At 45.3% G+C, this 206,520-nt stretch overlaps 7 protein-coding genes and 1 long non-coding RNA gene across 26 annotated transcripts; 5 read left to right on the top strand and 3 right to left on the bottom strand.

Moving 5' to 3' along the window:
* Positions 1-29: 29 nt before the first annotated feature.
* On the bottom strand, positions 30-2,433 carry LOC129845638 (angio-associated migratory cell protein-like). The gene is made up of 7 exons (XM_055913478.1): positions 2,076-2,433; positions 1,678-1,821; positions 1,287-1,406; positions 984-1,123; positions 692-836; positions 500-583; positions 30-204 (listed from the first exon to the last, which is right to left on the bottom strand). Exons 1-7 carry the CDS (start codon positions 2,164-2,166, stop codon positions 50-52), a joined length of 879 nt encoding a protein of 292 aa, XP_055769453.1. The 5' UTR covers positions 2,167-2,433; the 3' UTR covers positions 30-49.
* Positions 2,434-2,909: 476 nt separating this feature from the next.
* LOC129845640 (late histone H2A.2.2-like) lies at positions 2,910-3,796 on the top strand. The gene is made up of 2 exons (XM_055913481.1): positions 2,910-3,008; positions 3,297-3,796. The coding sequence occupies exon 2, from the start codon at positions 3,307-3,309 to the stop codon at positions 3,724-3,726; it is 420 nt and encodes a 139-aa protein (XP_055769456.1). The 5' UTR covers positions 2,910-3,008; positions 3,297-3,306; the 3' UTR covers positions 3,727-3,796.
* Positions 3,797-26,935: 23,139 nt separating this feature from the next.
* Positions 26,936-78,525, top strand: LOC129845635 (histone deacetylase 4-like). The gene is made up of 22 exons (XM_055913475.1): positions 26,936-27,456; positions 43,977-44,272; positions 47,878-48,028; positions 49,108-49,231; positions 51,780-51,898; positions 60,498-60,626; positions 60,820-61,046; positions 64,736-64,916; positions 65,395-65,588; positions 69,843-70,043; positions 71,362-71,557; positions 71,848-71,981; positions 72,337-72,486; positions 73,296-73,403; positions 73,561-73,704; positions 73,841-73,960; positions 74,046-74,143; positions 74,606-74,724; positions 76,412-76,545; positions 76,728-76,812; positions 77,951-78,083; positions 78,170-78,525. The coding sequence occupies exons 1-22, from the start codon at positions 27,342-27,344 to the stop codon at positions 78,210-78,212; spliced, it is 3,201 nt and encodes a 1,066-aa protein (XP_055769450.1). The 5' UTR covers positions 26,936-27,341; the 3' UTR covers positions 78,213-78,525.
* A 17,958-nt stretch (positions 78,526-96,483) lies between these two features.
* LOC129845637 (uncharacterized) lies at positions 96,484-109,532 on the top strand. The gene is made up of 3 exons (XR_008758060.1): positions 96,484-96,618; positions 106,568-106,696; positions 109,249-109,532. It is a non-coding gene; the product is annotated as an uncharacterized LOC129845637 (long non-coding RNA).
* A 2,093-nt stretch (positions 109,533-111,625) lies between these two features.
* LOC129845636 (lysine-specific demethylase 6A-like) lies at positions 111,626-155,476 on the bottom strand. The gene is made up of 29 exons (XM_055913476.1): positions 154,946-155,476; positions 154,744-154,807; positions 141,233-141,341; positions 140,085-140,134; positions 138,882-138,940; positions 137,781-137,901; positions 137,069-137,123; positions 130,948-130,982; positions 130,264-130,357; positions 129,911-130,136; positions 129,351-129,570; positions 128,361-128,495; positions 126,526-126,657; positions 126,262-126,339; positions 126,059-126,166; positions 125,507-125,872; positions 124,518-125,302; positions 124,179-124,308; positions 123,857-123,962; positions 122,928-123,133; positions 120,033-120,094; positions 119,867-119,941; positions 119,615-119,763; positions 118,972-119,086; positions 118,233-118,420; positions 117,896-118,037; positions 116,302-116,428; positions 112,225-112,401; positions 111,626-112,011 (listed from the first exon to the last, which is right to left on the bottom strand). The coding sequence occupies exons 1-29, from the start codon at positions 155,119-155,121 to the stop codon at positions 111,985-111,987; spliced, it is 4,317 nt and encodes a 1,438-aa protein (XP_055769451.1). The 5' UTR covers positions 155,122-155,476; the 3' UTR covers positions 111,626-111,984.
* A 1,029-nt stretch (positions 155,477-156,505) lies between these two features.
* Positions 156,506-162,403, top strand: LOC129845639 (FUN14 domain-containing protein 1-like). 2 transcript variants are annotated; one of them, XM_055913480.1, is made up of 5 exons: positions 156,506-156,573; positions 157,157-157,337; positions 159,581-159,656; positions 160,059-160,187; positions 160,716-162,403. In XM_055913480.1, the coding sequence occupies exons 1-5, from the start codon at positions 156,555-156,557 to the stop codon at positions 160,791-160,793; spliced, it is 483 nt and encodes a 160-aa protein (XP_055769455.1). In that variant the 5' UTR covers positions 156,506-156,554; the 3' UTR covers positions 160,794-162,403. The 2 variants fall into 2 exon arrangements, with proteins under 2 accessions (XP_055769455.1, XP_055769454.1); XM_055913479.1 differs by having other exon boundaries at positions 160,059-160,193.
* A 4,113-nt stretch (positions 162,404-166,516) lies between these two features.
* On the top strand, positions 166,517-204,260 carry LOC129845641 (peripheral plasma membrane protein CASK-like). Of its 18 annotated transcripts, none has more exons than XM_055913498.1 (28): positions 166,517-167,006; positions 179,512-179,624; positions 182,199-182,304; positions 182,510-182,587; positions 183,309-183,381; positions 187,767-187,869; positions 187,962-188,140; positions 188,347-188,469; positions 189,772-189,855; positions 189,950-190,049; positions 191,049-191,066; positions 193,794-193,915; positions 194,139-194,216; positions 194,346-194,426; positions 196,205-196,393; positions 196,472-196,550; positions 196,625-196,710; positions 196,853-196,921; positions 197,050-197,118; positions 197,240-197,275; positions 198,268-198,306; positions 198,739-198,935; positions 199,206-199,321; positions 200,475-200,555; positions 200,663-200,743; positions 201,233-201,435; positions 201,968-202,051; positions 202,455-204,260. In XM_055913498.1, exons 1-28 carry the CDS (start codon positions 166,948-166,950, stop codon positions 202,629-202,631), a joined length of 2,823 nt encoding a protein of 940 aa, XP_055769473.1. In that variant the 5' UTR covers positions 166,517-166,947; the 3' UTR covers positions 202,632-204,260. The 18 variants fall into 18 exon arrangements, with proteins under 18 accessions (XP_055769473.1, XP_055769466.1, XP_055769458.1 ...); XM_055913491.1 differs by having other exon boundaries at positions 201,947-202,051; XM_055913483.1 differs by having other exon boundaries at positions 196,853-196,957; positions 201,947-202,051.
* LOC129845643 (probable G-protein coupled receptor 34) lies at positions 185,056-187,384 on the bottom strand. The gene is made up of 2 exons (XM_055913502.1): positions 186,913-187,384; positions 185,056-186,513 (listed from the first exon to the last, which is right to left on the bottom strand). Exon 2 carries the CDS (start codon positions 186,467-186,469, stop codon positions 185,240-185,242), a length of 1,230 nt encoding a protein of 409 aa, XP_055769477.1. The 5' UTR covers positions 186,470-186,513; positions 186,913-187,384; the 3' UTR covers positions 185,056-185,239.
* Positions 204,261-206,520: the final 2,260 nt, after the last annotated feature.

Here is a 206,520-nt window from a genome sequence, read left to right as displayed (position 1 = left end):
GATGTGTTCTCTATAATACGGTAGTGATGTGTTCTCTATAATACAGTAGTTATGTGTTCTCCATCATGCAGTAGTGCCCGCTGCCCACCTTGCCAGTGGCAGTGTTGATGAGCTTGGCACGGCCGTCCACGGAGCCCGTCAGCACCAGAGAGCCGTCCTTGTTACAGGCCAGGCACGTCAGCGCCCCCTGGTGTCCATCATGACCTGAAGTGGCCAGAGAAGCGAGGAGACAGTTGAGTGGGGATAGAAGTTGTCCCTTACCGCTGGTCCAGTGGCAGTTATTCTTTTATCCTCAGAAAAGTCAAGATTAGGATTTGGGGTTTGGTCATCTGCTCTAGATATAAAGTAAGCTATGCACACTAATAAACACATTCCACACCGATTTTCATGAGGTATTCCACACTTAATCCCAGTGACTATGACACATATCTTGCCGCCTGGCAGTAGTGGGGATTGTCACATACTCTGTTCAGGCGTGCGACAACTTGGCCAAACTCACCTTTAATCACATGGGTGGCGTTTCCCTGCTTGAGGTCCCAAAGTCGTACGTTCCCATCTTCATAGCCCACCACAGCTCTCTTCCCTGTGGAGAAAAGACAAAGTTGTTACATGTTCAACCTGGCAGCACAGATCATGGTAGAGTGTTCTGTGCTGAATTGTCCTTTATTTTTGGCTGGGGAGACAGTCTCACCGTCTGGCAGGACCTTTCCACTGGTCGACTGGCAGCCGGGGCCCTGCAGGGTCTTACAGTCACCCCCTGGGATCTTCCACATCCAAACGTTACCGTCCGCCATGCCCGCCAGCAGCACCGGGGCGCAGGGGTGCCACTCCATCCACTAACACACATACACAGCAACTTCAGATGCCAAAACTTGATTTAACTACCTAGCTTAATCAGACTGAATCAGGTGTGGCAGTGTGTTCCTGCTGGTCTACAACAAATATGCGCACCCTGTTTTGGGCCGGGCTGCGTTCTTCCTCACCTCCAGGTCTCCCACCTCGAAGGACCACACCTCCTGCTTGGTCTCCACCTTCCAGACCTTGATCAGCCCGCTCATGTCCCCCGTGGCCACCAGGGAAGAATCATGGCTGAATAAAACACTCGTCACGGAGTCCTTATGGCCTACGGTTGTGGAAAAAGAAGGACTGGGGTTTAATATTGGGAGCAACACAAATATTTGTTTATTCTGAGCTCAACTATCCTGTAGCATAAAGAAATGTTCTATTGGGATGTCAAAGCTAAATTAAAACCACAACAACTAATTGATGACAGCTTGGAGACTCACCTGTACATTCAAACAGCACTTCCCCGTCACTCACTCTCCAGACATAGGCCTTGTCGTCCTCTCCTCCGGTCACAGCCAAGCTGTTTGTGGCTGGGTCCAGACTCACACAGAACACGGAGCCTGGAAAACATAAGTCAATGTGACAACAGAAAAAGAGACCCATACATGTCCCTGGCCTATCCAGTAGCTTCCACCCTGTCTCCTTCCCTTCAATACCTGGAATACATGAAATGGCTTAAAGTCATCCACCCTTTACTGTCAAATCCTATCAACATAGTGGTGGTGGTGATGGACAAGATAATGAGATGGACCTACTACTGCCAACTGCCACTGAGTTGTGAAGAGACTGAAGAAAAGCACTAGTCAGTTGATATAGTTAGCTAGCTAGTACCCGTGTGTTTGGAAAAGGTGAGTTCGCTGTCATCTTGTTCCTTTTCCTGCTCCATCTCGTCGTCGGTATCCCAGTCTTCCTGTTTATCGTCTCCGTCCTCAGTCTCTCCGACGTCCACGTCCTCGAACTCATCCGCCAAATCATCTGTCCGTCAGAGTGAGGTATTACTGTACTTGACACATGTACCTCTCTTAGTTTTATACCACGACATTAACTCATATAAGGTCTAACCAAGGCAATGCCACCAGCGTCCAAGAGACAACTTATTTTGCTCAATCAATGACAGTCCATGTGGCAAGTCCTCATACAGTTATAAGGACATTAACTAAACTACACCCCTTGAAGCACCTGATTCTGACCAACTAACTTTATCTAGCTAAGCATGCAACCATCATTACCTGGGTTTTGCTCTGTTTCGTTAAGGTCGATGACTTCTATAATCTCTTCATCCCCGTGGAATTGTACCGAATTTTCGTCCGAGTTATCCATGATAGATAGCTAACTTACCTAGCTAGCTAGATGTTACCAAGGTGGCTAATTTAAATTAGCTGCCTAACTTGAGAGCTGAAAAGTTTGCTAGCGCGACAAATGTTGAATTCAGGTTAAGATAATATGTTAAGTCATTCGCAGAAAACGCTAAAGATTGTTATTTCTTGGTGCTGACCGAAGAACAAATACTAGCTAGATAAAAAACATCTAAATAGTGTCCCCATGTTTTTTTCACATGTGGAAAGTCTCCGGAATTCTCTGGCACTCCGTGATGACGTCAATTAAACATTTGATACGATTGGTGTTTCGCCCTGAAGCTTGACGCGCCCCCTTCATAGTAACAACCAATCCATACCAAAGTGGGCAGGACTTCTTCAACATGACTACTTCATCGGAGTGTAATATCCTACCTTGTTCACTAGATGGCAAAATAACACCATTATCATCATGCTGACTTTTTTTATGTACTGTTGTGGTACTCAGGACCGGAGTTGAGAAACACTGTTCTAATATAATATTTTCTGTTAGACTAATGTGAATTATCTGAACACAGAATAGGTGAAAGATGGCACAACCTCCACCTACCCTATCGGATCTGCTAACGTACTGTATATATCCAGAGTAGTAAGGAGTAGGGCCTAGGGCTCGATTTGGAATTGGGCCCCATGTTCATTTCCTCTAATCTAATTGGCTATCCAATCAGACATAAGTATTTACGACATGTGACTTTAGGAAAACGGGTCCCCTCAATGCAACTTGTTATTCCCTTCATAAAAAAGGCTCTATGGCTGCTGTGATTTCCAGTTTAGGCTTCTTCTAGTTCTTGCAAACAGCCTGCCGCCGTGAGTTTAGACATGTTTCGTTTTTTCCTAATTTCTTTGTGTGTAATGTCTTGTCCTCTGAACTTTCTATATTTTGATTTAAAGTGCAAGTGTTCTGGTAGTTCTGTTAATTGTGTAAGTAGTGTGCCTGTGGAATTGAAGTGATTGAGTGGACACCAACTGAAGGGCAGGTGCATTAGCTTCTTAGCATCCACAACTCTTCCCAGGAGGGCTTGCATATTGGCGATGCACTTGAGTCAATGTTTGAATAATTTCAACAACCACTAAAACATGTCATTTGTATCTCAGAAACTGCAAGATGTCTGGTCGTGGGAAGAAAGCTGTCTCCAAATCGAAGACTCACACAAGTCGCTCAGTTAGGGCAGGTCTCCAGTTTCCTGTAGGCCGAATTCACCGTCTGCTGAAGAAGGGCCATTACGCTAACCGCATTGGTACAGGAGCTGCAGTCTACCTCGCTGCCATACTGGAGTATCTCTGCGCTGAAGTCCTGGAGCTGTCGGGCAACGCGGCCCGTGACAATAAGAAGTCGCGCATTGCTCCACGGCACATCCAACTAGCTGTGCGGAACGACGAGGAGCTGAACACGCTGCTGGGTGCGGTCACCATATCGGAGGGTGGTGTTCTTCCAAACATCCAAGCCATGTTACTCCCCAAGAAGACCAAGCTACCTAAAGACGACGGCAGCAATGCCAAAGACGTCCAGTCTCAAGAGTTTTAAAATGTACCTTACAAGCTTTTACCGCAAATTTTCACCGTTTTCCTTAATAAAATAACACATTTAAAGAATGTATTTATTGTTGGCCAGCTGATGCACTGCAATGTCCAGACATGGCCTATGTTAAGCTTTATTTAAATATTTCATTAATTGAAATTCAAACCTCATTGGTCAAGGCCGGGGGCCAATTCAGGAAGTGCTTTCAATTCAATCATTGACACTTTTGCAAAAAAATGCTTCTCAGTTTTAGAAGTTGTTACAGAAATAATGCCAGTTCACTGGAATAGGAATTTCAATTTACTTCCTGAATTGACTGACTGCAATTTGAATTGACCCCAACCCTCCAAGGAATGAGGTAGGCCTACTGGTTTCATGAGCTAAAACCAATACCCTGGGATTGTGTGGGTGTCTGACTGCTCCAACACATGTGCAGAACTGGGTTCTAGTGACTGAGTTTAAAAACTAGGGCATTGCAGAACTGAATCTTAATGGTTTATTTTCCATCCAAAAGCCAGTGTGACAGCTTTTTTTGAGCGCACCCCTCAGCTAGCTTGAAATGTGACTGGAGCCATCCAATTTAGTATCCTTTGTGTGGCTCAACCTATTTGGACTGTTAGAGGGGTTGTGATGCAGAGGACCACTGGTTTGAGCCCAGTATGGGCCAGTCAGACAATGGAGAAACCTCAGCAGCACACTGACCCCTGTTACACCAGGATGGGGGGGAAACAGAATTTAGAATTACCTGGGAGAAATTTGCATCAATATTGAGTAACTGGCCCTGGCTTGATTCTCTCCCTGTGCATGCTAGCCAGACCTTTTAAACTTTATATTGAACTCCTTTTCATATCTAAGAGTGGCTGCCATTGACTATTATAAATTAAAGCATTGTTCACTGTTCAGGGCTGTGTCAGGGTACTTTGTCTGGGCTTACTTCTCTGTGCTCATGAGTCTTTGATCCTAGGGGGCAGGCCTGGCATGGGGCTGCCTGCGGGCATTGTGCCCGGGACGGTTTCACTGATGGGCAGACCCTCAGCGTGGACAAACACAACAGTACTGCACCATGATAAGGTAACCTGGGTAGAATGGTTATCGGTACATAAGGTAAATGCTATACCAAGTGATGAAGCACCTGTGAGGAGGCATATTTTGTATTTTCTTATGGCTTGATGTTACTTGAAATCAGGGGCACAACTTTGGTTTAAGAAGTGGGTGGGACATATTTTTCACTCCAACAGCCTACCCGACCGCTCGGAGGCAACCGAATGGTCCTAAAGCACACCATTTCCTTGTTTTGCATCATATTCCAATAAAACTGAGGGGGACAAAAATGCACTTTCAGAATGTGGTGGGGGGACGAACATGTCCCCCCGTCCCCAGTGAAAGTTGCGCCCGTGCTTGAATTGTACTATAAGTGCAAAATGTTTATCAATAATTATATGTCAGATGCGATATGTTTGTGTATGATAATGAAAGGATTTCCTATAGCAAAAGAAATATAGTCAACATGACATGTATTGTTTCCATGGTTTCTCCTTCCTCTTTCTCAATCCATCTAAATTCCCAATTTGTCTAGAAGTCACATGAAACAATGTTTTTCAGGTCTCTACTTTTGTCCTACTTGCTCAGACATATGAGATAACTGAACTGTGGGTGGGCTTCTTTAAACTGTCATAGGGATGACATAACAGTCAGACACCAGAATCAGTCATAATTGACGTCAGTTTATCACAAAAATGAGCCTGTTTAATATTGACACTGGGATGCTGTCCAACACACACACACACACACATACTGTACATGCACATAAGAAAGTGTGCACACATACACTACCGGTAAAAAGTTTTAGAACAACTACTCATTTAAGGGTTTTTCTTTATTTTTGCTGATTTCTACATTGTAGAATAATAGTGAAGACATCAAAACTATGAAATAACACATGGCATCATGTAGTAACCAAAAAGGTGTTAAATAAATCAAAATATATTTGAGATTTGAGATTCTTCAACTGGCCATCCTTTGCCTTGATGACAGCTTGGCACACTCTTTGCATTCTCTCAACCTGCTTCACCTGGAATGCTTTTCCAACAGTCTTGAAGGAGTTCCCACATATGCTGAGCACTTGTTGCCTGCTTTTCCTTTACTCTGCGGTCCGACTCATCCCAAACCATCTCAATTTGGTTGAGGTCGGGGAATTGTGGAGGCCAGGTCATCTGATGTAGCACTCCATCACTCTCTTTCTTGGGAAAATAGCTCTTACACAGCCTGGAGGTGTGTTGGGTCATTGTCCTGTTGAAAAACAGATGATAGTCACACTAAGCCCAAACCAGATGGGATGGCGTATCGCTGCAGAATGCTGTGGTAGCCATGCTGGTTAAGTTTGTCTTGAATTCTAAATAAATCACAAACAGTGTCACCAGCAAAGTATCCCCACACCATCACACCTCCTCCATGCTTTACGGTGGGAAATACACATGCGGAGATCATCCGTTCACCCACACCGCGTCTCACAAAGACACGGCGGTTGGAACCAAAAATCGCCAATTTGGACTCCAGACCAAAGGACAAATTTCCACCAGTCTAATGTCCATTGCTCATGTTTCTTGGCCCAAGCAAGTCTCTTCCTCTTATTGGGGTCCTTTAGTAGTGGTTTCTTTGCAGCAATTCGACCATGAAGGCCTGATTCACACAGTCTCCTCTGAACAGTTGATGTTGAGATGTGTCTGTTTCTTGAACTCTGTGAAGCATTTATTTAGGCTGGAATTTCTGAGGCTGGTAACTCTAATGAACTTATCCTCTGCAGCAGAGGTAACTCTTAGCCTTCCATTCCTGTGGCGGTCCTCATGAGAGCCAGTTTCATCATAGCGCTTGATGGTTTTTGCGACTGCACTTGAAGAAACTTTCAAAGTTCTTGAAACTTTCCGTATTGACTGACCTTCATGTCTTATCTAATGTATACCCCCCTACCTTGTCACAACTCAACTGATTTGTTAAAACGCATTAAGAAGGTAAGAAATTCCACAAATGAACTTTTAACAAGGCACACCTGTTAATTGAAATGCATTCCAGGTGACTACCTCATGAAGCTGGTTGAGAAAATGCCAAGAGTGTGCAAAGCTGTCATCAAGGCAAAGGGTGGCTATTTGAAGAATTTCAAATATAAAATATATTTGGATTTGTTTAACACTTTTATGGTTACTACATGATTCCACATGTGTTATTTCATAGTGTTGATGTCTTCACTATTCTACAATGTAGAAAATAGTAAAAATAAAGAAAAACCCTTGAATGAGTAGGTGTTCTAAAACTTTTGACCAGTAGTGTACTTACACACTGACACAAATGCACATAAGCTAGCGCGCGCACACACACTGAAATTCCAGGCTCATTTTCTAGGGCCTGGAAGCTGTTAGAGAGGGAGGGAAACATAATGAGTATGCAGGTCTGAGACACTTTGGTGGAAACTTGTGGACTAGTTGGCTCTACTGTAAAAGCCTTGCTCTGCTTTCGTTTAACGAGAACACTTTATGGCCGTTTCAACACATTACAGCCCCCCATTTCCCTTTCATTCTCCCTAAACCTAGTTTCCATTTGCAAACATATAGGTGATTTCTTTCATTTTCTCTTGTTATGTAGGGCAGTGGTTCTCAACCCTCTCCTTGGGGACCAACAGACGTATTTGGTTTTAGCCCCGTATTAGCTCACCTGATTCATCTAATGAAGGATTTGATGATTAGTTGACAAGTTGAATCAGGTGTGCTAGCTCTGGAATAGATCAAATACATGGAACGGCTGGGGGTCCCTGAGGAGAGGTTTGACAACCATTGATGTAGGGCACCTTTTTTCACTCACATGATGTTCTGTATGACACATGCTACAAATAATGAGCATGGCCTAGTTCACAAACTGGCTTCTTTGCTTCACTGCTGTCATAGCCAAGTTGATGTCTGGACAGAATACATTTTTCCAGTAACGTGTGAACAAGCCAGAAGCTGGTGTTGAGAATTGTTGGTGGAATTTAGAACCCTTGTCTTAGTTGGTGTGAAACATATTCACACCAGTCTTACATAGTGTATATGGGTCTATATGACGCTGACCGGCTCATCAATGCTAAACATAGGTATTTTGGAGATCCACTATACTCATTCAATATTCATTTCCTGGGCCAAACATACTCTGTAAAACAAGACAAGTTGACATATTAACAGGGTATGTAAACAGGTATTTTTTCAGCTGTTAACTCCTTTGTAGTGTCAGTGAGGTCTGTGTGCTGTGGGACAGTGATTTGTGGCTGATGTTGGGTGAGGAACAGACTTCCCTTTGCAACCACTTATAGCCAGTTAGACTAAAACGGGGCCTTGTGTTCTCCATACACTCTGCTCTCAGTGCTGCGGTTAACTGCTAAAGCCATAACCACAGGTCCAGGAACACTGTGGGTCTATTCACTCAGTGTGGTTTGGCCGCAGCTGTGGTGGGAAGAACTGATCCCTAGTCAGTTGTTATATTTAATAAGAGCTGAGAGTTTCTAATGCATTTAGAACGCGTTTTCTTCCAAATACAAAGGTCTCCACAACTTTTCAAAGCGCCTACGGTCGTGTCTGTAAAATCAACATTTAACTGAATAGAAGTATGGCCTCACCCCCCATGACAGAAACAGACAAGTTGAAATGTATCTACCACTGTACCAGCGCTGGTCGTTCTTAACTTTGATAACTAATTCTATAGCTCCCACCAAGGTTATTATAGTTTTGTGTTTTTATATTAGTTAGAATTTTTCTAGTTGTTTTTAAATTATTTTAAATTCTGTTTAATTTCAGTTCGTTTTCAGACTTGATTTCCTTGTTTTTTTCTAGTTTAAGTTGTATAAAAATATTTTATTTCGTTTTAATATTATTTAGTTTCAGTTTCAGTTTTAGTGTCATGGGCAGAAAACAAGTGTGGGAGAGGCTAGGAGCCATTTGTGTTGTACAGTTGTTTTGTGACTTGGAATTAAAAGGAATAGTGCAGAGACTGATGCAATAAATATGATGGGAGGAAACTCTCTCGCCCATGTTTACACATTTTAGTCATTTGGCAGACGCTGTTATCCAGAGCTACTTAGAGGACCAAATAGGGTTAAGTGCCTTGCTCAAGGGAACATCGGCAGATTTTTCACCTAGTCGCTCTGGCCCAACACTCTTAACCGCTAGGCTACCTGCCACCAGTCCAATGCTTTTAACTTAAGTAGTACATGTACAGTATGTAAGAAGAATCAAGTTAGCTACTGAGCCGTGTTTTTCACAGGTTAGCGTTTTTCGTCATGAATCTTGTTCTGGATGCAGCTCTGTAGTGGTCACTAGCTAGCAAAGCCACCCAGTTAAAACACCTGATTTTAAACCTAACCTTAACCACACTACTAACCCGAATGCCTAAACCTAACCTTAAATGAAGACCAAAAAACGAATTTCTGTTTTTATAAATGTTTTACAATATAGACAATTTTTACTTAGCAGCTGGCCTAAGGGGAAATCGCTCAGTTCTGTCTCTAGAACAAATCTCATTACAATAAAAAGCACAGAGTCTCTCTAAGCCCAGAGGCGCAACATCCTGATACTTCCGGGAATGATTGTGAAACAGACCAAACAGAATAGGCATGGGTTTGTGGTTTCAGAAGTCAATGAGGAAAGTGAAAAAAAATCTTCCTTAGTTGTTGATTATATCAAAATCTAAAGGCACAGCCTAGATTCGAGCCAATGTCATAAGTAGTTAAACATGTTGTGACTCAGACCTGATGAAAGTGATAAACTGAAACGTTTTCATTTTCGTCAAAAAACGACTTTATATTGAAGGAGTGCCTTTGATTTGACGGCCTGCAAATGCACAGTTCGGCGCGAGATGACCGTTAGACCGTGTGGTTCTGCGCATGATCATAGCTAGCATGACATCGCCTACAAGTGTGACCTGGGATTTTTATTGGAGAAGCAGTTTCTGCCTATCGTCATACTGTACTGTCTTTGGTGATAGCTAGTGATGCACAAGCTAAGCCTATTTGAAACATCGCCATCTCCTTGCTGGCTCTACCCGACAGATTCAGTAGCTTGAAAACACACAAAAAGCGGGAAAACCCCCTTCAATTGTTGCCCAAAGTTGAGAAAAAAACAACTAAAACTGAACATAATTCATGATGATTTTTATTTTATTTCTGTTCGTTTTGAAGTCAAAGATAATAGATTCAGTGTAGTTTTATTTTTTCGAATGGGTTTGTTAATTATTGTTTTTTCATGGTTAGTTTTAGTTTCAGTTTACTATTATAACCTCGGCTCCCACACATGTGTAAACATTAAAGCTTTCCTGAGTGCCTAGTTTCCAGGGCCAGAGAACATGTTGGGGAGTGTCTCTGTCTGTTTTTTGTGTGTCATGCAGTAATTTAGCTGTCAGAAGAAATGGCAGATTCTTTTACACTGTTGTCTAAATGGAGGTTATTTACAGATGTAGTATCTTCATTTGATCACTCTTTTGTTGCTGCACAGCAGGGAATGCAATCTTGTAGTCTATTCGAGGCTAGAAAAAGGTTTCTAAAGTTAGCAATTTCCACTTTATAATGTCGGACTTGATTTGCCTAACGAAAAATTGATCAACCCCCTACAAAATGTTTTAATTAATTATAATCCGCATAATAATTCCCATGTCCTGTTGCTGCAGGACTATTTTCCTGTTGTAGCAAACTGGCTCAAATTAAGATCCTTCAAATGTATGTGTGTGTCAGTGTAAAGAGAGATGTCAAAGTTGACGTTGGATAAAACAATGGAAAGCTTGTTATAAAAAGATTCGTATTAACAAATATTCTCATATTGACAGACTTTGTGTAAGAATATGTTATAATAATTCTAGCATGTCACTGAACTTGCAAATGAGTCCACGCATCTTCCTCCAAGGCATTTACACAATCTATATGAATAACGTGCACAGCTGATCTCTTTTTATTAAGGGACCACTGAACAAGAAGATTGTAGACAATCAACTCCCAGGTGAGAGCTGGAGACGTCCATGCAGTCCCAGTTACAGCAGCTAATGCGCTAATGCGCTAATAACCAAAATGCTAATCAGATGTTCATTGAGTTTAGGGAGCCCCAGATAGTATACACCAATCTTGATGCTCCTTTGACGTCATTGCTCTCAATCTGTACGTCTCCAACACACCTGGGAGTCATTACCCCAGACACACACACACACACGTGCACACACATACTTACACGCGCATGCATGCACTCACTCACTTACACACCAGCACACATGTATAGGTAGTTCCACAGGCAGTTCCACAGGCACACACACATATATACACAAACACACTTAATTCCACACACTTCATTCTTCTTGAGGAAACAGGGGAGACTGAACAGGGCTACTACTGCAAGTCATGTTAATGCCAGTGCTCTGAAAGGATAAGATTGAGCTCAGATAGGGATCAGATAGGGAAAACACTGTCACATGGGTTGGATACAGTACAGCTAGCCTCCATACATCTCAAAGAGATAGCATTATCTTTCAGCATTATCGTAAATGTTCTCACAGGTAGGTCTTGATTTGCTTGAAATACCTGATTTACCATGTAGAGAATGCATAGCATAGATATGTGAACGATGTTGAGGTAAGCCTAACTGTAGTTCAGTAGCAGGACAATGATGAACCTTACCCAGTGCAGCCATCGATGACCGATAAACAATTATAGGTGCATGAAGAATCTATTTTTATTAGGCCTGCTAATAGTACTCAAGCCTTGCAAATTGTGAGTAAAATGCCACCAGATGGCTAGTATTGGCTAGCATACACTCTTAGAAAAGAGGATTCAAAAAGGATTCATAAACTGTCCCCATAGAAGAACCCTTGTTGGTTCCAAGGAGAACCCTTTCGGTATATCTACTTTCTCAGGCTGGGGAAAATATCCCTGTGGCTTTCCCCTAAAGAGCTTATCTTTCTCAGGCTGGCCAACATGAGACATGTCTCCAAGACCGCTCAGTTACATAACTGATGCACTGTAGCTCATCCAGAGAAATTATAATCCTCCGTTACTATGGATACAGCAGTCCCAACAGGCCTTCATTTGTGCTGGGCGGGAGAAATTACTTGAACTAAAGGGGTCCTATTCTATTCAGTCACTGGTGTTCGGAAATGTGGGGTTAAAGATGGAATAACACAATGGGTCTTCATGAAAGAATGAATATGGTTCGGATAATTTTTTTAAAGGTACAATCTGTTCGATTTCCTTCTGCTGATTGTTGATAGTGTATTGTAATTAGTTTTAATATGCCCAACCTTTGATTATTTTGAAGAATATGATATAATCATGTTAGTGAGCCCAACAACTGTAACTATTTCGTAGACACGGGTTATTTAAATGTGAACATTTTATGGACTGCACCTAAATGGTTACACAAAATAAACTAATCTGGAAAATAAGGATTTTAGGATGTTATTCCCTATCTCAGAAAAACTGACCTGGAAACAGATACGGATTGAGCAGTCCTATATCTCAATTTTCTGATGATGGGTAATAGACCGATTCCAGTTGGCAGTTTCAGTTGCAGCGGCCTTAACAGTCAAACAGCAATGTGGTTAACTCTGCTGACCGCTCCTTGTGTTTTGTCTGTGGGTGGATGAGACGCAAAATAGAATTAAGTAATGGAAATAAACACTATTAGATTACACGGCTGCAGAGAGAAAGAGGTTTCATCTGGCAATGAGCCAGAATTGGATAAATCATCCAACTCATATTGCTCATGCTGTCAAATGCGGCACAATGTTGTTGTACACCATATCCCAGAGGTAGACGGAGAGATGTGTTAGCGTCAAGAGTAAGGTTCCATGTAGGTTATGGAACCTTTATTGCGATAAAAAAAAATCCCGTATTATATATAATATCATTAGAACAGTTCTAAATATTAGAGGAAGGGGGGATGTACTAGACTTTCTCGTTAGCCAGCTGTTATAGCCTAATATTGTTAAACAATGCTGTCATACAAACGTCGTTATGCTACTGGTTTAGTCAGCATATTGAATATATATCGATTATGTGAATCTAGTGACAAAGTATGAATAAACGTAATTGTAGAGAAAGGCTACAATTCCATAGATCAATAGATGATATGTAGGGGCCTAGCTATTTTGGCACCATTACAATACGTAGTCAATGGCACACGACACGCCCTTTCTCGTATCAACCCATAACACAAGTAGGCTATTATGGTAAGTAGACTGACTAAGTAGTGAATCCATAACATTAAAGATATAAACAAATTAAATATAATATCATTATAACAGTTCTAAATGCTCACTATTGCTTTCACAGTTGCAACGTTGTAACAACTTGATATTGATAGCAAACCACGCCTCTCAATACTTGGATAAATGCAGGGACGCGACACGTGACTCTGTAACCAAAATCAAGTATGGCGGAATCTGTCAGAAAATTATTATTTCGCCAGTAGACTTCCCTAGTGATAAAGTCAATATATTTATTCTGCATCTTTCTCGGGACAGGGCCACCTCTTGGAGCTTCTAGGTGAGCATATCGTTTATCTTTTCGACGAATTTAGCTTGTTGAAGTACGAAAATATTCAGGATGTTTCTTAGGCAATGATGCATCGATTACGGGCGCGGGGACAATCCTATCAAAACAATGTCTGCTGCCTGAAGTTTCCAGTTGAGCTGCTCGCGCTAATAATACACTTATTCTTACAAAAATAAATTGAATTAGCACAATATGTTGGATATAGAAAGAGTGTTTATTATTATTGTCCGACGTGCTGCATGCGGGAAGAATATGTATGTTAGATCGCTAAATGCCTATCTGGCGCGCGACATATTTAGCTACGCACGGTCTCTGACGTGCCTTGATTTGTTCCTGTGTTCTATTTTTAGAACATGGCGGTGGATAGTGCTATAGACATAAATGTTGATAGGGATAGTGTATCAGCATTTTTTTTTGCCGTTCTAGATCGTAATGTTACGCAATGTTAAATGAGAAATGACTGGGAAAGTCAGCTGTGTCTGTCAATGGGCGGTGGTGAAGTAGCTGTATGCGTCAACCTTTTTTTTGTGAATGGGGGACGTGCTGGTGAAATTGTGGTCAGAGAGAGCGAAAGACGGACTGCATTTTAGCTATTGTGTTTCAGTACAATATCCTACTGAATATTTTAGTATGCCTGCGTTTTATTTATTCATCAGAAAGCAGTTTTTTTTTACATTCATGACAAATGTATACATAATTAAAGAATGTAGATGTGTATGTAGCGTGTTAAAAATCTACCAGGTACTGAAGATAAGTAACAAAATGATATTGTAGATTGGTCATAGAGCTATACGCCCTGGGTCTCTTTCTCTGAGCTAGAGGGACTGTCTCTCCAAATCTGTCACCATGTATCACACAACCAGTTTGGGGACAATGGGGCCAGACAAGCGTGGACACACACACACCAAGCAAAGCCCATAGACAGAGGGTGCAGGGGCATAGCGCCCCAGGGGCTTACCCCCTCCTCTACACTGACACACACGCACACAAACCCCTTTCCATCACAAAGCGTGAATGTGTGCCAGCCGTGACCGACTTTTGGAGGTTTGTCCCGCAGCTCCACTCTCTGCCCCTCTGTCTTGAGAAGCCCTCACCACAACCCCCCACCCCACCTCTCTCAACACACGTCCTCCCTCCCTCCAGGCCATTAGCTTAGCCCTACACATGATGAGTGGTCTAGTAGTCTGTGTTTGTTGTGGGTATTCATTCCATCTGTACACTTAATGATGTGTTAGTGTAGGGGGATTCAGAATGAATAATGATTGTTTCTGAATCCAGCTCAGATTTATGTTGCTGATGCATCATCCTGACTTACTGCCCCTCTCTATCTCTCTCTATCTCTCTCTCTATCTCTCTTTGAAAGGCTGGTACAAGTGAGTGTCTCTGATTGGATTACCTGAACAGTAGGTTGTCTGGTGGAGGACTGTTTCCTGTTGCTGACCAGTGAAGACACTTGCGGGTGATTGTGTTTCCTGTTGCTGACCAGTGAAGACACTTGCGGGTGATTGTGTTTCCTGTTGCTGACCAGTGAAGACGCTTGCGGGTGATTGTGTTTCCTGTTGCTGACCAGTGAAGAGACCTGTGGGTGATTGTGTTTCCTGCTGAGGAGTACTGTGGCCCTGATCTTGGTACACATCAGACCAGCCCCCTTCCCTACACACACATACCCACTAACCCCCCAGACCCACACACACACTAACCCCCCCGACCTACATACACACTAACCCCCCCGACCCACACACACACTAACCCCCCAGACCCACACACACACTAACCCCCCCGACCTACACACACACTAACCCCCCCGACCCACACACACTAACCCCCCCGACCCACACACACACTAACCCCCCCGACCCACACACACACTAACCCCCCCGACCCACACACACACTAACCCCCCCGACCCACACACACACTAACCCCCCCGACCCACATACACACTAACCCCCCCGACCCCCACACACACTCCACCTGTCCCGTCCTCCTCCTCTCCAGGCCGTATATTTTAAACTTCACTGTGGATTCTCCAAGGACCATCCTGTCAACAATGACATCACACAGTCACCAAGGTAAGCCATTTACCATGCTCACTGGATCCATCTCACGTAGGCCTAATGTTGTGCTTTGTGTAGCTGTACCATCTCAGAATACCTCCCTGTCAAATCTTATTCAGGTCAATAAGAAACGATGACGTGGACTCACTCAAAATAATATTTAGGGTATTTTCTGTTTCTTTGGCTTGTTCTGTAGAAAATGTCATTTGTGCACATGATTGAATATACAGTATGATGATGTGTAGTGTCCTACTGTTCCGCCGGTGTTCGTCAAATTGCGTCCACGTTAAAGAGTTAGGCTAACTAAAGGTCTCTACTGTTGTGGATTGTGCGATTGGCCGTGTTTACCTAACACACTGGGGGATGTGTGCACTATAAATATCATCGCCCAGGTAACAACTGGAGTGCCCCTGAAAAGGCTCAGGGGTAACCCCTCCAGCCATAAAGTATATATTATGAATGATTCCTGACGATACCAGGACAAGAAAATATCATGATTTTCTCAAAATTGTATTCATAGGATGGTCCTTTGGAGGAAGGATGGCTGACATATATTTGACATTTGTATATAAAAGCATAATTGTGAAATAATTTATAAAAGTTGGCATATTTATGACATTTTTGCCTTACCCAGGCTTCCTTTTAAGACTCCATAATGTTTTATACAGGAATCACACCTCTACCACATCTGCTAGGAGCCCAAGGCAGGCTTACAGTACCTGGAGTACTTCAAATATTATGATATCGGCCATTTTATTTCAAGAGTCTTGATAGTTGGACTTAATTCATGTGGCGGCCATGATGTTTAAATTTGACTTGAATAAATACTGCTCTGCGTACTAAGTGGCACCCAATTGCCTAGTGTACTAGCTTTTGACAGTCACTATATAGGGAATAGGGTGCCATATAGGATTGTCCTAAGTTGTGAGAAACCTTAGGGGTAGGTCTAGACCATACTAGGTAGTCCTCACTCCCCAGCCGAGCTGAGGCCAAGCCAAAGTAAGCACATTACATCGTTAGTTGATGCCTGGATTAGTTAGCTTCAACACTTAGAGTTTTAAATCCAGTCTAATGCTTGTTGGAGATTCTCCATCCTTTTCTCTGTGAGTATAGTGTGATACCAACCCTTTCTTTTTCTCTCTCCATTCTTCTTTCACTTTAAACTGAGCTACTGTAGATGTTAGCGCGCCTGTGTGTGATTGTTCCCATGTCTATGATCTTCATGGGCATTATGAGTCCGTTATGAGCTTACTTCCAGCTGCTTTTTTTTAACTTTAGTTTATTTTAGTAAATACTTTCTTAACACTTTTTTTTCTTAACTGCATTGTTGGTTAAAGGGCTTGTAAGTAAGCATTTCACCTGTTGTGTTCGGCTCTTGTGACAAATAACATTTTGATTTGATTTGCTCCTTTTTGTCGATCATTTGTGGAATTGCAGGCTCTTCAGTTTAAATATTATACTTCATCTAAATCTTTTCTAAGAAACTCCCCCCCCATCTCTCTCTACAAGTTGGGCTATAGGCTAGTTCTCAGGAATAGGATCAGCAGGTTCACTGTGCAGTCTGTATGAGCGTATATCTGAGAACAAATATGACTGTTTGCATAGAAGTGATTGTCTGCTCGGAGAGCTTAGCATATTAGCCGTTGACATCTGCTCAACATTGCGCTTGCGCTAACACACACAGGCTACAGTAGCCTAGTTTCATTGAAAGATGCTTAGTGCTACATTCGGAAAAAAACATTGTTAACAATATCCACAGCTACTTAGCCAAGCCTGGTGACCATCAGCTGATGCAGACGGTGACCAGTGACACAGAGATCCATTTGTGTGTCCTCACACATTAAAAGTCAGTCCATACCCATTCAACAACGTGATTTGTAGATCCTCACTAGACTAGAGCTACTAATACACATGGTGAGCACACCTTCTTCACACAGCTGAATATGACATGTAGGCCTCTGAAATGGATCTGTAGGCCTCTGAAATGGATCTGTAGGCCTCTGAAATGGATCTGTAGGCCTCTGAAATGGATCTGCAGGCCTCTGAAATGGATCTGCAGGCCTCTGAAATGGATCTGCAGGCCTCTGAAATGGATCTGCAGGCCTCTGAAATGGATCTGTAGGCCTCTGAAATTGATCTGTAGGCCTCTGAAATTGATCTGTAGGCCTCTGAAATGGATCTGCAGGCCTCTGAAATGGATCTGCAGGCCTAGTGTAAACAGTGGGGTTACCAGGTATTTCAGACTGTTGCTGCAGTTTTCCCCACACAAAAAAACAGCCCAGTGGTTCTCTGCCAGGACCTGTCAGTCTTCTCCGTCACGCCCCTGTGATTTTCCCATGATCCTCCGCGGCGGCCCCTCTGTGGTTGTGGTCACTGGTCAGACAGGCACGCTTATCATCAGTTCCCATGGCGATGCAGTGACTGCCCGGGCTGCCCTGTGCAGTGCCTGTCAGTTTAGCTGCGGTAGATAAGAGACCTGCCTGCCCACAATCACAGCACTGTGTGGGTGTGTCACTCCCTTAGCTCTGTAGCTGTCCCATTAGTTTTCTCTTCCTCCATTCTTCCATTTGTTAGGAAAAACATATCAGAGATTTTTGTCTTCTAATGATTTACTTTGACAAAAGTCTGAATGCTCGTCATACACAAAGCAAGCATGCACGCGCATTCGGAAAACATAGGCCCAAAGCCTTTCAAACTCAACTCTGGACCTCGAAGCTAGTTCCACTGCATATTGTCATTGTTTCCCTCTAATCTGGTACCGATTTATACCCCTGCCCTAGCCCTTACATCCTGTGTTGTTGCTAGGTTTTAGAGCTTCCTCGTGGAACAGTTGGATGCCTGCAGTGCAGAGGTTGCTTAACCATCTACTGAACGTAATGTCGAAGCACACAGACTAACGTTGTTTTTGCGGTCGTGAAGAGATATTGAACGAGTATCCCACCGGGCCTCATAAATAGGTTTAATATTTCAGCAGAGTAGGAAGCAGCACATTGATAGTGTTGGGAAATGATAGCAGTGGGCTCTAGCCGGCAAGGTTTTACGTTGTCCCACTCAGTGATTCTAAGGGTTTCCTGGAACCACCGCAAACATGTTTACCATAGCTAGAGCTGGCCCGGCACTGAGTCATGACACACACACTGTTCCATTCAGAGCAGAGGCACGCTCGGTAAGTGATTGGGCGGTGGCTTTTTTTGAGCTTGATCTTTTCCTGGGAAAGATGTCGTTTTTTGAGCCAACACATCTTTGGCCCAGCAGATGACAAGTGAAGCTGGTCCAGTCTATTCACATTGACAAAGGACTTTAACCTACTGTAATTCAATCCTCTCCTATCTCTGTTACTATGGGGGTTTTATGTGGTTGAACCAGTGAACTCAACATGCTACTCCTTGTCCTCCAATACAAGGCTCCTGTTGATGTGGGTTGGAAGAGGAAATGGTTTGTAGTATTATACAACTTTAAGGTGCTGATTGGCTCTCTGATATAAGGCATATGGTGAACAGCAGCACACCTGGTTGTGGTTTATTGCTTCAGATCAGAGTAGACTGATCTTGGCTACAGAGGGTTTGATCTTCATGTTATCTTCTTCCTCAGAGAATAAGTGGTGAAACTAGTAGACTGACCGTGTGTGTCTAAAGGTACGCATGTGTGTGTGTGTCAATTTGTGTTTGTGTGTGTGTGTGTGCACGTGAATGTGTGTGTGTTCACGAGAGCGAGTGTGCATGTGTGACGGCGGAACACTGTTTTTGTCTCCTTACCCTCCTGTCATCCCCTCCATTATGAAGATCTCTCTCCTCCCACCACACACTATCCCATCCTACTAGAGGTGAAGGGGTTAAACCACACACTATCCAATCCAACTAGAGGTGAAGGGGTTAAACCACACACTATCCAATCCAACTAGAGGTGAAGGGGTTAAACCACACACTATCTAATCCTACTAGAGGTGAAGGGGTTAAACCACACACTAGCCAATCCAACTAGAGGTGAAGGGGTTAAACCCCACACTATCCAATCCAACTAGAGGTGAAGGGGTTAAACCACACACTATCCAATCCAACTAGAGGTGAAGGGGTTAAACCACACACTATCTAATCCTACTAGAGGTGAAGGGGTTAAACCACACACTATCTAATCCTACTAGAGGTGAAGGGGTTAAACCACACACTATCCAATCCAACTAGAGGTGAAGGGGTTAAACCACACACTATCTAATCCTACTAGAGGTGAAGGGGTTAAACCACACACTATCCAATCCAACTAGAGGTGAAGGGGTTAAACCACACACTATCTAATCCTACTAGAGGTGAAGGGGTTAAACCACACACTATCCAATCCAACTAGAGGTGAAGGGGTTAAACCACACATTATCCAATCCAACTAGAGGTGGAGTTAAACCACACACTATCCAATCCAACTAGAGGTGAAGGGGTTAAACCACACACTATCCAATCCAACTAGAGATGGAGTTAAACCACACACTATCCAACTAGAGGTGAGGGGGTTAAAATCACTCCCACTGCACATGAGCGAGCCGTTCACTTATCCATGGGCTATTTATAGCAACACAAGTGAGTGAATGCATGGTGAACAAACAACCATTGTTGCTGGTTTCTTTGTGTGTGTGTGTATGTATATTTTCTGCATGATGGAGCAGTTGTCAGTGGCTGCTGTCATGTGCTGCAGAGCAGACCTATAAATAGAACAACAAGAACACAAGGCTTCATGGCAAAAACACTCCTCTTCTGTTAGCAACTGTTGTCAATGCAACTCAACAGCTTTCAAAAGCATGTACCGTAGAGGAGGGATGGTTGTCTCTCTGTCAAACACCTGTAGACACACATCTCTTTATCAGTGTGAGCCCAGGTGTGTTGATGGATGTCTAGTGCTGATGGCACCTTGAGACAGGTGGAGACAGAGAATATGTACACGTAGAATAACATAAACATGTTACACTGTTGACAGGGTGTCTGCTAAATGACTTAAATGTAAATGTAAATGTGATGTGGTTGGGTGAGGTCATTGAGTCCCGGGAGAGGGGTGTGGGTTGGGACAGACAGAGGGCCCTGCTGTACTCGGACCGGTGGTATAGTCTGGGATGTAGCTGAGGAATGGCCAGGCCATTGTTACATTGTGTGCGTGCGTGTGCATTTTGTACGTACTGGTAAGTGTCCAACCAGATTTCTTTCTGTCAAAATGCGCATCTTCAGCTTCTCTTGACAAATGTCCTCATTGCACCCAATGACCATTGACCTTAACTTCTGACAGACCTTCCAGCCTGACAGTTTGTACTCTCCCTCACCAAGAATTGGCTTAGGCCTGCTTTGGCCTGGTCCACTCTAGCCTCCACCAGCCCAACACATCCAGGACCAGGGGTTATGTCCTGCCTGGGTGAAACCGCCCTGGACCCTACCATCCAACCTGAATGTCCAGAGTAAGGCTCCACTGAGCGTCCCGTCCCCCTTAAACAAACACCCCATTATGGGCTCCATACTGGGGCCTTGTCCCTCTGCCTGTTCCTCAGCTCTGTTTTTAATTGGCATTAGGCTAGAGACAGCGGCGGGGTAAAGGAGATAATGAGAGGAAAGAGTCTCTTTGTGTGCCCGAGCCGCCCGAGGCCTTTATGTCCCTAACTCCACACAGAGAGAAACTGGATACAGGGTGTACTGCCAGCCGCAATTACAGTTTACACAGACGAAAGCAAACCTATTCTGGCTTTTGACACGGCCTGTCATTGTTTGTCTCCGAGGGACAGGCAAGGGGAGGAGGACAACGATATCAAGTTAAAGTCTGGTATGTGAGTGGAATAGATGGATGGATGGATGGATGGATGGATGGCTGGATGGCTGGATGGATGGATGGATGGATGGCTGGGTGGATGGATGGATGGATGGATGGATGGATGGCTGGATGGATGGATGGATGCGGGATTGGTTGAAGTGCTAACTTTTTTATTGATGTTTTCTTTGTTCATTGTCGGGTATCTCTTATAAGCCAGGCTGACATGAAGCTAGGAGGTTCTTAGTGGCATTGCAACGCTCGTGCCTCTTGAGTTCTGGTGGTTCTGAAAGTGTGAGGTTAATGATGGGCTTATTTACTAGGCAACTTCCCTTTTCTGATCGTCAAACCAAAGTTGGTCTTTTCAAACCAACCCCAGCGTGTAGAGTTAGAGCCAATCTTCCAAGGCCACACTTCAATGACATTTGTTCACTTTTCTCCTCAATTAATATTGCCCATTTTCCTTAAATCATTCATATGCATTGCATATAGGTCACATGTTATCTAACCATGCTATGCCATGTCAAATGGCGTCTGTGATGCTGGGAAACAGAGATACATGCCTACTCCTCCACTCATTACCCTCCCAATGTTTCTCTGCTCTTCTTCCCAGTGTGAACGGGAACCTAAAGGTCGCCTCTGTTCACAGAACGGGTCTCTTTATGACAGGACGTCAGAGCCTGCCCCAGAAGTCAGGGGTCGCTGATTGTGGGCATGTTGCTATGACGTCAGATTGTGACCCCAGGAATTGAATGGGGTGGCCCTAGAGGAAGTGTCTCCTAAGGAGAGGCCTGTCTGGTTGATGGTATTGTTCCTCTGTGTGTGATCTCTCCATGGTACACACAGTGGGGAGGGGAAGTGCAACCAGTGTAATGAGACAGGAGCATCCTTCCTGACTCTGTGTGTGTGTGTGTGTGTGTGTGTGTGTGTGTGTGTGTGTGTGTGTGTGTGTGTGTGTGTGTGTGTGTGTGTGTGTGTGTGTGTGTGTGTGTGTGTGTGTGTGTGTGTGTGAGAGAGTGATTTACTAATGAGCGGGGAGTGCATGAACGTGGACTGAAAATGGGTACATGAGGACTAGGGCTGTGATGATACCAGTATTGTGAACAGATCAAACTCTTTGGTCTTTTAATAACTGCTGTATGTAAAACGTGTGCTATCGCTAGGAAAATAAATAGGACTTTTGATGACAACATAATGATGTTTGTTTCCAACATTAGGGCTGTTTTTCTAAAGAAGTTAAATCCACTTTGTGTTTTGTTTCATTCCCACGATACTACAGAGTATCGCGATACTGGTACCGTCCTGGCCCTAATGAGTACCAATTTATTGTAAAACACACATCCCATAGCAGTCTATTTTCCCATGGGAAGAAACACAACAGTGGACAGTGTGGCTGTGGCCTCCTTCCATGTGTGAGCTCTTTGGTCTAGTTAGAGACTACAGTACTAACAGTTTGGTGTAGTTAGAGACTACAGTATTAACAGTTTGGTCTAGTTAGAGACTACAGTACTAATAGTTTGGTGTAGTTAGAGACTACAGTACTAATAGTTTGGTGTAGTTAGAGACTACAGTATTAACAGTTTGGTCTAGTTAGAGACTACAGTACTAATAGTTTGGTGTAGTTAGAGACTACAGTACTAATAGTTTGGTGTAGTTAGAGACTACAGTATTAACAGTTTGGTCTAGTTAGAGACTACAGTACTAACAGTTTGGTCTAGTTAGAGACTACAGTACTAACAGTTTGGTCTAGTTAGAGACTACAGTACTAACAGTTTGGTCTAGTTAGAGACTACAGTACTAATAGTTTGGTGTAGTTAGAGACTACAGTACTAACAGTTTGGTCTAGTTAGAGACTACAGTACTAACAGTTTGGTCTAGTTAGAGACTACAGTATTAACAGTTTGGTCTAGTTAGAGACTACAGTACTAACAGTTTGGTCTAGTTAGAGACTACAGTACTAATAGTTTGGTGTAGTTAGAGACTACAGTATTAACAGTTTGGTCTAGTTAGAGACTACAGTACTAACAGTTTGGTCTAGTTAGAGACTACAGTACTAATAGTTTGGTCTAGTTAGAGACTACAGTACTAACAGTTTGGTCTAGTTAGAGACTACAGTACTAACAGTTTGGTCTAGTTAGAGACTACAGTACTAACAGTTTGGTCTAGTTAGAGACTACAGTACTAACAGTTTGGTCTAGTTAGAGACTACAGTACTAACAGTTTGGTCTAGTTAGAGACTACAGTACTAACAGTTTGGTCTAGTTAGAGACTACAGTACTAATAGTTTGGTCTAGTTAGAGACTACAGTACTAACAGTTTGGTCTAGTTAGAGACTACAGTACTAACAGTTTGGTCTAGTTAGAGACTACAGTACTAACAGTTTGGTCTAGTTAGAGACTACAGTACTAACAGTTTGGTCTAGTTAGAGACTACAGTACTAACAGTTTGGTCTAGTTAGAGACTACAGTACTAACAGTTTGGTCTAGTTAGAGACTACAGTACTAACAGTTTGGTCTAGTTAGAGACTACAGTACTAACAGTTTGGTCTAGTTAGAGACTACAGTACTAACAGTTTGGTCTAGTTAGAGACTACAGTACTAATAGTTTGGTCTAGTTAGAGACTACAGTACTAACAGTTTGGTCTAGTTAGAGACTACAGTACTAACAGTTTGGTCTAGTTAGAGACTACAGTACTAATAGTTTGGTGTAGTTAGAGACTACAGTACTAACAGTTTGGTCTAGTTAGAGACTACAGTACTAACAGTTTGGTCTAGTTAGAGACTACAGTACTAACAGTTTGGTCTAGTTAGAGACTACAGTACTAATAGTTTGGTCTAGTTAGAGACTACAGTACTAACAGTTTGGTCTAGTTAGAGACTACAGTACTAACAGTTTGGTCTAGTTAGAGACTACAGTATTAACAGTTTGGTCTAGTTAGAGACTACAGTACTAACAGTTTGGTCTAGTTAGAGACTACAGTACTAACAGTTTGGTCTAGTTAGAGACTACAGTACTAACAGTTTGGTCTAGTTAGAGACTACAGTACTAATAGTTTGGTCTAGTTAGAGACTACAGTACTAACAGTTTGGTCTAGTTAGAGACTACAGTACTAACAGTTTGGTCTAGTTAGAGACTACAGTACTAATAGTTTGGTGTAGTTAGAGACTACAGTACTAACAGTTTGGTCTAGTTAGAGACTACAGTACTAACAGTTTGGTCTAGTTAGAGACTACAGTACTAACAGTTTGGTCTAGTTAGAGACTACAGTACTAATAGTTTGGTCTAGTTAGAGACTACAGTACTAACAGTTTGGTCTAGTTAGAGACTACAGTACTAACAGTTTGGTCTAGTTAGAGACTACAGTATTAACAGTTTGGTCTAGTTAGAGACTACAGTACTAACAGTTTGGTCTAGTTAGAGACTACAGTACTAACAGTTTGGTCTAGTTAGAGACTACAGTACTAACAGTTTGGTCTAGTTAGAGACTACAGTACTAACAGTTTGATCTAGTTAGAGACTACAGTACTACCAGTTTGGTCTAGTTAGAGACTACAGTACTAACAGTTTGGTGTAGTTAGAGACTACAGTACTAACAGTTTGGTGTAGTTAGAGACTACAGTACTAACAGTTTGGACACTCTAGTAGTGATGCTAACAATTCTACATGGTCGACCTGTAACATAGACACACACACACACACACACACACACACACACACACACACAACACACAACACACACACACACACCTAATTTCCATAGTAAAGTCCGGCTGCAGGGAGCTGGATCATTTGGGTGTGATTTGCGGAGATATCATCTGACATTGGTTTGCATGTGTCTGTGTATTAGCTGTGTGTATTAGTGTTTGTCTGTATTAGTAGTGTGTATTAAGTGTGTCTGTCTGTGTATATTAACAGCGTGTCTGTGTATATTAACAGCGTGTCTGTGTAATAGTAGTGTGTCTATGTGTATTACGGTGTGTGTCTGTGAATATTAACAGTGTGTGTCTGTGTGTATTAGCAGTGTGTGTCTGTGTATGTTAGCAGTGTGTCTGTGTGTGTTAGCAGTGTGTCTGTGTATGTTAACAGTGTGTGTCTGTGTGTATTCACAGTGTGTGTCTGTGTGTATTCACAGTGTGTGTCTGTGTATTCACAGTGTGTGTCTGTGTGTATTCACAGTGTGTGTCTGTGTGTATTCACAGTGTGTGTCTGTGTATTCACAGTGTGTGTCTGTGTGTTAGCAGTGTGTGTCTGTGTGTTAGCAGTGTGTGTCTGTGTGTGTTAGCAGTGTGTGTCTGTGTGTGTTAGCAGTGTGTCTGTGTGTGTTAGCAGTGTGTCTGTGTGTGTTAGCAGTGTGTCTGTGTGTATTCACAGTGTGTGTCTGTGTATTAACAGTGTGTCTGTGTATTAACAGTGTGTGTCTGTGTATTCACAGTGTGTGTCTGTGTGTTAACAGTGTGTGTCTGTGTGTTAACAGTGTGTGTCTGTGTGTGTTAGCAGTGTGTGTCTGTGTGTGTTAGCAGTGTGTCTGTGTGTGTTAGCAGTGTGTCTGTGTGTGTTAGCAGTGTGTCTGTGTGTGTTAGCAGTGTGTGTCTGTGTGTGTTAGCAGTGTGTGTCTGTGTGTTAGCAGTGTGTTAACAGTGTGTGTTAGCAGTGTGTCTGTGTGTATTAACGGTGAGTGTGTGTGTGTAGTCCTATAAACAGTGGACGTCAATCTGGGTCATCTGAGAGGTAACGTGTGGGTCTGCCATCTGTCCTCACTCTCTCACACTCACTCTCTCACTCTCTTTCTCTCACTCTCATTCTCACTGGCCACACCTGGACTGCTCACTGTAACTCTGAAGATAAAATACTCAACAAGGCTTTGATCACACATTGCTATTTGTCATAAATGGCCTCTTTTGCACCATGTTTTGCCTCATCCTCCCTGATCTGCAAGGTGAAGCAGACATACAGACGGCTTCTAAAGCTAGAACTGAGAATATACCCCCCCACACACACACACACACACAGCCGATTGAGTTAGTAGTGCATGGTATAGCCCAAGGCCCGTAGCTAATTAAACCTCTGTGTGTGTCTGGTCCAGGGAGAGCTCCAGAAATAGACCAAACACAGCAAGACGCTAGCCTGTTTTCCTGTTTCTTTCCCCCGAAGGGACCCCACATTTTGTTTTCCACGCCTATCTGTTTTTAAAGAAGTTAAAGAAAGCAAAGCATCTTCATGGCTTGATGCAACATTATGTACGCCACTGCCAAGTGTGCTTATCTGGACAGCAAACCTGTGTGTGTGTGTGAGAGAGGGGAGATTTGTTTTTAGTTTTTGCATCTGTAGGCCATGCCCTTTTCTGAGGTGTTTTGTTGCTCCTGGCCATGTCATTATGCTCTCTGATCTCTCTAATATCGTAGCCTCTCGTTTCCCTGATTCTTTCCTTTCCCTCCTTTTTTCTTGTTGATCATTTTCTCTATAGCCCCTGTTCCCTCCCCCTCCTTTTCTCTTCATCTCAGCCCCTACCCAGTTTCCCCTCCGTCTCCCCCCTCCTCTTTCCCCCCTCCTCTCCTCTGTGGTTGGTCTATTTATAGCCCTGTCTTCCCAGGGCTCGGCTGGTACAAAAGCCTTTTCATGTTGCCACTATAATTTCAGCCTCGGTGCCTACGTACACAGACGGGAGAGAGGCATGGGCAGACAGCTAGGTGTGTGTGTGTGTGTGTGTGTGTGTGTGTGTGTGTGTGTGTGTGTGTGTGTGTGTGTGTGTGTGTGTGTGTGTGTGTGTGTGTGTGTGTGTGCGCGCGCTGTACCCAAAGGGAGTGTTATTTTTACCTTTCCCCTCCTCCTTTTCTCTCCCACCCTCTCCCCTTCTCTCTCCATCCCTTTCTCCCACACTTGCTATGCTGAGCACAGCCAGTTTCAGCCGAGCCCAACAACCAGCCTACACACACACACACACACACACACACACACACACACACACACACACACACACACACACACACACACACACACACACACACACACACTGTCTGATGAATGAACGGTGCCATTCCACTAAGCTTCCTTCAGGGCAGAGAACCCCTGGCATCTCAGCATGAGTTCCCAGCGTAGATTCTCTGCTGTTTCCAGGCGATTCAGGCTCTCTGGGTCCATAGCGAAGCGACGGTAGCTCCGTTAGGCTGATGCCGCGGTGGCTCCCTCTCAGAGAGGTGTAGTTCGGTCGGTTGTCGGTTGATTGCGGGAGGGTTGTCTCGATGTTGCGGACCATATTTGAAGCGGAGTTCTCTCCCTCTCCCACAGAGGGACTCCTGGGCAAGGAGCAGCAGCTGGATGTCCTGAAGACATCTGCCCTCAACCACATCCCCACAGGTAGGAGACCAACACATTACCTGTCTGTCTTTCTTTCTGTGACTGAATGTCGATCGTTGTCTTTAGAATGTGTGTTTTTTAAGGTCTGTCTGTCACCCAAAGCTAAGATGAAAGCAATCCGGCTTTCTTGGAGGAGAAACGTTATGTGTACTAAAACTGATAAGAATGCTGAAGTCATTTCACAAAAGAACATTTGCGGGGTGTGACGTATAACTTCAAATTAAACCAAATCGTTTACAGTCATGACTACTGGTTTCAATTTAATTTGCAGCAAATACTTTATGAATTTATTGTAACAAATCAGCTTGCAAGGTTGCTAGCCAACTAGCCTGCTAACGTTAGCCCTACTAGCTTGCTAATGTTACATTAGTACTGGGTAAGTCAGACAGTTGCTATAATCACCTAGCTTACAACTACATTAAAGTACCGGTATATGCAGTTATCTAAGCCAGCCAACTAAAGTTAATTATTTTAGCCTACTAGCCTAGCTAGCCAACCACCACGGTTGACATAGCTAAGGAGGAAGCCAGAGAACAACTAGTCACAGGCAGGAACCCACAGAACACAACAGCGGAGACATACCAATTGACGGCTGAGTTAGCTACAATAGTCAAAGAAGAACCAAGGAGATGCCTTCAGAGGGATAGTCAGATACACTATATATATATATATATATATATATATATATATAAAAATAGTCCAAATAAAATAAAACACTTGAATGATAGGTGTGTCCAAACTTTTGACTGGTACTGTATATATATATATATCATCTGATGCAATATATATATATATATATATATACAGTACCAGTCAAAAGTTTAGACACACCTATCATTCAAGTGTGTTATTTTTATTTTATTTTATTTTTTATATATATAGTGTATCTATTACCAAAAAGAATCTAAAATATATTTTGATTTAACACTTTTTTGGTTACTACATGATTCCATATGTGTTATTTCATAGTTTTGATATCTTCACTATTATTCTACAATGTAGAAAAATAGTCAAAATAAAATAAAACACTTGAATGATAGGTGTGTCCAAACTTTTGACTGGTACTGTATATATATAGTAGCCACCCTTTGCCTTGATAGTAGCCACCCTTTGCCTTGATGACAGCTTTACACGCTCTTGGCGTTCTCTCAACCAGCTTCACCTGGAATGCTTTTCCAACAGTCTTGAAGGAGTTCCCACATATGCTGAGCACTTGTTGGCTGTTTTTTCTTCACTCTGCGGTCCAACTCATCTCAATTGGGTTGATGTCAGGTGATTATGGAGGCCAGGTCATCTGATGCAGTACTTCTTCACTCTCCATTTTGGTCAAATAGCCCTTACACAGCCTGGAGGTGTGTTGGGTAATTGTCCTGTTGAAAAACAAATGATAGTCCCATTAAGCCCAAACCAGGTGGGATGGCGTATCGCTGCAGAATGCTGTGGTAGACATGCTGGTTAAGTGTGCCTTGAATTATAATAAAATCAGTGTCACCAGCAAAGCACCCCCACACTATCACACCTCCTCCTCCATGCTTCACGGTGGGAACCACACATGCGGAGATCCTCCGTTCACCTACTCAGCGTCTCACAAAGACACGGCTGTTGGAACCAAAAATCTCACATTTGGACTCATCAGACCAAAGGACAGATTTCCACCGGTCTAATGTCCATTGCTCATGTTTCTTGGCCCAGGCAAGTCTCTTCTTATTGGTTTCCTTTAGTAGTGGTTTCTTTGCAGCAATTTGAGCATGAATGCCTGATTCACACAGTCTCCTCTGAACAGTTGATGTTGATGTGTCTGTTACATGAACTCTGAAGAATTTATTTGGGCTGCAATTTCTGAGGCTGGTAACCAGTTTCATCATAGTGCTTGATGGTTTTTACAACTGCACTTGAAGAAACGTTCATGGTTCTTGAAATGTTCTGTATTGACTGACCTTCATGTTTTAAAGTAATGATGAACTATCTTTTCTCTTTGCTTATTTGAGCTGTTCTTGCCATAATATGGGCTTGGTCTTTTACCAAATAGGGCTATCTTCTGTATTCCAATGCTACCTTGTCGCAACACAACTGATTGGCACAAATGCATTAAGAAGGAAAGAAATTCCACAAATGAACTTTTAACAAGGCACACCTGTTAATTGAAATGCATTCCAGGTGCATGAAGCTGGTTGAGAGAATGCCAAGAGTGTGCAAAGCTGTCATCAAGGCAAAGGGTGGCTACTTTGAAGAATCTGAAATATAAAGTATATACGTTTATGGTTACTACATGATTCCATATGTGTTATTTCATCGTTTTGATGTCTTCACTATTATTCTACAATATAGAAAATAGTAGAAATTAAGAAAAACTTTTGAATGATTAGGTGTGTCCAAACTTTTGACGGGTACTGTACAAACGTATGTGGACACTAGAGGTCGACCGATTATGATTTTTCAACGCCAATACCGATACCGATTATTGGAGGACAAAAAAAAGCCGATATCGATTAATCGGCCGATTTTAAAATATTGTTTTTATTTGTAATAATGACAATTACAACAATACTGAATGAACACTTATTTCAACTTAATATAATACGTCAATAAAATCAATTTAGCCTCAAATAAATAATGAAATGTGTTCAATTTGGTTTAAATAATGCAAAAACAAAGTGTTGGAGAAGAAAGCAAAAGTGCAATATATGCCATGTAAAAAAGCTAACATTTAAGTTCCTTGCTCAGAACATGAGAACATATGAAAGCTGGTGGTTCCTTTTAACATGAGTCTTCAATATTCCCAGGTAAGAAGTTTTAGGTTGTAGTTATTATAGGAATTATAGGACTATTTCTCTCTACGATTTGTATTTCATATACCTTTGACTATTGGATGTTCTTATAGGCACTTTAGTATTGCCAGTGTAACAGTATAGCTTCCGTCCCTCTCCTTGCCCCTACCTGGGCTCGAACCAGGAACACATCGACAACAGCCACCCTCGAAGCATCGTTACCCATGCAGAGCAAGGGGAACAACTACTCCAAGTCTCAGAGCGAGTAACGTTTGAAACGCTATTAGCGCGCACCCCGCTAACGAGTTAGCCATTTCACATCGGTTACACCAGCCTAATCTCGGGAGTTGATAGGCTTGAAGTCATAAACAGCGCAATAGCTGCTGGCAAACGCACGAAAGTGCTGTCTGAATGAATGCTTACGAGCCTGCTGGTGCCTACCATCGCTCAATCAGACTGCTCTATCAAATCATACACTTAATTATAACATAATAACACACAGAAATACGAGCCTTAGGTCATTAAAATGGTTGAATCTGGAAACTATAATTTCGAAAACAAAACGCTTATTGTTTCAGTGAAATACGGAACCGTTACGTATTTTATCTAACGGATCGCATCCCTAAGTCTAAATATTGCTGTTACATTGTACAACCTTCAATGTTATGTCATAATTATGTACAATTCTAGCAGGCAATATTAACTAAATATGCAGGTTTAGAAATATATACTTGTGTATTGATTTTAAAGAAAGGCATTGATGTTTATGGTTAGGTACATTGGTGCAACGACAGTGCTTTTTTCACAAATGCGCTTGTTAAATCATCACCGTTTGTCGAAGTAGGCGCATCGATTATATGCAACGCAGGACACGCTAGATAAACTAGCAATATTATCACCCATGTGTAGTTAACTAGTGATTATGTTAAGATTGATTGTTTTTTATAAGATAAGTTTAATGCTAGATAGCAACTTAGCTTGGCTTCTTGCTGCCCTCGCATAACAGGTAGTCAGCCTGCGACGTAGGCTCCTCGTGGAGTGCAATGTAAGGCAGGTGGTTAGAGCGTTGGACTAGTAACCGGAAGATTGCAAAAACGAATCCCCGAGCTGACAAGGTAAAAGTCTGTCGTTCTGCCTCTGAACAAGGCAGTTAACCCACCGTTCCTAGGCCGTCATTAACTTGCCTAGTTAAATAAAGGTGTAAAAAAAAAGAAAGGCAAATCGGTGTCAAAATACCGATTACCGATTGTTAGGAAAAATTGAAATCGGACCGAATTAATCGGCCATTCCGATTAATCGGTCGACCCCTTCAAATTAGTGAATTCGGCTATTTTAGCCACACCCATTGCTGACAGGTGTAGAAATAGTCTGTCTTCAGTTGCAACACTCACTACCGAGTTCCAAATTGCCTCTGGAAGCAACATCAGCACAGGAACTGTTTGTCGGAAGTTTCAGGAAATGGGTTTCCATGGCCGAGCAGCCGCACACAAGCCAAAGATCACCATGCACAATGCCAAGCTTCAGCTGGAGTAGTGTAAAGCTCGCTGCCATTGGATTCTGGAGCAATGGAAACGTGTTCTCTGGAGAGATGAATCACGCTTCACCATCTGGCAGTCCGACGGAGAAATCTGGGTTTGGGGGACACCGGGACAACGCTACCTGCCCGACTGCATAGTGTCTACTGTAAAGTTTGGTGGAGGAGGAATAATGACCTGGGGCTGTTTTTCATTGTTCGGCTAGGCCCCTTAGTTCCAGTAAAGGGAAATCTTAACACTACAGCATACAATGACGTTCTAGACGTTTCTGTGCTTCCAACTTTATGGCAACATTTTGTGGAAGGCCCTTTCCTGTTTCAGTATGACAATTCCCCCGTGCACAAAGCGAGGTCCGTACGGAAATGGTTTGTTGATCGGTGTGGAAGAACTTGACTGGCCTGCACAGAGCCCCGACCTCAACCCCATCGAAAACCTTTGGGATGAATTGGAACGCAGACTGTGAGCCAGGCCTAATCGCCCAACATCAGTGCCCGACTTCACTAATGCTCTTGTGTCTGAATGGAAACAAGTCCCTGCAGCAATGTTCCAGCATCTAGTGGAAAGCCTTCCTAGAAGAGTGGAGGCTGTTATAGCAGGGGGGACAAACTCCATATTAATGCCAATGATTTTGGAATGAGATGTTCGACAAGCAGGTGTCCATATACTTTTAGTCATGTAGTGTAGCTAATCCAATAGTGATATAGTGAGGTAAATCCATATAGAATTTACCCGGTTTATCTCCAGCACTGCTGACACTCGCAATGTACCAGAAGGTCGGTAGGAAATAGATGTTGCAGGCTTCACGCTCGGCACAGCCCCTGGTTTCAGTCAGTCTCAAATCGAATCCTGCCATCGAAGTCCTCCGGGGAGAAATGAGCACTGGATACAGTAGAGGTGCCCACAGTTCCCATACTCCAATCCGTTCACGTCAACCACACACACAGTTCCCATACTCCAATCCGTTCACGTCAACCACACACACAGTTCCCATACTCCAATCCGTTCACGTCAACCACACACACAGTTCCCATACTCCAATCCGTTCACGTCAACCACACACACAGTTCCCATACTCCAATCCGTTCACGTCAACCACACACACAGTTCCCATACTCCAATCCGTTCACGTCAACCACACACACAGTTCCCATACTCCAATCCGTTCACGTCAACCACACACACAGTTCCCATACTCCAATCCGTTCACGTCAACCACACACACAGTTCCCATACTCCAATCCGTTCACGTCAACCACACACACAGTTCCCATACTCCAATCCGTTCACGTCAACCACACACACAGTTCCCATACTCCAATCCGTTCACGTCAACCACACACACAGTTCCCATACTCCAATCCGTTCACGTCAACCACACACACAGTTCCCATACTCCAATCCGTTCACGTCAACCACACACACAGTTCCCATACTCCAATCCGTTCACGTCAACCACACACACAGTTCCCATACTCCAATCCGTTCACGTCAACCACACACACAGTTCCCATACTCCAATCCGTTCACGTCAACCACACACACAGTTCCCATACTCCAATCCGTTCACGTCAACCACACACACAGTTCCCATACTCCAATCCGTTCACGTCAACCACACTCACAGTTCCCATACTCCAATCCGTTCACGTCAACCACACACACAGTTCCCATACTCCAATCCGTTCACGTCAACCACACACACAGTTCCCATACTCCAATCCGTTCACGTCAACCACACACACAGTTCCCATACTCCAATCCGTTCACGTCAACCACACACACAGTTCCCATACTCCAATCCGTTCACGTCAACCACACACACAGTTCCCATACTCCAATCCGTTCACGTCAACCACACACACTGTTCCCATACTCCAATCCGTTCACGTCAACCACACACACAGTTCCCATACTCCAATCCGTTCACGTCAACCTCACACACAGTTCCCATACTCCAATCCGTTCACGTCAACCTCACACACAGTTCCCATACTCCAATCCGTTCACGTCAACCACACACACAGTTCCCATACTCCAATCCGTTCACGTCAACCACACACACAGTTCCCATACTCCAATCCGTTCACGTCAACCACACACACAGTTCCCATACTCCAATCCGTTCACGTCAACCACACACACAGTTCCCATACTCCAATCCGTTCACGTCAACCACACACACAGTTTCCATACTCCAATCCGTTCACGTCAACCACACACACAGTTCCCATACTCCAATCCGTTCACGTCAACCACACACACAGTTCCCATACTCCAATCCGTTCACGTCAACCACACACACAGTTCCCATACTCCAATCCGTTCACGTCAACCACACACACAGTTCCCATACTCCAATCCGTTCACGTCAACCACACACACAGTTCCCATACTCCAATCCGTTCACGTCAACCACACACACAGTTCCCATACTCCAATCCGTTCACGTCAACCACACACACAGTTCCCATACTCCAATCCGTTCACGTCAACCACACACACAGTTCCCATACTCCAATCCGTTCACGTCAACCACACACACAGTTCCCATACTCCAATCCGTTCACGTCAACCACACACACAGTTCCCATACTCCAATCCGTTCACGTCAACCACACACACAGTTCCCATACTCCAATCCGTTCACGTCAACCACACACACAGTTCCCATACTCCAATCCGTTCACGTCAACCACACACACAGTTCCCATACTCCAATCCGTTCACGTCAACCACACACACAGTTCCCATACTCCAATCCGTTCACGTCAACCACACACACAGTTCCCATACTCCAATCCGTTCACGTCAACCACACACACTGTTCCCATACTCCAATCCGTTCACGTCAACCACACACACTGTTCCCATACTCCAATCCGTTCACGTCAACCACACACACTGTTCCCATACTCCAATCCGTTCACGTCAACCACACACACAGTTCCCATACTCCAATCCGTTCACGTCAACCACACACACTGTTCCCATACTCCAATCCGTTCACGTCAACCACACACACTGTTCCCATACTCCAATCCGTTCACGTCAACCACACACACTGTTCCCATACTCCAATCCGTTCACGTCAACCACACACACAGTTCCCATACTCCAATCCGTTCACGTCAACCACACACACAGTTCCCATACTCCAATCCGTTCACGTCAACCACACACACAGTTCCCATACTCCAATCCGTTCACGTCAACCACACACACAGTTCCCATACTCCAATCCGTTCACGTCAACCACACACACAGTTCCCATACTCCAATCCGTTCACGTCAACCACACACACAGTTCCCATACTCCAATCCGTTCACGTCAACCACACTCACAGTTCCCATACTCCAATCCGTTCACGTCAACCACACACACAGTTCCCATACTCCAATCCGTTCACGTCAACCACACACACAGTTCCCATACTCCAATCCGTTCACGTCAACCACACACACAGTTCCCATACTCCAATCCGTTCACGTCAACCACACACACAGTTCCCATACTCCAATCCGTTCACGTCAACCACACACACAGTTCCCATACTCCAATCCGTTCACGTCAACCACACACACAGTTCCCATACTCCAATCCGTTCACGTCAACCACACACACAGTTCCCATACTCCAATCCGTTCACGTCAACCTCACACACAGTTCCCATACTCCAATCCGTTCACGTCAACCTCACACACAGTTCCCATACTCCAATCCGTTCACGTCAACCACACACACAGTTCCCATACTCCAATCCGTTCACGTCAACCACACACACAGTTCCCATACTCCAATCCGTTCACGTCAACCACACACACAGTTCCCATACTCCAATCCGTTCACGTCAACCACACACACTGTTCCCATACTCCAATCCGTTCACGTCAACCACACACACAGTTCCCATACTCCAATCCGTTCACGTCAACCACACACACAGTTCCCATACTCCAATCCGTTCACGTCAACCACACACACAGTTCCCATACTCCAATCCGTTCACGTCAACCACACACACAGTTCCCATACTCCAATCCGTTCACGTCAACCACACACACAGTTCCCATACTCCAATCCGTTCACGTCAACCACACACACAGTTCCCATACTCCAATCCGTTCACGTCAACCACACACACAGTTCCCATACTCCAATCCGTTCACGTCAACCACACACACAGTTCCCATACTCCAATCCGTTCACGTCAACCACACACACAGTTCCCATACTCCAATCCGTTCACGTCAACCACACACACAGTTCCCATACTCCAATCCGTTCACGTCAACCACACACACAGTTCCCATACTCCAATCCGTTCACGTCAACCACACACACAGTTCCCATACTCCAATCCGTTCACGTCAACCACACACACAGTTCCCATACTCCAATCCGTTCACGTCAACCACACACACAGTTCCCATACTCCAATCCGTTCACGTCAACCACACACACAGTTCCCATACTCCAATCCGTTCACGTCAACCACACACACAGTTCCCATACTCCAATCCGTTCACGTCAACCACACACACTGTTCCCATACTCCAATCCGTTCACGTCAACCACACACACTGTTCCCATACTCCAATCCGTTCACGTCAACCACACACACTGTTCCCATACTCCAATCCGTTCACGTCAACCACACACACTGTTCCCATACTCCAATCCGTTCACGTCAACCACACACACTGTTCCCATACTCCAATCCGTTCACGTCAACCACACACACTGTTCCCATACTCCAATCCGTTCACGTCAACCACACACACTGTTCCCATACTCCAATCCGTTCACGTCAACCACACACACAGTTCCCATACTCCAATCCGTTCACGTCAACCACACACACTGTTCCAACTTAAAAGGTTGCTTCTCATTTTTGGGCCACAAATGAGTCGTAAACCCGTCCTTGTGGGTATTACTGCACTACGCGTGTATTACTGCACTACGCGTGTATTATTGCACTACGTGTGTATTACTGCACTACGCGGGTATTACTGCACTACGCGGGTATTACTGCACTACGCGGGTATTACTGCACTACGCGGGTATTACTGCACTACGCGGGTATTACTGCACTACGCGGGTATTACTGCACTAGCTACAAATGACGGAAAATTCACTCGACAAATGACGAAACACTCGCTCGATTACCAAACGCACAGGAGACGAGGATTTCTATAGTTTCTTCTTCATGGATGTACATAGTAGCTTGCCAACACTTGGTTTGGAATGTAATACCATGTTAGCATGGCTAGTAGCTAACGTTAGCCAGCTGGAACTAGATAGGTAGTACCGGTTCTCCATATCACGGTGAGAAATAGTGCTTTGTGGGTAGTTCTGAAGATATTCGGAAATGAATATGTAAAAACGCTAAAACATAACTATGTTTGTAGTTATAGGTAACCAGATCGTGACTACAACTAAGTTACTAAGTCTTTGACCACACTGTTGTTGCTTCCTACCTTGTAATAGGGCGTTGGGCTAGAACAGCTTCAGTGCACCTTGACATAGATTCTACAAGTGGCTGGAAATCTGAGGGATGCAACACCGTTCTTCCACAAGAAATTCCATAATTTGTTGTTTTGTTGATGTTGGTGGAAAACACTGTCACGTCCCTCTCCAGAATCTCCCATAAGTCTTAACTTCCAAGTCACTGAGATCTCTTCTTCTATCCATGGTAGCCAAAATAATGGGCAACTGGGCCTTTTTATACATGACCCTACGTATGATGGCATGTTAATTGCTTAATTAACTCAGGAATATTCAATATACTTTATATAATTTACTCAAGTGTTTCCTTTATTTTGGCACTCTTGGTATTTAACACATAAATAAGCCATCTACCACTTCTTCACCCTGTTGCCGGGCAAAAAAACATTTCTCTCCTTTCCTCCCGTACGGAACCATCTCTTTCTCCCTGTCTCTCTCTCTCTCTCTCTCTCTCTCTCTCTCTCTCTCTCTCTCTCTCTCTCTTTCTCTTTCTCTTTCTCTCTTCTCTCTCTCTGTGTGTCAGTCTCTCTCTGTGTGTCAGTCTCTCTCTGTGTGTCAGTCTCTCTCTGTGTGTCAGTCTCTCTCTGTGTGTCAGTCTCTCTCTGTGTGTCAGTCTCTCTCTGTGTGTCAGTCTCTCTCTGTCTCTCTTTACACCATGTGTTGTTCTTTATTCAGCTGCAGTGACACCATTAAATATTGAAATATCCCTTACTGACATCATAGATTTCTGGGGCTGGTTGTCATGGAAACCGTGTACGTCTTGTACTGCCGCCCACAGACCGATACGGAGAACCCCATTCAATAGTCTGACTCAATGGACCTCCTCTCATATGCTCTATGGGCACTTTTCTACATGCATTTCTTTGCGTTCCAGAATAACAAGGCAGTAAGAGTATACACCCGGCGTTGTGACTAGCCTGAACGGTGCAGCTGCCTCATTTTAACCACAGTCATGTCCCTGGTTAGCATTGTTTAGCCCACTCATTGAAGCACGGTATATGTGGATGATGTCAGTCTCTCCAAGGCTGTTGATACAGCTTCTAGAATAGGATGCATTAGATCTAGGGTAGGAGTGGTAATCTTGGCTCAGATCCCTCCCATCTGTACATTCATTATTATCTAAAAGGCTAAACTGATCCTAGATCAGTTCCTACTGTGAGACGCTTGACACATCCAGCCGCTGGTGTCCAGTTCCAGACCTTTGTCTGTGTGTAATACCCAGTGTGACCCAGCCGTCATCTGATGCCATGACCCCAGGATAATGCTTTGGCGTGTGGAAAGCGTCTCCCATAACACACGACAGGCCGCCCCCGTCCTCCCCTCGCTCAGATGTAAATCCATGTGGTTGATACACATCGAGCTCTCGAGTCGTGATGCATGGCAAAGAAAACACCTCTCGCTTAAACGGCTTATTTGTAATCTGAGAAAGGAAATTAGATTTGACCACAGTGGTGGAGCTGTTTTGCCTGTCTAGTGTTGGTTTTCATCTCTGTTGAGTTTGATACTGAACCATGTTAATACCTGATGACCCAACTCAGAACTGGTCTCCCAACTTCCCCTGATACAGGGTCTCCGTTACCGTTGCTTTAGCCTGAATAGAGCTAGGGGAAACACTGCTCCCCCAGCCTTGACACAGATTTCTGTTATATGGGTGAGAATGAGCTCTTCTGGAGATCCACCTCTGCTTGAACCTGTCTTCTCCCACAGACATGGAGGACAGAGCGCCCTCTCTCCTGTATGACCGTGACGTGCGCCCTCGTCCATAGATTAGTCTGGGTTAAGTAGCAAGAGATGTACTTGTGCACGTATGTATGGGCACCCTCATATCCTCACGTCTCATCCTTCTGTTCCTCACGTCCCCCTTTCTCTCCCCCGTCCCTCCCCCGGCTGCCGCGCTGCAGACTGGAACGCTGACGTCAGCCGGAGGCCCGGGACAGGCCGGAGCATGTTGGGATGAGTCGGGCTCGCTGCACACAGACACCCCACCTCTCTCCTTGTCTCTCTGTCGCTAGAGGAACACAGACGTGTGGAGGAACTCCACTGTCTCTGTCTGTAAGATGAGCTGCCAGAGGGCGGCGGCAAGACACTGACTGACAGACAGACCGGCCATTTGAGTGGCTGATCTCTGATAGAGTTCCTCGTGGTTTCCTGTGGGGTGTTGGCTTGGACGAGTTGGCGCTCGTCCTCTGTCCCTCTAGGTATTAATATGAAAGCCTGGTGTACATGAACCTGCACTTATTGTCACTGTTTTGCAAAATCTCTGGTTTCCTTCATAATCATTGATCTTGAACCACCTGAAAGGTGAAAGCAGACCCTTCCAACCTTTGACCTTCCAGTCCCCATACAGACCACTCAGTTTCCCATCGCAGCAAGCTGCGTCCTCATAAAATACACAACCTGTTTCTGTCATGCCGTCTCTCCCTCTCCCTGTTTCGCCACCCGCCAGGCCCTGTGACAAACTTCTCACCATTCACATCTCTAAAAGTGGTAAATAATATCTCCCCAGCCCATTCTGACCGGCGATAGGCAGGGCTCGGCCTGGGTTGAGCTCGACATCTATTAGACCTAATGAGCGGAGTGTAGAGCCTTTGCAATCAGACCGAGGGACATCCTCAGACAACAGGCTTTAAATCAGAGCTGCGCTGCAGAGCGAGCGGCTGTACTGTCTGGTAGATCTATTTCTATCTGTATTCTGTAATGGGAGCCGGCAGAGGGAGGGAGCAGGGAGGCCCCCCAGGGGTGGTAAACACATTGTTTATCTGAGGAGAGAAGAGAAGGGTGAGGAAGAGGGAAAGAAACGGGAGAGATATAAATAGATGGATAGAAAAGCGTGATAGAGATGTGTGTGGAAAGAGAGACGGAGAGAGTGGGCGAAAGAGGCTGAAAGAGAGGGGGACGGAGCGAGAAAGAAGAAGAGACAGAAGAGAGAGTGGGCGAAAGAGGCTGAAAGAGAGGGGGACGGAGCGAGAAAGAAGAAGAGACAGAAGAGAGAGAGAGAAAGCAGAGTAGTGGTTGTTTATATGGAGTGTTGGAGGGAGTCTGTTTGGTGTAATGAATAAGCCAAGTCACTACTGAATAATCTATGACTCACATGGTGGGGAGCTTCCCCCCGTGGAAGCTGAAGAGAGAAAGAGAGGACAGGGGGAAACAGTGAAAGGTCTCAGCCATCTCTCTCTACATCTCCATCTATTTGTCAGGGTTTTCTCTCTTCATTTGAGGTACTGTTGCACGTGCTGTATTACACAAGGAGCCGTGAGCTGTTATCAATGTTTATTACAGGTTATATAATGCATTGATAGAATGAACTATAAATGATTTAATATCATCCATTATAAACAGGTAGCTGATAAAGGGTGTTAACTAAATGTATTTGCGTCAGAAATAATTCCTCTTATAAAAAAAAACTGAGTGGAATTCCTGTGTAAGACGGTAGGATTTTACACAAGACACAGTTGAGAGGCTTTCAAAGCCGTTTAGATGGAGGGAAAAAGTCTGTTTTCCTGCCAGCCGTCTTCTGATGCAGGTAGGGTGTTGTGTAAGCGCTACTTTTGGAGGGCTTTACTGCAAGCCAAGTGTGTCTGCGCCAGAGTGCACGTTGGCCCTTGTTTTGGTGAGAGGAAAGTGGGATACAGTCGTGGTTATCTCCGTAAACTTGATGCAAGCGTTGACGTCACCGCGTGCCGGGGGAGATGGGCAGATATCAACGTTTATCTTGCCAAAATAAGTGGCTCCCGTGAGAGACGTCACATAGTCAGGTCGTTGCTGAAATGGAATCCGAGCTTGTGCAGAGCTTGTGCACCGTGGTTTAAAACAACTGGAGAGTGGTGCCTATAGCAGCTGGCATGCTTACAGTTGTGTGCGGCCTACCTGTTTCCCGGCTAGACTGAACCCTTCTACTGTAGGCCTTCCCCCATGTCCTTCCACTGTCCCATAAATTAATGCTCTGTAATGTAGAACACAACTGTGAAGTTTCTCTTACGCTCTTACGTCAGAGCATATAACACAAGGGGGGGGGGGGGGGGGGGGGTGTTGACGGGGAGTCTCCTAGCAACCATAAAGAGCCCTTATAGCCTTAATTAGTTCACTTGAGGCTATAGACATATATTTCACAGAACCGTGATCTGAAGAATAGAGAGTAGTGTGTGTGTGTGTGACGCCAGAGCAATGTCCAACACTGTGGGTCTATTTCTAGAGGGAACTAGTTTTCTGTACTCAGAGGGACGAGGGGGGATGCAGTGTCAACAGAGGAAGACACAGAGAATAGTTTTTTTCCCTCCGTCCACGCTGCTATCTATCTCCTGTGTATCTGCCGTCAGTTCCAGGAAATGGAGGAGCAGCAGAATAAACAGACAGGAGGCCTACGACTGCCCTGTGATGTCACCAGCACAGAGAGAGGGAGGAGGGCACAGAGACTGGTAAAAAGAGGGGAGGGACACAGAGACTGGTAAAAAGAGGGAGAGGGGAGGGACACAGAGACTGGTAAAAAGAGGGGAGGGACACAGAGACTGGTAGTTAGCGAGGGAGCAGGAGTGTTGAGAAAGCAGAACAGAAATCTGAGGAAAGGAGAGGAGGACAGAGACTGACAGAAATATAAAGAGTAGCACCACTACAGCTAAATAGATCCTTACGCACGGCAGAGACGAGCTGAAGAGGAGGAAACGATAGGAGGAGGGAAAGAGAGGAGAGTGTTTATCGCCATGATCACTACAGCACTGATGGGTATGTCAATTATATATGTTCTATTACACATTGCTTCTCTGAAAGTAGTTTCTGTCTCTCTCTCTCTCCCTGTTTCTCTCTCTCTCTCTGTCTCTCTGTTTCTCTCTCTCTGTCTCTCTGTTTCTCTCTCTGTGTCTGTCTCTCTCTCCTTCTCTCTTCCTCCTCTTTCTCCTCTCTCCTTCTCTCTTTCTTTCTTTCTTTCTTTCTCTTTCTCTCCTCTCTCTCGCTCTCTCTCTCTCTTCTTCCTCTCTCCTTCTCTCTTTCTTTCTCTTTCTCTCCTTCTCTCCTCTCTCTCTCTTTTAAACTATTCCTCTCTGTTACGTTCTCTTTCTCTCTGCTGGTTGGTTAGTGTTGTGTACACGGCGTGGTATAGTCAATGAGATGATCACAGACAGCCAGTACCAGTCAGTGGCTGTAGCATGTGTTTTAGAGCTAGGACATTATGGTTGTGTGTTTGTATCGAGTGAGTGTGTTTGTGTGTGTCTGTGCACTGGACAGAAGCGCGGGTCGTTGGTCTTGGAATGCTGTGCTTGACTGTGTGTGGGAGGGGCAGGCTCCTTAGGGAGGGGGGCCAAGAATCAGGGGAGAGAGAGAAAATATACATATTGGTTTGTGCAGCATCACTAAGTACGTTTACATGAACACTTATAATTCAATATTAAACTGATTAGAAGGCTGAGTATGGGATTAGTCATGTAAACCCCTTATTCTGCTTATCTTAATGGGCGTCAGGTCAAAATGGAAGTAAGCATACGGCGATTAAAACATCTGGATTTTCTGAGCCATCTTTCAAATAGCGAGGACATGTTAACACCCTGATTGGAGTTTCCGCGGTGTATTTGATATGCGTGTGTCCCACCTAGCACCAGCAGCACAAAGGGAAGTGAGTTAGGGAAAGACTGACAGTATGCATCTTCAAAATAGTTTTCACATACGAACTGTATATGTCCCAACTCAAATGCTTCCCAAGAAGAACATGATCGCTGTGGTAAAACGTTTGTTTTGATTGGTGGTTGTTCTGCATATAGCCAAGTCCCATCAGGCAGCCTGATTTCAGATGTGTCCATGTCAACAGGGTTGTTCTGCGTATAGCCAAGTCCCATCAGGTAGCCTGATTTCAGATGTGTCCATGTCAACAGGGTTGTTCTGCGTATAGCCAAGTCCCATCAGGTAGCCTGATTTCAGATGTGTCCATGTCAACAGGATTTTTCTGCGTATAGCCAAGTCCCATCAGGCAGCCTGATTTCAGATGTGTCCATGTCAACAGGATTGTTATGGAAATTGTTCTTCTTGCAAAGCATGTCAACGTGATCTGACTATTCACTATTATTGTGTGCATGTAACCGTACTCATTCATCTGATAAACCCAGTGACTGTGTCTGCCTTTAGTGTGTGTTGTGTGTATGAGTCTTTAGGACTGTGTGTGTGATTGTGTTTGTGTGTGACTGTGTGTGCTGCACCCAGTGTGGGTGTTAGCCTAACACGATTTAGACAAAGTTTCAAGCAAACATATCTGGCTGTCTGGCACGCTGTTGGGAAAACTTGTAGATAAATAATCGTCCAATCGCGACTATTTATTCAGATTTAATGGGGAGGAAGCCGTGCGATTGGAGGCCTTCCTGTAGCAGTGCGTTCTGGGGGTGGTTGGCCAGGGCCGAGGTCTCCACCACCACGCCACAGTTCAATGCAGTCTTTGTGAGAGAAGTGCTAGACTTCATGTTGGACTTATCAGGGCCAGATGGACAGTACTGTGAAGGGGCTCTCTGTGCTGATAAGGATGCTGTGTGTGTGTGTGTGTGTGTGTGTGTGTGTGTGTGTGTGTGTGTGTGTGTGTGTGTGTGTGTGTGTGTGTGCGCGCGCACCGAATGTGATGACTGTTTTATGTTATTATCTACCTGGGTAGATATTTAGTCTTTTTTCTTTTATTATTTTCTTTATTTTATTTAGTCTTTTTTCATTATTCATTCATTCTCTCTCTGTTCCTCTCTCTAGTGGACATTAACTCTGCCCTGCCCCTGCGTCTGCCCCCGGCTGCCATCCCCATGGACCTACGCATTGACCAGCACCATCAGCAGCAGCAGCAGCAGCTGTCCATGTCTCCTTCTGCAGCCCAGGTGTCTGCAGCCCAGGCGTCTGCAGCCCAGGCCAGAGAGCAGCAGCTTCAGCAGGAGCTCCTGTCCCTGAAACAGAAACAACAGATTCAGAGACAGCATCTCATCGCTGAGTTCCAGAGGCAACATGAGCAGCTCAACCGCCAGCATGAAGCCCAGCTACAGGAACATGTTAAGGTGGGGAGGGAGAGAGAGGGGGGGGGAGAGAGGGGGAGAGGGAGGGAGGGAGGTGGGGAGGGAGGGAGGGGGGAGAGGTGGGGAGGGGGGGAGAGGTGGGGAGAGGTGGGGAGGGGGGGAGAGGTGGGGAGAGGTAGGGAGAGGGGAGAGGGGGGAGGGGGGGAGAGGTGGGGAGAGGTAGGGAGGCGGGAGGGTGTAAGGCTCCGCTCCAGAAGCATGTCAAGAAAGATGGTCATTTCCCTCTCATACATGTCTAAACTAGATCTCTCTCAGTGCAGCAGAAGCCTTTCAGCCCTATGATATTAGCCCTGCTCTTGGGTCAGTGTTTGGGCCTGTAAGTGACCTAGATTCTGCAGATTGAAGGGCTGAGGGCTGATCCCAGTACAGTGCTAACAGCACAAGGGCTCCTTTGGCCTGTGGTGGGGCTGGAAGACCACTCAGGTAGCAGAGAGTGACGCAAAGCCAAGGCAGGGAGGCCCAGGCTCAATCAGCTCCATTCAGAGCCTCTACACACACACACACACACACACCGAGAGCTGCAGCACACACACCTCTGCCTATCACCAATTACCAAGACAGGTCAAGGAGTGGAAAAGAAAGTAGGAGACAGACACTGGTGGATTGGAAAGAGAAAGACATGGAATCGTCTTGTTTTCCTGTATACCTCTATGGAACTCTTTAGGTTAAGGTGTCTCCCCTTAAATGCACCAAAGACTGGATTCCAAACTTAAAGCACTCCCTTCCATTTGCCCTTGAATATTGAAAGGAGGAAAGTTTGGGACCTATCCAAAACCATACCGTGCCTGCCTGCTGCCCTTCTGTCACGCACCTCCTCACCTCCCATATGAATGTATCCATCCGCAGGACTCTTATTCCAGTCACTTTCCCTTGACGGTAAACACGGCTGCATGTCCTCGCTAGCAGGCGCTTATTTAAAACAAACTAAACCATCCAAGGCAATAACAAACATCCCCGCCAAATTACGTCCAATCAAATTAATCAAATATTGGAGTTGGGCACTCTACTAAGGAGAGAGCATGGGGTCGTGTGTGTGTGTGTGTGTGTGTGTCTAATAGTTGAGTTTGGTCGTGATGTAGAGGGTCCATGGTGCGTACAGAGAGGAAAGGTTATTCACGTATTGACTGGAGTGGTCTGGTTCCTGTAAACATGCCGGGAACATTTGCATGGACAGTGATTGGGCTGAGGCTGAATAGATGTGTTGTGATAGCGTGAGGTGACCAGGCTAGCATGTTCACTTGGGTCTTGGGTGAACGTGTCAGGAATGGGGGATAGCTGCGAGAGACAAGACCTGCAGGGCAAGGAGAGAGAAGGGAGGGAGCGAGGGAGAAATCAGCATTGGCTCCTGGCCCCAGAACCAGTATCAACATTGTATTAACATTATAGTACTGTTACTGTAACATTGTAGTAACATAACGTTGTTATCGCAGGAGCTCCTGGCCCAGGATGTTATATTAACGTTGTAGTAACGTTGTGTTCCCCTCCATGCAGCAGGAGCTCCTGGCCCAGGATGTTATATTAACGTTGCAGTAACGTTGTGTTCCCCTCCATGCAGCAGGAGCTCCTGGCCCAGGATGTTGTGTTAACGTTGTGTTCCCCTCCATGCAGCACCAGCAGGAGCTCCTGGCCCAAGATGTTATATTAACGTTGTAGTAACGTTGTGTTCCCCTCCATGCAGCAGGAGCTCCTGGCCCAGGATGTTATATTAACGTTGCAGTAAAGTTGTGTTCCCCTCCATGCAGCAGGAGCTCCTGGCCCAGGATGTTATATTAACGTTGCAGTAAAGTTGTGTTCCCCTCCATGCAGCAGGAGCTCCTGGCCCAGGATGTTATATTCCTCTCTAGGTTTCTTCCTAGGTTTTGGCCTTTCTAGGGAGTTTTTCCTAGCCACCGTGCTTCTACACCTGCATTGCTTGCTGTTTGGGGTTTTAGGCTGGGTTTCTGTACAGCACTTCAAGATATTAGCTGATGTACGAAGGGCTATATAAAATAAAACTTGATTGATTGATTGATATATTAACGTTGCAGTAAAGTTGTGTTCCCCTCCATGCAGCAGGAGCTCCTGGCCCAGGATGTTATATTAACGTTGCAGTAACGTTGTGTTCCCCTCCATGCAGCACCAGCAGGAGCTCCTGGCCCAGGATGTTATATTAACGTTGCAGTAACGTTGTGTTCCCCTCCATGCAGCACCAGCAGGAGCTCCTGGCCCAGGATGTTATATTAACGTTGTGTTCCCCTCCATGCAGCACCAGCAGGAGCTCCTGGCCCAAGATGTTATATTAACGTTGTAGTAACGTTGTGTTCCCCTCCATGCAGCAGGAGCTCCTGGCCCAGGATGTTATATTAACGTTGCAGTAACGTTGTGTTCCCCTCCATGCAGCACCAGCAGGAGCTCCTGGCCCAGGATGTTATATTAACGTTGTGTTCCCCTCCATGCAGCACCAGCAGGAGCTCCTGGCCCAGGATGTTATATTAACGTTGCAGTAACGTTGTGTTCCCCTCCATGCAGCACCAGCAGGAGCTCCTGGCCCAGGATGTTGTATTAATGTTGTAGTAACGTTGTGTTCCCCTCCATGCAGCACCAGCAGGAGCTCCTTGCCCAGGATGTTATATTAACGTTGCAGTAACGTTGTGTTCCCCTCATGCAGCACCAGCAGGAGCTCCTGGCCCAGGATGTTATATTAACGTTGTAGTAACGTTGTGTTCCCCTCCATGCAGCACCAGCAGGAGCTCCTTGCCCAGGATGTTATATTAACGTTGCAGTAACGTTGTGTTCCCCTCATGCAGCACCAGCAGGAGCTCCTGGCCCAGGATGTTATATTAACGTTGTAGTAACGTTGTGTTCCCCTCCATGCAGCAGGAGCTCCTGGCCCAGGATGTTATATTAACGTTGCAGTAACGTTGTGTTCCCCTCCATGCAGCACCAGCAGGAGCTCCTGGCCCAGGATGTTATATTAACGTTGCAGTAACGTTGTGTTCCCCTCCATGCAGCACCAGCAGGAGCTCCTGGCCCAGGATGTTATATTAACGTTGTGTTCCCCTCCATGCAGCACCAGCAGGAGCTCCTGGCCCAGGATGTTATATTAACGTTGCAGTAACGTTGTGTTCCCCTCCATGCAGCACCAGCAGGAGCTCCTGGCCCAGGATGTTGTATTAATGTTGTAGTAACGTTGTGTTCCCCTCCATGCAGCACCAGCAGGAGCTCCTGGCCCAGGATGTTATATTAACGTTGCAGTAACGTTGTGTTCCCCTCCATGCAGCACCAGCAGGAGCTCCTGGCCCAGGATGTTATATTAACGTTGTGTTCCCCTCCATGCAGCACCAGCAGGAGCTCCTGGCCCAGGATGTTATATTAACGTTGCAGTAACGTTGTGTTCCCCTCCATGCAGCACCAGCAGGAGCTCCTGGCCCAGGATGTTGTATTAATGTTGTAGTAACGTTGTGTTCCCCTCCATGCAGCACCAGCAGGAGCTCCTTGCCCAGGATGTTATATTAACGTTGTAGTAACGTTGTGTTCCCCTCCATGCAGCACCAGCAGGAGCTCCTGGCCCAGGATGTTATATTAACGTTGTGTTCCCCTCCATGCAGCACCAGCAGGAGCTCCTGGCCCTGAAACATCAGCAGGAGCTGTTGGAGCACCAGAGGAAGATGGAGAAGCACCGTCTGGAGCAGGAACTGGACAAACACCAGAGAGAACAGAAACTACTGCTGCTCAAGAACAAGGAGAGAGGACAGGAGAGTAAGCAGCTGGAACAATACATTATAATATTACTAGTAGAACTAAAATGGGGCGACTATGTACAAAAAGTGCTGTAATTTCTAAACGGTTCACCTGATGTGGACGAAAATACCCTCAAATTAAAGCTGACTGGCTGCACTTTAAGCTCTATTGTCATTGGCTGATTTCAAATCCAAACTTTTGAAGTATAGAGCCAAAAGAAGAAACAGTAATTACGGAGGGCAGTGTATATCTCTCTCACACCCAACCATCCTCCATTCCGGTCATCCCTCTATTCTAGAGTGGATGTGCTTGTCTGGTGTTGCCCTGCTGCCTGCTCTGTCAGTGGAGAGGTGTTGAGAGACAGGCAGCAGGCTACAGGTAGAGGGCTGGCCTCGCCACCACAAGGCCACCGGCTCATTAATCATCTAGTGGTATGGATGGGCTAAACACACACACACACAGGGTCACCAGACAGGATGGAATGAAACGGCAGCTGACCTGGAGGAGTTTGGTCTGATACAACCCTCATTAGTCTAGAGCTGAGGGTTCTCTCTGTGTCTCTGTCTTTCTGTCTCTCTGATTCTGTTTGTCTAGATCCTCATCTTCTCTCTCTGCACAATCACCAATTATAATGACAACGGTTCACGCGATATGGATGAAAATACCCTCAAATTAAAGTTGACAGTCTGCACTTTAACCTCGTAGTCATTGTTTGATTTCAAATCCAAACTTTTGGAGTATAGAGACAAAATAAGAGAAAATGCTTCACTGCCTCAATAATTACAGAGGGCAGTGTTTTGCACAGCTTTGGGAATTGGAAATGTGACCGTTTGAATAGCCCATCATATCAATGGGAGTCTGTGATAGATATAACTCCTAGTAAACTCTGCCTGAAATGGCGTCAGAGCTCACACCTCCCTTCAGCGACGCCCTTTAACCTCTCCCTCACTCTGCTAGCATATTGCTCAAGTCTATCCTTTCCTTCTTGATCTATGTGAAGGGCCTTAAGGCTAGGAATTGGGTGTGAGTGATCTGTTCCATCTGCAGTGCCGGAGGCTGGAGTGTCTTCTTACCCTGGTACCATGTACCCCTCTCAGGTGCAGTGGCCAGTACGGAGGTGAAGATGCGACTGCAGGAGTTTGTGCTGAACAAGAAGAAGGCTCTGGCCCAGAGGAGTCTCAACCACGGGGGGTTGCCCAACGACCCCCGCTACTGGTACGGGTGAGTACTGTCACACACACACACACACACACACACACGGAGGACACAGCAGACTATTTGGTCCTGTTGAGAGGACCTCTCCCTCCTCAGCCTTGAGTGTTTATTATCGAGCCGTGGAACCCATGTCCAGCTGGGGTCTGTGTGTTCAGTATTAGGAGCTGTGTGAACCCACGTCCAGCTGTGGCCTGTGTGTTCAGTGTTAGGTGCTGTGTGAACCCACGTCCAGCTGGGGTCTGTGTGTTCAGTGTTAGGAGCTGTGTGAACCCACGTCCAGCTGTGGCCTGTGTGTTCAGTGTTAGGTGCTGTGTGAACCCACGTCCAGCTGTGGCCTGTGTGTTCAGTGTTAGGAGCTGTGTGAACCCACGTCCAGCTGTGGCCTGTGTGTTCAGTGTTAGGTGCTGTGTGAACCCACGTCCAGCTGTGGCCTGTGTGTTCAGTGTTAGGTGCTGTGTGAACCCACGTCCAGCTGTGGCCTGTGTGTTCAGTATTAGGTGCTGTGTGAACCCACGTCCAGCTGTGGCCTGTGTGTTCAGTATTAGGTGCTGTGTGAACCCACGTCCAGCTGTGGTCTGTGTGCTCAGTGTTAGGTGCTGTGTGAACCCACGTCCAGCTGTGGTCTGTGTGCTCAGTGTTAGGTGCTGTGTGAACCCACGTCCAGCTGTGGTCTGTGTGCTCAGTATTAGGTGCTGTGTGAACCCACGTCCAGCTGTGGCCTGTGTGCTCAGTGTTAGGTGCTGTGTGAACCCATGTCCAGCTGTGGTCTGTGTGTTCAGTATTAGGTGCTGTGTGAACCCACGTCCAGCTGTGGTCTGTGTGCTCAGTGTTAGGTGCTGTGTGAACCCACGTCCAGCTGTGGTCTGTGTGCTCAGTATTAGGTGCTGTGTGAACCCACGTCCAGCTGTGGCCTGTGTGCTCAGTGTTAGGTGCTGTGTGAACCCATGTCCAGCTGTGGCCTGTGTGTTCAGTATTAGGTGCTGTGTGAACCCACGTCCAGCTGTGGTCTGTGTGCTCAGTGTTAGGTGCTGTGTGAACCCATGTCCAGCTGTGGTCTGTGTGTTCAGTATTAGGTGCTGTGTGAACCCATGTCCAGCTGTGGTCTGTGTGTTCAGTATTAGGTGCTGTGTGAACCCACGTCCAGCTGTGGTCTGTGTGCTCAGTGTTAGGTGCTGTGTGAACCCACGTCCAGCTGTGGTCTGTGTGCTCAGTATTAGGTGCTGTGTGAACCCACGTCCAGCTGTGGCCTGTGTGCTCAGTGTTAGGTGCTGTGTGAACCCATGTCCAGCTGTGGCCTGTGTGTTCAGTATTAGGTGCTGTGTGAACCCACGTCCAGCTGGGGTCTGTGTGCTCAGTGTTAGGTGCTGTGTGAACCCACGTCCAGCTGGGGTCTGTGTGTTCAGTATTAGGTGCTGTGTGAACCCACGTCCAGCTGTGGCCTGTGTGTTCAGTATTAGGTGCTGTGTGAACCCACGTCCCGCTGTGGCCTGTGTGTTCAGTATTAGGTGCTGTGTGAACCCACGTCCAGCTGTGGCCTGTGTGTTCAGTATTAGGTGCTGTGTGAACCCACGTCCCGCTGTGGCCTGTGTGTTCAGTATTAGGTGCTGTGTGAACCCACGTCCAGCTGTGGCCTGTGTGTTCAGTATTAGGTGCTGCGTTCCTGTTTTATAACGCGTTTATAGAAGTCGTTAGTAGGAACTGTGTGATCACTGTTTTGCAATTGTCTTAGTAAAATCATTCGGCACTCACCACACACAGTAAACCACTTCTCCACTACTACCATACTGACCCAGTGGAGTATAGAGTCAGTATTATCAGGACTGTCTCTCCCTTCCCTCCCTCCCTCCCTCTCTCTCAATGTAAAGAGTCTCTCAGCACTTTAAAGCTGCCAGTCGTTCAGACCTGAAGAGAGGTAGAGGGGAGGTATATGCACCACAGAGTGTGTTCACTAGACCAGAACATGGGTTTGGGCCTGGTCCAGCACAGCTTACCTTACTGCCTGAGATCAGTCTTGCTCTGTAGCAGTAGCTAACCTCACAAGACAGACATCAGCTCTGCTCTGCCCATCTTCCAGCCCAGCCCAGGCCCATCTCCTCAGCCTGTACCTCAGCCTGTACCTCAGCCTATACCTCAGGCTGTACCTCAGGCTGTACCTCAGCCTGTACCTCAGCCTGTACCTCAGCCTGTACCTCAGGCTGCCCTACCCACTACTGAGGCACAGTTTTAGACTATTGAGACACACCCTATCCTGTATCCTGAGTGAGGTCGTGGCTTTAGACTATTGAGACACCCCCCACCGCAGTGTTGTGTGATGAGGTAGCTTAGTGGTTAGGGTGTTGGACTAGTAACCGAAAGGTTGCAAGATCAAATCCCAGAGCTGCCGAGGTAAAAATCTGTTGTTCTACCCCTGAGCAAGGCAGTTTAACCCACTGTTCCCCGGTAGGCCGTCATTGTAAATAAGAATTTGTTTATAACTGACTTGCCTAGTTAAATAAAGGTTGTTTAAAAAAAAAAGAAGGATCTGATGGTTTCTCTGTGTGTGTGTGTGTTGCAGTAAAACTCAGCACACTTCCCTGGACCAGAGCTCTCCTCCTCAGACTGGTATGGGTACCTACAACCACCCTGTCCTGGGCATCTACAACGCTAGAGACGACTTCCCACTCCGCAAGACAGGTACTAAACACAAACACACCTTGCTCTGCTAGAGGACTGTCCAGTAGGCTCTCTGCAGGCTCACACCTTGCTCTGCTAGAGGACTGTCCAGTAGGCTCTCTGTGGGCTCACACCTTGCTCTGCTAGAGGACTGTCCAGTAGGCTCTCTGCAGGCTCACACCTTGCTCTGCTAGAGGACTGTCCAGTAGGCTCTCTGTGGGCTCACACCTTGCTCTGCTAGAGGACTGTCCAGTAGGCTCTCTGTGGGCTCACACCTTGCTCTGCTAGAGGACTGTCCAGTAGGCTCTCTGTGGGCTCACACCTTGCTCTGCTAGAGGACTGTCCAGTAGGCTCTCTGTGGGCTCACACCTTGCTCTGCTAGAGGACTGTCCAGTAGGCTCTCTGCGGGCTCACACCTTGCCCTGCTAGAGGACTGTCCAGTAGGCTCTCTGTGGGCTCACACCTTGCCCTGCTAGAGGACTGTCCAGTAGGCTCTCTGCAGGCTCACACCTTGCTCTGCTAGAGGACTGTCCAGTAGGCTCTCTGCAGGCTCACACCTTGCTCTGCTAGAGGACTGTCCAGTAGGCTCTCTGTGGGCTCACACCTTGCTCTGCTAGAGGACTGTCCAGTAGGCTCTCTGTGGGCTCACACCTTGCTCTGCTAGAGGACTGTCCAGTAGGCTCTCTGTGGGCTCACACCTTGCTCTGCTAGAGGACTGTCCAGTAGGCTCTCTGTGGGCTCACACCTTGCTCTGCTAGAGGACTGTCCAGTAGGCTCTCTGCGGGCTCACACCTTGCCCTGCTAGAGGACTGTCCAGTAGGCTCTCTGTGGGCTCACACCTTGCCCTGCTAGAGGACTGTCCAGTAGGCTCTCTGCAGGCTCACACCTTGCTCTGCTAGAGGACTGTCCAGTAGGCTCTCTGCAGGCTCACACCTTGCTCTGCTAGAGGACTGTCCAGTAGGCTCTCTGCGGGCTCACACCTTGCTCTGCTAGAGGACTGTCCAGTAGGCTCTCTGTGGGCTCACACCTTGCTCTGCTAGAGGACTGTCCAGTAGGCTCTCTGCAGGCTCACACCTTGCTCTGCTAGAGGACTGTCCAGTAGGCTCTCTGCAGGCTCACACCTTGCTCTGCTAGAGGACTGTCCAGTAGGCTCTCTGTGGGCTCACACCTTGCTCTGCTAGAGGACTGTCCAGTAGGCTCTCTGTGGGCTCACACCTTGCTCTGCTAGAGGACTGTCCAGTAGGCTCTCTGCGGGCTCACACCTTGCTCTGCTAGAGGACTGTCCAGTAGGCTCTCTGCAGGCTCACACCTTGCTCTGCTAGAGGACTGTCCAGTAAGCTATCTGCAGGCTCACACCTTGCTCTGCTAGAGGACTGTCCAGTAGGCTCTCTGTGGGCTCACACCTTGCTCTGCTAGAGGACTGTCCAGTAGGCTCTCGGTGGGCTCACACCTTGCTCTGCTAGAGGACTGTCCAGTAGGCTCTCTGCAGGCTCACACCTCCCCTCATTTAGATAGTATTAGAGCCTCCCACCATTAATCAAACCCAAATTAGGCTGTCAGGGGTTCTGCTGCCCCCTCAATGGAATCCCCAGGGCTCTGAGAGGTACTGTAAAGATGTGAGGGGGGGTTATGAGGTCCACTTCAGCAAAGCAGCACTGAGAAGCTATACGTTTTTTGAGTTCTAGATGAACTGCTGATATTAATATTGATTATCTTTACCACCTAAAACGTTCCAAACATCCATTGCTGTTCTGGCATGTCCTACTGTACCGACAGGGGGGATTGAAAGGTACTGTAATATGTGATGGACCTTTTATCACCCTTCCAAGTTTTCATCATTTCTAAATCATACATCATGAAAAGTCCCAGAGTGAACAAAAAAACACCTTTCTATAGTTTAGAGAGGTGTACTCTACTGACAGTAGACGAAGTGGAAACTAACATGGTGCGGCCGTGCCGGGCTGTGAAGCGGTGGTCTTCCAGTATAATTATTCACTTAGCGGGCTGGGCCTGTATGAACAGAGCACAGCCATGTTGACTCTAGCCCCAAGGCTGACTCAAGCTGCAGATACACCGCAGTTGACACTGGCCACTGAGACCACATTCCACCCAGACTGAGAGAGACGAGACGGGAGGAGAGAGTGCGAGGGGAGTAGAACAGGGGGAGTGTGGGGGAAGGTGGAAGAGGAGAAAAGCCTCAAGGCTGCACATAGACCACAGTTGACACTGGCCACATTCCACAGGAGGAGAGAGATTTTAGAAAAGAGAAGGTTGGAGAATAGGACAGATGAGGGAGGGAGGAGGAGAGCTTAGGGAATTACTTTTACCTTTACCTGCAGTTCTTTAACAGTGGTGGGCATTAAGGAAAATTAGACAAGGAGCAGAAGCCTCTGAACCTCTCTTGGGTACGTGAGACGTTAGCGTCGCACCTCTTCAACAGCCAGTGAAACTGCTGGGCGCCAAATTCAAATACAGAAATACTCATTATAAAAATTCAGAAAACAAAACATATTTTACATAGGTTTAAAGAGTAACTTCTTGTGAATCCAACCACGGTGTCAGATTTAAAAAATGCTTTACGGCGAAAGCATACCTTACGATTATTTGAGAACATAGCCCACTAGACAAATCATTACAAACAGTAACCAGCCTAGTAGAACAGTTACACAAGTCAGAAATAGAGATAAAATTAATCCCTTACCTTTGATGAGCAGACATTCATTTACTCAATAAATGTTCCTTTTGTTCGATAAAGTCTCTTTATATCCAAAAACCTCCGTTTTGTTTGCGCGTTTTCTTTAGTAATCCACAGGCTCAAACGCAGTCAAAACTACAATTTGAGTCTTAAGTCAATGGATACTGTAATGGCATGGATAGAAAACTACAAAACCAACAAAAAAAACTACTTCCTGAATGTATTTTTCTCAGGTTTTCGCCTGCCAAATCAGTTCTGTTATACTCACAGACACAATTTTAACAGTTTTGGAAACTTTAGAGTGTTTTCTATCCAAATCTACCAGTTATATGCATATCATATCTTCTGGGCCCGAGAAGCAGGCGGTTTAATTTGGGTATGCATTTCATCCAAAATTCCGAATGCTGCCCCCTACCCTAGAGAAGTTAAAAACATTGAGGCCTACATGCTGTGTTAGCTACATACATGCTGTGTTAGCTACACACATGCTGTGTTAGCTACATACATGCTGTGTTAGCTACATACATGCTGTGTTAGCTACATACATGCTGTGTTAGCTACATACATGCTGTGTTAGCTACATACATGCTGTGTTAGCTACATACATGCTGTGTTAGCTACATACATGCTGTGTTAGCTACATACATGCTGTGCTAGCTACATGCATGCTGTGTTAGCTACATGCATGCTGTGTTAGCTACATGCATGCTGTGTTAGCTACATACATGCTGTGTTAGCTACATACATGCTGTGTTAGCTACATACATGCTGTGCTAGCTACATGCATGCTGTGTTAGCTACATGCATGCTGTGTTAGCTACATACATGCTGTGTTAGCTACATACATGCTGTGTTAGCTACATACATGCTGTGTTAGCTACATACATGCTGTGCTAGCTACATGCATGCTGTGTTAGCTACATGCATGCTGTGTTAGCTACATACATGCTGTGTTAGCTACATACATGCTGTGTTAGCTACATACATGCTGTGTTAGCTACATACATGCTGTGCTAGCTACATGCATGCTGTGTTAGCTACATGCATGCTGTGTTAGCTACATACATGCTGTGTTAGCTACATACATGCTGTGCTAGCTACATGCATGCTGTGTTAGCTACATACATGCTGTGCTAGCTACATGCATGCTGTGTTAGCTACATGCATGCTGTGTTAGCTACATACATGCTGTGTTAGCTACATACATGCTGTGTTAGCTACATACATGCTGTGCTAGCTACATGCATGCTGTGTTAGCTACATACATGCTGTGTTAGCTACATACATGCTGTGTTAGCTACATACATGCTGTGTTAGCTACATGCATGCTGTGCTAGCTATGTAGCTAGCAATTTCGCCATTAGAGACTTTGGATTAAAAAAACATTTACTCTAGCTAGTGTACCTCAAACTGAACCAACTCTCCACAGACCATGCCTTTCTTAATAACATGGAGGTTGGTGAAGCGATGCAGGGAGTTATTGTCCGTTTTGTGGGGTTTACATATGTTAATTCTAGGTTGGGCACCGTTAGAAGAGCTGCTTATTTCATTGCTTCTACATAAATGTGGGGGCTGATAATGAGCTTTTGAATCAGTGTTTGCTTTTCTTTTTTCTTTTTCATTGTAAATATTGTTTGGTTGAGTTCATCTAAGTGTCCATTCTAGCTACGCAATTTTTGTGTGTGTGATTTAGACGCCGGTAAACGGCGAATTGCAGATTCTACATCTCCGCACACCCCTCCCCCCAAAGATTTGACATGCATAACACTTAGTCTCCCGCTGTCTGGCATTTATAGGGGTTTGTAGACAGGCTTTATATCACAATGTGATTCCATCAATGGGACACTCACTGTTAACAAGTACATTAACCCCTGTCCATTCAGCCAACATGGTGTTTAAAACCATCTCTAGCAAGGCTGTAAGTTCATCCGGTTATCTAGGTCAGCCTTTACATGGAAGCATACAGAGGCTAGTTGATAGGCGGGCCGGGACCCCACATGATGACCCCAACATGGTAGCTAGGTAACCCTTCACACTGTATGGTAGCTAGGTAACCCTTCACACTGTGTGGTTTGCTAGGTAACCCTTCACACTGTGTGGTTTGCTAGGTAACCCTTCACACTGTGTGGTTTGCTAGGTAACCCTTCACACTGTGTGGTTTGCTAGGTAACCCTTCACACTGTGTGGTTTGCTAGGTAACCCTTCACACTGTGTGGTTTGCTAGGTAACCCTTCACACTGTGTGGTTTGCTAGGTAACCCTTCACACTGTGTGGTTTGCTAGTTAACCCTTCACACTGTGTGGTTTGCTAGGTAACCCTTCACACTGTGTGGTTTGCTAGGTAACCCTTCACACTGTGTGGTTTGCTAGGTAACCCTTCACACTGTGTGGTTTGCTAGGTAACCCTTCACACTGTGTGGTTTGCTAGGTAACCCTTCACACTGTGTGGTTTGCTAGGTAACCCTTCACACTGTGTGGTTTGCTAGGTAACCCTTCACACTGTGGTTTGCTAGGTAACCCTTCACACTGTGTGGTTTGCTAGGTAACCCTTCACACTGTGTGGTTTGCTAGGTAACCCTTCACACTGTGTGGTTTGCTAGGTAACCCTTCACACTGTGTGGTTTGCTAGGTAACCCTTCACACTGTGTGGTTTGCTAGGTAACCCTTCAAACTCAACTCTGGACCTCGAAGCCTGTTCCACTGCGTTTTTTAAATGATCAGGTTGAACAGAAAACCAGCAGGTTCCGGACCTCGCAGGTTAAGAGTTGAATACCCCTGCCCTATACGGTATGAAAATAGCAGATTTGGTCACTGCGGCTGTACAGTAAACTGCTATAGATGACATCAGAGCGCAGGGTCTCTGCTTTCTAGCGCTGTATGGGATTCAGCTGACGTGCCTTCTAAACGGGAGTACCAGGGGCGACAAGAAGATGCCCCCATCCCCCAACTTCTTTCACTAATGTTTTGTTGTCTGAGTGAGGGGAATGTTGTAAATGAAGAGAGGGACTCTGTTCTGAAAGATGGGACATGGAAGATTATAATAAATACCGCTTTGATGTCATACAAGCAAACCACATGCTAATGTGCACTTCACATGTCCATATTATAGAAGTTCTGTCATTTACAGTATCAACGTTTCTGATCACATGTTTTGATGTGCTGTTCCAACAATGACATGGCATCATACCCTGGGTTGTTTTCAACAGATGCTGGTCGTATTGTGAAGGAAGTTAGCTGTGGAACACGCTCGTGACTCCATTCTATGCTCACCACATTTACTATCTGTGTCTCTAAGATTTGTATTTTACAACTTAGCTAGTCATTTTGACAATAGAAAGAGCTTTCAAATGATGCCCATCTGGTCCAGATTGCAACTTATAATGGGCCATTTTTTTGATTGCTTAAATAACTAATGGTGGAGATGCAGGACTGTGTTTCAAACGAAGTACTTTATTATTTAAAAAAAGCTTGTCGACACAAATGTCCGGGTACTGGTTAAAGTTCATGATGCCGTTGACCTTAACAAGCGCCAACAGGACCAGTGGAAAGCAAAATAGCCCCACAACATCCACCACCATACTTTACATTAGTGATGAGCTATTTTCTGCATAAGCACTGTTCTTTCGAATCCAAACTCACGGCTGGTGTGCGTGGCCAAAGACCTCTCTCTTCGTGTCATGTGACCATAGCACCGCCTTGGGTTTGCTAAACGGGATTGAAACCAGTAATAATTCTGACCCCTATCTTTTAGAGATTTGTTGTTATTACTTGTTAAACACAATTGCTCAGAGAAAGGGATTTTATTAGTACAAAATAATATAATTGTTGAATTTTTTTGGAGCATACAATATCGCTCTGTATTTCTGTTATTTTATAAAGTCTTTTTTGCTAATCTTTATCAAGGAGCCAATAATTCCGCACCACCACTGTATATTGTGCTGTGACCTGGCCTGAAGCCAGATTGATGAACATTTATGAGATCAATGGGACACAGACCTCACTGTTAACAAGTACATGAACCACTGTCCCCATCCCTGTCTATGTCCATTCAGCCAACATGGGGGTTTAATCATCTCTAGCAATGAGAAAGGCTGCAAGTTCCCCCACAGTTCCTTCTGTTGTCTGAGTGGGGCCAATGTTGTAAATGAAAAGGGACTTGATGTGTTCTGAAAGATGTGAGATAATTACCGCTTTAATGTCATACAAGCAAACCACACACCCGCTTCACATTTCCATATCATAAAACGTATGTCATTTCCTGTGTCAACGTTTATGATCACTGTCTGATGTGCAGTTCCAACGATGACATCTGAAAAGAATGAGCTAGTCGTATTGTTTCCGCTGCTCGTTGTCTTCACACGCTCATAACTCTGTTCTCTGCGCACCAAAATGACTATCTGTTTCTCTGACGTGCCTTGTGAAAGCCTAACACTGTAAGATGGTATTTTATAACTTAGCTAGTCATGTTGGCAATGGGAAAAGCTTTCAAATGATGCTCATCTGATCCTGATTGCGATTTATAATGTAGCATTTTTGGATTGCGTCAACAACAGTAATAATTGTGTGATGGTGAAGAACCGCAGATGCAGGGCTGTGTTTCAAACAGTTAGGAGAGCTCAGAAATGTAGCTAATAGCTGAAGGCTTTTTCCTTGACTCATAATAGTACATTGAAATGACTGCACATTTTAGAGAGCTGTGTGGACACTTGGAGACACCGGTTAGTCCTCACTTCAACCCTTGTCATTTGTTGGTTTTATCCACCTACCCCACATTTTCCAGCAGTATTCCTATGTTACTGAATGTATCCAGATTTTTAGGTTTTCTTTCCCGAAAAATGCTGCGAAAAGTATTCCCTTTCAATCGCTGCCATGGTTATGCACATGCAATGCTTCTTCTGTTAGAAACATTTCAATTTGCCCCTATTCATAAAGGCCAATTCCCACCTGTGTAAAGGCTTAATAGGTTTAAAAGGGGGGTTCTGTATGAATCAATCCATGTTCCTCTTTTGTCTGTTCTCAGATGGGAGACCATTACATTTGACCAAACGTGTGTCATGCCATCCATTCAGTAGTGCCTTACATGATTGTTTGACCCCCCCAGACTTTCTCCCGTAGTGGCGCAGTCCGCGGCCACCTTTGAATTATGAAACTAGCGCCTGCATCATTAGTCTGTCACTTGTTAAACGGAGAGAAACAAACGTGTGAATAAAAACAAGGATGGAGGGAGCAGTGGAGAGAGAGAAGGCTCTTGTTGTTCCACTCCTGCTTTGTGCCCTTTGTTTTTCCATAAGGCCTGAAATAGCGCCCTGGCTGGATAATTAGTACTGGACTTCTATTGGTTAGCAGTGTCCCTACAGAGGGCCCTGATTGTCCGTGCCGTGTAAACAGAACATTAGCATCATTGCAGAACATGGTAGTCATGACATTGCATTCCCTCTCTCCGTCCTTGTCTTTCTAAATTCGCTCCATTTGAATGCACACCGACAAAGCCCGCTGTAATTGGCAACGTCGCTCCCAGAAATCAGTTCATTCCCCTCTACACTCTCATTTCCTTGTTGATGTGGCTGCCGCAGATTTTCCCAACGCCCAACGCTCTGTACATTGTAATGGGGAGGAAACGTACCTCATCCACCTCCATGTTGGTGTACAGCAGCACAGGTTGTGTAACTTAGTCGTTGATGGTTAGATCAAATGGACCCTGTTTGATCGACAGGTTTAACCTCAAGAACTATTGTTTGCCTCAACAAAACCATGGTTTCTGTTTTCTGCGGTTCAAGTTGCAGGGATAAGGTATGACAGAGCCGTATCAGAACCATAGACCTCTCTTGAGTCTTAGCCTCTGTTACAAGCCTGGGTTGTTCCGGTCATAGTCAGATAACCCTATCTGTGCTCTTTCTCTCTCTTTCTGTGTGTGTCCGTCTCGTAGCCTCTGAGCCCAACCTGAAGCTACGTTCTCGTCTGAAGCAGAAGGTGAGCGAGCGACGGAGCAGCCCCCTACTGAGGCGTAAAGACAGCCCGATCACAACCGCCAAGAAACGCTCCCTGGATATGGCAGGTAGGACACACACTCAACGCTGTGGAGAGGAACGACCAGGAGGTTCACACCTCGCACACAACAGAGCTGTGTAGTAGATTTAACATGGAAGAGATGACTAACTGACTGGTTGTATTAGGTTGATGTTGTACTGTAGCTGTAGACTTGGTGTGTAACAGTCATGACGGAGTTAAGATATGAATACATCCTGTAGATTCAGCGTGTAACAGCGCTCCTGGATCCGGCCCCAGCTCTCCGAACAACAGCATCAGCAACATCCCCAATGAGAACGGCGTCACTGTGGCAGTCTCCAACAGCATTGATATGTCCCTGGCTCAGCGGTTGTGTGGTGGTGAACTCAGCCAGCTGTCTCTGTACACGTCCCCCTCCCTCCCCAACATCACCCTAGGTCTGCCCGCCACGGCCACCTCTGCTTCCAATGTAAGACTCTCTGTTGATATATTGTTTCTTTTCTTCTCTCTCTTGTTCTCTCTCTCTGTATCTCTCACTCTATCTATATATATATATCTGTATCTCTGTCTCTATGTGTGTTGGTCGGTCTCTCTCTCTGTATCTCTCACTCTATCTATATATATATCTGTATCTCTGTCTCTATGTGTGTTGGTCGGTCTCTCTCTCTGTATCTCTCACTCTATCTATATATATATCTGTATCTCTGTCTCTATGTGTGTTGGTCGGTCTCTCTCTCTGTATCTCTCACTCTATCTATATATATATCTGTATCTCTGTCTCTATGTGTGTTGGTCGGTCTCTCTCTCTGTATCTCTCACTCTATCTATATATATATCTGTATCTCTGTCTCTATGTGTGTTGGTCGGTCTCTCTCTCTGTATCTCTCACTCTATCTATATATATATCTGTATCTCTGTCTCTGTGTGTTGGTCGGTCTCTCTCTCTGTATCTCTCACTCTATCTATATATATATCTGTATCTCTGTCTCTATGTGTGTTGGTCGGTCTCTCTCTCTGTATCTCTCACTCTATCTATATATATATCTGTATCTCTGTCTCTATGTGTGTTGGTCGGTCTCTCTCTCTGTATCTCTCACTCTATCTATATATACAGTGGGGCAAAAAAGTATTTAGTCAGCCACCAATTGTGCAAGTTCTCCCACTTAAAAAGATGAGAGAGGCCTGTAATTTTCATCATAGGTACACTTCAACTATGACAGACAAAATGAGGGGAAAAAATCCAGAAAATCACATTGTAGGATTTTTAATGAATTTTTTTGCAAATTATGGTGGAAAATAAGTATTTGGTCAATAACAAAAGTTTATCTCAATACTTTGTTATATACCCTTTGTTGGCAATGACAGAGGTCAAACGTTTTCTGTAAGTCTTCACAAGGTTTTCACACACTGTTGCTGGTATTTTGGCCCATTCCTCCATGCAGATCTCCTCTAGAGCAGTGATGTTTTGGGGCTGTTGCTGGGCAACACGGACTTTCAACTCCCTCCAAAGATTTCCTATGGGGTTGAGATCTGGAGACTGGCTAGGCCACTCCAGGACCTTGAAATGCTTCTTACGAAGCCACTCCTTCGTTGCCCGGGCGGTGTGTTTGGGATCATTGTCATGCTGAAAGACTCAGCCCCGTTTCATCTTCAATGTCCTTGCTGATGGAAGGAGGTTTTCACTCAAAATCTCACGATACATGGCCACATTCATTCTTTCCTTTACAGGGATCAGTCGTCCTGGTCCCTTTGCAGAGAAACAGCCCCAAAGCATGATGTTTCCACCCCCATGCTTCACAGTAGGTATGGTGTTCTTTGGATGCAACTCAGCATTCTTTTTCCTCCAAACACGACGAGTTGAGTTTTTACCAAAAAGTTCTATTTTGGTTTCATCTGACCATATGACATTCTCCCAATCTTCTTCTGGATCATCCAAATGCTCTCTAGCAAACTTCAGACGGGCCTGGACATGTACTGGCTTAAGCAGGGGGACACGTCTGGCACTGTAGGATTTGAGTCCCTGGCGGCGTAGTGTAGAGACCGTGCCCAAATAGTTGTATGTGCTTTACAAACTGCTCTTTCCGATCGTGTATAGAAATACAAAATCGGACCTGAAGGATGATTTGAAAAAATGCTTTGTTAGATATCACGCACATTGGTAGCTTGCTAGCAAACATCCTCGCCAACTGCTTTTTTAATAGTAGCAGCAGACAGTTGTCGAAATAGAACTGTAATCGTAGCAGAACACGCTAAATGTCGGTGTGTTCTCCCAGGCTAAATGTCGGTGTGTGTTCTCCCAGGCTAAATGTCGGTGTGTGTTCTCCCAGGCTAAATGGCGGTGTGTTCTCCCGGAATAAATGGTGATGTGTGTTCTCCCAGGCTAAATGTCGGTGTGTGTTCTCCCAGGCTAAATGTCGGTGTGTGTTCTCCCAGGCTAAATGGCGGTGTGTGTTCTCCCAGGCTAAATGTCGGTGTGTGTTCTCCCAGGCTAAATGGCGGTGTGTGTTCTCCCAGGCTAAATGTCGGTGTGTGTTCTCCCAGGCTAAATGGCGGTGTGTGTTCTCCCAGGCTAAATGTCGGTGTGTGTTCTCCCAGGCTAAATGGCGGTGTGTGTTCTCCCAGGCTAAATGTCGGTGTGTGTTCTCCCAGGCTAAATGTCGGTGTGTGTTCTCCCAGGCTAAATGGCGGTGTGTGTTCTCCCAGGCTAAATGGCGGTGTGTTCTCCCGGGCTAAATGGCGATGCGTGTGTGTGTTCTCCCGGGCTAAATGGCAGTGTGTGTGTGTGTTCTCCCGGGCTAAATGGCAGTGTGTGTGTGTGTGTGTTCTCCCGGGCTAAATGGCAGTGTGTATGTGTGTGTGTTCTCCCGGGCTAAATGGCAGTGTGTGTATGTGTGTTCTCCCGGGCTAAATGGTGGTGTGTGTGTGTGTGTTCTCCCGGGCTAAATGGCGGTGTGTGTGTGTGTTCTCCCGGGCTAAATGGCGGTGTGTGTGTGTTCTCCCGGGCTAAATGGCAGTGTGTGTGTGTGTTCTCCCTGGCTAAATGGCAGTGTGTGTGTGTGTGTGTGTTCTCCCGGGCTAAATGGCAGTGTGTGTTCTCCCGGTCTAATGGCAGTGTGTGTGTGTGTGTTCTCCCGGGCTAAATGGCATTGTGTGTGTGTGTTCTCCCGGGCTAAATGGCAGTGTGTGTGTGTGTTCTCCCGGGCTAAATGGTAGTGTGTGTGTGTGTTCTCCCGGGCTAAATGGCAGTGTGTGTGTGTGTGTGTGTGTGTTCTCCCGGGCTAAATGGCGGTGTGTGTTTTCCCGGGCTAAATGGCGGTGTGTGTGTGTTCTTCTGGGCTAAATGGCAGTGTGTGTGTGTGTTCTCCCGGGCTAAATGGCAGTGTGTGTGTTCTCCCGGGCTAAATGGCGGTGTGTGTGTTCTCCCGGGCTAAATGGCAGTGTGTGTGTGTTCTCCCGGGCTAAATGGCAGTGTGTGTGTGTTCTCCCGGGCTAAATGGCGGGGGGTGGGTTCTCCCAGGCTAAATGCCAAAGCACTTCTGTGACAATAGAAGGACGGCTCAACAACAGAATTGCATATTTTTTTAATGGAGAAATTAAATGTTTAACAATAATTTCTGTGAAGCTTTGTGATCGACAAGGGCAAGTTTGATGTCAGGCAACAATAGAATCCTTTAATGCGTGCCAAAGCCGGTAAAATGAAAGGTGATGTTTTATACTGAGGGGGTGGCGGGACTTTTAAACATAATACCACAATCATTACTAGGTCGGTTGGCAGAAATATAAGTACAGGGGTTCTTACCTGCAACACCTCAAGAAAAGTTGCCGTACTTTCGTCTTCGTATGAACGGGATATTTGTTTATCTAATGCTCTTTCTCTCTTTATTTCTCTCTTTTTCTCCCTGTCTGTCTCATCTCATGTGACATTGTGTTTTTGGGGGGGAACCACCCCTTAAAGATGAATTCACAAATCACAATATTGCCAGAATACATCAGTTTACAATAGCAATGACAGGCTTGTAATGAGTACCTCAGTCTTCCAAAAGCTAGTGGTAGGAAACCAGTGAAGACAATAGAAGCATCAAACCAATGTCAGTATAACATATAGATGTATCCCAACAGTTCTATCTAAAACACTTCTATACTGACCCCGTTCTCCAGGTGACCTCAGCCCAGCAGGATGGGGGTCAACATTCGGCCCTCTCCCTCAGCCCCCCCTACCTAGGCGGTGGCCCCCTAGTCACCTACCTGGCTGACGGAGGGGGCGCAGGGGGGCACGGCCCACTACTGCAGCACTTGGTCCTGCTGGAACAGACTGGCGCACACGGGCCCCTACTGGCAGGTGGGTACAGCAGTAGAATGGTACTTTGGTGGAGAACACACACACAGTGTCCCAGTACACTGTGTGCTTTCCTAACAGATAACCCCCCCCTTCCTTCTATTGACAGACTTCCTTTCATCAACTTCTATTAAGCAGGGTCAATGAGAGAGACAGAGCATTGTGCCCACCGGTGTTGAAGGAACACATCCATTGACTCACTTTTCCAGTGCTATTTTCAGCTGACAGTGGAGTAAATGACTGGTGACACGCACAGCCTTGGAAGTGAATGGGGGCTCCTTTTTTGGCAGACAAGAGAAGGTTCTTCTGCCAGGCTTGTAGTACTGTGCTCCTATTAAGCTCCATTCCACTGTTCTGTGTGTGATTAACAGAGCCAGTTCTACTGCGGATATTTATTGTCCTGGGACCAGTTGTTTGTGTGGATTCAGGCATGTGTATCCATGCCTATAACCATACCCTCGCGTGTGTATTCCCAACCCAGGTGTGGACGCCCTCCAGTCTCCCTCCATCCACAAGCTGCGTGGGCAGCACCGTCCCCTGGGTCGGACCCAGTCAGCCCCACTGCCCCAGCAGAACGCCCAGGCCCAGGCCCTGCAGCAGCTGGTGGTCCAACAGCAACACCAACAGTTCCTGGAGAAACACAAACAGCAGTTCCAGCAGCTACACATCAACAAGGTAGAGGAGGAGCGGTGAGGGGGGGGGGGGGTGGCGGCGAGGAACAGCGGGGAGGGAGCGGTGAGGGGGGGGGGTGGCGAGGAACAGTGGGGAGGGAGCGGTGAGGGGGGGGGGGGGTGGCGAGGAACAGTGGGGAGGGAGCGGTGAGGGGGGGGGGGTGGCGGCGAGGAACAGTGGGGAGGGAGCGGTGAGGGGGGGGGGGTGGCGAGGAACAGTGGGGAGGGAGCGGTGAGGGGGGGGTGGCGAGGAACAGTGGGGAGGGAGCGGTGAGGGGGGAGGGTGGCGAGGAACAGTGGGGAGGGAGAGGTGAGGGGGGGGAGGATGGCAAGGAACGGTGGGGAGGGAGCGGTGAGGGGGGAGGGTGGCGAGGAACGGTGGGGAGGGAGCGGTGAGGGGGGGGGTGGCGAGGAACAGTGGGGAGGGAGCGGTGAGGGGGGGGGGTGGCGAGGAACAGTGGGGAGGGAGCGGTGAGGGGGGGGGGGTGGCGAGGAACAGTGGGGAGGGAGCGGTGAGGGGGGGGTGGCGAGGAACAGTGGGGAGGGAGCGGTGAGGGGGGGGGTGGCGAGGAACAGTGGGGAGGGAGCGGTGAGGGGGAGGGGGGTGGCGAGGAACAGTGGGGAGGGAGCGGTGAGGGGGGTGGGGTGGCGAGGAACAGTGGGGAGGGAGCGGTGAGGGGGGAGGGTGGCGAGGAACGGTGGGGAGGGAGCGGTGAGGGGGGGGTGGCGAGGTACAGTGGGGAGGGAGCGGTGGGGGGGGGGGTGGCGAGGAACAGTGGGGAGGGAGCGGTGAGGGGAGGAGGATGGCAAGGAACGGTGAGGGGGGGTGGGGGGGAGGAGAGGAACAGTGGGGAGGGAGAGGAGGAGGGAGAGAGGGTGGGTTTGCGCAGTGGGGAGGGAGGGAAGAGGACGGGGTATAGCTGGAGGGTATGTATGTGACAGTTGTGACAGTTGCTAAGGGCAGACTGTAGCTAACTCCACACCGCCATGGAAACAAAGCGGAACCCACTGCCAGATATGGTCATTCAGGAACTAGGTAGCTGTGCTTAGCTGAGCGCCGTTTGGTTCTCTCTCTCTCTCTCGATGAAACAAGGGATTCTCTTTTTTATTCATCAGTTTTCATGCCCTTAGGTGACATCCCCACTGACAAACAGTAAGAGGATCACCGTTCAACTAATTTACAACGTTTCTCAACATTCAATCAAATGTTCCTCTCAGTTTTCCTTAGTGTTTTATCTCTGACCAGAGTAGATCTAATACTGTATATGAAAGTAATCTGTCAGAGCAGATGGGCTTTGAAGGGCCAGATGGGAAACGTCTATCAGTATGACTTGATCACAGGGTATTAGGTGGTGTAGTCTGTACAGGGTGCATTATTCATCTATTGTTACAGAAAGCACACCCTCCCGAGTGGTGCACTGCATCGCTGTGCCACTAGAGATCCTGGTTCGAGTCCAGGCTCTGTCGCAGCCGGCCGCGACCGGGAGACCCATGGGGCGGCGCACAATTGGCCCAGCGTCATCCGGGTTAGGGGAGCGTTTGGCCGGCAGGGATGTCCTTGTTCCATCGCGCTCTAGCGACTCCTGTGGCGGGCCGGGTGCAGTGCACGCTGATTCCACCGACACGTTGGTGTGGCTGGCTTCCGGGTTAAGTGGGCAGTGTGTCAAGAAGCAGTGCGGCTTGGTTGGGTCGTGTTTCAGAGGACGCACGGCTCTCAACCTTCGCCTCTCCTGAGTCCATATGGGAGTTGCAGCAATGAGACAAGACTGTAACTACCAATTGGATACCACAAAATTGTGGAGACAAATCAATAATAAAACAACCTACAGCGTACTATATAAGGAATAGGGAGCCACTTTGGGGGCGCTGCCGTAGTCAATGGGGAGAGAGGAAGTGGGCCCACCTCGTGATTCAGGTATATTTCTCTCATCGCTACTGAAAAAGGCCATTTCAGAATGAAGATGTATAGTACATCCTTAACAACGGGTTCTGTTTACAATGAAACGGAACGTTCCCCTTAGTAACGCATGTGATGTCAGGGGGGGTTTCCGAGTGCTGCCACACAAGTAGGAAAGAGCACAAAATATGAACAGGGAAATAATTATAACAAAGTTTTGAAATGTTTGTGGCTCTGCATTAATTTTGCGTTCATTCCAGTGAAAAATCAAAACATTTCATGTGTTGGAACTTTCAGTACTTCCCATAGAGAGAGGGGAGAGCGAGAGAGAGAGAGGGGAGAGCGAGAGAGAGAGGGGAGAGCGAGAGAGAGAGGGGAGAGCGAGAGAGAGAGGGGAGAGCGAGAGAGAGAGGGGAGAGCGAGAGAGAGAGAGAGGGGAGAGCGAGAGAGAGAGAGAGAGGGGAGAGCGAGAGCGAGAGAGGGAGAGCGGGGAGAGCGAAAGAGAGAGCGGGGAGAGCGAGAGAGGGGAGAGAGAGAGCGAGAGAGAGAGCGAGAGAGCGGGGAGAGCGAGAGAGAGAGAGCGAGGGGAGAGAGAGAGAGAGAGAGAGCAGGAGAGCGAGAGAGGGGAGCGAGAGAGAGAGGGGGGGAGCGAGAGAGAGAGGGGGGAGCGAGAGAGAGAGGGGGGAGAGAGAGAGGGAGAGCGGGGAGAGCGAGAGAGGGAGAGCGGGGAGAGCGAGAGAGAGAGAGAGCAGGAGAGCGAGAGAGAGAGGGGAGCGAGAGAGAGAGGGGGGAGCGAGAGAGAGAGGGGGGAGCGAGAGAGAGAGGGGGGAGCGAGAGAGAGAGAGAGAGGGAGAGCGGGGAGAGCGAGAGAGGGAGAGCGGGGAGAGCGAGAGAGGGAGAGCGGGGAGAGGGAGAGCGGCGAGAGAGGGAGAGCGAGAGAGGGAGAGCGGGGAGAGCGAGAGAGGGAGAGCGGGGAGAGCGAGAGAGGGAGAGCGGGGAGAGCGAGCGAGAGAGCGGGGAGAGCGAGCGAGAGAGCGGGGAGAGCGAGAGAGAGAGCGGAGAGAGAGAGGAGAGCGAGAGAGAAAGAGCGAGAGAGAGGGGAGAGAGAGAGAGAGAGAGAGGGGGAAGGACGAGCGAGAAAGGGGAGAGAGAGAGAGGAGAGAGAGAGAGACAGAGAGGGGAGAGAGAGACAGAGAGGGGAGACAGAGAGAGAGGGGAGAGAGAGGGAGAGCGAGAGAGAGGGGAGGGAGAGAGGAGAGCGAGAGAGAGGGGAGAGAATGAGAGAGAGGGGAGAGCGAGAGAAAAATAGGTAGAGGGCGGGAGTGAAGAAGGGAAAAGAGCAGCTTGTTTGTGGAGGAGGACGGGGATGAGGTAGCTGGCGAGGGTTCTGACGTCAACGCTGTTCCTCTGGCACCCTGCCACAGGCCCCGAGGGCTGACAGGCCTGCCAATAACACACACACACACACATATTAGACCGCAGTAAAATACATTGCTGTGTTTCAATTTCACCTGAATAGTTGTATCTGGAAGACTTTGCAGTGCAGACATTTTGCAGTGCAGACATTTTGCAGTGCAGACATTTTGCAGTGCAGACATTTTGCAGTGCAGACATTTCGCAGTGCACTTGTGTTGAATGACTTAGATAATTGCACACTATTAATATGGATGAAAACAAAGTAGCACACTAGACATTTCCAAGTAGGCCTACTAAGTGACCGACACTGATGAATGCTTAAAATACAAATCACTATGTCTGCCCATTGTATACACACAGGAACACTGCCAAGAGATGTTCCTCTGTACAGAGTGGGATGACTGATTCATTTCCCTGGCACACACACTGTCTCCCCTCTCTTTCTTTCATCCCTCCTTTTCTTTCCCTTTAACAAGCTTCATTTGGTTTTTCAACTCGTGCTCTCAGACGTTTCCCATTGACCATTCCGTGTATGAGAACCTACACACTGGAGTCTCTGGAGACAGAGAGGATCGGGGCTAATGGACCCCTGTCTCCGTGGACCCCTGATCCCACTCACAGCCGTTATTACATAGTGATCTAGTTTCCCATTCATGGCCAGTATGTGTGGATAGGAGATGTGGAGCTCAGTGCACTGCTTTGTGGACAGCTTCCAGCAGCTTCCACTGACTTCCAAAGTCTTAAGGACACACACACACACCTCAATGTTAAAATGTTGACCGCCACGTCTTAGTAAAGCGACATCTTTCACTATAGAACTCCTATACTACTACTGTTGTAACAACTGCAGTAACTACTGTATTACTACTGTATTACTACTGTATTACTACTGTACTGCGTATTATCAATGACTAGACGATGGATTGACCCATACCTTCTCCTTAGATGATGGGCAAGCCCAGTGAGCCCACGGGGGGCCGGCAGCACCAGAGTCACCCGGAGGAGACGGAGGAAGAGCTGAGGGAGCACCAGGCCCTCTCTCCCCAGGACGGAGGCTTTCCGTGTGGGATCGCCATCAAACAAGAGCCCCCAGACCCCCAAGAGAACCAGGAGGAGGACATGCAGCAGGAACAACTGTTCAGACAGGTAGGAGGGGAGGAGTGAGTGTGAGAGAGGGCGCTACCTCAGGTCAATATGATGTGCTAGTGATGTCATCCTACGTCATACTTCCAGGGTCATGTCTTTTGAATAGGTTTCAAGATCATCATCAATTTATCATCCCATCAGAACTGTCAGTTCATCAGGGCATGGACTCTACAAGGTGTCAAGCGTTCCACAGGGAGCCTGGCCCGTGTTGACTCCAATGCTTCCCACAGTTGTGTCATGTTGTCTGGATGTCCTTTGAGTGGTGAACCATTCTTGATACACATGGGAAACTGTTGAGTGTGAAAAACCCAGCAGCGTTGCAGTTCTTGACACAAACCGGTGCTCCTGGCATCTACTACCATACCCCGTTCAAAGGCACTTGAATCTTTTGTCTTGCCCATTCACCCTCAATTGCACACATACACAATACATGTCTCAATTGTCTCCCAGGCTTAAAAATCCTTCTTTAACTATTCTCTTCCACTTCGTCTACACATTGAAGTGGATTTAACAAGTGACATGAATAAGGGATCACACCAAACACCTGGATTCACCTGCTCAGTCTTTGTCATGGAAAGAACAATGTTGTGTATACTCAGTGAACACCTGGTAGAACTTGTAGTTCTCATGAAACGGTGGTAACTTTCCGCTTCTTCTTGGCCCCCAAATATGTTGAAAACCGGCATATGGTAAGTAAATTCACTCGCAAACAAGTATACCTTTTTAATATATATCTTAAATGACTACATTTTCATGACTTTGACGATGCAAATTTGAGGCTCATTCTCAGTGTACAAAACGAGCACTTTCATATCGATATTGACTTGATCACACACACACACACACACACACACACACACACACACACACACACACACACACACACACACACACACACACACACACACACACACAATTATCTCGTTTATCAGTAGTTGTGTTTATTGAATGATTCACTTGGGCAATAATATGCTATTTCCTGTCCCAGGATGCTATGTTTCTGACACAGAGTCCTTCTTTAATGAGAGGAAACCATGCATCTTTCAAATCCACTTACTCTCCTGCAGGTAGATGTCATGTGTTTCGGTTCACCTCACATAGCTTGACTGCCACCGTGTGGCCAAATGTTGTAAACACATTATAAAGACCAGGTGATGTCACAATAGTCATCGGTGGCTGTGTGTCTGTTGCTATCATGCAATGTTGTTCTCTATCCCTCCTTTCTCTTTCCCCTCCCCCTTCTCTCTTTCTCTCCTTCTTTCCCCTCCTCTCTCTCCTCTCCTCCTCTCTCCTCTCTCTCCTCCCTCTCTCTGAGCAGCAGGCCATGTTGTTGGAGCAGCAGAGAATCCACCAGCTGAGAAACTATCAGGCTTCCATGGAGGCAGCCGGTCTGTCAATCACCTTCCCAGGTCACCGCCCCCTCTCCAGGGCCCAATCGTCTCCGGCCTCCGCTTCCTCCTTCCCCATCTCTGTCCCGCCCCCTGAGCCTCTCACCAAACCTCGCTTCACCACAGGTTAGTAGTAATGCTCTTCTCTTTTATATCCATCAAATGTATCTGTAAAAGCCCTTTTCCATCAGCAGATGTCACAAAGTGCTATACAGAAGCCCAGCTTAAAACCTAAAACAGCAAGCAATGCACATGTAGATTCCTTTCTATATATTTCTCTTTGTCTGTCGCTCCTTTATCCCTCCTTATTTTGCTCTGTCAGTTTGTTGTTTCCACTTGTGTGAGTGGATGTGTGTGTGTGCGTGTGTTCATTACAATGTGTGTGTTTGTGCTAATGTCCTGGGTTATTCCTGCAGGGTTGGTGTATGACTCTCTGATGCAAAAGCACCAGTGTATGTGCGGGAACACACACACCCATCCGGAGCACGCCGGGCGCGTCCAGAGCATCTGGTCCAGACTGCAGGAGACAGGACTTAGGGGACAGTGTGAGGTACATTCTCAAGCCTTCCTTCAACCATCCTTCTCTTTGCTATTCTCTGTTATAGAATCATTTGTATTTGTAGTCTTCAAACAAGGGTGAATTTAATGAATTTCTGTTGCTAGGAGTTACCAACTGATGCATAAAAAAACATCATTGCTTATCCTTTCCATGTACTTTGTCATTTGTGATTCACTTAAACACAGAGAAAATAAAACTAATGAATAGAAAGGAAATGTTGCATGTCTCCATTGTGTGTGTGTGTGTGTGTGTGTGTGTGTGTGTGTGTGTGTGTGTGTGTGTGTGTGTGTGTGTGTGTGTGTGTGTGTGTGTGTGTGTGTGTGTGTGTGTGTGTGTGTGTGTGTAGTGTATCCGTGGTAGGAAGGCCACTCTGGAGGAGCTCCAGACAGTCCACTCTGAAGCCCACGTCCTGCTGTATGGAACCAACCCCCTCCGACAGAAACTGGACTGTTCAGTCACGCCCATGTTGGTCAGATTACCATGTGGAGGAGTGGGGGTGAGTCTTCCTCCTCTTCGTCGTCCTCCTCCTCTTCTTTCATCTCCTCTGCCTCCTATTTCTCCTCCTCATCTTCGTTTTCCTCAATGGTCAAATCATTAACCCCGTTTTATATTTTGGCAATGAACCCATTTATCTACTTCAGCAAAGTCAAATGAACACGTGGCTCGTGGATACAATGTGTATGTCTCTGTGTCCAGTATGAAGGAAGTTAGAGGTAGTTTCACAAGTCAATGCTAGCTGGCGTTAGCTCAATGACTGGACGTCTATGGTAACAGCTATCATGCTAGCTTATGGTAACAGCTATCATGCTAGCTTATGGTAACAGCTATCGTGCTAGCTTATGGTAACAGCTATCATGCTAGCTTACGGTAACAGCTATCATGCTAGCTTATGGTAACAGCTATCATGCTAGCTTATGGTAACAGCTATCGTGCTAGCTTATGGTAACAGCTATCATGCTAGCTTACGGTAACAGCTATCATGCTAGCTTATGGTAACAGCTATCGTGCTAGCTTATGGTAACAGCTATCATGCTAGCTTACGGTAACAGCTATCATGCTAGCTTATGGTAACAGCTATCATGCTAGCTTACGGTAACAGCTATCATGCTAGCGTATGGTAACATGCAAGCTGTTACCACAGACGTCCAGTCATTGTGCTTATGCTAGTTAGCAACTCCTTTCAAACTGCACGCAGACATAAAAATGGTATCCACAAGTTAATCTGACTCTGGGGAAGTAGATAAAGGGCTTCACTGCCAACATCCCAAAGTGTCCCTTTAACTGTGACGATGATGATGATTGCAGGTGGACAGTGACACCATCTGGAACGAGGTCCATTCCTCTACTGCAGTTCGTCTGGCTGTGGGTTCTGTGGTGGAGCTGGTGTTCAAAGTGGCCACTGGTGAACTGAAGGTGCGTCCTCTCCACCCTCCTCTCCTTTTCATCCCTCTATCCCTCCATTAAGGTTAGGTCGCCCTACGTTTTTTCCCCCCTTCACAAAAAATGCATTCAATCTCTCCCCCTCGTGGATGGAGTTGTGGGTAATGTAGTTGTTGCGTCTGGCTCCCAGAACGGCTTTGCTGTGGTTCGACCCCCTGGACACCATGCAGAAGCGAGCACTCCCATGGGCTTCTGCTACTTTAACTCAGTAGCCATCGCAGCCCGACTGCTCCAACAGAGACTCAACGTCTGCAAGATCCTCATAGTAGACTGGGTGAGTTTGTGCTGGTCCTTCACCTGACCTTTTAAAGAGAAAGTGGGTTTTGTAAATGACTAGAATTACCATCGATGTAAGAAGAAGAAAAAATTGGACAATGGTCATCTGATTGGCCATGTGTGCTGTCCATCAGGATGTTCACCATGGCAACGGGACCCAGCAGGCGTTTTACGACGACCCCAACGTGCTGTACCTGTCTCTCCATCGATACGACGATGGAAACTTCTTCCCTGGCAGCGGAGCACCCGACGAGGTAATGGTGACAAATCTCATGGAAACGTGTGTGTGTGTGTGTTTGTGTGTTCTCATGGCTATTCCTCCCATCTGTTCTCTGTCAGGTGGGCAGTGGTCCAGGAGTAGGCTTTAACGTTAACATGGCCTTCACCGGGGGTCTGGAGCCACCTATGGGAGATGCAGAGTACCTGGCAGCCTTCAGGTAACACACAACACTTACCCCACCAGACATGCCACCAGGGTCTTTTCACAGTCCCCAGGTCCAGAACAATTTAAAGAAAGCATACAGTATTATATAGAGCCATTATTGCATGGAACTCCATTCCATCTCATATTGTTGAAATGAACAGCAAACCAGGTTTCAAAAACCAGATAAAGCAACACCTCACGGCACCATCCTCTCCCCTACTTGACCTAGATAGTTTGTGTGTATGTATTGATGTGTAGGCGATGTGTGCCAGTTTTAAATGTATGTAGTTCTGTCCTTGTGCTGTTCTTGTCTATTCATGTTCTGTATTATGTCATGTTTCATGTTCTGTGTGGACCCCAGGAAGAGTAGCTGCTGCTTTCACAGCAGCTAATGATTCTAATAAATTACCAAATATCAAAAAACACACATGCACTAAAGTTGCAAAACTGACCAACTCTCTTTCCCTCTCCCTAGGTCTGTGGTGATGCCCATAGCTAATGAGTTTGCTCCTGACGTGGTGCTGGTGTCCTCAGGCTTCGACGCCGTCGAGGGTCACCCTCCTCCGCTAGGCGGTTACACCCTCACCTCTAAATGTACGTGTAAAGTAGCACTGGTGAGATGATGTCTGGATCTTTTATCAGCTGACGCCTGAGGTCCAGACACACAACATGACAGACTGAAGATGATACACTACTTTTACACACTAGTATGTGGACACCTGTGGAATCCACTAACTTAATGGGGTGTCCACATACTAGTGTATGTCATGCGCTGTATTCTTTGCTGCTCTGGTATACAGTGCATTCGGAAAGTATTCATACCCCTTGACTTTGTCCACATTTTGTTGCGTTACAGCCTTATTCTAAAATGGATTAAATTAAAAATGTTCCTCGTCAATCTACACACAATACCCCATAATGACAAAGCGAAAACAGATTTTTTTAGACATTTTGCAAATGTATACAAAAAAACTAACAGAAATACCTTATTTACATAAGTATTCAGACCCTTTGCTATTAGACAAAACATTTTGCTCAGGTGCATCCTGTTTCCATTGATCATCCTTGAGATGTTTTACCTGTGGTAAATTCAATTGATTGGACTTGATTTGTAAAGGCACACAGCTGTCTATATAAGGTCCCACAGTTGACAGTGCATGTCAGAGCAAAAAACAAGCCCCCAAGAATCTTCCTAGAGCTGGCCGCCCGGCCAAACTGAGCAATCGGGGGAGAAGGGCCTTGGTCAGGGAGGTGACCAAGAACCCGATGGTCACGCTGACAGAGCTCCAGAGTTCCTCTGTGGAGATGGGAGAACTTTCCAGAAGGACAACCATCTGCAGCACTCCACCAATCAGGCCTTTATGGTAGAGTGTCCAGACGGAAGCCACTCCTCAGTAAAAGGCACATGACAGCCTTCTTGGAGTTTGCCAAACGGCACCTAAAGACTCTGACCATAAGAAACAAGATTCTCTGGTCTGATGAAACCAAGATTGAACTCTTTGGCCTGAATGCCAAGCATCACGTCTGGAGGAAACCTGGCACCATCCCTACGGTGAAGCATGGTGGTGGCAGCATCATGCTGTGGGGATGATTTTCAGCGGCAGGGACTAGGAGACTAGTCAGGATCGAGGGAAAGATGAACGGAGCAAAGTACAGAGAGATCCTTAATGAAAACCTGCTCCAGAGTGCTCAGGACCTCAGACTGGGGCGAAGGTTCACCTTCCAACAGGACAATGACTTTAAGCACACAGCCAAGACAACGTAGGAGTAGCTTTGGGACTGAATGTCCTTGAGTATCCCAGCCAGAGCCTGGAATTGTACCCGATCGAACATCTCTGGAGAGACCTGAAAATAGCTGTGCAGCGACGCTCCCCATCCAACCTGACAGAGCTTGAGAGAATCTGCAGAGAAAAATGGGAGAAACTCCTCAAATACAGTTGTGCCAAGATTGTAGCGTCATACCCAAGAAGACTTAATGCTGTAATCACTGCCAAAGATGCTTCAACAAAGTACTGAGTAAAGGGTCTGAATACTTATGTAAATGTGATATTTCAGTTTTTATTGTTAATACATTTGCAAAATTTCAAAAAACCTGTTTTTGCTTTGTCATTATGGGGTATTGTGTGTAGATTGACGAGGAAAAACATTTATTTAATCAATTTTATAATAAGGCTGTAACGTAACAATGTGGAAAAAGTCAAGGGGTCTGAATAATTTCCGAATGCACTGTATTGATGATCCCTCTCTCTGCCCCTCCCTTCACACACGCCCTCCCCTGCAGGTTTTGGGTACCTGACGCGTCAGCTGATGACCCTGGCGGAGGGTCGCGTGGTGCTGGCATTGGAGGGAGGTCACGACCTCATGGCCATCTGTGACGCCTCTGAGGCCTGCGTCTCTGCTCTGCTGGGCAACCAGGTGAGGGAAGGAGAGAGAAAGGAGGGCAGGAATCAGGAAGGGTAATGATCAGACTAGATCATTTATAGTGGTCTGGTGAAGAACTGAAATGGAGAGAGAATGGGTGAAGGTGGAATGGTGTGTGTCCAGTTATCAGAGTTATCAGATAGCACAGTTTGACAGTGTGCATGTGTTGTCCACAGCTGGATCCTCTCCCTCAGGCGCTTCTGGAGCAGAGACCCAACCAGAATGCTGTGTCCTCCATAGAGAAGGTTATAGAAACACACAGTGAGTACCAAGCACAGGTTCCTATCTGAGATTGAAGAGGCAGGAAGTTCTCCCTTAACTTATTCCTGTCTTAAAGGTTGAGTAAATTAGTTTTTTTTGGTCCACAAATGTTCCCATATTTCTATTAGATGTACTGTAAATAGTTTATGATTAGTGAATGCGGTAATTTAATTATTTTGTTAGATACTGCTCCCTATTAGCTGAAATCAAATTTTAGCTATCGCGCTGTTCAGGCCAAACCTAGCATTGAATCATGGGAATTTTGTTGCGCTATGCAGACATTCTCTTTCTTCTGAGGCACGTGTTGCTAGGCAACCCCCCGGACTTCCCCGGGCAGGCCTGCCCCTTCCTGGGCCTGGGCTATAGCCAGTGTGAGAAATGTTTATGCTATGAAACTAAATAAATACTACACTCTGACCAACAAAACATGAGAGTGCTAGACAAATCAAGGAATGTGAACTTCAAAGCGTGATGTAGTTTTATTGGGATTTGCAGCTGTTGCTGGTAAGTAATGAATCTGCTAGCTTCTGAAGTTAACTTACTGGTCCTTTAACATTGTTCTCTCTCTATCCTCCTTCTCTCGCTCGCTCCCTCCCTCTCTCTCGCTCCCTCCCTCTCTCTCGCACCCTCCCTCTCGCACGCTCCCTCCCTCTCGCACCCTCCCTCTCGCTCCCTCCCTCTCTCTCGCTCCCCCTCTCTCGCTCCCTCCCTCTCTCGCTCCCTCCCTCTCTCGCTCCCTCCCTCTCTCTCGCTCCCTCCCCCTCTCTCGCTCCCTCCCTCTCTCTCCCTCCCTCTCTCTCGCTCCCGCCCTCTCGCTCCCTCCCTCTCTCGCTCCCTCCCTCTCTCTCGCTCCCTCCCCCTCTCTCTCTCCCTCCCTCTCTCTCGCTCCCGCCCTCTCGCTCCCTCCCTCCCTCCCTCTCGCTCTCTCTCTCGCTCCCTCCCTGCCTCTCGCTCCCTCCCTCTCGCTCGCTCCCTCCCTCTCTCTCGCTCCCTCCCTCTCTCTCGCTCCCTCCCTCTCTCTCTTGCTCCCTCTCTCTCGCTCCCTCTCTCTCTCTCCCTCTCGCTCCCTCCCTCTCGCTCCCTCCCACCCTCTCTCTTGCTCCCTCCCTCCCTCTCGCTCCCCTCCCTCTTTCTCCAGGTAAGTACTGGCGCTCCATGCAGCGTGGATCCCCCAGGCTGGGCCTGTCTGTGCTGGAGGCTCAGAGAGGAGACTCGGAGGAGGCTGAGACCGTCAGCGCCATGGCCTCTCTCTCCGTGGCCAACAAACAGAGGTAGGTCACCATAGCTACTACCACCCAGTTCTATTGAGATGCACCCATTTTGCTGACGCACCTTTCTCTTCTCTTGTTCCCCTTAGCAGGTCGGAGGAGGAACCCATGGAGGAGGAAGCACCATTATAGGGGGGGAAGCATAAGGGCGTCGCACCGTGACTGTCGGCCTCTGCAGCTCGGAAGACTACCTTCTGGAGAGTCTCGACTGTCCCTTTCATTTAGTCCCTCCGCGCCGTGCCTATCACCTTGATTGGCAGATCCTCTGCCAATGAGGGAGAGGGATGGGCTTCAGAGTAGGGAGTCAATGGGGATATGATATGAAGGACGGAAGTGACAAAGCGCTGCAGCCAGGCAGCTCAGCGTGGTCAGCTCACCGTGACTCTAAAGAGACGTTTGTTTCTGCCAGTCAGACTGAGGCATCCCCAGAAGACGCCCCCAGAAGACGCCCCCAGAAGACACCCTAGCACCGAGGCAGGGCGTGGGTACTCAGAGTGGAGGCGGAAAATTGAAGTCTTACTCCTGAAGGGAAAGATCTGGTGCTTTACAGAGCTCCCCCGTGGCCAAATATGGAGACAGAGGACAGGACAAGTCCGGCTGTCACACACAGCTTGGACATTTATTTTCTCTCCTGCTTTTGTCCCCCTAAATGGAGGACATGCTACTGATGGAGATGGTGGTTACTGATGAGCGATGGCTGACAAAAAAGCCCTTAGGAGAATTGTCGGGCTGTCATTGGCTGAGGACAGTAGACTTGACTGTGGTTGGCCGTTGAGCAAGCGGCGTTTGCCGTTATTAGATGATGAGGCTATTGGATCTTTGCCTTATTGATGCAGCTGGTAGTTCTGTGATGGAGGGTCCACCAATGAGAGAGTGCCTTTGTGAAGCTCTGATGGATTTCAGGATTGTGTCAGAAATGAAGATTGCCTTAAATGATGTTCCTGACCAGGGGAGAGAGAGAAATACATGTTCCTGTTTGAAAGAGGACGGGATGGTGGGAAATGATATTTCAGCATGTTTACCAGGATTGTGATGTAGACCGCGTTTGTCTCTCACAGCCTCTTTTAGGGGTTCTTATACTTTTGGATTGATCTATTTTTCTGTAAAAATGCTTCAAAAAGGTAGTTGCAAGCAAACATTTAAAACGTTCAACTTCCAGTTGATTCGTAAAGCACTGTTGAAGGTTAGCATTTAGCCTTATGTAGCTTCCCTTTATCACATAACGAATCGCTAACGGGGAAAAAGCATGTCTCACCAGAAAGACCTGCCGGTTAGAAGGTCATCCAAAAAGAAGTAGTCAAGCAAAAAAAAGCCAAAGCATGTGTTTGCATCCAGCTCTTTCGTACCACTAGTAACAGCAGACATACACAGTGTTGCTGCTGGCTTTCTCAAACAAGGCTTTTGATACCAAGCACACTGTTCGGGAGGTAACGGCTCAAACATGTATATCTCAACCTTTTGTTAAATGATTATTCAATTCCAATGTATTGTTTGGCAACTACCTTAGTTAATAGTTACTATAAACATCTTGTCATGTATATTGAATTGAACATATTGTAAAGCCAAGTGTTAATTTGCCATCTTTGAAACTATCATTTCCACATCAAGCTGGTCAGTTGACTATACCATCATCAACTTTTTCTTAATCAATGATCTCAAGTGTGTGACAATTCTATTTTTGGCATGTATGAAAATCTCTAATTTTGAACATACTTTTTATATTTGCGTGTTTGTCATTTTGCGTTGTTACTCTGTACAGTTGATGTGCCACTTGCTCTTAGTGTCCTCATCATGCATTGGGATGGAGAACAGCCTTTCTACTTTATACCAGGATTCCAGCAATTGTCTATTTACTTACAGAATGATCCTGTTTACAGAGAAGTTCTACATGGAAAACCTAGAAATATATTATATACATGAGAGCGATGACGTTGTGAAAGAGAATAGCTATGGCAAAGATGGTATCACTCCAGTAAATAACTCTAAAAACCTTATGTGGGGGGTTGAGGTTGACTGTCCTGGTTGGAGCAGGCCCTGGTTGGAGCAGGCCCTGCACTTAGCAGCACTGTATTTGGTCTCTTTTCCACACATCACTCTGAACACAAAAGGGGGAACACACTGATTTGTTTTTGTACTGTATTGTTCCTGGCTGCTCTGTAGCTAGCTAGACTCTAAAGACAAGCATGGGGCATTTTAAAGACACTTAGCTTTCGCGTTTTACTTCATTGGGACCAACCAAAATGACATACCGAGGTTACATTTGACACGATAACACACTGTTGTTGATTGATAGCATGACTACTGCTGTGCTGCCATGGTTACTGTACATTAGCATACCTCAGACTTCAGAAAATGTTGTGATATCACTTCTTCCTATTGTAGCTACATTAGTCGTGTTGTCAAGAAAGAGTCATGATATTAGTGGGTAGGCTTGGTCTCATTGTAGTTCAACTATTCTCATCCCTAGTAAATAACTCCTTTTAGTTGTCAATAATGTTCTTACACTCATTTTGGTAGTATCATGTTTCCGTTTCATGATTTAGTAAACATTGTATTTATTTTTGCTTTGCTTTATGTTTGCTCTCAGACTCACCGTTCCTATGAATTGTTTCAGAGCCCCCGGGTTTGGAATGTTCCTTTAAAGAACATTTCTTTAACGTTTCTGTTTTTTTTCTTTCACGGCCTCTAATTCTCTGCATGGTTTGTCTGTCCGCATGCCTGTCTGGCTGTACGTCTGTGTAACACTGTATTTGCACAGTAGAAGAAAACTGGAGGACTAAATCCCATCCCAGAAACCCCAGCGTGAATGTCTCTTCTTCTTTGGTGTACTAAGGATACAAAGGACTTAACTTGTCAAAATGAATTCCACATTAGATTTTTTTTAAATTAAATGCTCAGTTTTTGTAGGGAAATTACCCAGCACTTAAACAAGATGATGGACAATAGACTTGACTGTGTAAGAGGAATATGGATTAGCTAGGCTAATCTCCGAGTGTATTTATGCTGGCTTCACATGCTCATGGGAAATGGGGAAGTGGAACAATTAAGTCCAACATGATTGTGTTTAAGTGCTTTTGAAGTCGGAAAAATTCTTCAACCAATAGGATTTTAGCTAGCTTATCAAGGTTTCTAATAATAAAGTTAGCTAGCTTGCTTAACATTGACAATATGGTCAAACTACCTTCTCCATATTGATGAGGTCGTAGTTGTCAAACTGATTTGTTATTTTTTGGTCAGTGGTGAAACATCACAACTCGCCAACTCGGGCAACAACAGTTTCCCACTTGGAGAGTCGCTCAAGTGGAACTTCTCAGTTGGAAATAGGAACTTCCGATACCACATGAACGTGGCATTACACCCATCTAGACTGCTTGTCTCTCCCTAAGAGTGTTTCTAGGGTGTTGGGGACAGACACACAAAGTAGACAATGGCTAAAACATCAGACCTTTAAAACACTCCATATGTGGTTGATTGGGAAGGGAATTTTCTGCAGACTCTTATCCACTTAAGCCAGTTGTATTTAAAACCACTGTGTTTAAAAAGAGCTATTCTCGGTTTACATATGTAAATGAAAAAGTTATTTTTGTTTTCTTTCCATTCCATTGTTACAAATGATATCTTGTTGGGACCTATATGCTTTTGACATTTTGTCTCAGACATAAACTCTAAAATATATTTCTGAAAAATGAAGTTGTCTTGTGTGTTAATTGTGATGCTATATTTATAAATCCAAAAATGTATAGTTACCAGACCTATGTCAAGTCAATATGTTCTTGAGTATCAAAGGTCCTGTCCAGAAAGCACAACCGTCCTAGGCACTGGTGTAGATCTGGGCCAGTATCCATAAAGCGTCTCAGTAGAGAGTCCTGATCTAAGATCAGTTTCGCCTTTTTGATAAGGAATTAATAAGATTACTGGACAGAAGATCATAGATCAGCACCCCTACTCTGAGACGTTTGATCCGTACGACCACTGAAACGATTAGAGACCCGAGAGAGTTTGGGGAGAGAGTCTCTCTGTTTGCAACTCGCTGGGTGAACCATGTACCTGCAGGGTGGTCGTAACAGCAGCGTGACACATTGTAGAGTAACTTCCCCTGGAGTTTCACTAGATGTCAGCGGAGACGTAAAATAAGATGTCTGTGTTGGAGAAACACATCTGAGGAAGAGAACAATATGAGACCGTTAGTTTGTTAGCCGCCCAGATATCTGTTCGGCTTCAACTCAGTTATTCATCACAAAATGCATCAAAGCCATACATTACCAAGTGTATTTCAACAGCATCGCCATAGGAACTACAACCAGTTATCACAATGTTAGGAGAAAATAATCAAATCTAGTTGTAAATAATCTAGTCTCTTTCTCCTAATGTGAAACACTAACAATACTGGTGTTTAGTTCTCAACACTGTACTGTGAAATGGTAAATTACTATCCTGATTAAACCAGACTTAATCCTAAGCATGCTAACCAGGCTTTAACCAGGCTAGTTAATGACTAATATGTAAGGGAAATGTGAGGACAGCTCTGGTAGATACTGAACACCTAAAAGGCCTACAAGTGCAAAGGTAATGCTTGAAGATGGAGGACAATGCTCTATAATAATTTAGCATGTACTGTCGGTTAGCAGCAGGCTGGATGCTTCTAAATCAGTGTGATGCATAATTACATTCAGAGAGCGAGAAGAGGGACGCCCACACATCCTTGCCCGTGCATTTCAATGTACTACCCTACTCAGCCTGTTCATAACAACTAGGAGAGCCCATGATAATTATATTGTGTAATGTGTGTGTGAGCCTGGAGGGAAATGCAGTGCTAACTTCAAGTGTATATTATGTATCTTCTCTCACCTACTCTGGCACAACACATTTACATTTGAGTCATTTAGCAGAGGCTCTTATCCAGAGCGACTTACAGTGAGTGCGTCAATCTTCTAAATAGCTAGGTGAGACGACAACACATCACAATCGTATCAAGTGCATTTTCCCTCTAAGTGTTTGTTAGCTAGTAGGAAAAGTGCCTTTTTTAAGATCCTCAGCAGTGGAACACAGATGGAAGCGTTCAATAGGAATCAAAGAAATGTTTTATTAGTCATACACACTCAGGCTCATGGCTGTTCCCTAAGTGATGCTGTAAGCAATGGTAATAGGCTGGCCTTAGCAGAGAGATTAACAGGTGCTGTAGTGGCAAACAGAATATGGCAACCAAACTAACATAAGCTTTGGATTGGGGATAGGATCGGTGTTATCTGGTGATTCAACTTGTTGGCAACTTACATAAACATGAGTAGTACATATATCTGTCTTTATACTATGGGCATGGCCAGATTACCAACCGGGCACAAGCCCAAAAATTATTATTACGAAGAGCGAAAAGATACGAAGAGATTTTCAAAGCTAATTTCCTGCAATTCTACACAGCATATTCTTCTCTCTGCCCTATGGTAAAATGTGTAGAATTGCAGGAAGTCTGCTGGGCCCCAAATGCGGTGGTCTGTCCCTTTTTAAAGCAGTAATCGTTCCTCCGGGGCTTAAGTTTTACGTCACTGGTTATTTGGACGAGATGATCTGATGCTAGATTGAGATTGTGTGATTGTAATAGTAATATTAGACATAATAGACACCCCCTTTTATTGTTATTTTGGGGTAATAACTTTTGACATGTGGCTCATTCACATGGTACTGTAAAGCAGACTAGTATTTTAGTATATGAGATGGTTTTGTGGTTATTACTGAGTGCTGCCTAGTCAGGCACCGTTAGGCCAGCTAAGAGGTTTTAGGGGTCGTCACTAATTACCAGAGCCACACAGTCATAAACCCTGCCCATTTCTTCAATTTCTCTTATTAAAATGTTATTTTAAACGTAACCTTAACCACACTGATTTCAGGTGAGCAAAGATGTGCATAAAAGTGTTTATACATTCACTTGACATGTGTATTAACAAGTAAGGGTATCAGGGAGATATGTGATGCTGAAGTTATAAAGAAATATACCTACAGATGTAGGATCTTAATTTGACACCGTTTACTACAGCGGGAAAATAATCCTGCAGCAACTGGAAATGTGAGTTATGTGTATTATAATTAATGGACATTTTATGAAGGGGTTGATACCTTTTTTGTTAGGGCAACTTTAAAGTGGACATGACAAACTTTAGAAGCCTTTTTAAACCTTGAATATACGACAAGTTTGCATTTCCTGCAGCGCAGGGAAATTCTCAGCAACAAAAGAGTGATCAAATTAAGATCAAACAGCTGTACTGTGTTTAATCCTAAGTGCCTAGCTAGCCAACTGGCTAGGTGGTACGTCATAGTGAGTTATGAAATTAGCCGTCTGTAACCTAGAATTTGAGTGGAAATATATCAGTATTTCACTGTTTATTAATGTGAGAGAAGTGTTTTGCACAAGTTTAAATCCTTTAAGAGAATGAGAATTGACATATTTGTGATTGAGATGATTGACCATCAGTAGGAGACCTAGTGATGATAGAGGCAGCATGTCTGATGTACCCCGTCTGTCTTGGGATTTCAGAATAGAGAAGTACACGTTCTAAACTGCGACAATAGGACCCCCTTGCTTCTCCAATAAGGTCGACATGTTGGATGAGAGTAGAAGAGGTTAAGACAAGAATGTTTGCTCTCTCTCACAGGGGCTATGCCAGGAATGTGGGGAATCCCATTGATCCCAGTGTGTCCCGGTATGGCTCCGAGCATTCCCGCAAACGTTATGGGAAACCCAAGCCAGCTACCTGACTGGGTGAAACGTGACACCTGTTGGAACATGGTAGACAGAGACAGGAGAAACTGCACTACGGGTCCTGAGAGGAGAGTTACCTGTGGGAAGGGCTCTCTCTCGTTCCTTTCCTTCTTTGTCACATTGTTTTCTCTTTCTCCCTCTCTCCCTGTGATTCCTCTCTCTCTCTCTCTCTCTCTCTCGCTCTCCCACTGCATGGAGGAGGTGGAGGTTGCATTTGCCCTCTGACCCCTCTCTAACTTCATGTGACGGGGCCACTCAGTAGCAGCAGGGGATTGTGGCTGTCGGTGGAGAGGCCAATAAGAGCCCTCCTGAAACTCCTCCAGATCAAGAGCATCACTACCCGAACGCCTGTTCTTCATCCGTTACCCTGGCAACAACACAGCTCAGCACGAGTTCTTCTCTTGGCCAGAAAGTGTGTGTATGTGTGCGTGGGTAGCCAAGGTTCTCCCGAGCTGTTCAGCAAGCCTCCCTGCTGTACGTTGCCATACAATTCTAGCAACCGCTAGATAGATAGAGATGGAGTAAAACAAAAGAGCTGGAAAAGTAAATGTTTACTGCATGGCCTAAATGCAGAATAGATGTTTCTCTCTGTCACTGAAGTTAATCTCAAACTGGTCCTTGGACAAGATTCTGTCATCTATTTTAGAAATGCTTAGAAGATCCGGAATGGTTTGTGTGTGTGTGGGCAGCAGTAGGTACCGTTACATTGGTGTGGGTTATATTTGGTGTGGGTTGTATTTGGTGTGGGTTGTAATTGGTGTGGGTTGTATTTGGTGTGGGTTGTATTTGGTGTGGGTTGTAATTGGTGTGGGTTGTATTTGGCGTGGGTTGTATTTGGTGTGGGTTGTATTTGGTGTGGGTTATATTTGGTGTGGGTTATATTTGGTGTGGGTTGTAATTGGTGTGGGTTGTATTTGGTGTGGGTTGTAATTGGTGTGGGTTGTATTTGGTGTGGGTTGTATTTGGTGTGGGTTATATTTATTCATAGTTGTGTTGATCCACAGGCTTAGATGGTTTCATCTCCCTTCTACACTGGTGAATTAGGAACACGTCTGGGCTTTTGTGTTCTGTTCCGACAACCCACGTGTGTGTGTGTGTGTGTGTGTGTGTGTGTGTGTGTGTGTGTGTGTGTGTGTGTGTGTGTGTGTGTGTGTGTGTGTGTGTGTGTGTGTGCCTGTGTGTGTCTGAGAGAGAGTGGCCCCATGTTCTCCATCCCTCCTCCTCCTCTGTTCACTGAAGACACTTCTCCTTCTTCTCTTAAAATGAGTGGGCTTTAAGGCTGAATATTGAATGTTGTAGGATCAGGCAAAGTTCGACACATGCACAGGTGTAGGCAGGATAGCGGGCTAGAATCACTCATGCAGATCAATGTCTAACAAGACATATTATTCAAATGACTCATTGTCAATCACTCATATTGTGTAACACCACTAGTCACTGCAAAAAAGTACTCTTTCAACAACTTTTTGAATGTATCATTGTTTAACTTCCAAAACATACTTTGTGACTTCAGCTGTATGACAACCCAGGGCACATCTTGATGCTGTTAAGAGCCAGTCACACCAACCCCTGGCATGACTTAGCCCGGAGCCCTCCATGAAGATCACAGCCCCCTCACCAGGTGCTTCAGAAAATGAGGGCGTCTTCTTCTTAGCATTTTAGCAGCGTTGCTTGGCAACCGAAAATTAGCCCCGGCTCTGTCAAACACAACATTGTGATTGGGCAAAATGGTCACTTGTTGTCAGTCGAATTCTGATAATGCCTGTTGATCCAATGACAATGTTTCTCTGCTCAGAACATGTGCTCTTCAACAGGAGCGGGGCTTGAGGGGGGCACTGATTTGTGTGTGTTCACATGAAAGATATGTCTGTCTTGCTTTGTGTTGTATCTATTCATCCATGAAAATAAAGGAGAGCCGCACACTCTAGGATACACGCACACACACACACACACACACTCCTTGCTCCTTGTGCATTCACACTTCTCCTTCGTTGCTATGGCTTCGGGAGTCATATCTCTTTGTGTACAATTGATGTCTGCCCGTCAAGGCTGTTGTCTGACAAAGATATTGTCTTGAAAAGATGAATCATTTTGCTCCACACTGTATGTGCTGCCTTGAGACTACTGATGGAGAGAGACTCATATGAGAGTCCAACACAATTCTCCTCAAATACAGCAGCTCAAACAACTGAAGACGATCGGAAATCTTTGTGGCTCAACCTTTTTGATCGAAAACATTGACATCCTCAACATCGACATCGTGTTTATGAAATTCTCAGACCTGAACTAAATTGCATTGTTGTCGTGTACAGCATATGATACTTCACATCACACCTGTTGAGGGTTTGCAGTGTTACAATTCTGTCCACGTTTCATTTTCAATTTCATTTTGATCAAGTTGATCATGTTGATTGTGCTTATAGACAGCAAAAGGCAGTACCTCCAATATTTCCTGCTTTTTTTTTTACCCAGGAGTCAAGAGAGCGGTTCTTTGCCAGTATACGCCTACACACCCCATGTGTTCTTTCTCCCTCTGAGAACACACACACACACACACACACACACACACACACACACACACACACACACACACACACACACACACTGCATGCTCACAGATACATATACACACATTCATACATAGAAGCATGCATTTCAAAAAGCGATTGAATAGGCTGTTCAGGGTCAGCTCCCCAAGGCAGAGATACATCCCATGGTCTTTATATGGTATGACAGAGCAAATACTACTCACTTACTTTAGATCCTATTCTAATATCCTATACCAGCTTAAGATATGTTGTATAAAGCACACGTGGGAATGAATATACATTTAAATTGTGTCCTTGTACTTAGTATTGTTTTGTAATGTATCTTTCAATGTGTCCTTCCATTATCCATCTATTACATGGTAGTTAGTGTTTGCAGCAGTAGTAGTAGTCGCAGTAGTAGCAGTAGTAGCAGTAGTAGTAGTAGTAGTAGTAGTAGTAGTAGCAGTAGTAGTAGTAGTAGTAGTGACAGTGTAACTACTGATATCCAAATAAAGGGATATATTTTTCATATAACATCAGTATTTATGCTGCAATTAAAGTAATAGATTATTCTTATTATTACGAGCCCTATGAAAGCGTCAGTTCCATTTCAGGGTGATTCCTCCTCTGCCTGTAGCAGTGTTCTCTCCACAGACCGCACTGTGAGTCAGTATCACACAGAACCCACGCCTGCACCCACACACACCCACCGGCCGTATGCACACACACACTCACATACGTACGCACACATACACACAACGTGTTCTCACACACACACGTACTCTCCAACAGTTATGTTACAAAGAGACTCATGTGACTGTTACTAAGGTTTCAGCTGCAGCAGTCATCCTCCTGGGTCTGGTGGGTTCTTGGCCCCTCACCAACTACAGATGCAGGTTGTGGAGGTGGCCAAAGGGGGATTCCCACACATTCCTCTGTGTGTGTGTGTGCGCACGTATAATGTGATTGTGTGCATGTGGTATGCATGTGTGTGTGCGTTCTTGTGCATGTGTGTGCATGCATACAGTATATGATTGTGTGTGTGTAGTACCTGGCTGACTCTAGCTTTACGTGACAGTTGCGGACCTTTAAAAAGGCCTCTCTCTGAGGTCACAGGGTTCTCCTGAACAGTACATCTCTGCTCCTTTTGTCCTGGGCGTTGTAAAGCACATTCCATAGCAAGAGGCTGACCACTCAGCAAGAGGAACTGGATTCGCCGCCCGCCCGGGGCGTCCACCAAAATGCCTGCAGAAAAAATACCAGCCCACCTAAAACCAGCAGGATGAGTGTTCCAGCGCACCCAGCAGGATGAGTGTTCCAGCGCACCCAGCAGGATGAGTGTTCCAGCGCACCCAGCAGGATGAGTGTTCCAGCGCACACAGCAGGATGAGTGTTCCAGCGCACCCAGCAGGATGAGTGTTCCAGCGCACCCAGCAGGATGAGTGTTCCAGCGCACCCAGCAGGATGAGTGTTCCAGCGCGCCCAGCAGGATGAGTGTTCCAGCGCTCCCAGCAGGATGAGTGTTCCAGCGCGCCCAGCAGGGTGAGTGTTCCAGCGCGCCCAGCAGGATGAGTGTTCCAGCTCGCCGAGCAGGATGAGTAAAACCAGCGCACCCAGCAGGATGAGTGTTCCAGCGCGCCCAGCAGGATGAGTGTTCCAGCGCGCCCAGCAGGGTGAGTGTTCCAGCGCGCCCAGCAGGATGAGTGTTCCAGCGCGCCCAGCAGGATGAGTGTTCCAGCGCGCCCAGCAGGATGAGTGTTCCAGCGCGCCCAGCAGGATGAGTGTTCCAGCGCGCCCAGCAGGATGAGTGTTCCAGCGCGCCCAGCAGGATGAGTGTTCCAGCGCGCCCAGCAGGATGAGTGTTCCAGCGCGCCCAGCAGGATGAGTGTTCCAGCGCGCCCAGCAGGATGAGTGTTCCAGCGCGCCCAGCAGGATGAGTGTTCCAGCGCGCCCAGCAGGATGAGTGTTCCAGCGCGCCCAGCAGGATGAGTGTTCCAGCGCGCCCAGCAGGATGAGTGTTCCAGCGCGCCCAGCAGGATGAGTGTTCCAGCGCGCCCAGCAGGATGAGTGTTCCAGCGCGCCCAGCAGGATGAGTGTTCCAGCGCGCCCAGCAGGATGAGTGTTCCAGCTCGCCGAGCAGGATGAGTAAAACCAGCGCACCCAGCAGGATGAGTGTTCCAGCGCGCCCAGCAGGATGAGTGTTCCAGCTCGCCGAGCAGGATGAGTAAAACCAGCGCACCCAGCAGGATGAGTGTTCCAGCTCGCCGAGCAGGATGAGTAAAACCAGCGCACCCAGCAGGATGAGTGTTCCAGCGCGCCCAGCAGGGTGAGTGTTCCAGCGCGCCCAGCAGGATGAGTGTTCCAGCGCGCCCAGCAGGATGAGTGTTCCAGCGCGCCCAGCAGGATGAGTGTTCCAGCGCGCCCAGCAGGATGAGTGTTCCAGCGCGCCCAGCAGGATGAGTGTTCCAGCGCGCCCAGCAGGATGAGTGTTCCAGCGCGCCCAGCAGGATGAGTGTTCCAGCGCGCCCAGCAGGATGAGTGTTCCAGCGCACCCAGCAGGATGAGTGTTCCAGCGCACCCAGCAGGATGAGTGTTCCAGCGCGCCCAGCAGGATGAGTGTTCCAGCGCGCCCAGCAGGATGAGTGTTCCAGCGCGCCCAGCAGGATGAGTGTTCCAGCGCGCCCAGCAGGATGAGTGTTCCAGCGCACCCAGCAGGATGAGTGTTCCAGCGCGCCCAGCAGGATGAGTGTTCCAGCGCACCCAGCAGGATGAGTGTTCCAGCGCACCTAGTCTATATTATTGTGTACTTTGTGTGCCGGTGTGGGAAGTGTATCCTCTCTTGTCTTCTATTGTTTCACTGTCGCTGACTGTTTTTTGTAAAGAGGGAGGCCGCCCTCAACAAGACTCTCCAAGCTTTGCCGCAGAAAAGAAAACATTGGAATGATTGGCAGAGTTGTCTATTGCAGTTGCAAAATACAATGTTCTCTTTGGAAATGGACTACCTCTCGAGAATGGCAGGAATTGTACTAAATCGGTCAAATTCTTCCAATCATGACACTGCAGAATCTCTAGAAGGACTATTTATATACAGCTAGTGCTGTATTGAATTGACTGTTTTTGGAAAATGATATTAAAATAGAATAGTGAATCATCATGAACCATACTCCAGATGTAGAGAAGACATAAGAGAGTGAACCGACCCTCCGTCTTTATCAAATAAAAACAGGCTGCACATCTACTTCAGCAGTAAAGTTTGAGGTTATGCATGACACACCACAGGACATGGTGAAACTGGTTCCTTGTTTGCCCTTCATTTTGAAACACCTACACATCTCCAAGCCAGAGACACAAAAGGGATGGTGTAATTAATACGGGGCAATATAAGCCCCAAAAATGATACTGTCTAATATGGGTTCTTGTTGTGCTCTGTCAATGTTCTGTGCTTGCATGCAAAGCATTCTCCCTAAACACATGATAACACTCCTCTTCTCATTTTGCCCAGTGCCCAACAACTACCTCTTAGAGAGTACTCTTTCCTTCCCAGCGGTGATTTGAAATGTAATTAATCGTACATTCTGAGTGACTTAACTGTCTGATAGCCTCCCCCCCTTTCTCTCACTCTCTCTCCCCCTCTCTCTTTCTCCCCCCTCTCTCTCCATCTTACTCTCTCTCTCTGTCTTTCTCTCACCCCCCTCTCTCTGTCTTATTTTCTCTCTTACTCTCTCACTCGATCTCTCTCTCTCTCTCTCTCTAACAGTCAGTCTGTTTTCATATTCCGGTGAAGAAGTGTATATTTTCCACCCACCCAGATTTTAGCCCTTTAGACACCAATACATTACCTGAATGTAAATGACTATGGTGTGAGCCAGCCACTCTCTGGGAATATTGCTAAAACATTCAGTGAGATGATTCAAGCTACACCGCACAGAGACTCGATAACGCATACTTTCATTACATAAGTCAGAGTTACTGTCTTTTTCCATACAATTGTCACATACTGTAGGCTGAACAGAAAAACATTGGATTCCTTACATCTAGAGTAGCTTCAAAAACATTGGTCTAGTTTCACCCGTTTGGGTCGAGGCACAGCAGGTCTTCTGATCCATGGATTTCTCCCCAAACTGCTGGTTAATTCATTCTAATTAGATTTGACCCTTGTGACTCTTGAGGTTAAATAATTCCCATTGATTGTGTGCTGGATGCTGTTGCTCAGATAGTGGATGGAGCAGAAAGAAACTGTGGCTGTTATATAAGGGTTATAGCTAGTCAAAAATCAAATCAAATATATATGGCCCTTCGTACATCAGCTGATATCTCAAAGTGCTGTACAGAAACCCAGCCTAAAACCCCAAACAGCAAGCAATGCAGGTGTAGAAGCACGAAAGGCCAAAACCTAGGAAGAAACCTAGAGGAACCAGGCTATGAGGGGTGGCCAGTCTTCTTCTGGCTGTGCCAGGTGGAGATTATAACAGAACATGGCCAAGATGTTCAAATGTTCATAAATGACCAGCATGGTCAAATAATAATAATCACAGTAGTTGTCGAGGATGCAGCAAGTCAGCACCTCAGGAGTAAATGTCAGTTGGCTTTTCATAGCCGATCATTCAGAGTATCTCTACTGCTCCTGCTGTCTCTAGAGAGTTGAAAACAGCAGGTCTGGGACAGGTAGCACGTCCGGTGAACAGGTCAGGGTTCCATAGCCGCAGGCAGAACAGTTGAAACTGGAGCAGCAGCACGGCCAGGTGGACTGGGGACAGCAAGGAGTCATCATGCCAGGTAGTCCTGAGCCATGGTCCTAGGGCTCAGGTCCTCCGAGAGAGAGAAAGAAAGAGAGAGAGAATTAGAGAGAGCATACTTAAATTCACACAGGACACCGGATAAGACAGGAGAAGTACTCCAGATATAACAAACTGACCCTAGCCCCCCGACACATAAACTACTGCAGCATAAATACTGGAGGCTGAGACAGGAGGGGTCAGGAGACACTGTGGCCCCATCCGATGATACCCCCGGACAGGGCCAAACAGGAAGGATATAACCCCACCCACTTTGCCAAACCACAGCCCCCACACCACTAGAGGGATATCTTCAACCACCAACTTACCATCCTGAGACAAGGCCGAGTATAGCCCACAAAGATCTCCGCCACGGCACAACCCAAGGGGGGGGGGGGGGCAACCCAGACAGGAAGATTACGTCAGTGACTCAACCCACACAAGTGACCCACCCCTCCTAGGGACGGCATGAAAGAGCACCAGTAAGCCAGTGACTCAGCCCCTGTAATAGGGTTAGAGGTAGAGAATCCCAGTGGAGAGAGGGGAACAGGCCAGGCAGAGACAGCAAGGGCGGTTCGTTGCTCCAGAGCCTTTCCGTTCACCTTCACACTCCTGGGCCAGACTACACTCAATCATATGACCCACTGAAGAGATGAGTCTTCAGTAAAGACTTAAAAGTTGAGACCGAGTCTGCGTCTCTCACATGGGTAGGCAGACCATTCCATAAAAATGGAGATCTATAGGAGAAAGCCCTGCCTCCAGCTGTTTGCTTAGAAATTCTAGGGACAATTAGGAGGTCTGCGTCTTGTGACCGTAGCGTACGTGTAGGTATGTACGGCAGGACCAACTCGTAAAGATAGGTAGGAGCAAGCCCATGTAACGCTTTGTAGGTTAACAGTAAAACCTTGAAATCAGCCCTTGCCTTAACAGGAAGCCAGTGTAGGGAGGAGTAATATGATCACATTTTTTGGTTCTAGTCAGGATTCTAGCAGCTGTATTTAGCACTAACTGAAGTTTATTTAGTGCTTTATCCAGGTAGCCGGAAAGTAGAGCATTGCAGTAGTCTAACCTAGAAGTAACAAAAGCATGGATTAATTTTTCTGCATCATTTTTGGACAGAAAATTTCTGATTTTTGCAATGTTACGTAGATGGAAAAAAGCTGTCCTTGAAACGGTCTTGATATGTTCGTCAAAAGAGAGATCAGGGTCCAGAGTAACGCCGAGGTCCTTCACAGTTTTATTTGAGACGACTTTACAACCATCAAGATTATTTGTCAGATTCAACAGAAGATCTCTTTGTTTCTTGGGACCTAGAACAAGCATCTCTGTTTTGTCCGAGTTTAAAAGTAGAAAGTTTGCAGCCATCCACTTCCTTATGTCTGAAACACAGGCTTCTAGCGAGGGCAATTTTGGGGCTTCACCATGTTTCATTCAAATGTACAGCTGTGTGTCATCTGCATAGCAGTGAAAGTTAACATTATGTTTTCGAATGACATCCCCAAGAGGTAAAATATATAGTGAAAACAATAGTGGACCTAAAACGGAACCTTGAGGAACACCGAAATTTACAGTTGATTTGTCAGAGAACAAACCATTCACAGAGACAAACTGATATCTTTCCGACAGATCAGATCTAAACTAGGCCAGAACTTGTCCGTGTAGACCAATTTGGGTTTCCAATCTCTCCAAAAGAATGTGGTGATCGATGGTATCAAAGGCAGCACTAAGGTCTAGTAGCACGAGGACAGATGCAGAGCCTCGGTCTGACGCCATTAAAAGGTAATTTACCACCTTCACAAGTGCAGTCTCAGTGCTATGATGGGGTCTAAAACCAGAGTGAAGCATTTCGTATACATTGTTTGTCTTCAGGAAGGCAGTGAGTTGCTGCGCAACAGCTTTTTGATTTTTTTTTGAGAGGAATGGAAGATTCGATATAGGCCGATAGTTTTTTATATTTTCTGGGTCAAGGTTTGGCTTTTTCAAGAGAGGCTTTATTACTGCCACTTTTAGTGAGTTTGGTACACATCCGGTGGATAGAGAGCCGTTTATTATGTTCAACATAGGAGGGCCAAGCACATGAAGCAGCTCTTTCAGTAGTTTAGTTGGAATAGGGTCCAGTATGCAGCTTGAAGGTTTAGAGGCCATGATTATTTTCATCATTGTGTCAAGAGATATAGTACTAAAACACTTAAGTGTCTCTCTTGATCCTAGGTCCTGGCAGAGTTGTGCAGACTCAGGACAGCTGAGCTTTGGAGGAATACGCAGATTTAAAGAGGAGTCCGTAATTTGCTTTCTAATGATCATGATCTTTTCCTCAAAGAAGTTCATGAATTTATTACTGCTGAAGTGAAAGCCATCCTCACTTGGGGAATGCTGCTTTTTAGTTAGTTTAGCGACAGTATCAAAAATACATTTTGGATTGTTCTTATTTTCCGCAATTAAGTTGGAAAAATAGGATGATCGAGCAGCAGTGAGGGCTCTTCGATACTGCACGGTACTGTCTTTCCAAGCTAGTCGGAAGACTTCCAGTTTGGTGTGGCGCCATTTCCGTTCCAATTTTCTGGAAGCTTGCTTCAGAGCTCGGGTATACCAGGGAGCTAGTTTCTTATGACAAATGTTTTTAGTTTTTAGGGGTACAACTGCATCTAGAGTATTGCGCAAGGTTAAATTGAGTTCCTCAGTTAGGTGGTTAACTGATTTTTGTCCTCTGACGTCCTTGGGTAGGCAGAAGGAGTCTGGAAGGGCATCAAGGAATCGTTGTGTTGTCTGAGAATTTATAGCACGACTTTTGATGCTCCTTGGTTGGAGTCTGAGCAGATTATTTGTTGCGATTGCAAACGTAATAAAATAGTGGTCCGATAGTCCAGGATAATGAGGAAAAACATTAAGATCTACAACATTTATTCCATGGGACAAAACTAGGTCCTGAGTATGACTGTGGCAGTGAGTAGGTCAAGAGACATGTTGGACAAAACCCACTGAGTCGATGATGGCTCCGAAAGCCTTTTGGAGTGGGTCTGTGGACTTTTCCATGTGAATATTAAAATCACCAAAAATTTGAATATTATCTGCTATGACTACAAGGTCCGATAGGAATTCAGGGAACTCAGTGAGGAACGCTGTATATGGCCCAGGTGGCCTGTAAACAGTAGCTATAAAAAGTGATTGAATAGGCTGCATAGATTTCATGACTAGAAGCTCAAAAGACGAAAACGTCATTTTATTTTTTGTAAATCTGAAATCCGTAAATGTTAGCAACACCTCCGCCTTTGCGGGATGCACGGGGGATATGGTCACTAGTGTAACCATGAGACGAGGCCTCATTTAACACAGTAAATTCATCAGGCTTAAGCCATGTTTCAGTCAGGCCAATCACATCAAGATTATGATCAGTGATTAGTTCATTGACTATAACTGCCTTTGAAGTGAGGGATCTAACATTAAGTAGCCCTATTTTGAGATGTGAGGTATCACGATCTCTTTCAATAATGGCAGGAATGGAGGAGGTCTTTATCCTAGTGAGATTGCTAAGGCGAACACCGCCATGTTTAGTTTTGCCCAACCTAGGTCGAGGCACAGACACAGTCTCAATGGAGATAGCTGAGCTGACTACACTGACTATGCTAGTGGCAGACTCCACTAAGCTGGCAGGCTGGCTAACAGCTAGTCTCTGTGTCCATACAAGGCCTGAATTAAGAACACATCTTCCTAGTATTAAGGCTGTCAATATAATAGCTGATGAAGGAAGGGAAATGGGTAATGACGTTCAATACTAAGATGTGAATTGTGTGTCGGCGCTGGAGTGCTTCGCGTGGGGTATGGAGTGGTCAGCTGGCGAGTGTTTTCTGGGTAGGTACTGTGGAGGCTAAAAGCTCTGGAAAGCAGTGTGTGGGATGGAAGTCTCCTCTCTCTCACACACACACACGCCGACACGCACACGCCGACACGCACACGCCGACACACACGCTCTGGAGTGTTAAGCTGAGGGTGGGAGGCGCTAGGTAGTTAAGCTTGCTTGCAGCTAGCCCATTGATCAGTATGGACTGGGACTGCCACAACAGACACTGCTCACAGACAGACTGACCAACAGACAGATGGACAGACAGACAGAGGACAGCACCTATACTCTGTAGGCTACTGCAGAGAGAGAGAGAGAGAGAGAGAGAGCAAAAGAGAGAGAGAGAGAGAGCAAAAGAGAGTGAGATTGCCACAACAGGTTTCCATAGACTGCTGTAGAGAGAGAGGGAGACGGAGAGGTGAGAGAATTGAAGATCAGATAATGAAAGAACAGTGACCAGTGAATGGAGAGAAAAAAAGAGATAGAAGATAAATAATAGCAGAAAAAATATGCAAAACAAGACTAAGAGAAAAAACGACATTGTGAAGAGAGCGAGAAAGAGAGAGAGAGAGAAAGAGAGAGAGGAGCCAGAGCACGTTGTTCGGAGTGTTCTGAGCAGACACTGTCTGGACCATGTGCACAGGTAAGAACTCACTATCTCAGCTGTGCGTGTGTCTGTGTGTGTGTGCATACTGTATGTGGGTGTATATGTGTGTCTTTGTATTTGGAGCACTGCAGACGATTCACAGCTACAGCTGTGTTAAATTTGCCTAGATATTGCTCTGCAGTCAAACAGTCACGCTGCTGATTACTCTGAAATCCTATCAGTACTGTTCTGCTTACAGTACTCTTTCAAGATGAGCTCTACCGATCATGTTGTAGGAATGTGATAAGGATATTTGTCTTACCAATGTCTCCACTATTGTTGAGATGTAGGAGAAGGAATAATTTACCATTGACAACAGCTGCTAAGGAAAAAGATGGTGTTTGTGCATGTGTGTTCACTTATGATTTGTTCCCGGACATTTCTTTCGGAAGCAATGATATTGGGAAAGTCGTGAGAGTGCCGGTGTGTGTGTTGGGGGGTATGGTGAAGGCTGAAGAGGGTGGGGCCCAAGATAGGTGGTTGATATTGCCTTCTTTAAATGTATTTTTTTTTTTTTTAAATACTTGTCTAAGTAGATTTCACGTTAGTGTTCCTTATAGCAGAGTTTTGCCACTTTAGAATCCTTGATGTCTTTTGTGTTTATGAGTGTCTGTGGGTTTAGACTTGGCAGTGATAGCGCAGGTGTGTTAGGGGGAATAAATAACAAGTAGTCTGCCACTCACCCAAGAAATGATTGAAGAAGAAAGGCTGTGACTCTGCAGATTGACTACACAAATAATTATCACTCTCTCTCTCCCAGTCAATTGCTGAGATGTTGACTCACATCACCTTTTGACTTCTTTGATTTTCAATTTCTAATTTATTTGAAGCAATCGGTGTGTCATGTACTTGCGACAGTATACTCACATTATCGATGAACCGTCTGTCTCCGTCTTCATTACCGGACGTCGAATAACCAACCATGGCATGAAAAACACATTTGATTGTGACATTGGTTAAGCCTATATTGACCTACAAGAGACCCCTCCCTCGACTGGCCTGGGGGTTTCGGAAGTGTTTGCGGTAGACAATGAGATCAGCGGTAATTATGGAGAATGTATGTCTTCTGTGGATAGGCACCAACTTGCCTTCGCGGAAGGCATTGCGAAGCGCGGCACTTCCGACCCATAGCCTATTGGTGTGCGGTCCATAAAAGAAAACCCTCGAGGCGCAGGGCGGGCAGGCTAAGGATATGGACGGGGAATAGACACGAGGAGGAGGAGATGGGAGGATATTGGTAAGACATCATGAGGTAGCCTTGGCTACATTCTCGATAATTCACTTTTTACGCATTTTTAAGAACTTTCCTGTCCATTTTCTCCTGGCTGCTTCTTGGAAACAGAAGTCAGTTTGTTTCTCAATGTTTTCTCAGATCGGCTACAACTCGACGCGGACCGTTCAACACATGCAGTCACAAAAGGTAGGCTGGTTGAATGGATAAACCATTTTCTTTCGCTTAGGGGTTGAGCTACTTTATTGGTGAGAATAATGGCTAGATCTTCTGAAATCTGGTTGTTCTGAAAACAATGTTATATAATGTTTGCTTGCAGGGCAAAATAGAATGCCACATTCCAATGCGCTTATCACATTTGTTTATTCTGTCAATTAAACTGATGAAAGTTGTAAGAGTATTCTACTTTATCATTAAAGTTGTTCATGCAATGCTATAACGAAGCTATAGATAGGCTACTGCAGAATTATGGGGAAAGTTGTGGTCCGGTGTGTGTGGTAGCGCAACAAAGTGTGTGGTCTCGCGGCTTGGCGCAGCCAGGGTCTCACGGTCGGGCGAAGTTGGCTCCAGATCACTGGAATGCGCCTAGCGTTTTGATCTCTTTTATAAACACAACGGTCGCTCATAAACTAAATGACACTTGTCTATTTTAACATAGAACCGTGAACCAACCATAATGTTAAACGAGACGGGTTTTGAGAAAGGTTTCTGTACTTAGCTGTGGGTTTTTTGCCTTTTGGAGGAGAGAATGGTCAGCCTGGTCTCATAGAATAGACGTAACATATCAACACTCAAATCAGAATATGTTAAGTTTGAACATATTAACACTCAAATTAGTATATGTTAAGTTTGGTATGGTTATATAAGATAGAAGGCTACTTAATGCAAAAACAAAAGGAGGGTGGTATAACACAAACCCAAAGGTTCATCCCAAAGGTTGCGTTCGAATCCCATCACGGGTGTCTAGCAACAAAGGTTGTGTGTTGGAATCTCTTTAGCAATTTAGCTAATTAGCAACTTTGCAACTACTTACTACTTTATAGCTACTTTGCAACTACTTAGCATGTTAGCTAACCCAAAGCCTTTAACCTAACTCCTAACCTTAAAGGAAAGATTCGCCCATTTCTGAGTGATGTTCTATCCATTCCTGGGGTCATTTCATGTTTTCATGTGTATCTGAGATATTGCCATTCTAGCAGGCAGAAATTAGGCCGGTATGACGTAGCATTGTGATAAAGTTGCTCTCACAACACTGGAAGTTAATAAGAATACAACTTTTGGATTGCGAAAACGTCTAACGTACATGTCCGATTTCGATACAGGTCGATGTCAACGCGGGAGGTTGTCTTCTCTTGAATGAGCCATTACAGTATTCCTACCTTGAGAAATGTGTAATTTAACAGAGGGTTCACCACATTGTCTGCCTCTTCAGTCCAGGGTGCATTGCATGGTGCCATCGCATGGCCATTGTGAATGTCAGACTCCACTCTGTGAGGCACATCGATCTGCAGGTTGAACATGGTGAGATTGTAGTCTCCTAAATTGATAGTGCAGTTTGTTTAGGCTATTTTACAGCCAACTAGCTACTTCACATGCTGATATTGACTTTGGTATTATTATGTGTGGCTACGTTTGCTCGATAGCTAACCAGCCAGCAAAAAGAGAGGATTGCATTGTGGGTTTTGTAGTTGACTTGAGCTGCAACAGATTTCCATAACGATTTTCACATGTTGCTACCAACCTTATTATAACGATAAAAATAAACATTTGTTCACAAAAGATATTGTTCTCACATATAAGTGTTATTTAGCACTGCAAATTATAGGAATTAGTGGTTTTGGTGGATTTTTATTTTACCCCTAACTTTAACCCATAGCCTAGCTAATGTTAGCCACCTAGCTAACGTTAGCCACAACAAATTGGAATTCGTAACATCATACGTGTTGCAAATTCGTAACATATCATACGAATTGTAAATCATAACATATACGAAATGGATGATGGACTTCCACAAATTAATACATATCATACTAATTTGAGTATCTCGGATGTTCGTTTACTATGTTACGTCTACCCCTGAGTCTAGGTTGGAGGGGTGGTATGTGAGGAGAGGGGGAATTCTTGTGTATTTTGGAATGCGATTACCCAGGGGAGAACCCATGACTGAAAAGAGGGAGAGAAGGGGCCAGAAGGAAGAATGAGGCAAGTTCTGAAAGGACTACACACATTCCTCGGCTTCCTCATTAGTTCTAAACGGCATTTGGGTTGCTGACGTTGTTTCGTCTTCACATGATACTGTCTATGCTGATGGATCTGCTGACTGACAGCCCAGTGTCCAAGGGAAAGTAGTCAGATGACGAAGACTAACTAGGCTACTAGCACTCTCACCTATTTTACACCAAAACTACTGTTTCTTTCACTCAAAGGTCAGCCTTTTAAAGAAATAGAAAAAAGCACACGATTATGCTACCACCAGCACATTTCTTTGTTTGCACTGCAACATTGTAGATATAGCCCGAGCATAATGTAAATGCTGTCACAGTTAGAGGTTAGTTTGGATTTCCGGCCTGTTTTTTTCCAATCCTTTCCAACAGGTAGAGAGGTATGGTAGGCTACTGAGCTACAGGTGTAGGTTATTAATTTGACCAGTTTCTCACAACAGGAAAATAATCCTGCAGCAACAGGAAATTTAAATTATTGTGTGGATTATAATTAAAGGACATGTTTGTAGGTGTTGATACAAACTTTAGAAGTATTTTTAAACCGTGAACACACTACATGTTTGCATTTCCTGCGACAACAGGGTGGTCAAATTAAGACCCTACACCTGTACAATGGTTTTCGCTAAGGGTCAAAATACCTGACAATGGAATCTCCTAAATATCCCAACTATCCACTGTCATAAAGAAGGTAGACAAAATTGACAGTTAGCCTATGCTCAGTGGTGTACTTAAGTAGTACTTTAAAGTATTTTTTACTTTAGTTGTTTTTTGGGGTATCAGTACTTTACTATTTATATTTTTAACAACTTTTACTTCACTACATTCTTAAAGAAAAATAATGTACTTTTTACACCATACATTTTACCTGACACCCAAAGTACTGGTTACATTTTGAGTGCTTAGCAGGACGGGAAAATGGTCCAATTCACGCACTTATCAAGAGAACATCCCTGGTCATCCCTACTGCCTCTGATCTGACGGACTCACTAAACACAAATACTTTGTTTGTAAATTATGTCTGAGTGTTGAAGTGTGCCTCTGGCTGACCGTAAATGTAAAAAACAAGAAAATCATGCCATTTGGTTAATATAAGGAATTTGAAATTATGTTTTAGCAATTACATTTACTTCTGATACTTAAGTATATTTTAAACTAAATCAAATCAAATTTATTTATATAGCCCTTCTTACATCAGCTGATATCTCAAAGTGCTGTACAGAAACCCAGCCTAAAACCCCAAACAGCAAGCAATGCAGGTGTAGAAGCACGGTGGCTAGGAAAAACTCCCTAGAAAGGCCAAAACCTAGGAAGAAACCTAGAGAGGAACCAGGCTATGAGGGGTGGCCAGTCCTCTTCTGGCTGTGCCGGGTGGAGATTATAATAGAACATGGCCAAGATGTTCAAATGTTCATAAATTACCAGCATGGTCAAATAATAATAATCACAGTAGTTGTCGAGGGTGCAGCAAGTCAGCACCTCAGGAGTAAATGTCAGTTGGCTTTTCATAGCCGATCATTAAGAGTATCTCTACCGCTCCTGCAGTCTCTAGAGAGTTGAAAACAGCAGGTCTGGGACAGGTAGCACGTCCGGTGAACAGGTCAGGGTTCCATAGCCGCAGGCAGAACAGTTGAAACTGGAGCAGCAGCACGGCCAGGTGGACTGGGGACAGCAAGGAGTCATCATGCCAGGTAGTCCTGAGGCATGGTCCTAGGGCTCAGGTCCTCCGAGAGAGAGAGCGAAAGAGAGAATTAGAAAGAGCATACTTAAATTCACACAGGACACCGGATAAGACAGGAGAAGTACTCCAGATATAACAAACTGACCCTAGCCCCCCGACACAAACTACTGCAGCATAAATACTGGAGGCTGAGACAGGAGGGGTCAGGACATACTGTGGCCCCATCCGATGATACCCCCGGACAGGGCCAAACAGGAAGGATATAACCCCACCCACTTTGCCAAACCACAGCCCCCACACCACTAGAGGCATATCTTCAACCACCAACTTACCATCCTGAGACAAGGCCGAGTATAGCCCACAAAGATCTCCGCCACGGCACAACCCAAGGGGGGGCGCCAACCCAGACAGGAAGATCACGTCAGTGACTCAACCCACTCAAGTGACGCACCCCACCTAGGGACAACATGAAAGAGCACCAGTAAGCCAGTGACTCAGCCCCTGTAATAGGGTTAGAGGCAGAGAATCCCAGTGGAGAGAGGGGAACCGGCCAGGCAGAGACAGCAAGGGCGGTTCGTTGCTCCAGAGCCTTTCCGTTCACCTTCACACTCCTGGGCCAGACTACACTCAATCATATGACCCACTGAAGAGATGAGTCTTCAGTAAAGACTTAAAGGTTGAGACCGAGTCTGCTTCTCTCACATGGGTAGGCAGACCATTCCATAAAAATGGCGCTCTATAGGAGAAAGCCCTGCCTCCAACTGTTTGCTTAGAGAAATTCTATGGACAATTAGGAGGACTGCGTCTTGTGACCGTAGCGTCTTGTGACCGTAGCGTACGTGTAGGTATGTACGGCAGGACCAAATCGGAAAGATAGGTAGGAGCAAGCCCATGTAATGCTTTTTAGGTTAGCAGTAAAACCTTGAAATCAGCCCTTGCCTTAACAGGAAGCCAGTGTAGGGAGGCTAGCATTGGAGTAATATGATCAAATTTTTTGGTTCTAGTCAGGATTCTAGCAGCCGTATTTAGCACTGACTGAATACTTTCAGACTTTTACTCAAGTGGTATTTTACTGGGTGACGTTCACTTTTACTTGAGTCATTTTCTATTACGGTATCTTTACTTTTAACTCAAGTATGACAGTTAGACAGTTAAGGAAGCCCCCCTCACCTCTCTGGTGGAAGACTCATTTCAGTTGAATACATTGTTGGACAACTGACTAGGTATCCCCCTTTCCAATTGGGTACTTTTCCCACCACTGCCTACGCTTCCCCTGATATTTCAAGTAGATAAATGCAGAAATGAAAATATGAGACACACGTAATAGATATCAGTAATGAATATAATAGCGTAGCATCAAAGGCATATGTCTACCAGAGTTTACTGTGGTTAGAGCAGTAATGGCGGTGCTGGATTAGCATAAAATCATCTGAGATTGTCCACTCTTCGACGCCTGCCTACAAAAGCAATCGCCCACTCACAGATGACAATTATTCCAATGAGCAACCCAATCCTGAAGTGGGATTCTATCAGCTCTCAGCACTCACATCAGATTGGAATGACTAGTCTACCACACATTCCTCAACATTTCATGTTGCATTGAAAAGAGGAGAATTTGGTGTGTGTGTGTGTGTGTTGACTTGTGGATGTGTGTTGCAGTTAGTGATGTGCAGGCTGCAGTATCTCCTGTACTGTAGGTGTGTTTGTCAGATGTTTGAGGTGGATGACTTGTGTGAGAGGACTAGTGAGTGTCCATGTGGGCAGTGTTGAACTGTTTCCCTCCCCATAGAGGCAGTGTTGAACTGTTTCCCTCCCCATAGAGGCAGTGTTGAACTGTTTCCCTCCCCATAGAGGCAGTGTTGAACTGTTTCCCTCCCCATAGAGGCAGTGTTGAACTGTTTCCCTCCCCATAGAGGCAGTGTTGAACTGTTTCCCTCCCCATAGAGGCAGTGTTGAACTGTTTCCCTCCCCATAGAGGCAGTGTTTAACTGTTTCCCTCCCCATAGAGGCAGTGTTGAACTGTTTCCCTCCCCATAGAGGCAGTGTTGAACTGTTTCCCTCCCCATAGAGGCAGTGTTGAACTGTTTCCCTCCCCATAGAGGCAGTGTTTAACTGTTTCCCTCCCCATAGGGCAGTGTTTAACTGTTTCCCTCCCCATAGAGGCAGTGTTTAACTGTTTCCCTCCCCATAGAGGCAGTGTTTAACTGTTTCCCTCCCCATAGGGCAGTGTTGAACTGTTTCCCTCCCCATAGGGGCAGTGTTTAACTGTTTCCCTCCCCATAGGGCAGTGTTTTACTGTTTCCCTCCCCATATGGCAGTGTTTAACTGTTTCCCTCCCCATAGGGCAGTGTTTTACTGTTTCCCTCCCCATAGAGGCAGTGTTTAACTGTTTCCCTCCCCATATGGCAGTGTTGAACTGTTTCCCTCCCCATAGAGGCAGTGTTTAACTGTTTCCCTCCCCATAGGGCAGTGTTTAACTGTTTCCCTCCCCATAGGGGCAGTGTTAACTGTTTCCCTCCCCATAGAGGCCGTGTTTAACTGTTTCCCTCCCCATAGGGCAGTGTTTAACTGTTTCCCTCCCCATAGGGGCAGTGTTTTACTGTTTCCCTCCCCATATGGGGCAGTGTTTAACTGTTTCCCTCCCTATAGAGGCAGTGTTTAACTGTTTCCCTCCCCATAGGGGCAGTGTTTTACTGTTTCCCTCCCCATAGGGGCAGTGTTTAACTGTTTCCCTCCAGATAGGGGCAGTGTTTAACTGTTTCCCTCCCCATAGAGGCAGTGTTTAACTGTTTCCCTCCAGAGAGGGGCAGTGTTTAACTGTTTCCCTCCCCATAGGGGCAGTGTTTTACTGTTTCCCTCACCATAGGGGCAGTGTTTAACTGTTTCCCTCCCCATAGGGGCAGTGTTTAACTGTTTCCCTCCCCATAGGGGCAGTGTTTAACTGTTTCCCTCCCCATAGGGGCAGTGTTTAACTGTTTCCCTCCCCATAGGGGCAGTGTTTAACTGTTTCCCTCCCCATAGGGGCAGTGTTTTACTGTTTCCCTCCCCATAGGGGCAGTGTTTTACTGTTTCCCTCACCATAGGGGCAGTGTTTAACTGTTTCCCTCCCCATAGGGGCAGTGTTTAACTGTTTCCCTCCCCATAGGGGCAGTGTTTAACTGTTTCCCTCCCCATAGGGGCAGTGTTTTACTGTTTCCCTCCCCATAGGGGCAGTGTTTAACTGTTTCCCTCCCCATAGGGGCAGTGTTTAACTGTTTCCCTCCCCATAGGGCAGTGTTTAACTGTTTCCCTCCCCATAGGGGCAGTGTTTTACTGTTTCCCTCCCCATAGGGGCAGTGTTTTACTGTTTCCCTCCCCATAGGGGCAGTGTTTAACTGTTTCCCTCCCCATAGGGGCAGTGTTTAACTGTTTCCCTCCCCATAGGGGCAGTGTTTAACTGTTTCCCTCCCCATAGGGGCAGATGAGGGCGGCGCACAATTGGCACAGCGTCGTCCGGGTTAGGGTTTGGCCGGGGTAGGCCGTCATTGTAAATAAGAATTTGTTCTTAACTGACTTGCCTAGTTAAATAAAGATTAAACAAAAAAATCTATCTCTACACACACACATAACTCCTCCACTTTGAACAGCCAAGTACCCTTGGCTCCAGGTTTCCATGGCAACATACTGCAGAAACGCAGCACGGGAAGAACCAATGGAAAACCACCTAGGTCACCTGATGGCCAAACTCAATTTGACAGAACTACCGTAGATGAATTGTATTCATTTATTTGATTAAAACACTGACACAATGAATGATCAAGAGTCAGATGCAACACAATATGATTGCTCTGTACTTGAGATCATGGCACCATCATTCTTTTCATAGTACTTTCTCTGGGTCAGTTGCTACACTGAAAACCAACTCCCTTAGTTTTTCACAATGAGTGTCCTCTTCCAAGCCTCCCCATTCACAAATATGTCAGAGTTACTTGCGCCTCCGGACCAGTCATTGGCCAGACTGAGAAAGCCCAGCCCCCTAATGCTACCGGCTCCTTTTAAAGAAGTCTGCCATCTCCATGTCACACTGCGTGACTGAGTGACTTTCTGTCACACATGCATACTGAAGTATGTGGATTCATTGTGAGATAAAAGACTGAGACATATAGGATAGGAGATGTACACGATGGACACAGGTGAGAAAAGAGCCAAAGAACAGACAAGTAGAAAGAAAAAGAGAACACTGGGCCCTGCCTCCAGACTGACACATCTACAGCTCATTACTTATTGAACACACTGGAATGCTGTTTCACATGGAATCTCTCTCTTTCTTCTCTGCCCCCTCTCTCTTTCTTCTTTCCCTTCCCCCTCTCTCTCCTCTCTCTTTCTTCTCTCCCCCCTCTCTTTCTTCCTTCTCTTCCCCCTCTCTCTTTCTTCCTTCCCCTCCCCCTCTCTCTGCCCCCTCTCTCTTTCTTCTTTCCCTTCCCTCTCTCTCTGCCCCTCTCTCTTTCTTCTTTCCCTTCCCCTCCCCCTCTCTCTGCCCCCTCTCTCTTTCTTCCTTCCCCTCCCCCTCTCTCTTTCTTCTTTCCCTTCCCCCTCTCTCTCCCCCCTCTCTCTTTCTTCTTTCCCTTCCCCCCCCCCTCTCTTTCTTCCTTCCTCTCCCCCCTCTCTCTTTCTTCCTTCCCCTCCCCCTCTCTCTGCCTCCTCTCTCTTTCTTCTTTCCCTTCCCCATCTCTCTTTCTTCTTTCCCTTCCCCCCCTCTTTTTCTTCCTTCCTCTCCCCCCTCTCTCTTTCTTCCTTCCCCTCACCCTCTCCTGCCCCCTCTCTCATTCTCCGCAGAGGAAAGAAAGGTGACAAGGAAAAGAGCTGCCACTGAGAGAAAGAAGAGAAGAGAGAGTGTGAACGGTGAAGCTGGACTGAAAGAGATGCCAGGAGCCCTGGGTCTGGGAATCACACACATCAAACACAGTGAGTACAAAACCTGTTGGGGTGAGTGTGTGTCATCGTGGTTATGTATCCGTCAGATGTTTTACTAGTTGTACAGGTCTCTCTCATGTGTGCAGCAGTGTGTGTGTGTGCAGGTGGTTGTAACTATTGTTATGTATGGTAATGTTTAGGGCTTGGTGTCACTCGTACACCCTCTGAGCATATGGCTGTGTTATGAATGAATGGACTTGGCCTCTGGAGGAACAGCGTGTGCCATGTTCTATAGGACCCTGACTTTATCAATGGGCTACATGAGAGAGACCTGGCATTGGCTGGGGACAGGAGCCAATCAAAATACAGCATGTTAGTTGTAGAAGTCAGGATGAATGAATGAGTCAGAGATGAGGAAGGTGAGTGTGTGGGTGTACGTCTGTGTGTTGGTGTGCGTGTGTGTACGAAGAGAGTTGTCCGACTGACCCCAGCTCACACACTGAACCAGTTGGTTGATTGCAGGCCCATAGCTGTGAGAAACCCATCGGGACAATGAACAGGGCTAAAATTAGCAGTCAGGGCCACCTGTCTGCAACACGGCCAGAGAGAGGAAACAGGAAGGAAACGAAGAGGGGGAGGGAGAAACGGGGGCCATTAAGGGCACAGCTCACACTTACCCCTGCAGAAAAATTGCCTCTCTCTTCAAATACCTCTCACGTCGCCAACTCTCACAGAGGAGAGAGAGGGGAGTGAAATGGGCCATGACCGTTGGTTAGTGCTCACATGGTGGTGGAAAGACATATTCAGTGTTATGAGTTCTGCTAACTCTTTAACATCGTATCATGCCCCGCTAGTTTCCTGTCTACCTGATAGCAGACAAGCCAGGGAGTCTCCTCTGTCTCTCACCTGCTGCCCCTACCTTTCCCCCAGTCTCTACGACAAGGGCAAGTCTAGGAGAATTCAATCATCATGGGTAGTAGGAACCTAGCCATAGACTGCGTTTGCAGAACTGGTTGTAAATGGAACTAACATTTAAAGCCTCCATTCTAAGAAGCCTGCGAGTCACATGATCCATCTCATGGTGGACTTGACTATTCATTTAGTGCTCTATTCAATCAGATCCGCTTTGGCCGACATCTGCATAGTCGGTGGTGGAGCTGTCAAATCCACAAGCGGCTCCTGGCATTATACCAGAAGCGGACATTGCCATTGGCTGAACGGAGTCGCATTAACAGAAATCCCATGCAGCCGCCTTTACAAGTTCGAACACTGGAATGTGTATTACGTTGAATGATTTTTAATTTCAGCGTAATTATTTCTATATAGCCTAAATGTTCTCATTCTGAATTTCTAATGCGTGGGTGTGGCTTCGTGACAATTATCGCAAGAGCAGCTGCTCCCCGATTTGAGGGCTCCAACCCAGTTCCATCTCAACACCGCCAGAACATCTGCTATGCGGCTGTCTGCGATCGCTGTTTAACGCTGGATCTGATTGGATCTGGGCCTTGGTGTTGTCTGCTCTGTCCATTATAGCTAGACAGGTCAGAGGGGAAAACAGAGAAGTCAGTGGATAGCAGTTAAGTTGTCTTGACATTTCAAGGTCATTTCAGATTGAGCCAACATCTGCAGCGTTTAACATGAATTGTCGGCAGCTCTACATCTGCAGCGTTTAACATGAATTGTCGGCAGCACTCTACCGGCGCGATCGTATTGAATCTTAGCCTGTCACAAGTGATAGTCCCTCAACACACAAACACACACGCCTGACTGTTTAGTGTCTCTATACCCATATATGGCAGTTGACCACACAATTCCCTTACCTGGGCCTCAAGATTTCAACCAAAGAGATACAGTAATAGAGGGGGCCACCCCATAGAGATATACTCATCATGGATATAACCCGTTTTAGCTTGGACATTGCCATCATCCACCACCATTTTAAAGTAGTCAAGTAGTAAACTGGGTGGGGATTCCAATGGGTGTAACCTCAATGGCGCTACCCAAGCTGTCACAGATGCTATAATGGCACAGATATAAAGATGAGTCCTCTATCAATCTCTATTGGCCAGCCAGGTTCAGTGGCGTCATGCAAAATTGCTTTGTCACTCTAGTGACTAGTCTACTTAACAACTGCACCTGGATCAGTGTCATAATGATTAAATCAGCAGTTCAGAGCAGACATGTCTAGGGCAGGGGTACTCAACTCTTACCCTACGAGGTCCGGAGGCTGCTGGTTTTCTGTTCTACCCTATAATTCATTGCACACACCTGGTGTTCCTGGTCTAAATCAGTCCCTGATTAGAGGGGAACTGGCTTCAAAGTTCAGAGTTGAATTTGAGGGGTCCTGGGGATTGGGGTTAGGTTAAGGTGGGGTAGAATTTTGCTCCCGTTTGACTTTCCATTTTCTTCGATCTTCTGTTTCCACGTCACAACAGGCTGATTAAAGGAGAATCAATCTCCCTCCAACTAGAAGTCCTCAGTATAATAATAAAACAGGAACTATTCACCTGGAAGAGATGTGGTCAACTGAGCTCCATTGACTGCATGTCAATTTCTGCATTGTAATGTCAGTTCTATGCAACTGACCTCTCTTCTCTGTATAGGTATGAAGCTGCCTGGACCGGATGACGGCGCTGCTATACAGACTGGCCATGCAGAAAAACTCCCTCTTTGTAGGTGAATGAGTGGCCCAGTCAGGATTACTTACTGCAAGGGTCTTAACCCGCCAACCAGCAGTACTCCATCTCAGAGGCTAAAAACAGACACGGAGACACACTTAACAAGGCCTTATTAGATTACTAGTGATCCTCTGCTGAATGTGTTTAAATAAGTCACAAGCTCCCAGGTATTCAGTGCTAACCCAGTGACAAGAGACGGCCGTCTTTGCTTGGACTGTGCCAAGCAAGGTTGTCCTTGTGGGTCCTTGTGGGCAGCCGTGTCGGTGTCTGTCAGCTGCTCAGTAGTCAGTGTAGATCCTGTGGGGCAGTCAGCAGCTACATCTGGCTACTGGGTCGCTGATGGCTACCATGTTCTTCGTGTCTCAATTACATGTACTGTGATTGATTTAGTATAGCTTGTATTCTAAATTTACGTTCAGTGTGCTGGTAGGTTGTTGACCTGGCATACAGTGTAGAATTCTGTGTGGGTGATTCTACAGCTACATTGTCTGCTGGGTTTTAGGCCCTACTCAAATAACTCACTCAATCTCACGGTAAGTATTTTCTCCCAATTCAGAGACCGTGTGACAATGCTTTTGTATCATCAAATAAATACAAGTTATAGAAGTATTGTTGTGATTTCTAATGCGTTAATGAGGTCCGCTGTATTTGGGTTGGGCCCGGTTGTCTAGAAAGTACAATATTTTACTGGGATCCTTTGTTCACCGTGGCCTTGAAATGTACATTATGTCTTAGAAGTTGCAGCGCAAAACAATTCATTATTTCTGCAGACATACTGTACACACACACACACTGGTGAAAGTAATTACATCCATGGATTATTTGACAATTGTGTTTAATGACTCGTCATAAAACATTCTTCAAAACAATAAAACAATTTTAAATGTCAGTTTCTGTACAACGCTTGCTAAGCAGTTTTATTTATATATAGAAAATGTACGAGGAGTTGTGTTAAAATGACAAAACTCCTTCAAATTTAATGGCAGGTACTCTGGAAAAAAATAACAGCATTCCATCAACAAATATTTTCAAGCAATAAATATGTATTTATAAATAGTGTAAATTTACATCAAGATTAGAAACATAACAAAAATCACAAATCAAACTTTAATCCTTAAGGAGAAGTTAGCTCTTCTTTTTTTTTAAACAACCAAATCTGTATTTTGATGTAAATGGCATGTTATAGAAGTCCACATTTTTATGCGATTTCACTTGTTTGAAAAACTTAACACAAACCAGCGAATCATTTCCTCATCCTGGTTGTGCAGTATGGGGGCCCTGAAAAAACGTGAGGCAGGTCTTTGAAATTGTGTCATGCCGCAATACTATATCCCATTTTGTGCGTCTCAAGACGTTTCCTATATCCAGCTGCTTCATTCTCCGTGTAGATTGCTGTTACAGGTAACTGCCAAAATAAAGGAAACACCAACATAAAGCGTCTTACTAGGGTGTTGGGACAACAAGAGCTGCCAGAACAGCTTCAATGCACCTTGGCATAGATTCAACAAGCGTCTGGAACTTCCTGTGTGGAAGCATCTCCTTTCAATACTTTGTATCCCTCCTTTACGCAAGTGTTTTGGCTGTGACCTGTAGAATGGACGGAGGTATCGCAACAAAATGGAATATAACGTTGCGGATAAAGTTCAGAATGACAACGTCATCTGTCCACTATCTAAAGACCTGCATCACTACTGAGCGTTTCCGTTTCAAAAAGGACATATTGGGCTGTTTTTGGAGCCTCTGTTCATTTTCCAGAGCCCACATACTGCACAACGAAGATGAAGGAATTCAATCGCTGGTTGCGGTAAGTTTCTCAAATCCAAGTGAAATTGCAAAAAACTGTCTGGACCCTTCAATAACATGCCATTTACATCAAAAATATATTTGGTTATTTAAAAAAAAGCTAAATTCTCCTTTAGGTCAATGTGCAACCCATTTTTCTTTGTGACTTGGCTATTGATTTTCCCCAACATTTTTGCTCTTTTTTTTAACCTAATAAACAACCAAAAACTGAACGTCATAGCTCCAAAATAACAAAGATAAAACATAAAAGCTGTAAAAAAAAAAAAAAAAGGATAATCACCTAAACTCTTCACATTACAATTTTTTTGTAGATTTTGCCATCCAAAGAGTCTTAAAATTACTATCTACCATAGAAAAAGACCAGTTAGGCTAGTGCTCCTTAGAGGGAAGGAAAACACCTGGAGAATTCAGGAAAACAAAGGGATCACATCTCAGCCTGTTAACAGAATAAAAAAAAAAGAACAGGTTGTCCAGTCAGTAGTCTTTTAGGGTGGTTGTGACAGATACAATATCTACAAAACATCTTCACTCAATAATAATTCCCACCCCTTTCCCAAATGTTTTTGGATTAAGTCCTCCATTAAAAAGAGCTGAACCATTGTTACAAGGAGGGGAGTCCTGTGTTGGGAAGTGCGCTCTCTGGCGCCCCCCAGGGGGAAGAGGGGGGTTGACACGGCGCACTTGACAGGTTGCATAGACACACGCAGCCGCTGCTGCCTCCAGCCGTCGCTGTGGAGAACAGCCATACGGGGAGACTGTCTCGACTTTCCTGAATATCAGAAATGGTCCATTTTTCCTTTGAAATGAAAGTTCCTGTAATGCTTGGTCGCCCCACAGAAGCCGAAGGGATGTCTAATGTCAAGATGAAGATGAATGCAGAGGGGCCTGGTGAGAAAAAGGGGGAGAGTTCAATACCGATTCAACGCATGAAACAGGAAACAAAATAAAGTATTTTTTAGAATTCCATTTAATGAAATGCACATGGAACTCACGATACAAACACTGGCCAGTATACCAATCAAATGAGGAAGTAGTCCTTTAACAGGATCTATGTACATCCAAACAATGTCAATAGAGCCAAATCAAAGTGTGACTTACTAGTGTGAACTGGTCGTAGACCTGCATGAGATCATCCATCCGGTGTTTTTCTACAACCACAAAGTTGTCCAGCTCGGCGCTGCCTTTCCGGGCACAGTCCTGGCAGTGAACCACATACTGCTTCTGCTTCCTGGAGAGGAGCTCGCTCCGCACAAACAGCAGGTTAAACACCTCCACCTTGAACACAGTCAACCAACACACACCAGTCAGTAACGCAGTCAACCAACACACACCGGTCAGCCAACACACATCAGTAACTAGGGATGAGCATGCGTAATAGAGTAGTGGACCTGAGGTGAAAACTCCATCCTGAAGCTGTTCAGTCATATCCCTGTAAGTCGGGGGAGCGTTCTACTGAGCTGTAGGGAATTGGTGTAAGGTCATACCAAGGACCATCTAGCTATTTAATTTAGAATTTTAACACCCCTCGAAGTAGAATTAACATACATACTACCGTTCAACAGTTTGGGGTCACTTAAATTCCCTTGTTTTCCATTAAAATATACATGCAATGAGTTGCAAAATGAATAGGAAATAGTCAAGATGTTGACAAGGTTATAAATTATGATTTTTAATTGAAATAACTGTGTCCTTCAAACTTTGCTTTCGTCAAAGAATTCTCCATTTGCAGACCTTTGGCATTCTATTTGTCAATTTGTTGAGGTAATCTGAGATTTCAGCCCATGCTTCCTGAAGCACCTCCCACAAATTAGATTGGCTTGATGGGCACTTCTTACGTACCATACGGTCAAGCTGCTCCCACAACAGCTCAATAGGGTTGAGATCCGGTGACTTTGCTGGCTACACCATTATGGAGACAGAATACCAGCTGACTGCTTCTTCCCTAAATTGTTCTTGCATAGTTTGTAGCTGTGCTTTAGGTCATTATTCTGTTGTAGGAGGAAATTGGCTCCAATTAAGCGCAGTCAACAGGGTATGGCATGGCGTTGCAAAATGGAGAGTCTTGCTTCTTCAAGATCCCTTCAACCCTGTACAAATCTTTACCACCACCAAAGCACCCCCAGACCATCAGTTTGCCTCCACCATGCTTGAGATGGCATCAAGCACTCCCACAGCATCTTCATGTTTTTCTTCTTTGTGATCCGAACACCTCAAATTTAGATTTGTCTGTCCATAATACTTTGTCCAATCTTCCTGTGTCCAGTGTGTTCTTTTGCCCATCTTAATATTTTTGTTTTATTGGCTAGTCTGAGATCTGGCTTTTTCTTTGCTACTCTGCCTAGAAGGCCAGCATCCCGGAGTCACCTCTTCACTGTTGACATTGAGACTGGTGTTTTGCGGGTACTATTTAATGAAGCTACCAGTTGAGGACTTGTGAGGCGTCTTTCTCAAACTAGACACTAATGTACTTGTCCTCTTGTTCAGTTGTGCACCGGGGCCTCCCGCTCCTCTTTCTATTCTGGTTAGAGCCAGTTCTGTGAAGGGAGTAGTTCACAGCGTTGTACGAGATCTTCAGTTTCTTGGCAATTTCTCGCATGGAAAAAACATTTCTCAGAACAAGAATAGACTGACGAGTTTCAGAAGAAGTTCTTTGTTTCTTGCCATTTTGAGCCTGTAATTGAAACCACAAATGCTGATGCTCCAGACACTAAACTAGTCTAAAGAAGGCCAGTTTTATTGCTTCTTTAAATCAGCACAACAGTTTTCAGCTGTGCTAACACAAATGGGAAAAGGGTTTCCTAATGATCAATTAGCCTTTAAAAATTATAAACTTGGATTAGCTAACAAAGTGCCATTGGAACACAGGAGTGATGGTTGCTGATAATGGGCCTCTACGTAGATATTCCATAAAATAAAAAAAAGTAGTTTCCAGCTACAAAAGTCATTTACAATATTAACAATGTCTACACTGTATTTCTGATCAATTTGATGTTATTTAAAAAAAAAGGCAAAAATGTGTTGCTTTTCTTTCAAAAACATGGACCTTTCTAAGTGACCCCGGTAGAGTTAGAGCGCGATAGATATATAGCCCATACAAACACAATGAATAACAGATTCACTACATGGAACAGTTCCCAAAAATAAACCCAATGAAGTTTGTTCTGTAGTGTCTGTCCTATATCTGAGATATAAGATCAGTCAACAATTAAAAAATAAAAATAAATTTAAACCTTTATTTTTGGCACTAAACTGTCTCCATATATACTTCCATTCATTTTTTCAACTGGTACCGGGGCACATTCAGTCAAGTCTTGTGAGGCCTGTGGGCATCCTAGAGCAAAACCTTTCCACAGAGGGGTCATATTAGTGTGTAGCCCAAACAGATGGGCTACAGACAGACGTTGGCATAATCGGCTGTACAGACTTCAGACGAGTCAAGGTGCTTTTGGGGTCCGAAAAGCAAAACGGAGAACACCATGTTTGTGAGTCTTATCTTTCCATATAGGGGCTGTGTCCCGCAAACAAAAATGTGCTTAAGGTTAGGCATAAGGTTAACAGTGTGGTTAGGGATAAAGGTTTAAAATAAGAGATTTTATGAAACTAAATGATGACTTTGTGGCTGTGATAACTAACTAATGACAACCCTACCTTGCAAACGGCTAGAATTGGTTATTCAACACTATCACCCCCTAAACATAGACAGGTTCCACACTAAAAACATTACTTTGATAAAGACATTTAGCTCAGAACGGGACCGCCGTGTGCTGTAGCTCGTAAAAATCGTCTGTTGCCGGTTGCAACACTCACTACCAACTTCCAAATGGCCTCTGGAAGCTACGTTAGCATCTGTTCATCTGGAGCTTCATGAAATGGGTTTCCATGGCTGAGGAGATGCACACAAGCCTAAGATGACCATGCGCAATGCCAAGCGTCGGCTAGAGTGGTGTAAAGCTAGCCGCCACTGGACTCTGGAGCAGTGGAAACACGTTCTCTGGAGTGATAAATCACGCTTCACCATCTGGCAGTCTGACGGACAAATCTGGTTTTGGCGGATGCCAGGAGAACGCTACCTGCCCGAATGAATAGTGCCAACTGTAAAGTTTGGTGGCGGAGGAATAATGGTCTGGGGATGTTTTTCCATGGTTCGGGATAGGCTCCTTAGTTCAAGTGAAGGGAAATCTTAATGCTACAGTATACAGTGACATTCTAGACGATTCTATGCTTCCAACTTAGTGGCAACAGTTTGGGGAAGGACCTTTCCTATTTCAACATGACAATGCCCCCGTGCACAAAGCGAGGTCCATACAGAAATGGTTTGTCGAGATCGGTGTGGAAGAACTTGATAGGCCTGCACAGAGCCCTGACCTCAACCCAATCGAACACCTTTTGGATTAATTGGAACACCGACTGCGAGCCAGGCCTAATCGCCTGATCTCACTGAGGCTCATGGCTGAATGGAAGCAACTCCATATTAATGCCCATGATTTTGGAATGAGATAGCCGATGAGCAGGCGTCCACATACTTTTGGCCATGTAGTGTAGGTGTCTTGACTTTGATAAGCGCGCGGGAAAGAAGAGTCTTGTCTGCTAAATTAACAAAACAAGGCTATGCCATTCTACAAGCAAGCGCCACATTGCTGAGGTTACTACTTTTTCGAAGACTGTGTTCCACGATATAATATAACCTGTTGATATTACAGTTAACAAACTCATCTTAAATGGCACTTGTTTTTTTATTCACTGAATAAATATATGGCAATTTAGCAATTAGGATTCGTTATCTGTAATGGTTATGATATTAGGAATTGTTGTTCACTGTTTGCAAATAGATAAATGTGCTTTTTTCCCACTTGAGTACTCAAAAAAAATATGAACAGTCAAAACATCTAAAATAGCCATTCCTATCTGTAATACAATCAACCAACACACGTCAGTAACAGTCAACCAACACACACACTGAAGTCAAAAACTGTCATTTACTCAGTCGTCAACACATAATCCTGTCAGTTACTCATATGATAGTCATGGTCTGTAGTCAATTTCTCAGTCGTCAACCAGAACATTACAGTCAGTTACTCAAAACAAACGTATATATAGTGACAATGTAACGACTGTGTGGGGTAGCAGCTTGGGTAAGGGACTAGGGGTTGAAATGGGCCGGAGCCCCTGACGTACCTCACAGATGGTGCAGTAGTGCGCAGGCTCATCTCTGTTCCTGCCCTGCAGTACCGTCTCCTTCCCTGCCGCGGCCAGAGCCTCCTTCACCGACTGACACTGCTTCAGCGTCCTCAGCAGGCAGTACCTACATCAAACACACCATGACATTAAAAGAAACTCAGACACCTACATGTTTTAAGGTTACGTTTTCCAGCAGCCACGTCATCAAAATGCACGTCATCATCCAATCTGAAGCCCCGTCTCTCCAGGGATGCAAACTGCTGAAGGCACAAAAAGGTAACAAATCCCTGCTAAGGGGAAATGCAGGTTAACTAATTAAACAACAAAAGAACATGATCAGTCTCTGTGTGTAAAATAAGTGGTTAATGTGAACCTAACTCACAGCAAAAAAATGTAAGGAAAGCAATGCAATATTATTTGTTGCCTAGACTTTACTGCAAACGACACTCGAAGTCTTGAGGGAAAAAAACAATACACTAATATTGCAGTTAGCCATGACAGCCTTTATAATAGAACACTTGTGAGCACACACATCTAAATATTGCACGTGGGGAAAAAACTATGTAGAAATAGAATGAAACAGGCATACTATTTTTGCTCTAATATAGTGGCCAGTCTAGTACACGTCGATCAAGTGCACAAGGCTACATTTGTAAAAAAATAACGTTCACTGAGTAAAAAATGTAATATTACCCCCCACTCACAAAAGTTTTACTGTCAAATTCAACACAACAAAAGCAATATCTTTGGGTTACACTGCACGTTATTACATTGTACACTTTCTGCCTGTGGACATCTGTTCTACAATGTACCAGCAGAGCATGATACTCTTTGTTGACATAATTGATCTCTTTCAGGCAGAGAGTACACCTGGCATACCTCTTTTTATCCACTGCAAGGAGTCATGTACCAGTTAATACTACAGCGAATTGGTTAGGTTACTAACGTTAGCTCATCTGATGTAACGTTATCCAGCTAGCTATCGGAGTTCATCAGGCAGAACATTTTCAAAACAAACTCAATTATTTGATCAGTTAAGTTGGCTAATGTTGCTCAACATTTTTCTGGCTAGCTAACGGAGATGTCGATCCAGCTACCACAGCAAGATATTTAATAATGCTTACAATTCTTGATCCACCACACTTCTCCCTCACCTCAAAAACTTTCCAAACGCCAGCTGTTTTTCAGTTTTGCTCACCCCGTCTCCGTGGTCAAACTTCTCACCTACCTCTTCGTTATCGTTCAGGGATGCGCTACTGTAACTGGCAAACTGCCTTTGCACCCTACTGCTGTCTTTCCAGAGCGCGCGCTGATTCTGTAACTAGCAAATTGATTGTGTCTTCTCTCTTCAGTCGCGTGCTGCACTGCATTCTGTTATGTGAATGATTGGCTGAGCCTTGGATACAGCCAGTATTGCGCCTAACGCACATCACTCGTTCGCTTACAGCCAGTAGTGATCCAAAGCCCCCCCCCCCCTAGTTTGCATCCCTGTCACTCTCCACCCCTCATGACAGAGTGGACACACAGTTCTAACATGTGGCAGGAGAGATGCTCACAGTGTGAAACTAAACAGTAAAATACGGTGACTTACTTGATCATCTGGAAGAGCTTGTGGTCGGACACCTTGATGTTGCGGGCCATGTTCCAGGAGAGGTGCACCATGGGTACATGGGACTTGACGCTCTGGAGCTTGTTCCACTCGTAACGCTCCACGGCCAGCTTGTACTGGTGGGCTGTGGATGTTGTGAAATTAATTACAACACTTCACAGGTCTAGAAACAGCTGACAAACTGATTCTGGAGTCAACTATCACTTTAAGAGATAATATCCATGTATTAAATTGTATTCATAAATACATGTCTTTTTTAAATTACTAAGTGTTTTTACAGTAACTGAAGGAGCAAGCAAAAGCTGCATCAGAGGCTTACCACTGAGGGGTCCTACGTTCCAGGCGATGTTGTTGCACCAGCCGATGGCCTGGACCCAGTGGACGGTGCCCGTGTTGAGCCACACCAGGTCCCCCGGCCGCTGGATGAACCGGTAGACAGGCACATCTGCCTCATACAGGTCCTCCAGGTTAGGCCACCACGAACCCATCAGGAAGTTGATGTTGTTTCTGATGGAGAGCGAGGGGGAGGAAAAGAGCGAGGGGGAGGAAAAGAGCGAGGGGGAGGAAAAGAGCGAGGGGGAGGAAAAGAGCGAGGGGGAGTATTTATTTTCAGTCTTTTCTCATTTCTGTAAGAGATGTGGAATTAGGACTCGCATTAAAGACTATCTAATTTCAGTATTTTCTGTCTTCTGGGCCATTCCTTTGTCTGTATTTAAAATCAGAATAGTTTTGTTGTGGAAGGCCAGAGAGAAGAGATGGGTTAGTTAGATCTCCCTTGTTTCATTAATGCCCTCATTCCTGGATTCAATTCAGCTCCTTTCCTTCCTTTCACTCAATATCTCCCTGAATCACTCCTTTTTCATTCAGACAGTTTGCTCTTCGTGTTCAAAGCGAGGCACAAAAGAAGCCAACCCTCACCTTGACACCCCATCTGATGTCGTTCCTTCTTTTGTATATATTATTTTCTCGCAGACCCCCCCCCCCCATTTCTCATTCACTGACAACATCACTATTGTGTAATGTATTATCACTAGCCTCTATGGTTGTTAGGTCCTTACTTTTCACAGAAGTTGCTCATCACTCCCCAGTAGGGTTCTGGCACAGCAAACCACTCACAGTCCCCAGGGCCGATGTTGATGTTGACAGAGCAGAAGTTATTGTGTTCCTGATGACCTGGACCACAGAGATAAAGCAAGACCGAGTTAGAACTGTATTATTTAACTTTTTGGGCGACCCCAAAAAAATAAATCACAGAGAAATGTTATTTATAGATCTGTCATTCTCATTGAAAGCAAGTCTAGAACGCGCTAGATCTGTTATGTGAGAAATTTCCATGCTTCCCATTCTTAACTTCCTCTTACTTTCAGTTTTGTACACCAGCTTTAAAATAGCTGAAAATACAATATTCTTGGTTATGGAAAATATCATTTCACAGCGTTTTAATGATTCTCTACACTGTACTTGCTTGTCTTGGCACAAAGTGAATTAGGCAAACTATTAGAATTTCAACCAGGAAATGGTAGAGGGATTTCTGCATAGTGCATCTTTAACAATCTGGTCTTTGTAACTCATAAGTATCAATATAAAAAAGCACTAGAACCTTCAACAGCTTGTCCTATAAAATTGTATCTCTGTACTGTGCTCTTGCCTAATATGTACAGTGTGTGTGTGTGCGTGTGCGCGTACAGTGTGTGCATCTACCTGGTATCCTGCTGCCGGGGACCTTCATGTAGAGCTGGACAGTGTTCATGCCCAGGATGGTGTGTCCTACATGGCTGAGCAGATTGCCAGCAGACACCACCCTGGCGAACGCAGGCAGCTTACTCAGCTCCTGCAGCTGTAGCTTCCACCTGGGGGACGAGGAGAAAGGGGGTGTGTTCAGAGGAGGCAATGGGGTTTATCAAAATTTTGCAACGTGTGACCAATGCCATGTCTGACCACACAAACACGTACTTTCTTTCGTCCGACACGTCGATGTTGGTCCCAAATTTGATGTGCTTTAGGGGACCCCTCCTTTTGCGTGCCGCACTGAACACAGCAGGAAGAAATTATGATTAGAAAAAGGTTCAAAGGTTGTGAATATATCAGTGAAAAATCCTGACAGGTGTGTGTTGCTCACCTCTCTGCTGATGCTGGCTCAGTGTCTGAGGGCTCCTTCAACGCCTTCTTCTCATTCTCCTCCTGAGAGTAAAGAGGATCCCATTCAAAAAGACACCGAGCATTGGGAAACAGGTCTGTGTGTGTGTCAGGGTTTCCGTTATACTACAATTGACGGATATTGCCACCCCAAAAAAAGAAAAGCCGATAAATAAAACAGTTGCCGGCCAAAATAAATCCCATGACAAAATATTGCCATTTATTTTGATGGAAATACATTTTTACCGTCATGCTTATTGGTCTGTAGATTTGAATAATTTTGTGGAATTTTGTTAGCCATCGTGTATTTATCCAACAACTATCACATGCACACAGAGCCTATTTTGAGTGAGATTTCCTCAGCTGGTTGCTGCTGGAGTAAAACATGTGATTTTATCAGCCCATTCAACGCACAACAATTTCTAAACGCAATCGCATGTTAACAGTTTTAGTAAATGATTAAAAAGAGCTACTATTTTTATTTTTCAACTGGTAGTTGAAGCGCGCCCTCCCATTCACCATTCAAGTGCAGCTCAACAGGCTGTCAGCACGTCACCCACCACTTTACAATGTGAGCTGGAGGCAATATGCATTTTGAAAACATACTTAAATGTTTGAAACCTGAATGTTTATTTCAATAATAAAGTTGTTTCTCAAAACCATTGTCACGTGTTTAATCAAAAATCGGAATTAAAATGATACAAATCTAAAAGTGAAGTCAACTAAGGCGAGATCACCAGCCTGCCATATGGACACTGATACCCCGTGATCCATTGGCAGCTAAAGAAATTACTATAACGTCCATTGCTCTTTCACACCGAGGATTGGTGATTATCGAGGGGGAGATTGTCAGAAAGATTGATCAAAATCGCTTACTGCAAGGAACTACAGTATAGTTTTAATGTATTATCATTCACAGTGGATGTTAAAAACAACGGCAGCAGGACAGGTACGTCTATGCATCCTCAGGCGAGTGCTCCCTCAACATTATCAGGACAGAGAAACCAGACATGCTCACATGGAGGACTCCAAACAAAACAGAAATAAAAACATTTACAAATCTTGTAATTGGTTACGAAATAAACCAACACTCGTTTCTCACAAGTGTAGCAGGTTGTGAACTCTGCAAACAACGTTCCCACTCTTGAGAATGGTAAATGACTCATTAATACAAGCTAGGGCTTGGCTATATGACAATATATATCGTGTGACAATAGAAAACCGTCTATCGTTTCATATTGTGCTCTATCGTTTAGTCACAAATCACTCTTTACGGCAATATTTTTTGTCAATTGGACGACGCTTTGCATCGTGTGGAAGGAAATTTGCAACACAAACAAACATGGAAGAGAGTGAATGTGATCGAGCACGGAGACACGGAGCTCGTACCTAAAAGAGGGTCAACGTTGGTCGCATGGACGTGGTTTGGGTATGAAAAGTCTGACACGGACCAGAAAACCGCCCAACGCAAAATATGCCGCAGGACGGTCCCGACAAGAGGCTCAAACACCACTAACCTCTTACCACCTACGCAAGAATCATGTGAAACAGTACGGAGAGTCTACGGATGAGACCCCAAAAACTTTCTCTAAATTGAATTTACAGAAAATGTGCTATATCGTGATATGTATTGTTATTGGGATATGTATTGTTATCGGGATATGACATTTTGGCAATATCGCCCAGCCCTAATACACGCAATACCATAAAACAATGTTACCAAATGACAGGGATTAACAGTACATTGACTACTGGTGATGGCATATCACTGCAGAGAATGCCAAGAGTGTGCACAGCTGTCATTAAGGCAAAGGGTGGTTACTTAGAAGAATCTCAAATATATTTTGATTTGTTAAACACTTTTTTGGTTACTACATGATTCCATATGTGTTATTTCATAGTTTTGATGTCTTCACTATTATTCTACAATGTTGAAAACTGTAACATTAAAAACCCTTGAATGAGTAGATGTTGCCAAACTTTTGACTGGTACTGTATGTAATGGGGAATTGCTAAAAAAGAAAAGAAAAATATTCACACAATAAGATTTGGCGGGAAACAGCCGAGTCATTCTGGAGAGCGACTCACCTCTATCTTCGCCACACACCCCTCCCCTTCTTCTTGTCTAAACATTTTAAATTATACTCAATACACATTATCTTCATATTTGAGATGTTTTTCTACTGACAGCCACAACTGAGGCTCATTGCCACGCGCGTTGCCCACATTACAGGCTCCCGAATAGGCATAGGCCTAGAAGCTTATGATTTGAAACAATCAGATATTTTTGTCAAAATAAGCTAATGATCCTCGGTCCCTCTGTGGCTAAGTCATGCTTTCTGGTGAAGCATTTTGAATGATTACAGACAGGTGTCATTATTACATGTATTTCCATTTACTTCCCTATTGGACCCACCACTATGCCATCTATCTATTGGTTTTCAGATCAACTTTCTTTAGTTGTCCAGAAGCCAAGGCACCATCCTAGTCATATTAACAACCCATCCTAGTTGTTGCCTCTAGATTCCCCCTCTTTCTAAGTTTCTAACAGAGATTTTCATCGGTCACATATGGAACTGCTACCAGGTGACCTGTTTAGAATGGTGTTTCCCAACAAATTCCATTTTGGCAAATGTTTGAAAATTATGTTTTATTGTCTGCTTCATTACAGGAGTTGCATGTTCTGTTAAACTGCATTACCATAATCTACATGTGATTTCTGTCATTCTGAGCACCGTGGGTGGATGCCTTAATGGACTACGCACCCAATGCATACTGATCCGGTAAATTTAAATCTTTCCATTCACGTTCTCCAGCGCCACATTTTCCTAACGGAAACCCTGTGTGTGTGTGTGTGTGTGAATCTCCCTCTACTAACCCGTAGTGACTCCTGGAAGGAGGCAGCCTGGTACTGGGCGTATTTGGCGATGGTGGTGTGAGCTCGGCCGCTCTCGCAGCGCCACATCTTCTTGGTGCCACTCAGGTCCCAGTTCTCGTCAGCGGGCTGAGACAGCTGGGTACGACACTCAACCAGATGGTCTGGGTTAGCCTCCACTAGGGTCTTAGTAGAGAACAGACCCAGGTCTGAGAGAGGGGAAGAGGTAGGAGATGGTTATTAAAAAGAGAGCGAGAGAAAGAGTGAAGGGGTGGAAGCGGGCACTCACTCAAATAAAGGACATGGAAACCAGCTAATGCTCCAGCTGCATTGGGGCTTGCATAAGTGCAACATCAAAGTTAATGGTCGGCACCAAGGACTCCTTCATGGGGCATTTCTCAATTGAATTGGTTCAACTCCTGCGTCCTCTCTCGCCTCCTTTCAAAAAAGGTCAAAGGTAATTGAGGAGAGGCGGCAAAGAGAGGGAGGATTTTAAAGCTCTTTGAAGGAATCAGGTAGGATACTCATAACCATTTATTTTATTTAACTAGGCAAGTCAGTTAAGAATAAATTCTTATTTACAATGACAGCCTACCCCAGCCAAACCCTAACCCGCTGGGCCCTACGGGACTCCCAATCACGGCCGGTCATGGTCAGCCTGGAATCGAACCAGGGTCTGTAGTGACGCCTCTAGCACTGAGATGCAGTGCCTTAGACCGCTGCGCCACTCGGGAGCAGCAGTTGATGAAAGATGGCTATTGAGGTGAGGACTCATCTGTTCACCTACTAACATCTCCTCCACCACTTATTGGTTTCAAGGTCACTGAGGAGAGAGGGTGGTGGAAGGACTTTTGCCCAAATGAGAAAAGGCAAAACCGGGTATTGTAATGACAGTCCTAAACAGCAGGTGGCAGTAGAAATGGTAGACTCACCCAGTTTGAGCGCCCCGGCCAGCCCTCTGATGACGGTGACAGGGTTGGAGGGGTTTGTGCAGAACTGGTGCAGCGGAGGGAAGAAGGCATCCCTCTTATTCTCCAGCTGGGGATCAAACACACAATAACATATATTTTTATTTTTTAAAAGGACATTCAATATTATTTCAATTGAAAATATATATCTCACGTCTTCAAAACACCACCTTTTGAACGTTGAGTGTATATACATTTGTAAGATTCTCATCAAAATCACAACATTGACTAAAACATTCCCCTTTCATTATTATACTATGACGAGAAGTCTTTCTTCCATACTCACATAGATGCTTGGTGTGGGGGGGTTGAGTTTGTCCTTGGGCAGGACTGGGGAGGGAGGAGGGGGCAGGCGAGGAGGGGGACACTTATCCAGCAGTATACTGCTGCTAGACAAACCGTTCTTCCCCAGGTTTCTGAAAGAGAGAAAAACAGGGAAAGGAGAGACGGACAAAGAGAGAAAAAGGTACAAACAAAATTAGCCTCTTGGTTTTACAGTATAAATCTCTGCTCTGACAGTTCCCTCCACCAACAAATGCAATACTACATCTTCCCAATAGAGGGAGACAATCAAAAAGTTCCTACAGCCCAAGAAGAAATGGTACTGGGTCCCCCCCAGTCTAACCTGCAGGCCTTGAGCACGTCAGTGGAGGAGGGGTAGATGGACACAGAGGAAGAGGATGATGGGGGTGTGCGGGCATGGGGTGGCGTGGGTCTGCGACACGTGGCAGGGGGGTCCGCCTTCAACGGGCTCTGGGAGTCCTCGGAGATGCCCCCCTTGCCGTTGCCATTGACGACGGTGGCGGGGCCGGCTGATGATAATGCTGCTGCGGTGGTGGAGGGGCTGTTGAGGCCGTGCGGGCCCGTCGACTGGCCGGGCTCGGTGGATTTGGGCGAGGGAGTTGCGGTGGACATTGCAGAGATGGGGGAGGAAGCGGCCGAGGAGACGGCCGGGTGGATGTTGTTGATCTTCTTGTGGGGGGCGGAGGTGGTGGGGTCGCCCCCCTTAGGATTGTCTGAGCTGTGGTGAGGGGACCGGTTGCTCGTCCCGCCGTCTCCCGCCGCCGACTGTACGTGATTGGATAAGCTTTCCGCCGCGGCAGTGCTATTGGCCGTCGTCGTCTCCCCAGGCCCCTTTGTTGCCGTGGCTGCGGGGCCGTTGCCGAGGGGCGTGCTCTCTTTGGTAGCAGGGGTGCCAGATGCTCCACCTGAGGTAGCAGAGTGAGGGGGAGAAGGGGGGGACGGGAGGTGGTTGAGAGCCTGTTGCCGCGGCGACGGGGCGGCGGAATGTCCAACCTGATTGTGGGGCGTCTGTGGGTGCGAGAGGGGGTGGGTTGACCCCCCAGAGGAGGAGAGAGACCCATCCCCATTAGGACCCGCCCAATGTGGAGCGGAACCCTTCTGAAGCCCCTGTAGGGAGAGGGGAGCAGGGAGGGAACCCCACTGTTAGATCAGAATAAGGACTATAGCTAAAGAACACATAGTAGGTCTAGTTCTCTCCTCACTAAGGAACATCTGAGATAACTAAGCAAGAACTAGCACAGAAAATAACAGCAGTTCACTCAGAGCCTATATGAGCTTCACATAGACCTGAATAGAGTGAACAGGTCCTACCTGAGTGGAGTTTAGGTGCAGGGCCCGGCGCGCTGTGTCCTGTGATTGGGTGCTTGTGCAGGTGTGAGGTAGTAGTGCGCCGGGCTGCAGGTAAGGCACGTCTCCGTTGGGTCCTGTGGCCGCCACCGGGTCATCATCATTATTATTATTGCCCACAGAAAGAGTGTCAGAGTGTCCGTGTGGTGTCCCGCCTGCCAGAGGCCCGTTGGCCAATGGTCGAGGGGAGCAGGGGGGCCGCAACGAGCCCTGAGGGGCCAGGTGGGGCCGGGAGGGGGGCAGGCTAGAGTGAGGAGGGGGAAGAGAGTTGGTAGCTGAGGGGCCGTTGGAGAGGGAGGGACGCAGCTGCCCAGATGCATTCTGTCTCATCTGTAAAACACAACATAATCACAACATCAGGGTTTAGTCTAATTAACAACAGCACTTTCAGTGGATTAACATGAATTAGTCAATATATTACTCTACATTAGAATAATTAGAAGAGACATACAGTATACTGCTTGCAGGCCATCATGTAAACATCTGGGGGTAGTAAGCGTGTGTGTATGTGTGTACCTGCTGCTGGTGCTGCTGCATTAGGTTGAGTTGTGCCTCCAGCTGCTCCAGCATCTGCAGCTGCAGGGGCTTCAGACTGGCCCGGTTACTCCTCAACTGGTCCAGGAGCTGGGAACACCGAGGATGTACAGATTAGTGTGTGTAGAGACGGAATCAGCAGGGGGACCCAGGTGTGAGTGGCAGGGCGTGTGAAGTGTGTTTACCTGCAGTTTCTGTGGTGACAGGTACCAGTTGGGGACTGCCTGCTGTGCCGAGTTACTAGCCCAGGAATCTGGCTGGCTCTGCAAAAGGAGTGTTTCAGAGTTAGGAGTGAGAGATTCCTCATCTTCAGCCAACCTAAAATATTTAAATGGATGCGAGTGGTATTGTAACATACTGCTCACACGATTTCCTATGCTACCTGATAGACAATCATGTCTGTTCTACAAAAACACATCAGACCTCCATCTGAATATAGTGTAATGTACCTTGGCTGGGCTGGAGGCCCTCCTCCTCTTGGCAGGGCTGGACTGGTCCTCCCCCTGGCCCATAGGGCCCACGTGTGGGGGCAGAGCCTGGCTCGATCCCCCTCCCTCCGAGCTGTGCTGGGGCTTACACGCCTACAGAGAGGGAGGGAAGGGGAGGAGAAGGAGGAGGGAGAGTGAAGGGGTTGCAAGAGGGCAGTGAAGGGTGTTGAAAACATGATAGAAGGTAAAGTAGTGAGGGAAAGTGCACAGAAAGACAGGGAAATACAGGAGGGATGCAGGAGAAGAGAGAAAGGGACAGGAAGGGGTAGATCTCAGGCAGAGATAGAGGGATAAAAGGAGAGAGCAATAGAGGAAGAGAAGAGCGTCGCAGGGAAAATTAAAGGGCAGGTAGCAAGGAGCAGAACGCAACGTGAAGGATGGAGAGGAAGTGACAGAAAAGGGATAGGCAGTTAGAGAGGGAGAACAAAAGCAGGAGGGTGATGTCGGGACTTCAAAACACATACATATTTCTTCCCTGCATTTTTATTTTTTACAAACAATCTGCAATGATACCCTGAAGACGACCGGTAGACTGGAATTTCTCATCACAAACTGTCAACCCTTCCACGTTGACGGAGTGTCATCGCCAACAAAGACGCTTGGCCATACAAAGGCTTTGCCTGCTCATACCACAACGCCAAGCCCTTGGCAGATGCAGCTTTTAAACAAAATAATCAAAATGTTCAAAAAGGCAACTCCAGGTGTGAATTGTCATCCTCCATTCTACATGAAAATGGATTTGTGGAAAACATGGGTTGTGGTCATAATCAGAACACCTGAAACCATGTCAACCTGTTTTCTTATGAATACAAGTGATAACAACCCTCTCCCATCTCCTCCCAAAAACAAACATCTGAAGACGGCTTCAGTTTGTATAGTCTGATGCTGAGAATTACATTGTACTCAACGAACACACACACACACACACACTAGAACTAATGTTGTCTATAATGAAAGTGAATGAATGCTACTGCAACACTAGGGGGCGCCGCTAGGTTTCAGAGGCAGCAAGGCACCTGATGACCTCAGGATGAATGAGAGGAAGAATGTCAACCTGGAACTATTCTACTGAGGCACAACCTCACCAATCACAACGACAATCAACTGACGTCTTGCTAATCGTCTCAGTGTAGAATAACAAATTTTATTTTTAATCTGGTAAAAATACATTAGTATTTTTTTTTTTTAATATGTATTTTTATATTGTGTAAATACTCTGGATGTCACAATTAAAATATATTATTTTTGAATGGAGAAATTAAATGAAACCAATTTAATTTAACCAAATTGGTTCTTTGAGCTGTGAAGCCATGATAACAGATACTGGTAGACAGTGGGTAGTGAGGTTGGCCTGTGGCTGTGTCAGGGAGATTGAGGAAGGGAGGAGGGGATTGGGATGGGCAACACTTCCCTTGATCCTGTCAGTCATAACAAAAGCCCTAAGCAGTCATAACAAGAAATTGTGGCAAATCACGTCATAACATTTGCATGTCATGTCTCAAGCCACTGTATGACTAGTTTGCCAACCATGACTAGATTGCTGCCTTAACAAGCTACACCTAAAAATCCCACCAGGTACAGCTATATGAATGACTTTTACCAGGGGTTTTCCCAGTCACTAACTTTTCCAGATTGTGAGCATAACTTGGTTAAATTGGTTCTTATGACTGCTCTAGGGCATTGGTTACTCCACAGGAAGACTCATGGAGAAGCTCCAGGTGATGTGTTGCCCGTTGGCGGTGGGGGTGGTGTGTGTAGAGGGTTGTGTGTGGGGGGAGTGGTCTATCTGGTCTCACCTGCGGTGCAGTGTTCAGGCCACCCTGCCTGGAGGTTAGCTCTGCTGGGATTGGTAGACTCCAGGCCTCATCAATAAGAGGAAGCATTTTACTTTTACTCTGTAGACTAGTGACCTGGGGGTTACTCAACTGAGCCTATGGAAATGAAAACGTGTGAAAACAACATTTTAATGACTTAAAATGATCTTGCGATCAAAATATTATTGTCTTGTTACGGTCGCTCTCATGTAGCCAGTTAGCTACTAGCTTGGCATATCAGCGGCCCCATCTGTTAGTGAGGATTGAATATGTTTGCCCGTTATGGTCTTTAGTAGAGTGGTCAACCAAACAGGGAAGTCATGTTGGGGGTCATATGTGCACTTTGAATGAATTTACACAACACAATCATTAAAACAAACCATCACGTTGTCTTAATGCCAGGGAATTATGCTCAAATTACTGGTGACTGGAGAATGTTCCCTCATTCATACATACAGATGAATGTGGGGTAATGTTTTTACATCAAAATGGACAAGACACATGGGGTATGGAACTGGAGGAGCCAGGTTCCACTGTGAACACACACAGATTTGCCTTCTGGTATTCAGAAAATGGTTTCCACAATCTGTAGTTCAGAATAGTCAAGTTTGAGTAGCCCAGCAGCTCGGATCATAGGTCTCTCCAGCAGTGAGATTCAAAGTGGTTCTTCAGACCTCTCCCACCCAGTCCAAAATCAACTCTTAGCCCCTGAACACCCATTTTAGTTCTGAAAGGATGGGAGCAAACATGGTGATAACCTAGTCAACAAAGAGGGCTAGATTAAACCATTTCCACTTTGCTGACACCTGTCCAAATTCTTTCAGATCTCCAACAGGTGAGAAAAAAAAAAGCACCCAACCAGTGGTCAGTGAACTCAGGAGTATCCCCTCCCCTAACCATCTAAGCGGTAGGGAGCTAGAGGTTGATTTGGGACTGAACACCTCCCTCCCGAGTCTCTCCCCCTCTCCTCACCTGCAGGCATTTGATGCGTTGTGTGAGCGCGGTGGCGTTGGAGCAGGCCTTGCTGCGCATGGCGTTGATGTAGCACTTGATGGCGTCATGCGGCTGGCTGCAGGACTCGTAGAGCGTGCCCAGGTCCATCCAGGCGGCCGCGTGGCCGTGGTCCAGCTGCACAGCACAGATGTACGCCTGCAGAGCATCCATGGGCTGGTTCTGTTGCTGGTACAGAACACTAATGGAGAGAAGAAATGATTGAGGAGAGGGGAACAGGGAGAAAAAGGGATGGGGAGAGAGTTGAATATAGAAAGAGGTGGAGAAGGTTAAATATAGACAAAGAGGGGTAGAGAGGACAGAGCAGTGAAAGGTGGATGGTTAAATATAGAAAAAGAGTAGAGGACACAGTAGTGTGGGGTGGAAAGGGTTAAAGAGTGAGTGGAGTGGAAAGGGTGACAGACAGAATGACAAAGGAAGAAGAGATATGGGATGGTGAGAGGGAGAGGAGTGGAAGAGTGATAGCAGAGCAAAACAAAGATGGATCGAGAGAGAGAGAAGACGTACGGTCTAATGCGTACCCTATTGAACACCAAGTGTCTGCACTGGCTTCTGATTTGTCTATGGACTGCCTGTAGGAGACGAACGCATCCTGGACCTTGCCAATACTGGAGTAGCACCTGCCCAGGAAGTACCAGGACTGTCCCGAGTTGGGGTCTGCCTCCAGTGATTTCTGCAGACACTGGATGGCATAGCTGTCCTTGTTGGCTCGGTCTCCTAGCTGCTCCACCGTGTGGTGCATCCAGCCTAGTAGAGGGGGAGGGGAGGACACAGAACAATAGGTCAACCTTCCCTTCACTAGCCATCATCTCATCCATCCATTTATTCAGTGCCAGACCCAGTCATTCTTTTCATCAGCTGTGTGTGATCTTACCTAGCTGCTGCAGGGTAGTGGCCTTCACCTGTGCTGGAAGATTCTCCGTCTGCAGAAGGCTCTCGTACGCCTCCTTGGCAGCCCGGTATCTCTTCTGCAGAAAACGGGAGAACGAGAGCGAGGGAAGGAGAAAGAGGGAAAAAAGGAGGGTGAGAATAACAAATGACGTGCCATATTTGACAGATTAAGCAGTGTCCCTAGCCTGCACCAAGACATTTTACTCCCAACAGACTGCTGGATGAAATGACTGCTGCAGCAACGTCCTACTGACACAGCAGAACACTGACTGACCCACAGCTCTGCACTCCTGTGGTGCTACTGCAGTCAGTCAGCCAACATGGTCCGATTATTAAGAGCTGCTGCTTAAGCCAAAGCAGCGTGAAAGACAAATCACACAGGCATACGAGAGATAGGGACTCCTGTTACCATGGCAACCACACGGAACCGGCCGATAGGGAAACCCATCCATTTTCTATGATGGTGGTCATTTGATCACAACACAAGGCTCTCTCGGATCAATTAGCCTAGCTGCTAAAACGCTAGCTAGCAAAGAATAGTTGTATAGTTAATATTTTAGGGTAAGTTATTCTTGAACAGCGTTGTTGAATACTTACTGAAAAGGAAAGCACGTAGATACAGTACAAACACAATTCAATGAGATGAGAGGAAAAGGACAAATCTTACCTGAATCTCATACAAATGGGCGATGTGGAACTGAACTGAGGAAGAGAAGGACAAAAAAAATACAAATTGTTGGCTACTTCGGAGAAAAATTCCAACATTCAGCATCAAAATTCTGGTCAAAATGGAACGACTCCAATAAACAGAGAAACGATTGCAGTTAATCCACTGTGTTGAACAGATGAGCTGCTAGGCTGTCTCCTCCGGTGGCAGCAGGTTGACTTGTCTGTAGAGCAGTGCTGTGTGTCTCTGAGCAGAGTGAATGAGCCCAACCAGACTGATACACAGAGGTGAGACTGCCCTTGATGTACCCGTGTGTGTGAGAAAGACCGAGAGAGGATGTGTGTGTAACAGAGATAGAAAGGACGGGTGTGTGTGAGAGAGAAAGAGAGGGAGGATGTGTGTGTGTGTAACAGAGATAGAAAGGACGGGTGTGTGAGAGAGAAAGAGAGGGAGGATGTGTGTGTGTAACAGAGATAGAAAGGACGGGTGTGTGAGAGAGAAAGAGAGGGAGGATGTGTGTGTAACAGAGATAGAAAGGACGGGTGTGTGAGAGAGAAAGAGAGGGAGGATGTGTGTGTTTGTCCGTGTGCCTGATTGGAAACACTCCAGCGGGACGGGTATTGGGGTCTCCTAGGTAACAGGTTCCAGGCGATAGGAGCCAGTAGAGGGGGAGAAAGCTGAATGAAATAACAATAATATCATGCAGTGTAATGTATTCGGTATGCTAGATAAACCCTACCACGCCACCTCCTTTCACTCTGATCAAATACATTGTTACACGGAAACCAAACCGGCTGCGCGCGTGCGTAAATGTATTTTGTCACCCTACACCAAACGCAATCACAACACGCAGGTTAAAATATCAAAACAAACTCTGAACCAATGACATTAATTTGGGGACAGGTCGAAAAGCATTAAACATGTATGGCAATTTAGCTAGTTAGCTTGCACTTGCTAGCTAATTTGTCCTATTTAGCTAGCTTGATGTTGCTAGCTAATTTGTCCTGGGATATAAACATTTAGTTATTTTACCTGAAATGTACAAGGTTCTCTACTCTGACAATGAATCCACACATAAAACGTCCAACCGAATAGTTTCTAGTTCTCTCCTCCTTCCAGACTTTTTCATCTTTGAACTTATATGGTCATTGGCATCTACACTTTCATAGTATTACCACGACAACCGGCAAAACATTGTCTTTCAATCACCCATGTAGGTATAACCAATGAGGAGATGGCACGTGGGTACCTGCTTGTATAATGAGGAGATGAGAGGCAGGACTTGCAGCGCGATCTGTGTCAGAAATAGAAATTACTTCTATTTTAGCCCTTGGCAATGCAGATGCTCGTTGGCGCACAGGAGCAGTGTGGCTGCAATAATTTGAATAACATAGATTTCTACATTTATTTTGCGACGCTCGCGCATGCGACGTGTCCGGTCTGGTCAGCATGTTACAGTTGTTGGGTTAGCTACAGTGCCTTCTGAAAGTATTCACACCCCTTGACCTTTTCCACATTTTGTTGCATTACAGCTCAAATTTAAAATAGATTAAATTGAGATGTGTTGTCACTGGCCTGCACATACATGTCACGTGGCGGCAGGTAGTCTAGTGGTTACAGCGTTGGACTAGTAACCGAAAGGATGCAAGATCGAATCCCCGAGCTGACAATGTAAAAATCTGTCGTTCCGCCCCTGAACAATGCAGTTCTTTTGGCCATGTTTTGAAAATAAGATTTTGTTCTTAACTGACTTGCCTAGTTAAAAGGAAGAAAAAAAAAATATGGATATCAGTTTTAACAAATTAATTAAAAAAATGGCACTTGTTTTTTTATTGCCTGAATATGAGGCAACTTAGCAATTTGGATTCTTTATCAGTAGGGATGCACAATATATCAGTGAACATATCGGAATCGGACGATATTAGCTAAAAATGACAACGTTGGTATCAGCCCGATGTCTAGTTTAAAACAGATGTCAAAGCTGACGTGCATACCTATATAATGTATAAAGACGTAATGATGCCAAGTAAAATTGTGCACGACACACGCAACACAGCATTCCTAACCTAGCCCACAATGTCTGCTGTGTGGATCGAGCAGTCATTTGAAAGAGTAAGAACATTTCAGCGAGACAACTCAAAGGCCAAATCCATTAACGCCAAGATTACGGAATTCATTGCCCTTGACAATTAACCATTCTCTGTCGTGTGTGATGTTAGCTTTCGCGACTGGTCGAGCACCGGTACACACTACCAAGTGCGCTATTTTTCAGATGTTGCCCTACCGGAGTTACACAGTAATAGCATCACTGCTATTAGCTTGACGACATACTATGGATCACTGTTTGGGTCTTGGCGTGTCAAAAAAGATGCACGTTAAATAACAGTTCTATTATAGAATGTTGTGTTGTGAATTTGCAAGTGCAATCCAAGTGCCACCACTACCATCAGTAGCACTTGTACAGCTTTGACAAAAAGCAAACACCGGCCACTAACTATGTGTTTACAATACCCCTTTGATAAGAAAGCATTATTTGTTCGACCGCAACTTCTGGGGTAGCTAGCTAGCACCAATACAACCAGCCTGAAAACAATGACCAGTAAAAACTGCAGTCATTTTTACTATTCTTAGCAATGATTTAGGAATCCTTGTAAGTAGTAGCTAGGTAGCCACTTGTTGTTCACCTATTGAAATTGAACTTCAGTTCATGAAAATAAATAGCTAGCCAGCTACTTAACCCTGTTGCCCAAAAGCTAACTTTATAAGCAGCCAGCTAGCATCATCTGCCTTTTGACGCTCGACCAGATCGGTTTGTGTTGTGAAGCTAGCCACAATAAGGATTAGGCACAATAGTGTAATTTGCAATTTGCCTTAAAAATAAACGTACCTCTTTGAAAGTGATGTAGAAGGTTACAATTGGTGGAATCATGACATATTTATACTAGATAATGTTAAACAAGGTTGGAATGTGAAGCAATGAAATGCAGTATCAGTCTACTCAGTGCCACCCACAGAACACAACTGAAGAGTTTAGGCAAACATTGGCGTTGTAGCTCTTATCGTGGGACTGTGACTGAAATCACCTCCCCAGTCAGCCTATTGTATGTATTGGCATTCATATTGCACTGTACAGCTTTACCTTAGGATTGGGGATCAATGAAATGGTGTATCAGTCTACTCAATACCCAAGATATTTTTTACCAACGTCCTCCTCAGAGTTATCAGACTCCAAAACATGCACGCAGTTTTGTTTTCCCTCGGGAATAGTGTTCAATACACATAGGTTGACAAACCTGTGGCTCAATTCATAGTTGTTTCAGAGTCCCGCAATAAGAGCTAAGACGCTAATGCTCTCTGGGTGTCACTGAGTAGAATGATACCACGTCATTTATCCACAATCCATAGGTAAAACCGTACAGTGAAATAAGTATGCCCACAATGCAATTCTAAAGTATAATACATCCAGTGATTTCAAATCAACAAGTTGAATTTTTATAACATTCCAACCTCGTTTAGCATGATATTAAATGATGGCTTAATTCCAGTGATGCAAATGAATACAATGACATACTTTACGTCAAACATACCGCACGTCATACAATAATTTAACGCGTTCATATTTTTTTTTACGTAGTCATTACACCATCACTAATATTTCATTTGTTTACAATGATTCATCAATACGCATGCTATGATGCCGGTAAAGAAAAATATTGCTAGCTTGTTAACAAAGTCCTTCCCCAAAAACATAGCAAAACGACATCCGTTTCAGTAGCTATAGTTACCTAGCTATATAGTTAGCTAGCTGTCAACATATAAAATAACCCTAACTTATAAGACAGTTCTTATTTGATTAAATGGTGGTCGGACCCATCTATGTGAAGCTAGCCACAATAAGGATTAGCCACAAGTGGCTTTTGCGGTTAGCCTTCAAAATAAAAAAGTAGGGCATATTATACTCTGTATTCATTTGCATCACTGTCAAACTTTTATTTTGAAGGCAAACATCAAATTCCACTATTGTGCCTAATCCTTATTGTGGCTAGCTTCACAACACATAACCCGGTCCGGTGGAGCCTCAAAAGCCAGCACTCCTGCGTTGTCTTGGCTGTGTGCGCTTAGGGTCATTTTCCTGTTGGAAGGTGAACCTTCGCCCATCTGAGAACCTGCTCCAGAGTGCTCAGGACTTCATCAAGGATCTATCTGTACCTTGCTCCGTTCAGCTTTCCTTCAATCTTCAATCCTTCAATCCACCTCCCGGGTGGCGCAGTGGTCTAGGGCACTGCATCGCAGTGCTAGCTGCGCCACCAGAGTCTCTGGGTTCACGCCCAGGCTCTGTCGCAGCCGGCCGCAACCGGGAGGTCCGTGGGGCGACGCACAATTGGCATAGCGTCGTCCGGGTTAGGGAGGGTTTGGCCGGTAGGGATATCCTTGTCTCAGTATGTAAAATGTAATAAAATGTATGCACTCTACTGTAAGTCGCTCTGGATAAGAGCGTCTGCTAAATGACTAAAATGTAAAAAAAGTTGACTAGTCTCCCTGTCCCTGCCACTGAAAAACATCCCCACAGGATGATGCTGCCACCACCATGCTTCACCGTATGGATGGTGCCAGGTTTCCTCCAGACGTGGCATTCAGGGTTCGGGGTGGCAGGGTAGCCTAGTGGTTAGAGCGTTGGACTAGTAACCGAAAGGTTGCAAGTTCAAATCCCCGAGCTGACAAGGTACAATCTGTTGTTCTGCCCTTGAACAGGCAGTTAACCCACTGTTCCTAGGCCGTTATTGAAAATAAGAATTTGTTCTTAACTGACTTGCCTAGTTAAATAAAGGTTAAATAAAAATAAATAAATAAATTCAGGCCAAATAGTTTCATCAGACCAGATAATCTTGTTTCCTCATGGTCAGAGTCCTTTTGGCAAACTCCAAGCGGGCTGTCATGTGCCTTTTACTCGGGAGTGGCTTCCATCTGGCCACTCTACCATAAAGGCCTGATTGGTGGAGTGCTGCAGAGATGGTTGTCCTTTTGGAAGGTTCTCCCATCTCCACAGAGGAACTCTGGAGCTCTGCCAGAGTGACCATCGGGTTCTTGGTCACCTCCCTGACCAAGGCCCTTCTCCCCCGATTGCTCAGTTTGGCCGGGCGGCCAGATCTAGGAAGAGTCTTGGTGGTTCAAAACTTCTTCCATTTAAGAATGGAGGCCACTGTGTTCTTGGTGACCTTCAATGCTGCAGAAATGTTTTGGAACCTTTCCTCAGATCTGTGCCTCGACACAATCCTGTCTTGGAGCTCTATGGACAATTCCTTCGACCTCATGGATTTATTTTTTGCTCTGACATGCATTGTCAACTGTGGGACCTTATATAGACAGGTGTCTTTCCAAATCATGTCCAATCAATTAAATTTACCACAGGTGGACTCTAATCAAGTTGTAGAAACATCTCATGGATGCTCAATGGAAACAGGATGCACCTGAGCTCAATTTCGAGTCTCATAGCAAAGAGTCTGAATACTTATGTAAATAAGGTATTTAAGTTTTTATTTTTTAATACATTTGCAAAAATGTTAACAAACCTGTTTTCGCTTTGTCATTATTGGGCATTGTGTGTAGATGAGGAATTTGTTTTATATAATCCATTTTAGAATAAGGCTGTAACGTAACAAAATGTGGAAGTCAAGGGGTTTGAATACTTTCTGAATGGACTGTTTTTAATAGGCATTTATTTCTGTAGGCGCACACAGCATGCGTCGGTACGCAATTGAGTGAGAGAGACACAGGGGAAAGGGAATTTAGCGAGCAGAACTGTGTGATGCTTGGTTTTGTTTATTTTTTGTTGTGTCCTGCAAATGCACAAATGGAACACTAGAGTCAAAGCAAATTAACGTTGTCCTCAAGACAAATATTTCACAAAATAGTATTACAGTATATATATATATATTTTTTTTTACATCAGTTTGAGTAGTCCCTTACGCATGGCCATCCCTACTCTCAATCAACATAGTTGGCCAATTTGTCCAGTACATTTCTGTAGTTAAATCTCAAATGAACATCAACATGTGTTTAAACATGCATATTTAAAAAATGAAACTTGCATTACCGAATTAGCTTTATTCACACTACTTACTTTCCGCTTTGGACAAAGTGCAGGGGTTGGAGTCAATCAAAGCCAGCTGGAAATGCTGTCGACAGAACAGAATATCAAGGTATTAACATCCACTGAAAGACAAGAAATACACAGAAACAAAAGAACAATGCAAAAGGTAATTCCTTTACATGAATCCCCATGCACTGAGACACTCCTTTTCCCTGACTGTCAGACTCGGACAAGGAAATCAATTCTTCAGCAAGCTGCCTCTCTCCTTGCTCACTTTCTGCACTGCAATTAAAGAGCAGGAGAGAACGATCAAGGGAGAGGGCAACTGATGAAGAGATTGCACACTGCAAGTCCTCTTTACAGTCCCCCATTGATTTTGTTTGTCAGTCTCACTCAGATACCAAAAACTGCAAACATTCCTCTCCGCCCCATGGCAAAATGAGTAGAATTGCATGAAATTAACTACTTTGTGCGTAGGATCCCCAAAAGGCCAGGGCTGTCTCTGACTGCATGTGTGGGTATGGATGTGGGTACACAGAACCGCGAGCCACAGACCCCCATAATGAGTTCAGATTTTATGGCCCCCACCCCCATCAGTGGCCCATCCCTGATCAATAGAATAAGGTGCCAACCTAAAAAAAATAATAATAATAATTCTACACTAATGTTCCTCTCTGGATGTCCTAACTGTTGGAAATGTTGTGGTGGCTCCACTGGTGGAGGAAAGAGGCAGGCAGAGTACCTTTAGGCTTGACTCGTAGTCGGTGTTGACCTTAAACATGAGGCCGAGTCGCAGGTGGATCTCCTTGGCTCGTGAGAAACTGGGGTCGATGTAGAGCACCTCCTGGAAAGCTTTAATTGCCCTGGGGGAGGGGAGAAGAGATAAGTATATTCCAAGTTAGAAATGGGAGACGCCACTCAGAGAAGATGCAGAATCAGCGCTGCAGTGTTGAACAGAGACCACAGTCCCAGAGGAGAGAATACCACATGATTAAAACAGGAGGTCTTCATCATGGTTTCTTCACAACATGACTAAAAACAGGAGATCTTCCTGGTTTCTTCACAACATGACTAAAAAGGAGATCTTCCTGGTTTCTTCACAACATGACTAAAAAGGAGATCTTCCTGGTTTCTTCACAACATGATTAAAACAGGAGATCTTCCTGGTTTCTTCACAACATGACTAAAAACAGGAGATCTTCCTGGTTTCTTCACAACATGATTAAAACAGGAGATCTTCCTGGTTTCTTCACAACATGATTAAAACAGGAGATCTTCATGGTTTCTTCACAACATGATTAAAACAGGAGGTCTTCATCATGGTTTCTTCACAACATGATTAAAACAGGAGGTCTTCATCATGGTTTCTTCACAACATGACTAAAAAGGAGATCTTCATCATGGTTTCTTCACAACATGATTAAAACAGGAGGTCTTCATCATGGTTTCTTCACAACATGATTAAAACAGGAGGTCTTCATCATGGTTTCTTCACAACATGATTAAAACAGGAGATCTTCATCATGGTTTCTTCACAACATGATTAAAACAGGAGATCTTCCTGGTTTCTTCACAACATGATTAAAACAGGAGATCTTCATGGTTTCTTCACAACTGGCTCCCTATTCACTACATTATGCGCTACTGTCCACCAGGGCCCGTTGGGGTTATGGTCAAATCTAGTGCACTATAAAATTAAATAGGGTGCCATGTGGGCTGCAACTGGTGACGGTGTCACCATGGAAACCATACACATCTTTCCCCATGCTCACACACACACAACAGTTATAATACCATCATAATCTAGTCCTCCATACTTAGGTTGTATAAGACAGCTACTCACCACTGAAAGGCGTTGTAATGGAAGTAGACCATGCCCAGGCCATATAGGAAGGCAGCATTCTGGAAGAGGCAGATACACACGGAGCACCATTAAGACTAATTAGTTACAGGCCACACACACACGCCTACACATAAAACAATGCTTTCAAAATGGCTGCAGCCCAGACATGTCGTCTGCACCGGAGCCCTTCCAGAAACCCACTCTGCAAGGCATCCGTCTTAATCTGTCGTCATTAGTTATGGACCATTCATTTTAACCACAAACAATAGAAGTCTTTCTTTGTGCAATGATTGGTTACTGCACTACAGATGCCTTTAGGGGATCGTCTCTGCTGGCCGACGCTCAAATGGAATCACCATGTAGGCCTACCAAATGCTCACATCTCACCACAGATTTCTCGACTCAAACAGAAAACGGCAGAGAATGAGTCTAATCTGAAAGCCACAACCCACAGCGTTCCTCCAGACAAACCCCTGAATCATAACCACACACACTTCCTGTGTCTGGTTGGTCGGCGCCATGTGAATGGGTTAATCTATCCCATGGCAGGTTGAGGATGAACATGAGCAGAATATAATCTGCAGTAGAAGTGGAATGGAGACATTACTACTATAAGAGCTCCACAGATAAGAGCGTGAGTGTGTGAGTAAAGGTGTCCGCATGCTTCCCCATCAGAAACTGTTGGGAACAGTTCGTTCATATATTACGACGACATTTTGTGACGTGTTTGTTCATTGTGATCTTTGGCAACGGTGGTTCAGCTATTCGTGCACGCTACATTTTTTCTCGAGGCAAGCTGAAGTTGAGCCACAGTCTACGCCTCTTCGTCCGTCTTTGGTCAATTGTAGGAATTCTTCAATTAAGTGTTTGTCATCAAGGATAGACGACTTGTTTTCATGCACATTTCACTTGAGAAACACGGCACCAAACATCTGAGATGTAAATTACACGACTAAGATCTGACAAAAACATCAAATTAAATGAAAGACCTTGAGTTAGCTTAATTCTGACAATTTTGAGGAAGTGTATACTGGGTACTGCATCTAAAGAGGGACAAACAGAGCTATTGTCACCTTCTCTATTTTTTCCAAGCGAAGGTCTTTTGAGTTTGTGAGCACATTTGTTCAGTTTGAATAGGCGCTAGCCGAAACCAAAGCATGCAGAAGCTTTCAGAGTGTGTGTCCGTCAGTAATATTTTCTCACCTTCCAGTAGTCGGACTGTAAGCTGTAGTACCTCTGGTATGCTGATAATGCTGTGACAGAAGAGGGATATTAAATACCAGACATACCAAAAGGTTAACACCGACCAGCTTTGTTTTCAGCAATGCCAAGTTGGGGTCAACTGCATCTAACTGAAATTAAGTTTAAGTTTAATAAAGTTTAACCCAGGTGGGGGGACTAGGTAAAAATAACAAATAAAGGAAGGAAATCGAGTGTGACAGAAACCATGTTACCATACTGTTTTTATGCACAATTCAATACCATTTTATAAATATGGATAGATAACTTGTTCTTTCGACACGGTGGGATCTTCTTGTGTCTAAAATGAATTATGCGAGAAATGCTGGTGGAAATGCCTTTCTGCACAAATACTGATTTTATTAACATTCATATGGAAGTAAACTTGGGAGTCATGCGATGATATGGTCCTCCCACTATGACTCGAGAAACTATGCAGTTTATTAGGCTACAGATGAAATAATCCACTGGGCACACACTGGTTGACTCAACGTTGTTTCCACATCATTTCAATGAAACGACATTGAACCAATGTGGAATAGACATCTGTGCCTAGTGGGAACTCCAGATGAACTTCACAGGGTGCTGACAGTGCACGGTGATCTTCATGATCTGTTACAATACATTTCAAGGGGCTTGATCGATGCGTGACTGCCGTTTGACAAATATTCTCATCGGGTAGACTAGCCTACCTGCACTCTATCTGCCAGCTGTTGGCTGGAGCCCATGTGCCAAGACCAGAGTAGACACTGGTGTTGCACGCTATACTGAAACTTCTGGACTTTTTCCAATACTACAACATGAAAAATGGTTCGGAACTATCATTTTTGTTACCGTTGGGACTTCTGTCAAATGTGTCTCACGGTTCAACAGTCTATCAGTGCAGCCGATGTCCACCTTATTAAAGTGTGAAAGCACCCTGCCTGCTCCACTTGACTTTAGGCTGCACTGGGAGTCTGGAAGGCATCATGTTAGCTCCCCGCTGATGCTGCACAGAAGTTAACACACTTGAATAATGCCACACGGCATGTAGAAATGTTGACTTAATGTTCGCAAAAGGGGGGGGGGGGGGGCGAGCGGGGGGGGAAAGAGCACGAGGGGCTTCATCTCACCTTTAGCGTACTCCTCCAGGAGGAGGTTGAAGTGGCCTAGCTGGCAGAATAACTCTGGCTCCACTTTCCCTTCAGCCTTCAAGATGAGAGAATCATAGGAACGAACGGCCTGGGGACAAATACAGCAAGAAGAAACTCAGCATGAACACAGACAGCAGTGTCTCTTACCAGGAAGTCTCACATGGGATGCGTCACAAACGGCCCTCTATTCCCTACATGTGCACTAATTTTGACCGGAGCCTCATATGCCCTGGTCAAAAGTAGTGCACTATATAGGGGATAGGGTGCCACTTTCTTTTCAATCAGTTATCAATGTCCATATAAATGGGAGCGATGGTATGGATTTCCGTTCATTGTGTGTGTTGGGCCAAGGTTTTCATTTGGACTTCTTCCACTGGAAAATAAAAAAACACAGCGAGATGCGCATCACTCACAGGGATGGCTCTGCCTGAGGCCTAATCACACACATGAAACACACCCACTCCTGGAGGACTACTGCTGAACTCTAGAAACCCATAAACAGCGTTTCCCTGCACTCTGAGTAACAGCTCTCCGAGGACATGGCTTCTGAAACAGAGCACAATCACTAAATATACACAAACAGCAACTAAGAAATGCACCAGAACATTCCTTCAGATAGTCTGTCACACACACACACACCTGCAGAACACACACACTTACAGTTGAAGTCGGAAGTTTACATAAACGAGTTAATGACTCCAACCTAAGTGTTTCAACCACTCCACAAATGTCTTGTTAACCTCTCTAGGGTATGTGGGACGGTAGCGTCTCACCTCGTCAACAGCCAGTGAAACTGCAGGGAGCCAAATTCAAAACAGAAATCCCATAATTAAATTTCCTCAAACGTATATGTATTTTACACCATTTTAAAGATACACTTGTTGTAAATCCAGCGACAGTGTCCGATTTCAAATAGGCTTTACGACGAAAGCACACCAAACGATTATATTAGGTCAGAGCCAACTCACAGAAAAACACAGCAATTTTTCCAGCCAAAGAGAGGAGTAACAAAACGCAGAAATAGAGATAAAATTAATCACTAACCTTTGATGATCTTCATCAGATGACACTCATAGGACTTCATGTTACACAATACATGTATGTTTTGTTCGGTAAAGTTCATATTTATATCCAAAAATGAGTTTAGGCAGGACGCTACTGTCTCACTTGGCCAAAAGCCAGAGGAAATGCAGAGCGCCAAATTCAAATAAATTACTATTAAATCACACATGAAAGATAAAAAATTAAAGCTACACTTGTGAATCCTGCCAACATCAGAATTCAAATAGGCTTTTCGGCGAAAGAAAACGATGCTATTATCTGAGGATAGCAACAGAGTAAACAAAGAGAGAGAAGCATATTTCAACTCTGCAGGCGCGACACAAAACGCAGAAATAAAAATATAATTCATGCCTTACCTTTGACGAGCTTCTGTTGTTGGCACTCCAATATGTCCCATAAACATCAAAAATGGTCCCTTTGTTCGATTAATTCCGTCGATATATATCCAAAATGTCCATTTATTTGGAGCGTCATTTGAGTCAATTGGAAGTGTACCTGTGGATCTATTTCAAGGCTTACCTTCAAACTCAGTGCTTCTTTGCTTGACATCATGGGAAAATCAAAAGAAATCAGCAAAGACCTCAGAAAAAAAATTGTAGACCTCCACAAGTCTGGTTCATCCTTGGGAGCAATTTCCAAATGGCTGAAGGTACCACGTTCATCTGTACAAACAATAGTACGCAAGTATAAACACCATGGGACCATGCAGCCGTCATACCGCTCAGGAAGGATGCTGTTCTGTCTCCTAGAGATGAACGTGCTTTGGTGCGAAAAGTGCAAATCAATCCCAGAACAACAGCAAAGGACCTTGTGAAGATGCTGGAGGAAACCGGTACAAAAGTATCTATATCCACAGTAATAACGAGTCCTATAATCGACATAACCTGAAAGGCCGCTCTGCAAAACCACTGCTCCAAAACCGCCATAAAAAAGCCAGACTACAGTTTGCAACTGCACTTTTTGGAGAAATGTCCTCTGGTCTGACGAAACAAAAATAGAACTGTTTGGCCATAATGACCATCATTATGTTTGGAGGAAAAAGGGGGAGATATGCAAGCCGAAGAACGCCATCCCAACCTTGAAGCACGGGGGTGGCGGCATCATGTTGTGGGGGTGCTTTACTGCATGAGGGACTGGTGCACTTCACAAAATAGATGGCATCATGAGGTCGGAAAAGTGTGTGGATATATTGAAGCAACATCTCAAGACATCAGTCAGGAAGTTAAAGCTTGGTTGCAAATGGTTCTTCCAAATGGACAATGACCCCAAGCATACTTCCAAAGTTGTGGCAAAATGGCTTAAGGACAACAAAGACAATGTATTGGAGGGCCATCACAAAGCCCTGACCTCAATCTTATAGAACATTTGTGGGCAGACCTGAAAAAGCGTGTGAGAGCAAAGAGGCCTACAAACCTGACTCAGTTACACCAGCTCTGTCAGGAGGAATGGGCCAAAATTCACCCAACTTATTGTGGGAAGCTTGTGGAAGGCTACCCGAAATGTTTGAACCAAGTGAAACAATTCAAAGGCAATACTACCATTTACTAATTAAGTGTATGTAAACTTCTGATCCACTGGGAATCTGATGAAAGAAATAAAAGCTGAAATCAATCATTCTCTTTACTATTATTCTGACATTTCACATTCTTAAAATAAAGTGGTGATCCTAACTGACCTAAGACAGGGAATTATTACTAGGATTAAATGTCATGAATTGTGAAAAACTGAGTTTACATACACCTTAGCCAAATACATTTAAACTTCCGACTTCAACTGTAAGTGCATATTAGCCATAAACACTCACAAGTGGAATGACTCTTGCCTAAGAGATCCGCTTAACTTTTCATGTTTAATTCACTGTTGCCAATTCTGGTGTCATTTACAGTTAGGCCCTATATCTGGGTGGCTCTTAAATCAGTCACTCACCAGGCGAGAGAGAGAAAAAAGTATGTTTGAACAAGACCGATTCAAAACTGTTTGCAGATCGAGCACTTAAAGAATGTTGATAATGACCAGCTAATGATTAACTCGATGACAGCATTAGGTATTTGTCTCTGAAACGTGCGTGTCCGTGTGTGTTTGAGGAGGGTGAGGTGGATAGAACGTCCACTTGTCACTCAACTACCAAGTTCAGGGGAGTTTGTGATATGACAGTGAACCAATAACACTAGTGAGTGACAAGATTCACGTATGCCCTTGGCCTACTCAATATTCATCAACGTTGAGGGATAGTGGGCAATACTGAGGTGTGTTAGATCACTCAGAAGGCAAGGAATGGGCTGGGGAAGAACAGAACCTAACGTGGGAATACTATCTGCGTACGGCAACTAACTCCATTACAAAAGGAGTTCCCTCTGTGGGACCAGTCATTTGGTTACATCCTGTGTGCTATGCAGACCAGACGAGATACGTGCGTAAATGTCTGTTCCAGAACCTAAAATTAACCCCCGCCAAATGCAGGTAGATTTTGGCATTGGCAGGTAAGATGTCTATTTCACCAGCCACATTGGCGGATGGTCAGGGCTCTACAGTACAAGCATTTCCTCGCATTTGCGAATAAAAATGTAGTTCAAAGTCAAGTATGAGCACATTTATAGATACAATAAATGCTGCAGTTGCTGTGGTCAGTGTCGTTTTGTGCCATAGCTGGTAGCTAATCACACAAAGCACAACGAATCATACACACCTGTGAAAAGGTATTTACCCCTTTCTAAAGGGCTCTACTTTTGCGTCAAAATAAATTACTGTATGTGATCAGATCAAAACCTAATATTAGATTAACTCCACACGCATTTCATATTATGCAACACCCAATGCCCGTGTGAAAAAGTAATTGCCCCCTTAAACACAATAACTGGTTGTGCCACCTTTAGCTGCAATGACTCCAACCAAGAGCTTCCTGTAGTTGTTGATCCGTCTCTCACATCGCCGTGAAGAAATTTCAGCCCACTCTTCCATGTAGAACTGCTTTAACTCTGACTTGTGGGTTTTCAAGCATGAACTGCTCGTTTCAATTTCACATGACTGGGAATACAGATATGCATCCGCAGGTCACAGATACCTTAAAGAAATAGATGGGCATGGATCAGAAAACCAGTCAGTATCTGGTGTGACCACCATTTGCCTCATGCAGCATGATATCTCCTCTGCATAGAGTTGATCAGGCTGTTGATTGTGGCCTGTTGTTCCACTCCTCTTCAATAGCTGTGCAAAGTAGCAAAATATTGGCAGGAACTGGAAGACAATGTCGTACAGGTCGATCCAGAGCATCTCAAACACACTCAATAGGTGACATTGTCTGGTGAGTATGCAGGCCATGGAAGAACTGGGACATTTTCAGATTCCAGGAATTGTGGACAGATCCTTGCGACATGGGGACATGCATCATCATGCTGAAACATGCTGATGGAGACGGATGAATGGCACGACAAAGGCCTCAGGATCTCATTACGGTATCTGTGCATTCAAAATGCCATCGTTAACTTCTTATGGCTGCAGGGGCAGTATTGAGTAGCTTGGATGAAAAGGTGCACAGAGGTGCCCATAGTAAACTGCCTGCTCCTCAGTTCCAGTTGCTAATATATGCATATTATTATTCAAATTAGATAGAAAACACTCTGAAGTTTCTAAAACTGTTTGAATGATGTCTGTGAGTATAACAGAACTCATATGGCAGGCAAAAACCTGAGAAAAAATCCAAACAGGAAGTGGGAATTCTGAGGTTGGTCGATTTTCAACACAGCCGCTATTGAACACACAGTGGGATATGGATGAGTTTGCACTTCCTACGGCTTCCACTAGAAGTCAACAATCTGTAGAACCTTGTCTGATGCCTCTACTGTGAAGTGGGGCCGAAGGAGACAGGAAATAGTCAGGTCTACCATAACCTGGCCATGCTCTGACCATGCGCGTTCACATGAGAGGGAGCTCTGTGTCAATGTAACTCTGTGTCAATGTAATAAGTCAATGTAATTCTCCGGTTGGAACTTTATTGAAGATTTATGTTAAAAACATTCTAAAGATTAATTCAAAACATCGTTTGACATGTTTCTACTGACTGTTACAGAACTTTGACATTTCGTCTGCTTTTAGTGAACGCGCTTCCTGACTTTGGATTTGTTTACCAAACACGCTAACAAAAATAGCTATTTGGACATAAATGATGGACATTACCGAACAAAACAAACATTTCTTGTGGAAGTGGGAGTCCTGGGAGTGCATTCCGACGAAGATCAGCAAAGGTAAGTGAAGCTTTATAATGCTTTTTATGAGTTTTGTTGACTGCACAAGTTGGCGGGTAACTGTATGGCTTCCTTTTGTGGCTGAACGCTGTTCTCAGATTATTGAATATTGTGCTTTTGCCGTAAAGCTTTTTGAAATCTGACACAGCGGTTGCATTAAGAACAAGTGCATCTTTAATTCTATGTAAAACATGTATCTTTCATCAAAGTTTATGATGAGTATTTATGTTATTTGACATGGCTCTCTGCAATTTCTCCGGATATTTTGGAGGCATTTCTGAACATGGCGCCAATGTAAACCAATATTTGTGGATATAAATATGCACATTATCGAACAAAACATACATGTATTGTGTAACATGAAGTCTTGTGAGTGTCATCTGATGAAGATCATCAAAGGTTAGTGATTAATTTTAACTCTTATTTCTGCTTTTTGTTACTCCTTTCTTAGCCTGGAAAAATGGCTGTGTTTTTCTGTGGCGATGTACTGAGCTAACATAATCGCAAGGTGTGCTTCCGCTGTAAATCCTTTTTGAAATCAGACACTTTGGCTGGATTAACGAGAAGTTTCTTTAAAATGGTGTATAATACTTGTATGTTTGAGGAATTTTAGCGTCCCACATATCCCAGAGAAGTTAATTTAAAATATATTTTATATTTGAGATTCTTCAAAGTAGCCACCCTTTGCCTTGATGACAGCTTTGCACACTCTTGGTATTCTCTCAACCAGCTTCATGAGGGAGTCACCTTGAATGCATTTCAATTAACAGGTGTACCATGTTAAAAGTTCATTTGTGGAATTTCTTACCTTCTTAATGCGTAAAGAGCCAATCAGTTGTGTTGTGACAACATAGGGGTGGTATACAGAAGATAGCCATATTTGGTAAAAGACCAAATCCATATTATGGCAAGAACAGCTCAAATAAGCAAAGAGAAACGACAGTCCATAAAAACAATAAGGTCAGTCAGCATGGAAAAATAAGAACTTAAAGTTTCTTCAAATGCAGTCGCAAAAACCATCAAGCTCTATGATGAAACTGGCTCTCGTGAGGACCGCCACAGGAAAGGAAGATCCAGAGTTACCTCTGCTGCAGAGGATAAGTTCATTAGTTACCAGCCTCAGAAATTGCAGCACAAATAAATGCTTCAGAGTTAAAGTAACAGACATATCTTAACATAACTGTTCAGAGGAGAATCAGGCCTTCATAGTCAAATTGCTGCAAAGATACCACTAAAGGACAACAATAATAAGAAGAGACTTGCTTGTACCAAGAAACACGAGCAATGGACATTAGACCAGTGGAAATCTGTACGTTGATCTGATGAGTCCAAATTGGAGATTTTTGGTCCCAACCGCCGTGTCTTTGTGAGATGCAGAGTAGGTGAATGGATTATCTCTGCATGTGTGGTTTCTACCGTGAAGCATGGAGGTGGTGTGGTGGTGCGTTGCTGTTGACACTGTTAGTGATTTATTTAGAATTTAAGGTACACTAAACCAGCATTGCTACCACAGCATTCTGCAGCAAAACGCCATCCCATCTGGTTTGGGCTTAGTGGGACTATCATTTGTCTTTCAACACGACAATGACCCAACACACCTCCAGGCTCTGTAAGGGCTATTAGACCAAGAAGGAGAGTGATGGTGCTGCATCAGATGACCTGGCCTCCACAATCCCCCGACCTCAACCCAATTGAGATGATTTGGGTTTGAGAGAATGCCAAGAGTGGGTAAAGCTGTCATCAAGGTAAAGGGTGGCTACTTTGAAGAATCTAAAATATATTTCGATTTGTTTAACACTTTTTTGGTTACTACATAGGTGTTATTTAATATGTTTGATGTCTTCACTATTATTCTACAATGTAGAAAAAAAAAAAAAAAAAAGAAAACCCTTGAATGAGTAGGTGTCCAAACCTTAAACTAGTACTGTATATGTTTACCACCCCTTTCTCCACGATTTCATGATATCCAATTGCAATCGCATAGCTACATTTTCCTAAACAGGCTCTGGAGAGGTGAAGGTCGAGTCATGCATCCTCCGAAACATGACCCGCCAAACCACGCTTCTTAACACCCACCCACTTAACCCGGAAGCCAGCTGCACCAGTGTCTGAGGAAACACTGTTCAACTGACGACCGAAGTGAGCCTGCAGGCACACGGTCCGCCACAAGGAGTCGCTAGAAAGCGATGACCCAAGTAAAGCCCCTCCGGCCCAAAAAAATGACAAGTTCTTATTTACAATGACGGGCTACTTGTAAAGCCCCCCTCGGCCAAACCCTCCACTAACCCGGACGACACTGGGCCAATTGTGCGCCACCCCACGGGACTCCTGGTCACGGCCGGTTGTGACAGCCTGGGATCGAACCTGGGTCTGTAGGTGATGCGTCCCTCACTGAGATGCAATGCCTTAAACTGCTGCGCCACTCTGGAGTTTTTATAACGTTTGAATTTGATTCTCTGTTAAAAAAAAATATTTACCTATGCAAGTCAGTTTAAGAACAAATTCTTATTTACAATGACGGATTACCCCAGCCAAACCAGGACGACGCTGGGCCAATTGTGCACCGCCCTATGGGACTCCCAATCACAGCTGGATGTGATGCAGCCTGGATTCGAACCAGGTAGTGCAGTGACGCCTCTTGCGTCGAGATGCAGTGTCTTAGACCACTCAGTCACACAGTCACTGATAACTCAAGTGCCCTTGTTGCAACGGTAACCTCCCGACCTTAAAACGGACAGCTGAACATGTTTGCTTCATGTGATATTTTAGTTAAGACAGGTTACAAAAAAATATATAAAATTGAGCAATGTACCACATCACTTCTTACTAGTAATACATTTGTTTTAAAAACATTAAAGCATGCTCATCTGTTTTTTGTTGTTGTAAAAAGACATGAGTGGCTGGTAGAGATATATATATATTTTTTTTTTTATCTATCTGCCACAGTGGCTGATGGACCAAAAAGTTAGTGTCGGGCCCTGGTACTTTCTCTTTGAACAGCTGAATAGTCTCGGCGTGATTGAGTGCTTGGGGATGTTTGTCAATGCCTTCTTATGTTGCCATTCAGACTGACTGGAGGTTTGTTTATGGTGGAAAGGGGGAGGGGCCAGGAGAAATGACAGACAGCACAGCTGAGGGAAGCCAAGCCCAGAATTCAACTATCATCACAGATGACGAAATCAATCTAATTAAATTTAGCAGCGGCTCAGGCTTTATGAGAATGCGCGCACACACCACACAGTAGGCCTAACAAGCATTCAAGTTCATATGACAACAAACTAGATGAAAGTTTGCCGTTTACTCCACTAAAGCGACGATGCCTAATGTGGCACTGATACACAATGCTGCAGGAACGAACATTGGTGCTTGGTAATGAGCTCCCACAATGCATCTGTTATTTCCTAACGAGCAAAACGTCTCATTAAAGTAAAACACAAATACAATGATATTGGACTAAGCAAACAAGTTGTAAATGTGATTTTATACCAATAAACAAACTGCAATTGATTCCATAACATGTTAGCGCTCCACTTCATATCAAACAGTCACAGCTGCTGCAAATAAAAAAATATATAAATTGATTGTATACCCATTTGTAAGTGTGTGTGAATGTGGAGGGGGATGTTCATTCATTGATCTAAAATCAGTTTATTCTCAAAAAAGGGTCAGGATGAGGGTAGCATGAAACATTGATTTTGTGTACTTGGATGGGGACACTAAAAAACTCCAAAAGGAAGTACCCGCTCTTATGCTTCTTCCTTTTAATGTCATCCTCGTGCATTGAAGTTAATATGCAACACTCATTCAATGGTAGTTGTGCACATCCCAAACATGTGGTCTCATGTTTCATGAGGTGAAATAAAAGAACACAGAAATGTTCCATTCGCACAAAAAGCTTATTTCTCTCAAATGTTGCACAGAAATTTGTTTACATCCCTGTTAGTGAGAATTTATCCTTTGCCAAGAAAATCCATCCACCTGACAGGTGTGGCATATCAAGAAGCTGATTAAATAAACAGCATGATTATTACACAGGTGCACCTTGTGCTGGCGACAATAAAAGGCTACTAAAATGTGCAGTTTTGTCACAACACAATGCCACAGATGTGTGCTGAATGCAGGAATGTCCACCAGAGCTGTTTCCAGATAGAGAAATTAACACTCAACTATCATAAACTGCTTCCAACATCATTTTAGAGAATTTGGCAGTACATCCAACCGGCCTCACAACCGCAGACCACGAGTAAGCATGCCACCGCAGGACCTTCACATCTGGCTTCTTCACCTGAGGGATCCTCTGGGACCAGCGACACAGACAGCTGATGAAATTGAGCATTTCTGTCTGTAATAAAATCATTTTGTGGGGAAAACCCCATTCTGATTGGCTGGGCCTGGCTCCCCAGTGGGTGGGCCAGGCTCCCAAGTGGTTGGGCCTATGCCCTCCCAAGCCCACCCATGGCTGCACCCCTGCCCTGTCATGTGAAATCCATAGATTAGGGACTAATTAACTGCACCATAGAGCGCATCCTGACTGGTTGCATCACAGCCTGGTATGGCAACTGCTCGGCCTCCGACCACAAGTATGGCAACTGCTCGGCCTCCGACCGCAAGACACTACAGAGGGTAGTGCGTACGGCCAAGTACGTCACTGGGGCCAAGCTTTCTGCCATCCAGGACCTCTATACCAGGCAGTGTCAGGGGAAGGCCCTAAAAATTGTCAAAGACTCCAGCCACCCTAGTCGTAGACTTCTCTCTGCTACCGCACAACAAGCGGTACCAGAGCACCAAGTCTAGGTCCAAAAGGCTTCTTAACAGCTTCTACTGCCAAGCCATAAAACTCCTGAACAGCTAATGAAATAAATGGCTACCCAGACTATTTGCATTGTCCACCCCTCTTTTACACGGCTGCTACTCTCTGATTATCATCTATGCATAGTCACTTTACCCCTACCTACATATTACCTTGACTAACCTGTGCCCCAGTACATCGACTCTGTACCGGTAGCTCCTGTATATAGCCTTGCTACTGTTATTTTACTGCTGCTCTTAAATTATTTTTAACTTAACTTATTTTTCTTAAAACTGCATTGTTGGTTCATTAAGGGCTTATAAGTAAGCATTTCACTGTAAGACCTGTTGTAGTTCTACTCATTCTATTTCTATGTAGTTGCCACTTAATCCAGTGGCGGCGATACAGTGACCCAGTTCTGTCAGTGGAGTTGAACTCTGCGTTATCTGGGCGTAGATAGGTGTGCAACAGAGCGACTGTGCACCGTTCCAGACAGGGCAGACACTCAAAACTAATAAAGCTATAGAAGAAGATAATGAGGTGGTAGAACACCTCACAGCAAAACATAAAAATAAAAAAAATCAGGAGACAAGTGATATAAAAATGGAACTCAAACCAATTGAGGAAAAAGGTCACCGTTTAAAAAACATAAAGTGACACTGTCTTACAAATGTTAAGTCAGTAGCTTCACATAGGCTACTGGTTTTATCATCATAATGTCCAAACTTATCCCTGGAGGTCAATGCGCCATATAAAACAGCTGATGGAGGTGGGCTACATCAAAATAGACATTTTAGAGAGTAGCAAGACAATTGCAAAACCAGGTGCAATGCAGCAGAAATGCATACGGGTCATTCATTTAGTGCATGAAAAATATGTTCCATTAAGGTCAAGATTTAAATTGACCACATCCCTAGGAGTGTGTCATGTGATGGCTGGGGTGAATACCAGGGTGTAGGGTAGCTAGTAATGTTACATGGGGCAGTTTGGCCAAGGGCTGCATTCCCCAAAGTGCAAGGGGCTGGTTTTAGTATGTGACATCCCGCTAGGATCTGCCCACCCACTTCTCAGAGTAGGGATATAAGGAGTACCTTTAACCTATACAATATGAATCTAAGCAACCTTTAAAGTGAGACCTAAAGAGCAACAAAAAACGACATGACATTTTAAAATGAACTGTATCTCGGATATGAAGAGACAACGGGGTCATTCCTTCATTGGACCCCTGCATCACTTTGGAGATAATAAATGTGGACAGAATGCATGGGTATAAAGTCCCAGCTAAATGCTGAGACAGTACAGTCATTCCCCTGTATTCCTTATTATTAAATATTTATATATAATTATTTATCGGGATGTTAAACATTCTCAGTGTAAAATTAAGATGACTAAACCCAGATATAAAGTACGTAAAAAAGATATATTTATATATATATATTTTTAAATAAGATCACCTTAGATAACTAACGATCACCAAAATACAAACTAGACAGTCAGGAGAATCAAATTCTAAAAATGTCATGGCATGGGGTCCCCATTGATTTTGTTACATTTGAGTCACTCAAATAGCGTAAAAACACAGGATAAGCTATGGCAAAATGTGTAGAATTGCAGGAAATTAGCTTTAAAACTGCATTTCTCTCAGCCACATGGCAAAACATGTAGAATTGCAGGAAATTAACTTTAAAATATCAACATAGTCTCTGCGGCCAAGTGGGACGCTAAAATTTCAGTCAGTGACAGCTCCATTAGCCACGCTCCCACTACAAAGCCAACTTTGCCACTGCTGCTGATAAAAAATACCAGGGGAAATAATGCAGGGAGAATGGCTGAATTGGCGAGGGTTTGAACTGGCTGGCATAGTGGTGTGGCCAGTTTGCCACCATCCCTCCAGTGATTTGAATTTGCAATAGATTATGCTTTTTTGTTTACGTTGCCAGCAAGCCTACTTTCTAAGCACCCTAGGAGGCCAATCGCTTCTTTTTGGTGGCAACATAGTATGGGGATAGAAGCTTCCTCCAATTGTAAACACCAACTCTGAAAATAAAAAATTCAATATAAAGAGCAAAAATGTATAAATGTGTGTGCAACTTTGCCCTTTGTTCACTGTCCAATGTGCTAGCTACAGGTTGATGCTGGGATGCAAAACCTAGCTACGAAGGGACCCATCCACAGAGGGTCAATGAAAACTGTCAACAAACCAACATAAGCCCCACGGCTAAAGGGGTCAATCAAAACCTGCTAACGAATTGCATATAATTTCGTTCGATAGATGTGTTAATTGAGCTCACCACATAGCTAGATTTCGGTGTCACTACTCCCTGTCCCGCCATCTTGGACCGGCCCAAGCAGCCATTACTAGCTAGCTATCCAAACAGCTAACGCGTTAAGCTAACGTTAGTTAGCAGCCATTGGAACATAGCGAAAGCCCGTCTCGAGCTCTACACAATCAACACCAACTCCGGGGCACGAGAACGGCTCAAATTCATGCATACATTTTGCACGAGCCAGATACACAGTGCAGCAAGCAAACATATTTCCCTGGCACCACGGGAAGTCTACTCCATGACAGAACGTTAAATAGCCATTAAAACAAGTAAGGTCACTTTATCATACTCGGTAGATTTGGCTAGCTGGCTACAAAACGTTACCTAACGCTTATATCACAGTAATGATGTTATCTGTAAAAAGCCAAATTCTATATGTCCCTGACCACTGAATCTCTAGCTAGCAAACATTCAGAATGAGCTGGCCAACTCCAGAGTCCAACAACGCACGTTCCACAAGCTAGTTAACGTTATCAAACTAACAGGGGACTAGCTAGACATTTGCTAGCAGGCTAAATTAAAAGGTTAGCATGTGGTGGTTCGTCTTATCAATATAAATGACTAGCCCGCAAGTATGTACTTGAGATGTTATATTACACAGCCAGCTGGCTAACGTTAATTTGCTAGCTTCTTCAGCTACCAGGCTTGTTAGCCATTTCTACTGCACCCAATACAAACCAGCTTGGTAGAAACATTTGATATGATAAGCCTGTGACTAACAAATAGCTAAGTTGACGAGTTAGATAAATGCAAGGCCACCCTAATAACGAAAATAGCCAGTTGGGTTACTAAAATGTGTTTATGCAATGGAAAAGCCGTTCATTTTCACTATTGGATTAGCTAGCCAGGGAAAGAACTCGGGTAGGAACGCTGCGTAGCCGCAGGGTCGCTCTGCGCACATCGTGTGATGGGTGTATGGTTAACCAGAGTCCGTGCTCTCACCTGAGAGTGGACTGGCTATGTTAGTTACACATAGTTACACGTATTACTATGTGGGTAAGGATGTACAAGGTGCAAGTGTTGTGGTTCAAGGACCGGCTGGTCCTGTGTGTTTGCAACTTAGCGAGCTACCTTCAACAGTAAGGCCTTCGTTCTGGCGCCATCTTCATGAAGCCTCTGAAATCCAAACAGTGAGCTGCAAGCAAGAAGACAACACAGGCGGTTCAGTATCACTTGCACTGCCGTGCAAATGGATTTAACGTATAAAAACGGCAAACGCGTGAACAGAATATTAAGAATACACCAGAGGTGTGTGCAGGGCTTTGACTCCGACCTGTCAATTCCGACCAAGCTGTCCCTCTCTTGGGCTGTCAGCGTCGGAAAGTCCTCCTCGGTTTCACTGGCTTTTCCCGCCGCCATTTTCTTTTCCTCATCACCACCAGAAGCCGAGCCGAGACTCCGAGCAGCAGCGCAGGCAGCAACAGCGAGCGAGACTCCGCACGATTGCATGGAATCGCGACGAGAGGGCGAACGAAATACTCCACCAAATCAAAGAAGGAAAACTAAAAATGTATTAAGATAGAATAAACTTTTCTCCACGATCAAAACGCAATTCAAAATGGTAAATCCTTTCAGGAAAACAAGTACCCCTCCAAAAAGTATTCGCGTCACATTTTTAGGCACCGTTTATGCAACTAATCAAATGTAATGCATGAAGTTCAATTCTTGCAGTTTGAAAAGAGTATTATTTGACCATAAAATTCCCCACAGCCACCAGCTTAAAGTTGTTATAATTGTGTCACACAAGCAAGCGAACCCACGCGCCGCCGTAGTCACGCCTCCCCTACCTCTTCAGCCAATAGATATGTCTGAATATCAGCATATGACATGAAGTTTTTTTTACCCATCTTCATTTATCTTTTTACAAACCACAGAAATCAATTATACATGTTCATTATTTTCTCAAAAGCAATAATGGTTATATTGTATAGGTATTCAAATTGATTGATTTGTTTTGAAAAGTGCATAAATAACAATGTTAAATAGCTACATGCAAACTGTCATATTACTAAATACATTTAAGAGTGTCAACTGAGAAATTTGTGCAAATACTTGATACCAGTATTATTTGCTGTTGATGGGTAAGCATGTCTAAATAAAACGTTGCAATGTTGTGTGGAGGTAAAAATTCTGATTAGGACTGTGTAACTACTTCTCAAATATTTCTCACCCTGCAATGTTCACATCATAATAATCATCATCCTTGCCCTAGGCCCCACAGTCCTATACATTTTTGTGGTTGATACCAATTAGATCTGTTTGCATTTTTTAAAAATGTACTAGCTAGTTCTACTGTATTTATGTGCAGTATATCTACTGTGTTATGAATTACATTCTCACTTTTGTACATGTCTTGAAAATGAAATGAATAGCAATCATTATTGTTGGTGTTCCCCCCCCAGCTGTAGACATTTTAAAAATACCCAGACTCAATACCCAGACAAGACATATCCATCCAATGTAAAATCCTCAAATCTAATTATCCAAATAGCTTTTTTGATGTATCATAAAACCCTCTGAACATATTACTTTATAAAATCTTACTATTTATTTTGATATCAATTGATTATATATAAGTTACAGTATTTGATGTAGATTTGAATTACATTCAAATCAATTTAAATGTTCAAGGGATAAAGTGATAGCTATTTTGGGCAGAAATTGAATCTAATATGAGGGAAATCGAATCTTATTTTTTATGGAACATTTTTATGCTTCCAAATGAAATGATCAACATCCTGCAACATTTCAAAGAAAGAGCAAAGTGTTAAAATACTGATGTGGCAAAGCATCATTCTGTAGGCGGGGCCAGCAGAGGTTTATAAAGCTCAGGGGCGGGGCTTGCATACAGCAGTCAACATCCTGATGTAATTTTCTCCAAAATGGCGGATCGCAAAGAAGGTTAGTGATAGCCCATGTTTATGGATAAAATAATCTCGAATTATAACAACGAATCAGCTATACTATATATAGATAGCTCCAATATCAAGAAATCTAAACACTCAAATATTGCTATTCGTTCAGCTGCGGCTTTTGACAGGTGGACTTTACTGACTAGATGGCTAGCTTTGTTGCTAGCAATTTAGCCTAATTTCTAAACAATGGCATGCAATCGCCCATCGACCCAAATACCAGCCATTGGCATTGTGAACCTATTTGTTTTTGTCACCCATGGCTCCTATCCCGACTACTGTACCGTTATCGCAGATATACACTTTATAGTAATGACGTGAACGGGATTACCAACTAAACAAGTATTCCAGTCATGTTTTAAATCAATATTCAATGAATTAATGTGTTTTGTGAATCCTATCAATACTACTATGAAGTTACAGCAAAGATTTAGATGGATGCATTGGAACTGTTTCTTGACTGTGAGGAAATTGGACAGAATTTGGACCTGAAACCTGCACTAGGTTGCCTAGATGATAGAAAGTGAAAGCAAAACAGTTTAAATTCTTTGTATGTCTTTCCTTCATCCCAGATGACATCTTATCAGAAAAGGATGAGCCGGAGAGTGAGGATGAGACCTATGAGGTGGTGGACCTGACAGAGTACGCCCGGAGGCACCAATGGTGGAGCATGGTGTTTGGGAATAACTCTGGTCCCCTCGCAGAGAAATACTCTGTGACCACGCAGATCGTGATGGGAGGGGTCACTGGCTGGTATGCAACCCAAATGTCTGGATCTTTGGCCCCTAGGAAACACATCAACACATTTCACTGATGAAATGCATGGTATGAGTTGGTGATGTAGTCAAGTCACTCAACCTTGAGTCCCAAGTCCCTAGTAGAGGTCGGCCGATTAATCGGAATGGCCGATTAATTAGGGCCGATTTCAAGTTTTCATAACAATCGGTAATCTGCATTTTTGGACACCGATCATGGCCGATTACATTGCACTCCACGAGGAGACTGCGTGGCAGGCTGACAACCTGTTATGTGAGTGCAGCAAGTAGTCAAGGTAAGGTGCTAGCTAGCATTAAACGTATCTTATAAAAAAACAATCAATCTTAACATAATCACAAGTTAACTACACATGGTTGATGATATTACTAGTTTATCTAGCTTGTTCTGCGTTGCATATAATCGATGCGGTGCCTGTTAATTTATCATTGAATCATAGCCTACTTCGCCAAATGGGTGATTTAACAAGCGCATTCGTGAAAAAAGCACTGTCGTTGCACCAATGTGTACCTAAACATCAATGCCTTTCTTCAGGGTCGGGGTATATGCAGCAGTTTGGGCCACCTAGCTCATTGTGAACTGCGAAGACTATTTCTTCCAAACAAAGACAGCCAACCTCGCCAAATGGGGGGTGATTTAACAAAAGCACTTTTGCGAAAAAAGCATAATCGTTGCACGAATGTACCTAACATTAAACATCAATGCCTTTCTTAAAAACAATACACAGAAGTATATATTTTTAAACCTGCAGATTTAGGAAAATTCTGTCACTTCTCTTGCTTTCATTGCACGCAGAGTCAGGGTATATGCAACAGTTTGGGCCGCCTGGCTCGTTGCGAACTAATTTGCCAGAATTTTACGTAATTATGACAAAACATTTTTAGGTTGTGCAATGTAACAGGAATATTTAGACTTGTGGATGCCACCCGTTAGATAAAATACGGAACGGTTCTGTATTTCACAGAAATATTTTTTTCTTCGAAATTATAGTTTCCGGATTTGACCATATTAATGACCTAAGGCTCGTATTTCTGTGTGTTATTATGTTATCATTAAGTCTATGATTTGATATTTGATATAGCAGTCTGACTGAGCGGTGGTAGGCAGCAGGAGGCTCATAAGCATTCATTCAAACAGCACTTTCGTGCGTTTTCCAGCAGCTCTTCGCAATTGCGCTGTTTATGACTTCAAGCCTATCAACTCCTGAGATTAGTTTGATGTAACCGATGTGAAATGGCTAGCTAGTTAGTGGTGTGCGCCCTAATAGCGTTTCAAACGTCACTCGCTCTGAGACTTGGAGTAGTTGTTCCCCTTGCTCTGCAAGGGCCGCGGCTTTTGTGGAGCAATGGGTAACGATGCTTCGAGGGTGGCTGTTGTTGATGTGTTCCTGGTTCGAGCCCAGGTAGGGGCAAGGAGAGGGACGGAAGCTATACTGTTACACTGGCAATACTAAAGTGCCTATAAGAACATCCAATAGTCAAAGGTATATGAAATACAAATGGTATAGAGAGAAATAGTCCTATAATTCCTATAATAACCTCAACCTAAAACTTCTTACCTGGGAATATTGAAGACTCATGTTAAAAGGAACCACCAGCTTTCATATGTTCTCATGTTCTGAGCAAGGAACTTAAACGTTAGCTTTCTTTCATGGTACATATTGCACTTTTACTTTCTTCTCCAACACTTTGTTTTTGCATTATTTAAACCAAATTGAACATGTTTCATTATTTATTTGAGGCTAAATTGATTTGATTGATGTATTATATTAAGTTAAAATAAAAGTGTTCATTCAGTATTGTTGTAATTGTCATTATTACAAATAAATAAATAAATAAAAATCGTCCGATTAATCGGTATCAGCTTTTTTTGGTCCTCCAATAATCGGTATCGGCGTTGAAAAATCATAATCGGTCGACCTCTAGTCCCTAGTGTTCCAGTCCGAGTCCTTTATTCTCGAGTCGAGTCACAAGTCCCTTGGTAATGCTAAAAGCTGTGGTCCAACTGTTGGCACATTTGAAGAATATCTCTAACATTTGCTGTTGTAGCTAGTAGGCCCCCTATTTTAAATGATCCATCAGAGAGATTTTCTGACAACAAAGTCACTTCTGGTCCAGTCCGAGTTGAGCCATGAAAATTGTGACTTGAGTCCGAGTCAAGTCTGAGTCCTGGACTCGAGTACTACAACACTGCTATCAGTCACTCCTCTCTCTCACATTCAGGTGTGCAGGATACTTGTTCCAGAGAGTAGGGAAGATAGCTGCTACTGCCATAGGTGGAGGGTTCCTGTTGTTACAGGTAAGAGATGCATAATATTTGTATTGAGTCGACGCTAGGTAGTTACATAATACACATCTCTATTCCATTATTATGATTTTTTTTAACTAGGCAAGTCCGTTAAGAACAAATTCTTATTTACAATGACGGCCTACCCCGGCCAAACCCTAATCCGGAAGACGCTGGGCCAATTGTGCGCTGCCCTATGGGACTCCCAATCACTGCCAGTTGTGATACAGCCTGGAATCGAACCAGGGTCTATAGTGACGCCTCTAGCGCTGAGATGCAGTGCCTTAGTTCACATCAACTAAGGCGCCACTCGGGAGCACCAATGAGATCACATGTAACAAAGTGAACGGAGTGCCACTTCAAATTCAACCCAACAATCCTCACTCATTTTCCTTTCTGCACCTTCTCCTGCAGATAGCGAATCACAGTGGCTACGTGCAGGTGGACTGGAAGAAAGTGGAGAAGGATGTGAACAAAGCAAAGAAACACCTGAAGAAGAGAACCAAGCAAGCAGCCCCTGAAATGAACTCCTTCTTCGAGGAGGTAAAGGTATTAATAACACTGCCTGACTTTCCTAATCATAACTCTATGGTAGGCTATTGTGCCTATAGGATTGTGTGATTCTAAAAGGTGAACATGTTTGAGATGTGTGCGTGCTCATTGGTCCTTTATCTAACTGTTCATTTATTCCGTGAGACCAACACCAGTACCTGGGTGTGGGAGCTGCTTTTTAATTCAATTGGATTTCCAGTCCGCTTGACTCTCAGTGCCTTGCATTGCATGTACTTATGAGAAAAAAAGGTATACTTAATTATCATATTTGGGGGGAAATAGCTAAGTTCATAAATACCTGAGTCATCCGCAGCCATTTGATGGACTAATAATGCAGCAACTGCGCCCTCTAGCGAACTCACACTGTAAAAGCACATTCCTGGATTTATCACAAGCAGAAACTAAAGTATACCCTGCGTATAAGAATCTTATTTTTCCATCTATTATCACTTATAACCCTTCAGTTATTGGAGGTGACCTCAGTCTGCTTGTTTTCTCTCCTCCTTCCACTCTCTGCAGGCCACAGAGTTTGTCAAGAAGAACATTGTCCTGTCCAGCGGGTTTGTGGGTGGATTCCTCCTGGGCTTGGCCTCCTAAGGGCGTCGGGGCCAATTCACGACTGAGGAAGTCATTACATAGGAAGAAGGAAGCTGTCATTACTGTGAACTGAGTCGCCACACGGGATGTTGTCATTAACTGTGAATCGGTGTCTTTCTCCCAGCACGGAACTAGTCATGAAACGGGTTTGGGAGGAGGCTGAACATGTGAAGCTGCCACTTTATGCCCCCCTGGGTGCTCTCTTCCTGTTACTGCCCAACTGATCTGAGTCTAGCTTGTCCACCCTCTTTTTATTCTATTTATCTGGTGGTTTCTGATCCAGGATCAGTTGTTTGGGCCTGTTGAATATGGAATCTTTATACTTCATATTCATAATCAGCACTACCTCCAACATCAATGTATGTGAAAATGTCACGTTTCTATGTTTTCAATCAGCTATATTATATATATATATATTTGTTCACCGTCATATGGTGTGCATCGTGTGATTTGAGTCAATTAGTGAGCAATGCCTACTCATAATTGGTTGAAATCACGATGCACACCAGATGATGACATTAGAAAAACAAATTTTGACTTCAAAACATAGAAACATGGTATTTTCACATACGTTGATGTTAGGGTAGTTCTGGAGATGATGAATGCAATGTTGAAAATGTTAGAAATGTCCCTTTAAGTGCACAACGTGACACCTCTTGATACACTATGATATACTACTAATATACTGTACCACACACTGAACATAGGATTACTCGGCCCCTGTCTATCTTGTGCCCTCTTTTACCTGGAAGAACAGGTCTAGGATCAGGGCTGTGTCCCAAATGCCCATAGTGCACTATATTTGACCAGAGCCTTATGTAGGAAATAGGGTGCCATTTGGGACACAGCCCAGCTCTCCCTACACTCAGACCAAAGTTTTACCACCCTTGCTATTCAACAAAATGTGTCTGCAGACCTGTTGTTACGGGGTTAATATACCAACACCTGATCACTGCACCTTCGCTGGCTAATGTACTGTAGGTATATCAGTGTTCAGGTTAGCGTTTTTCATAATGAATCTTGTTTTGGAGGCAGCTCTGCAGAGTGGTCACTAGTTGGCACAGTCACAAAATCTGATTTTAAAATCTAACTGTAACCACAATGTTAACCCTAATGCCTAACCTTAAATTTAGACCAAAAAGTTAAATGTAGTTTTCATTAATTTTTTACAATATAGCCAATTCTGACTTTGCAGCTGGCCCATCTAGCGGATTCGCTTAGTTCTGCCTCCAGGACAAGACTCATTCCAAAAAATGTGAACCTGCTATCAGTGTAGTAATAGGAAAACATGTGATTTAGTCGCGTGTAGAATATACTATCAGTTTTATAGATAGAAGGAAATGCACAGTATAAAGTCAGTGTTCAGTTGCTCCATATTGTGTCTTTAACTATTTAAATATTACGTGTCAGGAGTATGATTTTCCATTTGTTTCTGTACTTCACCAAGTGCACATTAACTTCTTACTGCTGTTAACCTCCATTTTTTATGTTATGACTTCCTGAATGCTGTTTTGTAATCTTGATAACCAACTAACCATAACTATGGATTTGTCTTATGTTTCTGTTTTGTCAAATAAAGTTGCCTGATTTTTGTTGGTTAGCAATGTTAACAGTTGTGTGTGTGGTCACTGGACTGCATGGTAGACATGCATACAATCAGGGCTTGGTGTGTACACTGAGTGGATTAACAGTCTATCTTGACACGTTTAACTTCTCAACAATATACTTATTTTGATTATTAAAGCCAGCATGACTTTTCAGATTTCAGTAGCTCTATGGCTGCCTTTACACAGGAAACCCAACTCCGATCTTTTGCCAAATTATTGGTATTTTGGCCGATCAGGTCAGATTTTTTGCCAGTAATTTCGGCAAAAGATCAGAATTGGGCTGCCTGTGTAAGTGTAGTCTATGAGTTCCGGTAATGCAAATGTCCAGATTTTATGATGTGAATAGAAATGGATGCTTCCTTGTGTCTGCATGGAGGATGGGTTTGTAATAACTACCATGCATGTCACAGCAACAATGAATGAGCATTGTCACAATACTAAGATATTTCACCACTATGTCTGTGCATTCATCTACACTGTGAAATATGCTTTTGAAAGGTACTGCATGTAGAAAGAGGCAAAGGAAGATACGCACCATATCAATCTAAAATAAGTACCAATTGTCAATTTTTTGTGTTTACCTCTGTCACAGAGTACAATATCAATTAATAAATTAAAGATTTTTTGGTTTATATTAAATGCACATTGAATTGGGGTTTAGTCCTGATAGGCTTTCTGTAGCTAGGGATTTAGTTCTGGGATTTATGAAGTACTCTTTGTCAATTGACTTGACAAAAAACCTTTTAAATAAAATTGTATTGATTTATTGTAATTTCATAATGTCCTGTCAGAGGCATATTGATTTGTGTAAATAATGACTTCACTGTCTATTGAGCTGAATGAAGCTGAAAACAGAGGCAGTCGTGATGTTACCTCGCCAGAGTGCCTCTCTCTACTGTGTGTTACTGTAGCTGCCACCACCACACTACCACTGGTCCCTCCCTGTTGCTATGGAAACTGCTCTTTTTCTCTTTCTCTCTTCCGCTTGCTCTCTTGTGGTGTGGTCTTCCCTCTTTTCCACTCTCTTTCTCGCTGCCTTTCTCTGTTCTCTGTTTCTCTCGCTTTCTCTTTCCAGTCCTGCCTTTTTCTTTGTTTTTACCTCTATCTCGCTCCCTCATTATCTTTGAGTGTGCCCATGTGTAATGGTATAGGGATAGAGGGGGATATTAGAGTGGGGGGAATGAGATGAGACCCACTCTCCACCATCCGATGACCACATCACCAACCAATCGGATCATCAATAGCCCCCAATAGATCCAACCAATAGTAGGGTAAAGCCAGAGTATGAGCGCCATGGAAACTGCAAGGGATGTTTTATAATAGCAGCTCGCCCTAGTGGCACCAGATACCGGTACACCTCAGTCAGGCTGTTCAAAGCAATTGTGTTATTAATCCATTGATCGTAATCTAAGGGCTGCATCTTCATACTTAAACCTCTCCTCATATCTCCTTTATCTGCACTGATCTGAAAAAAATAGGAAAGGCAAATTCGATATGGTGCATGCATATACTAGGTACTGGCTCTCACCAGTTACTTCATATTAGTAGAGGAAAGACAGGAGACAGGAAACAAATTATAGTATTGAGATACAACCTAATCCATGCCTTCAGGCAGCTGGCTCCAAAGGGTCCAAACCATACAATAGTTAACTCTGTCACAATCAGTTTGTTGAGAGCTGTCATTAGTATGGTTACGCAACACCCTCTCTGTAGTACTAGTCAGTGGACAAAGCCAGAGATGAAACGTCAATGCATGTTAGAATAGCAATGTTCATTATTCATAGTACAATAATTCATAGTAATTAGTACAGTGAGAAGCTGCCTTTCTATACGAAGCATGGCTTATTAAACAACTGATAGATAGAGACCATTTTAGGCCTATCACACAAATTATTCATGAGAGAAAATTGAAAATTGATCAAATGGGACCATTTCTCACTGAGTTGGAGTGAAATTGTCATCATAATGCTAGCCTGGGTAGACTGAAACATATTTTTGTGTCTGAAGGAAGATTCTGTGTGAAAGTACATTTATTTATTGTGTATTTGGGGTATAATACAGAGCCTATGACTAGTGAGTCTTGGATATTATCATATTATTCCTGCATTGCATCTAGATTTGGAGTTCTGTATCATATAATTAGGAATTAGTATACTAGAATGGATAGGAACCTTCTTATGATGGCAGTGAGGTCAGCCATTTTGGTCAGGGAGTTGGTCAACCATGGTTTGCCAGTGCTGTTGTAAGATATTGTGTAAAATAATGAATTTGAAGAAAACTGTATTTATAATTACATGACTATATTTTAGGTTAACAATAATTCTATTACACAATTTCAGATATATCATGTGCCTTACTTTTATTTTCCTGCATAAGTAAAATCAGGATAGACATGAATTCCAATTAGACTGGTTTGGATTTCTCCCTGGCTGCCATTTTCACCCCATTCTGGAACTTTTAGGGTTTATGACATAACCCCTCTGGTCATTTAATAAGATCTATTTTTCTTCTGTATGACCACCTCAAGGGGGCAGTGTCAACCAATCCAGAGTGACTCACTCACCTGTGACGTTGTGGCCGAATAATACAAATAGATTGGCGCAAGTGTGTCAACAATGTGGCCCAAGGATCAGTCAAAAGCAAAGCATTAAGCCAATGAATTACCAGGTATTTACTGAAAATGGTAGAATGGTAGTTATATTGCAATAACCTATGACTTAGGCTACATGGTTGTTTCTTTGGGATTCAATAGTACAAGAACCACTAGGCACCTTGTTTTAATGTTTTATTAACCCATCCATCACCCCCCTCTTCGGAGGACACATATCTTTTAATTTTTTTACAGCTTTTCTGCTACATATACATACATTTTATATACACTTTTATAACAACAAGTTAGCAATTTTGTTTAATTCTTATCAGACAGCATCCGATGCAACTCCACAGATAGAACCAGCCCCTCCCTGTAAGCACTAGGCTGCTGGATACATTTAGCAGAGAGGCGAATGTGACAGATCCAGGATGTGGCTGTGACATGACTATGCCTAACAGGTCTAATATCTGTCAGGTCTCTTATCACTTATTATTAGAAAGTATCTCTCGATGCACACCTGAACAACAGACATCACTTCAAATCTCATCTCCTGCCGGGTGTAGAATGCATAGGCCAGTTTATGTTGAGGCAGAGCAAAAGAATGTCCAGCCAATGTGATGCCATCACTTGCAGGAATCTGGTTGTACTTGCTTTTTTAATGCATGGCAACAAGGGCTTATAGAAATAGGGCATTTGCTAATATTAAATTTTTTTCATATATTTCCAATAGTCAACTCCTGTGTTTCCAATGCTGTTATGGACGCTGGTCCTTTTTTGATACCCTTATTTATAGACGTGCAATACTGTATCAGATGGAAAGTAATAATTAATACACAATACAAGATAAATATTATTGCGAGGGCAGTGAAAGGATTGTGGAAACGCTGACGTAAGGTGATGGGCTTTTGATGGTGTCAACGCGTGCGCGCGGTGCATTGAATGCGACCGTGGATTGGTGGAATGGGGAGTGTGAAACCGATTAGGAAACTGCGCCTTGGGGGACTTGGAGGGTGGCGCCCTGAACGTCATGTTGGCTCAAGTGGCATTGGAATTAGCAAAGAGTCTGAGCGCGCCTACGAAGCCATTATGGCTCTCCACATACCAGTTTCATAACCTAGAGAGGGAGGAGTCTTCCATTTCTGGAAGCCGGAGGAGCAGCATCCGAGACAGCGTAAAAATTGGAGTAACGGTGCTCGAAGGAGACTGGAATACGAAATAATATCATTTTATTTTCAACATACCAACGAAATATACATGGATGCACAGTTTACGAGATAAGCATGAAGGTCTTTGATTTAAGATCATGTAGCTGCAACCTTGTTTTGCATGTGCGGTAATATTCCAAGACATATGTGATACGTTGGGTGTGCTCAGCGCAATAACGGCGCTAGCAAGCTATTTCAAACGGTAAAATAAATCCAGATTGCTAGGAGATAGCCAACCATTTTATAGTTAGCCAGCTAGCTTGCGGGGGAGCAAGCTGCCTACTCGGGCTGGGGCATCATCGGATGCATCGACCAAGAAGAGGCATCTGGTAGGCATTAACCGAAAATACAATCACGGGGCATGCAAAGCGGTGTGTTTTGTGCAAACGGTTGATAAATCCCGCGTCCTCGGGTCTGGTCGTGGGATTAACCAGCCGGGAGAGAAGGAGAAGGTGGGGCCGAGGAGTGTCAAAAACGGTCGAGCTAAACCCAGCGCATGTAACTTGGCGCTCTAGCTAACGGGCTAACATTACCTTCTCCATCGGTTTTCCATTTGGGAAATTAATTTAGGAAACTAGAATTATTCGACCATTGGAATTCTGAGAGCTTGCTGGGGTATTCCGTGGCAGTTCCCCCTCTCCCCCAACAAGGATCAGTCAGAGCTGTACACTTGAGGCCATTGGCTTCTCTACAAATAATACCGTGTGGGGCGAATTTCACGGGGGTAGCATCCCGGTTTGCTTTGGACCATGGCGGACGACGACGTGCTTTTCGAGGATGTCTACGAGCTGTGCGAGGTGATTGGGAAGTAAGTGTCAGCAGATGTTTATGAACTGAACAATGATAATAAATGAAACCTCTTGTTTGCATTGTATTGCGTGTCTGCCTGCCTGTTTTTTCCCGAATGGAAGCATTTGCCTTACAAATATGAATTGCCACCACCATCATGACAGCTGTTTTACTTGGCCTACTTGTAGGTGAGTTGGTCATACAAAACCTCACACTACCCATCTATTGTCAGGCCTATGTAAAATCACTTACACAGTAACTAGTTCAATAAGCATGTAACACGATTGCATAAACTGTTGAATATATGGGAAACCAGTTAGGCCTACTGACTTGTTAGTTTGATTGGGTGAGGCCCAATAATGTATGGTGAAGCCCCTGTTTAGATCAAGAGCCGAGTGCATTGTTTGAGCTGGGCAGGATATCTTCATTTAACATGGCAGGAGAGAATATATCTGATCAAAACGGAAGTTCATTGGCTCACACATATTCAAAAAATGTCCATATCTAGATCATTTTCATTCATGTTTTGTGCATCCATTCAGCTTTGTCAGATAGACACATTATTTTGATGAGGTGGTACTGGGCGACAGGTAGCCTAGCGGTTAGAGCGTTGGGCCAGTAACTGAAAGGTCACTGTTTCCTTCGAATACCCGAGCCGACAAGGTGGGAAATCTGACAATGTGCCCATGAGCAAGGCACTTAACCCTAATTTTCTCCAGGGGTGTTGTACTACTATGGCTGACCCTGTAAAACAACACATTTCATGGCACCTATCTGGTGTATATGACAATATAACATATTATTTTACTACACATAGGCATAGTGACTCATTAGTGGTTTGGAACAGAGGTGCTATACGTTTAAAAGCTGGGCCATTCATAGTTTTGGGTTGAAATGTAAACGTGCTTGGCTACTACAGCTAGGTCAATAACGATCTCCACAAGTACTACTGTCAACACCACTACACTCTTCTCTCAGATTCAGATGCAGGGTAATTACAGTCAATCATTTAGTATCATTGGCCATTTGGGACAAGACACAGGCTGCAGATTGTCATTGTGATGACGTCACACACTACTTCTTGATCCTACTTTAAGAGAAGGAGCATAGGCTCCTGGGGAGGATGGAACTTGTTCAACAGAATAGTCACATTCAGTGTTTTGGGTATACTGCTGTGTTCTATGTCTGCACCGGTGTTCTGATATCACCATGCACTGCTAGTCATTGTCCCTGCCCTGTCAATTGCAGACCAGTCTATTGATCCCCACCAACCAGACGTGGCCAATCCTATTGTTGATGGACTTTTAAGCATTGCACACGCAGTTACTGATCATGTTTATCCCTGATCTATTTAGCCCGGATTTGTCTTTCAAAGAGATTTAGGAGGCAACCTAATTTTACCCTGGATTGACAATTAGTCTAAAATCTAAAGAGGCAACTCTGGGTTTAGGCCAATTCAGTAAAAACCGGTTATCAGATTTCCAGAATAAGTGAACAAATGTTTAAAGCATTCCCAGTTCCAACACTGAGATAACTGATAGGCCTAGAAGCAGTTCAGTTTTCTATCCATTTCACACTATTAACATTGATTTATAAAGCACATAAATCCTAACACACATTCGTGCAGGAAGAAGGTTGTTGATTGAAGAGGGCCTCTTCTATTTGGTGCAGACCTCGTTTGCCCTCACATAGCTTACAACTATGTCATTTTCACAGATTAGTCTGGAAATCCAGATTTAAATGTATTGAAACTACCACCCACACCAACCAATACCCCCTTTACCCCAGATTTCTATTGTTGTGGCTGATGATCACACCCCTTCATATGAAGACCGGGCAGGCAGGCTGCTGTAGTCTTGGAGCTGGCCTAGCTCCCCTCCCCCTCTACGCTCAATCGAGACCCGTGGGTCCATTAGGGTCCAGGCTGAGACACATGCTGATTGCTCTTCAGCCCCTCAGGCTCTACTCTTTGTTTGGGGAGCTCTCTGCTTCCGTTTACTCCTCACTCAGTGACGGATCTAGGATCTGGTCTACTTTACCCAGTCCTGGTGTTAGACGGCATGTGGTGGGTGACAATACTGGTCTTGGGACAGCTGGTAAATAAGTAGCCGCCCGGGGCCTACCTTTGTGCAGTAACACAGAGAGGGCCTCTAGTCAGAGGAGCCTACACCATGACCATGTTATCACCATGATCAGAAAGGGCTTCATGGCCTCCTACCTTCCCCTTCCCAAAGTCATTTGTTCCTCCTTTCATATTTCCTTTCTCACTCATAGTTGTCAGGGCACAAGGGCGTCTTTCACCAAAACAGCTACACTACCTTATTTATTTCACTGTACATCACCAGGTTCTGTTTAGTGAAGCAAATCTTTTCCAATAAACTTGATTTATGTCCCAGCTTTGTGAAAGAAAGCCGAACAAAAAGCACGATTCCAAATGAATCCTCTCCACCAGCGACGCAGCCTAGTTTCTGACAGTGAAGTGATTGTCAGACAAAAGCACTGAGTACCAGCCAGTGTCTTTTAGGTAGAGAACTCTGCCAGCCTCTCCTGCAGAAAGCTGGGGATCATTTTCCTCAGCCCAGGATGAAGGGAGGGGATGCTGAGGAAGATCGTTGGAGACAATGGAGGGTTCGAAATAGGATTGCCCCGAGGCTGGATATATAACTAATGCCAGCGGACTCCAGGGCTGACCTCCAATTTTTGTAAACCACACTCACTGTCAAGAAGAGCTAGGGAACCAAAGAACAGAGGCTTAGAACAACTCCTCTCCTGCTATCCCTTGCTCCCTTTGGTTCACATTGGTTCAGACGTTTTTGTTCCCTTGGTAGTTCATGGGGAGTGTTCAATGAACTGAAGACGTGCTGTTATCGCGGCTCAAGGGTCTGTATTGTCAGGGACGTCTAAAGCGGCGTTGACACGGCAACAAATGTTTGTCGCCAAGTGGCAGCTGTGCTTAGTAGGATGCGATTTTACAGCCAGTCATTTTTCTGTTTCGCTTCTAGTGTTGCCTATGCTTCCATGCATGGCTCTGAGAATCACCATTTCCATAAGTAACTAATATAGTCTAGATGTGTTTTCACGAGATCTGTAGCCTTAAAAATAACTGTCAATAGAATGCTCACTTCACACGTGGCCTGTAGCCCTCTGAGGAGGTTTGTGAGCTATAACAAGACATTTTGTTTGACGAGGGAGACATTTGACTGACACTGTAGATCTGTGAATGATTGAAATGGTGTGGTGACACTTCCCAAAGTAGGTGTGACATGCTACCGGCAGCGGCTAGTATAGTGTAAATAGCCATGTCAACCAGCGACATATGCAGGTGTTCGTGTTAGCTGATGAGGGAATAGTTTCGGGCTACTACACGCACACATCCAAACACCTCTGCTATAATTTGTCTAAGGTTGGCAGACAATAAAAGGTTGGCAGACAGTGTGGAGGTTTGGGGTTGGCAGAAGGCCTTTGGGACGACTGAGCCTTTGTTTCGGCTCAGTTCCTGAGCTGGAGGAGTCGTTTAATCTCTCTGTTATTTCTACCTAATCTCGTTTAAGAAACTGGGTGGTTCGAGCCCTGAATGCTGATTGGCTGAAAGCCGTGGTATATCAGACCGTATACCACGGGTATGACAAAACATTTCGTTTTACTGCTCTAATTATGTTGTTAACCAGTTTATAATAGCAATAAGTCACCTCGGGGGTTTGTGATGTATGGCCAATATACCTCCGCGTTGCGTCGTGCATAAGAACAGCCCTTAGCCATGGTATATTGGCCATATACCACACCTCCTCGGGCCTTATTGCTTAAACATAGCACTTGCTTCCAGATCCTGTTCAGTATCTCACAACATTTAATATATGAAAACCCCCAGTACAGCATGTCTAAAGCATCTGGCAGGAAAAGGGATCCATTCTGAAGAATGAGAATGAGCACTCCCATTTAGACATGCTCATCTCTTGTCTTTACTCACCAGTTGACCCTTGATATTTTCCCCTTGTAAACATGTACGTCAGACCAATTATCCCCCACCAACACAGACACTTCTATTGTAGTCCCTGCCTGCACTCCCCTCTCTCAGATCCTGCTTATGTAGGAGTCAAGGGAGATGACTGGGTGGGTGGGGAGGATTGCCAGTAGGGTCAAGCTCTGAGGATGACCTGCAACCTGCTAGTTGACTACTACACTAAGTTAATTGTTCTCTGAGGTGTAGCTTACTGTACGCTTAGCTGAATGGGGTGTTCAGTCTCACTATCTAGAACATTCTGAATCGACCAGAATGGAACCATTCCCCCTCTTCCCCCCTGGCTCTGTAGGAATCAAGTTCCTCTGGATCCATACACAATTGGCTGACAGCCAGCTAGTGCCAGGCTCTCCTCTCCTTTCTCCTCTCCTCCTTTAAGAAAGTAAAAAGGAGATGTGGAGGGACTCCCTTTTGAGAGTATTGTTAGACATTATGAGTAACTCAGACCTATTGCTAAGCTATTTGTCTACTGCAGTACCATTGGTAGAAGCCTACTGGGGCTTTTGGAAGCAAACCTTTTTAAAATGTTATATCTTCCAATTTAGTTTGAATAATTTCGAAACAAATGCACAATCAGAATAAACAGATTGAACAAAGCACAGTATTCAAGGCGTGACCCTGTAAATGAGCAGTGAACTAAGGCCCATTGCCTATTCAGACATTATTCTAACAAAGGATGGCACAAGGCCTCACTCTCCACTGCATCCTTATCTATCTGAGGGAAGTAAAGCTCACGCAAACAGCAATCCTACCTATTAGCCCATTGTGTGTGTTAAATTTCAGTAAACACAGTGACGTGCTCAGGCCGGGCATTTAAGCTCCAGTTGAAGGGGATGGGCGAGGCGTGGGTAATTTGAGCCGTCTCTGCTCATAATGATTCTCTCTGCATGGGAATAGTAATGCAGACAAGTGCAACTGGAATCACACGCGGCTCTTCATTCTGGCTCTGGGGTACTCATTAGAGCCAGGAAGGATTGGAATATTGTCAGAATGGCTAGGAACTGGTGGAGTGATCAGTACTCTGACTCGCGTTGGCTCAGCTAATTAAACATCAACTCCTAGCCTACGTTTTAATGCTTTGGATCGCATTGAGCTCATTAAATGTAAGCATTTTTAAAAATGATTTGTTTGCAGTTTTTCTTAATTCATTCGTAGCTCTACATACAATACACACACTTGCTACATGTTAAGCTAACTACCATTTGTGTGTGTTTTATAGCCTCTAATGGGTTCTCTGAGCAACCATAACACTCAGTTCATTTGTTACTGATAGAACATACGAAGGCTAAGCTATCCCTGAACAAGCATAACAAACCCTTCACCGTCTTTCTCGTGCTGTGCATGTGTCTTGGGCCCAGTCATTCAGACAGTTTAGCCTACACCCTCATCTACAGGTCTACGATCTGTTCTCCCTCCCTCCAGCCTCCACCTCAGCCATTATGATGAGATGATGTAACTGACTCTAGGCATGCTGGCAAGAATCTCCGTCTGCCCACACCTCCCGAGGCGCTTCTCAGAATTCTACATTCCATCTAACTTTCTCTTCTCTCGTTGTTTCTTGTCCTCACTATTTCTCAGGAAGTGTGTGGTCAGCTCCTAACAGAGTGTGGACTCTGGGGAGTTTGGCCTGGCTGATTTATTCTTACAGATGGGTTTGTTGACTGCTTTGAGAACAGGGGACTCGGAGGTGATATTGAATTTGGTCTCTGCTTGTCTAAGGGCTCCTGGGCCTCCAGTGTCTGACTCTGGTTATTTCCCAAAAAGTGCCCCATTTTTATTTATTTCCTCCTAATTTCTTCCTTCCTTCCTCTCTCTCTTTATATCCCTATGTACATTCACCTGCTTTCCTCTTTCCTTCGTTCCTCCTCCTTTCATACCTACATACTATCCCCTCTTACATAACACAATCGGATTCTGAAAGGGATGGTGTAGGTTAAGGAAACATGATGGTTGGGTGCATCTAATTGGTAGTTTGGCTCTGACTACATGAGTGTTTGGGGGTCCCAAGTTCCTCCTCAGGCCCCCTACCCTTCTGGAGTCTGGGAGAGAAGTGGAAATCTCTGCTCTGAGACTGGCTTAATGTCCTGGAGGTATTTTGGCCTGTGAATTTCAGATGCACTCCGGTACAGCAGGAGGAATCCTAATTGCCCTCTATAAATATTCAAAAGGTTGTTCTCTTCAAGTAACCAGTAAATAAAACCAAGCAAATATTTAGGGCTGTGTGTTTTCTTCCACAACAGCCACTTGGCATTTTAGAAGCTTTTCGGTGCAATTAGTGTGTACACAGTTTTGGCATCCGGGGACGAGTTAAATGAACTCCGCCTCGTTGTTTCTAACACCATCATTGGACTGTAATCGGACTCTGACACGAAAAGAGTAAGTATGAGTCACATTCTTAGCCTACCTCAATGGACAGTTCCCTTACTACTCACTAGGGGTGTGACAAATTGACAATTGTGCTTAAGGGTTAAACTGCCATTTAAACATCAGTTCTTTAAATCGTGTTTCCGTTAAAACGATAAGGGGAAAAATCATACAAATTTCACAATGTAGAATAACGGTCCCAATTATGACCGCTAGTCCCGGGCAATGACGTTAAATCTACCGCAGTCATATACCATTGAAAGCGCCTCGGCTACGGCATGTTTGTATGTAAGGGTACACTACAGCTTTTTAAATACCGACACGAAACCTTCTCTGGAGATGGTTTCAAAGCGCTACTGAACGGGAATTGTATTTGTAAAGGATCTATGCTTCTGAATGGGGGCTAACATCCATCACTAGGCCACCAGAACTGTCAATCAAATAATATCGAGCTGCCTGCTTGCCTACCTACTGCCTGCGAACAGATCACTCCTAAATAAAGTACTTTAAAGTTTGTTAAATACCGTGACATTTACCGAGACATTTAGTAGAAAGAAAACAAGACTGATTAGTTGCCGTACTTGTGAGAACAAACACTCGCATCTTTCATAGCGAGCTAGCGAGGGACGGAGAGAGATGGGAGGGGGCACTGTATAGGCAGGTCAGCCACCAGGCAGACGGAGTCAGAACCGTCTTCTAGGCCCATCTATCGTCAATCAAAAGCAGTATCTCGCAATAGAATGCTGTATTTTGCGATTTCTTGTAAAGCAGGGCCTATCCTCAATGAATAGGCTAGGATATTCTACATGCAACAGACCGAAGAGAGAAGTCGCATCATTAGCGAAGAGAAAGAGTAGGCGAGCCAGCTGCAACACGATTATAATTTTGTGGGTAATAAAACATATTGTTATTCCGTTTAGGGATTTTTTAAAACGTTAAGGATCCAAATTTCGTTTAAACGTTCCTACTCACGACCTGTCTCGACTCTTGGCTTTCTTCGGCTACTAGGCTACCTCAGTTCCTTCTATCTCTCCCATTCGCTCTCGTTTCTCTCTAATGGCATTCTAGTTCCCATCCGAGGTAATGTGAGAAGGTGGTCAGGTGCTAACGGGTAATACTAACACTGCAGGGCATTGCTGAACGTGGGAGGGGGCCCATGTTGCGAGCACAGCTGTGCCTATATCATCAAAGCGTGCCTACCCTCTCGCTCCTTTCTCACAGTCCTTCCCCGTGGAATGACACTCCTGCGTGTGATCGCTTGCCTTGGCGCCTTCCAGGGGTGGGGGGTTTGGCGGGGTCAATTCCATTTGAACTCACTCAGTCTACATTTGACAACTAGGGAGATGAATTGCAATTCGATTCACAAATTCAAATTGGGCAGCTAGTCTATCATCTTCTGTGAGGATATTTGAATTCTTGATCTTATTTAAGATGAAATTGACCTCGCTCCCAACCGAGTTCACCTGGCTTTTGGCTCATCACAGTGTCATGGAGATAATGGGAGTTTTATTGACATTTAGGCTGGGCAATACTAGTCCAGTCCAATACTACACCCATCCCCTGGCATCCATTCCATACCACTTCAGTGTTTGCAGACCTAGGTGTTAACTCTATGGTAGAATGAAATCAAAACCCATATGAAGGCTAGGTGTAGCCCACACCTTATTTCTTACAACCTATCCCTTCAGTCTGCGTACACCATAGGAGGGCTTAGGGGGAAGGAAACCAGTGTTACACCTTAGGGAGGAGCTAGGGGGGAAGGAAACCAGTGTTACACCGTAGGGAGGAACTAGGGGGGAATGGAACCAGTGTTACACCGTAGAAGGGCTTTAGGGTGGAAGGGAACCAGTGTTACACCTTAGGGAGGAGCTAGGGGGGAAGGAAACCAGTGTTACACTATAGGGAGAAGCTAGGGAGGAAGGAAACCAGTGTTACACTATAGGGAGAAGCTAGGGAGGAAGGAAACCAGTGTTACACCGTAGGGAGGAATTAGGGAGGAAGGAAACCAGTGTTACACCGTAGGGAGGAACTAGGGGGAAGGAAACCAGTGTTACACTGTAGGGAGAAGCTAGGGAGGAAGGAAACCAGTGTTACACCTTAGAAGGACCTAGGGGGGAATGGAACCAGTGTTACACCGTAGGGAGAAGCTAGAGGGGAAGGAAACCAGTGTTACACTATAGGGAGAAGCTAGGGAGGAAGGAAACCAGTGTTACACTATAGGGAGAAGCTAGGGAGGAAGGAAACCAGTGTTACACCGTAGGGAGGAACTAGGGGGGAATGGAACCAGTGTTACACCGTAGAAGGGTTTTAGGGTGGAAGGGAACCTGTGTTACACCTTAGGGAGGAGCTAGGGGGGAAGGAAACCAGTGTTACACTATAGGGAGAAGCTAGGGGGGAAGGAAACCAGTGTTACACCGTAGGGAGAAGCTAGAGGGGAAGGAAACCAGTGTTACACCTTAGGGAGGAGCTAGGGGGGAAGGAAACCAGTGTTACACCGTAGGGAGAAGCTAGAGGGGAAGGAAACCAGTGTTACACTATAGGGAGAAGCTAGGGAGGAAGGAAACCAGTGTTACACTATAGGGAGAAGCTAGGGAGGAAGGAAACCAGTGTTACACTATAGGGAGAAGCTAGGGAGGAAGGAAACCCGTGTTACACCGTAGGGAGGAACTAGGGGGGAATGGAATCAGTGTTACATCGTAGGGAGGAACTAGGGGGAAGGAAACCAGTGTTACATCGTAGGGAGGAGCTAGGGGGGAATGGAATCAGTGTTACATCGTAGGGAGGAACTAGGGGGAAGGAAACCAGTGTTACACTATAGGGAGAAGCTAGGGAGGAAGGAAACCAGTGTTACACCTTAGGGAGGAGCTAGGGGGGAATGGAATCAGTGTTACATCGTAGGGAGGAAGGAAACCAGTGTTACACCGTAGAGAGGAACTAGGGAGGAAGGAAACCAGTGTTACACCTTAGGGAGGAGCTAAGGGGGAATGGAACCAGTGTTACACCGTAGGGATGAGCTAGGGGGGAAGGAAACCAGTGTTACACCGTAGGGGGGAAGGAAATCAGTGTTACACCGTAGGGAGGAGCTAGGGGGGAATGGAACCAGTGTTACACCTTAGGAGCTAGGGGGGAAGGGAACCAGTGTTACACTGTAGGAAGGAGCTAGGGGGAAGAAAAAAACAGTGTTACACCGTAGGGAGGAGCTAGGGGGGAATGGAACAAGTGTTACACCGTAGGAAGGAGCTAGGGGGGAAGGGAACCAGTGTTACACCGTAGGAAGGAGCTAGGGGGGAAGGGAACCAGTGTTACACCGTAGGAAGGAGCTAGGGGGGAAGGGAACCAGTGTTACACCGTAGGAAGGAGCTAGGGGGGAAGGGAACCAGTGTTACACCATAGGAAGGTGCTAGGGGGGAATGGAACCAGTGTTACACCGTAGGGAGGAGCTAGAGGGGAATGGAACCAGTGTTACACCTTAGAAGGAGCTAGGGGGGAAGGGAACCAGTGTTACACCGTAGGGAGGTGCTAAGGGGGAATGGAACCAGTGTTAAACCGTAGGGATGAGCTAGGGGGGAATGGCACCAGTGTAACACGTTAGGGTGGAGCTAGAGGGTAATGGCACTAGTGTTACACGTTAGGGTGGAGCTAGGGGGGAATGGCACCAGTGTTACACGTTAGGGTGGAGCTAAGGTGGAGGTGAACCAGTGGTTGTTTTTCGGCTTGCGCCTTTGTCTTAAGGAGATAAACGTCTGTCAGCCAGGGCTGTCTTTCAACTAGAGGTCGATCGATTCTGATTTTTCAACGCCGATACCGATACCGATTTATTGGAGTACCAAAAAAAATTAAAATGTATTTGTAATAATGACAATTACAACAATACTGAATAAACACTTATTTTAACTTAATATAATACATCAATAAAATCAATTTAGCCTCAAATAAATAATGAAACATGTTCAATTTGGTTTAAATAATGCAAAAACAAAGTGTTGGAGAAGAAAGTAAAAGTGCAATATGTGCCATGTAAGAAAGCTAACGTTTAAGTTCCTTGCTCAGAACATGAGAACATATGAAAGCTGGTGGTTCCTTTTAACATGAGTCTTCAATATTCCCAGGTAAGACGTTTTAGGTTGTAGTTATTATAGGAATTATAGGACTATTTCTCTCTATACCATTTGTATTTCATATACCTTTGACTATTGGATGTTCTTATAGGCACTTTAGTATTGCCAGTGTAACAGTATAGCTTCCGTCCCTCTCCTCGCCCCTACCTGGGCTCGAACCAGGAACACATCGACAACAGCCACCCTCGAAGCAGCGTTACCCATGCAGAGCAAGGGGAACAACTACTCCAAGTCTCAGAGCGAGTGACTTTTGAAACGCTGTTAGCGCGCACCCCGCTAACTAGCTAGCCATTTCACATCGGTTACACCAGCCTAATCTCGGGAGTTGATAGGCTTGAAGTCATAAACAGCTGCTGGCAAAACGCACGAAAGTGCTGTTTGAATGAATGCTTACGAGCCTGCTGGTGCCTACCATCGCTCAGTCAGACTGCTCTATCAAATCATAGACTTAATTATAACATAATAACAAACAGAAATACGAGCCTTAGGTCATTAATATGGTCGAATCCGGAAACTATCATCTCGAAAACAAAACGTTTATTCTTTCAGTGAAATACGGAACTGTTCCGTATTTTATCTAACGGGTGGCATCCATAAGTCTAAATATTCCTGTTATATTGCACAACCTTTAATGTTATGTCATAATTACGTAAAATTCTGGCAAATTAGTTCGCAATGAGCCAGGCGGCCCAAACTGTTGCATATACCCTGAGAAGTGACACAATTTCACCTGGTTAATATTGCCTGCTAACCTGGATTTATTTTAGCTAAATATGCAGGTTTAAAAAATATATACTTCTGTGTATTGATTTTAAGAAAGGCATTGATGTTTATGGTTAGGTACACGTTGGAGCAACGACAGTCCGTTTTCCGATTGTTATGAAAACTTGAAATCGGCCCTAATTAATCGTCCATTCCGATTAATCGGTCGACCTCCACTTTCAACCCCACCGGAGTGGGGGGTTTAGGGAGTCTCGCACTGTTTTCACAGATCAAGTAATGTCTGGGGGATATTTTCTTTAGCATATGGGTCAGTCTTCACAGAGCCTCCACTCTTCCCCCCCACCCAGAGGCAGATAGCCGGGTTAATCATCATAGTAGGAGAGGCCCACACATGGTGGCTGTAACCCCCTACCTATTGGTTAGTATTTATAGGATTTCGAATTGTAGGCCAATTCTATTGGATACTTTTATGAATTAGCCTTAACTCTGTTTTGATGGAGTTGAAATCCCTGCCACTGAGTTTTATGCATTGCTGTTTAGTGATGGCTCTATTTCTGTGTGTGTGTGTGTGTGCTGACAGATGCCTTTCAGTCACGCGTCTCTGTCAGCATCAGTGCCACAGCCTTTAAGATTATACTGAGTGGAACAGCTGAGCACTGTGTGCAGTGGGGACTTGAGTGCGAGGGTGTGTGTGTGTGTGTGTGTGTGTGCACAAGTGTGTAAATGTGTGTGTTTGGTCTAGGTTTATTTCCTCTACTACTGTTTTTCCTGTGTGTGTGTGTGTGTGCCCCACAGTCCCTTTGGGATTTACAACCTTGCCCAGTACACTTCCCTGCCTTATCATATCCTCAACCCTAACCCACCACCCTGGTCCAAGGCCCCTGTCAGCAATGCTATTTCTCCCTGCCTCGAGGCCTCTGTAATGGGGCTTTTATTTTCGTCTTAACAGCTGTGCTCACCACTGCTCTGTGATTCCCCAGGCAGAGGAGAGGAGGCTAGGCTACGCCGCTAGCTGCTACATCTCCAGCATTAGGCTCCATCATATCCAGGGCTGTGCCCACTGCCACGACCTACTGTTCATGGCTGTTGGGTTATTGTTACTGCACTGTGATTACTGAAGGCCTACAGGGAAGAACAGAGAGAATGTAAAGGTGCCAGATATATGATCTGGTGTGTGTGTGTGTGTGTGTGTGTGTGTGTGTGTGTGTGTGTGTGTGTGTGTGTGTGTGTGTGTGTGTGTGTGTGTGTGTGTGTGTGTGTGAGAGAAACGTGACTAACCCACTATGGTTTCTGTCTTCCAGGGGTCCCTTCAGTGTGGTGAGGCGCTGTATCAACAGGGACACAGGGCAGCAGTTTGCAGTGAAGATCGTAGATGTGGCCAGTTTCACCTCCAGCCCTGGCCTCAGCACAGAGGGTAAGGAAGAGTCACACTCGTGCACTGTGTGTGTGTGGGGGTAAAGCGCTGATGCATACTAACTTTCCATGCAGTTTCCTGCCGTGTCATGCTGTTCTGTGTGTGTGTGTGTGTCACACTGTGGTGGCAGTGCCCTGGGTTTTGGCGTTCATGGTGTGCCATCTGTGATGCTCCGGTCAGAGCTGGGCCCAGGAGCCAAGGACAGGATCATAAGGAAATGGAAAGACAGAATTGTGTGTGAAAATATTGATAGCGTAATAAAGAGGGATTGTTGAGTAAACTGATATAGATTCTGGCTCTGGAAGAGCCTAGTAAACTGATAGAGGGTCTGGAAGAGCCTAGTAAACTGATAGAGGGTCTGGAAGAACCTAGTAAACTGATAGAGGGTCTGGAAGAGCCTAGTAAACTGATATAGGGTCTGGAAGAGCCTAGTAAACTGAAATAGAGTCTGGAAGAACCTAGTAAACTGATAGAGGGTCTGGAAGAGCCTAGTAAACTGATAGAGGGTCTGGAAGAGCCTAATAAACTGAAATAGGGTCTGGAAGAGCCTAGTAAACTGATATAGGGTCTGGAAGAGCCTAGTAAACTGAAATAGGGTCTGGAAGAACCTAGTAAACTGATAGAGGGTCTGGAAGAACCTAGTAAACTGAAATAGGGTCTTGAAGAGCCTAGTAAACTGATATAGGGTCTGGAAGAACCTAGTAAACTGATAGAGGGTCTGGAAGAACCTAGTAAACTGATAGAGGGTCTGGAAGAACCTAGTAAACTGATAGAGGGTCTGGAAGAGCCTAGTAAACTGATATAGGGTCTGGAAGAACCTAGTAAACTGATATAGGGTCTGGAAGAGCCTAGTAAACGGATAGAGGGTCTGGAAGAGCCTAGTAAACCGATAGAGGGTCTGGAAGAACCTAGTAAACTGATATAGGGTCTGGAAGAACCTAGTAAACTGATAGAGGGTCTGGAAGAACCTAGTAAACTGATAGAGGGTCTGGAAGAACCTAGTAAACTGATAGAGGGTCTGGAAGAACCTAGTAAACTGATAGAGGGTCTGGAAGAGCCTAGTAAACTGATAGAGGGTCTGGAAGAGCCTAGTAAACTGATAGAGGGTCTGGAAGAGCCTAGTAAACTGATAGAGGGTCTGGAAGAGCCTAGTAAACTGATAGAGGGTCTGGAAGAACCTAGTAAACTGATAGAGGGTCTGGAAGAACCTAGTAAACTGATAGAGGGTCTGGAAGAACCTAGTAAACTGATAGAGGGTCTGGAAGAACCTAGTAAACTGATAGAGGGTCTGGAAGAACCTAGTAAATTGATATAGGGTCTGGAAGAACCTAGTAAACTGATAGAGGGAAAGAATACCTGCTAATCAGAGAGTGAGAAGAAGAGAGGGGGAGAAAGAGAGAGTTAGAAGTAGAGCAACAGAGAGGGAGAAGAAGAGAGAGGGAGAGGACCTCCAGTGTGTTTGAATGCTGAGAGGTTGATTTCTAGCTGTAGAGTTGGGCTGAATGGAACTCGTAAATGTCACTTTCATTTAAAACCCCACAGCGCTGGCAGAAAAGACAATTGGACCCCCGATGAAACGAACCTCTCCCTCCCCTCCCGCTGTAGTTTTACAGAAACTCACAGAAACCAGTCGTGTTAATTGTGAGCAGTGACATTTTGAGTTAGCAAGCAGACTGGGCTTCATTGAACAATGATGAGTGCGTATAGAGAGCACATCTATCCTGCTGCGCTATCCACCAAATCCATACTGTTAGACTATACCCCCCCTCAGTTACTACCATGTATCATCATCTGTTCTGTTTTCATCTCTCTGACTCGTACTCTTGGTCTTCTGTGTATGAGAGAGAGAGAGGGAGAGACGGAGATCGAGGAATGCAGAGAGAGAGGCTCAACACAGAGATAGTGAGAGAATAAGGACTCTGTCTCTGGGTCTTACGTCATGAGTTAGGCCCGTCACAACACCGCACACACGTTTGTAGTCTCTGCAGACTAGTAGACTGGAGGGGAGTGTGTAAATGAGGTCTGTATTGGGTGATGTGAGCTGCAGAACAGAGGAGAACAACAGTGCAGTGTGTCTGACTGGGTCCAACTCCAGACGACGCCTCTAGTACCACATGAGCTCCCACAGCTTCACTTTCCCTCCCAACGCTTTTTCAACTATTTTGCTCCTCTTCGGGGTGTGTGTGTGTGTACTGTGTTCTTCGCTCTTTGCTGCTTCCTTGTGTGTGTGTGCTTCCCGCGCTGCAGTCAAGCCTCTCCCTGCCTGCACACGTGCACCCCTCCATGTTCATCTCCTTTGATGTTTATGTGGTTGGGGAAGAGAGGGAATGAAAACAGTAACATGCGCCGGAGGTGTTTCCTCTTCTCTTAACCTCCCTCCTGCGCTCCGCCTGGAGTCTGCCAACTGGGTCAGCGCGGTGGAGAGGTCAGGAGAAAGAGAGGGAGGGGACACACCTATAAGCTATGGGGCAAGATGAGGAGGAGTGTGTTGAAAAGGGGAAACGAGGACAAACGGATGCATCTCAATACTGAAAAAATGGTTTCCATCTCTTATCTCGCCTGTTTCCTCCACAGATCTGAAGAGAGAGGCCAGTATCTGTCACATGCTGAAGCACCCTCACATCGTAGAGCTACTAGAAACCTACAGCTCCGATGGCATGCTCTACATGGTCTTTGAGTTGTAAGTTGGTTGTGTTTCGGCCATTTTGTTTCTTGAATGGTCACCTATTGACTTTCTATTCTAGAATGGACTAAATTCTAGAATTTCTGTTCTAGATTTTACTTGATATTCTAGAATGGTCCCTCCCTGTTGACTTTCTGTACTAACGGTGTAATTCAAATTCAATAAAGTTTTGTTTTATGTGATTTCTACCTCTCTGACATAGTATGGATACAGCTGACCTGTGTTTTGAGACTGTGAAGCGGGCCGATGCTGGTTTTGTCTACAGTGAAGCTGTAGCCAGGTAAAAACTTGACTCTTAGGTTCCCTTATTTCCTCTCTGCCTCTCTAGTATGGACGGAGCTGACTTGTGTTTTGAAATTGTGACGCGGGCTGATGTGGACTTTGTCTACATTGAAGCCGTAGCCAGTTACACGCACGTCACATTGACATTTTCAACGAAGGCCTCATTTGAAGTAAGGGGCCTTGTATTCAGTGGTAGGACGATGAGGACCTTGGAGACTCTACATGCCTGTAATGAAGTGCTTTTAGATGGAGCTCTCTAAGAAGTAGTGGCGTTGCTAATTCCCTCACTCTCCTCCTTCCACTTCATTCTCTCTCCCCCTTTCTCTTCATTCTCTCTCTCTCTCCCCCTTTCTCTTCATTCTTTCTCTCCCCCTTCCTCTTCATTCTCCCCCTTCCTCTTCATTCTCTCTCTCCCCTTTATCTTAATTCTCTCTCTCTCCCCCTTTCTCTTCATTCTCTCTCTCTCCCCCTTTCTCTTCATTCTCTCTCTCTCTCCCCCTTTCTCTTCATTCTCTCTCTCTCTCCCCCTTTCTCTTCATTCTCTCTCTCTCCCCCTTTCTCTTCATTCTCTCTCTCTCTCCCCCTTTCTCTTCATTCTCTCTCTCCCCCTTTCTCTTCATTCTCTCTCTCCCCCTTTCTCTTCATTCTCCCCCTTTCTCTTCATTCTCTCTCCCTCTTCATTCTCTCTCCCCCTTTTTTTCTTCATTCTTGTCTTTTAGTCACTACATGAGACAGATCTTGGAGGCGCTGCGGTATTGCCATGACAACAACGTGATTCACCGTGACGTGAAGGTAAGCTCCCCTACCCCAGATCTCCAGTACCACGTACCCCTTATCGAAACAGCACTGTTGTCAATGGCATCTATTGATTTCAAACAGAATGAAGTAACCATTGGTGATCCACCGTCTGTCCCCTTGTATTGAGTGTATATCGACTAACCCAACGATAACTGACCCATCAGCTTAGCCCATTGGGTTGTAGTAGTAGTAGGCTAACTAGTAATGAAGGTGAGTTAAGCTGGGGCTGGATTAGTGTTTAGTGTAAGGGGAAACCCTGCTGAAACCCTGTTTGACAGGCCAGACAGCACAGCTTCAGTGATTACTATAGGATTACCTCTCTAACATACAGTATGCCACAATGCCAGACCAGATGGGGCGAGCCCTGCCCACAAACAGACACATTTGGTGACTCCCAGAGGGGATAAGGGGAGCTTTTGCGTGTGTGTTAATACCAATGTCAGTAAGTCAGTCTGTGTGTTTACACAAAGTTACACCTTCCCCCTGTGTTGAGTGTATGTAGTGTTTCATGAAAGATGTGTGTTTATTGTTGTGCGTGTATTTGTCTGTTTGAATACTTGTGATTTGGGTTGTAAGAAGTGTGTGTGTCTCTGTCTGTCTGTCATGGTGCCTGTGTGTGTGTGTGTGTGTGTGTGTGTGTGTGTGTGTGTGTGTGTGTGTGTGTGTGTGTGTGTGTCATGGTGCCTGTGTGTGTGCGTGTCATGGTGCTGGTGTGTAGTAGACTGCTGTAGTGGTAGTACCTAATACCATCAGTAGAGGGGACTGTGTGACACTTATCAGCCATTCAGTTTTCACACCAAGGTGACATATATACATGTGAGTTTAATTCGTATATATTTATTTGCTTTGTACAGTGTTATATCAGATATGATTGTGTCACATACTATTGACAAAATTAGTTAACAGACAGACACAGGCATTTACACTACCATTCAAAAGTTCGGGGTCCCTTAGAAATGTCCTTGTCTTTGAAAGAAAAGCAATTTCTCAGTGCAGACATTGTTAATGTTGTAAATGGATTTTTTTATTTTTTTATTTATCTACATAGGCGTACAGAGTCCCATTATCAGCAACCATCACTCCTGTGTTCCACTTTATATAATGTTTACATACCCTACATTACTCTTCTCACATGTAGATGTTAGATATTACTGCACGGTCGGAACTAGAAGTACAAGCATTTCGCTACACTCATATTAACATCTGCTAACCATGTGTATGTGACCAATAAATATTGATTTGATTTGATGGCACGTTGTGTTAGCTAATCCAAGTTTATCATTTTAAAAGTCTAATTGATCATTTAGAAAACCCTTTTGCAAGGGTTGCACAATTGAGCAAGAGGACAAGTACATTAGTGTCTAGTTTGAGAAACAGTTTGAGAAACAGACACAAGTCCTCAACTGGCAGCTTCATTAAATAGTACCCGCAAAACACATGTCTCAACCTCACAGTGAAGAGGCGACTCCGGGATGCTGCCCTTCTAGGCAGAGTTCCTCAGTCCAGAGTTCCTCTATCTAGTTGAGACTGGTGTTTTGCGTTGAGACTGGTGTTTTGCGTTGAGACTGGGGTTTTGCGTTGAGACTGGGGTTTTGCGTTGAGACTGGGGTTTTGCGTTGAGACTGGGGTTTTGCGTTGAGACTGGGGTTTTGCGTTGAGACTGTGACCCTGAACTTTTGAACAGGAGTGTATATCACTTTGATTCAGGACATCTGGTCAGTTCCATTCTTGGAAACTGAGTCTAGTTGAAGACGTTGGCCCTTGTCACATGCATCAGTTGTTGAGTACATGGTATACATTACAATGTAAATAGAGCTACAGTCCATGAAGTAAAACAATGAAGTCTGTAAAGTCACTGCTTTGCCACTACGGCTGCGCCAGGGCGGAGGGTGGGGCTAATCAGACAGAGGCTGGTCCTGGGCTTGTGGGAGGGGTTAATGACGGTGTTGGGGGAGATGACGGACAGAGAGGTCCGTCTGAACTCTGATACCGAGCTGTTGGAGGTCCCGTCGTTAAGGAAGTGGAGCCGGTTGCCGAGGCTTTGTCCGAGGGCTTTCACGGCGGCCTTACGCACCGAGCCCGACAACAGGAAGTACATCACAGGGTCCAGGACGGCGTTGAAGGCAGAGAACAACAACATGACCTCATTGGTCCTGTCCACCAGGCGCAAGTAATCGCAGGATGGGGATTGGCTGACCTGGGAGAGGACGTAGAATGGGCGGAAGGCGTGGTAGGGTCCGAAGCAGACGGTGAACAGGAAGAGCACGAAGAAGGATTTCCTGGCGGCGCTACCATAGCGGTGGGCGTTGGGGAGGTCAGGTTTATCCCTGGACACCTTGAGGAGGCGCATGGCTATCTTCCCATAGGAGACCACCAGCAGGCAGAACACCCCCCAGAACAGCAGCACCAGAGCCATGTTGAAGTAAGCCTTCCCCTTCGCCCCACGTCGCTGCTTATACTGGAAACACTTCCCAGGTTCCTCGTTTCCCTCCGACATGGCGATCATGGGCACGGCCGCCGCCAGGGACAGCCCCCAGAGCGCCCCGCACGCCACCCAGCTCCATCCCCCGCCTCTCAGCCTCCTGGCCAGGCCCCTCCCCGCTCCGCCCCGCCCCTTCAGCTTCACATACCTATCCAGACTAATGAACCCCAGCAGAGTGATACTGATATACATGTTCATGTAGAAGAGGTTGCCCACCACTTTACAGACCAGGGGGCCGAGGACCCAGCGGTTGCCATTAGCATGGTAGAGGACTCTGAAGGGGAGGCAGGCCAGGAGCACCAGGTCAGCTATGGCCACGTTGATGAGGAACACCCGGACAGAGTTCCTCCTGGAGTGGAGGAAGACGAAGACCCACAGGGCCAGGAGATTACCCACCAGACCCAGGAGGAAGAAGAGGGAGTAGAAGAAGACAAGGGGGAGGCGCAGGGCACCGTCATCTAGATTACATAGGGTCTGGTTTGGGGAGGAGGAGGTAAAGAGGGGATAGGTGGCATTGGAGAGGGGGAAGGAAGAGGAGGACAGGGGTAAAGAGGTGTTGGGAGAGGAGGTGGAAAGGGGGGAGGAGGGAAGAGTGGTCATTGTGTTGAAGCTGGGGTGTCTTTAGGACCGGCAGATCTTCAGTGCTGTGGGGGGGGGGGGGGGGGGGGGGGGGGGGTAGAGAGAGGGAGGTTTTTGTTATTGATAAGGATGAAAAACAGAGAGATGTCAATGCATAAAAGAAGAGTGGGCTGTTAACAGGAAAGGACTTTGGCGGTTTGCATTGAAAAAAACACTGTACAAGCACTTAAAGAACTCATCTGTTTTTAAATGTCACCACTTCCTGTTTACAATGTTGTATTTCAAGTATCTCCCATGTAGCAGGGATGAAGTCATGAAAAATCTACCACTACTTTTAAATGCAATTATTTTATTGTACCTATGACCTATTTTGGATTCACCACCTAGTAAAGATGCCTTGTGGTTTTGACAGATTCACACACACAGGTTCACTGATGTTTTTATTAAGACAGGATCTCACTCACCATCCAGATTCCCTCCATGTCAGAGACTCTGCAGCTGGAGTTTGACTGTCCACTGTCCAGAATGTGTGTGTTGTTACGTGTCCTTTAACAGCCCTGGTCCTGCTGTGCCTTGGTTGTCAGGTTCAGTGGGATACTGTTCTCTGGTTACTCTCCTACACACCTTTCTCTTTCTTTGTCTCTTTTGCTCAAAAGTATGAGTGTTACTCTCTCGCTCTTTCCTCCTCTCTCTTCCTCACGCTGGTTCCGCTCTCTCTGTGCCTCGAGATGTTCTTCTCTCACGCCTCCCCCAACCACTCCCTTGTCAGCTGTTAGCAGCCGTCAGAACCCTCAGACCACAGACCCCATCCTCCCCCTCCAGTGTGAAGTGCAGAGTAGGGCAGGAAACCAGCGCTGTGAGACCACACACCCTGACTGTCACGTACTCCAGCGCTGCGCTCTGCTCCTCATCCTCCACCTCTTCTTCTCTCTATGTTCTCCTCTCTTCCTCCTTTCTCTGGTGTTCTCTCTATCTGTCCAGTGTGGGCGTCCTCCTTTCTTCTCTCCTCTTCGCTATCAGTGGGAGTGTTTCTGCAGTAAAGCAGGTGGCCCTCTGCCTTTGTCCCGTCTAGGAACCTTTTAGGTCCATCACTACCAAGGTTTTACTACAATAGGATGGTACAAAATGGAGCACTTTTTGATGAAGCTTGAACCCAATCCTCTCTCTCTTTCTCTCTCTCTCTCTCTCTCTCTCTCTCTCTCTCTCTCTCTTTCTCTCTCTCTCTGTCTCTCTGTCTCTCTGTCTCTCTGTCTCTCTGTCTCTCTGTCTCTCTGTCTCTCCGTCTCTCTCTGTCTCTGTCTCTGTCTCTGTATTGTAGCCTCACTGTGTCCTGCTGGCCTCTAAGGAGAACTCAGCTCCTGTCAAGCTGGGGGGGTTTGGAGTGGCCATACAACTAGGAGAATCAGGCCTGGTGGCAGGAGGTACTCTATATTCACTCTGGGACTGTGTATTTGTCATTCTCTCTCTCGTATCTGTGTGTAAACCCACACTCTAACCCCCCATTTCTCCCCAGGTCGAGTAGGCACGCCCCACTTCATGGCCCCAGAGGTGGTGAAGAGAGAGCCATATGGTAAGCCTGTAGACGTGTGGGGCTGTGGAGTCATCCTGTTCATCCTGCTGTCTGGCTGCCTGCCCTTTTACGGTACCAAGGAACGCCTGTTTGAGGCTATCATTAAGGGGAAATATAAGGTAGTAGTTGATTTTCCAAAACTGCCCTCTAACACACACACACACACACACACACACACACACACACTACACACACACACACACTACAAAGCAAAGAAAAGCTCCAGGTATGTACTGTGCCCAAGGTGATAAAGGTATCTGGCATACCCTCGGTTGCTGCAGCCCTACATCCATCTGAGAGCGTGTGTGTGTGTGACACTCCCCTCTAGATGAACCCACGCCAGTGGAGCCACATCTCAGAGAGCGCCAAGGACCTGGTGCGTCGCATGCTGATGCTGGACCCCGCAGAGAGGATCACTGTCTACGAAGCCCTCAACCACCCCTGGCTTAAGGTGGGAACAAACATGCACACTCACTAAAAGCCCTGTCTGCAAGATGCTGAATATGCAGACACACACTTAACCCCGACTGTACCACATGATTATAACCAGATGTGAAACTAACATTGGGTTTGTTGTTTCCTCATAACTTCCTCCCTGTCAGGAGACGGAGTCCTGCATCAGCTACTTTCACAACCCAGAGAATACAGTCCACTTTATTGAGTGGAAACTGTGTTGTAGTGTTTTGTCTTTATTAGTGTGCTATTCACCTGTCTGTGAGGGACAAGTATTCACCTGTCTGTGAGGGACAAGTATTCACCTGTCTGTGAGGGACAAGTATTCACCTGTCTGTGAGGGACAAGTATTCACCTGTCTGTGAGGGACAAGTATTCACCTGTCTGTGAGGGACAAGTATTCACCTGTCTGTGAGGGACTAGTATTCACCTGTCTGTGAGGGACAAGTATTCACCTGTCTGTGAGGGACAAGTATTCACCAGTCTGTGAGGGACTAGTATTCACCAGTCTGTGAGGGACTATTATTCACCTGTCTGTGAGGGACTAGTATTCACCTGTCTGTGAGGGACTATTATTCACCTGTCTGTGAGGGACTAGTATTCACCTGTCTGTGAGGGACTAGTATTCACCTGTCTGTGAGGGACACGTATTTACCTGTCTGTGAGGGACACGTATTTACCTGTCTGTGAGGGACACGTATTTACCTGTCTGTGAGGGACAAGTATTCACCTGTCTGTGAGGGACAAGTATTCACCTGTCTGTGAGGGACAAGTATTCACCTGTCTGTGAGGGACAAGTATTCACCTGTCTGTGAGGGACTAGTATTCACCAGTCTGTGAGGGACTAGTATTCACCTGTCTGTGAGGGACTAGTATTCACCTGTCTGTGAGGGACTAGTATTCACCTGTCTGTGAGGGACTAGTATTCACCTGTCTGTGAGGGACACGTATTTACCTGTCTGTGAGGGACACGTATTTACCTGTCTGTGAGGGACACGTATTTACCTGTCTGTGAGGGACACGTATTTACCTGTCTGTGAGGGACACGTATTTACCTGTCTGTGAGGGACACGTATTTACCTGTCTGTGAGGGACACGTATTTACCTGTCTGTGAGGGACACGTATTTACCTGTCTGTGAGGGACACGTATTTACCTGTCTGTGAGGGACACGTATTTACCTGTCTGTGAGGGACACGTATTCACCTGTCTGTGAGGGACACGTAGTCACCTGTCTGGGGACAGGTATTCACCTGTCTGTGAGGGACAGGTATTCACCTCTCTGTGTGTTCTCCCTCCAGGAGAGGGACAGGTATGCCTACAAGATCCACCTGCCAGAGACGGTGGAGCAGCTGAGGAAGTTTAATGCAAGGAGGAAGCTCAAGGTACACACACACACACACACACACACACACACCATTGATGCTCTTCAATCAATCAATCAGTCAATACATTCTTGTTCTTTGTGTTGTGTCCTAGGGGGCCGTGTTGGCTGCTGTCTCCAGCCACAAGTTTAACTCCTTCTACGGAGACCCACCAGAGGAGATGCCTGACTTCTCTGAAGACCCCACCTCCTCAGGTAAGACCCGCCCCTCTCCTCCTGTTGCCGTTCCCACGTCAACACCCAAGCCGAGCTGTGTCAGGGGAACGGATGTCATGGCAACAATCGCTTACGTGGTTTGTGTTGCTAGCTCATTGTCCCACGGGCAGTCCTGAAGCACACCCCTGGCGATGTTGCACATTTTTGACTAGTTCTAGTTTTCTACAACTATAGCCAAGTTCCGCGGTAACAGAAAAGGATTCTCGTCATGTAAGACCGATAATGATGATTTGACCTTTCTATCACTGTTGTAAGCGTCTCAGCCTTAACATGATCTTATTTCCTGGTAATCAGATGACAGATAGTCAGTAGCTAACCACACAGCCAATCCAGTGTTCAGATCAGCAGTGGAACATTCAGGCCCTGGTCTCTGTGCTAGCCTCAGCCTTCTTATAAATCCCCCTGATTGCTGGAAAAGGAAACAGAAGTGCCCAGGCTAGCGTTGCCCAATGCCCTCACTTCCCTGTCTGTCTCGGGGACGCACTGGCACTTCCTAGGGATCTTATCAATGGGGGAACAAAGGGTGGGTCATAGAAAAAGCATTGGAGACAATGTAGATGATAGTCTGCTCTTCCTCTTATGAGGCCAGACAGCCTCATTGCATCACTCTGTGTTTTGTGACTATTTCTGCCCTTGTTTAAAAAAAGAAAATGCTTAGGGATGGAATTCACTTTCCTGTGGGGTGTGGCTGTGTGTGTTGGGAGAGGAGTGTATGAGTAAATGACCTATTTTCCTCCAAATGGCATCTTTGAGACTTTAGCCAGATGCCCACAGCTCTTCTAGAGTCAACACAGCCTCTGCTTTTTGCTTACTCTATCTCTCTCTCTCCTGTTTTGCTCTCTGTCTGTCTTGTCTTTCATCCTTCCTGGCCTCCTCTTTTTTCTCTCTACAAAATCCCTCTCTTTCTCTTGTCTGCTGAATCTTTCTCCTCTCTATTGTCTTCTCTGTGGTGGTGTTTCAATGCGGCGCTCTCTGTAGGACTGCTAGCCGCTGAAAGTAGGTATCCCCAGGTAGCTTCCTGGTGTGACATCATAACATCATCACCATCTATTAACCCCCCCCCCCCCCCCCCCCCCCCTCCCCGTAGCACCCTAATGACTCGCGTCCCAATACTCTAAAACAGCTTCCTTACCTATTTGGGGGATGGAACAGTATGTGACTCGGGGTCAGTTGATGGGGGTGAATTGAACTCCAAGCTGAGATGGACAGAAAGCCAATCACAAGTATTGGGAAGTAGACTCTGTGTGCATTGTGATGTCACTCACCACCGACAGCTAATGAGGTGGACTGCACGGCTTCCATTTGATCCAATCACAACCGTTGTCAGTGGCGCGTGTAATCTGGACCTGTCATGGCCTTGGAGGACAAACTGAGTGTTCAGTCTTCAAACCTCTTTCTATGTGTGCAGTGTTTTTCTATGTTATACAAACAGCATGGCAACTAACTTTAGTCTTCCATACGATCTCTAGATCCAGCCTTCACTAACCTGAACTAACCAATCACATGACCTGACCTCCATCCCATGTGCTATGCTTTAAATCCTTCCTGTCTAATCTGTCATATTGATGATGGGACATACCTGTTCTGTCCTGCCGTCTCTGTTGCTTTCGCTGCATGTAGCAGGTACTCTAGCCTGACACCTTCTGTTTCTAGCTGTGTGTGCGGTGTCTCTGTCTGTGTGCGGTGTCTCTGTGTGCGGTGTCTCTGTGTCTGTGTGCGGTGTGTCTGTGTGCGGTGTGTCTGTGTACGGTGTCTCTGTGTGGCTGTGTGCAGTGTGTCTGTGTGGCTGTGTGTCTGTGTGTGATGTCTGTGTGTGATGTATCTGTTTGTGCTGTGTGTGCGTGTGCGGTGTCTCTGTGTGGCTGTGTGCAGTGTCTCTGTGTGGCTGTGTGTCTGTGTGTGATGTCTGTGTGTGATGTATCTGTTTGTGCTGTGTGTGCGTGTGCGGTGTCTCTGTGTGTGCGTGTGCGGTGTCTCTGTGTGTGCATGCGTGTGCGGTGTCTCTGTGTGTGTGTGTGCGGTGTCTCTCTGTGTGTGTGTGCAGTGTCTCTCTGTGTGTGTGTGCGGTGTCTCTGTGTGTGTGTGTGCGGTGTCTCTCTGTGTGTGTGTGTGTGCGGTGTCTCTCTGTGTGTGTGTGCAGTGTCTCTCTGTGTGTGTGTGTGCGGTGTCTCTCTGTGTGTGTGTGCGGTGTCTCTCTGTGTGTGTGTGTGCGGTGTCTCTCTGTGTGTGTGTGCTGTGTCTCTCTGTGTGTGTGTGCGGTGTCTCTCTGTGTGTGTGTGCGGTGTCTCTCTGTGTGTGTGTGTGTGCGGTGTCTCTCTGTGTGTGTGTGTGTGCGGTGTCTCTGTGTGTGTGTGCAGTGTCTCTGTGTGTGTGTGCGGTGTGTGTGTGTGTGTGCGGTGTCTCTCTGTGTGTGTGTGTGGTGTCTCTCTGTGTGTGTGTGTGTGTGCCGTGTCTCTCTCTCTCTCTCTCTGTGTGTGTGTGTGTGTGTGTGTGTGTGTGTGTGTGTGTGTGTGTGTGTGTGTGTGTGTGTGTGTGTGTGTGTGTGTGTGTGCGCAGTGTCTCTGTGTGTGTGTGCAGTGTCTCTGTGTGTGTGTGTGTGTGTGTGTGTGTGTGTGTGTGTGTGTGTGTGTGTGTGTGTGTGTGCGGTGTGTGTGTGCGATGTCTCTGTGTGTGCGGTGTCTCTGTGTGTGCGGTGCCTCTGTGTGTGAGTGTGTGCGGTGTCTCTGTGTGTGTGTGTGTGTGCGGTTTCTCTGTGTGTGTGTGTGTGTGTGTGCGGTTTCTCTGTGTGTGTGCGGTTTCTCTGTGTGTGTGCGGTGTCTGTGTGTGTGTGCGCGGTGCCTCTGTGTGTGTGTGTGTGTGTGTGCACGCTGTCTGTGTGCGTGCGTGCGTGCGCTGTCTCTGTGTGTGTGTGTGTGTGTGCTGTCTCTGTGTGTGCGTGCACTGTCTTTGTGTGTGCGCGCTGTCTCTCTGTGTGTGTGTGTGTGTGCGTGCGCGCTGTCTCTGTGAGTGTGTGTGCACGCTGTCTCTGTGTGTGTGTGTGTTGTCTTTTTGTGTGTTGTGTCTCTGTGTGTGTGTTGTCTCTGTGTGTGTGTGTGCGTGCACTGTCTCTTTGTGTGTGTGTGTGCGTGCGCTGTCTGTGTGTGTGCGCGTTGTCTCTGTGTGTGTTTGCGCGGTGTTTGTGTGCGTGTGCTGTGTTTGTGTGTGTGTGCGGTGTTTGTGTGCGTGTGCTGTGTTTGTGTGTGTGTGTGTGCGGTGTTTCTGTGTGTGTGTGTTTGTTTGTGTGTGTGTGTGCGGTGTTTCTGTGTGTGTGTGTGTGTGCGGTGTTTCTGTGTGTGTGTGTGTGTTTGTGTGTGTGTGTGCGGTGTTTCTGTGTGTGTGTGTGTGTGCGGTGTTTCTGTGCTTGTGTGTGCGGTGTTTCTGTGTGTGTTTCTGTCTGTGTGTGCGGTGTGTCTGTGTGTGAATGTCTCTGTCTGTGTGTTTGTTTGTGTGTGTGCGGTGTCTCTGTGTGTGTGTGCAGTGTCTCTGTCTGTGTCTGTGTGTGTGTGTAAATGTGTTTGTTGTGTGTTAAATCTAAATGTTTGTGTTTTTATGGTACTGGCTACTTATAATTTGTGTGTGTGTGTGTGTGTGTGTGTGTGTGTGTGTGTGTGTGTGTGTGTGTGTGTGTGTGTGTGTGTGTGTGTGTGTGTGTGTGTGTGTGTGTGTGTGTGTGTGTGTGTGTAGGGGCAGTATCCCAGGTGCTGGACAGCCTGGAGGAGATCCATGCACTGACCGACTGCAGTGAGAAAGATCTGGACTTCTTACACAGCGTCTTCCAGGACCAACACCTACACACACTGCTGGACGTGAGTGGGATACACACACACGCAGATTCACGTCAAGTCCACTAGGTGGCACTTTGACACAAGTAAAGCGCTATGCATGCTCAGACACACCACATTATTCACTGGGAAAATCCTTTGTGAATAAAAATGCATTTTATTTCTAGAGCAACATTTAGTACACAAAGTGATATGTGAGGAGGGATATGTAAAAGATGAATAATAATGTCTCCCCCTGGTGTTGCAGCTCTATGACCAGATCAACACCAGGTCGTCTCCTCAGATCAGGAACCCTCCCAGTGATGGAGTACAGAGAGCCAAAGAGGTGAGTGGCCTGGTCACGACATCAAGGTGGGACACACCTTTTCTTCTGGGACTAGAGCTTGTCAACGTTTTCTATTAAGTGTTGATGCTCTTATATGATGCTGTAGTTGTACTTCCTCTTATCCTGTAGGTACTGGAGACAATCTCCTGTTACCCCGACAACATGGAGGCCAAGGAACTCCGGAGGATCCTCACACAGCCACACTTCATGGTGGGCCATCTCCATCTCACTTTTTCTCTCTGTGTGTGTGTGTGTGTGTGTGTGTGTGTGTGTGTGTGTGTGTGTGTGTGTGTGTGTGTGTGTGTGTGTGTGTGTGTGTGTGTGTGTGTGTGTGTGTGTGTGTGTGTGTGTGTGTAAACAAATGATCATGACTGGGTCAAGCTTTAGTTTGTCCACTATAGACCCCAGGTAGAGAGAGAGGGAGTAATCTGTTAGATTAGCAAAACTGAGGGGAGGGGCTGTCAGGTATAGCAGCCAGGGTTATGGGTGGGGCTAGTGAGGATGCAGACTTCCTGCTCCGCCCACCCAGCCCTAGCTGTTACTGCCAAGAAAAGAACAGAATAAAAAAAAAAGCTCCCTCTCTGCTTTTCCTAATTTTTCTCTCTCCTTTCTCTCTTCATCTCTTCTCTGAGAGTTTTGCATTTTTAAGACAATTTCCTGCAATACTACCAATTTTTCCATGGAGCTGAGAGAATATTTAGGAATTTTAAAGCAAATTTCCTGCAATTCTATGCATTTTGCCATGGCTGATGCTGTGTTCTTTTGCTCAAACATAACATCTATACTGTTAAATTAATTGTTTTGGGAATTTTCCATTCTTCCTGACTATCTAGCTTTAATTTTGGTGATTGTTAGTTCTCAAAGATTATAATGTAAAAATATATTGGTCCATTATCTTTTCTAAATAGTTTATCTGTATTTAGTCTGAAAGCTTTTTCCATAACGAAAATGTATTTGGACTTAGGCGACCCGAAAAAATGCTTTGGTGGCCCGCGCAAGGATTTCAATGGCAGAAAGATCTGTGCTTGTCTGTTTCAGTTTAAGCTGAAATATGTAACTTTTGGGCGACCTGACCAAATTCACATAGAAATGTTAGTTATAGATCTGTCATTCTCATTGAAAGCAAGTCTAAGAAGCGTTACATCTGTTCTATGTGCACTATTTCTATGCTTCCCGTTCTTAAGTTTCGTGTTTGCATCTTTTACATTTTTTTTTTTTTTACACCAGCTTCAAACAGACGTTTTTGGTTATGGAAAATATATTTCACAGCAGTTTAGATGGTACAATGATTCTCTACACTATACTTGCTTGTTTTGTCACATAAACTGAAATTAGGCAAACTATTAGAATTTTAGCAACCAGGAAATGATTTCTGCATAGTGCACCTTATTAAAGCTGAGTTGTGTTTGGTTCGCCATCCTCTTACCTCAGCTTAGTCTCTGACCCACAGGGTATTTCTGTACTGACACAAATACTGAGCCCTCTGCTTTTTGCTCAGCCTACAGACTGACACAGTGGCCTGGATATAAAGAAGGGGGGGTCCCCCTTCCCTGGTGATCAAGATAATAAAAATAAAAAACATATATTCCATCTGGATACAAGTCTTTTTGTGTAGACCCATAGTAGTTTACCCAGTCCTTTAGTCACTCATGTTTCATTTAGGAAGACCAAGCAAATAAGTCTTAAGTAGAAACCAGCTAACACTGTTACACACTTACAATAAGCCAAGTGTGACCAATAATAGTGTGAATTTAGTTAGTGCCTTGTGTGCCCCCTGTTGTTTAAAAGGCCATATTACACACTCATTGTCTGCTGTAGATGTCTGTGTGAGGATGTGACTTACTGTGTGTGTGTGTGTGTGTGTGTGTGTGTGTGTGTGTGTGTGTGTGTGTGTGTGTGTGTGTGTGTGTGTGTGTGTGTGTGTGTGTGTGTGTGTGTGTGTGTGTGTGTGTGTGTGTGTGTGTGTGTGTGTGAGTGTGTGTGAGTAGGCCTTGCTCCAGACCCATGATGTGGTGGCCCATGAGGTGTACAGTGACGAGGCTCTGAGGGTGACCCCCCCGCCCACCTCACCCTACCTGAACGGAGACTCTCCCGAGAGCACCAACGGGGACATGGACCTGGAGAACGTGACTCGAGTACGCCTGGTTCAGTTCCAGAAGAATACTGACGAACCTATGGTACGACACACACACAAACACCGACCACACACATTTACTGACTCTTCCTATTTGACCTTTCACCAATGACCTCTTCAGGGCATCACTCTGAAGATGAACGATCTGAACCACTGCATCGTGGCCCGTATCATGCACGGAGGAATGATCCACAGACAAGGTACAGTACACTTTTGGAATATGCCGTACACCTTACCACAAACAAACCCACATTCACCCTCTGTCATGTTTTAGGTACGCTGCATGTCGGCGATGAGATCAGAGAGATCAACGGGATCAGCGTGGCCAATCAGACCGTAGAACAGCTCCAGAAGATGCTGGTGTGTTGTCCAATCAGATTCTCTCGTTCTCACCGTTGTCCAATCAGCTAGTTTTGTCTCTACACAGTACTACAGTACGTGTGTATCAGTGGGAGGCTCTTATTGGTTGTGATCATTTGATGATAATGTTGTGTCCCCACAGAGGGAAATGCGAGGGAGTGTTACCTTTAAGATCGTACCCAGCTACCGGTCACAGTCCATGTCTTGCGAGGTATGGACCGATTCTCTTGTGTCTCTAGAAAATCAGGTAAATGAGGTAAAGAAGCGTTCTATTCTTCAGTTATAAGTCATTTTTTGTTGGGATGTTTTTCACGTTTTTTTGTTCATGTGTGTCTGCAGAAAGAGTCCCCCGACCTATCCAGACAGTCGCCAGCGAACGGCCATGCTAGCGTCACTAGCTCCATCCTGGTGAGGATCTGTGGCTCGATATCGCTTCTGTCAGATCTAATGTGCTGTATTACACGTGTGTTAACTCTGTGTGTTAACTCTGTGTGTTAACTCTGTGTGTTAACTCTGTGTGTGCTTGTAGGATCTGCCCTCTACCATCCAGCCTAAAGGACGACAGGTGAGAGCTATAGACTTCCCTGACTCCTCCTCTCCCTCTCTTCTCTGATGTCTGACTCCTCCTCTCACATGGCTTTGTCTAGACCAGGGACACCATTTGCTTGTTTTTGTGTGTGTGTGTGTGTGTGTGTGTGTGTGTGTGTGTGTGTGTACATACGTCTGTGTGTGTGTGTACATACGTCTATGTGTGTGTGTGTATAAATCTGTGTGTGTCAAAAATCATTTGGATCCATGTCATCTTAAATAACCCCTGCATGTATTAAAGGGATACTTCGTGATTTTGGCAATGAAGCCCTTTATCTACTTTCCCAGAATCAGTGGAACTTGTGGATACCATTTGTATATCTCTGCATGCAGTTTGAAGGAAGTTGCTAACTAGCGCTAGCGCAGTTGCTAACAAGTGTTAGCGCATTGACTGTAGACTTCCAGTCATTGCGTTAACGCTAGTTAGCATTGGCTCACAAAAATACCTCCATCTTCCTTCTTATGATATCCATGACTGTGTAGAAGTAGATAAAGGGCCTCATTGCAAAGTCTCCCTGTCGTAACCTGTCTCCCTGTCGTAACCCGTCTCCCTGTCATAACCTGTCTCCCTGTCGTAACCCGTCTCCCTGTCGTAACCCGTCTCCCTGTCGTAACCCGTCTCCCTGTCGTAACCCGTCTCCCTGTCGTAACCCGTCTCCCTGTCGTAACCCGTCTCCCTGTCGTAACCCGTCTCCCTGTCGTAACCCGTCTCCCTGTCGTAACCCGTCTCCCTGTCGTAACCCGTCTCCCTGTCGTAACCCGTCTCCCTGTCGTAACCCGTCTCCCTGTCGTAACCCGTCTCCCTGTCGTAACCTGTCTCCCTGTCGTAACCTGTCTCCCTGTCATAACCTGTCTCCCTGTCATAACCTGTCTCCCTGTCATAACCCGTCCTCACTCTCTCACCTCCTTTGTCGATGTCCCACATGTTTTCTACTGCATGATGTGTGTGTGATGCTCTCAACCCCCTAGATCTCCAGACCTGTCATCAAGGACAAAATGTCCATCAAGGTAAGATCTCTCAGTGGATCCAAGTAGCAGTAGATCCCATGCAGTATGTCCCTCATTGTAGTTATTGTAGATCCAACATTAGCTGGCGTCCATAATACCCCTCCCCCTCCATTAAAATGGTTGGTCGTTTGCGCGTAAGATGTAGCCAATCGGGGGCAACCAGAACGATTAAAATGGTAAAGCTTTCTTTGATGTTGCTTTATTTGCTTTCTCTTTTTTCTCTTCTTCTTCCCTCCTCCGCCTCTTTGCTTCTTGTTTACTTTGTCAATTGTGGCCATTTCGACCAATCAGTGTCCCGTACAGCTCTCGTCAGGAGCTTGACCAATCAAAATCACCTCTTTCCTCCATACTTCCAGCTTGATCAATCAGTCCCCCTATTCCCTCCCAGATCAGCGGGCCTGACCAATCACATTCCTCGGTTTCCTCCCTCAGATCTACGTGCGTGCCCAGTTTGAGTACGACCCCGCCAAGGATGACCTCATTCCCTGTAAGGAGGCCGGGATCCGCTTCCGGGTGGGTGACATCATCCAGATCATCAGTAAGGACGACCACAACTGGTGGCAGGGCAAGCTGGAGAACACTAAGAACGGAACCGCAGGGCTCATACCGTCACCAGAACTACAGGAGTGGTGAGGACAGAACCCATGGAACCCATACTGTAAAACCCAGCAGGGTTGGTGCTTTCGTTCCAATTCCATTTCCAATTCAGGAAGTGGATTGAAATTACAATGCAAGAATTGCAAGAAATCCTCATAGAAAAATATGCAGCACTTTTCCCAAATGTTAAGCAGAAATTTGACTTAATCTCTGGTCTGTGGTTTTGAGGGCCGTTACCACAGAATTAAAATAACGGAGTAATCAGTGACGTATCTTTATTTCCTTACATTTTACCCCCCCAGGCGTGTGGCGTGTATTGCCATGGAGAAGACCAAGCAGGAGCAGCAGGCCAGCTGTACCTGGTTTGGCAAGAAGAAGAAACAGTACAAAGACAAGTACCTGGCCAAGCACAACGCAGGTACACACACACACACACACACACACACACACACACACACACACACACACACACACACACACACACACACACACACACACACACACACAGCATGTTTTAATAATACAATCAGAAACCAATTCTTTATTCTGTAGAACTGTGTGTGTGTGTGTGTGTGTGTGTGTGTGTGTAAGTGTGTAAGTGTGTAAGTGTGTAAGTGTGTAAGTGTAAAATTGTTTGGCTTGACGTGTTGGCTGTAAGATATTCCAAGTGTTGCAGATGTTTCCGTTGTATTTTATATTGTATGATGCATTCAGATGTTATATCCCAGATATTCTCTTGCAGCTTTATTCACTGGCCAAAATATAGTCTCAATTCTGAATGTAGTATTTTCTTTATTGCATAATAAAGCCATTCCCGGTCTGTAGAGCTAAATGCCTAGCTTACTGCTGTACTGTCTGTGGAATGGATTCCAAATGAATCTGACTAATACTGCATGTTCTTTCCCCAGAAAGGGCCCCTTTCCTCCCTCAAAGAGCTCCTCTCTAAACGTTGTCTCAATGTTGACTGAATGTTACATGTCTAACGCTCCTGCCATTAACAACCTGGCCTCCGAGTCCAAGCTATGTAGTGTAATGTTTGTATTCTACGTTTTCTTCTATTAACCCTCCCGTCCCTCCTTCCTCTGTTCTGTCCGTCTTCCACGCGTCTCTTACCCAATGGCTTGGCTGCATGTAAGTAACTCTGAACCATGCCCAACGATGCCCTGCTCCGTTTCTCTCCCTCTATCCTCTCTACTTTATTCACGCTCTTTTCCTTGTTTGACGTCAGAACACAGTTTGAACTTCTATCTCGCCGTTTCATTTGTTCTTCCTCGTTTTGAGTTTTATGTGTCCTTGTTTGTCCGTCTCTCACAGACCTAAAGTAACTTGTGATGTAAAATAATTCCAATCACACGTAGGCCCTTTAGATGGCAAAGACAAACCACAATATTTTTCACACAGTTATCAGTAAACTTATTTCAGCGGTTTATCCATTTTTTATTTAAGCCATTCATTTGATTCCCCTTCCTGTGCTGTGCACTACAGACGACCCCCTTCCATTGTGTCTGTGTTCCATTATTCCTATGGCTCTCAGTGAACATCTCTAATGCCTTTCACCTTCTCTGTTTCAGTGTTTGACCAACTAGACCTGGTCACGTATGAAGAGGTGGTCAAACTGCCTGCATTCAAGAGGAAAACGCTTGTTTTGTTGGGTACGTTAGACAGATGGTTCTTAGGTAGTGTTAACTAAAGGGGAACAGCTGACGACACATTATTGAATGTCTCTGTCTCATTGTCTTATGTGTGTCTCTCTCCCCAGGGGCCCATGGAGTTGGCAGGAGGCACATCAAGAACACGCTCATCACTAAGCACCCAGACCGATTTGCCTACCCCATTCCTCGTAAGAGACCCACTACCACTACCACCACTACTACCACCACAACCACCACTACTACCACTACTACCACCACCACTACCACCACAACCACCACTACTACCACTACTACCACCACTACTACCACCACCACAACCACCACTACTACCACCACAACCACCACTACTACCACTACTACCACCACTACCACCACCACTACTACCACCACTACCACTACTACCACCACTACCACCACCACTACTACCACCACTACCACTACTACCACTACTACCAACACCACTACTACCACCATTACCAACACCACTACCACTACTACTACCACCACTACCAACACCACTACTACCACCACCATTACCACTCACCCTTTCCCTCTCCTCTGCTCTGTCCCTCTCACTCCCTCCCTCCCTTTCCCTCTCTCTCTCTCCCTCCCTCCCTTTCCCTCTCTCTCCCTCCCTCCCTTTCTCTCTCTCTCTCTCTCTCCCTTCCCCCCCACAGACACAACCAGACCTCCAAAGAAGGACGAGGAGAATGGGAAGAACTACTACTTTGTGACACATGACCAGATGATGCAGGACATCAGCAACAATGACTACCTGGAGTACGGTAGTCACGAGGACGCCATGTACGGCACGCGGCTAGAGACCATCCGCCAGATCCACCAGCAGGGTATGATCTCCATACTGGATGTGGAACCACAGGTAGGTGTCTGTGTGAGGTGGGGATGGGTGGGGTTGTCTGTGTGTGGGGTTGTCTGTGTGTGGAGTGGGGGTGGTTGGGGTTGTCTGTGTGTGAGGTGGGGATGGGTGGGGTTGTCTGTGTGTGAGGGTGGGTGGGTGGGTGGGGTTGTCTGTGTGTGGGGTGGGGGTGGTTGGGGTTGTCTCTGTGGGTGGGGTTGTCTGTGTGGGGGTGGGTGGGGTTGTGTGGGGTGGGGGTGGTCTGTGTGTGTCCAGTATTTATTAAGCAATATATATTCCACCGGCAGAAAATCTGTGATGGCAGAACGCTGATCTAATGTGACTTGTATGCCTTTCCCTTAACCCTTAACCGTAATATACCTGACCTTAACATTAAGTCTAACCTAACCCTCTCTCTTAAACCTAACCTTCATTCATCTCTTCACTTTTTCTTCTGCCAGTTGAATATACACTTCCTGTTAATTAATACTGTGGAGAGTTTTTAAATGTAGCTCACTAGTCAGTTTTCTGTCAGTCATCTCTTGTTTCTCTTCAGGCACTCAAGGTGTTGAGGACGGCGGAGTTTGCCCCTTACGTTGTGTTCATCGCAGCTCCCACCATCACCCCTGGAATGAACGAGGTTAGGGCCAACACACACTGCTACTGTGTCCGTCATGTTTTGGGTTGTGTCTCTGTCATTTTGCTGTGGTGAAAGTCCATCCCACTGCCTGTGTCCTGTCTGCATTTCTGTTGATTTTTCTTTGGCATGCCTTTCTCCTTGCACCCAAGCTTCCCAAGTGGTGCAGGAAACTGCCTGTAAGTACTGGAGATGTACAAGTAGTTTAGCTCATATACACTCCTTTCATAGGTGTGTATTGTGTTTGTGTGTAAATGGTTTGTTTTTGAGTATACTAAGACATTCCCAGAGTCCCATTTCATCTTTCTTTCCATTGTGTGACTCGACCCTTCCCACAATGCCTGGAACGAGGGTATTTTCTTCCCCTGTTATTCTGACTCTTTCTTCCCTCTCCTCCTCCCTTTAGGATGATTCCCTCCAGCGGCTGCAGAAGGAGTCCGAGGGCCTCCAGAAGACCTACGCCCATTACTTCGACCAGACCGTCATCAACAACGAGATCGACGACACCATCCGTCTGCTGGAGGAGGCTGTGAACCTGGTGTGCACCACCGCCCAGTGGGTTCCTGTGTCCTGGGTTTATTAACCCCTGAACCCAGACCAACCAACACCAAACTCTGACTGTCGTCCCCCATTCCCCAACAAACTCCGGTTTTCTTTTACAATGCATCTCTGTGGAACATCTCTGTGGAACATCTCTGTGGAAGCCGTGTGGATGAAGGAAAAAATGAATGAAAAAGGTCTGATACCGCCTCTGAAACCTCAGTCAGTCCTCCTGAAGAAAAACAGTGACTTCTGTCGTCTTCCTCTCCACTCCTTACTGACTGCCTTAAAGGCACATCGTTGTGTGTGTATATATATACATATACATACATATATATAATAGAAAAATAATGAATATGGTCCTGTTCTTAGAGTTGAATGAAAGGAAGGTGGGGAGGGAGGGGGGGGGGGGGACATTTTCTACCTTTTTTCTTTTTGTATCGTTACAGCGCCAGCTGTCTGAGGCGAGATAGTGAGGAGCACAGACGTGACACACGGTGATGGGTGTCTGTTGCTGTTTACCTTGTATAAGGCAATTCCTATGGTCATCAGTCGGAAGCTTGCCGTGTGACCCCTTACTCCTATTGGCCGCCTCATACTCTTCGTGCTCCTCCCCTCAGAGACAGCGGAGGTCCCTCTCGCACAGTCGCCGCTGCCGCAGTGACACCACGTCCTATTGGGCGGATAGAAAAGCACAGTGAACACCCCTCCCCCTGTCCCTTTGCTTTTATTTATTTCATAGGTCCCTGTATCTGTCAATCAAATCGTTGAAGGAGCACCCCCCTGAACTCTCTTCATTCCCTACATACCCTGTTTGTTTACATCTCAGTTTGCACAATGGAGAGAACAGGTGTTCTCCCCCCTCTGTTTCTCTCTTTCTCTCTGTAAAGCGATGACTCTCCTCGGTCAGAGCGTGTGTTTGGTCATCGCCAAAGCACGGGTGTCCAAGCCAGAGGGCATCCCTCTGGATGGGCGGACAGGAGGCGGGAAGAAACAACAAGATCCAACACGGTCACCCTGCATGCGGCTGGGGCAGAAGACTCTGACTCCTATGCACACCCCCCAGTCCTGCAGGCCCATAATAGTGAGCCGTGTATGTAAATTGTCCCTATTTGATATGTTGTGGGAATGGGAGGGGAAGGGGATACGGAGTGGGATGTCCAATCCTATAGGTCCACCATTTCAGAACTGTGTCGTCTTAAAAGAGTATTACTGTTTTAAGTTCAATGGAAGGAGATGCATTTTTATGGTGTGTAAATGTTTCAATGGTTCGTAAGTCATATGAGTGATGCCAAGAGCCAGTGTGTGTATAATAATAAGAATACTAAAAGAGCTCATTGTGACAAACTCTTCCTAACACTTTACTTGCGGTGACATGACATAGCGCCTTATGAGCACTGTCGTAAAAAGGGCGTAGAGCCTGTCTTGAACTGTCGTAGCATAAAAAAAGAAAAATGCTTTGTCATGCTTCTGACAGTGTGTTATGTAGGGGTTATGTCTCTCTGCCTGGAGTAAAGTGTTACCATTTAAAGTCCTGTGTAAAGTTCCCTCTGCAAATGACAAGCAGCTCTACGGTATGAAATGTTGTTCTTTTTCTTTTCTGTTTTGTAAAAAATATATTTCATTTTAAGTGTTGACAAAGTAAACTGCCTTTGGGTTCTGTCTCAAATAAGTCCCTACAGTCTCTAGTATACACCTCTACTATGTGTGTGTGGACGGGTTTGGCCCTATGTGTGGACTGTGGCTATAGGTGTGGATGGGTGGTTGTGTGTGTGATGCAATGCAGTAGTCTGCTTATACTGAACATTATGGTCATGCAAGTGCTTCCATTGACCACAAGATGTCAGTCTCTGTCCTGTCAGACATTGTCCACTAGATGGCAGTCTTTGTACTGTCAGATTGTTTATTTATTTATTTATTTAACCTTTATTTAACTAGGCAGGTCAGTTATTAAGAACAAATTCTTATTTACAATGACAGCCTACCTCGGCCAAACCCTAATCCGGAAGACGCTGGGCCAATTGTGCGCCGCCCTATGGGACTCCCGATCACAGCCGGGTTGTGATACAGCCCGGGATCAAATCTGTGTCTGTAGTGACGCCTCTAGCACTGCGATGCAATGCCTTAGACCGCTGCTCCACTCAAGGAACACCCCCCCCCCCCCCTCCAAAAAAAATTGTGAGCCAAGACCTAAACATATGTCACCCAATTTCCATTTGTCTTCTGATCCTATCAAATAATGAGATGTGATTGAACCCTTCAAATACTTTAAATAGCTTGCGGACTTAAGATGGCTTTCTCTAGTCTAAGTTCAAATGTAATACTTTGTCCATTGTTCTGAAATAGCAGGGGTCCATGGCCCTGTCCAGATAACCCCCTAGGCCTAGCTGCTGGGAAATGGTGTAGTTCAGAGACCATGTAATGGGTAGTTCTGGGCCTAAATAATGACATGGATCATGATGGTGAAACCACGTTCACTCTTTTTATTGCGGTTAGATTTGTTGTTGGGTATACAATCAGACAGTCTGTGGATATACTGCAGATTCACATTGACATCCCATACAAAATGGCCTTCAATTTGCTAGTAAACAACCCAAGTAATATACATTGCCCCATACACACAACCTCTGTAGTCTCTCGTTTGGGTTAATGCATTGATGAATGCATTCATAGGACTGACCAAATGACAATGAAAAAGGAGTTTACTAATGGTAATTCATGAAGCCCTAATAAACAGTGTTTATATCCCGTCTCAAGGAGACTGAGCCCGCAAGGCAGAAATTAAAAAGGGATTGAGGACACTGTAATCCATGTGGGGTTTGTGGTGCGCTCCGTCTATGAGTAACATTTACATGATGGCCGTGGACTGTGAATCTACAGTGTGCTTGTGGCTGTGCAGTGTGCATGCTATCTCCACTAGCATTAGTACAAATATGCCGCTGGGCAGTAGTCTAGTTTAAATATGCCGCCGGGCAGTAGTCTCGTTTAAATATGCCGCTGGGCAGTAGTCTCGTTTAAATATTCCACCGGGCAGTAGTCTCGTTTAAATATGCCGCCGGGCAGTAGTCTCGTTTAAATATGCCGCCGGGCAGTAGTCTCGTTTAAATATGCCGCCGGGCAGTAGTCTCGTTTAAATATGCCGCCGGGCAGTAGTCTCGTTTAAATATTCCGCCGGGCAGTAGTCTAGTTTAAATATGCCGCCGGGCAGTAGTCTCGTTTAAATATTCCGCCGGGCAGTAGTCTCGTTTAAATATGCCGCCGGGCAGTAGTCTCGTTTAAATATGCCGCCGGGCAGTAGTCTCGTTTAAATATTCCGCCGGGCAGTAGTCTAGTTTAAATATGCCGCCGGGCAGTAGTCTCGTTTAAATATTCCGCCGGGCAGTAGTCTCGTTTAAATATGCCGCCGGGCAGTAGTCTCGTTTAAATATGCCGCCGGGCAGTAGTCTCGTTTAAATATGCCGCCGGGCAGTAGTCTCGTTTAAATATTCCGCCGGGCAGTAGTCTAGTTTAAATATGCCGCCGGGCAGTAGTCTCGTTTAAATATTCCGCCGGGCAGTAGTCTCGTTTAAATATGCCGCTGGGCAGTAGTCTCGTTTAAATATGCCGCCGGGCAGTAGTCTCGTTTAAATATTCCGCCGGGCAGTAGTCTCGTTTAAATATGCCGCCGGGCAGTAGTCTCGTTTAAATATTCCACCGGGCAGTAGTCTCGTTTAAATATGCCGCCGGGCAGTAGTCTCGTTTAAATATGCCGCCGGGCAGTAGTCTCGTTTAAATATGCCGCCGGGCAGTAGTCTAGTTTAAATATGCCGCCGGGCAGTAGTCTCGTTTAAATGTGCCGCCGGGCAGTAGTCTCGTTTAAATATGCCGCCGGGCAGTAGTCTCGTTTAAATGTGCCGCCGGGCGGTAGTCTCGTTTAAATATGCCGCCGGGCA

Source organism: Salvelinus fontinalis, unplaced genomic scaffold (assembly GCF_029448725.1).
Source record: "Salvelinus fontinalis isolate EN_2023a unplaced genomic scaffold, ASM2944872v1 scaffold_0328, whole genome shotgun sequence".
Lineage (NCBI taxonomy): Eukaryota > Metazoa > Chordata > Actinopteri > Salmoniformes > Salmonidae > Salvelinus > Salvelinus fontinalis.
Note: the sequence above shows the minus strand (reverse complement) of the source record. Positions and strands in the feature narration are given on the sequence as shown.

Coding starts and splice junctions, on each gene's coding strand:
- LOC129845638 (XM_055913478.1), bottom strand. CDS start 2,166: ATGGATAACTCGGACGAAAATTCGGTACAATTCCACGGGGATGAAGAG. Junction 1,124..1,286: donor AGTGCTGTTTGAATGTACAG/GTGAGTCTCCAA, acceptor CCACAACCGTAG/GCCATAAGGACTCCGTGACG. Junction 837..983: donor TCGAGGTGGGAGACCTGGAG/GTGAGGAAGAAC, acceptor TATGTGTGTTAG/TGGATGGAGTGGCACCCCTG.
- LOC129845640 (XM_055913481.1), top strand. CDS start 3,307: ATGTCTGGTCGTGGGAAGAAAGCTGTCTCCAAATCGAAGACTCACACA.
- LOC129845635 (XM_055913475.1), top strand. CDS start 27,342: ATGTTGCGGACCATATTTGAAGCGGAGTTCTCTCCCTCTCCCACAGAG. Junction 61,047..64,735: donor CGGCCACCTCTGCTTCCAAT/GTAAGACTCTCT, acceptor CCCGTTCTCCAG/GTGACCTCAGCCCAGCAGGA. Junction 64,917..65,394: donor ACACGGGCCCCTACTGGCAG/GTGGGTACAGCA, acceptor TTCCCAACCCAG/GTGTGGACGCCCTCCAGTCT.
- LOC129845636 (XM_055913476.1), bottom strand. CDS start 155,121: ATGCAATCGTGCGGAGTCTCGCTCGCTGTTGCTGCCTGCGCTGCTGCT. Junction 119,942..120,032: donor GAGCCAGCATCAGCAGAGAG/GTGAGCAACACA, acceptor TGCTGTGTTCAG/TGCGGCACGCAAAAGGAGGG. Junction 112,402..116,301: donor ACTACTGCACCATCTGTGAG/GTACGTCAGGGG, acceptor ACTGTGTTCAAG/GTGGAGGTGTTTAACCTGCT.
- LOC129845639 (XM_055913479.1), top strand. Junction 157,338..159,580: donor ATGGGAGGGGTCACTGGCTG/GTATGCAACCCA, acceptor TCTCACATTCAG/GTGTGCAGGATACTTGTTCC. Junction 159,657..160,058: donor GAGGGTTCCTGTTGTTACAG/GTAAGAGATGCA, acceptor CTTCTCCTGCAG/ATAGCGAATCACAGTGGCTA.
- LOC129845641 (XM_055913482.1), top strand. CDS start 166,948: ATGGCGGACGACGACGTGCTTTTCGAGGATGTCTACGAGCTGTGCGAG. Junction 187,870..187,961: donor ATCAGGCCTGGTGGCAGGAG/GTACTCTATATT, acceptor ATTTCTCCCCAG/GTCGAGTAGGCACGCCCCAC. Junction 196,551..196,624: donor AGGAATGATCCACAGACAAG/GTACAGTACACT, acceptor GTCATGTTTTAG/GTACGCTGCATGTCGGCGAT.
- LOC129845643 (XM_055913502.1), bottom strand. CDS start 186,469: ATGACCACTCTTCCCTCCTCCCCCCTTTCCACCTCCTCTCCCAACACC.